Genomic DNA, 288,358 nt, shown 5'->3' on the forward strand with positions numbered 1-288,358 from the left:
GTGAGTTGCAATCCTTTGAACTACAAAAACCAGACTGTCATTACTGTCTTAAACCAGTCATCATTCATCACCTGGGACTAGCAAATTAAACAAAATTGGGATTCTATAAACTGAAGAAGGGAGAGTGACTATAGAATAAATAACCAACACATAGGTCCCTACGTCTTTCTCTCCAGTGAAAGATGATTGGTTTGAAAGCAAAAGCCGTATCATTTCATCTTCTGGCCAACATGCATAGAATAATGCTGACTATTGAATGTGTAGAACTAAATTCTGAAGCTCACATAGGAAAAACTCAGTTAAAACAATTACATAAGCAGCTTGAGCAGAGGCTTTTAATTTCCTTTTGCCTCAGTTTTCCTATCTGTAAAGTAGAGATAATACCTGTAAACAAAGAGTGTCACCTGCCATTTCAGTAAACAAAGAATTTTGCAGCCACAAAGGCATCAGCCACTGCAACTGCCCCTAATGGTGAACCCTGAAGAAATTCAGGATAGATAAATATAGGATACTGGCCCTAGATAGTTAAGATGCCTACCAAAGAATGGTTTCAAGAGGCCAAGACTCTTTCACCTTACCATATATATAAAAGCACAAAATCATTAACTTGAGATGTCTATTTTTGTGATTAGTAGTAAATCTTTTGATATTTGACTACATGTGTTTTTCCTTTCAGCAAAAACTCCTATATATCTTGACCCTCCTTTACCTCTTTGCAACAGTCCCTCAGAGCTTTCTGAGACAGTGTATCCCAGGCTATAGTCCTTAGCAAGTCTGCCAAATAAAACATAATTCTCAACTTTTAGATTGTGCATTTTTTTTCAGTCGACATACCTCTTTACTCCATAAAATTCTTTTGAAAAGTATATAATTTAAATCTAGTCATTGTTAGGATACATGAGAAAACAAAGCATAAAGATATATCAAAAATATCTAAACCACCATTTTATATCAACAAAAAGAAACTGTCATCATATGATTAATGCACCAGTATTTATGGAGCACTCACATGTGGCATACTACTCATGCGGTTCAGTATGCACATGTAAGTGCTCCATAAACACTGGTGCATTAATGCTTCTGTTTTATTGATTACGCCAAAGTCTTTGACTGTGTGGATCACAGCAAACTGTGGAAAATTCTTCAAGCGATGGGAATACCAGACCACCTTACAAGCCTCCTGAGAAATCTGTATGCAGGTCAAGAAGCAACAGTTGGAACTGGACATGGAACAACAGACCGGTTCCAAATCAGGAAAGGAGTACGTGAGGACTGTATATTGTCACCCTCTTATTTAACTTATATGCAGAGTACATCATGCAAAATGCCAGGCTGGATGAAGCACATGCTGGAATTAAGATTGCTGGGAGAAATATCAATAACCGCAGATATGCAAATGACACCACCCTTATGGCAGAAAGCGAAAAAGAACTAAAGAGCCTCTTGATAAAACTGAAAGAGGAGAGTGAAAAAGTTGTCTTAAAGCTCAACATTCAGAAAACTAAGATCATGGCATCCAATCCCATCACTTCATGTCAAATAGATGGGGAAACAATGGAAACAATGACAGACTTTCTTTTTTGGGCTCCAAAATCACTGCAGATGGTGACTGCAGCCATGAAATTACAAGATGCTTGCTCCTTGAAAGAAAAGCTATAACCAACATAAACAGCATATTAAAAAGCAAAGACATTACTTTGCCAGCAAAGGTCCATCTAGTCAAAGCTGTGGTTTTTCCAGTAGTCATGTATGGAAGTGAGAGTTGGACTACAAAGAAAGCTGAGCACCAAAGAATTTATGCTTTTGAACTGTGGTGTTGGAGAAGACTCTTAAGAGTCCTTTGGACTGCAAGGAAATCAAACCAGTCAATCCTAAAAGAAATCAGTCTTGAATTTTCATTTGAAGGACTAATGCTGAACCTGAAACTCCAATACTTTGGCCGCCTGATGCAAAAAACTGACTCACTGGAAAAGACCCTGATGCTGGGAAAGATTGAAGGCAGAGTGAGAAGGGGATGACAGAGGATGAGATGGTTGGATGGCATCACTGACTCGATAGACATGAGTTTGAGTTGGTGATGGACAGGGAAGCCTGGTGTGCTGCAGTCCATGGGGTCTCAAAGAGTCAGACATGACTGAGCGACTGAAGTGAACTGAATTGAACTACATGTGGCAAAGAACTTATTGCTGTATTATTTACTAGGGCTGCCATACTAAGTATCACAGATTACATGGTTTAAACAATGGAAATGTATTGTCCTACAATTCTGAAGGTTAGAAATCCAACATCAAGGTTTTGGCCGAGTTGTTTCTTTTTTTAGGTATGTGAGGGAAGGATCTTTTCTAGGTCCCTCCCCTTGGCTTGTAGAAAACCATCTTCTCCCCCTATCTCTCTTTACGTAGTCTCCCTCAGTCTAGGTCTCATGTCTGAATTTCCCTTTTTTATATAGATACCAGTCATACTGGATTAGAGCCCACACTAATGACCTCATTTTAGCTTCATTATCTCTGTAGTCTATCTTCAGATAAGGTCACATTCAGAGGTATTTGGGGGGGGTTAGAACTTCAACATATGAATCTTGAGAGAGGGCCTCATGTCAGCCCATAAAACATGCATTGCCTCTTTTTATCTTCACAATAACCCTCAGAGGCAAATACTATTATTATCCTCATTTCATAGAGAAAGACATAGTAAATTAATGAGGTCAAATACATTCTCCAATGATACACAGGGAATGGTGGTGTAGACTCATTCATGAACTAAGTAAGTTAGTTCATGAATTAGGATTATTTATAAATTATACATAGGTTTCCCTGTTGGCTCAGCAGCAAAGAATTCACCTGCAATGCAGGAGACACAGATTTGATGCCTGAGTTGGAAAGATACCCTGGAGAAGGAAATAGCCCACTCCAATATTCTTGCCAGGATAATCCCATGGACACAGGAGCCTGGTGGGTTACAGTCCATGGGGGAGCCAGACACGAATTATTGACTAAATCATCACCACAACCAGCACAAAGTATATATACACTAATTTTGAAATATTTGCTAACAATACCTAAAATAGCAATTTTAGTTACAAGTTGGAGGCAAATGGCATTATACTCAGAAAGGATAAAACTATAGAGTTGGTAGTTTCCTTGGTATTCATGGAGTCCTATTAGTTTATTTCACACATGTGGAAACTGAGGCCCAGATAGGTAAACTTACTTACCTAAGGTCACATAGAATATTCAGGGCAGGACTTAACTAGAATGCAGGTCTCGCAGGCTAGCATACTTACTACATTGTTCCTCTGACTCATAAAGTAGGACAGTCTTTATGAAAGCTTCATTGGACTGAGAATGCAGATACTCAGGGGCCTGTGTAAACTTTAATACTAATGAATACATCACACTAATTATATTGCTGTTAATTCAGCAAATATTTTTGAGAATCTACCATCTACCAAACAGAAAGAACATCTCATGGTTAAAAACATGGGTCTTGGGACCATACCATTCAGACTCTGATTCTGTCACTTACTAAGTGACCTTGGGAAATGGGTCACACTTCTGTGTGACCCATTTTGACTCTTCATTCTCTGTGATCATTCTGACTCTTCATCTGTACAATGCTGATCATGCTTGCCCTTGACTCATAGGTTAATAATGAGAATCAAATGAGTTAATACAATGCAAAAGACTTGATAAGGTGGTAGGCATATAGTAACATTCAGCCAAATGTTAGTTCTTAGATATTATTCTGTGCCAAAGATGGTGCTAGGCACTGGAGATACACATGCTAAAAACAAATACAAGGGTGGACAAACCAGTACATAGAAATTTCACTAGAGATTGATCAACATAACATTGCAGCAATGTATAGGATGCTGTGACAGTCCTTTTGAGACAGGCTGGGACCTGGTACCCTTTGCTGCAATAAATAATGCTTGCACCTGAACAAACATCTCCTCGAGCAACAAAATACAAAGAAACTGTAAGAGATTAAAATCAACCATGTGCATGCACAGTTGGGGCAAATTATGGACAAGATTCAAAAAAAAAAAAAAAACACAGAAAGCCTAACTGCCAGTTCTGAAGAGCCAGGAGCAAAAGCAGGGTACTATGAGTGCCCCCTCCTACACCACCAAAGGGGAGGGCAAATCACCTCAGCCATCCCTCCACCCCAACCCCTGGACACATCCCTACCTTCACCCCATATAAGGATTCAGCTTGCCCCTCCTTTAGGAGTAAGCATGGGAAACTGTTACTTGTTTTTACTCCCCACTGCTACAACAGGGCCCCCAATAAAGGCTTGCCTAAATTTCTTTTCTAGCCTCTCATCAATTTCTTTTGACTGGGGAAGGCCAAGAGCCCTGGTCAGTATCACTTTAACTAATCTGGATAAACTCTAGTATATCATATCACATACTGGGTTAATTGATTAATTTGGTAAGACATTAGAAAAGTATCTCTGGTTAAAATTTTGCATTCTTCAACTAATTCTTCTGGGCTGGTGAAGGAGTTGTCACTTGAGCTCTGCCTATAAATTAGGTAGATAAAGAAAAGATAGAAGCATTCCAGGGAGAGAAGAGAAGGATTTTAAGGAATCTTGTGGGGGAGAGTTAGGAAGAAGAGCAGGAGACAAAGGTGGGGAAGCAAACCACCCTTAGATAACAGAAGGCTGTGCCAAGATACTGGGGATTTAGCTTGACAAAATGGAAAGCCTATACAGGATTTTAAACAGGAAACTAAGGTGATCACATTGTGGTTTAATATCCATTAGCCTCACTTTCCACTGGTCTCACTACTACACTCCCAGTCAAATAACCCAGTTAGATGTTTTAGATATTAGATATTGAAGGGATTTGTCCTTTCTAGTTCCAAAATTTCCTTTACCCTGTAACAAATCTCTGTAGATCTCAACACAAAGAAACTTCATATTCATTTGGAGATAATGCAAGTGGAATGGTTAATGGTACATTCTATGACAATCTGTTACAGAGACAGCTTAATGTAGTAAAGAAAACCCATTTTAATATCAGACACTCAAATTGAAAATTCCTGTCCTCATTATGAAACATGGCCTGAGCAGTATACAACAGTGTTACAGATCATCATCAACAGCACTAGCCTGGTGCTTTTGAAAATGAAGTGGTAGCAACAAAGCTTGTACAGCACAGTAATGGATAACAAGATGCTATACCATTCATAAAATACTGTTCTGCAACACGATATGCAAAGCCAGGATTAACTTTTTGAGGTATGAGACATCAAGGATTAGTATGCCTTAAAACTTAAACTAGTTCTCCCATTGCATGACTGATGGCTCATCCATTAGTGTCTGTGTGGCTACATATCTTTGAAAGGAAGACTTCTGTCTGAATGTGAGATATGTTCCTATTTGAGGAAAAAAAAAAAAGCCAATTGCACTAATCACTATAATGATTCTCTGAGGAATTTTTTAAAAACTTTTTAATGCATATTCTGAAATAGTGATCTAACAGCAACTTCTCTAGCTCATTTCAACATGTACCTGTCATTCTTAGTACAACTTAATTTCAATTATATATGTAGGTCATAAGTCCTCACAGTTAAAAGAATATATAAATTGAAACCAGTACTGTTTTCTAAATTGCTTCCTTAATTAATATCTTATGGATGATAACTGTGTATTCAATACACAAAATTATACTCTATAAACATAACTCGGTAGAATATTAGAATAAAAGGATGAAATGAGTAATCCCAGGCAAACTTTAGAAAAAAAAAAATGAGTTAAATTTTAACATTATGGCAAAGACAGAGAGTGACAGGTTTCCAACCCTACGAGCATTTCTCTTAGTAATTCTGTGTGCATGCTCTGTCATTCAGTTGTGTCCAACTCTCTGCAACCCTTGGACTGTAGCCTGCCGGACTCTGTCCATGGGATTAACCAAAGGTACGTCAACTATGTAAAAGGTACATTCAAACAACTAAAATGAAAAATCTTTGGGGGCAGATAAAATAGTTGTCAGTATATCCACATCCTAGCACAGAGCCTTCAACAGTACAGAAAATGGGTGTCAAGTTGTTGATAAGAGGTTGACTGAAGAACCAATCAATTATTTACATTTGGCAATGGCTTTTCTCAATGGAAAGCAACACCTAGAGGAATCACTGGAATATTTCTTCTACTTGAAGTGTTGATGTATCATATTTTGTTAGTTTCAGCTATACATCAAAGTGATTAGGATGTATATTTTTTTCCTTTTTCAGATTCTTTTCTATTATAGGTCATTAAAAGATACTGAATATAGTCCTTGTTTTGGAATATTTTTTAAAGCAAGTATCACTTACCTCCCTCTCCATGAAGTTTCTCATATATTTACAGGATTTATTACCCACCATGATAAAACCTTAGAAGTTCAGGCCACAAACTCCAAAGCTACTACAATTTATGTATTGATATCCTTGTCTTACTGGATTATACTGTCTTACTGGCAGGGGCCATGTTTTTATATTGTTGTCCAGTCACTAAGTCATGTCTGACTCTGCGACCCCATGGATGGCAGCATACCAGGCTTTCCTGTCCTTCACTATCTCCTGGAGTTTGCTCAAATTCATGTCCATTGAGTCAGTGATGCTATCTAACTATCTCATCCTCTGTCTTCGCCTTCTCCTCCTGCCCTCAATCTTTTCCAGCATCAGGGTCTTTTGCAATGAATTGGCTTTTCACATTAGGTGGCCAACATATTGGAGTTTCAGCTTCAGCATTGGTCTTCTCAATGAATATTCAGAGTTGATTTCCTTTAGGATTGTCTGGTTTGATGTCCAACTGTCCACTCATGAGTCTTCTCCAACACCACAACTCAAAAGCATCAATTCTTCAGCACCCAGCCTTTTTATGGTCCAACTCTCACTATACATGACTACCGGAAAAATGATAACTTTGACTAGATAGACCTTTGTTGGCAAAGTAATGTCTCTGCTTTTTAATATGCTGTCTAGATTGGTCATAGCTTTCCTTCCAAGAAGCATCTTTTAATTTCATGGCTACAGTCACCATCCACAGTGATTTTGGAGCCCAAAAAAATAAAGTCTGTCACTGTTTCCATTGTTTCCCCATCTATTGCCATGAAGTGATGGGACTAGATGCCATGATCTTAGTTTTTTGAATGCTGAGTTTTAAGCCAGCTTTTTCACTCTCCTTTCACTCTCATCAAGAGGTTCTTTAGTTCCTCTTCACTTTCTGCCATAAGTGTTATCATCTGTATAACTGAGGTTGTTGATATTTCTCCCAGAAATCTTGATTCCAGCTTGTGAGTCATCCAGCCTGTCATTTCACATGATGTACTCTGCATCTAAGTTAATAAACAGGATGACAATATATAGCCTTGATGTACTTCTTTTCCAATTTTGAACCAGACAGTTGTTCCATGTAAGGTTCTAATTGTTGCTTCTTGATCTGCATACAGGTTGCTCAGGAGACAGGTAAGGTGGTCTGGTATTCCCATCTCTTTAAGAATTTTCCACAGTTTGGTGTGATCTACACAGTCAAAGCCTTTAGTGTAGTCAGTAAAGCACAAGTAGATGTTTTTCTGGAATTCCCTTGCTTTCTCTATGAGCCAATGAATGCTGATGATTTGATCTCTGGCTCCTCTGCCTTTTCTAAACCCAGCTTGTACATTTGGATGGTGTCTGTTCACATAGTGCTGAAGCCTTGCTTGAAGAATTTTAAGCATAATCTTACCAGTGTCCAAAATTAGTGCAATTGTTCAGTAGTTTGAACATCCCTTGGCATTGCCCTTCTTTGAGATTGGAATGAAAACTTACCTTTTCCAGTCCTCTGGCCACTGCTGAATTTTCCAAATTTTCTGGCATGTTGACTGCAGCACTTTAACAGAATCATCTTTTAGGATTTGAAATAGCTCAAATGAAATTACATCACCTCCACCATCTTTGTTTGTTGTAATGATTCCTAAGGCCCACTTGACTTTATACTCCAGGATGCCTGGCTCTAGGTGAGTGGTTTTAATATAAGTCTTTTTTAGTCACCAACATAGTAGCTAATACAGTGGTTTAAACATAACAAACAAGGCAGGAAAATGTTGGACAAATGAAATAAAGCAAATCAAGCAATCAAAGTCATCCCTTCCTCCTTGCTGCATACTTTAAGCTCGTCATTTTTACACATAAGAAGACTGCAGCTTTGAGAAAGTAATTGTTCAGGGAGACACAACCAATTACTGGCAAAGTTTCCAAATTATGCTTCCTTCCTTGTGCTGCTATTTCTGGATGAGAAGATTGTAAAAGAAATACCGAGAGAGAAAAGCTTATTGATACTGAAAGTTGTAAGTAATGTACTACAAGGGAAAAGGCAAGCCATTACAAATGTAGCAACAACACTGTAATTTGCTCAAGGCATAGAAATAGACAACCTGATATAGCCTTGAATGCCAGGCCCCAATTTCAATTTCTTACAGAGTTAACATTTTCTGACTGCTTATTACATGCCAAGCCCTGTGGTGCAAAGTAAACGCTTTACATAGATTATTTCATTTACTTTCCAAAGCAATGCTTCACAAAGGACATCATTATCTACGTTTTTCTGGATGAAAATACAAAGGCTCTGAAGGGTGATATGACGCATTCAAGACCACAAAGCTAAGACGAGGGAGATCAGGAGTCAAACCCAGGTGTGTCAACTCCAAAGACCACTGTCTTTCCATTATACATGTTTCCTTCCTGCCAGTAAAAATTAATGAGAAATTTTCCAATACTATTTTAAATTTGCTGCTGAATATGAAACTTTTGTCACTGAAATTATATACTCTACTTTTCACATTAGTGTTCCTCCTATGGCTTCCTCTGCATTGGAAAGGAGAAGCCAGAAACAGCATTCTCCAAATCCCCTTTCCCCCCTAATTTTGGGCTACAGCTGCCAATGTGGAGCCCTTGGTGTGAGAGCTGGAGGGTGGGAGATGGAAGGAAGCCACTGTTGCCTGGAGGCAGTTACAGGCAGACATGTGGACATACAGGCAGCTTCCAGGCTATGGAAGCTAACTAAGGTCGTGGGCCTAGGTCTCTGGAGACTACTTGCCTTAGTGCTAAAGGCTGAGAAGGTAGCAATAGCTGTCTAGAATCCTTGAGATTCGCATAAGTCTCCAGGGGACACCTGGAAAGCCATTACTATCGGGTTGGCCAAAAAATTCTTTTGGGTTTTTTCATTGTTGTTGTTCAATCACTAAGTTGTGTCCAGCTCTTTGCAACCTCATGGATTGCAGCATACCAGGCTCCTCTTCCTTCACTATCTCTGGAATTTGCTCAAACTCATGTCCATTCATTCAGTGATACTATCCAACCATCTCATTCTCTGTCACCCCCTTCACTCCCTGCCCTCAATCTTTTCAGCATCAGGGTCTTTTCCAATGAGTCTGCTCTTCACATTAGGTGGCCAAAGTATTGAAGCTTCAGCTTCAGTTTTAGCCCTTCTAATGAATATTCAGGGTTGATTTCCTTTAGGATTGATTGGTTTGATCTCCTTACAGTCCAAGGGACTCTCGAGAGTCTTCTCCAGCATCACAATTCAAAACCATCAATTCTTTGGAGCTCAGCCTTCTTGATGGTCCAACTTCAATTTTTCCATAAAATGGTACAAAAACCTGAACAAACTTTTTGGCCAACCCAGTAACTATATCATTGTTGGTGGCTTCCCAGAATTTTGTTTCTCCAGACTTTCCAACTTCTGTAAGCCTGAAATTCCCTGGATAAAAGTTTCCATACTTGGAAGACATGAATTGCCTCCATTTTCCTGACTGAACACTGGCTAATACAAGTACCTAGGTCAATTTCAAAATTCTAAGTCAAAAGCAAATGAATATAATAAGTGTACAACCTACTTATCAAAGCACTAACCTTTCCCTTTCATCTCACCTGCATCAAAAAAGTTTTACGCAAGACATCTCTCTCTTTAGAAATTTCAGTTGCTCTTTGTAGATCCTAATATGAGTTGGCAAATCCATGTGTGGACTCGTTCTCCTCTAGATTTCTTTAGATTAAGACAATCATCTATCTGCTTTGGTATTTCAGGGTATTTTTTTCCTTGAATCAGAGTCTGTACAAAAAGAGTTTGTTAAAACGTCTACTATTATTACCATCTTATAATTTCCTCTGGCTGGTAACATAAAAACAACAATGCCACAGAATAATGGATCTTAAAATATATACATATATATTTTATGTATCTATATATTTTAATTGCTAAGAGTGTTCCCCGGGGAAGACATCTGTTATGCCAATATAAAACATTTTAAATGAACACAATCTGGTTGTTTTAATTCCAAAATTAAAGCTGCCAAATTTGTAATTTGATGGTGAACTGCCTTTGAATTCTTAATTATTCCTATATTCTTCCAAGGCCACTAGGTGGTGGCTCTGCTATGGAAACTCTCACAGTCATGGAAAATTTTTTCATCTCTATTACAGCATTATTGGAGCATATACTGTGAAGGAAAAATCTATTTCTAAAAGAAACAAAGACATAGTAAAAAGAGCTAAGGAAAAGCTAGAGAGAACAAGTTATTTGGAAACTTCCAGTGCTTTCATGAAGAAGGAAATGGCAACCCACTCCAATATTCTTGCCTGGAGAATCCCATGGACAGAGGAGCCTGGCAGGCTACAGTCCATGGGGTCACAAGAGTTGGACACGTCTTAGCGACTAAAGAGAGAAAGAGAGTGCTTTCACTGACATATGCCTTCAGGATCCTGGGCTAATTTATTCATCACCTCTCTAGTGCGTACCAAACCCTTCTGAATGAGCAGAACTAAAAACTCACATGGAGTGACTTTTCCGGTAAAGGACGGAGCTGGGTCTCTCTCTCATAGGTAGCGTTTCAAGTTACTAGATGCTGACGTTGAAGGAGATAAAATTAAAAGCCTATTGTGACTTTTAGAATTTGAATGACTAATGGTGTCATTAAGTAAGACAGAAAACAAAGGAGGAAAAGCTGGGGAGAAAAAAAATATTGAACTAAATACTTGATATGGTACATCTAAGGGGCCAGTGGGACTCATTCAGGGTTTGACAGGAAGGATGCCAGAGAAAGGTAAGGAGAAACCAAAACAATAGGGAATTATGACCCACATTAAGGAGTTTAAATTTTACGCCATGAATACCAGGGAGCCACTGGAGGTTTTTAAGGGTAATAGCCTGATCCGACTTGAATGTCAGAAATTTCATGTTGGTGCCACTAAGGGAAATAGAATGAAGAGAAACAAAGGGAGACTTAGTAATCTACTTCACTGTTTCTTTAAAGCCTTATTCACTAATGCATTTTCTTTTGCCCAGCCCTTATATCTTCACCTTCTGTAGGACTCTGGTCTCAGAGCTCTTGTCTGGCAGATGACTTTCACTGCTTCTGAGAGTTTGTACAATTGAGATTGCAATAGTTAATATGAAAAATATGAATTCCAGAAAAATAAACGACCCAATCAAAAAATGGGCCAAAGAACTAAACAGACATTTCTCCAAAGAAGACATACAGATGGCTAACAAACACATGAAAAGATGCTCAACATCACTCATTATTAGAGAAATGCAAATCAAAACCACAATGAAGTATCATTTCACACCAGTCAGAATGGCTGCTATCCAAAAGTCTACAAGCAATAAATGCTGGAGAGGGTGTGGAGAAAAGGGAACCCTCTTACACTGTTGGTGGGAATGCAAACTAGTACAGCCACTATGGAGAACAGTGTGGAGATTCCTTAAAAAACTGGGAATAGAACTGCCATATGACCCAGCAATCCCACTGCTGGGCATATACACCGAGGAAACTAGAATTGAAAGAGACGCGTGTACCCCAATGTTCATCGCAGCACTGTTTACAATAGCCAGGACATGGAAGCAACCTAGATGTCCATCAGCAGACGAACGGATAAGGAAGCTGTGGTACATATACACAATGGAATATTACTCAGCCATTAAAAAAAATACATTTGAATCGGTTCTACTGAGATGGATGAAACTGGAGCCCATTATACAGAGAGTGAAGTAAGCCAGAAAGAAAAACAACAATACAGTATACTAATGCATATATATGGAATTTGAAAGATGGTAACGATAACCCTATATGCGAGACAGAATAAGAGACACAGATGCATAGAACAATTTTATGGACTCTGAGGGAAAAGATGAGGGTGGGACGTTCTGGGAGAATAGCATTGAAACATGTATATTATCATATGTGAAAGAGAACACCATTCCATGTTCGATGCATGAGACAAGGGCTCAGGGCCGGGGCAATGGGATGACCCAGAGGGATGGGATGGGGAGGGAGGTGGGTGGGGGGTCCAGGAAGGGGAACACATGTAAACCCATGGCTGATTCATGTCAATATATGGCAAAAACTATTACAATATTGTAAAGTAATTAGCCCCCAACTAAAATAAATAAATTTATAAAAAAAAAAAAGAACATATTTGAATCAGTTCTAACGAGGTGGATTAAACTGGAGCCTATTATACACAGTGAGGTAAGTCAGAAAGAAACACCAATCCAGTATATTAACACATATATATGGAATTTAGAAAGGCAGTAACAACAACCCTGTATGCAAGGCAGCAAAAGAGACACAGATGTAAAGAACAGTCTTTTGGACTCTGTGGGAGAAGCCGAGAGTGGGATGAGCTGAGAGGAGACAATTGAAACATGTATATTACCATATGTGAAATAGATCTCCAGTGCAGGTTCGATGCATGAAGCAGGGCACTCAAAGCCCTGGGATGACCCTGAGGGATGGGGTGGGGAGGGAGGTGGGAGGGGGCTCAGGATGGGGGACACATGTACACCCGTGGCTGACTCATGTCAATGTATGGCAAAACCCACCACGATATTATAAAGCAATTAGCCTCCAATTAAAATAAATTAATTAAAGAAAAAAAAAGAAAGAAAAATAGCTAAGGTATTTGAGGAAGGGTAGGAGATGATTTAGTGCCTGTTTCTGTAAGGTAAATGAGCTCTGTATTCTCAAGGACCTGTGGAAAACAGATGGCTCATTCAGAATGGCTTAACTGAAGGAATTTCAAATGGAGGCACTATTTACAGAGTCATGGGCATGTTTAAGGAAACAAACAGAGAATGGTGAAGCATCCAGGGGCTAGCAACACCAAGAAGTGATAAACTGTTATAGCCCACTGAAAACTGAAGTCATGGGAGAAGGCCCACCTAGTATAACTTCTGGCCACAAAGGAGTATAGCCACTATCAGTCCCACTGCCAGGCAGGGAGGGAATGAGGGCAAGAGAGGCCCTCACCTCTCTTCTCCTGTCCCCCGAGCTCTAATCAGTACCTCTGACTGGCCAAAGAATAAGGTGATATACATACCACAGAAGTCAGCCTTCCAGAGCACAGAGCAAGGAACAAGTGGAGAACAGACCAAGATCAAATGAAAGTAACTAACAGGAGTGCATGTACTATAAGCACATGGGGAATGATGTCACTACAACATAGAAACCACACTGTATGGGCAACTTTTACCAGCACATTTATGTTTTGAACCATCTGGTACTGGAATACACAGTAAATATGGAATGATCAAACTCTCAGACACAAGAGAGTTTATTCAATAAAAAGGAAATTATCTGAGATCAGTACTCTCCATAACACTAATACTTAAGGGATGGGTAAAAGGAAAGGAATCTATCATGAAGAGTTGGAAGAAACAGAGATCAAGGAATCCAAAGCCAAAGGGAAAAAATGGGTTTTAAAGATGGAGTGAGCAATAGTAAGGTAGCCTCAGGCCTTCGTCGTTTTAACTTTGTTAGTTTCAGTTGTCTGAGCAATCTCAATTTTCATGACAAGTAGCAGTCTGAAATCTTAGTGAGGGCACCCACATGAGTTCTCAGCTACTAAGGACAGCATATCACTTAGCAGGAAATATCCACCTCTCTAAGCAGCTTTATTTTCTTCTACTTATTGTCAAGGACACATTAACTCTCATTAAGAATCTAAATCAGCAAAATTCTTTAGTTGCAATCTAGTGCAAGTTGTGATGATGTTATAGGCAAGAGTGATACTCAAGAATCTAGAGTACATAATGTTCTTGGGACATATTTCACCCAAGTGTCAAGGGTTTACTACACCACAGAGGTAACAAGTACAATGAATATTAAAGCTCTATTCACTGTATTTGGCAATTAAAAATCACTGGAGACTCTGACAGAGGAATTTCATGAAATTTTGGAGTGATGGCCAATGGAAGGTGGGTTGGGGAGATGAGGAGCAGAAGCCAGAATGCGGATGGTTATGAAATGAATGAGAGGTGCTGATGTCAGGTGGAGAATGTAATATATCCTATCAAACTGTCAGAATATGAAAAGGAGTAACTTGGCTGTCATTTCTGGGCACAGAGGGTTTCATCAGAGTCTGATACTACTGCATCAGCAGAGACTAGCACAGCACCTGTAGAACAGGCACTTTGTTCTTTTGCTAAATGTCAGGGAGGGAGGTGGGATGATCTAAAGTCGAGTCCAGCTCTTTCCATGAAGTGGATCCACCCATGGCAGAAATGGAGCTGAAGCCCAGGTAGCCCCAGCCAGTTGGATTTGGTCATCTTTATGGTCCACTCTCCTTGACTGAAAGCAGCAGGAAGACTTAGCATAGCTGCATCCTCTAAACGTGTTCATTTTCTCTACATCACTGTAAGAGTTGTGTCACCACCACAGACCCTGTGGGGCCTTTCTGGGACAGACCCCTCCCCTATGTCCTCTGCTGTAGCTCTTCTTTGCAGTATCAGTACCTAGATAATAGTATCTTGTGCATATTTCCAGAATTTTTCAGATGCTAAAACCACCACCAAATGGAAGAAATTAACTACCTGATAAACATGAGCACATAGCCCCCAGGCCTTCTGGCACCTAAGGACTGATAATGTTACCCACTCTGTTACCTCAACATCAACCAGTCAGAGAACTGTGCACAAGTTGATCACATACCCTGTGACCTCCCCTTCCCTCACCTGGCCTTTAAAAATGCTTTGCGGAAACCATCTGGGGAGTTCAGGGTTTAGGGGCATGAGCCATCCGCTCTTCTGGCTTGGCCCTGCAATAAACCTTTCTCTGCTCAAAACTCAGATGTGTGGGTATTACTTGAGATCACTGCAACTTGCATTTGATAACAGTTGTAAAAGTAGGTCATGGAATAACAGTAAACTTGAAACCAAGAAACCTGGGTCTTAGTCCTAGTTTTTCACTAACTGGTGGCATGGCCTTGGACAATTTATTTTAAATCATATTTCTTATATATCAAATGCAAGTCAGACACTCTATGAAGCTCTGGGTTTGGGACAACGAACAAGAGTCATTGTGGAACTTAGGAGACAAACAAGTGAACAACAACTATAGAGTGTCTTACAACTGAATGGTAAATCTGGTGAATCCTTTCCAAGGTGCCTATTACCCCTGTGGCAGCAGGAGAGGCTTCACAGAGGAGGTGACAATTAATCTGAGAGGTAAAGGACAAGGAAATCTAGGCAATCCCTTCCCCTCTCTGAACCGTGGTTTCAATAATAAAGTAAAGCAGGTTGCTAAAGGATCCCGACAAACTCTTTTGGTTGTGATAGTGTGTGATCCAATTTTTTTACGACAGAAAAGAGCTGGAAAAAACCTTGAAATGCTGTCCATAAAAAAAGATAAATGCCGTGCTTAAATTGCAGAGGGGGGTGGGGAATGAGAAAAAGAAATGGTAGTGCTCAAAAAGCATAAGAGAAAGAGAGAGAGAGAGCACATGCAAGTGAGAGCATATTTTCTAGGGCATAAAGGATTTTTGTTTATTTTTAACATAATACACCAAAAAATAAATACAAGTATCCCAATTTCTGCCCACAGTTTTCAGCATTGTGCAGCCTTTATTTAATGATACATCAAAACACATTCTCTGCCAATCCCTCTGTTGCTAAGGAACAGGCAGTCAAGAGTCTAAGCTCAGAGACTCTAAAGCCGTCATTAAAAGGCTTTGTGCATTGCTATCAGTAAAATGTTAATTTTGCAAGCCTGGCTGATACCCTCCTGTTAGCAAGTTCCAGGAATGAGAACCCAGATCCTGCTAATTTGGCTAGTTCTCCTTTATTGGGTTCAGTGTGGCTTACATCAAAATAAATAAATAAAATACTATCAGCCAATAACTAGGAGCATTTTATCCTGAAAAAAGCTTGTCCTTTCTCAACACAGTCCATGTCCTTGTCAAACCAGGATAGGAAAATAATTGACCTACTGCCTGTATTCACTTAAGAGTTTTCAACCACACAAGTCAAACTATTTCTCGTTATATAATTGCTCCATATCCTCTTCAGTCACCATTTGGTTTCATCATCCTTGACATGCACATGAAGAGAAAAGGGAGAGAAAACGCTTCCTTAGTTGGCATACGCACGTAGGACAGGTGCCCCGCCATAACATGAGGAACACTAACGGCCTCTGTGTGATTGTTGGGACCCTGAGCTCCCAACCACTCTGTTCCCTGACTCACATGCATAGATAACAGCTCTTATCAACATCGCTTATGACTCTCCTTGACTCGACCTTGGATCAAGGCTGCTTCCCCACATTTCTGGTCACTACAGAATTACAATATCTCACTGTCACCACAAAAGTCAGCTCTTCCAGCCACCATCTCCTTCACCGTGATCCCATTGCTGCAACCTGGCCCCATGCTGACTGTGTAGCGCCTCTCTGCTGGCCATGTGCTAGGCACTGGGAGAAAGCTCCTCCTCCCACAGAGATCTCCTCGGCTCTTTTCCGTTTCCTGGAGGTCACCATCTGCTTCTTTCTATCTTCTACTCTCAATGCAGAAACTTCAGGAGATGAGTCTACCTTCTCTTTCACTGGAGGGAACAGGTCCTCCTTTCACAGTGCTCAGATCCAGGCTCTCTCTTCTCCACTTGGGCAGGGAAAACTCTGTTTATGTTCCCAGGCAGCCTCATGCTTGATCCTCATGGAGTCCTTTATGGCAGTGACTGAGAGAATGCTTCTCTCAAACCACTACCAATAGGGAACATAATTGGTCCAGAGTCCCAGCTGCTACACTTTAAGATCCACCACTGTGTCTACAACAAAGCCACTCCTCATGGGCTGTTTCCACTGGACGGCTGAGGCAACAGGTATTAAGGTAAATCCACTCCTGGAAGACACAGGACCTCTCTCCCAGGCAACCTTGGTTCCAGAATTTCCCCAAAGGCCTTGTCAAGCCTTAGAGCACATAACTGTCTGCAAGGCTGCCACCCGACTTTCTTTCCCATAGTCCAACATAGCCCGCCAGCTGATCCTGAGTGCTATGGATCTGAGCAGCCTATTCCAGTCCTAAACTGTTCCAGAAGGACTTGTCCTAACCCCTCCAGTCCTTCTCTGCCACAAAATGCTAGGTTTCCTCTAAAGCTCATCCATGTTTAAGAGACCCTAAAGCGGATTGGAGAGTGCTCAAAGAGACCACAGATCAAACAACCTCTGAGAGTTCTGCCTTAGAGGCACTGAAACCCTCAGTGCCTTCAATCAATACAGCTTTGAACAGCACTCTTAAGCCCAACAGGCTTTAGGAACAAACTAGGTCTTACAGGCATGTGACTGAGTAGCTGTAAACCAAGACTGCTTCAAGGGTTGAACATAGGGAGGCTGAAGAACACAGGAGATACAGGAGAGGCTACAGCCACTTCTATCAATATAGAGGTTCCACATCATGTGCGTGTCTGTCTTTGGCAAGAAATCTCAGATCCCAAAGAGATTTGGAACATACAGGTCTATGCCTCTGAATTGGAAACTATTTCATTGCCAGCAGACAGAAGATGCATAGCTACTGAGTTGCTTCTTGAGGCCTCAGAAATTGGGATTCTCTGCCTTGGGACAGCTCATCAGTTTTGCACCAGGTTCACATACAGGAGCCCAGAGACAGTACGAAAAATAGAAAGGAAAAATTTATTTCCCTCCTCTCACCAACAAGGAAAGCAATAGTGCTGCTGCTGCTGCTAAGTCGCTTCAGTCGTGTCCGACTCTGTGCGACCCCATAGACAGCAGCCCACCAGGCTCCCCCATCCCTGGATTCTCCAGGCAAGAACGCTGGAGTGGGTTGCCATTTCCTTCTCCAATGCATGCAAGTGAAAAGTGAAAGTGAAGTCACTCAGTCGTGTCCGACACTTAGCGACCCCATGGACTGCAGCCCACCAGGCTCCTCCATCCATGCGAAAAATAGTAGTGGACAAATTTATGCAAAACACATGGCAATGGCTGAAGACCGGAAGTGTCAAAGGCATTTAAGAGAAATGTGAGACAACACCGATAATGGAAAGAAGACACACTTGACTCTAACAGGTTCCCTCTCCATTCCAGTGTGAAAGGACAGAGCAGCGGGATTGCAGTGCAGAGAGGATGCTCTTATTTGAGGAGCCAAGGCCAAATACCTCCATGGAGAAGAGAAGGTTCACCCTTTGGACAGGAGCTGAGCAGATATAGCCTTGATGCCTGTACTGCACTAGAACTTCAGTGTAAATCTGATGACCTCATCTCCCCGAAGCCTGTGATTAATTCCATTTATAAAATACAGCTCATCAGATCAAAGTTAATCCCTCCCATACCAAGCAGGTTGTACACAGTGATGGGTGACTCTGTCAAAGGGTATGAAACTAAATCAGGCTGCTATTCTTCATAAGGGATAAGTAGTACATTGGGCTTTTACCTTAAAGAGGAGAGATTTAAGGACTCGGATTGAAGAACTTATAAAACCCATTTGTAGATACTCATATTCCATTTTAACTTTTTAACTTTCTGTAAAAATGTAAAATTCCTTCAAAAATTATAAAATATCATTGACTAGTATCTGTATTTACTGTCTTCACACATTTCTCAACACTTGCCAATACTGAGACACACACACACACACCCTGTTTATAGATTCTATGCTATTAAAATATCTCTACCAAAAGGTGAATGTTACCACTAAGCATCTGGGCAGAATCTTGCTTAAAAGAAAGACTTCTGGAGCTAGATGCCTAGATTTAAATTCAGTTCTGCACTTATCAGCCAAGAGATCTTGGGCAAGTTATTTAAGCTCCCTGTGTCTCAGTTTCCTCATCATTAAAATGGAGTGAAACTAATGCCTGATACACAAAGTTACAGTGAAAATTAAATGAGTTGTTAATAAAGTAGTTACAACAATGCCTGGAACTTAATAAGTCTGTGTGTGTCAGCTTTAGCCTGATCCTATGGCAAGTTCAAGGCCATGACTTGTACCCTAGAGTATTCCAGCTTGAGGCAAGCAGGCTGATCTTCTGTATCCCTATGTCAGCTAGTTAAAAATGCAGGCACCCCCACCATCACCAGAAAACCACATTACATAGGTAAACTGCCATTCAACTTAGGGCAAAAATGTCATATTTCCTGTGCATATACATTGAAGAGAAAGAACCAAGTTCAAACATTTTCTGCTTTTCAGCACAGTTCTGTTTGACTAGTTCCCCTAATTTTCTTACACAGTTAGGTCTCAGTATGGTTAATTTTAGGTCTCTGCAGCATTAGGCCTCTGCAAGATTAATACTCTCTAACTAAATGATTCTCATGAATACCTTGTGAACACTGATTTGAGGATTCAATTTCCCAGTGTGTGAATGAGGTCATATTAACAGAAGTGGCATGAATTTCACTGGCTCATGATTCTGCTTGTCCTCAACACTCCCACCCCTACCCACTCTAACCACCAAGTATTCCAGGAGACTGTAGGAAGGGGCAAAGTCACACTTATTCACAGTAAACCTGGCCCTTTTTGGCATGGAACCTCCACTGCCATTTTCCTCGAGACACCACAATGATATCCCCACAGTGCTCTGCCCACATTCCGGGGTTACACTTTAATATGGGATTCCCAGTCTGAGCTTCCGCTGAAGCTCTAAAGGTTTAAAAGTATCTCTTTAAGGATTAAAATAGCTTTCTTAGTTTCACTCACAGCACTTATGCCTTGACAGGATTTGGACAAGGGGCAGGCACAGTTCTGTACTCACAACTGCCTCTCTTCTGGAATGACTAAGGTTTTCAAACTGAGTGCCTGAGACACATTTTCCCAGAGGCACCTGAGTTCTCATGTCAGTGGCTGACCAACTGAGCCCAGCATCTATAAACTAAGTCCAATCTAAGCCAGAATATTGAATCTGCAAGAGTGAAAGTCAGTGATCCACATACTGGGCCATAAATACAATTAGGTTTATATTTCTCTTTGAGGAAAATCAGAACGAATTATTGTAGTAGGGCTCTCCAGAGAAACAAAACCTTCAGGGGTAGGGGAGAGATGGATTGATTATGAGGAATTGGTTCATGCAAATATGGAAGCTGAGGAGTCCCATTATCTGCTGTCTGCAAGCTACAGACCCGGAAAACCAGCGGTGTAATTCAAGTCAAGGCCAAATGCATGGAATCCAGGAGAGCAGATGGTGCGAATTTCACTCTAAGGGCAGGAAAAGATGAGATGAGATGTTCTAGCTCAAGAAGCTAACAGAAAAAAGTAGAGAGGAAGGAAAAATCCTCATGACTCTGCCTTTTGTTCTGTTTAGGTTTTCAACGGATTGAATAATAGTCATTCACATAGAGGACAGCAATTTTCTCTGAGTCCACTAAATCATATGCTAATTTTGTCTGGAAAAACCCTCACAGACACACCCAGAAATAGTGTTTAATCTGAGCACCTGTCTCAAGTTGATGCATAAAACTCCGTGTCACAAGTATTACATTCTTAAGAGTTAAAGAATATAGCACTTTGTAGGAATCCTGGCCAAAAGTTTTGGCTCTCAAAGCCTTTCTGGTTGCTTGTTATGAAATCATTCATCTTATCCTCTTCACTAGAAAACAAGGAATACTTGAAATTTTTACTGCCCTTCAGACATCATCCAACCATTTTCATATCTTTTCTTTCTAATAAATGAGCTACAAAGCAAGTTCAAAGTAAGAAGAATGCCAGGAGGGATTTTGGTTTGTTACCAATGAGAAGCTTTTCAAATATAACAGCCTGGAGTCCTCCTTGTTACCACCAACAGATGGGACACAATATCCACCAAAGAGCCATTATGGCCTTTGGTTGTTATTTTTCCTACAGTTCAGCTGGAACACATTCCGAAAAATAATACACATTTCTGGGGCAGGTTTGCATTATAATTTTGGAGAGTAAGCCAGACTTTTTTCTTCCCTTGTGTATTTCCCACTGCACTGAAAACTGAACCTCTTCCTCATTCAATTTGGACTTCACTGGGAGGGTTCGACTTGGCAAAACAGTTACACGATGCTGCAAGTGGGTTGTAAAAACGTCAATGGTCCCACACGGGAGTCAGTACATCTACCATTCGAACTCAGTTGTGCCGACTCTGTTGGCAGTAATATGGGAGCATGTATGCAGTTATCACTAAAAGGCTTTTCATACTGTGACAATCAGATCCCCTGGTGCTCAGACATTGCATTCATTTTCTAACTCATTCATCATGTGAATGAAATGAGGGAATAATGGGAACTGTTCCTCATAGTTACCCGTCATTTAGTGAGGACATCACGTTCAGGTTTTTTGGATGGAAGAAGAAAGATAAATAAGAGGCTTATCAGTCTTAACATCTGACAGTCCTAGCAACTCATGAGCCCTAATGTCGCTCAGAAAGCACATCATGACAGCCTCTGAGGAAACGGAAGGGTGAATCTGGCAAAGCCCACCTGGCAAGTCCAGGCAGGTACCCCTCCACAATCCTCCTCATTTTGTCACTTTCTGGAAACACCTTTTATCTAAATTCAAACATTCTTAACTAAATTAGAGTAAAATTTCAACCCTTGGACCTTATAAATAGACTTTTAAGGATTTATTTTGAAAAAAATGAGCGATGCACATAAGTATAAATATTCAAGGATAGCTATTACCATAATATTTAAAACAATGCAATACTGGAAACAATCCAAATTTTCAGCAAGTGCAGATTACTCAAATTATCATATAGCACCATTATAAATAATGTTTGTGAAGAACATTTAAATATATGGAGAAATGCTCAAATACATCAAGTGAAGAATCAGACTATAAGATATGTATACTGCACTGCCAATTATATAAGGAAAAAAGTATCAGTAATTATTCTCTCTAGGCAGTGAAATTATAAAATGATTTTTTCTTTTCCACATTTTCTGTATATTTTAATATTTCAGCAATAAACATATAAGAAAACTAAAATAAATGACATTTTTAAGAATTCAAGAGTAATAAAACAGTTATGACCTACAGTTTTGTCAATTTTCTTCGCCATATAAGAAAATAACCAAGCAATTTTAGACTGGAAAAAATGGCCACCATTTAGCAAGTAGACAGAATCCAAAACCACTAACGTGAAATGGGGAGAGACTAAAGAACGTTACACACCTGCTTAAACATTCCCTGCTTAGCTTTCTCCTTCAATTAGAATATACTGCCTTTCCCCAAGACAACAGAGAGAGTTCGCATTTAGTCTGCCATATGAAAGGTTCATTCATTCAATATACAACTGTTAGAGACCATTATGAGGTCCCTATTACTGCTCTCGACAATGGAAACATAAGGACAATCAAGCTGGAAATATTCCTGCTTTGGCAGCATATACATTTTCTTTTAATTTTTGCAACCAAACCATGAGATAAGTGTCCTTATTCCCTGGTTACAGGTTAGAAAACTGAGATTCAGAGAGACCATATTGCTTGCTAAAACTAGTCAGGAGAAGCAGTACTCAATCCAGGTCCTCTGATTCCTCAAGACTGAGGTTCCTCTGACAATACTAGAGGTTTTCAAATACTTTCAAACAGCAGAACCAATTTTTCGAGTAAAATTATATTTGCTCTATGTCACCAATTCTGATGAATGCTTGCTCACATTTTAACTTCTCTTAAAATGAGAACATAAAGTGACTTACAATTGCTGTTGGCCATGAAGCAGTAGAGATGAAATCTGGTTGACTGCACACATGCATCCAGTCTTGCAAAATTGGTATCAGCAGCTTGCAAGAAAATTCCAGAGGTGGTAGTGGAGCATACTTTCAGGAAATCCTGCCTGACCAATACACTTGCTGGCAGAAAGGATGATGCTGTCTGGAAAACATAAACATTGGCGATTCAGACTCTAGATACAAAGACGTTTTAGGGATACTTTAACCAACTAATATTGTTTGTGTGTATGAATAAGATTAAAAGAGCTCTTCCATCAAGTATAAAATTTAAAAATTCAAGTGACAGAAAACATTGTGCCATGATCATTTCAGTGGTTTTCTCTTTTTCACTGATACAATGAAGATGGTACATCTGGTAATTCACAGTGTGAATTAAGGGTGACACGGTATAAACGCAACACTTTGGACTTGATCAAAAGAGATGGAATTCTAAGTTCCACCTCCTCCACATTGAGCTTCAATAAAAATAATTCCTGAAGGGGTATAGTTCCTCTCTTCCTCCTCCAAAGGCAGAGATTAGCAGCATCGAGGCCTCATTGCAAACTTGATCATTGGAATCATGTTTGGCAATCCCTGAAACCCTTCTAAGGGACCTAATATTTCATGCAGATAGATTCTTCAAACTTGCACCTGCATATCCATTCCTAACTAGTCCAGATGAGATGGGGTGAAGAGGCATGTGCAAACATTAAGGCATAGGTTTCAGAATTAGACTCCCTTGGTTTCAAATCTAAGCTACCCATTTATTGGCAGGATGATCTCGAGTTCAGTCGCTCAGTCGTGTCCGAATATTTGTGACCCCATGAACCACAGCACACCAGGCCTCCCTGTCCATCAACAACTCCTGGAGTCCACCCAAACCCATGTCCATTGAGTCGGTGATTCCATCCAACCATCTCATCCTCTGTTGTCCCCTTCTCCTCCTGCCCTCAATCTTTCCCAGCATCAGGGTCTTTTCAAATGAGTCAGCTCTTCACATCAGATGGCCAAAGTATTGGAGTTTCAGCTTCAACATCAGTCCTTCCAATGAACACCCAGGACTGATCTCCTTTAGGATGGACTGGTTGGATCTCCTTGCAGTCCAAGGGACTCTCAAGAGTCTTCTCCAATACCACAGTTCAAAAGCATCAATTCTTCGGCGCTCAGCTTTCTTTCTAGTCCAGCTCTCACATCCATACATGACTACTGGAAAAACCATAGCTTTGACGAGACAGACCTTTGTTGACAAAGTAATGTCTCTGCTTTTTAATATGCTGTCTAGGTTGGTCATAACTTTCCTTCCAAGGAGTAGGCATCTTTTAATTTCATGGCTGCAATCACCATCTGCAGTGATTTTGGAGCCCAGAAAAATAAAGTCAGCCACTGTTTCCCCATCTATCTGCCATGAAGTGATGGGACCAGATGCCATGATCTTAGTTTTCTGAATGTTGAGCTTTAAGCCAACTTTTTCACTCTCCTCTTTCACTTTCATCAAGAGGCTCTTTAGTAGTTCTTCACTTTCTGCCATAAAGGTGATGTCATCTGCATATCTGAGGTTATTGATAATTCTCCTGACAATCTTGATTCCAGCTTGTGGTTCATCCAGCCTAGCATTTCTCATGATGTAGTCTGCATATAAGCTAAATAAGTAGGATGATAATATGTAGCCTTGACGTACTCCTTTTCCTATTTGGAACCAGTCTGTTGTTCCATGTCCAGTTCTAACTGTTGCTTCCCGACTTGCATACAGATTTCTCAAGAGGCAGGTCAGGTGGTCTGGTATGCCCATCTCTTGAAGAATTTTCCACAGTTTATTGTGATCCACACAGTCAAAGGCTTTGGCATAGTCAGTAAAGCAAAAATAGATGTTTTTCTGGAACTCTCTTGCTTTTTCGACAATCCATCGGATGTTGGCAATTTGATCTCTGGTTCCTCTGCCTTTTCTAAATCCAGCTTGAACATCTGGAAGTTCACGGTTCACGTATTGCTGAAGCTTGGCTTGGAGAATTTTAAGCATTACTTTACTAGTGTGTGGGTTGAGTGCAATTGTGCAGTAGTTTGAGCATTCTTTGGCATTGCCTTTCTTTGGGATTGGAATGAAACTGACCTCTTCCAGTCCTGTGGCCACTGCTGAGTTTTCCATATTTGCTGGCATATTGAGTGCAGCACTTTCACAGCATCATCTTTCAGGATTTGAAATAGCTCAAGTGGAATTCCATCACCTCCACTAGCTTTGTTCGTAGTGATGCTTCCTAAGTCCCACTTGACTTCACATTCCAGGATGTCTGGCTCTAGGTGAGTGATCATACCATGATAATTATCTGAGTCGTGAAGATCTTTTTTGTATAGTTCTTCTGTGTATTCTTGCCACCTCTTCTTAATATCTTCTGCTTCTGTTAGGTCCATATCATTTTTGCCCTTCATTGAGCCCATCTTTGCATGAAATGTTCCCTTGGTATCTCTAATTTTCTTGAGGAGATCTCTAGTCCTTCCCATTCTATTGTTTTCCTCTATTTCTTTACATTGATCACTGAGGAAGGCTTTCTTATCTCTCTTTGCTTTTCTTTGGAACTCTGCATTCAAATGGGTATATCCTTCCTTTTCTCCTTTGCTTTTTGCTTCTCTTCTTTTCACAGCTATTTGTAAGGCCTCCTCAGACAGCCATTTTGCTTTTTTGCATTTCTTTTTCTTGGGGATGGTCTTGATTCCTGTCTCCTATACAATGTCACAAACCTCCATCCATAGTTCATCAGGCACTCTGTCTATCAGATATAGTCCCTTAAATCTATTTCTCACTTCCACTGTATAGTCAAAAGGGATTTGATTTAAGTCAGTCCTGAATGGTCTAGTGGTTTTCTCCACTTTCTTCAATTTCAGTCTGAATTTGGCAATAAGGTGTTCATGATCTGAGCCACAGTCTGCTCTCGGTCTTGTTTTTGCTGCCTGCATAGAGCTTCTCCATCTTTGGCTGCAAAGAATATAATCAATCTGATTTTGGTGTTGACTATCTGGTGATGTCCATGTGTAGAGTCTTCTCTTGTGTTGTTGGAAGAAGGTGTTTGCTATGACTAGTGCGTTCTCTTGGCAGAACTCTGTTAGCCTTTGCCCTGCTTCATTCTGTACTCCAAGGCCAAATTTGCATGTTACTCCAGGTGTTTCTTGACTTTCTACTTTTGCATTCCAGTCCCCTATGATTTACACTTTCTGTGCCTCTGTTTCTCCATCCACAAATAATAATAGCACTAACCATATAGGGTTTGGAAGATTAAAAGAGAAAATTCATATCAACTACCAAGTCTAAGCCTGCAACAAATGCTCCCTTTTTTTATTGTGAGGGAGGGGATAAACCTAAAATTACAGTTTTACTTCTGAGACTTTGCCTCCACTCCTCCAATGAAATATGATCTATCATCTGTTCTCATCAATGACAGATATTTACTGAGCACTCTTTCTGTGGGAGGAACCCTCTGGGAGTTTATCATCTATTAGAGGAATGAGACACAGACAGCAGAAAAAATAACTACAATATAGGTGAGAGGGTATTGCCCATATTAAGGATGGGCAGGAAGGCTTCACAGAGGAAGTAAGATTTTGAAATTCAGGCAAGATGCTAGTCTAGCCTGAATTAATGGGCTTAATCTAGAAAAGCAAATGAGACACTAGAGTTTTGTGAACACAAGTTACCTAGTCAAGGTCACATTTTAGCAAACATTCTTTATGGGTCAACAGGGATATAGATCAGTTCCTCTTTGGAGGAGTGCAGCAGGGGAGGGATTCAATTTTCCTGAGCACTTGTCAAGTGTATTTGGTAAGAGGTCAGCTCAGAAGGGAAGCAATATCTTCAACAACGAAAATTAAAAGGCTGTTAAATGTGTAAGTGAGGTGAGAGGAAATAGTTACCCAGAGTAAAACTCATGAACTCAGACTGCAACAAAAATAGAGATTTAGGCTACAGTTACTGGTGGAATGGTAAGGGTTGCACAGATTAGATTAATCTAGACTATGGAATAATTTGCTAAATTTAAAATACTCTGACTATTTCAAGTTAGATCAATGGCTCTAGGACAAGCATGGGAGTAATTAATTTGTGACTTCAGGCTAAAAAGAAAAATTGAAAAGCTGAATTAAATCAAATGCATCAACAGTTGAGATTCAAAAGAGCCACCATGGCCATTGAATCCATGGTTACCAAAGACCCTGAACAATGAAATCTCATAATAAAGAATGCATTCATCACAGAGTGGGAGAGAAATTATTCCAGGAACCTGCCTTGATTTTTATTACTACTATCACACAACTGTTAAAGGATTATTAATACTGATGTTTGCTCAGGGATTTTACATCACCATTTCATGCAAGTGACTTAAAATCTGCCTTCCGTGAAGCCCACCAAGCCATTTATAGAACCCTAAACGCATGGCAAGGGTTCAACTGGTGATTGCGATTTCAGATGCAGTTTGTATTAGTCACTCTCTCAAAGTCTAATCACAACCATTCACGGGAAACAATCAAGATAAGCAAGTGTTTTCAGCCAACAGTTCCCTGAGACGATATACTTGGGCATTCAATTTCACAGATCAAATAGGTTATTATAAACATACACACAAGGGCTTGATTGAGCCCATTAAACAACTAAAATTATACAGCTGAGGGGTCCAAAATATGTTTGTTTAAATACTTATTTGGAGATAGAAAAATGAGGTCAGACACAGACGGGAATTATTTAGGTTTACTTTTAAACCTTCTAAAAACCATCACTGTCTGTCTCGGCTGCCTCCCACCCCTTCTCCCTATTTCTAGCTCAGGACACATCTGTTGTCATTTTCCTCATATTAATGTTTCTACATTTGGGGTCAGCACTTCTCCCAACAGGAAGACAAGCAAAATAGCTTTTCTGGGGAAACTGGTTAAACAGCTAACCAGAAATCTGGGCAGCTCCTACCTGAACCTGAAGCCAGCTACCCAAGCTAAGGCAGAACAGCCACAGCAATCAGAGAGATACCTACAGCTCCAACCTCCGGGGGATGGGTTAAATAGGAGATGGTTGTACAGTTCATGGAGAAATTACAAGATCCAAGAAAACAGGCTTCAGGGATAATATAGCATGTTTATCCACAGTGAAGCTCTGTCAATTCAGAGAGTATATTCAGAGGCAGACAAGGACCTGGTGATGTCCAGCCTCCATCAGAAAGTGAGGACTTCATTACTAAACAGGGACAGAGTATGAGCTTGAAGGTCACATGAAGCAAAGAGGTTTTCCTAGAAGTCAAGATTATAGGACCACCTTTCCCAAATGGTATCCATTGCCTTCAGGGGCTACACAGTTCACATAAATAAATGGAACAGACCCCAAATGGTTCTCAGCCTCTACTATGCATGGGAACATGAAGAGCTTTAAATAATCCTTATGTCTGGCTCCAACCCTGAAGGATTCTTACGTGGTTGGTCTGAAATGCAGCCTAGACATATAGATATTTAAAAGTGATGATTCTGATGGGCAGTTAAGAGCTACAGATGTAGATATAGGATAATATCAACATAATAGGAATATTGGGCATGTGACTAACTTAGGGATACAAGTCATGCTTTAAAGTACTCAAATTCTTTTGTTTTATAAACACTGTACAGGCCAAACAAACAACTTCACTGTCTGGAGCCCAGAGTTTACAAAAGAATCAAGAAAAACCCAATATAAACCAGTTCTTCTCTATCAGATGGTGCTGATAAAATAAAACTGTCTTTTCAAGTGAATTAAGGGGATGATGATGGAGAGAATCTATTACCAGTTACTGAGCACAACTTTTGTGCCATGCAGCATCTCCTTTAACCTTTTAATACTTAAAATAACACCTCAAGAAGCATGCCTAGAACATAGGAAGTGATTAAAAAATATTGATGAATACACACTGTTCCATTTTACAGATGAGAAAAGAAAGGCTTGGAGAGGTTAAATACTGCATCCAAAGTAACAGTTAGTAAAGGATCCAATGTTTCAACTCAAGTCTGTCTGACTCTCTCCACATGGCTATGCTGCCTTATTCTTTGAGAAGTCTGAATTATCCAAAATCTTAAGGTGAAATATAGTTTTCCAAGATGTAGTAGAGGCTTTGTCCTAGATACAAGTTTTATTTCAGATACATAGCAAAAGATCTCACTTTCCAGAAACAAGACCTTGCTTACTAATTTGAAAAAACACAATGAGCTCTATACCCAAATTACTATTTGAGTCATTTTGACAATTTTGAAATATTTATATATGGCCAAAACATGGAAGTAACCTAAGTGACCACTGACAGATGAATGAACAAAGACATGGTACTTATACACAATGGAATCTTACTCGGCCACAAGAAAAGAATGAAATAATGCCATTTGCAGCAATATGGATGGATCTAGAGATTATTATTCCAAGTGAACGAAGTCAGAGAGAGAAAGACAAATATCATGATATCACTTATATGTGGAATTCAAAATATGATATGGACTTATTTACAAAATAGAAATAGACTCACAGACATAGAGAGCAAACTTATGATTACCAAAGATGAAAGGAGGAGGGGAGGGGTAAATTAGAAGTATGAGATTAAATATACACTCATTATATATAAAATACTACTATATATAAACTAGATAACCAATAAAGACCTATTGTATAGCACAGGGAACTATACTCAATATTTTATAACAACCTATAATGGAAAAGAATCCAGAAAAGAATATGTATAACTGAATCACTTCGCTGTACACCTAAAATGAACAGAACATTGTAAATGAACTATATTGCAATAAAAACTAAAAATTATATATATACATATATTTAATATATACATACTATCCAAACAAATTCCAAGAATTAACCAATTCAAAATAAGTAAGTAGAACTTCTACTATATAAAATACAGTAGCATAGCAGGTTTAAAATACCAAAAATCTCCTAATAACATAAATAACTCAATAAAAGAGTTACATAAATGTTTAAAAGACTAGCCATAATGAATAGCAAGGAAAAAAGAAAACAGTCAATGTAGAGTGTCAGCTCCCAAGTCATATACAAAACACTGGAAAGAAAAAGGATGATAAATCCAGCCAAGAGCAGAAACACAAACTGAATATAAATAGGTAGCTTTGGATGGGTAAGGACCTTGAACTTCATTCAGTACATGCTGTTTTCACTGCCCAGAATCCCTCCCACTTGTTACTAGTTGGAAAAATATCTATTCAGATTTATCTTTAAAATATCTATTCAATTCCTCTGCCCATTTTTTTAAAAAAAATTTTATTATTGGGTTGCATGCATTCTTTATATATTTTGGATATTAACCAAATTTCCAACATAGGATTTTCAAATATTTCCTCCTATTCCCTAACTTACCTCTTCATTTTGTTGACTGTTTATTTTGCTTTATTGTGCATAAACTTTTTAGTTTGATATAGTCCCCTTTATTGATTCTTGCTTTTGATGATTGATTTACGGTGCCATATCCAAAAACTGTTGCCAAGACCCCTGTCAAGGAGCCTTTTCTCCGTTTTCTTCTAAAACTTTGAATGTTTCAGATCTTATCTTTAAGTCTTTAATCCATTTCAAGATAATTTTTGTGAGTAGTATAAGATAGGAGTCCAATTTTTCTGCAGGTGGTTATCCAGCTTTCCCAAAACCATTGACTGACTTCACCCACTGAATGTTGTTGGCCCCCTTGTCAAATATTAATTGACTGCATATGTGGGGATTTATTTTGGGGTCTCAATTCTGTTCCATTGGCCTATGTGTTCATTTTCATGACAACAACATACTGTTTTAATTACTATAGCTTTGTAGTATAGTGTGAAAGTATAGTGCCACCTTGGGAGAGAAGCAGCAATGGAAAGTTCCTCTCGCCCTCTTCAATGAATCCAAACTCATTTTTTATTGTTGTTGTTTTGGTTCCAACAGAGTGCTAGAATCTCTCCTCAGGAAATCTAAAAAATGGTACGTGCTCAGTTGTGTCCAACTCTTTGTGACCCCTAGGACCATGGCCCACCAGGTTCCTCTGTTTATTTTCCATGCAAGAATACTGGAGTGGGTTGCCATTTCCTGTTCCAGAGCATCTCTTTGACCCAGGGATTGAACCTGTGTCTCCTGCATTGGCAGGTGATTCTTCACCACCGCACTACCCAGGCAGAGAAGGCAATGGCACCCCACTCCAGTACTCTTGCCTGGAAAATCCCATGGACAGAGGAGCCTTGTAGGCTGCAGTCTATGGGGTCGCTAAGAGTCGGACACGACTGAGAGACTTCACTTTCACTTTTCACTTTCATGCACTGGAGAAGGAAATGGCAACCCACTCCAATGTTCTTGCCTGAAGAATCCCAGGGACGGGGGAGCCTGGTGGGCTGCTGTCTATGGGGTCGCACAGAGTCGGACATGACTGAAGCGACTTAGCAGCAGCAGCAGCAGCACTACCCAGGAAGTAGACACCTGAACTCCTACAAATGCTCTCTCATCCATGGATGTCTCTCCAAAACAACACTCCCCAGGCTCTCACTGACGGAGGCTGAGAGGGGCTGGAAGTGGTTCACAGCTCATACCCAGGTCTGTCTGCCCAATGCCTGATGCACAGGTCTACGAGACTTCCTGGGCCTCTTGGCAAATGATGGTGGGTCCCACAACTCCCACAGAGACACTGCTGTTCAGAGATGGATGCCAAACCACAATTGTAAAAAGGAGGTACAGAAAGGAAGGATATCTTCTGCCACCATGATACTGACCTCACGCCTAGAAGCACAAGTTTTCTATAGTCACCTGGAATTATTAGCTAATGTTTACTCTGTAGCCAAAAGTAAATAGTTACGATCTATAAAAAGATAGTTATATTTTTAAAATCTCTTACAGAAACACCACTTTGAATATTCAGACCAATTCATTAGTATAGCACTACACAATAATGTAAAATGATGTTCAAGAGGACTCTGAAGACTTGGGAAGATAACATAACTCTGAGTCATGAGATTACACATTTAGACTCCATGCAGAAAAGAGTTAATGTCAATCACTTTCCTCCACCCCACCACTTCACCCAATCTCTAAGAAAACCTTGCAAAAGAGAAGATACATTTGCAAGAATTTACTCAGCCTTGAAGAGGCAATATTTTTAAAATAATAGAGCCAGGGTAAGGCTCACAGACAAAATACTTGACCTATGAAATATCTTGTTACTTTTTTTTTAATGGCTATCTTCAACTCAGGAGTTTGTTATAATCATTCCTTCTTATTGATGTGATGGTAAGTTAATCTTTGTAGGGAAAAAAAACTGAACGCACCCAAAAACATGCTTAAAGTTGTGTTCTGAAAATCAATTTTTCTTGATGAAAGACAGATCATTCTTTAAGAATTTATATATTCTCCAGTGTGAAATTTTACTTAAGATAGAAGATATATTTAAAGACTATCTTGATAGAAATAAATGAAACAATGTACAATAAAGCTTGGTCTATGTCCCATTATAGACATTCTTCACTTTAAATGAAGACCACTAAGGCATCACTGTTACAGATGGATAGGTAAGCAGTTGAGGGTAGGTGTGTGGCGAAAGGAGAGTAGGAGAGAGGATGAGAGAGGGAATAGGCAAGAGATATAACTGAAAGAATAATGAACCAGCATCATTAGCAGCTAAGAATAACCTGAGGAAATCTTTCCTTTAACTAGCCAATCTCCAACTCTGAATGATGTTTAAGGAATTATAATACCTGTACTGGGCTATCACCCTACAGGGTGATAGTAAATGCTTCCTCCACCAACTCCTAAGTATTGTGGAAAAAAACCAAAAAACATGAGATATCAAAACACAATCTCTGAGTTCATATCTTGGCTCTTACGACCTCTCATCCGTTGTTTCACTTCTTGTTCTTCAGTTTCCTTAAAGGTGAACTCATAATATGAGTAACATTATAATAATAGTATCAATAGAACTTGCTCATAGATTTGCAAAGTATTTAACTCAATACTTCATCCAGGTTACTTATATTACATTATAGACTAAAGAAGCCACTAAATAATTTTGAAGAGGTGTTACAGAGCCAAAGAAGGTAACTCCTACTTGTTAGGTCTTTCAAAGTTTAGACACAGTCCTAAAAGCTTGAAATGCATTGATTCATTGAATCCTCACAACAGTCTTATGATATAGATACCTATCATTTTTCCCATTTTTACAGAGAAGGAACAGAGACTTTAAAAGTCAATGAGAATAATGAGCCTAATTTATATATTAAACTTTATCATTGGTATGTCTGTAGGTAGATGAAAAAAAAAAGCAGTTTATATAGGGTCAGGTACCATCTGCAGTTTCAAGCATCCACTGGTGGTCTTCAAACATATTCCAGTGGATAAGTGGGGACAACTCTATTCACAATTCCATCTTGATATTTATAACTTATGGACTAAAATATAATAATATTGGGAGATGTTATTATATAAGTATATACATGACCATCAAAAACAAAAGTCAGTGAGAACTGCTTACAGTCAGTTAGACAACAGCAGAACTGGAAGTCAAAGACCTATTTTAACCAGAAACAGAGATTTAAACACTTTGCTTCTACATGTACCTGATTTCCAAGGAAATATAGATGAAGAACTGTTCTGAAATTTTTTCTTCCATTTGCCTTCTTGGTTCTTCTGATCTTTTCTTTAAAGTAAACTCATGTTTTGCTACTCTGTGCTAAATATTAAACTGTTTCTATGCACATAAAACAATTTTTTCTAAATGTCTGAATTAATAAGAAGTGATAAACCAGTGATAAATCATAGTCATGTAGTTTTTCAATATTAAAAACATTTCTAATATTTTAGATTAATGGAATGTCAGTTCACTTCTTATTGAAAATATCAATTCATGCAGTTACACCCACCGATTTTAAAGAAACTTAAAACCAATTCTACTAAATTTTGTTGTAGAATGTAATTCGATTTCAAATAGGCATAAAGATTAAACAAGAGATTATTAAAACATGAGTTATAACCTGTAACTGGAGTCAGATGCAAGTCATATTTTATCTAGCTGTTTTTCATTATTTAAGCTCTTCAGAAGCCTTCTCTCATTCTTCCTTTCAAACAGACTGATTTCTATTCTCAGATTTTGGGCATAGTTTAAAAAACGGAAACTACAATAAAATTGTTCAGACTACTATTTTGCAAATTTCAAGCTTTATGCCTCAGGTTTCTCTTTGTAACAACATAGTCTACTACTATTTATTGAGTATTTATTTAGTGCCAGACTGGTATTTAAGAGTCTTATTTAACCAAACAGATCTATTTAACCCATGTTACAGACTGAGAAAATGAGACTTAAAAATACAAATAAAGCGCCAAAAGCCACCTATAGTGTTTATCCATCCATCTAAAAACCATTAAGAAATGTAAAAACAGAATCATCTGTCTGAATATTTGAAGAAATGTTGCAACAGATTAGAAAATGACAAGTTTCCATCATGTCTGTAGTTCACAAACTTTAGCGCACATGAAAATCCTATGTGAATTTTGTTTAAAATCTTGTTTAAACACTCCTAGATACCATCACTACACCCCAAGAATCTAATCTAGTTCTGGGAAAGGCCAGAGGACCTAAATTTATAAAAAGCACCTCAAGTGATTCCAATACAAGTAGTTTTCAGATTCCACTTCAAAAACTAGCATTCTAGATGCAAAAAAAAAAAAAAATCAATCACAGAATCAGAAATACAGAGATACACATTTTGACACACCTCTGTTCTAAACCCAAAATAATGATTAATAAAATATAATGAGTTTAAAATAGCCAAGCTCCAAAACAATATAACTACTTCAATAGAAACTGAATCTCTGTGGAGCAAAGCAGTGAGCATGAAGTAAAACCCAGGGCTCACTAGCTCCCAATCCAGGGGCAGGCATTAGTGACTGGAAGTTAAACCACTATAAGGAATGAAAATTGCTGTACCAGGCAAAAAGGTATCTGACACAGAAATCATTAATAGCAGCACAAATAGACAGTATGTTATATAAGCAGGAAAAATTCCCTGACTATATAACAATCTAAGTGTATACAGTTAACAGCCCAATCTCAAAATACGCAAAGAAAAATCTGACAGAATTATGTGGAGAAATTGAAAGAGCCACAGAATAATGGGAGATTTTTAACATATCTCTATTAGAACCCATAGACATGCAATGAACATGAACTTGGGCAAGCTTCAAGAGATGGTGAGGGACAGGGAGGCCTGGCATGCTGCAGTCTATGGGGTCACAAAGAGTCAGATATGACTGGGCGACTTAACAACAACAATATTAGAAACCAATGATTCAAACAGCAAAAAGGATATGAGTCAAAAGATTTGACCACAAAAGAACAAGCTTATCTAATAGATATAACATCCCACAGAGAATAAAATTATATATTCACTTCACATATGGAAAATTGAGAACATTTATAAAAACTGACCATGTAATAAACCTACAAAGGCAGACTAAACAAAATTTCAGTCAGTAGTATGCTTATTTTCTGACAATATCTAATGTAACATTTGAAAGTGAAAATAAGATAATAAAAGCATAGGTTTATAAATTTTAAAAGTATAGTCCATGGAATTCTCCAGGACAGAATACTGGAGTGGGTAGCCATTCCCTCCTCCAAGGGCTCTTCCCAGACCAGGAATAGAAACCAGGTCTCCCGGATTGCACGGGGATTCTTTACCAGCTGAGCCACCAGAGAAGCCCTAATATTAAAGAGGCAATGGCCATAAAATTATGAAACATTTAGAAGTGAATAATAATGAAAGTGCTATATATAAGTAATGGTATATAGTTAAAGGATCAGCTAGAGGAAACTGCACAGTTTTAAATGAATTTATTTATAAAGGGAAGATTAGAAAAATGAGCTAAGTTTTAAATTAAGGAGCTGCAAAGAGAATAACAAACTAAACCCAAAATAAACTGCAAAATAAAAAGCTGAAAGAAAATTGGAGATTAACAGAAATTAATGATATAGAAAAGACAGCAACAAAGAGCAGCAAGTCAAAAGCTGATACTTTGAAAAAAAGATTCTAACAAAAACAGTTCTAAAAAGAAAGAGGGAAGGAGGGAGTAAGGTAGAAAATGAGAGACAGAAAACACAAGTGAAACTATTGGGAACAGAAGTGAAAGCAAGGTAATTAGAAATACAGTTTAGATTTGGAAATCACAAGTGAAATCTATGCATGAACAAACTTACACCAGTAAATTTGAAAGTGTATATGATGCAGATCTTTTCCTTAAAAATTTACTCGAGAAATTAGAAAAATGTATCAATAACTATTAATAACTAAACTATCTTTTAATAACTAAAACTATCAAACTATATCAATATCTACTAAGGAATCTGGGCAGTTAAAAGACTTGCAGGTGGTAAGATGGATGGTCTTATAAGTTCCAAACCTTAAAGAAATAACTATTTATTATGTACTTTTTCAAGGTAATTTAATAAGAAGGAAGACCAACTCAGCATGTTTAATGAAAGTAGCATAGACTACCCAAATCAGATTAGGTAAACACAAGAAAAAAGGTTTAGATCATTCTCAGTTATGATTACAGAAAAAAAATCCTAAATAAACTCAAGTAAATCAAATTTAGGGTGTTCTTGTGATAACACTGTTTGCTCATGAGGCATCATCTCAAGGATTCAAGGATGATTCAGCATCACCAAAGATATCAATCTCATACCCAACAGGAAATAGACTATCAGGGGAAATAGTAGCATTTCAATGGATACAGAAAACCATTTACTAATATTTACTATCTATTCATGAAAATACTCTTAGCAAACAAGAAATAGAAGGAAACTTCATTAACCTGGTCCTAATAAAGAGTATTTAACAAACTAAGCAAACAGTATGCTTAATAAAGAATATTTTAGTAATATTCTCACCAGTCTTGGAACGTGTATATCTCTATCACTCTTTGTCAGTAAAAATGAGGAACACTGACTCTATTCGAAGACAATTTTATAGTGACAGAAATTCAAGAAATACTATGGGCATAGTATTATAGGTTTTCATACAGACTAGAAAGCTTTTTCCTTTTTTTTAAATTGAAGGCTAAGTGCTTTACAATGCTGTGTTGGTGTCTGCCATACATCAACATAAATCAGCCATAGGTACACAGATGTCCCCTCTTTCTTGAACCTCCCTCCAACCTGCCGCTGCATCCCAACCCTCTAGGTGGTCACAGAGCACCAGGCTGAGCTCCCTGCACTACACATTGTGCATTAGCTATTCTACACATGGTAATGTATATAGTTCAATCAGACTAACAAGGTTTTGAATATAAGATCAACTCCTCAAAACTGCCAGCATTCCCATATGTCAGTAATAACTAAGTAGAAAATATAATAGAATAAAATACATCCTGTTCACTATAGCAATGCCATACATAAGGTATTTAAAATGAATTTAACAAAAGATAGAAAACATCTTTGTAAGAAAATATGAAATAATATTTAAGGACATGAAAGAAGAAATGAAAAAACATAACCTCCATAAAGATACAGATTTTTATCAGTTTTAGTCACTATCGTATCTTCAACACCTAGTACAATAATATTCTCCCAGCACATTAGATATACAATGGACATTTGTTTAAAGAATAAATGCACAAATAGAGAACACAATTTTTAACAGCTAAACAAAATTGAAATGATTTAAATGTTCTTCAATGGAAGAATGAATAAATACAGTGTAATCTAATAACACAATGTCAGAAATACATTATTAAAGGGATGAGGAGGAAGGAATTGACACAGAGCATGGTGTCCGTTCTAAAGCTTGAAACCGTGCAAAATAGTAGGGTTGACCAAAAAGTTCATTTGGGTTTTTCCAAAAGATGTTATGGAAAACTTTAACAAATTTTTTGGCCAACCTAATACATATTTAACTTATGGCCAAGTACATACTCAGCAATAGAATAAAATCATACATAGGTAGGGTAAACATAAAATTCAAGAGAATCTTAACTCTTCAATAGGAAAAAACAGGGTGCAAAAATTAAACATGGGATTTCATTTTTATCAGTAATTGTCTTCTTAAATATTCACACATATGACTTGCTATATTTAAAATATTTAAGAATAAGAAATATGTCCTTTGTCTAAAAACTACCCCTGGGTGTACTCCTTCATGTCAGTGTTTCTGAAAGAATTAGCAAATTGGAGAGCTTGTGTGAAAAGAAGATTTTTCAGATAGAAGCTCTAGGTTAAAATTCAATCTATGACTTTACTCAGTTCAGAACCTGCATTGATTGTACTTCAGCAGATTGAGTGTAAAGCCACATCAAATGTGATAAGGATACCAGATTTTGTTACAGCAGGACATTCATCAATCTCTAGTGATTCCTCGGCCAACTATCCTCGATTTTCACAGTGTCACAACCAACTCTTTTTATCCTATCAGCCACAATCAGCTTGTGCTGTAATTTAACATAAAATTTCCATTCGTGCCACCCTCCCTGCTGAGGATGCGATGTGTTTTCCACGTGCAGCTTTCCAAAGAGATAAGTTTCAAAAATATACAGCTCTGTCTCTGCAGCTTGAAAGCTCAGCTTTTTCCTTTTCATTTTTTGTTGAAATATAGCTGACACACAATTTAATATTAGCTTCAGGTGTTCAACATAGTGATTCAACATTTATATACTTTAGGAATTGATCACAATAAGTCTAGTAACCATCTGTCATTATGACAGTATTATTGACTATATTCCCTATGCTGTATATTGCATCCCCATGATTTGTTTATTTTACAACTGGAAGTTTGTATCTCTTAATTCCCTTTACCTATTTTGCTCAACCTTCAGCGCCCTTCCCTCTGGCAATCACTCATTTGCTGAGTCTGTTGTTCATGAGTCCATTTCTGTTTTGTCTGTTTTTTCCACATATAAGAGAAATCATGGTATTTTTCTTTCTCTGACTTATTTTACTTAGCATAATGTGTTCTAAGACCATCTATGTTGTCATAAATGGCAACATTTCATTATTTTATTTCATTATTTCATTACTTTATGTACTCAACCTGCTGAAGTACAACATGTATATCAATAGACCGCATTGATCTATTAATATAACACATCATTTCTACCCATTCATCTATCAGATACTTAGGTTACCTCCATATCTTGGCTATTACAAATAATGCCGAAATAAACACTGAGGTGCATATAGCTTTCTGAAATAATGTTTTTATTTTCTTTAGATAAATACCTCAAATTGAAATTGCTGGATTGTATGATAGTTCTACTGCTGCTGCTGCTAAGTCGCTTCAGTCGTGTCCAACTCTGTGCGACCCCGTGGACAGCAGCCCACCAGGCACCTCTGTCCACGGGGTTCTCCAGACAAGAATACTGGAGTGGGTTGCCATTTCCTTCTCCAGTATGATAGTTCTAGTTTTAATTTTTTGAGGAGCCGCCATACTGTTTTCCATAGTGGCTATACCAATTTATAAATCCCACTAACAGTGCACAAGGGTTCCTTTTTTTCCACATTCTCAACAATTTTGTTATTTGTTGTCTTCTTTGATGATGACCAATTCTCCCAGATATGAAGTGATACCTCATTATGGTTTTGATTTGCATTTCCCTGATGATTAGTGATGCTCAGCATCTTTTCATGAGCCTGTTGGTCATCTGTGTGCCTTCCTTGGAAAAATTTCTCTTTAGACCGTCTGTCCATTTTTAATCAAATTGTTTATTTTTTGATATTGTGTCATGTGAGTTATTCATATATTTTGGATATTAATACCTTATTGAATATATCATTTGCAAATGTATTCTCCCATTCAGTAGGCTGTCTTTTTGTTTTGTTAATAGCATCCTTTACTTGCGCAAAAGTTTTTGGTTTAATGTCATCTCATATGTCTGTTTTTGCTTTTGTTTCCCTTGTCTGAGAAGACAAATCCAAGAAGAAAAGAATGTGCTAAGACCAATGTCCAAGAGCGTGCAACCTGTTTTCTTCTAAGAGTCATGATTTCAGGTCTTACGTAGGTCTGTAAACTCAAGTTTTGACATAATTATTAAAAATCCATAAAGTTGGATGTCGTGAACTATTTCATACTTGCTACAAAAATTATTAGAAAATGCCAAAGCTTTTTTTTTCTGAATAAAATAGAACTGCTGGTTTTTAGGCTCTTCATTAACTCTTCTTTTGATATTAAATCTTATATATATAATTCACAGTTTTCTCCTAAAAATTAAAATTTACCTTGAACTAAATTGTATATGTTATAAAGGAAGCTCATATTCTCTCTTTAAGGACATCTTTCACTCTACCTCTTTTATAAGGGTGCACTTGGAAGGTGCAAATGAGTTGATTCAATATTTACTGAGAGGCAAGCTCTTAAATCAATAAATTTTTTCATAGGCTCAAGCATTGTTATGAATGAAAGCTTTCTTCCTTGCCTAGATAGAGGAAACTGTCATTCCAAATCAGTTTCCCTCATTCCTACCCATCACCCTCCTAAAAGCTTGGTCCTGCATTTAATTCACCTTTGCAGTTTCTTCAATAAGAGCCTGATCAATTAATGAGCAAGGGTCCTTACCCTAAAGGGTCCTGGATTCATTTATTTTTAAATGCCTAATGGAAATTAGTACTTGCAAGTTTGTTTTTGAAAATGGACAGCAGTTTAAAGAAAAATCCATCCTACCCACCCCACTTCCCTCAAAATTAATTAGTAGCTTCCTTAGCCCACCAGTGGACCTAAAGTAAGGAACCTTGTCCATGGCATTTATATGGTAACTTAAAGGTAGGCAGTCCATATCTAAAAGAGAAATACCCTAACATCAATAGACCACCTCACTAGCTCTCCTGTTGCCTGTGTCCATTCTGACACCAGGTTGACAGGTGGCTTATATGTCTGACTTTCTCTGCTCTTCAACTAGATGCAGAGATCACAGCTGCTTTTATGCATTTGAAGATGCAGATGTTAAAAACTAAAGAAAACTAACAGTATCTCTTATGACATTGCCACAGAATAATGAATGATGCAACTTGATCCATCTTCCTTAGGAGAGAACCTAAAAGAAATACTTCACTTTGGGGTTCTGGCCATCTACAGGCAACACATTAAGTATATTGTTATTTATAGTTGTTAAAATGAGTTGAATTATGGTAGAAATCACTCCACACACATACACCATTGCCTTACTTTCATTCCTCACCCCACCCCTCCAAAACTATTATACATTGGTAGGGAGGTTTTGTTTAGGAGGGATTTTGAGATGAGTTCAACATGCTTCCAGGAAGTTATTGGAAGCAACTGCCAAGGGCAGAAGATCCCAAAGGTATTCACTACACATACATCTGCATTTCAGTTGAACAGTTATTGAGCATTGACTATTTATCAGGTATTTTGCCAGCCCTCAAGATAGTGAGATGAATAAAATGCTGACACTAGCCTCAGAAATGTCTAATCCAAGGATGTCTACTAAGGAGATGGGCAGTTCCAAGACAAATAATAAAAACCATAAAAGAGGATGTTAAGAAAACTCTGGGCTTCCCTGCTGGCTCAGTGCTAAACAAATCCGCCTGCCAATGCAGTAGAGGTGGGTTTGATCAGTGACCCAAGTAGATCCCGTGGAGAAGGAAACGGCAACCCACTCCAGTATTCTTGCCCAAGAAATCTCATTGAAAGAGGAGCCTCGTGGGCTACAGTCCATGGGGCCAAAAAAGAGTTGGACACAACTTAATGACTAAACAACAACAAGAGAACCAAGGCTCCTCCCGGCCCCAGAAAGGGCACCTAAATTTAGCTGAAACAATCAAAGAAAATTTTCTAGAAGAATTCACACCACAGTAAGTCATGAAGAATAAATGAGAATTTGAAGCATGTGGTTAAGATAGGTAAAGGCATATGAAGCAACACAACTGAATATTCAGAGAAGCAAAGACACATAGACTAACAAGGAGCATCCAGGGCAAATGTGGGACTTTATCCTAAAGGCAATGGAGTCCTTGGAGGCATTTTAAACAAGAAAGTGAACTGATCATACACATGCTTCACAAAAACCACTAGGGAAGCAGTGTGGAAAATGTATCAGAGGAGGGCCTTGGGAGAATCAGGAAGAGAATTATGGAGCCAGAAATCTACAAAATGTATCAGATGGCCATGACATCAGGAAACATGTCAGACTAATTTTGCAGCAAGTTCTACTTGGCTGGCAAGACGGAAATATTTCAAATGTTGTTGGAACATCATTATAACTATTCTCTGTGAAATAACTCTAAAATAATAAGGAAATAATAACTCATGATCTTTTTATGTCTTCGATCCTCACAACCATCCTGCATGGTCTACTTTATCCCCTTTTAGAGTTAAGCCAACAAAATCAGAAAAATTAAGTAAATTGTGGTCTCTTGGAAAATATTCCAATAAAATTACTACAGAATCCTCTCAGTTGCTTTATTATTTTAGTCTTCCATTAAACATTATTCAGAAAAGTAACGTTTAAAACATTAACATTTAAAGTTTAAAACATTACTCAGAAAAAATATACTAGAAAGAAATTGGCTACTGTAGTGCTGATCCAGGCCACTGGGGTTATTCTCAAAGCTAATACAACTTCTCAGAAAGAAATACTAACACTAAATTATGCTAAAAGTATTTTTGGCTCTTACTAAATGATGCATATAGAAAGACTAGTTTAAAATAGTCCCAGATTTAAGAGGAGAGAGGAAAGATACCTCTGGCATCACCCTTGCTTAAATCGCCTAATTAGTCATGCAAAATGTAACCTATATGCAATGGATGAGTTAACATTGCTATCACAACCTTCACTTTTCCATTATCTGACTTTTATGAGTTTAAATTTGCAGTCTTAAAGGTTGATCCACTCTAGGATTTTTACATTTAATTAAACACAGCAATAGAGAAAAATCACATTTTTCAAAACAAGTGTTCATCACCTTAAATCTAGCAATAAAAAAGATGAGTCATCAGGATTCTCAAAGGAAAACTCTCAACTTGCCTTGCTACTATACTATTACTTTCTTTTTATAGCCAATATGAGATCTGCCAGAAACACGTGGATATAACATCTGTAAAAGACAATTATTGTACTTGTTTTCAAACTTGCCTATATGTTATTCTGTAGTGCACAAAATCAGATACCCGAGCTAGAATTTATCAATTAAGCCTTTAATAGATATAACTTTACTTTTCATTATTATTACAACATGTCAAAGTAATCTCTTTCTTCAGAATCCCAAGAACACAATATTCTCTACAAGTCTAACTAGATATTTTCAAATCCTGTGACGTACCCTAGACACCAATATCAAAACCCAAAGAAACAAAAGCATCTTTCTTCCTAAAACTGAGTGGGGAAAGAGATCCTTGGAGTCTGTTAGAAAGACTAAAAATTGCATATATTATAATGGCAATTCTGGAAGCATTTAAATGTTAATATATGATATATGCTTTTTGGCAGTTATTAAAGCATCCACTGAATTCCAATGTGAATACTGTAGCCTTAATTTTAAAGGCGTCGACATTCAGATAAAAGTTTAAATTTCTAAACAGAGATCTGCTGTATATTCAGTCAACAAATGTTCATCAGATATCTTCTAAAACCAGTATTATCCTAGCCCCCATCTTTTAAGGAAGGTAACCTTAGGGCCCATGTAACAGAAATTTTTACACTTCACTTGTATCTGTATTTTTTTTTTTCAAAGAATCTCCTTAGCCCCACAAGATGCTCATTTTGATAATTTGTCTTTTTAATCACACAGGGACCCTTAAAATTTCCCCTTTACTTCTCTCATAAGGCTACTCTGGTTACAGAGAAATGAGGTAACCATGTTACCTCATGGTAACCCCACAGTAGGCAGTAATCAGCTGGTTACCTGTGCTTCATGGAGTGACACTGCTGAGCTACAGTCACCACATCTCAGCATCTGCTCTCTTCCAGGAAGATTCACAGAGATTAGCAGTCTCACAGAGGATGAGTCATTCTTAAGAGTCAGATGAGAGACTGATAAATAAATTAGCATGCCAATTAAAAGCATTATGAAAATAAGCCTTCAAAGTCTGCTTGAAATCCCTTTTTCTAGATTCCACATACATGCGTTAATACATGATATTTGCTTTTATCTGATTTACTTCATGTTGTTGTACAGGAGACGCTAACACAACTATGTAAAGCAATTATGAGTTGAATTTGGACTTCCCAGGTGGTGCTAGTGCTAAAGAATCTGCCTGCAAAGCAGGAGACATGGGTTCCATCCCTGGGGTGGGAAGATCCCCTCGAGGAAGGCATGGCAACCCACTCCAGTATTCTTGCCTGGGAGATCCCATGGACTGAGAAGCCTGGCGGGCGACAGTCCAAAGGGTCACAAAGAGTAGGACACAACTGAGAGACTAAGCACACACAGAGCATATACATAGGTAGTGTCCGATGCTTTGCAACTCCATGGAATGTAGCTCATCAGGCTCCTCTGTCCACGGGATTTCCCAGGCAAGAATACTGGAGCAGGTCACCATTTCCTTCACCAGGGGATCTCCCCAGACCAGGGATCAAACTCACAATCTGTTATGTCTCCCGCCTTAGCAGGTGGGTTCTTTATCACCCGAGCCACCAGGGAAGCCTAAAGTTATCATCCTCCAATTAAAAATAAATTTTTAAGAAAGAAAGAAATTCCTCAACCAATGAATTCTACCCTATAGGCAAACATACTTAAAAAATCCAATTAAAATCAGCAGCTGGTTTAGCAAATAAGAAATCTGGTCAAAAAGAGGTGAGGATTAAAGATGATGTGGACTTGAGAAAGAAAAGGTACTGAGAAGGAAACTCAGAGAGAAAGCCAGTGAACTCTCTGAAGGCTTGAGAAAAAGCATTTTCAAGAAGATAGAGATTAGCATTGGTAGGCACTGTGACAGGTAAAGTATAAGCAAACAAACCAAAAAGAAAAATACAAAGTCACCGGGGTTTGTCTTTTAGAAAGAAATTAGTAAAAGACTCAGTGGGATAGTACAGCTGGAACCAGATTATAATGGGCTGCAGAGAAAGGTCCTTATAATGACAAGAGAGCAATTATGGGACATCCTTTGAAAACCCTGGTAGTGAGGGAAATGATAACAAATGGAGGGACAGGGTCTATGAGGGTCTCTCTGGATGAAGCACTCAGCCATATCTATAGTTTGAAGTCTGGTAAACAGAGAATACAGAGAACAGTGAAACAAGAACCAGCATTGACGAAATCAAGACCACCAAGGAGATATTATTAATTTGTCTTATATATCAGAAGAGATATCTCCTCAAGCCTTACAGGAAACTAGGTGGTAGAACAGACACAGATAAATTGGTGTGGATGGAGATATAATTCACCAAGGGGTACACCTGTCTTGACAAGCACATTTTTTTTTCCTGTACAGAAAAGAAAGTATCTCCAGAGAAAAGGGGCAATAGTAACGAGTGGGTATTTTGAAGAGGGTGATCAATGTTTGGGAAAAGTGATCTGGAGAAATAGAAGAGGAGCTGAAGAGGAGTAATAGAAGAGGTGGCAAGTCACAGTGGAGACCATCAGCTTGGTGTCAGTTCCCTCGACTCTGATTTTATCCAGCATCTCTCAGCACCTAAAGAACAAGCGTAGAAAAGGCTTGATCCAAATCAGGGTTAACAGAATGGATCTGGTTAATAGAGGAAACACAGGGAAACTCTGATATTAAGAGTGCTCACAAGAAAATGGTTGAAGTAATACACCACAAGCTTGTGGTAATATTTAGAAGAAATGAAGCCATGAGTGGACAGTGCACTAAGGATTGAGGGATGCATAACTAGGGAACTTGAGAAAAACTGCCATAGTGTGTGTTTCCTGGAAGCAGAACCTCAGACAAAGGTTTGTTGAGGGTCAATTTGAGAAAGTCTAAGGAACCAGAATAAGGATCACAGAGATTTAAACAGGAAAGAGAAGTCAATACAAGCATATGTTATCAAGTTAGTCATGGATACATGTAACTAGTGTTTGACCTCTTGTTTGGTCTTCTGAGAACTGCGAAATGTGTCCATAACGGTTCACCTAGGGAACAAAAGAATAAAGTATTGGACTTTCTTGGCAATCGAGTGGTTTTAAGACTCTGTGCTTCCACAGTAGGGGGCAAAGGCTTGATCCCTGGTCAATGACCTAAGATCGGGCATGCTATGTATCACAGCCAAATTTTTTAAATTAATTTTAAAAAATAATAAAGTATTTTCCAAGAACTTTCAGACATCATTGGTCAAGGTGATTCCATTGGCAATAACTGCATCACATTTCCAATTCGCACATACATGATTGCCAAATTTTCCTGAAGCATCCCATGCCGCAGCCTCAGAGAAGTCTCAGGAAAGGAAGCAGGACATATGATGAGATATTGGCAGGTTGTACCTTCAGAACTTTTGCCAAATCCTAACCAAAATCTTACTATAGCCATGACTAGAGAGGTGAGTGTGAATATATGTAAAGTGGTACAAGACCTAAGATCAGGTGTAAAGTAAGGAAGCAAGAGAGCTTGAAGAATGAAAGGTTCAGTTCAGTTCAGTTCAGTCGCTCAGTCATGTCTGATTCTTTGTGACCCCATGAACAGCAGCATGCCAGGCCTCCCTGTCCATCACCAACTCCTGTGGTCCACACAAACCCATGTCCATCGAGTTGATGATGCCATCCAACCATCTCATCCTCTGTTGTCCCCTTCTCCTCCTGCCCTCAATCTTTCCCAGCATCAGGGTCTTTTCAAATGAGTCAGCTCTTTGCATCAGGTGGCCAAAGTATTGGAGTTTCAGCTTCAACATCAGACCTTCCAATGAACAACCAGGACCGATCTCCTTTAGGATGGACTAGTTAGATCTCCTTGCAGCCCAAGGGACTCTCAAGAGTCTTCTCCAACACCACAGCTCAAAAGCATCAATCCTTCTGCACTCAGCTTTCTTTATATTCCAACTCTCACATCCATACATGACCACTGGAAAAACCATAGCTTTGACTAGATGGACCTTTGCTGGCAAAGTAATGTCTCTGCTTTTTAATATGCTGTCTAGGTTGATCATACCTTTCCTTCCACGGAGTAAGCGCCTTTCAATTTCATGGCTGCAATCACCATCTGCAGTGATTTTGGAGCCCAGAAAAATAAAGTCAGTCACTGTTTCCACTGTTTCCCCATCTATTTGCCATGAAGTGATGGGACCAGATGCCATGATCTTAGTTTTCTGAATGTTGAGCTTTAAGCTAACTTTTTCACTCTCCTCTTTCACTTTCATCAAGAGGCTCTTGAGTTCTTCTTCGCTTCCTGCCATAAGGGTGGTGTCATCTGCATATCTGAAGTTCTATTGATATTTCTCCCGGCAATCTTGATTCCAGCTTGTGCTTCCTCCAGCCCAGTGTTTCTCATGATGTACTCTGCATATAAGTTAAATAAGCAGGGTGACAATATACAGCCTTGACGTACTCCTTTTCCTATTTAGAACCAGTCTGTTGTTCCATGTCAAGTTCTAACTGTTGCTTCTTGACCTGCATACAGATTTCTCAAGAGGCAGGTCAGGTGGTCTGGTATGCCCATCTCTTTCAGAATTTTCCACAGTTTATTGTGATCCACACAGTCAAAGGCTTTGGCATAGCAATGAAGCAGAAATAGATGTTTTTCTGGAACTCTTTTGCTTTTTCGATGATCCAGCGGATGTTGGCAATTTGATCTCTGGTTCCTCTGCCTTTTCTAAAACCAGCTTAAACATCTGAAGTTCACGGTTCACTTATTGCTAAAGCCTGGCTTGGAGAATTTTAAGCATTACTTTACTAGCGTATGAGATGAGTGCAATTGTGCAGTAGTTTGAGCATTCTTTTGCACTGCCTTTCTTTGGGATTGGGATGAAAACCGACCTTTTCCAGTCCTGTGGCCACTGCTGAGTTTTCCAAATTTGTTGGCCTATTGAGTGCAGCACTTTCACAACCTCATCTTTCAGGATTTGAAATAGCTCAACTGGAATTCTATCACCTCCACTAACTTTGTTTGTAGTGATGCTTCCTAAGGCCCACTTGACTTCACATTCCAGGATGTCTGGTTCTAGGTGAGTGATCATACCATTGTGATTATCTGGGTCGTGAAGATCTTTTTTGTACAGTTCTTCTGTGTATCCTTGCCACCTCTTCTTAATATCTTCTGCTTCTGTTAGGTCCCTACCATTTCTGTCCTTTATTGAACCCATCTTTGCATGAAATTTTCCCTTGGTATCTCTAATTTTCTTGAAGAGATGTCTAGTCTTTCCCATTCTATTGATTTCCTATATTTCTTTGCATTGATTGCTGAGGAAGGCTTTCTTATCTCTCCTTGCTATTCTTTGGAACTCTGCATTCAAATGGGTAAGTCTTTCCTTTTCTCCTTTGCTTTTCACTTCCCTTCTTTTCACAGCTATTTGTAAGGCCTCCTCAGACAGCCATTTTGCTTTTTTGCATTTCTTTTTCTTGGGGATGGTCTTGATTCCTGTCTCCTGTACAGTGTCACCAACCTCTGTCCATAGTTCATCAGGCACTGTGACTCCAGATGTCTCCATCAACATTTAATACCTTAGAGCTAGAATTATCTAGATTCATAACATCTGGATGTAGCCTTGAGAGTAAATTACTAGAATTGAGGTAATCTGGGAATTCTGAGAAGGTACAGGTAGATTATACTATGTTAACAAATGCCCCCAAATCTCTAATTTATAACAATAGTGCTATATTTCTTATTCAGATGACATGTGCATCTCAGATCCAAAAAAGCTCTGTTCCATTATACTGTGATCCATGCTGACCAAGCAACCTCCATCTGGAATATTACCAGTCTTTATGACAGGAGGAAAAGAGCAAGGTAAACCTTGACTTGACTATCAGAGTTTCTCCTGAGAAACCACACTCCTTGATTCTTTTCACACTTTCCTGGCCAAATCAAGCCATATGTCTGTGCCTCAGTTCCACAGAGCAGTGACGTGTAATTCTTCCCCAGTGAGGATCACCAGCAGGATCGGCACCAAATATGAGTGAACGGTAATATAATTGACCATCGAGGCTATGTTGTGGCACGATTCATACGATCATGTGCTGATGTCAGGGCTGAGGTCTAAAAGAACACTCTTCCATGAAAGATGGTCAGAAAGTAGCAACAATAAGGATCTCTAGAAGGTGATCCTGCCAAAGAAGAAATCAGTCATGGAGCTCTTAGAGAATGTCCTGGAATCCATGGCATGAGAAAGCATGGTGACAAAGAGCACAGGCTTGAAGGTTTTGCTGGAAAGCACTATTCTTTGAGGACAGTTGACTTTTAATTACGGTGAAAAAGAGGTTCTGTGAAGTGACTGAGAGTGCAATGAGAGCTATCTACAAGCATTTTTTGGGGGGGGATCTTTTGTTAGAGCTCAATGTTTATCTGAATGATAGCCTTGACCTCCATTATATCAACTACCTCCTATAACCAAATGGCTCTCAAATCTTTACGTTAAGCACAGACCCTTCCCCTCATATCAGATCCAGATAGTCCGCTTCTTCATGTCATCAAAATGAATAAAACTAAACTCACCACCTACTCTTTAGTTTCCTCCTCCCATGGCCCCTAAGTAAATGGCACCATCAACCAAGGTCATTGACAAACCTAGGAATGTATATATAGGGACGATAGTAGTTGTGCTACATACTTTTTATATACTATTTCAGGCAATAGTTAATATATCATGGAGTTTCTGGTGAAATAGATGGACACTAGACCAGGTCTGTAATATATCTTAACTTGTATAATAAACAAGAAATTGAGAACTGGCTGGTAGAAGGGTGACATCAACAACTACAATAAAGAGAAGAAAAATGAGGTTCCCTTGGGTAATTTCCAAATATAAGTCGGTTCATAGAGACCCCTGATTGATGAGGAAGCCAGGTCCCCTGAGGAAGAATCCTTCAATGCTACTAAAATTATGGTCCACTGTTTAGAGATGGAAGCTTATGGAAACCAAATAATTGATGACGTTTTGCCTCAAGTGGATCTGATATTTGGCCCAGCAGGTTTTTGGACCCCACTTGCAGGATATGTGCTTACTACTCCTGCAATGATAGTCACTAACTGGTTAGAAGTCTTCATCCCAGAGTCTGGGTGTGTGTGTGAGTGTGTGTTCATGTGCACATACGTGGGAGGGTGAGTATAGGGGTGGAATATAGGGAGTTTCTGCCAAGGGCCACACCCATGCTCACCATCCTATCTCTTGTTGACTTATTGGAAAAGACCCTGATGCTGGGAAATATTGAGGGCAGAAGGAGAAGGGGGCATCAGAGGAAGACATGTTTGGATAGCATCACCTACTCAGTCGATGCGAGTCTGAGCAAACTCTGGTAGATAGTGAAGGACAGGGAAGCCCTGGCGTGCTGCAGTCCATGGGGTGGCAAAGAGTTGGATATGACTTAACAATTGAACAGCAACCACAACATCCTATCTCTTGTCACTATGGATTTTCCATCCCATGGAATTAGGAAGAAAATGGAGTGGTCATCCTGACAAAGATCACTGGCCCTTGACTGCCAAGATGAGTTGGTGTGTCTGCTAAACAATGGGGCAGAAAGCTGCACACCTGGAACCCGGGGCATCTAAAGTGCTTCAATACCCAGTGATTACAGTAACCAGTCAACTGCAGCAACCACAGCTGAGTAAGGACAAAGCAACCAAGGACTCAGACTCCTTGGGAAAAGAGCCCAGATCATGGTACCAGGGAAGCAATTCAGATCAGCCAAGGGTTGATAAAGAGTAAGAGAAACCAAGAACATCAGGTGAAGAAATTAAAAAATATTTATTAAACAAGGCATCAGGATTAGCTGCAGAACTTGGGACTATAATTTGTTTTCCTTTCCTTCTTGCCTCAGAGAATATAGGTAGCTGCCACTCTGAAATACTGTAACTTGTACCTGCCCCCCGGGAAAAAGTAAGGGCATAGTGTTGTCACAATATTAGAGGCCCCATGTTGTGACAGGGGAAGAAGAGAGATAATGAAAGGATGTGAGTGGTCCAAGGGGTGGATTGTATCAGATTTCTTGTACATCCATTTCAGATGCTCTTGGCCTTCTCTGTCCATTGTTTCAGCTGCTGCCACAGCAAGCCCACCCCATAGGGGCTCTTACTGACCTCACACTGGTGCATCTGACAGCAAGCACATCACTGCAGGCCTGAGCTAAGTGCCTTTCTTGTCCCTCTGCCCGTTGATACCGACTCGGGACCAAGGGAAATAGAAGCCAGTGGAGAAGTGAGCCCCATTTGAACTCAGGAATCAGAATTGGAGGCAAATATGTATGTTCAAGTGATTTATGAAAGGAAAGCTCTCAGGCAAAGGGGAGTGAGGAAATTAGATCAAGACAGGAGAAGGGGCCAATCAAAGATTTGACCTCAGAAGATGACCCGCTTCTGTCTGAACATGTGGGGCACTCTGGAACATGAACTGAGGCAGAGAGAAAGTCCTTTGCACTTCCTGTCAGTCAGCCAATGGCTGTGGGCTCAGGAGACATAACTCCATGCTACAGGGACTTCATGGCCACTGGCCACTGCAGAGCAGAGAGCAGCAATGAGCCAGCACAGCAGCTAAAGGACGGGTGAACAGGCCCAGTAAAGAGCATCTGGTGGGGCACCAACAGTGTCCTTTCCATCCTCCAGTGGAGAGTCCTGATAAGCTGTTCACACGGCTGCTCAGGGAACAGCCCTGAACATCAGGCAATCAGTTATATTTCATAGCAGCCAGTTCTGTGCCACACCCTTTTCCTGGCTCTTCCTCCTTGTTCTCACTTCCTTATCTTTCATTCCTGCTTCCTGGGATTGTAATGTCTAGTAACACATAAACCCACTGCCTCAGCCTTGCTTTCTGGGGAACCTAAACTAAGACCACCATGAAAGGAAGAACCAAGGGATATGGGACCTGAGAGGATATGCACGGGCTCAAGAAGGGACAGCCAAGGAGGGGAGAGGGGTGTGGGAGGGAGGGGGAAAAAAGTCCTGAATTGACTGAGAGCCCTGTACAGGGTAAAGAGTCATCTGTGGCACTGGGGGTCTGGTGAATGTGACAGGATTGTTCCACACATGTGCAGTATTTTGCTGAGAAGTCTATATACAGAATCCCCTACCCAACACAACTTAAGGTAAGCAAAACTTAGCTAGTCCATGATTTGGGAGGGTAGAAATCTCTTAAAATACACAACATTTTAAAATTTATCTTTCAACCAAAATTTGTGACTACATAGTCCATAAAGGGAGAAGGCAACAGCACCCCACTCCAGGACTTTTGCCTGGAAAATCCCATGGACAAAGGAGCCTGCTAGGCTGCAGTCCATGGGGTTGCGAAGAGTCGGACACGACTGAGCGACTTCACTTTCATGCATTGGAGAAGGAAATGGCAACCCACTCCAGTGTTCTTGCCTGGAGAGTCCCAGGGATGGCAGAGCCTGGTGGGCTGTCGTCTATGGGGTCGCACAGAATCAGACACAACTGAAGCAACTTAGCAGCAGCAGCAGTCCATAAAGTTTCATGACTTTATAATTATAAGTCAAATATGCTTATATGTTGATAGGTGACTATGAAAGGATTATTTTACTTCCTGAATGCTTTCTCCTCAGAAGACTCACAAAGCTTCCCTGGCAGGAGAGTAGAGACCTCAAGTTACCTGGGAAAGCTATGAGTTTAAATCACAGTTATCACGGAGAGTGTAAATTCCTATATGTTTACTACATGGGCCTTTGAGAAAGTCCTAGCTGTTGAAGTGTGAACAACTTTCAAAGAGCACAGAGAAATAAAATTTTCTTAAAGGCCTATTTGAATTGCTTTGCTAGCAGAAAGTTACAGAGGTTATTGTGCCTAGGTAATTGATTTACTTCACATCTATGACACATTCAATAAACACCCCATTATCAAAAGCCTCCTTAAGCCTCTTCAATGTGAAAACCAAGAATTCACTTACCAGCATGGGAAACTGGATTATTGTGCCTGGCAATACTATTATCATTAATAGTGTTTGTTAACTTTTTTCCATTTCACCAGGTTCACAATGTTTCCTAAATGTTAGATCAAATAAAACAATGAAGTTTAGTGATGAAAAATTACTCAGATTGTCACCAAAGGAAAAAGAATGAGCAGCCCAAGGCCATGCAGTAAAGATATCAGAAACTGAAAGTTGTAGTGCTCTGTCCTCTCCAATAAGCAACCGTTAGTCCATGCCCTGTATTACATTAACAATGTAAGAATATATTTGGACACATTATAAGTATTTAACTGTACAAACACAGATTTTATACATAATTTGCATCTTTTTAGTGAATTTGCAAGTTTTTTAAAAACATAACAGAAGCTAGGCAGAATAAGCAAAGATAAACAACCACCAAGATAGATGGAAAATGCTCAAAATATGGGCAATTTTGGAAAGCTTATAACTTAATAAAATGGTAAGTACACCTTCTAATAAATGAACACCTGTGGGTAGATATATTAAAAGCTTAATCTCTTATTACTCAAAGTTCAAGCTATCTACATCTTGCTACTGCTGCTAAGTCGCTTCAGTCATGTCCGACTCTGTGTGACCCCATAGACGGCAGCCCACCAGGCTCTGCCGTCCCTAGGATTCTCCAGGCAAGAATACTGGAGTGGGTTGCCATTTCCTTCTCCAGTGCATGAAAGGGAAAAGTGAAAGTGAAGTCTCTCAGTCGTGTCCAACTCTTAGCGACCCCATGGACTGTAGCCTACCAGGCTCCTCCGTCCATGGGATTTTCCAGGCAAGAGTACTGGAGTGGGGTGCCGTTGCCTTCTCCGTATCTACATCTTACGTGTCGGCATATTGTCACAAATGCCTACGAAAGGGGCATCTATGTGAATAGGGCATATGTTTTCTCACAGTTCTAAAGACAGTGAACAGGCATGTTGACTGACAACTCTGAGTTATTAAATAGGATTTTACATGAATTACCCTGTCAAATTGGGAACTAAGTTTTAGGTTTTTTGTCTGTTTGTTTTTAGTGCACCCAAGCAAAACCTCTGTAATTAGAACATCAAAAAAAAATTCTGTATATTTCTGAGACTCCTAACACCTATTTCACATTTCAGCTCAGTATTCAATGACATCCTAATACTATTCATTCATTCACCCTGAGTCTTTGAGAGTCCACACCGTGCCAAGCACAGAACTGGGACAATGGGGGTGGAGGGGCAGGGAGCGGTATGCTTCATAAGGCTGATTGTAAATACCCTGGAGTATAATACATCATATCTCTCAGGTTTATAAGAGTATCAAGGTCCCTTAGGAAGGGAACCTTGTTTAGATCTCCCATTGAAATAAACATAGTGCTCAGCTCATATTAGGGGCTCAAAACTCAGGGTTTTTTTTTTTTTAAACATGACCATAACTGCTGACATAGGAACTGATTCTTCTACTCTAAAAAGCATCATTTAGTAATGAAAACAAAAGAAAAACAGTAATTCTTACACATTATGGGACAAGATACCTATATATTGGTATGCAACATCCCTTCTCCACCACAAAGTCATCCCATTCCTTAACTGTCACACTGCCTGGACTTTTGCCACAACTGGTTGCCCACCTGGTGAACGTAAGTTCTACAACATATTCCAAAGGAACTCTTCTCCTCACATTTCTCACAGAGCAACAATTTGAACTTACCAAATAGCGTTACATTTTCCAAACACCATTACATCTTTGTACATTATCCACTCTTGGACAGCTTTCTTACCGCATTGTGCTATTCCATTTATTATTTGTATTCTACCTATTTCCCAAAAGGATTAGAAATGGCTTAAAATATTAAATTGTATGATAGACGAGACTATTAAAGGTAAAAAGAGAGATCAAAAACTGGTTCAGAATAATGAATAAACATACTGAAAAATGAAACTGAGTTACTCTAACAGCCACTAAATTTAGCTTCAAACATTCTCAAAGTCAAGAATAAAGGGAGTTTCTGATATAATGTCAACTCATGGTTCTCCTTGGCAGAGCCAAGGAATTATATAAACTTATCTGTGGCAGAGGTTGCTAGGTAGCCACCAAATCTGTTGTCCTCCTCTTCTGTAGTGACATGTTGTGGGTGGGTCACAGGCAGTAACTGCATTTTTTAGCTTCCCTTGCAATGGAGAGAGGCCATGCGGCCAAACTCTCGTGAATGTGTGTGAAGTTGATTTTGGTCATGTCTAACTCTTTGTGACCCTATGGACTGTAGTCCACCAGGTTCCTCTGTCCATGAGATTCTCCACGCAAAAATATTGGAGTGGGTTGTCATGCCCTCCTTTAGGGGATCTTCCCAATTCTGGGATCAAACCCAAGTCTCTTGTATCTCCTGCATTGGCAGGTGGATTCTTTACCACATAACACCAACTGTGAGGTCAAGCTCTCACTAGTGGGATTTGAACAGAACTGATGTGTACAATTTCTGCCTCATACTTGAGAGGAATCCTATGATTTTGAACTCCCAGGCTTTCTCCCTCCTGCTGGTCAAAATACAAATGACCAGAATGACCCTGGAAGCCATGAGTTGAAAATGGTGGGGGCTGGATCTCTGAGTAATCATAAGGAAACAGAGAAATACAGGATGCCTGACAGGAATAGTTTCCCAAAGTCATCAAAACACCTCAAAAGTAAGACAAAGGGGGTACCTTTGAGCTAAATAAAAACTGCTAATGAATATCAAGAGAAATGAGGCCTGAAGTCATAGCTGGTATTTAGGATCAGAACAGATAAAGAATTAGGATAATAGTATTGAGAAACATGATCCATTACAGGTGTCACCAGAGTCACATATGGGCACCAGAAAAGCCTGCCCACTGGGCTAGCACTGCCTACTGCAAAGCTCACCAAAGGACCATGCATTGGACCCCTTAGGGCAGAGTATGTGATTGATCATCATACCACTAAAGTCTGATCCTAGAGGAAGTTTTGAAGTTAGTCAAGTCTCATCCTTCCATCTTCCTTTCATCACATCCCCCTCCCCCAAAGCACTTTTTTTTAATAATATTTTTTACCACTTTGTTTACTTTTTAACTGACGGATAATTCCTTTACAGAATTTTCTTGTTTTCTGTCAAACATCAACATGAATCAGCCATAGATTCACCCATGTTCCCTCCCTCTCAAAGCTCTCTCCCATCTCCCTCCCCACCCCACCCTTCTAGATTGTCACAGAGCCCCTGTTTGAGTTCCCTGAGGCATACGGCAAGTTCCCAGTGGCTGTCTATTTTACATATGGTAAAGTAAGTTTCCATGTTACCTCCTCCATGCATCTCACCCTCTCCCTCCTCCCCTCCCCCTGTGTCCATAGGTCTATTCTCTGTTTCTCCATTGCTGCTCTGCAAATAAATTCATCAGTATCATCTTTCTAGATTCCATTTATATGCATCAGTATACAATATTTATATTTCTTTTTCTGACTTACTTCATTCCTTTTTATGGCTGAGTAATATTCCATTGTGTATATGTACCACAACTTCTTTATCCATTCATCTGTCAATGAACATCTAGGGTGCTTCCATGTTGTAGCTCTTGTAAACAGTCCTGCAATGAACATTCAGGTACATGTGTCTTTTTCAATTTTGGTTTCCTCAGAGTGTATGCCTAAGAGTGGGATTGCTGGGTCATATGGTGGTTTTATTCCTAGTTTTTTAAGGAACCTCCATACTGTCTTCCATAATGGTTTATCAATTTACATTCCCACCAGCAACACAAGAAAACAAAAAATTTCACAATTCATATGGAAACACAAAAGACCCAGAATAGCCTAAACAGTCTTGAGAAAGAAGAATGGAACTGGAGTCTTCCTGACTTCAGACTATACTACAAAGCTACAGTCATCAAGATGGTATGGTACTGGCAGAAACAAACACACTGGCAAAAACAGAAATGTAGACCAATGGAACAAAATAAAGAGGTCAGACATAAACCCATGCACCTATGGGTACCTTATTTTTGACAAAGGAGACAAGAATATACAATGAGGCAAAGGCAGCCTCTTCAATAAGTGGTGCTGGGAAAACTGGACAGCTACGTGCAAAAGAATGAAATTAGAACACTTACTAACACCATACACAACAATAAACTCAAAACGGATTAAAGACCCAAGTAAGTGTAAGAACAGAAACTATAAAACTCTTAAAGGAAAACATAGGCAGAACACTTGATGACATAAATCAAAGCAAGATCCTCTATGATCTACCTCCTAGAGTAATAGAAATAAAAACAAAAGTAAACAAGCGGGACCTGATTAAACTTAAAAGCTTTAGCACAGCAAAGGAAACTATAAATAAGGTGAAAAGACAAACCTCAGAATGGGAGAAAATAACAGCAAATGAAACAACTGACAAAGGATTAATTTCTAAAATATACAAGCTGCTCATACAACTCAACACCAGAAAAACAAACAACCCAATCAAAAAGTGGGAAAAAGACCTAAATAGACACTTCTCCAAAGAAGACATACAGAAGACTAACAAACACATGAAAAGATGCTCAATATAGCTCATTATTAGAGAAATGCAAATCAAAACTACAATAAGATACCACTTCACACAATCAGAATGGCCATAATCAAAAAATCTACAAACAAATTCTGGAGAGGGTGTGGAGAAAAGGGAATCCCCCACAGAACTTTAACAGCCCATGGCAATCCCTGGCTCTGCACAGAGTAACTCTCACATCAGCATCCCACACTCAGATCCCTTTCTGATTCCTTTGCCCTATCAAATTTACTGTTCAAGTGCTTCATTCCTTCAGAGCCTCACTATGGAAAGACTTTCCAAGCTGACTGCCCAATACCAGAATATTGTACATGTGTTACTCCAACTCCTTGTTAATGTTTTACCCTATTAGATACTCTACTGAAATATAAATAGACTTCCAATGTTAAAGCACACATATACACAACATAGACTTTAGAGCAGATTGGCCACTGGGGTAGGAGTTTGGATTCCATGGAGAGACCAGACCATTACGATTGGTGTCACGATTCTACTACAGCATTTTCAAGTTACAGGAAAACTTAAAAAGGGGAAAAAAGTATTTATTTCCTGCACTCCTTGGGACACAGATACTATTTCTAAATGTGTATGAGAGCTTTTTCCTCAGCCCCAGTAAACAACACAAGGAGATTTTGCCCTCAGAGAAATGCACTGAGAACCAAGTCTCAGAATCAGAAAACACCACCACAATATCATTTGCTTGGGGGGCAGGGGAGGGCATTATTTAATCAATTATTAAGAGTTTCATAATTTAAGTACTGATTATAAAACACAAGAATTCACTGATTAGCACTAGTAATTTTCTGATACTATCTTTAGGGTTTTCTATGTATAGTATGTCATCTGCAAACAGTGAGAGCTTAACTTCTTTTCCAATCTGGATTCCTCGTATTTCTTTTTCTTCTCTGATTGCTGTAGCTAGGACTCCCAAAACTATGTTGAATAGTAGTGGTGAAAATGGACACCCTTGTCTTGTTCCTGATCTTAGAGGGAATGCTTTCAATTTTTCACCATTGAGAATAATGTTTGCTGTGGGCTTATCATATATGGCCTTTACTATGTTGAGGTAGGTTCCTTCTGTGCCAATTTTTTGAAGAGTTTTAATCATAAATGGGTGCTGAATTTTGTCAAAGGCTTTTTCTGCATCTATTGAGATTATCATATGGTTTCTATCTTTCCATTTTTTAAGATGGTGTATCACATTGATTGATTTGCATATATTGGAGAATTCTTGCATCCCTGGAATAAACCTAACTTGATCATGGTGTATAAGCCGCTCTAAATTCTATGTTGTGTATATGTGTGCTTCAACATTGGAAATCTGGCACAAAAAACAGAAATATAGACCAATGGAACAATATAGAAAGCCCAGAAATAAACCCATGCACCTATGGGTACCTTATTTTTGACAAAGGAGACAAGAATATACAATGGGGCAAAGGTAAAATCTTCTTCAATAAGTGGTGCTGGGAAAACTGGATAGCTACATGTGGAAGAATGAAATTAGAACACTTCCTAATGCCATACACAAAGATAAAATGGATTAAAGACCTAACTGTAAGACCAGAACTATAAAACTCATAGAGGAAAACATAGGCAGAACACTCAGTGACATAAATTAAAGCAAGATCCTCTGTGATCTACCTCCTAGAGGAATGGAAATAAAAACAAAAGTAAATAAGGGGGACTGGATTAAACTTAAAAGCTTTTGCACAGCAAAGGAAATTATAAACAAGATGAAAAAACAATCCTCAGAATGGGAGAAAATAATAGCAAATGAAACAACTGACAAAGGATTAATTTCCAAAATATACTAGCAGTTCATACAACTCAATATCAGAAAAACAAACAACCAAATCAAAAAGTGGGGAAAAGACCTAAACAGACATTTCTCCAAAGAAGACAAACAGATGGCAACCAAACACATGAAAAGGTGCTCAACATCGCTCATTGTTAGAGAAATACAAATCAAAACTACAATGAGGTATTACTTCACACCAGTCAGAATGGCCATCATCAAAAAGTCTGCAAACAATAAATGCTGGAGAGGGTGTGGAGAAAAGGGAACACTCTTGCACTGTTGGTGGGAATGTAAGTTGATAAGCCACTATGGAAGACTGTATGGAGATTCCTTAAAAAAACTAGGAATAAAACCACCTTATGACCCAGCAAACCCACTCCTAGGCATATACTCTGAAGAAACCAAAATTGAAAAAGACACGTGTATCCCATTGTTCATTGCAGCACTATATTCAACAGCTAGAACATGGATGCACCCTAGATGTCCATTGACAGATGAATGGATAAAGAAGTTGTGGTACATATACACAATGGAATATTCAGTTCAATTCAGTTCAGTTCAGTCGCTCAGTTGCGTCCGACTCTTTGCGGCCCCATGAACCGCAGCATGCCAGGCCTCCCTTACTCAGCCATAAAAAGGAATGCATTTGAGTCAGTTCTAATGAGGTGGACGAACCCAGAGACTATTATACAGAGTGAAGTAAGTCAGAAAGAGAAAGATAAATATTGTATACTAACACATATATATGGAATCTAGAAAGATGTTACTGATGAATTTATTTGCAGGGCAGCAATATAGAAACAAACAGAGAGAATAGACTTATCAACATGGGGAGAGGGGAGGAAAGGGTGAAACGTATGGAGAGAGTAACATGGAAACTTCCATCACCATATGTAAGATAGACAGCCAACGGGAATTTGCTGGATGTGTCAGGAATCTCAAACAGGGGCTCTGTATCAGCCTAGAGGGATGGGATGGGAGGGAGATGGAAGGGAGTTTCAAGAGGGAGGGGATATGTATACATATGGCTGATTCATGTTGAGGTTTGACAGCAAACAACAAAATTCTGTGAAGCAATTATCCTTCACCTTAAAAATAAAAGTGCTACAAGAAGATATTAAAACCTAAAAGCTTCCTCAAAAGTTCACAATACTCTTTCAATATAACCAGGAATTATTCAGTCCTGGTTCCTGAAAAGTGAACCCTAGATTTTAGTTTGAGAGCCAGATCTGCCCATCAGCCTGGTGATCCCCATTGCTTCTCTACATCCCCATTTTTTTCTCTACACTAGTGAGCTTCTGCTTCTCAAAAATGAGTGCCAAGGTGACTTTAATCAGGGTCTGTGTGGCCAAGCACTCCCCCCTCATCTCCAACACACACACACACACACACACACACACACACACACACACACAAGGCCTGCTTTCCATTACTGTAAAAGAGACACATTTTTTGGTTTGCTTTTGTTTGTATTTTTCCTTTCAGAAGCTGTCATGTCTGAAACCATCACCGAGGTATCTGGCTTAAGAAACATGTATTTTGCCAGTGAGTTAACAGCAGTTCTGATTCTAGTCAACAATGTCTGTTAACACAAATTCAGCATAAACACCCCATTTTACACTACCCCTACTTGGAGGCAGTGAGCTGTCTTTATACGTCCAACTCATTTCTGTTATAACTCGTTAAGCTGTTGCATTTAGGATAACTGGCAAAATTTCAATTATCTTTACGCACAGTAAGTAAAAATTATCGTTATATTGGGAGCAGCCAAAAATGTTGTTTCAGAAAAAGAAAAAAGGATGACATCCAGGCATCCAGAAACCTTCTCTAAGTATGTGGCCAAGAATCACATTATTCCTTCCATGTTACCCCCCCCCTTTCCCATGCAGAGGGAAAGCATTTCTAACTATATCATTTAAGTTACACTTATAAAATCTGAATAATGGAAAATAGGTATAAATATTATCTCTGTCTTCTCTTGGGTTATGACTAAAATAAAGCCACCATTATTTCAGAAAACAAGAGCAGAACTGGGAAGAAAGACTGCCTTGATCTGAAGGAAGATGGGTCAGGATTGAAGGAAAAAGGGAAAGAAAATAATTAATAACCATGGTAGCCCAAAAGTTGAACCTCCATTCTGTTGTGTTTGGCTTTGTGGTTAGTCTGTGAAACTAGCCTCTCAGGAATTACTAGTTTGATGTTGTACCTACGTGTGTGTGTGTGTGCTTGTGTGTGTGTGTGTGTGTGCATGTGTGTGCGCGCGCACACGCATGCACACGCTCCATCATTCAGTTGCGTCTGACTCTTTGCAACTTCATGGGCTATGGCCCACCAGGCTTCTCTGTTCATGGAACTTTCCAGAAAGAATACTGGAGCAGTTTACCATTTCCTCCTCCAGAGGACCTTCCTGACCCAGGGATTGCACCCAAGTCTCCTGCATCTCCTTCACTGGCAAACGGTTAACGCTGAACCACCTGGGAAACCCTTGACCTTGTATAGTAAACAGTTAATTCATCAGGCACTGAGTGGTCAAACTGAAACCACATAACTCAGATGGGACTCAAACTGAGCCAAAACTGAAATAGGGACTCAAACACACCCTTTTAATTGAATCGCGCACTTGGCCTTCAGGACTTAATGAAGCTCAGCACAGAAGGAATTCAGCAAGAGGAGAAGTGATAAGTAGGAAGTAGATTTATGTAGAGAGAGACACCTTCCATAGACAGAATGCAGTCCATCTCAAAAGGTGAGAGCAACCTCCAAATATGGAGTGGTTAGTTTTTACAGGCTGGGTAATTTAATAGGCTAACAAGTGGGAGGGTTATTCCAACTGCTTTGGGGGAATGGGGCAGGGATTTCCTGGAATTCGGACACCACCTATTTTTTGACCTTTTTATGGTCAGCCTTGCAACTATCATGGCACCTGGGTGCGTATATTGAGGCTCAAGTTCTATTGGAAGTCAAAATCCACCATCTTAGACCTAGTTGGTTATAAACAGTCTATCATATCCTCAATGGCTTTGTCTTTCTTTTAAAGCTTGTACTGCATTAGCCAAAATTTAGTTTTGATTTTTCCATAACATCTTATGGATAAACCTGAATAAACTTGGCCAACCCAATACCTTGCTCCCTTCCCTCCTGTTTCAAAACTCTGAACGTTCCAAAGAAAGGACTGACTTCAGGAAGATGGGCTCCTGACCAGCTCCTGGGAGATAATCTCTGATTCCTAGGAATATCCTGCCTGAGACCATGTCTGTATTTCTGAGTCCTTTGATCACCCTCTAGTCCTTTGACAAGATAGCTTAGGCTACCAATGTAACTTGTGGTAAATGCCTATTTTAGTATGCCTGAGGCACTGGAATATCCCATATTAGTTTGACCTCTGGGTGCTGAGGAGTGATCAAGACATTGAATAACTACGGGGAGTCATGAAGATGTTCCATACCTACAGAGCAGACCTCATAAAAACCCTGGACACCATGGCTCCATATATTCTTCTCTGGTTGGCAGTGTTTCACACACGTCACACAGCACTGCTGGGAGAATTAGTGACAGCTCTGTACAACTCTACTGGGAGGGGACTTGTGGAAGCTTAGGTCTGGTTTCTCTTGGCTTTCACCCAAGTGCCTTTTGGACCCATGTTGATTTTGTTCCACATCCTTTCCTTAAAATAAACCACAACCATGAGTATGACGGCATTTCTGAGTCCTGGGAAATCTTCTAGCAAAGGAGCAATCCTTAGCATGGCTTTAGAGCCCCCCAACACAGAAGTGACTAAAAGAGATGGCTGGAGGAGCTTGACCTCTAAATAGTTTGTGCTGTCCAAAAAGAAATAGAAAGGCTCAATGGTCTTCTCCTAACAGCTCCCTGAAACCAAAGTCCTGGAATCGAACCTTTCCCCTTTATGACTATTTCAGATAACAGACTATATAGCAGGCTTTCTCACATTAGCCTAGTCCCAGAGAAACATTCTTACCATTGGCCTTCTCCCTTTCCTCTGCCCACTGCAGAATGAAGACATGTTCAAGACTCTCTAATGCAAGAGTCCACTAGCTCATAAGTAAAGAGAACAACTATGACCTCTATAGTACGTCACAATCCCTGGTCTTTTTTATAAAGCAAATAAGTTTTTTTATACCATCATAAAGTTTACATGATTCATAAGACACAATTTTGATATTTTATATCTTATCCTTATGCAGAAGGTATTCAACTCTCCAAAATAGTGAAAAATCAGAATATACAAAAGTAGACCACTGTCAGAGGTGTGGTAAAAGTTACATATGTTATATTTCAAACAATAAATAAGGAAAGTGAAGAAAGGGAGAGATAAATCCCTTTAAAAACCAGAAAATGAACTCTCCAGCTTCAGCATATTCAGTTCATTTCAGTTCAGTCGCTCAGTCGTGTCCGACTCTTTGCGATCCCATGAATCACAGCACGCCAGGCCTCCCGGTCCATCACCAGCTCCTGGAGTTTACCCAAACCCATGTCCATCGAGTCAGTGATGTCATCCAACCATCTCATCCTCTGTTGTCCCCTTCTCCTCCTGCCCCCAATCCTTCCCAGCAGTAGGGTCTTTTCCAGTGAGTCAACTCTTTGCATGAGGTAGCCAAAGTATTGGAGTTTCAGCTTCAATATCAGTCCTTCCAATAAACACCCAGGACTGATCTCCTTTAGGATGGAGTGGTTGGATCTCCTTGCAGTCCAAGGAACTCTCAAGAGTGCTCTCCAACACCACAGTTCAAAAACATCAATTCTTCGGTGTTCAGCTTTCTTCACCGTCCAACTCTCACATCCATACATGACCACTGGAAAAACCATAGCCTTGACTAGACAGACTTTTGTTGGCAAAGTAATGTCTCTGCTTTTAAATATGCTGTCTAGGTTGGCCATAACCTTCCTTCCAAGGAGTAGGCGTCTTTTAATTTCATGGCTGCAATCATCATCTGCAGTGCTTTTGGAGCCCAGAAAAATAAAGTCAGTCACTGTTTCCACTGTTTCCCCATCTATTTGCCATGAAGTGATGGGACCAGATGCCATGATCTTAGTTTTCTGAATGTTGAGCTTTAAGCCAACTTTTTCACTCTCCTTTTTCACTTTCATCAAGAGGCTCTTGAGTTCTTCTTCGCTTCCTGCCATAAGGGTGGTGTCATCTGCATATCTGAGGTTATTGATATTTCTCCTGGCAATCTTGATTCCAGCTGTGCTTCCTCCAGCCTAGCGTTTCTCATGATGTACTCTGCATATAAGTTGAATAAGCAGGGTGACAATATACAGCCTTGACGTACTCATTTTCCTATTTGGAACTAGTCTGTTGTTCCATGTCCAGTTCTAACTGTTGCTTCCTGACCTGCATACAGGTTTCTCAAGAGACAGGTAAAATGGTCTGGTATTCTCATCTCTTTTAGAATTTTCCAGTTTATTGTGATCCACACAGTCAAAGTCTTTGGCATACTCAATAAAGCAGAAATAGATGTTTTTCTGGAACTCTCTTGCTTTTCTGATAATCCAGTGGATATTGGCAATTTGATCTCTGGTTCCTCTGCCTTTTCTAAAACCAGCTTGAACATCTGGAAGTTCACAGTTCACGTATTGCTAAAGCCTGGCTTGGAGAATTTTGAGCATTACTTTACTAGTATGTGAGATGAGTGCAATTGTGTGGTAGTTTGGGCATTCTTTGGCATTGCCTTTCTTTGGGATTGGAACGAAAACTGACCTTTTCCGGTCCTGTGGCCACTGCTGAGTTTTCCAAATTTGCTGGTATATCGAGTGCAGCACTTTCACAGCATCATCTTTGAGGATTTGAAATAGCTCAACTGGAATTCCATCACCTCCACTAGCTTTGTTCGTAGTGATGCTTCCTAAGGCCCACTTGACTTCACATTCCAGGATGTCTGGCTCTAAGTGAGTGATCACACCATTGTGATTATCTGGGTCATGAAGATCTTTTTTGTACAGTTCTTCTGTGTATTCTTGCCACCTCTTCTTAATATCTTCTGCTTCTGTTAGGTCCATACCATTTCTGTCCTTTATCGAGCCTATCTTTGCATGAAATGTTCCTTTGGTATCTCTAATCTTCTTGAAGAGATCCCTAGTCTTTCCCAATCTGTCGTTTTCCTCTATTTCTTTGCATTGATTGCTGAGGAAGGCTTTCTTATCTCTCCTTGCTATTCTTTGGAACTCTGCATTCAGATGGGTATATCTTTCCTTTTCTCCTTTGCTTTTCACTTCTCTTCTCTTCCCAGCTATCTGTAAGGCCTCCTCAGACAGCCATTTTGCTTTTTTGCAGCTAGCAAAGAATCTGCCTGCAATGTGGGAGACCTGGGTTCAATCCCTAGGTTGGGAAGATCCCCTGGAGTAGGGAAAGTCTACCCACTCCAGTATTCTTGCCTGGAGAGTTCCATGGGGTCATAAACAGTCATCTTCATATATGAGGTTATTGATATTTCTCCTGGCAATCTTGATTCCAGCTTGTGTTTCTTTCCGCCCAGCGGTTCTCATGATGTACTCTGCATATAAGTTAAATACGCAGGGTGACAATATACAGCCTTGACATACTCCTTTTCCTATTTGGAACCAGTCTGTTGTTCCATGTCCAGTTCTAACTGTTGCTTCCTGACCTGCATACAGGTTTCTCAAGAGACAGGTCAGGTGGTCTGGTATGCCCATCTCTTGAAGAATTTTCCACAGTTTATTGTGATCCACACAGTCAAAGGCTTTGGCGTAGTCAATAAAGCAGAAATAGATGTTTTTCTGCAACTCTCTTGCTTTTTTGATGATCCAGCGGATGTTGTCAATTTGATCCCTGGTTCCTCTGCCTTTTCTAAAACCAGCTTGAACATCTGGAAGTTCACAGTTCACGTATTGCTGAAGCCTGGCTTGGAGAATTTTGAGCATTACTTTACTAGCGTGTGAGATGAGTCAACTGTGCAGTAGTTTGAGCATTCTTTGGCATTGCCTTTCTTTGGGATTGGAATGAGTGACCCAACTGCCTCTATTTTCTATAAAAATCCCATTTGGAAACTGCAAATTTATTTTAGCATTATACTAAATCTCCCTTCTATCCATCAGTTTCTCACTTTCCCATCTTTGTTAGTCACAAAACTTCTTTGGATGTTTTTTGTCTATTATAAAATTTTAAAATCCCCAAGGTACCTTAGGACAGGAACAACAATCACCTCCCAATGAGTACAAAGCATGAAAATACCATTTGACCTGACAGATCCCATAAAATTTGTTACCTTAGCCTGAGCAACACAAGTCACCAGAGGAGTCTGCAGAAGACTGAGGAACTCAGACTTGCTAACCCAGGCTCAGCTCAGTCTCCACCTTGGCTTAATGCTAGCCAAAATTAAAATGCATGTTTCATGCTAGAGATGGAAAACAACTGTTTCCTAACTGGAAAAGTATGTTTTGGTCTCTTTAATTGTCATGTGTAAAGGATACAACAAACTATCTCAAAACCTAAGTTTCCCTACCAAAATACATTAATCTTAGAAAATTCACTATGAACCTTAAATTGCTGGGAAGCATTAAAAATCCTTCCACCCTAGCCTTGTATAAATGCAACAAACTACTTTGCATTTGAGAAGACTATGAGTCTGTTTTATAGCCTCAATAGGAAGCAGCTAAACCAATATATAGACCTGTTACCACTTAATAAATTTGCATTTTAAAAGCACTAAACTTAGTGCTGGAAAAAACTGCCTCTTCCTATGGTGCAGTTTCTAAAAAATCACAGCTGTAGAGTTCCATCAGCTAATCTGCCTATAATCGGTTCAAACAAGACTTTTCCTGAATAAAAACTAAAAAGCCAGAGGGCAGAGAAATACCCCAAAGTTGTTCTATGTTGGTAATGAAGTAAGTTTAGGTTTCAGAAGAATGAGAAAAGCAGCCATCAACTGAGAGCTGCCTGATTAGAATGGAAATATTGAGGTCTATTGAAGAGTTAGAACTGTAGAAGTTTGATGTTCCTGGAACTCTTTAGAAACCATAGAATAGATCAACATTCAAACAAGAACTGAGGTGGACAAGAAGCGCGAAATATTTTTTAATCTGCTCACTCAGATCATTGGCTAGATATCTGACATCATGTCCTCAAGGCAGAATAGCTTCAATTGTCCATACATTTGCATAATGACTTCCCTGGTTCCTTTTGTTGTTTCTCTACTCATTGCTTTAGAATATTTCTCCTTTTTTCAAAAATCCTCAAAGGGGAACTTAGCCCCCAAGGGATAAAATATCAGTAATCTGAGACATTCAAAACACAGCGTCTTATTACTGGTAGTGTTAGAAATCCTTGGAATATTAAAAGAAAGAAAAGTTTCTGGACCAGATAAAATTCTTTTGCCTGTTGCCAAGACTGTGGGACTATGGAGTAACTGGATAGATATCAGAGCATATAAAATAATATAGGAGCCTAGAAAAGTGTGGCAATTTCAATATAAAGGAGACTTAAACCATGTCCATGGATTAGAAATCTCAGTTTGTTTAGGATGTCTACTCAGCACCAAATTATCTATAGATTAAATCTCACATTGAGTTTTGGAGTGATGTCAGCATCACAGTGGCATTAGGTGTCCTTCATTTCTGTCTCCCTTTTCAACAATAAAAATTCAGCAAAACATCCACAAACATAAGTGTCTCTCTAGGAGCTGTGGGACCCAGCACCTATGCCAAGGTACCTGGGAGGAGTCTTGCCCACCTGTGCATCAATTAAAAGTTCAAAACAGACCTCAGTACCAACAATGGTTCCCACAGTAACCTGTGAACCAGTTCCAGACCCTCTTGGCCACAGTCCAAGTATACCTGGAGGACGCTGACTTAGCCACCCACAGACAAGAGAACCTTTGTAAGAGTCAAGGTTTCCAGAGGAGGAGTTTCAGTACTTCTCTAGAGAAAAAGAAAAAATGATGCACTATAGTGGGTAAAAGGAACAATGTGAGTGTGCCACATCAACCATCCCCAAGGGCAGCACAGTTTAGAGCTAAGCAAGAACTTCTTAGCCTGTGATTTCTCCCACAGAAGAAAGGGAGAGCAGCTGAGCAAGCACCCAGCTTCCCCAGGTGGACAGGATACAGCAAGAGAGACTCACTTCTCTCTTCCAGCATCCAAAGTACTAAATCAGAGAAGTTCCATGAGTAGGGGGAGGAAGGATATCAGGAGAGAAGCATGTGAAATTGTCTGAGAGCACTAAAGGGACTCAGTCCTGTTGCCTGCATTGTATACTCCATAGTCATGAGCTTGCTGCTGCTAAGTCACGTCAGTCATGTCCGACTCTGTGTGACCCCATAGACAGCAGCCCACCAGGCTCCCCCGTCCCTGGGATTCTCCAGGCAAGACCACTGGAGTGGGTTGAGGGGAAAGCATTACTCAGCAGATTCCACCAACTAACGCAGAGGCAACCCAGCCTCACGTGTGCCTCACTCACACATCCCCCCACTCTGTGGCTGGCTCCCCGGGCACTGTCCTGAGAGTGGTTATGAAGGCTAGCTTTGGTAGACAGCACACACAGAAAGCAGGCAAGGGAGAAAACACAAACTTAAGCTGTAGCGTCACCTTCAGGAAAACAAAACAGACGCTATCAGTATACTGTCAGGCTGGTGCTTGTTGGATCAAGACACACAACAAGCCTAAGAATTCCCCCATAAGAGGGAACAAGAAGCATGGAGCTGATATTCCAATATATTCTGAGAATCTTTAGAAGGATGGATGGAAGGTATTTCTTTCCTGAAGGAAACCAGGAAAGATTAAAGAGGTAGCTGCTATTTTAAATGCCAAGAGAGCAGTGCAAAACTCCGAGGAACATGAAAAATCAAGGAAACGTGGTATTACTTAAGGATCAAAATAACCTTCTAATGTTTGAACCCACAAACATGGAGATCAAAGAGTAACCCAATAAAGAATTCAAAATAGCTGTTTTTAGGAAACACAATGACTAAAAGAAAACATAGAGACAATTCAATGAAATGCAAAATAATACATACAAAACATGAGGAATGAATCAAAGAGATATAAACCATTAAAAATAACCAAGCAGAAATTCTGGAGCTGAAGAATTCAGTAAATGAAATGAAAAATTCAATGAACAGCACCAATATCAGAATAACCAAACAGAAAAAAGAATAAATGAGTTAGAAAGTAGGCAATCTGAAATTACTCGTCAGGAGGAGAAACAAAAAAGAATTTAAAAAAATGAAAAAACCCTACTTAATCTGCAGGACATCATCAAAAGAACCAATGCACAAATTATACGAATTCCAGGAGAAGAAGAAAGGGAGGAAGGGACCAAAAAGATTATCTAAAGAAATAATGGCTGAGAACTTTCCAAGCCTGGGGAAAGACTTGGGCATGAAAGTTTTTGAAGCTAACAGGTCACCACAATTTCACCATACAATCTTCTCCAGACTTATTATAACAAAAAACTGTCAAAAATCAAAGTCAAAGAGAGAATTCTAAAAGTAGCATGAGGCAAAGAGTGTAGCCTACACAGGAACTCTCATTTGGTTATTTGTTTCTCAGCAGAAAAAACCTTACAGGTTTCCACAGGGGACAGTGGAATACTATACTCAAAGTGCTGAAAGAAAAAAGCCTACCAGTCAAGAATATTCTATCCAGCAAAGTCATCCTTTAGAAATGAACAAAAATACCTTCGTAGACAAACAAAAGTGAGGAAATTCATCACCAGTACACCTGCCTTAAAAGAAATGCTGAAAGGAGTTCTTCAAGTTGAAATGAAAGGATGCTAACTAGTAACTTGAAAACATGAAAATACACAATAAACTACTAAAGCTGAATATATAGTCAACTTTAGAATACCCTTATTGTGTAATGTAGTGATGTGTTAATTACTTAACTATAGTATAAAGGTTAAAGGACAAAAGTGCTAAAAATAACTATTGCTACTATCATTTGTTAACAGAAAAATATTAAAAGAAGTAAATTGCGACATTAAAAACATAAAATGGAGAGAGTAAGAGGTTAAAGTTTCATTGTTATCAGCATAAAATAGGTTGTTATATCTACAAAATGTTTTATGTAAGCCTCATAGTAACCAAAAAGCAAAAACCAATATTAGAGTCACAAAAGATAAAGAGAAGGGAACTGGAGCACACCACTATGAAAACTCACAAAGTAAGGTAGTGCAAGAGGATGAAAGGAAAAAGGACCTGCAAAGCAGCCAGAACATAATTTTTTTTAAAATGGCATTGGTAAGGGCTTACCTATCAATAATTAAATGGACTGAATTCTCTATCAAAGGTGCAGAGTGGCTTGAATGGACTTAAAAAACAAGAACCAATGCTTACTCCTTGGAAGGAAAGTTATGACCAACCTAGACAGCATATTAAAAAGCAGAGACATTACTTTGCCAACAAAGGTCCATCTAGTCAAGGCTATGGTTTTTCCAGTAGTCATGTATGGATGTGAGAGTTGGAATATAAAGAAAGCTGAGCACAGAAGAATTGATGCTTTTGAGCTGTGGTGTTGGAGAAGACTCTTGAGAGTCCCTTGAACTGCAAGGAGATCCAATCAGTCCATCCTAAAGGAAATCAGTCCTGGGTGTTCATTGGAAGGTCTGATGTTGAAGCTGAAACTCCAATACTTTGGCCACCTCATGCAAAGAGCTGACTCACTGGAAAAGACCCCGATACTGGGAAAGATTGAGGGCAGGAGAAGGGGATGACAGAGGATGAGATGGCTGGATGGCATCATCGACTCAATGGACATGGGTTTGGGTGGACTCTGGGAGTTGGTGATGGACAGGGAAGCCTGGCGTGCTGCAGTCCATGGGGTCGCAAAGAGTCGGACGCGACTGAGCGACTGAGCTGAACTGAACTGTATGCTGCCTACAAAAGACTCATTTCAGCTTTAAGGACACATAGAGAGTCAAAATGAAGATATGGAAAAAGATATTCAAGGCAAGTAGAAACCTAAAGAACGCAGGGGTAGCTATAGTTACATCAGACAAAATTGGTTTTAAGCCAAAAATGGTAACTAGAGACAAAAGTCATATTATGATAAAGAGGTCAAGTCATCAAAATGATATAATAATAATTATATTCACAACCAATATCAGAGCACCTAAATATATTAGACAAATACTTGTACATCTGAAGGGAGAAGTAGAAAAAATATAAATAGTAGGGGACTTCAATATTCCATTTTCAACAATGATTAGATCATCCAGAAAATCAACAGAAAACCATTGACTTTGAAACCATATCTTATACCAAATGGACTTAACAGACACCAAACATGCCATCCAACAACAGCAGCACATACATGCTTCTCAAGTACACAGGGAACATTCTCCAGGACATATCATATGATAGGCTACAAAATGAGTCTTAGCAAACTTAAGAAGACTAAAATAATACCAAGTATCTTTTCCAATAATACAAAACTAAAAATCAATAACAGGAGGAAAGCTATAAATTTTACAAATATGCAGACATTAAACAACACACTCCTAAACAGTGAATGGTCAAAGAAGAAATAAAAAGGGAAATCAAAAATATCTTTAAACAAAAGAAAATGGGAATACAACATACCAACACCTATGGGATATCACTAAAGTAGTTCCAAGAAGGAAGTTTATAACAATAAAATGCTCATATTAAGAAAAAAGCAAGACCTTAACCTAGCTTGGTACCTCAAAGAACTAAACATAGAACAAACTAAGCCCTGAGTTAGCAGAGGTTAGAAAATAGAGAGGAAAAATAAAAGTCAATGAAACTAAAAGCTGTTTTGTAAAGATAAACAAAATTTACAAACCTTTAGCTTGATAACCTAAGAAAAAAAGAGGAGACACAAATAAAATCAGAAATGAAAGAAGAAACTTTAAGACAGATATGACCAAAAATACATAGATCATAAGACGCTATAGCGAATAATTAAACAAATTGGATAATCCAGAAGAAATGGATAAATTCCCAGAAACATACAATTTATCAAGACTAAATCATAAAGAAATAGAAACTTTGAATAAACCAATAATGAGTAAGGAGACTGAATTAATCAAAATCCTCCCAACAAGGAGAGGATGATTTCTCTGGTGAATTTTAACTAATATCCATTGTGGCTTAGCTGGTAAAAAATCTGCCTGCAATGCAGGAGACCTGGGTTGGGAAGATCCCCTGGAGAAGGCTACCCTCTCTAGTATTCTGGCCTGGAGAATTCCATGGACTGTATAGCTCATGGGATTGCAAAGAGTTGGACACAACTGAGCGACTTTCACTTCACGTCAAAGAAAAATTAACAACAATCTTTCTCAAACTCGTGCAAAACATTGACAATGAGAGAACACTTCCAAATTCATTTTATGTGACCAGTATTACCCTGATACCAAACCCAGATAAAGACACTACAAGAAAAAAGAATTAAATTGAAATAGAAAATTACAGACCAATTGTATGAAGAGAGATGCAAAAATTCTCAAAAAAAATACTAGCAAACTGAATTCAACAGCATATTGACAGTATCATACATGTTAATCAAGTGGTATTTATTCTTGGGATGCAAACATTGTTCAACATACATAAATAGATAAGTGTGGTACACATTAATAGAATGAAAGATAAAATCACATAATAATCTCAATTGATTAAAAGAAAAGTTAGACAAAATACAACATCCTTTCATGATAAAAAACCCTCAACAAATTGAGTATAAAAGGAACATACTTCAACACACTAAAGGCTATATATGACAAGCCCACAGTTTATATCATACTTAATGGTGAAAGACTGAAAGTTTTCCTAAGAACAGTAACAAGACCTTAAAATTCACATAGGAGATAGCACTTAAGAAGATGGCACCTGAAAATCTGGAGGATTTCAAGAAGTGTGTTCATAAATAGGGAGGCCTGGCAGTGCTGAGTAGGATAAGGGTTTGGAGGGCCACATTCCTAGCAGAGGTTAGGGCATGATCACACACCAAGTCCAGAAAACCCCAATCCAGAAGTCTGGAGAGTAGCAAACCAATAGAACTGGTTGAAGCCCAAGATTTCCTCCTGGAATAGTGGGAGAGAAAGTGAGAAGAATAGGGAGAGACTTGACTGTGGACAGTTCTGAGTGCCAGGGATGGGCTTTCCTTTAACCAGGGATGGGCTTTCCTTTAACCAGTAGTTCTCAACTCTGTCTGCACATTACAATCATCTAAGAGCTTCTTAAAAACTCCCATACTCAGTTCCCACCTGGACCATCAACATTAGAATTCCCAGAAATGGGACCAGGTAATTCTCATACACTGTCAGGTTATGAATGCCAGTTCCAGACAGTGGCTATGACAAGGCCAAATACTCAATCCAACCCTTGCAATGTGAGACAAAACTTTCCTTCTCTGATTGTCCAGAAAAGCCACCCTGATCCACACCACCATCATCACTCTCAACTGCAGGTTTGAATCTTGCAGTAGAGTCTCGGTCCCCTCTGGAATAGCCCCTTAAGTAGTCATTCTGCCTCTGACAAGATGCCACTCTGACAGCAAAAATCTCATTGTCTCTTAAGACATTTCATTCCAGTTTTAAGAGATCTAACCATGAGAGTACCTCCTGGTTTCCATTTGAAATATACATCCCAGAAATCTCTACTTTCTAATCCTGGTTTTCTCCCCTGAGGCTAAATAAAACAAATTGAAACCACTTACCATACAAAAATTGTGAAATACCAGAAAATAGCTAACAGGCCACACCACTAACTCTACTCAATATATTAAACATCTCCCACTCTTTCAATTATTCCTCCTGTGATCTACTTTCCATTCTCCTCACCATAAGGAACAGGCTATTTTGAGTACACACTAGTTTGACACTGTCTTTCCTAAACTGTGACACCCAGAACTACAAAAAAATATGCATATATAGTGAGACTGACATGTTAAGAAAAGCACAGGTTGCTCCTTTGATTTTCACATTATTTCAATACATCTGAGGTCGAGCTGGAGGTACTGCTGGGACATGCACACTAAGGAGATGGCCAAGGCTGGAGGCAAGGTTCCCTTCCCTTTATGTGTTAAGTCCAACATTCTAAATCTGCATCTGTTCCAGGAGATCCTGATTTCTCTGCCTTTGGGAAATACCACACTCCGTGGGAAACTCCTGTGACGCAGTTTTTCCTCTGACTCCATCTCTTCCTCTCTTTCTCTTTTATTCCTTGCTCTGGTTCTCCCCTCTAGCCTCACAATCTTCAATCTCCTGGCTCCTTTTTTTTTTTTTATGATTTCCTCAGGTATCCTCTTTATTCTAGATAATAATCCAGAAAACAGAGAACACATTATAGAACATTATTTTACTTCCTCCTCAAGCCAGGAAACCCAAAGTTAAATATGATTTAGTATACTTCCCATGCTGTCGGATCCTCTTGCTTAGAGCTGGGGTTCTATATCCACCCAATTTATAATTACAACCCTATCCGCAATGACCCTTATCCATCTTCCTTGGTTTTTTTTTTTTATCAGTTCAGTTCAGTTCAGTCACTCAGTTGTGTCCGACTCTTTGTGACCCCATGAATCACAGCACGCCAGGCCTCCCTGTCCATCACCAACTCCCGGAGTCTACCCAAATCCATGTCCATCGAGTTGGTGATGCCATCCAACCATCTCATCCTCTGTCATCCCCTTCTCCTCTGGCCCCCAATCCTACCCAGCATTAGGGTCTTTTCCAATGAGACAACTCTTCGCATGAGGTGGCCAAAGTATTGGAGTTTCAGCTTCAACTTCAGTCCTTCCAATGAACGCTCAGGACTGATCTCCTTTAGGATGGACTGGTTGGATCTCCTTGCAGTCCAAGGGACTCTCAAGAGTCTTCTCCAACACCACAGTTCAAAAGCATCAATTCTTCGGCGCTCAGCTTTCTTCATCGTCCAACTCTCACATCCATACATGACTTCTGGAAAAACCATAGCCTTGACTAGATGCACCTTTGTTGGCAAAGTAATGTCTCTGCTTTTAAATATGCTATCTAGGTTGGTCATAACCTTCCTTCCAAGGAGTAAGCGTCTTTTAATTTCATGGCTGCAATCACCATCAGCAGTGATTTTGGAGCCCAGAAAAATTAAGTCTGACACTGTTTCCACCGTTTCTCCATCTATTTCCCAGGAAGTGATAGGACCAGATGCCATGATCTCAGTTTTCTGAATGTTGAGCTTTAAGTCAACTTTTTCACTCTCCTCTTTCACTTTCATCAAGAGGCTCTTTAGTTCTTCTTCACTTTCTGCCATAAGGGTGGCGTCATCTGCATATCTGAGGTTATTGATATTTCTCCCGGCAATCTTGATTCCAGCTTGTGCTTCTTCCAGCCTAGCGTTTTTCATGATGTACTCTGCATATAAGTTAAATAAGCAGGGTGACAATATACAGCCTTGACGTACTCCTTTTCCTATTTGGAACTAGTCTGTTGTTCCATGTCCAGTTCTAACTGTTGCTTCCTGACCTGCATACAGGTTTCTCAAGAGACAGATCAGATGGTCTGGTTTTCCCATCTCTTTAAGAATTCTTCATAGTTTATTGTGATCCACACAGTCAAAGGCTTTGGCATAGTCAAGAAAGCAGAAATAGATGTTTTTCTGGAACTCTCTTGCTTTTTCGATGATCCATCGGATGTTGGCAATTTGATCTCTGGTTCCTCTGCCTTTTCTAAAACCAGCTTGAACATCTGGAAGTTCACGGTTCATGTACTGCTGAAGCCTGGCTTGGAGAATTTTAAGCATCACTTTACTAGCGTGTGAGATGAGTGCAACTGTGTGGTAGTTCGAGCATTCTTTGGCATTGCCTTTCTTTGGGATTGGAATGAAAACCGACTTTTTTCAGTCCTGTGACCACTGCTGAGTTTTCCAAATTTGTTGGCATATCGAGTGCAGCACTTTCTCAGCATCACCTTTGAGGATTTGAAATAGCTCAACTGGAATTCCATCACCTCCACTAGCTTCATTCGTAGTGATGCTTTCTAAGGCCCACTTGACTTCACATTCCAGGATGTCTGGCTCTAGGTGAGTGATCACACTATCGTGATTATCTGGGTCGTGAAGATCTTTTTTGTACAGTTCTTCTGTGTATTCTTGCCACCTCTTCTTAATATCTTCTGCTTCTGTTAGGTCCATATCATTTCTGTCTTTTATCGAGCTCATCTTTGCATGAAATGTTCCCTTGGTATCTCTAATTTTCTTGAAGAGATCTCTAGTCTTTGCCTTTCTGTCGTTTTCCTCTATTTCTTTGCATTGACTGCTGAGGAAGGCTTTCTTATCTCTCCTTATTTAACCTATTGGATAGTTTACTTACATCATTTACTACTACTCCTACTTGAATGTAAGCTCTGTAGGCGGGAAGGAGGGAATTTTCACTATTTTGTTCACTGCCGTATGGAATATAGGGTCTAGAAGAATGCCTGGCCTATTCCGCTGCTTCTGCTGCTAAGTCGCTTCAGTCGTGTCTGAACTCTGTGTGACCCCATAGACAGCAGCCCACCAGGCTCCCCATCCCTGGGATTCTCCAGGCAAGAGTACTGGAGTGGGTTGCCATTGCCTTCTCCATGGCCTATTCTAGGTACTCTGTATTTGTTAAATGAATGAATGACCACTTCTTTGATAGCTCCTGCTGATGTCTGCCAGGTCAAACTATCTGTGTTTATTTCTTTGTGCTAGACTGTACTTTTGAATGCTTTCCAACTTTGCATTTAATATCAGGCCAGATAGGCCGGACTCTCAGTTGCTGGCAAAGCTTTCATCAGTTACCACTAGCATGACAGTTTCTGCCAGCAGCCAGCAGACAGCAGCTCCCTCTATCAAAGCATGCCATTTGATTACTGGAGGATTCTTCCATTTTTCGTACCATTCCTTCTATTCAGCTGCTACAAGTTCAGCTGCACTAATTTACCCAAGGCTCTGACCAGCCATGATCTCTACACATGGCCAAGTTGAGTTGCAGTACTTTGTCAACATTGCCAAGTTCCAAGGCCCATAGATTCTTACAATTAAGACATTAATTCTCCTAAATGTATGACATGGGCTCTTTATAATTTTGTAGCTTTTATTTTTGCTGGATCTTCTGAGATTTCCATCATTTCATTTCACAATGCTTGAACTTAGTCTGATCTCTTCCCTCACATCTCAACACTGTATTTGTCTTAGGTGAGGATCTGGTGCAAAATGTGCCGTAGGTATGAAAGGTATACACAGGGAAACAAGCTACATAAAACAAATCAAAAGCAATTCCCAGTCCTGTATGTGTTGAAAGTCCAATTTACCACCCTGATGCTTTACTCCAGGGAGCCAATTCAACATCCTCTTTATCTACCCTGGCATGTCCCCGATTCAACTTGTAGAAGTCAACAGGAGAAACACTTTTGAAGGACACATAGAAGACCCAAGACACTTTTCAAAATACAGTGGAAGGGAACAAGACAGAGTCAACAATATCAATTTCCCATCCCTCCTAAAATTCTGAAGATGACCCTAATACGGGGTCAGAGATAAAACAGACCAAGAACTGTAAAACTAAAAGAACCCTTAGGGAAGATATGTATGTACATTGTGGAGAGTAATGGTCAAACACAATAAGGAAGAAAGGGAATATTAGGTTGTTTAATTTCTCTGTGGTTAATAGAGAAATATGTTTAGTTTGCATTAGCCATAAGTGCCATCAAACAACTGTATTATTTCAAGAACATTTCCTAATTTTCCATAGTCATGACAATGAAAAGTACCTCTATGAAATTCTTTCCATAAGGAGTGTAAACTATATTTGACCCAGTTTTCCTAGCAGAGCTAAGGCATAACACAAGCAGCAGTTGAAAGGCTTAGAATTACACAGCCTTGACCACAGTGTTGATCAAAGAGTGGCCCCCTGGTAAAATTGGACCAAACACAAAATCTAAACTGAACCCTCCCGTGGTTCAACATCCCTTGAGTGAAATTTTGCCCGAAGCCCTTACTTCAGGCCTCTTGAAGTTCAGAATACCAGTCTTAGGCTGCCAAATAGTGTCTGATAATTCAAGAAAAAATAATGAACACTCAAATAAACTTGTCTTATTTCTCTGCCTTCCCAAACACAATGTGGTGTGCTGTCATCTTCACCAGGAGCCAGAAACTGGCCAGCCAGTTCAATGCTTTGCCTATATTCAAAACTCAGCTCTTTTCATCATATCAGAATTCATCTCTGCCACTGCCTCCTCCTCACCAAGTTATCAAAGCTTTCAATATGGCACAATTACACCACTATCCCTATGGAATACTGCAGAACAAGCTCCCCGAGAACCCTTGCACAGCTCTCAAAGTCAAGGTTTCTTTTCCCTATCAGAGGTCCAGGGCACTATAGTTTGTCTTTGTTTGAACAGAATTATGAAACTTTTAGAGAAAAAGGAACACGCTGACGAAGGTTAAAGAGGTCACATGTTAAATCTACAGTAAATGAAAATTTAACTCCAACTACAAGCAGTATTTACTGAACTATAGACTCTAGCTTTTCATAATCATGTTCAGAGTTATTAATACTGGATTGGCACTGCTGTACTTGTAAAATTATCACTGAAATATAATTTCACTGCTCATGATGATGTAATTGGTGAGAAGCCATGTGGTTGGTAAATACGCAATGCAGTGTATGGAACTGAATTAATGCCCTGAAATCTGTTCATTGTTTGATATTTTTCCTTTCTTCTAATTAATTTCACTGCCGGATGTTCACTTTATGGACTAGATAAAATAAAATACAGCACTCATATTCCCTCACCTAGCCCTGGAGAGTGCAGGCATGTGAGAATGGAGGAGGAGATGATATAAGGGACTCCAGATTATTCTGAGTTACAGGGGAGCAAACACTGAAATGCTGATACATGACACCGTTGGTCATTTCTTCATTATCTACAAGCCATCAGCACTATATGTGACTGCCAGTTAACATACATTTAACATGTGTATGTGTGTGTATCAGGTTTCCCTGGTGACTGGCTTAGTGGTAAAGAATCTGCCTGCAATGCAGGAGGCCAGGGTTCGATCCCTGGGTCAGGAAGATCTCCTGGAGAAGGAAATGGCAACCCACTCTAATATTCTTGCCTGGAGAATCACATGGACAAAGGACCCTAGCAGGCTTCAGTGCATAGTGTCGCAAAGAGTCGGACACGCCTGAGCAACTAACACTTCACTTCACTTTACATATGTGTATCTATTCATCTATTTAAAGGTACATTGACTGTTACCAGCTTATTTGACAGATTTTAAATAGATTCTCATTAGAATCCATATAAAGCACAGCTGGAAAGGAAAATTTTAAATGTTTAGAAAAAATACCTGCCAAGGGCAACCACGAATTAATCTGCTATTATTTTTTAAAATTTACTTCAATGAAGGCACATGTTTGTGTGTCAAAAGGATTATACTTGTAAGAATTGATGAAAGGCCCAGATTTCATGTAGCACTGGCCCCTATTACTTGCTCAGGGGTAATTTAGACTCCTATCTTTGTCCCAGTCATGTATGTGTTCAGTCAGAGTGCGACAGAGAACGTAAAAGCCTGGGCTTAGAGCCAGGCTGCCTGGGCCTGCAGCCTGGCATGGCCACTTACTATCTGTGTGATGTGGGAAACATCATTTAATCTGTATCATATTTTCCCCATGTGTAGAAAGAGGATTATAATGGTATCGTTCTTACAGCATTGCTGTATTAAAGGAGTTAATAGATGCAAAGTACTAAGAACAGGGCCTGGCACACAGAAAGCACTATGAAGTGTTAGCTATTATTGACTGTAAATAGAAATGGTCTCTGGCTAACATAGGCAGAAAAGGAATATATTGAAAGGAAATTAGGTAGCTTACAGAACTGACAGGAAAAACTGGAGAAAGCACATAAAATGGATGGAAACAAAGGCATCAATGCATTAGGATCCCCAGGCTATGAGAACATCACTGCCACCAGCACTGCCCACATCAGGGCAGGATACTGCTACTGGAGGCACTGTGTGTGATCCCTGTTACCACACACAGTAACATGTGGATACTTCATGCTGCCACAAGTAAGTCCTCATCCATCCTTCCTCCTTCCATCACCCACCCCAGAGTCAAAACCCCAGGCAGGGCATTCAGTCTGCCAATCCTAGTTGACATGGCTGTATCCAATGGACCACGAGTGCAGAGGAGTGTTTTCTTCCTTCAGTTACTCAAGTGGGAGAAGCAGCTGTCTCCCACCAAGAGACAGCAACATGAGATCCCTAAACAGGAAGGGAGCCAGGATGTGAGGCAGAAAAAAACCAGAAGTCTGCTACTGTGTTAAACCACCTGGAAGAGAATTTACCTGAGATTTTTGACCCATCCAGGGAGAGAAAGAGGAATGACTGGGAGATCTAGAAAACTGAGACCAATCCATGCCACAAGTACTCACAGAACAGTGACAGAAAAAGTGAAGGAAACTAGAAGCTGACCATTAAGTATGGACTCTCAGTGTAGCAGACAAAGAAATTCCACCTAGAAAGCAGTGGAAATAGGGAGCTCAGTGCTCTCTCAGTCAAAGAAAAGGAGCTGAGCCTAGACAACTGATTCTCCAACAGGCTGGTCTTAGAACTCCTTTACGATCTTCAAGACTATTGCAACTTCAAAGATCCCTTGTTTACATGGTGTTTCATGTGGGTGTTTATATGGATATCAATGGATGCTTAACCTGACTGAAAGTTAAGCCTAGAAATTTAAAGAATTGCATTACTTCATTTTAAAATATTAATAATTAAAATAAATCCATTAATCTTAACATGAATGACATATTTTTATGAAAACAAAAAAGGTAATGAGAAGAGCGGCACTGTTTTATATTTTTGTGACTTTCGCTTATTCGAAATCTCCTAATAAAAAATGATACAAATGAATTTATTTACAAAACAGAAACAGGCTAACAGACTTCAAAAACAAACTTATGGTTACCAAAGGGGAGGGGGGGGGATAAATTAGGAGCTTAGGATTAACAGATATGCACTATACTATATATAAAAATAATCAATAAGGAACTGCTGTATAGCACAGGGAACTCTGCTCAATAATCTGTAATAACCTAAATGTGAAAAGAATCTCAAAAAGAATGGATATAAGTACATGTATAACTGAATCACTTAGCAGGACACCTGAAACTAACATAACTTTGTAAATCAGCTCTACTCCAATATAAAACAAAAAAATTTTTTTAAAGAAGTTTCATCTGCTTCTATATTCTGTATTTCGTCTGCTTCTATATTCAATCTGTTGTGGTATCACCAAACATGGAGCCTCCAGAAAACTCCAATTGTGAGAGAATGAGTAAAAATAGCATATAACATGTTAGTATTATTATGAAAAGAGTTTTGACCTTGAAGACCCTCTGAAATCATCTTGGAGACCAAGTTAGAGTACACAGAGCATAGAACCAAAATGAGCTAAAAAGATAATACAGGCTCCACCAAGAACTACGGAAGATAGTCTGTGATAACCTAACAACACGTGTTAACCTCACATGTATATAGCACTTATTTTTCACAAGAGCGTCTGCACATACACATTATATTTGCTTCTCACGCACCATTTTGTCTTGTGAGGCATTATTTCCATCTAACAAACAAAAACGTCTAAGTTCAGAGAAGTTAGCTTACACGCCCAGGATCACATAGGTTATAAGTAGAAAAGCTGGATGCTGCAGTCCCACAACTGCCCCAAATTGGGGGGTTGGGGGGAGGTGATTTTTATCATCAAGAAAACATTCAAGTAGTTTTCTTCATTTTCTAGACAGGAACTCAAGACCCAGAGTTTAGAGAGTGACCTGCCCTTGATCCATAGGAAGGAGCAGAATTGGGTCTGGAATCCCAGACCTGCTGGCTCTAAATTGGGCTTTGGTAGCTAATCAAGCCTATGTCAAAGTTTAAAACAAACAAACAAAAAACCCCTCTGTGGAAATTTTTTCTGAAAAGGAGCTGATTCTAAATCCATTCAGTAGATAAATAGCTGCTTGGTAGATATAGGCAGTAGATACACTTGTCCTTTGCCTCTTAATCTAATTCACATATTAAAAATTTGGGGGTGAGAGGAGGCTGTGGTAATTGATCAAAAAATAAGCAATGAGTAGAAGTTTCCAGCTTCCATTGATCTAAAAATAAGCAATGAGCAGAAGCTTATAGGGCCTAGGTTTTTTGCTTTTTACTGTAACAACTATAGCTGCCACTTATTTACTACTAGGCTTGTGTTTGCCTTGATTATTGTCATTCTCACAATGATATATAAGAGGAGTAGCTCCTTCATCCATTCCATAAACAAGCATGAACAAATACTCATTGAACTAATCAGTAAGAAAAGAAGAAGGAAGGTGAAAAGCTTGATAAGATACTCACTTTGATAATCTGATTCCCAGATACATTTGTGAATCAATCACGATGACTTTGGTTGACAGAGAGACAGAAAGGAGAGGAAGAGGGAGGGAGAGAAGAAAGGAAGGAAATAAATAATGACTGGATTGGCTTAAATAACAAAGATATTTATTATCTTCGATATCAAGATGTACCAGGGTGGGACATCTCCAGGACAGGCTAATTCAGAAGTTAATGATGTCACGGTGATTCCATTTCCTTCCCTCTTTCCACTCTGCCATTTCCACATGTCAACTGCCCTCATGACCTCTAGATGGCTACCAGAGTTTCAGATGTCATATGAAGATGCAACTTCAAAAAGAAAAGGCAGGACTGCTTTTTCTTATGCCTCTTTATAGCAGCAAAATAAATTTCCCCAAAAGCCTACATGCAGACTTCATCTCACACCTTACAACTTTTTCCTAAATTAGTGGTGAGAAGAATGTGGCCCAAAGACAAGCTGAGACAACCAACATTTATTTCTATAATTGGGGATAGACAGTCCATTGAATTCTCCAGGCCAGCATACGGGAGTGGGTAGCCTTTCCCTTCTCCAGGGGATCTTCCCAACTCAGGGATAGAACCCAGGTCTCCTGCATTGCAGGTGGATTCTTTACCAGCTGAGCCACAAGGGAATCCCAAGAATACTGGAGTGGGTAGCCTATCCCTCTCCAGCAGATCTTCCTGACCCAGGAATTGAACTGGGGTCTCCTGCATTGCAGGAGGATTCTTCATCAACTGAGCTATCAGGGAAGTCCTCATTCACTTCCTTTTCAGCTTTCAATGAGACCACTTTGGAGGGGTCTACCAGCAAAGAGGGAAGTGAATAACAGTAGTTACTATATATGAGGGTTTTTCCAGCTAAGCATTTATCCACAAATTTTTCTTTTCCTCTGGAAAATACAATGCTGACATAAACACTGCTCCGTGGAAACAAAGAGATCTGGAGCCCTGCATTAAATCCATGCTTTTTGAATATAATATTAATAAATGTAGGTGGCTGGTTTTGATATAATGGAGCTAAGTAATTGCTAATTTACTAAATGTAACATGTTAATTTTTTCAGTGTCTTCCATATAAAAGTTGTCACTAAACAACACTCCAGAGCCCCATTAAAATCACTGAATGCAAGCAAATTCAATTAGTGCTCTCGTTCCAGGCAGAGTGTGCCATTCATATTAGGTCTATAGATGTGGTAACAGAAGCATTAAGGAATGCTCAAAAGCAATTTGGAAAATAAATGACTGGGAATGGGGCAACTAAGAAAGGGGAGAAAAAAAATCAGATTAATTGTTATGAAAGAAAAACCATCAAAACATAGTTATCAGCGACATTATATGAGCCAGGCCCCTGGTGGACAATAAACCACTCTCAGATTCTTAAGTAGATACATAATCATCATCTTGGCTATAAATTATCACCAGACTAAATATCTTTCATGAACTTCCCCGGTGGCTCAGACGGTAAAGCATCTGCCTACAATGCAGGAGACCTGGGTTCAATCCCTGGATCTGGAAGATCTCCTGGAGAAGGAAATGGCAACCCACTCCAGTATTCTTGCCTGGAAAATTCCATGGACAGAGAAAATATCTTTCAGTAAAAGCGAAGAACTGACTCCTTGGAAAAGACCCTGTTGCTGGGAAAGAATGAAGGTAGGAGGAGAAGGGGAGACAGAGGATGAGATAGTTGGATGGCATCACCGATTCAATGGACTTGAGTTTGAGCTCCAGGAGTTGGTGATGGACAGGGAGGCCTGGCATGCTGCAGTCCCTGGGGTCACAAAGAGTCAGACACGACTGAGTGACTGAACTGAACTGAAAAGCTTCCTTGTTCCTAGGGTCAATGAATTTAGTACTCTTGCTTGCTACTGACTGCCTTTATTTTTAAGCAAACAAACAAAAAGTATGCCAGGTTTTGCAAAGGATGTTAGTCAATGTGGCAGTGGATACATCTGAGGAGATCAGTTCAGTTCAGTTGCTCAGTCGTGTCCGACTTTTTGCAACCCCAAGGACTGCAGCACACCAGGCTTCCCTATCCATTACCAACTCCCGGAGCTTACTCAAACTCATGTCCATCAAGTCAGTGATACCATCCAACCATCTCACTCTCTGTTGTCCCCTTCTCCTCCCACCTTCAATCGTTCCCAGCATCAGGATCTTTTCCAATGAGTCAGCTCTTCGCATCAAGTTGCCAAAGTATTGGAGTTTCAGCTTCAGCGTCAGTCCTTCCAATGAATAGTCAGGACTGATTTCCTTCAGGATGGACTTGTTGGATCTCCTTGCAGTCCAAGGGACTCTCAAGAGTCTTTTCCAACATCACAATTCAAAAGCATCAATTCTTCTGCGCTCAGCTTTCTTTATAGTCCAACTCTCACATCTGTACATGACTACTGGAAAAACCATAGCTTTGACTAGACAGACCTTTGTTGGCAAAGTAATGTCTCTGCTTCTTAATATGATGCCTAGGTTGGTCATAGCCTTTCTTCCAAGGAGCAAGCATCTTGTAACTTCATGGCTGAGGTCACCATCTGCAGTGATTTTGGAATCCCCAAAAATAAAGCCTCTCATATTTCCATTGTTTCCCCATCTATTTGCCATGAAGTGATGGGACCAGATGCCATGATCTTAGTTTTCTGAATGTTGAGTTTTAAGCCAACTTTTTCACTCTCTTCTTTCACTTTCATCAAGAGGCTCTTTAGTTCTTCACTTTCTGCCATAAGGGTGGTGTCATCTGCATATTTGAGGTTATTGCTATTTCTGAGGAGATCACTGTACATCAATTCTTTCCAGTAACTGGCTAAAAATTACACTGCATGCTAGAGAATACCAAATTCATTTTTATAAAGCTGAAAACAAAACTGTGTTATTCCTCTAAGAAAATCTCAAATAGACGGAAGGAGTCTAAGGCAGCTTTTAGTTCATTACTACTCTCTCTAATCCAACAAACCCTCTAAAGATAAACACAGCAATTGACAATAACAAAGTCAGGTATTAAAGCACAAAAAACTAAAGAATAGCTGCCTCCTCTATCCCACAAAGAGGGTTTCCCTCTTCCCTCCCTAGGCAGGTGATTTTGCAGATAAATCACTGTCTTGGAGCTACTTTTATACCCTACACAGGGGGTGATTTCCATTTCTCTGCATTATTCAAACGCCCTAAGTATGCCAGATAGACCTCAAGATGACTTCATGACCCTGTCTCCTGGTTTTATTTCCCTTTGTGATCCCTTCCATTTGAGTGCAGGCAGGACCTGTGATCTGGTTTTCACCAACAGACTATGTCAAAGGTGATATGATGTCACTCCTGAGATTATATTACATCACATCAAATTCCATCTTGCAAACAGACTTACTGCTTTATTCCTCTCATGCTGGTTTTAAACATGCAAGCTGCCATGTTGTGAGAAGGCCCATAGAAACAGTATGGCAAGGAAATATAAGGGCTCCAGGAGATGGTTATCTCAGCAACAGCCAGCTCTTGGGGAAACTCAGAATGGGGAGAAAACTGTGGCTCTCATCCTTCCAATCTCAAGAAACAAAATTTGTCAATTTCCTGAGCGAGCTTGGAAAATGATCCATTGTCCTGGTGACACTTTGATTTTATTGTTCCCAAGGATCCAGATAGGTCTTGCCTAGACTCCCAACCCACGGGAATTGTAAGATAATAAATGTGTGATGTTTTAAGCCATTAAATATGTACTCATTTGTTACACAGCAACAGAAAATTAATATAATAACCAAATCTAAAGTAAGAAGATTTCAGGTAGTAGAGATGCCAAACCAGGATAGTTAGACCAGTTCTGCCCCAGACTTGACAAGCAATGCATTGTTTTGTATCCCACATTTACTCTTCCTCTGAGTCTTACTGACTCAGGTTAGTGGGTTAATCTGGTCTGCACATTCTGTAATGTACTCTTATAGCTCTTTCTTCCTTCTCAGAGATGGTGCCACTGTTTCCAGCTAATGCGTAAGCATTTCATGCAATGAAACAAAATTTATTAAAGTGTGTCCAAATGGCCTGATAGAATTTATGCACCAAAGTGAACCAATTTATTCCTCGTTCAGACCATCATTTTCATTGTCCCTACATCCATTAATATAGCATCCTTCACTGATGTTTCACTTGCTCTAAGCTGAATCAACCTCTTATAAGATTTTATGATGAGAAAGAATTCTAAAAGTACCAATGATGACTTCTTATAAAATTTTTGCTGTCTTTTTCAGGCTGGATAGATAGGTAGATGAATGAATGGATGATAGATAAATAGAACTATTAACAAAAGCTTCATTACAGGTGTAGCAAAATGACACATTGTTGGCATTTATACTATATGCCCCTTTTATTGAAAGTGCCTTTAGAAGTGATAAATGAGGCTGAATTTTAGGCTCAAAAAATGTTGGAGGCAGAGATAGAAAAATATATGGATATCTTATCTCCAACTTTCCAAGTAAAATAGCATATTGTGAAGGACAAATAAGTTAGAAGGACAAATATAGAGCCTTGAAGGACAGTGGTGGAGGGGGTGGAAATAATCTGCAGAAAGTAAAATTTTAATAACCTATTATTTTTTAATCTATACAATTTCTTAATATGAGAAAAGACTAAAGTAAAATTCACAAGAAATCAATACATCTGCTTAATTGATCTACCATTGAAATTTACTTTCCTCATTAAGTAAAGAGTTAAAGCAGTTAATTCTGTTAACATAACACCATCACCAGGGCTCACCCAAGAGCTACCCAAAATGGAGAAATCCAGAGGTTTTGTAATAAAGCAGCAATTTTTCAAGCAATATCACCTCAAATTCATCAACATCTATATGTTCCAGAGTCACTGAGAGGGAAAATTTCAGCTTAGAAAATAGACAGTAGGAAAACATCATAAAAGATCAGATTACAGTGTCTTAAACAATAGAGACCAAAGTTAGATCCCTTCTGCAAGCCAAATTTCTACAGAAGTGCTCTCACAGCGAGAAAGAGTGGCAGCTCAGAAATTTTATTACAGTAGGGACTTAGGGGTAACTATCTAGTTGGGAGAGAGCCTTATGTTACACCGTGTTTGCACAGTCTTTACATAAGAATTGCATGTGTGCTAAGTCGCTTCAGTCAGTCGACTCTGTGCAACCCTATGGACCATAGCCCGCCAGGCTCCTCTGTCCATGGGATTCTCCAGGCAAGAATACTGCAGTGGGTTGCCATGCCCTCCTCCAGCGGATCTTCCGAACCCAGGGATCAAACCCGCATCTCTTACGTCTCTCGCATTGGCAGGAGGGTTGGTTCTTTACCATTAGTGCCACCTGGGAAGCTCTACGTTAGAATGGAGACATATCACTTACCCATTATAAAAGGTGGATTTGCAGAGGAAGTTGATAGCTAAAGCCACCTCATGGCCTTATGGTAATGAGGGAAAAAATAAGTCACACCTGATGTTCAGGATTTAGGTATTTAATAGGATGAGAGGACTCAATGATTAAGTAGGCTTACTTCTACTGGGTGGTGATAATAATCCCCAGCACAGATGTATTACTTCACATAACCACAGTTCCTTCAGCATCCCTGAGGATACAGCCATGTGTTGATCACGTGGTCTTCACCAAGCTTGGCACCTACACTTTGAGAGCACCGCAACCTCGGGTGTATGAATGTATTACTCTCCAATTTTCTAATTTGTCATATGAATTTATTATAAGCTAGTGTGTATATATGCATACTCAGTCATGTCTGACTCTGCGACCCCATGGACTGTAGCCCACCAGACTCCTCTTTCCATGGAATTTTTCAGGCCAGAGTAGTGGAGTAACGGTTCCTAAAGCCATAAACGCTTCCTCTCCAATCCCTTCATCAAATTGACCAAAATAAGGGAAACCTCCCTTAGACTTTTCCTAAAATTTGAATTTTGTAAAATTTGCATAGAAATACAAAGTATTAAATAATGTACAACTGTCATCAAATAGGCTTATAAAAATTAATTTGAAAATTTAAATAAATATATTCAAATTGACCTTACTATTTTCAATCTGCCTTCTCTAAAGATTTGCCATTTAGCAATTTTTATTGGAATATAGTTACTTTACAGTTTTGTGTTAGTTTCTTCTGTATAGCAAAGTGAATCAGCCACACACAAGTACATATATCCCCTCTCCCTTGAGCAATACAAATTTTCATTTTTGTTTTTAGGAGCCCATACCACCAAGTTCTAAAAATATTAACAATGACCTCAACAATAATAATAAAAACTCAGCTCAGCCACAAATAAATCAAGTGATGGGCTAAAATGTTGTGGACTTCTGGGGAGAATGTGGGCTTTGGAAGCAGGAGGACTGAAGTTCAGTTGTGCTTCTATCACTTAAAAACCGTATGTCTGGGTGACTCACTTTATCTTCCTCTATAAAATGTAGATATTACCCACCTGTTTTTCTGAGGATTAGCAATAGATCATGTTTTAAAACAAATCATTTTTTAAAATGACAAATTCTGTGCTGCATTACATACTAGGCACTGTCGTAAATACAGTCCTTCTAACAGCCTCATGGTGCAAACAGTATTATTATTCCCATTTTGCAGATGAGGAAACTGAGGCTCAAAGATTTTCACTTGCCCACAGTCACAGAGTGAAGATTTAAGCACAGGCAGGCTTAAATACTTTGGCCACCTTATGCAAAGAGCTGACTCATTGGAAAAGACTCTGATGCTGGGAAATATTGAGGTCAGTAGGAAAAGAAGGTGACAGAGGATGAGATGGTTGGATGGCATCACTGACTCATGGACATGAGTTTGAGCAAGTTCTGGGAGATAGTGAAGGACAGGGACGCCTGGTGTGCTGCAGTCCATGAGATCGCAAAAAGTCAGGCACAACTTAACAGCTGGACAACAACAAGGCTAGAGTCAGAGCTTGCTCTTTTAACCTCACCATACTAGGCCAACTCTCAAAAAAGCACCAATAATAAAACCAAATAGCTGGCTTTTATTGAACACTTTCTTTGTGTCAGGTACTGTGTTAAGCATCTCATTTGCATTATCTTGTTTCAGTTTTAAAAAACCTTCATGAAGAACTACCAAAATCTCCATGATGCTATCTTCTATTCCTCCTTGTGTAGTCCTTGCACAATACCACAGCACAATAAAGGGTCCTTCTTAGTATTACTCTCCCCTCTTGGGTTCATCTGTCTTGACGCATGAAGCTCAGGAATGATCCTGAGCAAACCAAGTCAGAAATAGACTTACTTTATGGAGTAATGTTTTCTCAATGTGTCGGAACAGATGCAGACCAGACTGGCCTCTCTCCAGCCTTCCTCTGTGATAGTCACCTCGGGAATGAGGCAGATTCTCTCCTTCTACCCCCATCAGATCAGGAGCGCTGTTTGGTCAGGGCTGTTTGCTGCTGCTGTTCAGAAAATGAAATCTCTCTGCTTCTGTTCAATGTATTGAACTCTCTAACCGTGGCATCAATACCTCACACACTTCCCCATCTCCATCTTTTGTGTTAAAAATTAGAGAGGGATGGTGAGAAACTGCTGCAGTAGAGGCAAATGATGAATAAAATGAAACATTCTCTGCTTGCTTCACCGAGAAAATTTCATTTTTAACGTTTAGCCTCATGCTACTGCTACCACTGCAGAGCTACAAATAGATTTGGAAGGGCAGGTCTCAGGGATGCAGCTTCTGTTCCACACCGGGAACAAGCTGAAAGGGCGGGGGGCGCCCAGTCTGGTGATAACACAGCAGTGAACACAGAAGGTGCCCTCCAGGTGCTAATCCAGCTTCCTGGGTGACTGAGTGTCCCTTCTCTTCCTGAGGACAGACAGCCGCCCCCCTCCTGATGCGAAGAGTGGTGGAGAGATCACCATGAGCTATTCAAATCTGCAGACTAACAGAAGAAGGTGCATTCAAATGAAAGGGAGACATTTGACCTAAGAAGGAATCCTATATAAATGTTTAACTGAATATTATCATTTATGTGTGAAATCTAAAAAACAAAACAAATGAATTTAACAAAACAGAAAGATACAGAGAACAAATCAGTAGTTGCCAGTAGGAAGAGGGAAGGGGGAGAGACAAGATAGGGATAAGGAATTAGGAGATACAAACTACTATTTGTAAAGTCAATAAGCCACAAAAATATATTGGACAGAATAGGGAATACAGCCAATATTTTATAATAGCTTTAAATGGAGTATAATCTAAATAATTTTGAAAAGCTAATCTAAAAACTAATATAATCTAAAAACTAATAACTATTAGTTTCAGTTGTATACCTGAAACTAATAATTTTATCAACTATACCTCAATTTAAAATTGTTGAATTTTTTTTAATTGTACTGCTAAATGAGCTGAAGTTGATTTCAGAATTATTTTACATATTTAAAGACAAATACCAATTAGTGGCAAGAAAAGGGATACTGAACCGCAGAAGGAAACCAGACTGAGAGTAACATGGAGAGCTGGCTCACCTTAGTTACCTTCTACTATTGAAGAAAAGATTAAAGTAATTCTTGAATATAAAGAACATAAGAATCACTTGAACAGTTTTCAAATATAAATATCCAAGCCCCAGGCCTGATGATTCTGATTTCATCACCTTGGCAACCTCCCCGCAGGTAACTTTTTTTTTTTTGCTAGCTTTATAGAAACATATTAGATATGTAACATTGTATAAATTTGAGTCATACAATGTGATGATTTGATATAAATATATATTGCAAACTGATAGCCACAATAAGGTCAGTTAACAAATTCATTACTCCACACAGTTACCATTTGTGTGTGTGTGTATACAGAAGCAACTTTCAAACGTACAGGACATACTATAAGTTATAGTCACCATGCTGTATGTCATATCCCTGGGACTTACTCACCTGTAACTGGAAGTTTGCACCATTCTGGTGAAGTTCATTTGAGGACCAGTGCTGAGATGCACTATTAAGTACCTCTCTAGTGTGTGTGTGTGTGTTAGTCACTCTGTCATATCCCTCAGTCGTGTCCGACTCTTTGCGACCTCATGGACTGTAGTCTACCAGACTCCTTTGTCCATGGAATTCTCCAGGCAAGAAAACTGGAGTGGGTTGCCATGCCCTTCTCCAGAGGATCTTCCCATCCCAGGGATCAAACCCACGTCTCTCACACTGCAGACAGATTCTTTACCATCTGAGCCACCTGGGAAGCTCTCATTGTAAAAACCTATGTGTGAGTCAGTGGAATAGGCTAAGGAGGAAACTTGGGCCTGGGATTTATCCAAAAGTTCACTAAAGCTGCCTCCAGAAACGTGACTCTGCCATTATGCTTTCTGATCTTCACCTCAACTGTTTTCAATTTTAATATGTCATCTAGCATTATCTGCACCCAGAAAATGAGGAGATAGACTCAGAGGGACTATGTCCATGGAATTTTTCAGGCAAGAATACTGGAGTGGATTGCCATTTCCTTCTCCAGAGGATCGTCCCAACCCAAGGATCAAACCTGTGTTTCCTGTGTCTCCTGCATTGGCAGACAGATTCTGTACCACTAGCACCACCTGGGAAGCCATGAATTTTCTTACAAATTGTTTACATACAAGTGATAAAATACAACAACAACTCTATCTCTACCTTCTCATTGTTTGGCCCATAATAATAAATGACAACTAACACCGAGCCCCTCCCATGTGTTCTGTGCTGACTATGTTGTATAGATTATTGTATTTAAATCTCAGTAAATGTTAATGAAAAATGCAAGCTTAAGTTATTGGAAAAGACTTGAAAATTTTTAACTAAGGATTTTATATGGCAAAAGAAAATGTGAAATAAAAAGAGGTACACTTATAGACGAGCAGAGAAATAGGGCTTCTCTGGTGGCTCAGACAGTAAAGTGTCTGCCTGCAGTGAGGGAGACCTGGGTTCAATCCCTAGGTCAGGAAGATCCCCTGGAGAAGGAGATGGAAACCCATTCCAGTACTCTTGCCTGGAAAATTCCATGGATGGAGGAGTCTAGTAGGCTACAGTCCACAGGGTTGCAAACAGTCGGACATGACTGAGAAACTTCACTCTCACTCTCAAAAATATTCAGAATGGAATATTACTCAACCATAAAACGAATGAAATAATGCCATTTGCAGCAACATGGATGGACCTAGAGATGATCATACTAAGTGAAGTAAGTCAGACAGAGAAAGACAAGTATCATATGATATTTCTTATATGTGGAATCTAAAAAAAAAAAAATGATACAAATGAACTTATTTACAAAACAGAAACAGAATCACAGGCATAGAAAACAAACTTATGATTACCAAAGGAGAAACAGGAGTGGGAGGCTGGGGAGAGGGATAAATTATGAGTTTGGGATTAACAAATACACACTACTACATATAAAATAATAACAAAGAGCTACTGTATAGAACAGGGAACTATATTCAGTATCTTGTATTAACCTATAATGGAAAAGAATCTGAAAAAGAATATATATATTCAGAGAATACATATAAAACTGAATATCTATATACAAAACTGAATCACTTTGCTGTACATCTGAAACTAACACAACACTATAAATCAACTATACTTCAATTTTTTAAAAACTGATAACTCAGAAGTGAAATTTAGGAAATTCTGACACTAGCCCTGCAATGGTATTTTATAAAATGTGTAAATTGAGTATAATGATAACTAATGTATTATTGTTTAAATGGTTATCTTTTTATCTTTTAAAATGTACAAGAAAATTAAACTGACCTCAAGTTTTTCTCACAGAATGAGAAGCAAAATATATTAAATCACATACAGCACTCCTCAGCATGGGTTAGCCATACTATTTCACATGACACAGTAATTATAATAGCTGTGCCTAAGCCATTTTAATAAAACTTTACTAACTGCCCAATGGCACTGCACATAGGAAGATGTTGGGGAAATAGAATTAAAAACCAAATCCCCTGTCAACCTAGAAAACCTCTCAGCAAAGATAAATGAAAAAGAAAAGTCTTATTACTGAATAAACATTAAGCCAGAATGTGAAGCACACTAATCCACTGCGAGTCCACAGAGAGAGAAAGAAATCTCACCCTTTCTATGTAGCCAAGCAGCTACAATCCCTCTATTACATAAAAGTTCTCAAAAGAAATAACTAGTCCTCAGGTAAGAGGACTTGACAGCCCCATTTGTCACATGCAGCTTGTCTTAGATTCACTTGATAATGGAGGTGACCACCTGGCTTAGCAAGATGGTTTCATCAAAAAGAAAAATAATTTCCTCATATCTATATGATGTGAGATAGTTTGGAGGCAGGTACTCTCTGAGCCTCTACCCTCCCATGGAAACTGGGAAATTAGGGGCATCAACTTCCTTGATGATACTTCCAAGAATTGTTTCCCAGGCCCCTGAGAAAGACATTCTTGGGTCAAAAAAGAAACTGATAAGAGATGTATTTAGCTTTAAAAAAGGGTTTACATGCATTTCAAAGAAACAGAGAAAGAACTTGAAATCACAAATTTTCTAAAATAAATCCTCTAAGAAAAGGGAGAACAGTCTATTTTCAACAGGTAGAATTAAGCCTCTTATTTTTCATTCATATTTGCCTTTATGAAGGCAGATATCTGGGAGGAACTTTAAAACTCTTCTAGTATCCTTCCTGGACATGGAAATTATTTCCTAATGAGGAAATCCACACAAACATAAACAAAGACTATACGGAAATTAGAAATTTCCAAAGAACACATGGGTACTGGAGGGGACATACAACATCTATTTTTCATTAAGTCTGAAGAAAGAACTAATACCTCTGAAAATAAAATACTAAGTTAGCAAGGCATTCAGAGATACTGTTCTATCAAGAGCCATATAAAAAAAGCCAAACACGATATCATAATCATCAAAGGCTCGTTCAAAACCTTTAGAAGGACATTATTAATAATACTTGTATGCCAGTCAAATTGGGTGAGTAGATTATGTTGCTTTAAAACTAATGCCCGAGTGACTGTTATCATCACACTTGTCCTTGGTGGGTACGACACAGCTGTGACCTTATGGGTGGTGCTGCTCTCCGGAGAAATGGCTGCATCACAGAGAGCAGTCATTCTCGTAAACATATGCTCAGAGGGCACTCTGGGACCCTTCATGAGGAAAGTGCCTTGTAAATGTGAGCTATTGCCACCATTAGGAGTAAGTTCTAACCCTGGACAATGTCATAAACTTAATAGTGGGAGTTAAACCACCATCATTTCCCAATAGCCAATGTGAATTCTCATCATACCTCAGAAAGGGTGAGCTGTCATCATCAGCCCATATCTGCCCACAGATCCCTAACCACATTTTTCAGATCATAAAAACACAGAACTAGCCTAGCTTATCCCCATCAAGTAGTAGATAAGTATTACTTTCCACAATGATATATATCAAAGTGATTTTACAATTCCCCTTAAAATGGGCAATTAAATAGTACTGACACAGTAACTTTTTTAACATGATACTTGGCTTTTGTTAACATCAAGTATAATCAAGTGGCATTCACTTCCCCTTAATAAGTAAACTTTATTTTGTTTCTTTTTTTTTATTTCAAAAGGCAAACATTTGAAAGTTAGCCGAATGCCCTGCCCAAAACAATATTTTGCCTAAAATAAGGAGGTGATATATTGTAGTCTTTCTACCTTTTTAGGTGTAAAATAGCCTTTTTACATTTTTAGGGCTCATTCTAACAAAGAGATCAGCAGGCTTCCAGTTAAGAAAAGGCAAAAACTACAACAAATATGTAACCTAATAAAAGCATGCACTGGGTATACCTGCCAAGGTGCCCAGGAATCTATAGTCATAGTTCTGTGCCAAGTACATGCCGCTACTGCCTCCCACTGATTCCAGCTTCAAATCCCATCCAAAGTGATTGTGTTTAGCACTTTGTCCACAGGTTCTTGGCACTTCAGATACCACTGAGGTTTTATTGAACAAGTGCATTCTTTAGTTCCTTCTGCCTGATTAGAATGGCAAGACTCAAGCAGGGCTTGATGAACACGGATTTCACAGGGAGAATGTCTGCTCTTAAGAACATATGTTCAGAAGAGGGAGGAGGAATAGGACAGGGAGACCACTTTCTCCCTCACAAATTCATCAAAATATCATTTGAATGCTGAGCAATTCCACAAAACAACTTCTGAACGCTGGCAGAGGACATCAGGCACCCAGAAAGGCAGCCTATTCTCTTCAAAAGGAGGTAGGACAAAATATAAAAGATAAACAGAGAAACAAAAGCGTTAGGGGCAGAGACCCATCCCGGAGAGGGAGTCGTGAAGGAGGAGAAGTTTCCAAACACCAGGAAACCCTCTCACCAGCAGGTCTGTAGGGAGTTTTGGAATTTCAGAGGGCAACATAACTGGAAGAAAAGCAAAAAACAAAAAACCCGCAGACTACGTGCCTAACCGCAACTCCCAGTGGAGAAGTAGCCCAGACGCTCGCATCCGCCAGCGGCAAGCGGGGACTGAACAGGGAGGAGCGGACTGCATTGCTTAGGGTAAGGACTGGGCCTAAATGCCCTGAGGACAATCTGAGGGAACTAAACTGAGATAGCAACCCAAACTGTGGGATAGCCAGAGAAAGAAAAAAGAGAGAGAGAGAGAAAGAACTTTCCCGCGAAAAGTTCTAAGGCACAGATTGGCCCACTCACAGAACAAAGGACTGAGCGAATACCAGAGGAGAGCTAGCAGTCTGCAGACTGGCCCCTCCCACCGCCAGAGGCAGAGAGGCAGGCGGGAGACAGCCAGAGCCGGAAGGCTAGGGGCAATCTCGGCCCCAGAGATGGCATCCTCCACCAAACTGTGAAAAGGCTCCCAGTTGCTAACCCAGTCTTCCTGGGATCCTGGGCAGTTGACATCTGCCAGGAAAGTCGCAGTCAGAGATCAGCTCCCCTAGGAGACACAGGGCACACCTGAGATGGCGCTCTTGCTGTGCACCCAGGAAACCAAGCAGCTGGGATCAGGGAGGTGATAAGACTCACTGCATACCTGGGAGAGTGCACTCGCCAAGCACCTGGTCCCCTGAGCTGCTCGGACCTGGGAAGGGCATAAAACGCAGACCCAACAAAGGCTGTTCCTTTCTGGAGTACCCGAGAACCTGAACCTGAGCAGCTTAGTCCTGGGAAGTGCACACAATCCAGGGCCCACTTTAGACAGTTCCCCTACAGAGCAACCTGGAGCCTGAGCAGTGTAGACCAGGAAAGCACACACCACTGCCCTGAGCTGGGGCAATTCCAGTGCAGGCCACACACTGCAAGCACTCCCCACACACAGCAGTGATACTTGTTTGCAGGGGTCCTCCCTCCCCACAGCACACCTGAACAAGTGAGCCTAAATAAGTGACCACCTTCGCCCTCTTGTGTCAGGGTGGAAATTAGACACTGAAGAGACTTGCAAACAGAGGAAGCCAAAATAAACCAAAAAAAGGGAACTGCTTTGGAAGTGACAGGTACAACAGATTGAAACCCTGTAGTTAGCACTGACTACATTGGATGGGGCCTACAGACCTTGAGAAGAAGTATAAGTTGGAACAAGGAACTATCTGAAACTGAACTGATTCCACACTGCCCTCAACAGCTCCAGAGAAATTCCTAGATATATTTTATTATTATTTTTTTTAATATTAAATTTTTTTATTTTTAAGTTCTTTATTACTCCTTTAATTTTCCTTTTTATAACTACTATTACCTTGCAAAAAAAATACCCTATTTTTAAAGCAAATTTCATACATATATTTTTTATAAATTTTGTGATTATGTTTTGCTTTTTTTAATATTGTATTTTTGAGAATCTAACTTCTACTCTAGATTTTTAATCTTTGCTTTTTGGTATTTGTTATCAATTTTGTACCTTTAAGAATCCAATCTTCAGTACCCATTTTTACTTAGGAATGTGGTTACTGGCTTGATGGCTCTCTCCCCCTTTTGACTCTCCTTTTTCTCCCCCAGGTCACCTCTATCATCTCCCTCCCCCTTCTCTTCTCTACCCAACTCTGCGAATCTCTCTGGGTGTTCCAGGCTGTGGAGAACACTTACGGAACTGATTACTGGCTACATCTGTCTATCTCCTTTTGACCCCCCCTTTTTACCTCCTGGTCACTTCTATCTCCCTCCCTCATCTCGTCTCTATGGAACTCCGTGAACCTCTCTGAGTGTTCCAGACTGTGGAGAGCACATAGGGAATTGATTACTGGCTAGATTGCTCTCTCTCCCTTTTGACTCTCCTTTTTCTCCCCCAGGTCACCTCTATCGCCTCCCTCCCCCTTCTCCTCTCTACCCAACTCTGTGAATCTCTCTGGGTGTTCCAGGCTGTGTAAAACACTTACGGAACTGATTATTGGCTATATCTGTCTATCTCCTTTTCACTCCCCCTCTTTACCTCCTGGTCACCACTATCTCCCTCCTCCCTCTTCTCTTCTCCATGTAACTCTGTGAACCTCTCCGGGTGTCCATCACTGTGGAGAATCTTTTCACCATTAACCCAGATGTTTTATCATTGGTGCTGTATGGATGGAGAAGTCTTGAGGCTACTGTAAGAATAAGACTGAAAGCCAGAGGCAGGAGGCTTAAATCCAAAACTTCAGAACACCAGAAAACGCCTGACTCCAGGGAGGGAACATTAATCAACAAGAGCTCATCCAAAAGCCTCCACACTTACATGAAAACCAAGCTCCACCCAAGAGCCAACAAGTTTCAGAGTAAGACATACCAGGCGAATTCTCCAACAACGCAGGAACATAACCCTGAGCATTAAAATACAGGTGGCCAAAAGTCACACGAAACCTATAGACACCTCTGAACTCACTACTGGACATTTCATTGCACTCCAGAGAGAAGAGATCTAGCTCCACCCACCAGAACACTGATGCAAGCTTCCCTAACCAGGAAACCTTGACAAGCCACTCGCCCAACCACACCCACAGGGAGGAACCTCCACAATAAAGAGGAACCACAAACTTCCAGCCTACAGAAAGGCCACCCCAAACATAGAAATCTAAACAAGATGAAAAGGCAGAGAAATATTCAGCAGGTAAAGGTACATGATAAATGTCAACCAAGTCAAACAAAAGAGGAGGAGATAGAGAGTCTACCTGAAAAAGAATTCAGAATAATGATAGTAAAAATGATCCAAAATCTTGAAAACAAAATGGAGTTACAGATAAATAGTCTGGAGACAAGGATTGAGAAGATGCGAGAAATGTTTAACAAGGACCTAGAAGAAATAAAAAAGACTCAATCAATAATGAATAAATGCAATAACTGAGATCAAAATCACCCTGGAAGGAACCAACAGTAGAATAACTGAGGCAGAAGATAGGATAAGTGAGGTGGAAGATAGAATGGTAGAAATAAATGAAGCAGAGAGTAAAAAAGAAAAAAGAATTAAAAGAAATGAGGACAGCCTCAGAGACCTCTGGGACAATGTCAAACGCCACAACATTCAAATCATAGGAGTCCCAGAAGAAGAAGACAAAAAGAAAGACCATGAGAAAATACTTGAGGAGATAATAGCTGAAAACTTCCCTAAAATAGGGAAGGAAATAGCCACCCAAGTCCTAGAAACTCAGAGAGTCCCAAACAGGATAAATCCAAGGTGAAACACCCCAAGACACATATTAATCAAATTAACAAAGATCAAACACAAAGAACAAATATTGAAAGCAGCAAGGGAAAAATGGCAAATAACACATAAGGAGATTCCCATAAGGATAACGGCTGATCTTTCAGTAGAAACTCTTCAGAACAGAAGGGAATGGCAGGACATACTTAAAGTGATGAAAGAGAAAAACCTACAACCCAGAATACTGTAACCATCAAGGATCTCATTCAAATATGAAGGAGAAATCAAAAGCTTTACAGACAAGCAAAAGTTGAGAGAATTTAGCACCACTAACCCAGCTCTTCAACAAATGCTAAAGGATCTTCTCTGGACAGGAAACACAGAAAAGGTGTATAAACTTGAACCCAAAACAACAAAGTAAATGGCAATGGGATCATACTTATCAATAATTACCTTAAATGTAAATGGGTTGAACGCTCGAAACAAAAGACAAAGATTGGCTGAATGGATACAAAAACAAGACCCCTATATATGCTGTCTATAAGAGACCCACCTCAAAACAAGAGACACATACAGACTGAAAGTGAAGGGCTAGGAAAAGATATTTCACGCAAATGTAGACCAAAAGAAAGCAGGAGTAGCAATATTCATATCAGATAAAATAGACTTTGAAATAAAGGCTGTGAAAAGAGACAAAGAAGGACACTACATAATGATCAAAGGATTAATCCAAGAAGAAGATATAACAATTATAAATATATATGCACTCAACATAGGAGCACTGCAATATGTAAGGCAAATGCTAAAAAGTATGAAAGGAGCAATTAACAGTAACACAATAATAGTAGGAGACTTTAATATCCTACTCACACCTATGGATAGATCAACTAAACAGAAAATTAGCAAGGAAACACAAACTTTAAATGATACAATGGACTGGTTATACATAATTGATATCTATAGGACATTTCACCCCAAAACAATGAATTTCACCTTTTTCTCAAGTGTATACAGAACCTTCTCCAGGATAGATCACATCCTGGGCCATAAATCTAGCCTTGGTAAATTCAAAAAATTGAAACCATTCCAAGCATCTTTTCTGATCACAATGCAGTGAGATTAGATGTCAACTACAGGAAAAAAACTATTAAAAATAAAAACAAGTGGAGGTTAAACAACATGCTTCTGAATAACCAACAAATCACAGAAGAAATGAAAAAAGAAATCAAAATATGCACAGAAATGAATGAAAATGAAAACACAACAACTCAAAACCTATGGGATTCAGTAAAAGCAGTGATAAGGGTAAGGTTCATAGCAATACAAGCTTACCTCAAAAAACAAGAGAAGAATCAAATAAATAACCTAACTCTACACCTAAAGCAACTAGAAAAAGAAGAAGTGAAGAACCCCAGGGTTAGTAGAAGAAAAGAAATCATAAAAGTTAGGGCAGAAATAAATGAAAAAGAAACAAAGGAGACCACAGCAAGAATCAACAAAGCTAAAATCTGGTTCTTTGAGAAAATAAATAAAATAGACAAACCGTTAGCCAGATTCATCAAAAAAAAGGGGGGAGGGGGAGAAGAATCAAATCAACAAAAGTAGAAATGAAAATGGAGAAATCACAATAGACAACACAGAAATACAAAGGATCATAAGAGACTACTATCAGCAACTTTATGCCAATAAAATGGACAACTTGGAAGACATGGACAAATTCTTAGAAAAGTATAACTTTCCAAAACTGAACCAAGAAGAAATAGAAAATCTTAACAGACCCATCACAAGCACAGAAATCAAAATTGTAATCAGCAATCTTCCAGCAAACAGAAGCCCAGGACCAGACGGCTTCACAGCTGACTTCTACCAAAAAATTAGAGAAGAGCTAACACCTATCCTACTCAAACTGTACCAGAAAATTGCAGAGGAAGGTAAACTCCCAAACTCATTCTATGAGGCCACCATCACCCTAATACCAAAACCAGACAAAGATGCCACAAAAAAAGAAAACTACAGGCCAATATCACTGATGAACATAGATGCAAAAGTCCTCAACAAAATTCTAACAAACAGAATCCAACAACATATTAAAAATATCATACATTATGACCAAGTGGGCTTTATCCCAGGGATGCAAGGATTATTCAATATTCACAAATCAATCAATGTGATACACCACATTAACAAATTGAAAGATAAAAACCATATGATTATCTCAAAAGATACAGAGAAAGCCTTTGACAAAATTCAACATCCGTTTATGATGAAAAAAAAAAAAAAGCCCTCCAGAAAGCAGGCATAGAAGGAACATATCTCAACATAATAAAAGCCATAGATGATAAACCCACAGCAAACATATCCTCAATGGTGAAAAATTGAAAGCATTTGCCCTCAAGTCAGGAAAAAGACAAGAGTGCCAACTCTCACCACTACTGTTCAACATAGTTTTCAAAGTTTTAGCCACAGCAATCAGAGAAGACAAAGAAATAAAAGAAATCCAGACTGCAAAAGAAGAAGTAAAACTCTCACTGTTTGCAGATGACATGATCCTCTACATAGAAAACCCGAAAGACTCCACCAGAAAATTACTAGAGCTAATCAATGAATATAGTAAAGTTGCAGGATATAAGATTAACACAGAGAAATGCCTCGCATTCCTATACACTAACAATGAGAAAACAGAAAGAGAAATTAAGGAAACAATTCCATTCAGCATTGCAACAAAAAGAATAAAATCCTTAGGAATAAATCTACCTAAAGAAACAAAAGACCTATATATAAAAACCTATAAAACACTGATGAAAGAAAACAAAGATGACAAACATAGATGGAGAAATATACCATGTTCATGGATCAGAAGAATCAATATAGTGAAAATGTGTATACTGCCCAAAGCAATCTATAGATTCAATGCAATCCCTATCAAGCTACCAAAGATATTTTTCAGAGAACTAGAACAAATAATTTCACAATTCACATGGAAATACAAAAAACCTCAAATAGCCAAAGCAATCTTGAGAAAGAAGAATGGAACTGGAGGAATCAACCTGCCTGACTTCAGACTATACTACAAAGCTACAGTCATCAAGCAGTATGATACTGGCACAAAGACAGAAATATAGATCAATGGAACAAAATAGAAAGCCCAGAGATAAATCCATGCACCTATGGACACCTTATCTTTGACAAAGGAGGCAAGAATATACAATGGAGAAAAGACAATCTCTTTAACAAGTGGTGCTGGGAAAACTGGTCAACCACTTGTAAAAGAATGAAACTAGAACACTTTCTAACACTGTATACAAAAATAAACTCAAAATGGATTAAAGATCTAAACCTAAGACCAGAAACTATAAAAGTCCTAGAGGAAGACATAGGCAAAACACTCTCTGACATAAATCACAGCAAGATCCTCTATGACCCACCTCCCAGAGTAATGGAAACAAAAGCAAAAATAAACAAATGGGACCTAATTAAACTTAAAAGCATTTGCACAACGAAGGAAACTATAAGCAAGGTGAAAAGACAGCCTTCAGAATGGGAGAAAATAATAGCAAACGAAGCAACTGACAAAGAATTAATCTCAAAAATATACAGGCAGCACCTGCAGCTCAATTCCAGAAAAATAAATGACCCAATCAAAAAATGGGCCAAAGAACTAAACAGACATTTCTCCAAAGAAGACATACAGATGGCTAACAAACACATGAAAAGATGCTCAACATCACTCATTATCTGAGAAATGCAAATCAAAACCACAATGAGGTACCATCTCACGTCAGTCAGAATGGCTGCTATCCAAAAGTCTACAAACAATAAATGTTGAGAAGGGTGCAGAGAAAAGGGAACCCTCTTACACTGTTGGTGGGAATGCAAACTAGTACAGCCACTATGGAGAACAGTGTGGAGATTCCCTAAAATACTGGAACTAGAACTGCCATATGACCCAGCAATCCCACTGCTGGGCATACACACCAAGGAAGCCAGAATTGAAAGAGACACATGTACCCCAGTGTTCATCGCAGCACTGTGTACAATAGCCAGGACATGGAAGCGACCTAGATGTCCAACAGCAGACGAATGGATAAGAAAGCTGTGGTACATATACACAATGGAAATTTACTCAACCATTAAAAAGAATACATTTGCATCAGTTCTAATGAGGTGGATGAAACTGGAGCCTATTATACAGAGTGAAGTAAGACAGAAAGAAAAACATCAATACAGTATATTAACGCATATATATGGAATTTAGAAAGATGATAATGATGACCCTATATGTGAGACAGCAAAAGAGACACAGATGTAAAGAACAGACTTTTGGACTCTGTGGGAGAATGTGAGGGTGGGTTGATTTGAGAGAATAGCATTGAAACATGTATATTATCATATGTGAAATAGATTGCCAGTCCAGGTTCAATGCATGAGACAGGGTGCTCAGGGCTGGTGCACTGGGATGATCCAGAGGGATGGGATGGGGAGGGAAGTGGGAGGGGGGTTCAGGATGGGGAACACATGTACACCCATGGCTGAGTCATGTCAATGTATGGCAAGAACCACTACAATATTGTAAAGTAATTAGCCTCCAATTAAAATAAATAATTTTAAAAAAAAGAAGCAAAGTTTTAAGACAAAACTGTTCATGAATTTGCTGAGATTTTATCTTAAAATACTACATGAACACCACAAGATTTTCTGAGCTGTTCCGTATACTAAAATGATTATTGATGACTTCAGTCACCATCTCTATGGCAAAACAGTCTTTCCCCAAACATACAGTGATTTCAAAGCAATCAATTTAGGGGAAAATGTAGAATGGCAGTGCTTTACAAAGTGTGCACATCTAACCAGAGAAGATCAAGCATATAGGAAATAAAATGGCAATTACTTTTGTTTGCTAGTTATAAATCAAGACAAATGCCATTCTGAAAGTAAAATTCAAATGCTAGATCTATTTGTGTGGACAGTATATGTGCTTTATTATATTGTCATGTTTGCTTTATAATCAAAAGTCTGTTTATATGCTAAATAGTTGGCTCATGCAAAAATATATTTAGCTATTAAAAAAAAACTAAGAATATAAGGATGCCAAAAAAAGAACATATGTTCATGTTTCTGGGGCCAACTGTGAGCTCTTTCAGGTGCTCCTTTTCCTGACTGTTATCAGCCACATCTTGCCTATATCTCAGACCTTGCTCTGCACATCTGTACATATTGTTCATCTATATCTGTACCTCTCACTTCACATTTCCATTCCAGACCAGTTGACATAAGCCATTTAGACAGAAGATAAATATATCAAAAATGATCAGCAGCTTCATCTGATATCCCAAAAACTCCATGAGCATGTTTTGGGTTTTTTTGGACAAAAACAAGATTTCTTGAGTAGAGAAAAATTTCTAGTCAACAAAGCCACATTCAATTTGTATTCTGGTGTCTACAGAATAAAAAATGACAGCCTGGCCAACCACTCCAAATCAAAATTCCACTTCTCAAAACTCCAAACACCCTTGATTAAGAGGATGCACTTGGGAATCTGACAGGTGTGGGTGTGAAACCCACTTCCCGAAAGTGCTACCTATATTACCATGAGCAAGATACCATCTCTCCTGTCTCAAGCCACTCATTTGGTAGATACAATGATTTGTATCTACCTCATAGGGGTGTGAAGATTCTAGGGAAGCATTTAGCATGGAGCCTTGAAAAATATTAAGTGCTCTATAAAGGTTAACTGCTATTATTAATATTACCATCAAGTGGTTCAGTCAATGCCAAGTTAGATGGATGATCTCTCTTGTGAAATTTAACTTGTAACTTTAAAAGCCAGAAGGCCAACGGCATGTCTGACCGCAATAGAACCAGGCACATAAACTCATGATCTACCCACCCAGCTAGGATCTCATTACCTTCAACTGGCAGAAGCAACGAACCATCGTAGTTTCTCAACGTGCATGTGAGCTCAGTCATGTCTGACTCTATACAAGCCTGCCAGGCTCCTCTGTCCATGGAATTTTCCAGGCAAGAACACTGAAGTGGGTTGCCATTTTCTACTCAAGGGGATCTTCCCAACCTATGGATCAAACCTGTGTACCCCATATCTCCTGCATTGGCAGGCAGATTCTTTACGACTGCACCACCCGGGAAGCCCCCCTAGCTTCTCAAGAGAACCTCAATATTTTTTGTGAAAATCCAGTGTCAGACTTGGATAGCACTTCCCTAAGCAAAAGACTTTATTTTACATACATGCACTTCTCCAGAGTGTAGCCATGAGGCAAACCCTGGTATTTATAGTTTCATTAGGCCATTATCTGCTAAATCCAGTGGGATCACACATTCCATATCAAGTCTTCTTGTTGGTTTTGTGTGGACCTCAGCTGACCTCAGACACACCACAGTGGGTTACCTCCTTGACTATAAAGACCATCTTAAAACTTTCCTTCAGAGTCCAAGGCTCACTGTTAGGTTTTTATCAATACATATCCAATCCCTGAGAAGGAGTTTGGTGCAGGGGAAACATCCTGCTCAGCACACCAGTCAATCAGAAAGTAATTCAAATACATTACCCTGTTTATATAGAAGGAGAAAAGAAATTCTACAACCATCCTCACAGCAAATATCTTCAGAACAGAATGACAGACACTGAACCAGTATCATCCAAGCTGCCAATATTATCCTCAAGATGCCAAGAGAAGGGGAGACGGAAACAGGTGGGACTTCCTTATCGCCTTCAACACAGTTCACAGAGCCTTTCGTGAACTGACCACACATTTTTTCACCAGGTTCATCACTCTTACACTCTTACTCCCTCCCTTGCACCCAATGGTCCAGTCTTACTGAATGCATAAGGTTCCCTCCCATCACCTGATACTATTGTCCATCATCACTCCATATACCTGAAAAACAGGTATTGATTGTTTCTCTGTTAAAATTCACCCAACTTTTCCTTTAGAACTCAGCTGAAACATCCTTATCCTGAATCTTACCTGTACACTGAACATACTAGACTCTAGTTGCAGGTCTGTATGTTAATCTTGCATACCACAATTTAAGCCCTTGGGCAAGGACTTTATAGCTGAATGCAAGTACATAGAAGGCTCTCAAAAGTTTTGTTGATATAATGGATATTGCTATTCTTAATAACTTACTGTACTTTTAATCTATTATCTTTTAATTAGTTACTATTGATTTATAAGAAAACTATTAGCATTATATTATTTCCCTATCTTGTTTACAGCTTACTGAAATTACTTAAAAATCATAATAGTTTCAAATGGTTCTCTTGAGTGTTTTTAAACCAAAAATTCATATCATCTACATATGATATGTTAAATGTTATTTTTGAATACTGATATCTCCTACTTCTATTTCATAATTCATTGCATTTTCCATAAATTCAAAAATATGTTCAAACAATAATAGTGATTTCAGACTCCTACTTTATTTCTGCTTTTAGAACAGCCACTGATATTTTCCCATTAAGTATAATGTTGGCTGTTAGACTTCAATAGTTAATTCAGTTAAAAAGCAAAAATTTGACAATTTAAAAAGCCAAAATCAATCACATTAGAACAAAATCACAAAACTAAGGTAAACAAATAGTCAAGGTAAACCAAGCAAAGGGGAACAAACAATGCAAACAGATAATATTAATACCAAAGTAGACAAAGAAGCAGTTCATTTGCATATTTTCCTTAGACATGAGATATAAAGTTCCAGGTTGTAAAGCAGCAACTACTACAGAAATAATATTCTTTGCAGCCAAAGATGGAGAAGTTCTATGCATCTAGCAAAAACAAGACCAAGAGCTAACTGTGGCTCAGATCATGAACTCCTTATTGCCAAATTCAGACTTAAATTGAAGAAAGTAGGGAAAGCCACTAGACCATTCAGGAATGACCTAAATCAAATCCCTTATGATTATAAGTGGAAGTGACAAATAGATTCAAGGGATTAGATCTGATAAGACAGAGTGCCTGAAGAACTATGGACAGAGGTTCATGACATTGTACAGGAGGTAGTGATCAAGACCATCCCCAAGAAAAAGAAATGCAAAAAGGCAAAATGGTTGTCTGAGGAGGCCTAACAAATAGCTGAGAAAAGAGTAGAAGCTAAAGGCAAAGGAGAAAAGGAAAGATACACCCATTTGAATGCATAGTTCCAAAGAATAGCAAGGAGAGATAAGAAAGCCTTCGTCGGTGATCAATGCAAAGAAATAGAGGAAAACAACAGAATGGGAAAGACTAGCAATCTCTTCAAGAAAATTAGAGATACCAAGGGAACATTTCATGCAAAGATGGACTCAATAAAGGGCAGAAATGGTATGGATGTATCAGAAGCTGAAGATATTAAGAAGAGGTGGCAAGAATACACAGAAGAACTATACAAAAAAGATCTTCATGACCCACACAACCATGATGGTGTGATCAGTCACCTAAAGCCAGACATCCTGGAATGTGAAGTCAAGTGGGCCTTAGGAAGCATCACTATGAACAAAGCTAGGGGAGGTGATGGAATTCCAGCTGAGCTATTTGAAGTCCTAAAAGATGATGCTGTGAAAGAGCTGGACTCAATATGCCATCAAATTTGGAAAACTCAGCAGTGGCCACAGGACCGGAAAAGGTCAGTTTTCATTCCAATCCCAAAGAAAGGCAATGCCAAAGAAGGTTCAAACCACTGCACAATTGCACTCATCTCACACGCTAGCAAAGTTATGCTCAAAATTCTCCAAGCAAGGCTTCAATAATACGTGAACCGAAAACTTCCAGATGTTCAAGCTGGATTTAGAAAAGGCAGAGGAACCAGAGATCAAATTGCCAACATTCACTGGCTCACAGAAAAAGCAAGAGAGTTCTGGAAAAACATCTACTTCTGCTTTATTGACTACACCAAAGCCTTTGACTGTGTGGGTCACAACAAACTGTGGAAACTTCTTCAAGAGATGGGAATACCAGACCACCTGAGAAACCACCTGCCTCCTGAGAAATCTGTATGCAGGTCAAGAAGCAACAGTTAGAAACGGATGTGGAACAATGGACTGGTTCCAAGTGAGGAAAGGAGTATGTCGAGGCTGTATATTGTCACCTTGCTTATTTAAGTTACATGCAGAGTACATCATGTGCAAAGTGCCAGGCTGGATGAATCACAAGCTGGAATCAAGATTGCCGGGAGAAATATCAATAACCTCAGATACGCAGATGACACCACCCTTATGGCAGAAAGCAAAGAGGAAATAAAGAGCCTCTCAATGGAAAGTGAAAGAGGAGAGTGAAAAAGCTGGCTTAAAACTCAACATTCAGAGAACTAAGATGATGGCTTCCAGTCCCACTACTTCATGACAAATAGATGGAGAAACAGTGGAAACAGTGACAGGCCTAATTTTCTTGGGCTCCAAAATTACTGCAGATGGTGACTGCAGTCATGAAATTAAAAGATGCTTGCTCCTTGGAAAAAAAGCTATGACCAACCTAGACAGCATATTAAAAAGCAGAGACATTACTCTGTCGACAAAGGTCCATCTAGTCAAAGCTATGGCTTTTCCAGTAGTCATGGATGGATGTGAGAATTCGACCATATAGAAAACTGAGGGATAAAGAATTGATGCTTTTGAACTGTGGTGTTGGAGAAGACTCTTGAGAGTCCCTTGGACTGAAAGGAAATCAAACCAGTCACTCCTAAAGGAGATCAGTCCTGGGTGTTCACTGGAAGGACTGATACTGAAGCTGAAGCTCCAATACCTTGGCCACCTGATGTGAAGAACTGATTCACTGGAAAAGACCCTGATGCTGGGAAAGATTGAGGGCAGGAGGAGAAGGGGGTGACAGAGGATGAGATGGTTGGGTGGCATCACCAACTCGATTGACAGGAGTTTGAGCAAGCTCTGGGAGTTGGTGGTGGACAGAGAAGCCTGGCGTGCTGCAGTCCATGGGGTCGCAAAGAGTTGGACACAACTGAGCAACTGAACTGAACTGAAGAAAGGATTTGGGGGTTATTGTTTCTAAGAAAAATTCCATAGAGGATTGCTTAGAAAGAAAAGGAAAGATTCTGTTTAGGATTATGAAACAGACCACTAATTTAAATTTTGTTTATACTGTCCAGGACCTGATCTTTAAATCTTAGTACTTAAGCTAAGATTTGAAAACTGGAGTTAAAAGTTAGGAAGTCAGCCTGGGACATGGGACAGAACGTGCGGAGGGAGTCAAGAATTGTAACCTGATTAAGGAAACTCATGCACAGAAGCTGGTCGTGAGAGTAGGGCATCTTCAAGGCACTTCTCCAGATGGCTGGAGCTTGGAGTGTGAAGGGTCAAGCAGAAAAAGTGTGAGTGTAAGCGTACGTTGTGCCTCCAAGTGTGAGGTTAGAGAAGAAAGCAGCAATACGGTATGAGAATGAACTAATCACTTGTCAGCGCGCCAACGCTGAAAATTTACACCATGATCTTATCTAAGTCATCCAGTACCATCTGAGGAAAGCTGAGTTATGACCCAAAATTTGCTACAAGTGCTGTCAATGTCTCACCTGAGAGAAAAATATCACAACACTTACTAGGAAAGTCTGTGTCTGACAACCACTCAACACAAATTTTAATCTGTAAATGCTCAATAAATATTAGTTGATTAACTGCATCCAAATATCTAGAAATGAAAAGAATAGCAATTAAATATGCATGCTTTGTTGCTCCGTAATGTCTGACTCTTTTGCAATGCCATGGACTGTAGCCCACAAGGCTCCTCTGTCCACAGGATTTTCCAGGCAAGAATACTGGAATGGGTTGCCATTTCCTACTCCGGGGGTCTTCCCGAGCCAGGGATAGAACCAGTATCTCCTGCGTCTCCTGCATTGCTGGTGGATTCTTTACCACTACGCCACCTGAGAAGCCCAGCAATGAAATGTACCTATGGCTTAAATTTAATTTCCAGACTTGTCTAAGACCTTTAACATTAAAATGAAACTGAAAGTTACAACCACAAAATATGCACATTTTACAAAGGATTTTACCATCATAACAGTTTGTCTTCAATGGCTCAGAAGGATCACTGAGGAAAAAAAAAAAAGGAACATGGTCAAATGTCAGTACTTCTTTTCCAAACAGGAACAGAGGGTGCAACAGTGTAATTCATTACAAGTAAATCAGACATCATGGACTAAACACAGCCCATGAATACCAGACTAATCCTCCCCGAGTCAGTGAGTTACTGTGGGAGCTTGCAACCCCACTTAACATGAGTGTGTCTCGATTCCCCAATTTGTAAAGTAGGGTCAATAATTTTAACCTACTCCTCAGAGATAGTAGATGTATTAACTATAATAACAATAAACTGACTAAAAACACAAATCATGAGAGTATTTTAGCATGAGCTGTAATTTCTCATAGCGAGAAATCTGACTTTCTTCTTCTCTAGAACTGTTCCAAATACTTCAGCTGATAATTTACAAGAATGAAAAATATATAGTGACCTTCCCTTTCAATGACTCAAGATACTCTATGGACTGAGTCTGTTTTTTCAATAAAAACTTAACTTTTTAGGTATAAAAAATGACTTTGATCCTATCTCAGCCCAGCAATTCAATGGATGGCAACTCAGCCAAGAAGATTTAAGAGCACTGTCCCCAACTTACAAGACTTCACTGAAAAAATATTCATTTAGCAGTTTGAGTTACCTTGACCTAGAATTTATTCCAGAAACAACAAGGGCGTAAATATAAAACAGCTTTAGCCCACTAATCAAAATAAGCTTATCCTAGACAAATTTATTGAATACAGGGCTCGCCAATTCAATTGTCTACCCAAACTTCACAGTCACCAGAGTATAAATACCATGTGCCAGATAGTTTTCCTAAAATAATTAAGCTTATTGTGTCTCCAGAAATTAGCACTACAGGAAAACACTGAAGTTCATTACCAAATACTCATCATCACAGTTACTAAACAGTCACCAGCATTTGTACTTTATGGAAATATTCACATTCCTACCACATCTGGAATGCTGCAGCTCTGGTGTAGGGAGCCAGTTATGCAAAGATCAAGGGAATCTAAATCTGCACAATACACATCAGTGTTAAACCCTGGCTGGCTACAATTTATTACCACCCACAGACATATTACTTCTGTTGAAGTAAAAACAGCCTGAAAAAAAAAAATGGATTTTCTATAATCTGGCTACCCAGTTTCCCTTCAGTTTTAGAAAGATTACAACTTCCATTTTATGACATGACCACATTTTTTCCACCAACAGGCTAAAAATAAATCTCACTGTGTATAATGAGGGTGGGATCCCAAAACAGGAGGGTCATAAATCCCACCTCCAGAAGGGTCGTGAACCCTTCCAATCCATGACTCAAGCAGCACGCAGAACAAGGCTTCCACCAGCTATGTGGCCACTGGACTGCACAAAGTAGGTCAGAAAGTTCCCCAAATAGCAGCTTCTCCAACAGTGTTTCCAAGGACACAAAATACTGCTGCTTTCTACTGCCCTTCCTTCCAATTCACAAAGAGAGAGAACTGTCCAATTATACTAATGCAATGCATCCTTCTGGAGTTATTCCAGCCTATTTCAGTGAGGAACTAAATCTGAAGGAGGAAACAGAAAACAAAAAGTGCCAAGAGCAAATGATACTGGATGATTTTCAAGTCGTTAACAAAGGTGGAACATTCATCACTTTGAAAGTTTTCATTCTTAAAAATACATTAAAATACAGTTATTAATTATAAAGTGATAGGTTACATTACCACAAAAGGCTGGGTTACTCTAACTACCTAGGTGATCACTGTTTCTAATATAACTAGAGTTAAACTGAGGGAAAATTTAAAACAGAGGAGCAGTAATCATGAAATAAAATTAAATTCTTGTTATCCAGGCTAGATATCCAAGAATAATGAAAATTTGAAGAGAAAAGGAAAGGTTTAGATTGGTTTGAACAACTCATAAGAATGAAGGAAGTAAAGAATAAGTCTTTTTAATAAAAATAGAGCAACTTTTCTACTGGTACTCAAAGAATACCAGATGGTCATTAGTAAAATCCTATCTTCTACATACATTTCAGAGAGGAACTTTTACATTTACTGGGACAATTTACATAATATAAATGGATACAGGCAGTCAAAGCAGGAAGTACATCAGAAAAATTTCCAAGTCTGATATTAAAAATGAAATTAACATAATATTACACTGTCTCCATGCTTCAGACTTTCTGTTCTGTCTTCAGAATACCTTACCAGTGTTCCTTCCGAGGTCCCTGCTATAGTATTTATCAGAAAAATGTATCCAGATGAAGAACTTTTTAATTTTCCTAGGGGAATGTTTAACTATAGTTTTCCACTGCATAAGATAAGCATGAAAGTATGTTAGCAAATACGATGGAAATGCTAATTAGAACATTAAGGTAATTTTTTCAATGCAAAATTAACATAAAAATAAGCATTACAGGTGGTGGAACATTGAAAGTTCATAAATCAGACTTTGCACATGTGGAGAAAAATGTGAAATATGTTATTATTCTCTTATTTCCTAACTATACTAAGTGCGTTATTAATTTGGCTAGAAATCTAAACTCATTGATCACCAATGAATAATCAGAAACTATTGGAAATACTAAACAAGAAGTCCCATGGTAAAGTGGTTTCTAATTTCTATTTTCAATTTCTAAAATATAAGAAGAAGAGATCCTACATAAAAATCAGAATCTGAGTCTGCCTTGTCCTGTTCCAGGTAAATGGTTAAATTTTCAGGTTCAACTATCACTGTGGTAGAAACTGACAAACCACACCCACCTTCTGCTCTCTCCCCACACACAGACTCAGTTGAGTTTAAAAAGTTACTTTCAGGGGTTTCCCTGGTGGTTCAGGGATGAAGAATCCACCTGCCAATTCAAAAGATACGGTGGGTTTGATCACTGGTCCGGGAAGATCCCACATGCTTCAGAGCAAAAGAGCTGTGCACCACAGCTACTGAGGCTGTGCCCTAGAGCCTGGGAACCACAACTACTGAAGCCCGAGCACCCGAAAGCCCATGCTGCACAACAACAGAAGCCTGCACACCACAACTAGAGAGTAGCCCCACTCACGCAGCAACAAAGATCCAGCACAGCCAATTAATAAACTTCTTCAAAATTTAAGTAATTAATTTAAAAAATTAAAATAAAAATTAGACTTTCAAAAGAAAAAAGAAATGCTTCGTTGTTTACACATTAAGATGAAAAATGAATTCTGCCAGAGGAAGAATAACTATAAATTTTAAAATCCTGGTGCTGAAAAGTTTATTAGAGATGCTATTTCTTTCACTATGGCAACTGAAGGAGAAGGGGACAAGAGAGGATGAGATGGTTGGATGGCATCACCGACTCGATGGACATGAGTTTGAGCAAGCTCCAGGAGTTTGGGATGGACAGGGAAACCTGGCGTGCTGCAGTCCATGGGGTCGCAAAGAACTGGACACGACTGAGCAATGAACACAACTGAAGGAATTCATAAACAAGACTTGAATCTTGACTTTCAGTGTTCTCACTGGATAGCTGTGGGTTCAGTGTGATCATTGTAGGAGTTATAATTTTGATTCCAAAGTTAATTTTCATAAGCCATTGTTTATGAACATAGTAAATGCAATTAGTTCAGTCAACGGAATTCAAAAAGGACACACTCTTGCCTTCCTCCTTTAAACAAGTTCACACCCTACTGTAGCACAAAATTTGTCAATAGGATCCACTGAATTCTCTTTTCCTAATATCAATGAGGTTTTTTTTTTTTTTTTTTTAAGTACTAATGTGAGTGGCTCAGATGGTAAAGAATCCGCCTGCAATGTGGGAGACGTGTGTCCAATCCCTGGGTTAGGAAGATCCTTTGGAGAAGGGAATGGCTACCCACTCCAGTTTTCTGGCATGGAGAATTCCATGGACTGTGTAGTCCATGAGGTCACAAAGAGTCAGACACGACCGAGTGACTTTCACTAATGTGAGTTAGCATTCTGTTCATTTGGCACATATTTATGAAATAATTTCCTATTCATTAACAACTTTTACAATTTCATCATTACCTTGGCAGTTGCTACAAATATATGTCAATGATCTCCTCCAGACAAGGGAACATGCTAGAGGTAGCTCATTATTCCATCTCTACTCACAATAAATTGGCCAGTTTCTTTCTCCCACATTTATATCATCACCCACCTATCAGAACCACTTAGAATGTTGACAGGGGAGGTCGGTCCTTTATAGTTCTAGACTTATGGATATGCTCATAAACCAGAGATCCCTTAATAATAACAACTACCATTTCTTGAGCACTGTGATGGTCAATTCACTTATCTTCTCTGCCTCTCTAGGTCCTGCAAGGCTGACCTCTGTGGACTGCTTGATCCAGGTTTGGAGCCCTCAGTTTCAAGCTCAGTTTCACCCTGAGAAGCCATATACAGGAGATCAGAAGGCAGGAAAACGGAGGTAAGGGATTCTTCTGTTAATTCTCTGCTTCAGTCCAAGACTCTGGCAGTAGCTGCCTTCTCCCAAGGCCATAGCTGTCCTCCACAGTCCCAAACTCTCACCAGGTTCTGATAACAATATCCCGCTGTTGCTATTTTCAGGCTGCTTCATCATTCCTACTGTGCTTCCTTAGTCCTGCTCACCTCTGTGTACAGTCTATTAACATCCATGCAATTTGAACCATTTGTGGAAGACACAATTCTAAAATGGTACCAAAAATTCTTGCTGCCCCGTATGGACACCTTATATAATCCTCTCCTCTTGAGTGTGGGTGGACCTCCCCTGGTAGCTCAGGTGGTAAAGAATCTCCCTGTCATGCAGGAAACCCTGGTTCAATTCCTGGATCAGGAAGATTCCCTGGAGAAGATATAGGCTACCCACTCCAGTATCCTTGGGCTTCCTTGCTGGCTCAGCTGAAGAATCCCCCTGAAATACAGGAGACCTGGGTTCGATCCCTGGGTTGGGAAGATCCCCTGGAGAAGAGAATAGCTACCCACTCCAGTATTCTGGCCTGGAGAATTCCAAAGAGTTCCAAAGAGTCAAACATGACTGAGCGACTTTCACTGAGTGTGGGTGAGTCTAGTCTAGCCTAATGAAATGAGCCCTTTAAAAAGAGGGTCTATGGTGGAGAGATAAAAGATATCAGAGAGATTCAAAGCTGCAGCAGATTCTTTTCTGAAGGCCTTTAAGGAGCAAACTGCCATATTATGGAAATGGCCACACGGCCAGGAATGGCAGACAAACTTGAGATGCTAAGAGTCACACCAGCAGACAGCCAGCAACAAAGCAGGACCTCAGTCCTATAACTACAACTACGAGATTCTTGGACAAGGACCCCCAAGCTCCAGATAAGATCACAACTCTGGCCAACACCTACATTTCAATTTTGTGAGTCCCTGAGCAGTAAACCTAGCTAACTCATAGCCGACTTCTGTCCCACAAAAGCTGTGAGATAACAAATGCACAGTTACTACCATTGCTACACAACTACATCACAGTTTATTAAATAGAAATGCTACTGCTTTGCTTTAATAATTTCATGAACTTACAAGAAATATATCCTTTTTCTATTAACATTTCATACCCTTTCTCATTTTAAGAAGGACTTAAAGTAACTAAGGTTTCCATATTATTCTACAGGTCAAACTTTTTTTAAAAAATCTACTCGAAGTTTGTCTACATTAGTGATTTTGTATTGTCTTGAAAACTGATTTCTTAACATCATTTGAATGAATTATGACTCTAAATATTAAAAAATCTTTATCTTCCTTAGGCATCTCTATAACTAGCAAGTTGTACAGTTCCGGTTCAATATCCCTTTTCTTTCCTCCTATTCCTGTAACTGTTTCAAAATTAGGTGAATGGCTGGCTAACTCCTTTCATAAATCAAATAACATTCTTCCTGTGATTTCAATGGAGTAAGTCAAGCTTCAGAAACTAGCACAGATACTTACAGTCACAATGTTCCAGGAACCCCAAGGAATGAAAGGCTCTATGAAAAAGGTCTATGTAAGTCACATTCCCACCCAGCATAATCACAGGCTCTGCTGCTGCAAAACAATGTCTGAATTCTAAATCAGTCCTTCAATTATCAGAGCTGTCACTCTTTTCCTTGATGTATTTCCTGCCCCAGCAAAGTTCCTAATCTTACTGCTATTGCTTCAAAGTTCTCAATTCTTACCCTCAGAATTTTTCCAGAGAACAGAAAGTTTTCATGAAACAACGACTACTGGTGGATGCTGAGGTAAGGAAAGGACTCTTCCTCTAGTATATTCAATTACTTCCTCTCTCGAGACTTGCTCCAAGAAAATTTAAACATCCTCAAGTGGTTCAATATTTTTAATATTTTAAATATTTTTTAAAAAAACCTCTTTCATGCCCATATAGACTTTTATCTCACATCCATTTCTCAGCCAAACTTCTGGAATTATCCGTATTTACGTTATCCATTTCCTCTTGACCCATTAATTTCAGCTTCTGCCTCCATTGCTGTACTAAAACAATATTTACTACAGTTACCAATGATCTCCACATTGTTAAATCCAAAGAATACTTCTCACTCTTTATTGTATTTGCTATTTCAGGAACATTCTTCTTGAAATTTATCTTCCTTTAATCTCTGGAACACACTTCCCTGGCTATCTTCCTTCCCCTCTAGTTCATATTTATGTGTTCATCATTATTTGTAGGCCTTCTGATCTGTCCTGTGCTGTGCTTAATCTCTCAGTCATGTCTGACTCTTTGCAACTTCATGGATCATAGCCCGTCAGGCTCCTCTGTCCATGGGATTCTCCAGGCCAGAATCCTGGAGTGGGTTGCCATTCCCTCCTCCAGGGGATCTTCCCAACCCAGGGATCAAACCCAGGTCTCCAGCATTGCAGGTGGATTCTTTACCGTCTGAGTCACCAGGGAAGCCCAAGAATACTGGAATGGGTAGCCTGTCTCTTCACCAGGTGAACTTCCCGACCCAGGAATTGAACCAGGGTCTCCTGTGTTGCAGGCAGATTCTTTACCAGCTAAGCTACCCGGGAAACCCCCTTTCTGGTCTACCAGCCACTATAAATGTTCACAAAAAGAAATCCTAGGGTTGATCCTTGAGAATCACCTTTGGAATCTCCCTCTTCAAGTCTGATTAATTTTGCCTCTTAGATAGTTTTCAAATCCATATACTTCTCCCCTTGTCCATTATCATCACCTCTCATCCAAGCTATAATTATCTTTTCCTTACTACTACCAATAGCCTCTTAGTTGACCTCCTCAAGTGACCCATCTCCCCTCTAAGATGTTTTCCTCAATGAGGCCAGAGGGAGATTTTAAATATACAGTCTGAGCACACTATCCTATCCATTTTAAATAAGTCTTTCCATGGCTTACTATTGCTTTTAGGGTAAAAGCCTTTACAGGACTTCCATGTTCTTTAAATCATCTGCACTTTCAGCTTGCTGTCTAACTACTGTCACTCTGCATCACTTTCTCTCCATTTTGCATTCCTGTGGTTCCTTGAATAGTCAGTATTCCTCCATAGTCTTAGCAACAGCTGTGTCCCCTGCAAAAAAAATTCTCACCTCTCAATTTACTCAGTAATAGTCACTCCTTCAGGGAAGCCTTCTCTGACCTCTCAGCATCATCACAGTCTTTAGTTGTGTCTCTTGTAATTACCTGAATTGCCATTAATTACATTAATTACCATGATCTTTCGAATGTTTACCTGAAGTCTGCCTCTCAACTGAACTATAGGTTTCTTGAGAAAAGGAATTGTGTACGTTTGTTTATAGTTGCAGGATTTACTCAGTACAGTGCCCAGAAGATGCTTTAAGAGAAAAGCACTCAATAAATTCCTGAGTAAGTGAAAGAATAATATTAAAGCCATGCAACGGAGATCAACAGAGCCTAACTCTGCCTCTCTGCCCCTCACATCATAAGAAATGATGTGAGAAGTTCAGAAAAAAATTTTTTTAACTTTTGTTTTTCACAAAGATGCACCAAATGTTTTGTGAATGTTTATTAAGAGAACAAAATGGTGGATTGAGATGTCTATGTATAACTCATAATGCCTCCAGGTCTAAGTACATTAACCGGAAAAACAGCACTAGGAGCTTTTAAAAATTAGTATTCAAGGGCTTTTGATTAGGGTTTCTCTTGTGTGGACCATAATATGGCCCTCTACCAGCCAAGCCTCTCCCCACAGAATGAGAAGGGCCTGGGGTCAAGGGGATGAGCCACCTGGAGCTGTGTTCCACCCTCTAGATATCACTCCATGTGCCCAAATATCCCTGAGCTGAAACCTGCATATGCTTCTTCCTGGGTCTATTCTCCAAAGGGCAGATAGCACCATGGGTGACACATCCTCAGGTCCAACACAGGGCCACGGGATGACTGTCATAGGGTAGAGTGGAGGCGGCAGACAGAGTCTGGACTCACATGCTGGTGTGTCTAAAACCATCTATCAAAACAGTCCCTCCAGGACAGCACTGAGGCAGGGTGGGAAGACTATAGGGCCAGACAGCTGGCCAGGGGGTTTCATTTGTACTAAGTAAGTGAAAGAGAAAATAGAATTAGAGCTATTCAAATACTGGGGAAGGTCCACTAATTGGGTATCTATTCTAATAATAAAACTGACTTCCATCTCTCCCCTTCTGTTCCAATCATTAGGCCAGAACATTCTTCATGGCCTTCTCTCCTTCAATAATTTACAAGGCATTTTTTTTTTGCCTACCTTGCTGAATACAATCTTCTCTTATAAGCCCTCAAAGCTTTCTACCATAGAATGTCAACTTGCACAGTCTACAGTCACTGGAAACTGTCTCTTCCTATCACGTCCATTTACACACACACACACACAATTCACATTCCCAGCTCTATGCTTTCACCTCTGCTACTCTTGCCCCCAGTATGTCTACCCTGCTCAGTCTTTCCAAAACCATGCCCACATTTCAGAACTTTGCTGACAATCTATCTCTCCACACCTCTGTGATTTCCCAAAGCACACACTGAATATTCCTGTCCCTGAACTTCCATAGTCAAGATGTCATACTTTCCATTATGGGTAACATCATCAGAAATCCAGCTGTTTAAACTCCATTAATTTTTGTAACAATGTCAAGGAACTTATTAACTAATCAGAAACAGGGACTGAAAAAGCAGTCCCCAACAGAGTCAATTTTATTTAGATACAAGTGCCAATTGAGGCTCAGCATTCATTGTTAACTGTTTTTTACCGAGTGAGAACTCTGGCATTTAACAAGCTGTTCAGTTCAGTTCAGTTCAGTCGCTCAGTCGTGTCCGACTCTCTGCGACCCCATGAATTGCAGCATGCCAGGCCTCTCTGTCCATCACCAACTCTCGGAGTCTACCCAAACCCATGTTCATCGAGTCGGTGATGCCATCCAACCATCTCATCCTCTGTTGTCCCCTTCTCCTCCCGCCCCCAATCCTACCCAGCATTAGGGTCTTTTCCAATGAGTCAACCCTTCGCATGAGGTGGCCAAAGTATTGGAGCTTCAGCTTCAACATCAGACCTTCCAATGAACACCCAGGATTGATCTCTTTTAGGATGGATTGATTGGATCTCCTTGCAGTCCAAGAAACTCTCAAGAGTCTTCTCCAACACCACAGTTCAAAAGCATCAATTCTGCGGCGCTCAGCTTTCTTCACCGTCCAACTCTCACATCCATACATGATCACTGGAAAAACCATAGTCTTGACTAGACGGACTTTTGTTGGCAAAGTAATGTCTCTGCTTTTAAACATGCTATCTAGGTTGGCCATAACCTTCCTTCCAAGGAGTAAGCGTCTTTTAATTTCATGGCTGCAGTCACCATCAGCAGTGATCCTGGAGCCCAAAAAAGTAAAGTCTGACACTGTTTCCACTGTTTCCCCATCTATTTCCCATGGAGTGATGGGACCAGATGCCATGATCTTAGTTTTCTGAATGTTGAGCTTTAAGCCAACTTTTTCACTCTCCTCCTTCACCTTCATCAAGAGGCTCTTTAGTTCTTCTTCACTTTCTGCCATAAGGGTGGTGTCATCCGTATATCTGAGGTTATTGATATTTCTCCCGGCAATCTTGATTCCAGCTTGTGTTTCTTCCAGCCCAGCGTTTCTCATGATGTACTCTGCATATAAGTTAAATAAGCAGGGTGACAATATACAGCCTTGACGGACTCCTTTTTCTATTTGGAACCAGTCTGTTGTTCCAGGTCCAGTTCTAACTGTTGCTTCCTGACCTGCATACAGGTTTCTCAAGAGACAGGTCAGATGGTCTGGTATTCCCATCTCTTTCAGAATTTTCCACAGATTATTGTGATCCACACAGTCAAAGGCTTTGGCATAGTCAATAAAGCAGAAATAGATGTTTTTCTGGAACTCTCTTGCTATTTCGATGATCCAGCGGATATTGGCAATTTGATCTCTGGTTCCTCTGCCTTTTCTAAAACCAGCTTGAACATCTGGAAGTTAACGGTTCACGTATTGCTGAGGCCTGGCTTGGAGAATTTTGAGCATCACTTTACTAGCATGTGAGATGAGTGCAGTCGTGCGGTAGTTTGAGCATTCTTTGGCATTGCCTTTCTTTGGAATTGGAACGAAGACTGACCTCTTCCAGTCCTGTGGCCACTGCTGAGTTTTCCAAATTTGCTGGCATATCGAGTGCCGCACTTTCACAGCATCACCTTTGAGGATTTGAAATAGCTCAACTGGAATTCCATCACCTCCACTAGCTTTGTTCGTAGTGATGCTTTCTAAGGCCCACTTGACTTCACATTCCAAGATGTCTGGCTCTAGGTGAGTGATCACACCATCGTGATTATCTGTGTCGTGAAGATCTTTTTTGTACAGTTCTTCTGTGTATTCTTGCCACCTCTTCTTAATATCTTCTGCTTCTGTTAGGTCCATACCATTTCTGTCCTTTATCGAGCCTATCTTTGCGTGAAATGTTCCCTTGGTATCTCTAATTTTCTTGAAGAGGTCTCTAGTCTTTCCCAATCTGTTGTTTTCCTCTATTTGTTTGCACTGATCGCTGAGGAAGGCTTTCTTATCTCTCCTTGCTATTCTTTGGAACTCTGCATTCAGATGAGAATATCTTTCCTTTTCTCCTTTGCTTTTCGCTTCTCTTCTCTTCCCAGCTATCTGTAAGGCCTCCTCAGACAGCCATTTAGCTAATAAGCTGAGTTAGCTTTAAAAGAATTAGGGCCTTTTCAGCCAAGACATATCTCAATTCTAACTCCAGATCCTCCTCACCAGGAGGAGGAGGGTGCTTTTTGGTGTCTCTGAACAGATTCACAAAAGAAAACATACTTTCATGGAGCTTCTCTGAGACAAACAAAAGCATAGTTCAGGGAGTTGCCACATAGCAAGGATTTTCAGGAGAGTTTTGACACTGATTTCCACCTACAGAATTCCAAGAATACTTTTGGATGTGCAGTTTATTTTCAATTCATTCAGTTCTTTCTGAAACTCACCTTCCTCCTTCACATGCAAAAGACTTTACTAAGCCAGGCATCTAATAAAAGCTCAGTAAATTCCTGCTGCTTAAGTCAATTGAGGTGTTTATGAAATTACAGTATTTCAATGCCACCCTTAATTGCAATCACCTACCAAGTTGTGGGCAGCTGAAATACTTAGCTCTTAATAGACTTGCAAACAAAGGCAAACCATGAAAACATCTTTGGATTCTTTTCTTCTTTAAAAAACAGCACTAATAGATTATAGATGCTCCTTTAATAAATGTTTCCCAACATGGTATTTGCTATATTTTTCAGTGATAAGTATACATAACAAGTCACTTCCTGACAAGTGCATCTAACAATTTACTGTATAACATCTAATAAGGAAATCCAATAACTCACAAAACCATCAGGGGGAAAAAAAAACAACTCCACTGTAGAGGAAAATCTTTTTTTTTTTTTTTTGGTTCATCCATCACTACTAGTCTGGCATATTATGCACATCATCACTTTCTGAACTTGCACTTTTATGTTTTTGATTGGCTAAATCACAGTCAAAAGAGGAAAAAGGAAGTAAATATTCCCTAAAGAAATCTGGACAAAAATTATTCTTATCTTTTTCTTTTATTATGAAATAAGCAAATTGAAATTTTGAGAATCTATTTTTTATACCTTATTTTGATTTTAAAAAAAAGATGCCTGTGTTCTTTACTAAAATGTACCTATTTACCAACAGGTAAAGAAAATAGACAATCTTGCTCTTGTTCAACTCTGACAAGATATTACATTATATGCAGTAGCCTCATTGAGTTTCAATGCTTTAATGTTTTATTTATTTATTATTTTACACATACACACATGCACTTCCTATTCTCTAGTCCAAACCACTAGAAATTGTGAGCTGGTGACATCTTGCTGTTATTAAATCAAAAAAAAAAAAAAAAAAAGATAAGACTCTCTGCTTGCTTAAGAGACAGATAGATGTTCGGTCATTTTTTAAAAGTTTTCTGTACATGACATGTTTTAAAGATCTTATCAATTTCTCAGTAATGAAAATTTTCCTTTCTTGAAGAAGTTCCTCTTCAGACTTTTCATTCTTCAAAGTTTTCTAGATGAGTGTAGGCAATGAAGAGGATATGAGAAGGCAGACCATGGTGTCAAGCCTTAGTAAGTGTTTTAAAGTATATGAGAAAGGTCTCATCTCTAGAAGAATCAACCAGATAAGGAGGTTTTCATGACTTTAAGAGGGTCTCACTGTCAGATTTCCGACTAGTGAGAAATCTCCCTATGTATAAAAACACAAGAGTTAATTTGAAATAGAACATGCACCGTCCTTTTGAACAACTCAACTCTTTCCCTACCTTATAATTATTATAACTATTTCGGTGCATCTGTCATTGGTAAATCTTATCTTAAAACCTCTGCACAAGTTAACTGTTCATCAAAAACACTAGAAACAATTTGTTATAAGAGAATATAACAAACTATGAATTAAAAATGTTTCAAAGGAACTTCTTGGCAGTCAAGTGGTTAAGACGCTGCACTTTCAATGCAACAGGTGCAGATTCGATCCCTAGTCAGGGAGCTAAGATCCCACATACCTTGCAGCCAACAAACCAAAATGTAAAACAGAAGCAAAATTGTAATAATAAATATTTAAGAATGGTCCACATTAAAAAAAATTTTTTTTAATGTTTCAGAATATGAAAACAAGGCCAGAAATGTTACATTCTCTGAAGTGAGAAATAAAAAAGACACCCTAAAAAGAATGGTTATTTAAATGAGATTACCATCAGTTCAGTTCAGTCACTCATCCGTGGCTGACTCTTTGCAGCCCCGTGGACTGTGGCATGCCAGGCTCCCCTGTCCATCACCAACTCCCAGAGCTGACTCAAACTCATGTCCATCGTTGTTCTCAATTTAATAAGGTGGTCAAGGTTGACAGCAGGCAAGTAACTGACATATAACTTATTAAACAAATTAACAAAGGAATATCTACTCAGAATTTACCTTGACAATATGAGATAGAGCTACATACTGAAATATAAAACACAAAGCAGGGGTCTGCAGAGACAGTTAAAGTAAGGGAGATCTTGAAGTAAGAATTTGTCAGTTTCCACAGGTGCCTAGGATAGAGCATCTCTTTTCATAGGAAGAAATATCCCTGATGCGCAGAAGAGTGATCCATACTACTGACCTAGAGTACCGTAGATATGCCTTATGATTATCTGATCCCCTTGCTTTATTCAGTAGCTCTCTTAAGTGTTGACTTCGTGAACAGCCACATAATACATGAAGAGAGTACCAGGAATGAGATGCTCAAGGAAAGTCCAATCTGGACAGAGAAGGAGACTAGCACTCAGACAGTTTCAAAGCACTTTGATAACTCTTTGTTCACTGAGTCACCTGTTGCTGTATACTGTCTCTCCTGAGGGCCTACCTGTGTGGTCTTGGTTCTTGAGTCAGACATAACTTCTATGACAATTTAATAAAGCAGCATTCTGTTAATCAGCAAGTCCCCTGCAAATGTAGTAACAAGAGTCAGCCTCTCTGCAGGCAAATACACACTATTTAATTTCTGCATATGCAAAGTTGAGGTCTGGGCTCCAAGCCCATGAAGACACCATTCCATGAGGCTCTGCCTGAAGCAGCCAAATGATCTCTCTCAGATGCAAGAAAAGCCACGTATCAGCAACAGCCCTCACGTGACAAGATTTCAATTACCCAGTAACATATCCCTAAGTCCTGTTATAGATGCACATGGACTTTCAGTTTCTTCTTTACCAGTAATTCTCCAATGTTAGTGAGGATAGCATACTTCTCTAGAGGTTATCTTAAATGCAGAATCCTAAGCCCCAACCTAAGAGAGTGAGATCCAGAAAGTCTGGGAGAGGGCCCAGAAGTACCTTTTTAAACACTCAAGGTGATTCTGATATGACTAAGAAACATTCTTCACTATAAACACTAAAAATGGTGTTCATAAATTTAAGTCAAATGCATCAATGTGGAGGTATTAAGTGACCTTTGTAATCTTTGTAATAGCAGTTATAGACCCATTGCTATTACAGTTTAGAAACTGAATTCAGACATTGCAGGATAGGGTCTGCTTAGTTCCAGGCATCTGCTCCTTATTCCCTGGCCCTACTAGACAGAACATCTGGCCTGCTATGCCACTCTGTATCTCAAGTCACGCTCTTAACTCTTACTGGTAACCTCTCCTAGGCAATTCAAACTCACAACAGCTCTTTTTGAATCCTGCTCATCTCTGGCCCTTGGGTGTGGTTATGTAGATTATTTCTCATAATATATGTTTGCATAAATGTTTGTTATTGTTTTCCTGTTGTACCAGCTTCCCTGGTGACTCGGGTGATAAAGAATCTGCCTGCAATACAGAAGACCGTGGTTTGATTCCCAGATTGGGAAGAACCCCTGGAGTAGGAAATGGCAACCCACTCAGTATTCTTGCCTGGAAAATTCCATGGACAGAGGGGTCTGGCAGACTACAGTCCATGGGGTTGCAAAGAGTCAGACACAACTGAGCAACTAACACCTTCTTCACTTTCATTGTTGTACCTGGTCTGGATGTTGGACATGGAAATAACACAAAAAATTACTTGATTATTTTTAGATCCAAGTGAAAGGCACAAGTTAGAAACTTTGGTGGTTCATTAGTAAAGAAACCACCTGCCAATGTAGGAGACATGGGTTTAATCCCTGGGTCAGAAAGATCCCCTCGAGAAGAAAATGGCAACCCATTCCAGTATTCTTGCCTGGGAAACCCCATGGACAGAGGAGACAGGCTACCATCCAAGGGGTCACAAAACAGTCAGATATGACTTAGCAACTAAACACCAACAAAAGAAATCCACCATCCCTCTGATGCTAGGCTGGAATATAGCCCATGAGCTCCTTGCCAATGTTTGTCCTTCTAAACAAACTCCATCCTGTTCGCATGAGGTACGCATTTGGTCTAGCCATGGGCAATTTTAATATTACACAGTGATTATATGTGACTAGAGGTAGTAGTGAAACATGAAAAGCTATCAGGTCTAAAGGTTGTAGATACAGTACTAGTATTCTTAATAGAAATGATAGAAAACCTCACAGCTTCTGAGTAAGGCATGTGTATATAGCAAAATGCTGAGAGAAGACAGACTGTTGCCTCAGAAGTGGTAGCATGAAGACAATGCCAATGACAGAGACGTCAAATACTCTTCCTTTTAAAGAAAGGTGCAGAAAATTGAGGGCCAGATCCCCCTTCCGTGGCTACTAAGAACAAACCAAACAACCCTGAAGTCTCCCGGTCATCACTCCAATCCCCAGACCCTCTCCCTGACCCAGGCTGAGCAGCAACCCACTACTGGGGGAGGAGAGGGGCTGGGGAAGAGTAAGTATTCTGTATAAGTAAGTAAGTAATAAGTAATAAGTAAGTAAGTAATAAGTAAGTACTGGAGTAAGTATTCCAGTAAGGAAGGGCTCCAGCTTTCCAACAACCCACGTGTTAGCTGACTCCCTCACTGAGCTTTGTATGCTGCATGGTACTTGACAGCTCAGCTGAAGACATTTCCAGGCACTGCACAAAGATGCCGTCCAAGAGACAACAGCTCAATTTCAACAGTTTCCATCTTTGCCAATATAGCATGGCGATGATTGAATGTTAACTCCCATAGCCTGAAATACACCTTTCTTTCACACAGATTTTATAAACCTGTGACTGAGTCAAATATTTAAGTTATTTTTCCACTTCATCAATTCATCCCTTTAAACCCCTGCCCTTCTAGGGATTGGTTAGTCCAGAGAATAGACATACCCTACTTGCTTAGTAAATTGCTTACAGGTCTGGTGGCACCAAGGTTAACACTGCATTGAGAAGCGCAGCCACTATAGGGCACTCTTCTTCCCAGATGTGCCAGTGGAGAGATATTTGAGGTTGGTGCAACACTAACCCTCAAGTGAACTAGCAAACAAGTCTGATGCTTTCACCATTGCCCAGAAGTAATTTAAGAGAAGACTAGAAATGAAGCCCTATCTTTCTGCTTTGCGATACTAGATAGAGAAAAGGGATTCCAGATTTAGTAGCCTCGTGGCTCTGAATGAGCCAAATGACTTGACGATCCATCTTTTATTATCCATTAAATAAAAATGATGCTCTTAAGCTTTCAGACACACATTCTATCATTGTCATCCACACATGTTAAGGAGAGCAAGACTCCATTTATTTCCAGAGCTGCTTCAGTGAAAGATGCTATGTGTGATGCAGCACTCACTGACATATCAATTCTCAATTGCTTGTGATTGTCACAGAAATGTAAAGCTTCAAACAATATAAAATAGAGATGGATCTTTGTCACAAAATACAGGATAATCATTCATCTGAGTGTCTCTTGCCTTCTTAGTTCTTGGTAACTTAGTGTATGGACATGTCTAACCTGCATTCCATTTCCATCCAGACCACAATCTGGGCCATGTTAGACCAAATATCTCAGCTTATGGCAGCTATAATGTTCAGGGCCAACTGCGTTGAACTCTGAATCATCCAGACTGGGTTCATGGCCTTGCTTGATCACTTACCAGCTGGGTAGCCTCAAGCCCACAGTTTAAAAGCTCTGAAGGACTCAAATTCCTCACTTAGGAAATTCGGACAATGCTTTAACTCTCTGGATCATTAGGGAGTTTTAAGTTAGAAAGTATTTACAGAAATACCTAGTATAGTTGTTCCTGAGCACAGAAGCCCACTAATTAATCTTCCCCAAAATCTATGAATAAGTATCTTTCTAAGTCATTTTCCATGACACACATTCTTTTTCCTTCTTTACCTGTTGTAGCTGTTAAAGTTTCCAAGTACAAATGAAGTGACCCTCGTCAAGCAATAAAGAAACAAATTCTCCAGCAGCTATTTCCTGTCTGACAGTTGGTGTGCTTCACTGACTGTACTGTTTAGCCTCGAAACCTTCATCATAAGTGTCATTTGGTTTTAACTTTGCAATAAGGTAATTATAGTGCTGGGCTTATTAAAAACAGAGTCCATCACAGGAGACTTTGACGGATGTTGGTGGAAGTTCCAGCTTGACAGTCAAGGGGGATGAGCAAGTGGATGGCAGAGCTAAAGACATTACATTGTAAATGCTGTTTATTTTCTGTCAACTATAAACTATGCAGTAAATAACACATTATAAAAGAGATCCAGAAATAACATTAAGCTAAAATGGAACCATCAATTATTCTCTCTTCTTTAGCTTTCAGAAGATTTTTTTCCTGTTCACTATTGGTACTTTTTTTCTTTGTTCGTTAATTGCTTTTTTTCCATGACTCCCCTGTTCTGCTCCAGTGCCTATAAATCACTGTAAAAAAGATAAAATGTTACTATTATGAAATGAGTATAAAAATGGTTTTTAAATAAATTTGCTTTTGCCATCTAGCCAAATTTATTTAACCTTTAAGGGAAAGTTTTAAGTTTCTACTGAGAACATAGTAAACTCTTTGGAGCAGAGTGCATGTATTTTTAGCACTCACACTATTTTAGGCAGTAGACAGAGTCCAGAATTGAAGGAGTCACTTTGCAGTGAGTTTTGAGATGTAAATTTCAAATATACTATGAGAGGAATTTCAAGGTTTTACTGTAAGGAGTGACTTTGAAACATTTTCGCCTATGGTAGTGAATCATACAGGATTTTGGATTAGCTGGCAGCGACAGAAGGATGATAATAAATGGAGCAGATAGGAAGAAGGAGAGAAAGAAAAGAGTATGTGAAAATTTTTGTCTAACCTAACTCGATTCCTCACTGGCAGTCATGCCCACATCCAAGACTTAGGAAGCTATTCCAGTTTCCCTTGTGTGAGGGCCCAAGGTTCATATTAGATCAATAAGTAGCTTCTGAAAATCTACTACATGTCCAGCATCACGCTAAATGCCATTTTTATCAAAACCACAATGAGGTATCTCACGCTGGTCAGAATGGCTGCCATCAAAAAGTCTACAAACAATAAATGCTGGAGAGAGTACGGAGAAAAGGGAATCTTCTTTCACTGCTGGTGGGAATGCAAACTGGTACAGCCACTATGGAGAACAGTGTGGAGATTCCTCAACAAACTGGAAATAGAACTGCCATATGACCCAGCAATCCCACTGCTGGGCATACACACTGAGGAAACCAGAATTGAAAGAGACACATGTATCCCAACGTTCATTGCAGTGGTGTTTACAACAGCCAGGAAGGACATGGAAGCAACCTAGACGTCCATCAGCAGACGAATGGATAAGGAAGCTGTGGTAAATATCCACAATGGAATATTACTCAGCTATAAAAAGGAATGCATTTGAGTCAGTTCTAATGAAGTGAACAAAACTTATTATATTATACAGAGTGAACTAATTCAGAAAGAGAAACACCAATACAGTATATTAATGCATCTATATGGAATTTAGAAAGATGGTAATGACAATCCTATATGCAAGGCAGCAAGAGAGACACAGATGTAAAGAACAGACTTTTGGACTATGTGGGAGAAGGGGCGGGTGGGATGATTTGAGTGAATAACATTGAAACATTTGCATTACTGTATGTAAAATAGATGACCAGTGCAAGTTCTATGCATGAAGCAGGGCACTCAAAGCCAGTGCCCTGGGACAACTCAGAGGAATGAGGTAGGGAGAGGGGGACATGTGCACCCATGGGTGATTCATGTCGATGTATGGCAAAAGCCACCACAATATTGTAAAGAAATTATCCTCCAATTAAAATTAATTAATTAATTAAAATAATAGTAAAAACCTGCAAAAAAATAAATAAATGCCATTTTTATAAGTGAGTCATTCTTTCAAACATTTTGAGCACCTAATATGTGTCACATATTGAGATCCAACTGTGAATGAGACATAAATGGTCCTTATGCTTAAGAACTTCACATTTTATTTTCATATCTGCTCTTACAATATTCAGATTTAACTGTAAAAACTCTTTCTTTCCTCCAAAATAATGCCCAACCTAGTGTTGTCACCATAGAACCCCTTTATTACATAATCTCGATGAGCATATTTTAGTTACAAATAAAATAATGAGGGAATAGGAAACTTCAGTTATTTCAGTTAAATACACCCATATATGCAGGCCAAAGAAGAGAACTGAATGGGATAGAACTGAAGAAAATTTTAGAATGGGGCTAATGCATTTATCTTGATCTCATCAATGGGTTATAAAACTAGTATTTAGTCAACAACTCTATTCAGAATAGAAACTCCCAAATACAAAGACACATACAATAAAAGCCAATGAGCACAGTCCTAGATTTCAGGTTCTCATTAAAAATTAATATCACATAGCTGCAGATATATAGTGGTACAAGCAGCAATGGGCACTTTGAATAATAGCCAAGGTTACTCATAATTAAAGCAAAAAGGGATACTGTCCTCCACTGAGCTTTTCAGCTATGTATACATTATTCATTCCATGTTAAAAATAATAATAAATTATAATACATTTTATTAGAAAATGTTAAATCCCTTACATTCCTGCAGATAACTGGAGATCATCTGAAACATTGAGTGGGAATCACTATCTGGGTATCAAAGAGTTATATGAATTACAAAGTTTTGGGAAACATTAATTGCAAAGAGCGTGTGTCCTTAAGAGTTTTTGGCTAGCACAAAGTACCATGGGAAAAACTGCAAAGTATCTAAAACTACTACCCATTATCACAATTCAACAGGAGTAAGACATTAGAACAGAAACACTGAGGTACCTAGATAACACGATTAAATCTCCTTGACAGAACTGCAAAGGAATTCCCACCATACCAGGCCAGCATAGGAAGCTGCCCCCATTTCTTTACCTCTCTGAACACTAAAATTCTCTAAAATCATCAAGTAAATTTTTGATAACTTCATTTAAATACTCTCCTGTAAGGAAAGTGAACATTATTATAAAGCAGATGTTTCTGCTCATAAAAGGAAGGCATAAGAAAGTTCATGGCATTTAAGATACAGGCAGCAGTCAACAAGTCCTCTTCAGTCTTGGGGGTTTCTTACAGCTATTGCTTCCCCAGGATGCACACATTTGCTGCTTGTTCATTCTGCCACTTTTTCAGCAGCATATTTTCACATACATGTTTTTCCTACATCTTAGGATATAAATGTATTTTTGACACATACAGGTGATGCGGAAGAACACATGGACAATCAAAATCAGAAAGACTCAAATAATGGTATCACTGTGTGTTATTTATTCATGGTGCTGTGGTTTCCTCAACTATAAAACGAGGGTGGTGCTGCTATCTTCTGCTTCAGTGTGTTATTAGGAGTAAATGAGGTCACAAATGCCAAGGTCTTGGTGGTTGCTAAAATTACTACTATAGGAGCCATATTAATAATACCTTTGCCAGTGGTACTGACGGAGAAGGCAATGGCACCCCACTCCAGTACTCTTGCCTGGAAAATCCCATGGACAGAGGAGCCCGGTAGGCTGCAGTCCATGGGGTCGCTAAGAGCCGGACACGACTGAGCGATTTCACTTTCACTTTTCACTTTCATGCATTGGAGAAGGAAATGGCAACCCACTCCAGTGTTCTTGCCTGGAGCATCAGGGACGGGGGAGCCTGGTGGGCTGCCGTCTATGGAGTCGCACAGAGTCGGACACGACTGAAGCGACTTAGCAGCAGCAGCAGCCGTGGTACTGATATGCATATATACATATGTATATATTATGTACATAGAGAGAAACTGAGAGACAGACGGAATTTATGCAGAATGAGTAGGAAAGGGGTCTGAAAGAGTGAATCTTAGAAATAACCAGACTCTTTCAGACCTAAAATGATTTCATAATTCCTCAACAATAACTCAATATTTTTCCATGTCTCCAACGTATAGAATTCCACCATATGCCCTAGGGCTTCCCTGGCAGCCTCTTCTGTCTCCACTGGCCAATCGAGGTATCTTTCAAGAGCTTGATTCCTACAGCGCCTGGGCATACTTCCATGACAGCACTGTGCATATGATGCTGAAATGATTTCTTTCCACAGAAATCTCCCTCACCAAACTGTCAACTCCTGAGAACTGACCCCATCCATCTCTGAGTCCTGCAGTCCTACCAGAGCATCTTGCTCCAAATTTGAAGGAGGAGGAAAGGAAAAGAGAGCAGAGGAAAGGAAAAGGGAAAAAATAAGAGGGAGAAGGACAGAATATACACAATCCAATAAATACTTCTAGGTTCTGTTCTCAGAGGTTTTTATTGATTTCAAGAGCCTCCCCTGGAATTCTTTGACTCTGTTTTCTTTCTGGTCTTGAGTTTTCAGTCTCAGAAGACAGTAAATGCTACAGGCTCAATAACTGAGACCTATGAAGCCACAAGAAAATTGATGAGAAAGAAAAGCCTTCGTTTAAATATTTAGATATTATCCCCCTGCATATGGCAAGAAAATTAAGAAATTATACATCCTATGCATTTTAAGAAAATGACCATCTTTTTACAGGAATTCCTTTCATTGTTTCTTACTTAACAGAAGTTACTTTATTGATTCAACAAAGATGTATTGAGCACCTACTACTAATATATACCAAGCATTCTCCTGGGGACTGAAGCCTGCCTTATGAAACTTACATTCCCAAGAGGAGAGACAGACCAAAAAAATCAATAACTAACTTACTAGGTGATGGATGGGGTCAGGAGTAGGGCAGGGGAGGAGAAAGAAGGGGTGGGGGAATCAGAGTGCCTGGTTCCATTTTAAATAGGCCGATCAGGTTAGTGCAAGGAGGACATTTGAACAGAGAGCACATGCAGTTCTCAGAGAATATTCCACACAGAGGGGAAAGCCGCTGCAAATATTCCCAGCACCCTTGAAAGGCAGTGAGGAGGCCAGTGTTGATGAAGCACAGTTGCTGGCAGTGTGGGAAGAGGGTAGGTAAGGTCAGGGAGGTCACGGGAAGAGAGCTGGCAGATCATGCACGGCCTTGGAGCCACTACAAAGAATACTACTTTCCTCTGAGTCACGTGGCAACCCTTTGGAGAGTTTTGCTTGACTTACCTTCCAATAAACAGCTGCCTAGAATTGCTATTCAGTCCCTCATTTGACAGTTAGGGGCTCCTGCATTTAACCTGCCTGCTCATGCTTTGATATCAAATGTACTTCCCTTAGATCTGGAACCTGGACCACTGTCTCGAATCTTTTTTTTTTTTTTTGAGATCCTGCCCTGTTCTGGCGCTCTCCTGGTTCACCTCTCCTCCTAGGGTGAGGAGTCCGAGAGGTCAAGGAACTTGCTCATCCAGAGCTGCTTCCCTCCTTCTAGATCACATTTCAAAGCCCAGGAACTTTGTACCCAAACAGGAGCCTCTCAGCCCCAGGTCCTATGCAGCCCTCTTCTGCTCTACCTTCCCTAAGCCAGGTCGCACTCCTCCATGTGCAAACACCGAACCCCAGGACAGGCCAGGGTCTGCTGCTTGCCGGGAACCAAAGCTTAGTCTTTCAGGCTGGGGAGGGGCACCTCGTGTGTACACTGATTGGAGGCCCCCTGGGTGTGGGTGGAGCCAGAGGGAGCAGGCTGGAGCCATTCATACTCCAGTCCTAGCCCTTCAAGCATCCAGTGGACTAGGTTCAAAGCCTTTCAAGTGATCAACCGGAATACCCAAACTGTCCTTGCCAAAAGTGAAAACTTGCCTCATCAACTGATTCTAACTGCAACAAGAAGCTGCTTCTCCCACGCAGTTCTTTGCTCCCCTGGTTTATTTACTTCATCGAAATGAATTTCCAGATCAGGCAGAGATATGGATTCCTGCTGTCACCTGAGCACATCTCTCCCACATCCCCGTGTTCCCAGCCTGCCGGCTTTCTATGAGATAACAGTCACCCGATCACCTCTGAGGCTCTCTTTTCAGACACAGGTCATCAGACACATCATGGAAACTGATTATTCTACTCACTTTAGTTGGGAGGCAATAACTGTCCATCAAAATGGCTCTTGCCAGCAGCATCACTTTTTAAAGGGACTGAGCACTTAGGAACAATTTTAACTTGAATATAACATATTTTCAACAGTTAAATAGTAGCTTTCTCCACAAGAGTACACTCTTTTAGAAGTGCTTTTAAATCTATTATCTCCTTTTATTATCTTAACATTTCTGTGAAGCAGGTAAAGTAGCTGAAGGGACAGAATCCCAGAATGAAGGATTGGACCATGACTACTTATGGAAAGGGAGTTTCTATGAGGTCTGGACCTGATTTCCACAGCATTTCCAGTATACCATGCAAGTCCTTCTGAATCCCTCCTTCCCTCCCCAAGCAGCCTCAATCTATTTGGCCATTTCCAAGTCTCCTGGGGTATCTCTTCCTTCCTGGATCTGCCACATCAGAATGAAATAAATGGAAGAGGCCGTGTATTTTCCAGCAAAACTCTTTGTCTTTTCATTCACTCAGCTAATGTTTGCTGAGTGTGTGATTCCAGTCACCATGCCTGGGAATACAAAATTGTCAACAGCCATGTTTTCATGAAGCTTATGATCTAGTTGACCAACTAGAAAACACACAAATGAGCAAGAGGGCTCTATCTACCACACATCTCTGCCTCTGCAATCACTGTTCTCACCTCCACCACCCACGAGCTCCCTCCTGTAGGAAACTGTGACTAGATACCCAAGGCACATATACCAGCCCCCTGAGATGGCTGAGTTAGACAGTATATGAAGTGCAGTTAGAGTGAACCTCAGCCAAAAAAAAAGAAATAGTGATTCAAGAATTTTCCTCTGGCTGTTGCCATATGATCCAACAATTCCATTCCTGGGCATATATCCAGACAAAACTATAATTCAAAAATACATATGCATCCCTATGTTCATAGCATCACTATTCACAATAGCCAAGACAAGGAAGCAACCTCTATTTCTGCTTTATTGACTATGCCAAAGCCTTTGACTGTGTGGATGACAATAAACTGTGGAAAATCCTGAAAGAGATGGGAATACCAGACCACCTGACCTGCCCCTTGAGAAACCTGTATGCCGATCAGGAAGCAACAGTTAGAACTGGACATGGAACAACAGACTGGTTCCAAATAGGAAAAGGAATACGTCAAGGCTGTATATTGTCATCCTGCCTATTTAACTTATATACAGAGTACATCATGAGAAACGCTGGGCTGGAGGAAACACAAGCTGGAATCAAGACTGCCGGGAGAAATATCAATAACCTCAGATAGGCAGATGACACCACCCTTATGACACAAAGTGAAGAGGAACTAAAGAGCCTCTTGATGAAAGTGAGAGAGGAGAGTGAAAAAGTTGGCTTAAAGCTCAACATTCAGAAAACTAAAATCATGGCATCCAGTCCCATCACTTCATGGCAGATAGATGGGGAAAGAGTGGAAACAGTGGCTGACTTTATTTTTTGGGGCTCCAAAATCACTGCTGATGGTGATTGCAGCCATGAAATTAAAAGATGCTTACTCCTTGGAAGGAAAGTTATGACCAATCTAGACAGTATATTAAAAAGCAGAGACATTACTTTGCCAACAAAGGTCCGTCTAATCAAGGCTATGGTTTTTCCAGTAGTCATGTATGGATGTGAGAGTTGGACTATAAAGAAAGCTGAGTGCCGAAGAATTGATGCTTTTGAACTGTGGTGTTGGAGAAGACTCTTGAGAGTCCCTTGGACTGCAAGGAGATCCAACCAGTCCATCCTAAAGGAGATCAGTCCTGGGTGTTCAGTGGAAGGACTGATGTTGAAGCTGAAACTCCCAATACTTTGGCCACCTGATGCGAAGAGCTGACTCATTGGAAAAGACCCTGATGCTGGGAAAGATTGAGGGCTGGAAGAGAAGGGGACGACAGAGGATGAGATGGCTGGATGGCATTACCGACTCGATGGACATGGGTTTGGGTGGACTCAGGGAGTTGGTGATGGACAGGGAGGCCTGGCGTGCTGCAGTTCATGGTGTCGCAAAGTGTTGGACACAACTGAGCGACTGAACTGAACTGAAAGGTCCATTGACAGATGAATGGATAAAGATATTGTACATATATACAATGGAATACTACTCAGCCATAAAAAGAATGAAATAATGCCATTTGCTGCAACATGGGTGCAGCTAGAGACTGTGCATACTCTAGTATGCACACTTAGTATGTGCACTTATCATACTCAGTGCAGTCAGAAAAACACTATGATATCACTTATATGTGGAATCTAAAATATGACACAAATGAGCTTTATCTATGAAACAGAAACAGACTCACAGAGAACTGACTTGTGGCTGCCAAGGTGGAAAGGGGTGGGGTAGAGAAGGACTGGGAGTTTGGGATTAGCCAGTGCAATCTGCTAATAACATATATAGAAGGGATAAACAGCAAAGTCCTACTGTACAGCACAGGGAACCATATCCAATATCCCTGATAACGGAAAAAAATATACACATGTGTAATTGAATCACTTAGCTGTACAGCAGAATTAACACAACACTGTAAATAAACTATACTTCAATAAAATTTTTTAAAAGATTTTTGCTTTGGTTAATGGAAAACTTACCAAATCTGTAGCCCCACACACCCCAGGTCAGGAAAGCATTCATCAAGTCCTTTGTGAAGAAAGTCATGGGCAGTACAGCTAGTACAATATTACTACCAAATACGTCTCAAGCAGCCATGTGCTCAAGAATTGTGCATCTCAAACCTAAAAGTTCAGAGAACTCATTCACTTTCCTGGCAACCATTTTGAATTAAAATGAAAGATGTGTTCTGCTAATAAGAGAACAATGAAGGTCAATTTATCTGACCATCTAGCCCCTGATTTCAAAAGATCACTGCTTTTAAGTACTCTCAGCTCTTAATGGTGCTGTACTAATCCATAAACCTCCTGATAGGAGCTGCTTGGCCATTCTGCCATTTAACGTGGATGCTGCAGAAGCAGAGGTTAGAATCTTGCACCTTTTAGGGCAAAAAGATGAGGCTAGTTAAGCTGATGCTTGACAAGCAGTCAGAATAAATTAGTTTCCCCTCTCTGAAATGTTCCTTTGTCAGCTTCGCAAGGGTCAGTAACGACTTGAACTCAGCAAGTGCTTCCAAGAGTAGAATTTCAGATGAGATGCAGAGAAGCTTACTTCAAGATCACTGCTTAGAGAGAACACATCTTGATGCCTTTGACACAGTGCATGTGAGCCCATCTCCATATCCCCCCTCTCTTCAAAGGGGGATTCCACCATTCTCCACTGTTCACCACCAACACCAGGAGTTATTGACTGGGAGGCAGACTATTTTGTGAGAGAGTGTATTTCTAAATGCCTTAATCCAGTGGTAACAGAACCACCTGCCAGTGCAGGAGACATAAAAGACACAGGTTTGATCCCTGGGTTGGGAAGGCCCCTGGAGAAGGGCATGGCTACCCAATCCAGTACTCTTGCCTGGAGAATCCCACGGACAGAGGAGTCTGGCGGGCTACTGTCCATAGGGTCGCAGAAAGTCAGACACGATGAAAGTGACTTAGCATGCATGGCACACATGCACTCTCTCTAAGAATTACGTATATAGGGAAAATGTTTCTAGAAATTAAGCAAATCAAAGCAATCATCCACACTTTTTTAAAGTAAAATTTTTGTTTAAAAGAGTAAACAGCCATTCCCTTATCCTGGGGATCTTCCCAATCCAGGGATTGAACCTGGGTCTCCTGCATGGCAGGTGGGTTCTTTACTGTCTGAGCCACCATGGGAGCCCCTAGTTCCCTGACCAGGAATCAAACCCAGGCTCCCCGAATTGTGAGCTCACAATCTGAACCACTGGACCACCATAGAAGTCCCTTTATTCACTTTTAATTCTGGACATTTTTAGGAAATTTTATATCACAAAAGAATCACTCCTTGATTGAAATATTTTTTTGCAATTTCAGTTCTCACAGCATTATCTTCTGCAATTTGAGTGCGGTGTTACTGGATAATAATAGAAAGTCAAACATCCCCAAGACAGAAACAGAGGTTATGTTTTTCTGGAGAGAGAGGAAAGCAGGTCTTTACTCTGTGCTCAGGAATTAGCATCATAACCAGCACAGGAACAAGGAAAGCCTACTGTAAACCCTACTGCAGACAAAGTCATTGTTGAGTGATGGAGATGGTACTTTTTAATTGATTCTGATCTCTTCAGTTCAGTTCACTCAGTCATGTCTGACTCGGCAACCCCATGGACTGCAGCACACCAGGTTTCTTTTTCCATCACCAACTCCCAGAGCTTACTCAAACTCATCTCCATCGAGTCAATGATGCCATCCAACCATCTCATCCTCTCTCATCCTCGTCTCCTCCCACCTTCAATCTTTCCCAGCATCAGGATCTTTTCCAATGAGTCAGTTCTTCACATGAGGTGGACAGACTATTGGAGTTTCAGCTTCAGCATCAGTCCTTCCAATGAATATTCAGGACTGATTTTCTTTAGGATTGACTGGTTGGATCTCCTTGCAGTCCAAGGGACTCTCAAGAGTCTTCTCCAACACCACAGTTCAAAAGCATCAATTCTTCAGCGCTCAGCTTTCTTTATAATCCAACTCTCACATCCATACATGACCACTGGAAAAACCACAGCTTTGACTAGATGGACCTTTCTTGGCAAAGTAATGTCTCTGCTTTTTAATATGCAATCTAGGTTGGTCATAGCTTTTCTTCCAAGGAGCAAGCGTCTTTCAATTTCATAGCTGCAATCATCATCTACAGTGATTTCGGAGCCCAAGAAAAGAGTCTCTCACTATTTCCATTGTTTCCTCATCCATTTGCCATGAAGTGATGGGACTGGATGCCATGATCTTAGTTTTCTGAATGTTGAGTTTTAAGCCAACCTTTTCACTCTCCTCTTTCACTTTCGTCAAGTGTCTTCTATGTCTCCTGCATTGGCAGACGGTTTTATTACCACTAGATTAAGGCATTTAGAAACACACTCTCTCACAAAATAGTCTGCCTCCCAGTCTAACTCCTGGTATTGGTGGTGAACAGTGGAGAATGGTGGAATCCCCCTTTGAAGAGAGGGGGGATATGGAGATGGGCTCACATGCACTGTGTCAAAGGCATCAAGATGTGTTCTCTCTAAGCAGTGATCTTGAAGTAAGCTTCTCTGCATCTCATCAAGAGGCTTCGCTTTCTGCCATAAGGGTGGTGTTATCTGCATGTCTGAGATTATTGATATTTCTCCTGGCAATCTTGATTCCAGCTTGTACTTCATCCATCCCAGCATTTTGCATGATGTACTCTGCATATAAGTTAAATAAGGAGGGTGACAATATACAGCCTTGATGTACTCCTTTCCCGATTTGGAACCAGTCTGTTGTTCCATGTCCAGTTCTAACTGTTGCTTTCTGACCTGCATACAGATTTCTCAGGAGGCAGGTAAGGCGGTCTGGTATTCCCACCTCTTGAAGAATTATCCACAGTTTGTGGTGATCCACATAGTCAAAGGCTTTGGCATAGTCAATAAAGCAGAAGTAGATGTTTTTCTGGAACTCTCTTGCTTTTTCTGATCTCATACTAACAAAATAAGTTAAATTTCCATTTTGAACTTCTGTTTTGTGTTTTCAGTTGTATCAGTTTTTTAATTTTTGAAGTAATTATCCAGTTTGCAGCATGTATGTAAATAACCATTCAAGCTTGTCAAATGTGTTTGTGGAATAAGCCCCAGTGAAATCACTCGTTTTAAGTTACATATGTGAGTAAAGTAGAAAATATTGAGCTACAATTGTTATATTATCAACATGTGTAAGTATAGTCAAAACAATACATGATATTCATTCATTCCATCATTCATTCAACAAATTTAATGAGGGCCTCTTCTACACCAGGCCTTGTTCTGAGTCCTAAAAAGCAGCAGTGAACAAAACAGACAAAAACCCTTCACCTGTTGGAGTTTATGTTCTAGTGACCAAAAACAGACCAGTCAACAAGCCAGACATAGATTATGCTTATGCCAAAGGCAATAAATGCTAAGGAGGAAAATAAAGCTAAGATGAGAAACAAGGAAGGCCATGTGAATGGGAGGGCTATCTTAAATAGAGGGCCAGGGAAGCTTCATTGATGCAGTGAATTTTGACCAGAAACCTGAAGCAGGTGAGAGGGAAATCCATTCCTAAATCCAGGAGGAATATTACAGGCTAAAATAATGGCAAGTACAGAGACCCTGAGGTGAGACTAGGCTTGAGGTGTATAGAGAACTACAAGAAGGAAAATGTGGTTGATGCTGAATGAGCAGTAGGAAAAATCATAGGAAATGAGGACAGCGAGGTAGTAAACATCATGAGAAACGCTGGGCTGGAGGAAGCACAAGCTGGAATCAGGATTGCCAGGAGAAATATCAATAACCTCAGATATGTGGATGACACCACCCTTATGGCAGAAAGTGAAGAAGAACTAAAGAGTCTCTTGATGGAAGTGAGAGAGGAGAGTGAAAATGTTGGCGTAGAGCTCAACATTCAGAAAACTAAGATCATGGCACCTGGTCCCATCACTTCATGGCAAATAGATGGGGAAACAGTGGAAACAGTGGCTGACTTTATTTTTGGGGGCTCCAAAATCACTGCAGATGGTGATTGCAGTCATGAAATTAAAAGACTCTTACTCCTTGGAAGGAAGGTTATGACCAACCTAGATAGCATATTTAAAAGCAGAGACATTACTTTGCCAACAAAGATCCATCTAGTCAAGGCTATGGTTTTTCCAGTGGTCATGTATGGATGTGAGAGTTGGACTATAAAGAAAGCTGAGCACAGAAGAATTGATGCTTTTGAACTGTGGTGTTGGAGAAGACTCTTGAGAGTCTCTTGAACTGTAAGGAGATCCAACCAGTCCATCCTAAAAGAGATCAGTCCTGGGTGTTCACTGGAAGGTCTGATGTTGAAGCTGAAACTCCAATACTTTGGCCACCTGATGCGAAGAGCTGACTCATTGGAAAAGACCCTGATGCTGGGTAAGATTAAGGGCAGGAGGAGAAGGGGATGACAGAGGATGAGATGGTTGGATGGCATCACCGACTCGATGGACATGGGTTTGTGTGGGCTCCGGGAGTTGGTGTTGGACAGAGAGGCCTGGCATGCTGCAGCTCATGGGGTCACAAAGAATCAGACATGACTGAGCGACTGAACTGAACTGAACTGAGGTAGTAAATAGTGAGCCAGGCTGGTTGGTATAGGGCCTCACAGCTAGCTATAGAGATCTATTCTTCAAATGTCTGCTAGAAGCCGGGCACTGAGGACAGGGCAGTGAGCAAGACAGCTAAGGTCCTTGATAAACAGAATTTACTTCTAGTAAACACACACACACACACACCACTTCTCTTCCTTACCCTTTCTTAATCCTCCAGCAACTGCACAATCTTTCCCCAGTCAATGGAGGAAGCAAGACCAGATTCTATGAGAATTAAAATGGCTTGCCCTCCATTTTGCCCTGAGCGTAGCTGACCCAGAATTTCATAGCTCATAGGGAGCCAATGCAGAGCATGAACTATATTTTGCCAGTAATGACAACAAAATACATTTTAATATCAAGAATTTCCATTTGTGTTAAAGCAAGAAATCATTAGCAAAATTAAGACAAGCCAGTTTGGGATTAACAGATACACACTATTATATATAAAATAGATAAACAACAAGAACCAACTGCATAGCACAGGGAACTATATCCAGTATCTTGTAATAACCTAAAATAGAAGAGAATCTGAAAAAGATATACATATATACATATACACACACACATACATAACTGAATCACTTCACTGCACACCTGAAGCTAACACAATACTGTAAATCAACTATACTTCAATTTTTAAAATTTTAGAAAACATTACAAACAATAAGAAAGACTTCAAAGAGAAAAATAACTGTTCTCCAGAATAACATTTTAAAAAGTAAATCTGAAGCCTAAGATATAGACCATTTCCAATAGCTCCCAGGACTGTGGTCATCATCTTATTTATAATCCTTATTAATTCATTACAAATCTTAACTTGGAAGAAAGCCATTATTCTCTGCTCTGGCTTGTTCTTTTGTATAGGTTAAAATTTGAAAGCCCCCAATATTTCTGCTTTGTTCCTCTCAGGAGCAAATTCACCCACCATCCCCTGACGTTGTTCTGGTGACAATTAGAACTGCAGGCCCTGGGCCATCCACTAGCCACCAACCAAATGGACCACCTGCAGAAGGACAGTCAGCAAATACCTGGTGTCTGTGTCACTAATTCTCTAGGGCCATGTTTGTGATTCTCTGGTACTGTGTGAATCCAGATCTCCTGGACCCCACAATGCTAAGTGCTCTTCACTGCCAGAGCTGGAATTAACTTCTAGCTCTCCAAAAGTTTCCAGTTCTCACCCATCCCCCACCAAATACACACACACACACATGCTCACACAGAGGTAACAGGACTCTGTTGCCACCTGCTAGGCACTAACCAATAGCTTATGTTAGTTTCATGTCTTTGTTTTATTCCCTTTAAGGATCTTTTCTCCATAAGCACAGGAATTCACACCCTGCCTCTTCATCTTCTTCTCTTACTGACTCCTGGACAAAAGCTAATAACTTCCTATTGGGAACTGGTGGTAGAAAAGGGTGGGATGAGGTTGAAGCCAGGCTATTCAACCCCAATCCCCAAGCCCATCAAAGCACTCCCACCCAGCCCATTGGCTTTCAAGACAGGACTCAGGGGCTTAATTTGTACACAATGACAGAGGCTAATTAATTAACAGCTTCTGTCCTGGTTGCCCCTAGCAACTGGCTTTGGCTCATAACTAAATCCCAAGTTCGAGATATTTCTTAGAGATTTTAACTTATGCTAGAAGAAAGGAGAAATTTGTTCAGCATTTAGAACAGAAAATTAACTGGAGTTAAGAGAAAGCTTTTCCATTAACATCTCTAAATCCACATCTTCTAATAGTGGTCCTGTCCTTATTACTCAAGGTCACAGTAAGAAAGCTCCTGATCACATGATGTTCTACTGAGTTAAAGAAACAAGCATCCACTGGCCTTTAAACCAATCAAAAGCATTTCCTTGCAGGGCCTTGGAACACCAGTATGAACTGAAGCTAAGGGATCTGGAGCGGGGATGACAAAGGCTTCATAACACCTGGTGGCCAGGTTTAGTCACCAGCAGTGTTTGCCTAATACACGCCCCAACCAGCCAGCCTCCATCCTCTCCATTATGGAAATCACTCAGTGCCGCAGCAGAAATTGTTTGTGCCTTTTCCACCCCATTAATTTCTCTGTATTTAAGAGGAATAGCATTTCCATCTCTTAGATTAGATTTTGTTCATTAAACCCTCATCTCACTTCCCAACCTGCCAAATTTTCATCAGTAGAGATCTGGGATTCAGAACCACAACCCATTAAGCACAACATCTTGAAATTTACAATTTTGTTTTACAAAACCCTCTAAAGATAATCTAGCTCACATATAGTAGCCTATTAAAAGATTAAATATAAATAGATGTCTTCTGAAGCATTTTGAATGTATTATTATTGGCTTAACACTTTACAGACAGATAATTTCCATTTTGCAGAATACACTTAATCATACATACTATGCAAAGGCTTGAGAATACACGTTCTTGATTGTTTGTTCAGTTTTTAATTATAAATAAATAGTGTAACCATTTGTTAACTTTCTTTTTTTAATTTTTTTTAATGAGGGAGGGAAATACACATGATGGTTTGGGGGCATGTTACTTAATAAGGCTTAAAGTAGAAAAATTTGATAATCAAAGTGTTTTATGCCAGAAACAAGAAGGAGTTCATTGGAAAAGCCTGAGCCCTTGGAGTAAAACAGTACAATTGCCTGGTCCATCTGGTTTCCTTGGGTGTGACCACCGTGATCAAAGGACACTGGAAATAGACGGAGTATTAAATAGCTCCAGGGCACAGATGAGCAACAGCAAGTCTCACACATCAGCCCTCAGTTGACTTCCTTATAAGCAACGGGGTGTGAGTGTGCGTGCTAAGTCGTTTCAGTTGTGTCCAACTCTTTGCGACCCTATGGACTGTAGCCCACCAGGCTCCTCTGTCCGTGAGATTCCCCAGGCAAGAATACTGGAGAGGGTTGCCACTTCCTTCTCTAGGGGCTCTCCCGCACCCAGGGACTCAACCCACATCTCTTAGTCTCCTGCATTGGCAGGCGGGTTCTTTACCACTAGCACCACCTGGAGAACTAGGTCAAGGAGACCACAGAGGACTCATCACGCCTGCAGATGCCGGAGGTGGGAGAGAGCCCTTTATGGTGAGGAGAGCAGGAAAAACCTGAGAACAGATTTCTGCCCAACAGGCTAGAAAGACAGCCCAGAGGCAGGAAGCTGGGAAAAGTCACAAACCCAGATAACTCGATTCAAATAAAGAAGGGTTAAACCGTGGGACAAAGCAGCTCTAGCAGTTTTACAAGTAATCTTTCAGCCTCAGGAAACAACCAAAGCTGTCCTCTGAGGAAAGTCAGGATTAAATATTTGCAACTTACATTCTCATGTAGGCTAATCACGTCAGAAATGAAAATGCCCAGATACAATTTTGCTCTGCTTCTGATCAGCCCCGTTCTACAATGTGATTAACACTGGTATCACAATAAAAATGTTTTATTTAGTGGATAATTGTATGTACCGGTATCTACCATTTCTAAATGTCTCCTTTTATTACCCTTATTCAAGAAAGTCTTAATATTTAAGTGATTTACTGATCACTTAAAATGCCAGCCTCACCATTAGGAGGTACATTCACTATATGTGGCTTAATTTTATAGTACATTATTTCTTTATAAACAGACACCTTACTGTAGCACATTAATTAAACCTCTTCCCCATTAGGCACTCCATTTCGAGGACAACAGTGTAACCAAGTGCTAGCCTGACAGCTGTGCCTATGACACCAGTTCTTGGCTCACAAAGGAAGCGCACTTCCTGGGAAGTGGTGCTGCTAGGACTCCAGGACGAGGCAACAGACAGCACTGATTTGTGAAAGACGAGCTTCATGAATAATGCATGGCAGATGCGCTTCAACAACCCAATTTGCTGAACTATTTAGCATCAATAACTTAGCTATAATAGAAACAGAAGGCCTTTTAGAGCTGGGTTATGGGAAGAGTTTTAATAAAATGATATCACTCCAATCATGTGCATCCCATTTGCATTTAGTAGAACCTAGTGTTTAGATGGGTACAAAAGGAAAACTTTTGCAGTCACATTTTTGTAAAACCCTCACTCAAAAATGTGTCAGCCAACCGGAGCTCTGCGAGGTTCAGCCAGGAGGAAGGACTTAAGAAACACTGAGCAAGGTCTTCTCCCTGGAATCACACAGGACTAAAAAGACCAAACTCTTATTTCAGAAAATCCTCCTGGTAAAAAAATAATTCTAGTGAAGAGCACAAAACTATAAGCAAATTTTCTATTTTCTTTGAGACTGGATGACAAATATTATACTAAAAATTTCCTATGGAAAAATATTTTTCTATTATTCATGAAAAAGGGCAAGAGTAGTGCCAAGAAACTAATCTTCCTTTGCTAAACATGTTTGAATTATCTGTTTTCTATTTCCCTGTTGACCCTTACTCTCCAAAACAAGAAGCAAGAAAAAGTCTCATGCCTAACACCTGAGAGACCATGACAATGTTATGTGCAAAGTATCCAGTTAGCAATATTTAAATGAAATTTTATAATTCAGCACCTTCCCATTGATAATACAGATACATGCACACATGCTCATTTGCTTCAGTCGTGTCCAACTCTTTTTGACCCTATAGGCTATAGCCTGCCAGGCTCCTCTGTTCATGGGATTCTCCAGGCAAGAATACTGCAGTGGGTTGCCAAGCCCTCCTCCAGGGGATCGTCGCAACCCAGGGATCGAACCTGCATCTTCTGCATTGGCAGACGGATTCTTTACCTATTGAGCCACTGGGGAAGCCCCAATAAAGATACGCCCACATCAAATTTCCCAGTACTAAGAATATATGTAAAGAACAGAACTAAATTTGACAAGAATAGTATTTTACTATTGCATCAGCAGCATTTACTGCATGAACAAAGAGTTCAACATTCAATATTGACAGTTACATCAAGACTTAGGGGAAATTTCCTGGAGCAAAAGACTAGTCTGAACCCATGCTCCATACAGAATGGACAAAATCATCTTCCAGGAGCAACATGTTAAAATTCCCCCTGGGCCCAGTTATATCCCTATATAGCCTTAAAATCCAATGACATCTCTGAAGTCTAGTAGTTGGCCAAACAGCAGACTGGGCTTAGGGACCCCAACTCCTAAGAAGATTTAAGTTCAAGATCTTCTACCACTGTCAGACTAAACATGGAGGAAAGTTGTGCTCCCCTGGGTGACTTAACTCCCCGCTCAGATGTGAGCAATTAGGTCCTTAAAGAAAGTCACTGTAAATGCACAACACTGGGCTTCTGCTGAAAAAGAAATGATGACGGTTGAGTAGATTCTACATGCTAGGCATTGTGTGAGACGATCCACACACTGTCAGTAGTGATTCAGAAAGATGAATATTAGAATTGACAAAGTAAAATGAAGTTAAAGTGAATGGAAGAACCAAAGTACGTATTTTCACTATGTGGCTTCAGGGAAAAAAAAAAATAAACAGAAGAAAATAAGACAGAGAGGAGTAGTCCTGTTGGGACTACACTCTTGTTTGTCTTAGAGAAAGTGCTAGATGAGCAGGTTCTGCTACATTCTGGCATGGAATTTCATTCCTGAGCAGCATAAAGTCATATATCCCTGGGAACGTAGGAAGAGGATGGGGAAAGAGTCCACAGGCATGTTTCTCCTTAGCAACCCTGAGCTATTAATTTATAGAAAGATCCCAAAACTTCTGCTAAGCATCCAAATTGTCCTGCCTTCATAGATGGCACAGGACTCCTGCCATATGAATTATTACATCTTTCATCTCAATGAGTTTTCCACTTTATTGGAGAATAAACCGAGATTTAAATGTAAATTGTCCATGTCATAGACAGCCTTGGAATTATGTCTGGTTGACCCCAAAATATCACCTCTCAGATCTGAATAGAAGCTGAACATTTGGGGCAGAGATTCAACAGAATCTTAATACTATGGCTTAGTCAAAGATTCTCCTCTGTGCTGGGAATTAATTTCAAACCCCATCTTAAAGGAGGGAAAAGTATTGCAGAAATTCCTTATATTCCAACATGTCCATGAACAACTCACAACTTTTCCACTTTCTCTCTCAGTGAGTGGTACCAGTATCCAGCCTATTTCTGTGAGCAACGGCATAGAAGCCATGCTGGAATTTTCCACAACCCCTACCCCAAACACCCACAAGTAAGTATCATAGGCAGTCCATCACTGAGTCTTGCCAATTTTACCTTCTAAGTACCTGTGGGAATAACCTACTTCTCTGCTACAGTGCTAATCGGGGCACCATCACTTTCCGCCCCACCCCCCTACAACAACCACGGCAGCTTCTCAGCTCCTTTCCCTACATCAGCCAGGGCCTTCCCAGCCCTGTCCGTTCTGTCCACTGCAGCCAGAGAATTCTTTTTGAGATGTAAGCCTGATGACAGCCCTGCTCCACTGCCCCTTCACCAGTTCTTGAAACACACTAATAGCTTCCCATTGTTAACCAGACCGAGAACAAAACCTTGGCATGGTCCTGCACAGACTAACTCTGCCTACTTCTCTCTCCAGACTCACGTCAAACTATTCTCCTCTCTGTGTGTTCAACCACTTAGTCTTATTTACAGCTCTTCAAAATTCCCATGTTTCTTTACTTCATAAGACCTTTACAGACATAAGGAACCCACTCTCAATTGACTAGCAACTCCTATCCATCCTTCAAATCTCAGCTCAAACTGTGCACCCTAATAGAAGCCTCCTCTAAGCCCTAAAACTAAGGCCCTGTTGTTGTACACGCACATAGCACCCTGTACCTTCCCTTCAGGGAAGTTATCAAGGTTTATAATTACACATGGATTTGTATGATTATTTGATTCTCTTTTACTCAGTTGCAAGCTCCAGGAGAGCAGGGACTACATCTCCATTCTCTCCTGGAAATCCCTAACATCAAGCACAATTCCTGACACCCCGTAGGTGCCTAGTAAATATTTGTAGATGAGAGAAGGAATGAATAAAGGGAGAGAAGGAGGCAGGCAGGCAGGAACATGGTGAAGACTACTCATTTGTATCCTAAGTCTCAGGATCGGCTTGGGAACTGGGGTGGAACTTGGCAACAGCCCAGCTGCTTGCTAAGAGCAGGACAGGAACTGGTCAAGAGAAAGGTTATCAACAGGTCTACTGTGTCCTCCCTCGGAACCCACATGCTTGGCCACCTTTGAGTCTACCTTATGAAAGCCAGAATCTCCCCGATAGGGCTTATTTGAGCATTTGTCCTACTTTTATTTGATGTAAAATCAGAGAGTATGTGGGATATGAGAAAACAAATACCTTGCACTGGTCTAAATGGACCACATTTATGTAAGCTGCATCTGTTCAAGATTGGTTACTAAACAGTACTTGGTCAAGTTATGTGTTGCTTTTTCCCACTCAGTTGTTAAGCATTAATGTTTTCTGTATTTGTGCATCACCTGATTATTACCTAGCATTTCACTGCTGCCTTAGAATGTCTCCCTGAGGTATTACCTTTCCTTTTCCCTTAATTCCTATGGCGCCAACTGGGAGCTGACCCCATCTGGCTTCATTTCTAACTCCCTCTGGGTTGCCTCCTAGCTTACACTTCTTCCTCTGTGATGTTGGCACCCACGCGATGCAGATTTTAGAAATGCTAACTTGCATACAGGGCACAAGCCTCTGGGCTACCACGTCTGCACCACGCCAATCCTGCTTATGTCCTCAAAGAGTTCTTACAGCAGGTTAGTTCCAGTTCAAAGCTGAAATCCTGTGTTTACCACAGACAGAAAAGAAGGTCCAAGTAACACTCTGACATCAGCTGCCTCTGAGCGCTCATTCCTGCCCAGTTTCGAGGACCACTTGACAAGCTACTGCCACTGGCTTCCCTGCCAGTGTGTTTAACCAGCTCCATATTTTAGATTCTAAAAAAGAACAGCCCATTCCACTGCCACAGAGAATCTGGGAAACAAAGAGCAAAGGCTGCAAGAATGCTGGCAGCACCCATGGCCCTTCACTTAGCTATTGATGGTAGAACAAATGAGGGCTTAAAAGAGAAGAATGCATGCTGAAAGTCTATGTGATCCATCCTTTAAAGTGAAAATGAAACCTCTTCACCTCAAGCAGACATGAAGCACTGACCCCATAAGATTACAGCACCAGCTCCCTACACCTACCAATAGCATTTGCAGGTAGATTACTGGTAATTAAGAGACCACCTCCAAACTGAACTCCCATTCCAGAAGAACTGGTTTGAGTAAACAGAAAAGGGAACTGCCGATGCAGCAGCCAAGAAGAATGTTTCTTTTGTACCAGAGGCTTGAGTATTTTCACCAGAAAGAACACTGGGAGGCAGAAATCTCATATGTGATTTGGGTGGGGACCCTGCTCAGTTTGTAAGGGATTTGATTTAGGTCATACCTGAACGGTCTAGTGGTTTTCCCTACTTTCTTCAATTTAAGTCTGAATTTGGCAATAAGGAGTTCATGATCTGAGTCACAGTCAGCTCCCAGTCTTGTTTCTGCTGACTGTATAGAGCTTCTCCATCTTTGGCTGCAAAGAATGTAATCAGTCTGGTGATGTCAATGTGTAGAGTCTTCTCTTGTGATGTTGGAAGAGGGGGTTTGCTATGACCAGTGCACTGACTAGACCATTCAGGTATAACCTAAATCAAATCCCTTATGATTATACAGTGGAAGTGACAAATAGATTCAAGGGATTAGATCTGATAGAGTGCCTGAAGAACTATAGATGGAGGTTCATGACATTGTACAGGAGGCAGTGATCAAGACCATCCCAAATAAAAAAGAAATGCAAAAAGGCAAAATGGTTGTCTGAGGAGGCCTTACAAATAGCTGTGAAAAGAAGAGATGTGAGAAACAAAGGAGAAAAGGAAAGATATACCCATTTGAGTGCAGAGTTCCAAAGAATAGCAAGGAGAGATAAGAAAGCCTTCCTCAGTGATCAATGCAAAGAAATAGAGGAAAACAATAGAACAGGAAAGACCAGAGATCTCTTCAAGAAAATTAGAGATACCAAGGGAATACTTCATGCAAAGATGGGCTCGATAAAGGACAGAAATGGTATGGACCTAACAGAAGCAGAAGATATTAAAAAGAAGTGGCAAGAAGACACAGAAGAACTATACAAAAAAGATCTTCATGACCCAGATAATCACGATAGTGTGACAGAGCCAGACATCCTGGAATGTGAAGTCAAGTGGGCCTTAGGAAGCATCACTACGAACACAGATAGTGGAGGTGATGGAATTCCAGTTGAGCTATTTCAAATCCTAAAAGATGATGCTGTGAAAGTGCTGCACTCAATATGCCAGCAAATTTGAAAACCTCAGCAGTGGTCAAAGGACTGGAAAAGGTTAGTTTTCATTCCAATCCCAAAGAAAGGCAATGCCAAACAATGTTCAAACTACCACACAATTGCACTCATCTCACGTGCTAGCAAAGTAATGCTCAAAATTCTCCAAGCCAGGCTTCAACAGTATGTGAACTGAGAAATTCCAGAAGTTCAACCTGGATTTAGAAAAGGTGAAGGAACCAGAGATCAAATTGCCAACATTTGTTGGATTATCAAAAAAGCAAGAGAGTTCCAGAAAAGCATCTACTTCTGCTTTATTGACTATGCCAAAGCCTTTGACTGTGTGGATCACAACAAACTGTGGAAAATTTTTCAAGAGATGGGCATACCAGACCACCTGACCTGCACTCTGAGAAATCTGCATGCAGATCAAGAAGCAACAGTTAAGAACTGGCCATGGAACAACATGGTTCCAAGCTTCTAACCAAGACTGGTTCCAAATTGGGAAAGGAGTACATCAAGGCTGTATATTGTCACCCTGCTTATTTAACTTATATGCAGAGTACATCATGAGAAATGCTAGGCTGGAGGAAGCACAAGCTGGAATGAAGATTGCCGGGAGAAATATCAATAACCTTAGATATGCAGATAACATCACCCTTATGGCAGAAAGCGAAGAAGAACTAAAGAGCCTCTTGATGAAAGTAAAAGAGGAGAGTGAAAAAGTTGGCTTAAAGCTCAACATTCTGAAAACTAAGATCATGGCATCCGGTCCCATCACTTCATGGCAAATAGATGGGAAACAATGGAAACAGTGACATATTTTCTTTTCTTGGGATCCAAAATCACTGCAGATGCTGACTGCAGCCATTAAATTAAAAGATGCTTACTCCTTGGAAGAAAAGTTATGACCAACCTAGTTCAGTTCAGTTGCTCAGTCATGTCCGACTCTTTGCAACCCCATGAACCTCATCACACCAGGCCTCCCTGTCCATCACCAACTCCCAGAGTTTACCCAACTCATGTCCATAGACTCAGTGACGTCATCTAACCATCTCATCCTCTGTCGTCCCCTTCTCCTCCTGCCTTCAGTCTTACAGCATATTAAAAAGCAGAGACATTACTTTGCCGACAAAGGTCCATCTAGCCAAAGCTATGGTTTTTCCAGTAGTCATGTACAGATGTGAGAGTTGGACTATAAAGAAAACTGCCGAAGAATTGATGCTTTTTAACTGTGGCATTAGAGAAGACTCTTGAGAGTCCCTTGGACTGAAAGGAGATCCAACCACTCAATCCTAAAGGAAATCAGTCCTGAATATTCATTGGAAGGACTGATGCTGAAGCTGAAACTCCAATACTTTGGCCACCTCATGCGAATAACTGACTCACTGGAAATGACCCAGGTGCTGGGAAAGATTGAAGGTGGAAGAAGGGGATGACAGAGGATGAGATGGTTGGATGGCATCACCGACTCAATGGACATGAGTTTGAGCAAGCTCTGGGAGTTGGTTATGGACAGGGCGGCTTAGCATGCTGCAGTCCATGGGGTCGCAAAGAGTTGGACACCACTGAGCAACTGAACTGAACCTGCCGAGTTCTGGAAGTGAAGCTGCCAGAAGAACACAGAGTAAATGTGTCCCCATCCCACACTGCTCTGTAGTCTGCAGCTTATTCCTCATGGCCTTGAGAGATGGGACAACACAAAAAGAAGCTACAACATGGCTGTTTGGGTTCAGTAGAAGCGGCAACTAATGAATCAGCCCAAGAATCGTGTTGGCACCCTCTAGCGGCCATGAGGTCTCCATCAGTGGCTGTCCAGAGACAGGGGAGAGAATCTTTATTCAAAGACGAAGGAAAAGAAACAAATGCCTACATTTAAGTGAGGGATGAAAGTGAAGCCTTGAGGAAGCTTCTGAGGTGACTAGCAGACTGAGACTGTTCTAGGACCAAAGTTGGATCAAGCCCTGGAGATTTCCAATTTAAACTGAACAACTTTTTTCTAGGATATCACAGAAGGCAAGCCATCTCTGGATAAGCAGCGGGATTTCATCAGTTTTCAGTTAGAATTGCTATCCCCTCCCCACGAAATTCTGTGTCATACTCTGTATGTGCCCATGTACTTTTTTTGGGAGAGTGGATAGATATTATCAAATTCTAAAAGGTTACACACTACAGTTTTAGATAAACCTCAAAGCATCATCAAGTGTATATGTATGTTTAAAATCAAATATCTGGATATTGGAAATATTCCCTTTCTTACTTGGTATTCAATAATTAAAGGTTAAAAGCTATGACTAGGATTAATCCCTGCTCTTTGGAGGCCTGAGAGTAACTAATGGATAAATACTCCTCAGGGGGCTTCCCAGGTGGCGCAGTGGTAAAAATTCCGCCTGCCAATGCAGGAGATCCAAGAGACACAGGTTCAGTCCCTGGGTTGGGACGTTCCCCTGGGGTAGGAAATGGCAACTCGCTCCAATATTCTTGCCTGGAAAAATCCCATGAACAGAGGAGCCTGGCAGGCTATGGTCCATGAGGTCGCAAGGAGTTGGACATGACTGAGTGACTAAGCACACACACTCCTCCTACTGAATGATTATACTTCAGATGGTTCTCAGGATTGGGAGTTTTATGGAGTCCTGGGAACAAAAGCTTAACATAATGCGTATAGTAAATCCAGTCCAAAGGGTGATCCCTATGGTATGTGTAGTGGACAATGAACATTCCCTTTACCTCCCTAAACTCCTCCTCCCCTTTTGGCAACTGCCTTAATTTTTGTTTGGAGATAAGATCCTCCTACTGTTAAATAACATGATCTGGACAGGCCCCATCCAGAGTTCTGGGGGTGAAGCCCCTTCAGTCAGAGTCAGACCTTCCCTGGCCACAGTGACTAGGGTAAGGGAGGTAGGCAAGTAACCTAATCCAGTCTAGTCCTTGTGATTCTCAGGATACTTTCTGACAACACCAAGACAAGGATCCTTGCTTTCTCACCCTGGATCTAAACATCTGAGTTGCTGGCAGGCACCTCATAACTATGTGAGGTCCCCAAATAAAGCCAACACTGGATAACAGGAACTCAGTTCTTAGCAGTGTGGTCTGAGCCATGAATCAAGGCACACTTGGGCATCACATCTCACTCATATGCAGCAATAAACTCCAACTTTTAAACAAGTCAAGCCAGTTTGGGTTGAGTTTTCTGTCACTTGCAACCAAAAGAATTCTGACTAAAGCAAAAGGTGAAAATGCAAAATGACAGTTTGACTGTTACCATTTAGAGTCCCCAGTAAAAAAAAGAAAAGCTTCTATCAGTTAACGTGGCTTTCTTTTATGTTCATGCTCAGTTGCTCAGTCATGGACGACTCTGCGACCCCATGGATTGTCGCCCTCCAGGCTCCTCTGTCCATGGAATTCTCCAGGCAAGAATACTGAAGTGGGTTGCCATTTCCTACTCCAAGGGATCTTCCCAACCCAGGGATCGAACCCACGTCTCCTGCATCTCCTGCGATTCCTGAATTGGCAGGTAGATTCTTCACCACTGCGCCACCTGGGAAGCCCATGGCTTTCTCTGTGCATACCTAAACTGAAAGAGTCTTCTTACCTGCTTTCTTCTCACTTGTATCTTTGCTTCTTTCTCCTCTTCTAAAATACCTCCAAGATAACACAAATTTCCTGGAGGGCCCATATTTCCATTTAAAACATGCTCTGAAATGCAATCAGCTCTTGAAATAATTTCACAGAAATCTTACCAAGGCAAAGCAGCAAAAGGAATGTAAAATGTAATATGGCCATGGTTGTTGAACAGGGGGTATTATAGCATAATGAGGAAACAGACCTTCATCCAGTTCCACTTATCCCAAGAAAATGAAACCGGTGTGAAAAATAATGTCATCTATTTTCACAGAAATAAATTAATTTTGCATAAGGAAAAAATGGGTTTTATAATCTGTGACTTAATCCTCTGTTTAGAATTTGTGAAATTATAATTCAAACACCAATTAGCCAGTGACCAAAAACCAAACCAAGATCCCAGAAGGCTTGAAGGTTATTTATAACAGAGACAGAAATGAAGTCAGATAAAGGAATATATCTTTCCCTGGTATGGTCAATGCACTCATGGGTACTCAGTAAATCACTATTTAGCACAGTCCTTTCTGTAATCATTTAAACCACATACAATGTCCTAGTGGTAAATCAGACACATGTAGTCACACCTAACTTGAAATTAGGTAATTAATCAATCAATAAACAAAACTACCTGCCTAACAGTAAAAGTTTTAATTGCAAACAATTAAAATAGCAGCAAAAGAAGCTGAGAACTGACAAGGTACAGAATTCTGCATACTGTAAAATTAAAAGAAGAGGGATTATTTCATAAAGTAGCTATAAACATCAAAAGAAGTTGGGACAATCTTTCCAAAATGTCTTCAGCCTGAATATAATAGTTCACATGAAAATAAACACATGTAAATCTCTAAGTGTCTAAGAATTTGCCTTAGTTGGCATATTTTCCCAGACTGACTCATATACTGTCATTCCAGAGGCAAATAAAAATTTATCTGTTCAGTGAGTTCCTGGATTTTCTCAAGTTTATCTAGAGACCCTTATTCAGATGAAATAAAGTTAATTCATCCAAATAAGTTAAATTCAAATTTAGTTTTCTAAATTTCTCCAGTTCCAAAGGTTTCCTTTTGTACTACATTTAGCAGAAATTTTACCTTACAAAGTCATCTTATCGTCCCTTTAAAAAGATTAACACCGAGGAAAACTGGTCAGATCCAATGGCTCAAAGATTTGGAAATTGTGGTTTTAAATTTTGCAACATCCTTGCTCTTCCTATTTCCTATGACTTCTTAAGCATTCAAATAGAAATAAAGTAATTTTTTTTTTTTTTAATTTTGTGAGTGCTTTTAGGATAATTGAACAGCCATACCTTCTGATCAGGGCTTCCCAGGTGGTGCTATTGGTAGAGAACCTGCCTGCCAATGCAGGAGATGTAAGAGACATGGGTTCAACCCCTGGATTGGGAAGATCCCCTGGAGGAGGGCATGGCAACCCACTCCTGTATTCTTGCCTAGAGAATTCGATGGAGAGAGGAGCCTGGCAGGCTACAGTCCACAGGGTCTCAAAGAGTCAGACATGACTGAAAGTGACAGCATGCACGCACATCTTTTGATCAAGAGATAAACAAGTACAGAGGCCTCTCAGAACAACCCCATCTGTACTTTCACAGAAATGTACAGGCTGTCTTGGTCTTGAGGCCAAGTTCTGCCTGACTGAAGATCCAATACCCTGAGATTTGACTAATGTCAAAATATGACAGCAAAAAGTAATTATCTCAGGTCTTTAAAAGATACTTAATTTATTTAGACTAAGTACAAAAGGTTATGGAATATTAGACAAAAATGTAAGTGGCTCTTTAAATGTCTCACGAATTTACAGTCCATAAAAAAACATATGTGATGCTAACCACTTAAGATTTGAGATGACAATGAAAATAGGGTATTGGGAAAAGACAAAGCAAAAGCACTCCCAAAATACTGTAAGCACTTAAAGGGCAAAAATATGCTAATTTACGAAAATAATATTTTATAAATAAGCTTTCCAACCTAAAATAAAATGGAAATTCAATGAAGAATAAATTTGGAGCCTGAGAGTCAGTTCAAATAAAGATATTTTTGAACACCTATATTCCGTGAGTAGTTTGTTCCATGAAATAAAACTCATAAATGAAATTTTCTTTTTTGGAAAATAGTAGTAGCTAATTAAAGCTCCCAATTCACCCAGCTGGGGCATTAATTATTAATGAGCTTAGGGATTGATAATAAGAGAGCCCTAAGAGGCAGCTTAACACCATAAAATGCCCTAGAAACAGGAGATTCAAGGAAGTGAAAACCAGCTCTCTCCAGAAAGAAAAATATAGCACTTTCTACAATTTTATTTTGAATATTCATAAAGCAGGAAAGCTAGAAATTCCTGGTAAAAGTAAAAATAATATAAAAATTCTATTAACGAACATTATTGTTGGAGTTAGCTACTAAACAGAGTAATAACTATTCTACAGTCAGCACAGCAGATACAGTATAGGTTTTTCTTTAAACTGGTATGGTCACCTAACTTATTATAAATATATGTTCGAAGGACTGTCTTGAAAGCATCATATGAAGGTAAGCAGCAAGTGAACCAAAAATATTAAAGCTAGCTCTGAGTTACAATTTCTTAGGCCCTAAATTCCCACTGGGAACATTTGTTTAGAAACTAGCACTCCCAAAAAGAAATCAACCATTAGCAGTGCAGGGATGTGTATACACCAAGGACAGCCAAAAGTGTAGTAAAACAGGACAATGTGGAACCACCAGGCAAAAACAAAAACAGCTGTCTTTTGTCTCTGCCCCGCCTTCCAGAAAGTTCTCATTTGTATAGATTTATCAGCAGTTCCCATTCATTGACTCAGGTACTCAGAAGAAACCAAATTCATCAACCAGGTTTGACATCTACTGTTCAAGCAGAGTGTGCCTCCATGGTTCTCTTAGTTGAAATACCTTAGAGGAGTAAATTGGGACAGCTAACTATGGTTCGAAATTCTGAGTAGTTAATTCATAGAGGTACTAGCATAAAAGAACCAGAGTTTAATACTATTGCACCTCCATGCTAAATTAGTCTTCTTGAAGAGTCTAGTATAAAAGCCTTAGACCAGTAAGTTGTTACCCGCTGTAGCCCTATTTTTTATCTCACCCATTCTGTGAGTGTTAAAATAAAGGATGTGCCTTTCCCTTGATTTGTGGGGTTTTGTTTACTGCTCTAATTATTGTAGGTCTTCAAATTTCATGATCTGTGGAACTGAAAAGTTCAGTTATGCTTAAAAGCAAAAGTATCTGCCCCTGTAGGAGAAATGATATTTAACTCATTTTTTAATCAGTTAACATTAAACTAATGCTTACGATGTGCCACACTCTATGTTAACAGAAAACATAATACATGAGAACATAGAAGAGTCTAATCACCAATAATTCCAAAACTTTATCATAGCCAAAGTTGCAAACTAATCGCTGATGACCCAGGTCTTTTGCCAGACCTGTCAATATTGTTGGGAGTTCTCATCTTCCCTGACCTCTTTCCCTTCTGGTCTCATTGACTGTATCAGAACTGAAAGTCAGACAAAAGAAGGGCAGCAAAACTACAAGATTCTACAGCTCACCACCCGTCATCTCTATTTGGAAAAATCTTGTCTTGAACTTCATCCACTGGTGATAAATATTTCATTGGAGAAGACCAACCTAGCCTGAGGCAAAACTCCCAAGGTAATAGGCTGATTTTCAGAGCCCGCCACACTCCTTCCAGAACGCCATTTCATTCACAATGAAGGCTGGCTCTAGATTCCAGCATACAGCACAATGTTGAGCCCAGTGGAGGTATCAATAAATATTTGTAGGATCAACAAATTGATTAATTAATATGTAGTTTCTATGCCTAGATATCTTAGCCACCATCAGCCAAGCTAGATAGCACCAATAAAATATGGCCCCTATCACACCTCATTACAGAAAGTCATCTGAGAAAGTCATCTTAGATTCAATTAAAATGCTCACAACATGGGGAGGCACTTGAATTTGAATATTCCAGCATAGATAAATCAATTAGCAGCTTTTTACCTGACAGCTTCCATAAATACAGTGAATCTCCAGAGTTAAATTTTCATACTTTATCAAAAGCTGAGGCCAGGAGGTCCCTCAGATAACACAACATCATTCCGTAACCCACAAGGCTACGCCTAGAGCAAAACACTGTGGCCTCTGCTGGAGAAAAAGAAGAGAGAAGAATTTTTTTTCTCTATCTCTGTGTATATTTTATTATGCTTTTCATTACCACCAAGTGAATCTAAAATAGATTATGATGAAATCAAGCACTAGATTTCTGAACAAATGATAAGAGATGACAGTTGGGGTCTCAAATTAAAACATAGCTGAGTAATTCACATTTTGGCAGTACTCAGACATTTTAAGTTAGTGTGATGAGTGACTGAAAATATCAATTATGGTATCAACCAACAAATGGGAATTATAAGAGAGAATGGTCTTCCCAATAGCCCTAAAATATACTTCAGAGTAAGTCAATCTCTCAACTCAGGGATGACAATTAGCTAGAAAAGATATTAAAATTCTTCCCTCCTAATTGGTAAATGGCCACTGCTTCACACTTGTGCCCAGGCACCCTGCCAGCTTCCCAGACACCACAGTCCCGCACCAAAGGGCTAAGCCTTGACACAAGTTCAGCCATGGGCCTCTGAGACCCGACTCCAGAGCCACAGCCAGCATGCACACCAACATATACCACTTATTATGGGTTGAATTAGGTTCCCAAAACAGTATGTTGAACCCCTAACCCCCTAGTACCTCAAAATGTGACCTAATTTGGAAATATAGTCTTTCCAGAAGCAATCACAATGAGGTTATTACGGCAAGCCCTAATCCAATATTAGTGTCCTCATAAGAAGAAATACGGAGATTGACACAGATACACACGCAAGGAAAATGTATGTGAAGATGAAGGCAGAGATGGGAATGATGCATCTACAGGCTAAGAATTCCAAAGATTGCCTGTAAACCACCAGAAGCTGGGAGAGAGGTATGGCCTTCAGAAAGCACCAACACCACTGACCCCTTGATCTCAGATTCCAGGCCCCCAGAACTGTGAGATAATAAATTTATGTTTTTTAAGCCACTGAGCTTGAGGTATTTGGTTACAACAGTCCTAGCAAACTAATACACCACTTCTAATAATACCTTTACATGATGTGGTATCTACCTCCTGGACTTTTCATAAAACCTAAGCATAGCTTCTCAACTCTTGGGAAGGTAAAAGCAAGATTATTCTGCAGTTGCCTGAGTACATTCTCATAACTCAATCAGAAGTCCAGAGCCTTTTAGGAACTAGAGGTGATCTGAGAATGAAGATTTTTAAAAAGAGAAAAAGCTGGATAAATATGGCCTTTCAAAGCCTGTGACAAGTTAGATTCTCAATTCTCATGTTCCCCAAAAGGAGCTAGGTGTTACTAACAAGGGTTACTTGTAGCCCCACCTGCTCCTTAACCTTGGCCAACGGCGTTTGTGGTATGTGAAAGAGCAAGTATCCTGAGAAACCCAGAAAACTGGATAAGGTTAAAGTAGAGTCCCATGGAATTGTTTTACCAGGCATGCCTGGAAAAAAATGATAAAAATATCTGCTCTGAAACTTAAGTAACCTGCATATTCGTCATCTTAAAACCTCATGAGATCAACATTGCTTATTATTAGAGAAATGCAAATCAAAACTACAATGATATATCACCTCACACTAGTCAGAATGGCCCTCATCAAAAAGTCTACAAACAATAAATGCTGGAGAGGGTGTGGAGAAAAGGGAATACTCTTGCACTGTTGGTGGGAATGTAAATTGATGCAGCCACTATGGAAGATGGTATGGAGATTCCTTCAAAACTAAGAATAAAACCACCATATGACCCAGCAATTGCACTCCTAGGCATATACCCTGAGGAAACCAAAATTGAAAGAGACACATGTATCCCATTGTTCATTGCAGCACTATTTACAATAGCTAGAACACGGAAGCAACCTAGATGTCCATCGACAGAGGAATGGATAAAGAAGTTGTGGTGTATATATACATAGTGGAATATTACTCAGCCATAAAAAGGAACACATTTGAGTCAGTTCTAATGAGGTGGATGAACCTAGAACCTATTATACAGAGTGAAGTATGTCAGAAAGAGAAAGATAAATACCGTATTCTAACACATATATACAGAATCTAGAAAAATGGTACTGAAGAATTCATTTACAGGGCAACAATGGAGAAACAGACATAGAGAACAGACTTATGGACATGAGGAGAGGGGAGGAGAGGGTGAGATGTATGGAAAGAGTAACATGGAAACTTACATTACCATATGTAAAATAGATAGCCAACAGGAATTTGCTGTACGGCTCAGAAATTCAAACAAGGGCTGTGTATCAACCTAAAGGGGCGGCATGGGGAGGGAGATGGGAAGGAGTTTCAAAAGGGATGGGGTATATGTATACCTATGGCTGATTCATGTTGAGGTTTGACAGAAAACAGCAAAATTCTGCAAAGCAATTATACATCAATAAAAAAATAAATTAATTTTAAAAACTCATAGGTAAATTAAGAACATTTGTGGTAGCCATCTCATGCTATCTGATGTACTTGATGTACTTGAATTTCCTCCCATTTGATAGGCAAAGAAAGAGGCCCAGAGATGCACAATCATGGGAGAGGCTGGAACTAGATTCTCACCAGATTTTCCATGAAACCACTCCATTATTAAATACTAATTACATGCCAAGGATCCAGAGACAAGAGTAGTCAGGAGGAGTAGGGATGGGAACACTTAAAGAATTAAAGTACAAAGGGCTAATATGGTGAGAACACTTGAAGTAGGAGCAGGTAAAAGTCTAAGGCACACAAAAAAAATGGCCTCTGAGCTGGACTTTAGAAAATAAGTCACTGTTCGCTAAGCCAACGCAGAGGCCAGGGAGGCCGAGGAAGAAGGGCTTTTCCAATCAGAAGAGTAGGACGAAAGTGACAAAGCACAGAGTGGGAGGCCCCCAGCGGGACGTGTCTGGAAGAGGGCAGGCGGGGTCTCACACGGCAGAAGTTTGGGGCTGCTGATGGGTTTATATGGGATTCAATCAGTTGTTTCAGAAAACTTGCTCAGTAACAATGTTCAAAATGAACTAGCGCTGAAGATAGGCTGGACGCAGGGAGACTTATTAAAAGGTTATTTCAAGAGTTCAGGAAAAATAAGAGTGGAAAATGATGTGCCATTTCAGAAAGGGAACTAACAAATCCGGGTGGCCAGCTGAACAAAGGGAAGGAAAGTGAAGCCAAAGACGACAGTGAAGGCCTCTGGTCGAAAAACGACACAGTGACGATTTTATCAAGTAAGAAAATAAATCCTGGGAAAGGAGTAATTCCTGAGGGAATTTTGGATTGTCTTTCACAGCTTCTTTCTGACACTAACAGGATCATAAAGTTGTGTGGAACAGACATAAAACTTTGCGATAAAAACCCTATCCACTTATTTAAGGTAAAGACAAGACACTTTTTCTTTAAGTATTCAGCATTGACAACATATACATTTCAGATACTGCCCTAGGAAGTATCTATATTTAACCTAATTGAACAGGGGTAATGATTGTAACTTTGAAAAACAATTGACAGAGAAAACCAAATATTCCCCTTGTAAGTTATACTATAAAATGCATCAATAAACCAAAGACAAAGAATTGATTTTAATTACTTGAGATTTGCATTTTAGCACAAAGTTCAACATAACTCCAAACTAAATTTATGCTTGAGTGTGGACAGATACTCATTTAATCAATAGAAAGACACAAAAGGGGATTCATATATATAAAGATATAGCCCCATTCTCAAAGAACCTCCACTCTTAATTTATCATGAGTTTCAACAAAATATGGAACATGCAGTAGTTTATGTCCAATAGCACTTGTAAAAGTATATCAGCTTTGTAAAACCAGTCGATAATATAGACCTTGAAATTATTCACAGAAGTTGCCTCAAGTCTTCTCAATTTATATCCTATCCTTAAGCTACCTCTTTTATTTCCATGCAAGGGTTGATCTTATGATTCCAAATACAGTCCTCTCTCCTGGGCTGTAGACCTTTTTCAACTGTGTACCATGCCTCTCAGCTTAAACTCAGAACCAAGACTGAAGTCAAATCTTTCATCTCCCCAGATAAGTTGGCACTTCCTTCTTTATTGTCTGTCTTGGCTAAGAGAATTGCCATCTATCTAGGCTCCCTAAGGCTAGAACTTCAGCATCATCCAGGATGACTCATTCTAAATACCTCAATGAGTCCCTATGTCCATTTTCTAAGTCTGCCCTCTCCCCTTCCAACCACATTGCTACCTGCCAAGTTTCAGGATCCCAAAATTCCTGCATAGAAAACTGCAGTATCCTTTTTCACCTTGCCTCAAACATCTATACTTCCAACTAAGTGATCCTTGTGAAGCATGAATCTCTAAAGCACCACCATATTCTTTGGATAAAAATATGTCAATAGCTTCTCCTTGCATTCAGGATTAATTCAAACAACTTATGTGGTAAGCAAAATAACAACCCTCCAAAGATATCCATGTCTCACTTCCAGAGCTTGTGATGCAGCCCTGAGTCGTGGACTGCAGGCAGCCTCTAGAAGCTGGGAAAGGCCAGGAATGGAGTCTCCCCTAGAGCGTCCAGAAGGAATGTAGTTCTTCCAGCACCTTCATGTCAGCCTCATAGGACATCTGACAGCAGGATGATAAATATCTGTTGTTTTAAACCACTAAGTCTTTGTTAATTTGTCATGAAATAACTGGAAACTGACACTCCTCTGTATGGCATGTAGGGCCATTAACAAACTGGGCCTGACCTACCACTGGTACATCTCTCCACTCAAACTCAGCACAACCAAAACTGAAGTAAAATCTTCTGTCATCCCAAACCTGCTGGTTCCCCCATCCTTATTTTCTATCTTGGTGATTAGAATCATTGTCTATGAGTGTACCTTCCAAAGTCCCTGCTCTTCAACCAAATCAAATATCTATTTTCTCATGTTTCTATGTCTCTGTGCATGCAGGCCTTTCCACCTTCTTTGTTCAACCTTGAAGAGTCCATTAAAGCAGCACCTACTTTGAGAAAGCTTCCTGCTCATTCGGATGGAGTCACATGGCCCCACCTCCTTAGGTTCAGTCTCCTAACCTGGCTTGGTATTTATCACAATCCACTACGTTGGCTCCTTTGTCGGAACCTTCCATTTGACCATCTGCTACTTGAAAACAGACACTCCATGTTCATCTCTGCCTCCCCAGTGTCTAACTCATAACGGTGAACTGAATAGCACTATTGATGATGAGAATAAAAACAGAACAGCAGACCAAAAGTAAGGGAAGGTTAAGAGAAGGGGATTCTAGAAGATGAGAAAATCTTAATTTATTGTAGATAAATTGCAAAGGACCCACTGGAGACAGGGATTAAATATGCAAATGAAAAAAAGGGAGAGAAATTTATTTTACTAGCCTGAAAGTAGTCCAAATAAATGAGATCACTGACAATAATGGAGGGACTATCCTTGAAAAGGAGGAAAGTTTTTTTTCTCCAAATAAAAAAATACAGAAGATTAATACAGATATTAATTCACTAAGAGATTAATATACAGATGGGAAAATGCAAAATGTATCATTTTACAAGGTTAAAGACAATTTTAAGGCATTATGTTTATGTAGTTCCTCCATATTGTCTTTCTCTAAAATCTCTCAGCATAATTTTAACAATAGACCAAATAGCTACTGGCTCTTGGGAATTTGTTCTTTTGCATCAGGTTCTTTTCCAAATCAGGAAAGCATCTAAATATTCCCAGGTGCTTCTTTATATATATATATATATATATATATATATATATATATATATATATATGCTTCTATTCATATATATAGCAGAACTTGATTGGTTGGAAAAAAATTGATATATATACTTATCAATTTTTTTCCAACCAATCAAGTTCTGCCAACAGAGCCCATAATAAATCTCTGCTAGGCCCAAGTCAAAACCAGTTTCTGTGCTTTGATCTCTAGACCACAGCACCTCAGTTATATTCTCTTAAATGTATTTTTCACAAGCAAAGCACACCCAGGTTTACTAGAAAACCCCATTCCTACTGAAGTCAGTGGTGCTGAGATGACAAGCAAATGCTGCAGAAACAAAAGAATACCAAGAGACTTTTACAGAGATACTACCTCAGAGCGTGGTGCCAGACACCGCTGACCTTGCACTCCCCTTGAGTCAAAAAAAGCCTCCAGTATTGACAGACTTCCATGGTAAGACAACCTTACAGAAAAATGTGCTCCAAGGGGGTAACACAGCTCACCTGGCAAGGAACAAGTTCACACAGAAGACTCAAATCCATATTTCTAAGAGAGATGTTCCTCCCTCACAACTTATCAGAGCAGCACTAGAGGAAGCTGCTACTGAATCAGCAGCTTTAGGTTCATCTGTTCAGTTTTTCTTTCCAGTCACTTTCTCCAACAATACTGATAAAGGTTTGTTTTTACTCCAAAAGATCAGACTTTAAAAACTGATTTAAAAAATGTTTGTTCTAATGGTCAAGCTTCAGGTATGGGCCCAGAAAGCTGAGACTCTTTATTTTTTCAGGATTTGTTTTCAATTTATTTGAGTATAATTGCTTTACAATGTCATGTTCGCTTCTGCTGTGAATCAGCTATAAGTATACATATATCCCCTCCCTCTTGAGGCTCCCTCCCACCCCACCTACCACCCACCTTCTAGATCATCTCAGAGCACCGAGCTGAGCTCCCTGTGCTATACAGCAGCTTACCTCTAGCTATTTATTTTACACATGCTAGTGTATATATATCAACGCCATTCTCTCAGTTCATCTCACCCTCTCCCTCCTCTTTTGGGTCCACAAGCACGTTGTCTATGTCTGCGACTCTATTCTTTCCCTGTGAATTTAAGTACACACTACCATTTTTCTAGATTCCATAGAGAGTTGAGATTCTTAATCAGAGTTTGTGTTTCCTACAGGGTATGGGTCCAAACAAGTTATCTTATCCCTTTAAGCAGAAACTTGGTGCCATCTCACTGTTTTTCCAGTTTCCAGTGCCCTATACTGGTTGTCATCACACTTGACATGCCCCTCTGTAAGCCTAACTATTTCCAACGGAAGGTTCTATGCCATTTCTATGCCCTTCTTTAGGAGGTTGTTTCACCTAATTCAACAAATCGCATCCTATTCATTGTCTCAGTCATTTATGGAATTAACACATTTTAACCTCCTTCTGCATACAGGCACTGGATCTTTTCAGAAAGGAAGCTGCCACAGACTTGAATGTTTTTAATCCCCTAAAATTTGTATGTTGGAACCTAATCCCCAGTGTGATGATATTTTGAAGTAGGGTAGGGCCTTTAGAAAGTGGTTAGGTCATGAGACTGGAGCCCTCTGAATGGAATGAGTGCCCTTATAAAAAAGACTTCAATGAGACCCTGGCCCCTTCTACCATGTGAGGACACAGCAAAAAGATGAATCTATGAACCAGGAAGCAGGTCCTCACAAGAGAGAAAATCTTGGCCTTCCCAGTCTCCAAAACTATTAGAAATAAATTTCTATTCTTTATAAACCACCCATCTATAGTATTTTTGTTGCAGCAGCTAAGCTGACTAAGATAGAAGCCAAACATAGAGGACCCAATACACCGCTCATACTGGGCTCCCAGAGGTCACTCAGTCAAGAAAGATAATTTTCTGAATAGCTACTCTGTTCCAAGCATCACAGAGTTACAGAGGACTTATAAAACATGGCTCTGGCTCTCACAGGGTTTACCCAGCAGTCAGAAAATCAAAACACATAAACATGAAAGGACAAGAGAAAGAGCCAAGCGAACAGCTTCTTTCAAGGTAAGGGAGTTAACCTGAGGGGACTAAGACAAGACGCAGGAGATCCAGAAGGCCTGTCGCTTGAGCTGAGGGTACTGTCTGGTGTGGAGAGGTGTTGGAAAAGGAAGCATAGGAGCCAGTGCTGAGCTGAGAATCTGCACAGCATTTTGAAGACTACTTAGGATAGTTTCCACTTTAATCAAAGAAGCTGTTAAACTATTCCCCTCAAACTAAGAAAATATAAAAATATCCTGGGGGGATAGGGTCTATGAAAAACAACTCATGTGGTAACACTTTGAAAAGAAATACTACTTTCCCTTTTAACGGGGGAAATATTATTAACATTTTCCACTCCCATCTCATTCCATTATTTCAATAACAGAAGTGCTCTGAACTTTTAGTCTACTATCCTTTGACAAACTATCATCAAGATAGAACATTTTCCCCCATATGAAAATAAATAAATAAATAAATAAACACTACTTTTACTGGTGTTTACAAATTACATTGTGTAGAAACAACAATACAAATACAAATAAGATACCCTGGTTTTTATTAGTTTGGGCCAATAAGAGGCAACAGAGACCTCAAAACTCCATTCCTCCAACTCTATAAGGCTCATTTTCATAATTATATAAAATGTACCATTTCTAGGAACATTACATAACCTTAATAATTCAGAAAATAAAAGCATCCTTGTTAGATTATGGTGGATATCAAACTAACAGCAAAATCACTGATATTTTCATAAATGTGTGTCAAATTTATACTTCCAATATTATGAAATAGTTGAAAAATCATATCAACAATCAACATCACAAAGAAAAAGAGAGGCAGAATTCATAATGTTAAAATGGTATCACATGACCAGGTGAGAAAAAGTTCAATCTCAAATCACAGCACTTTACTAGCCCAGTGAGAATTAAAGGGGAAGATAGAACATTGACGATAAAGTCAATGGTTCTAACCTTTTGTTGAAACAAGAATCACCCTTCTTTTTAGACATGGTTTTTTCCTTTAAGGTCATTTTGGTGACCTTTTATTAATCTTCTAAACTGATCTTTACTAATTTGGAAATAGTGAATGAATACCTCTTCAGGAAGATATTATATAATAGCCAAAACAAACTGCATTTTGACAATGGTCTGTTGAAAAAGAAAAATTATCTTATTCAAGGTTTGGATTCAATATACTGAAAACAAATCTGTACTGCTGCAGCACAGAAAGCTTGGGCTTTTTTCCCTCTGCTGAATAGAGAGGTTGGCAAGACTTGCTAGGTTTTTAAAAGAAAATAATTATATTGCTTAGCTGACAGTGCTTTGTATACAGAAGGTGCTCAAAAAAATACTTCGTAAAAGAACTAATTATTTTTTAACTGTGAAAAATTTAAATTAAAAAGCTGATTTATCGGGTTAGCCCAGCCTATACAAAAAGGATAGCTTTTGGAGGGATGGAATGATTTTTCTCCATCATCTCCTGTACCACCTCCACCCTAATTTCAGCAGGGTCTGGCAGCAATCATCTTCCACTCAGCACACAGGAGCAATGCCTTATTATACAATTACTTGTTATTGCTTTTCCTCTATAAACAAACCCAGCATTTCAAAAAATGGTAGCACTGGGTCGAGATTCTTTGTCATGTTTTTCTGCTTGGCAGAAACCTTTGAAGAACAGATGGAGAAATACTGGTGGTTAAAGACAAAAACAATAGACATATAATTGTTTATAGTCTTTTCATAAAATTGGAACAATTCTGCATGCAAATATTTAATCTGTCTTGGTATACACAATGAATTTTCAATAGGCATAGTCAAGAAAAAGCCTTGAAGAGGAAAAACATCAAGCAGTATTTCATACTAAAGATGCTAGACTCGGAATATCTGAAACTTTCCAGATCTCCAAGTACACATTTTTGAAAAAAGAATCTAATTGAATGCTCTTCAGGTTATACTCATCTTCTTCCTCCTTGACAGACATAAAAGATGAAAACAGGGCTCTTACAGAGAATTTCCCAGTCTACAAAAAAAGAACAATACATATCTGCTAAATTTTTATGTTTTTCCCAGTGAGGTACTATCATACTGAGACCATCCTACAAAATTAATTCTTCCTAAAAATTGTGAAGAATAATAATCATCTTACAATGTTTATAAAGGCTCATCTCAAGTCCCAAAATTTAGAATGCATTATTTAAGAAAACTTTTTAAATAAAAACCTAACTCATTATCATTACTACCATTATTATTTAAATGAAGCAAAGATATTCTCAACAGCAACAACAACCCAAAACCACTAACGAGAATGATGCAAGAAAACCAAAAATTCCAAGTAATATGTTATTTTGGAAAGATATGTTACTTAACATACATGCTAACCATGGTAATAAAATAAATATCAAAAAAGTTAATATAGCTGCTTATTTCAGCAAAACGTCTGGAGTTCGTGTGTAATATTTCTTTGATGGCAAGAGATTCAATATACACTATATGACTTAAGAACCAAAAACCTATTGAATTCAGGGTATTGAGAAACTTCAGACATTTCCACAATATATAAATCTTCAACTTAATAGTTGACAGATAAAAAATTGAAATTTGGAAGCTACTTGTATGCACATACACTTAAGTACAAACACACACAAATTTACTCATAGTTAAGAAGGCTCAGCAGGTCAAGAATCCACTTGCAATGCAGGAGATGCAGGAGACTCAGTTCGATCCTTGGGTCAGGAAGATCCCCTGAAGGAGGGCAAGGCAACCCACTCCAGTGATCCTGCCTGGAAAATCACAGGGACAGAGGAGCCTGGCGGGCTACAGGCCATGGGGTGGCAAAGAGTCAGACACAACTGAAGCGACTGAGCACTGAGCAACAACTACGAAGATCTTAGGTTTTAACCTATTTGCTAGCAAACAAATTAGCCTGCCACTGCTTCATGGCCAGTAACCGAAGACAAGAGATTTCTAAGTCAGAGATAAAGGACATGACTGCTCACAGCACAGCAAGCATGAGCTTCACATTTACTTTGTTCTCCTCGCTCCTCAAGTCCCACTGTGGTAATGTTGCACATCTCACAAAGAATCTGAACACAGAGTGGATTTTCACCACAGCCAAGGAATACCAAGCTAAAGGAAATCCAATCTTTTATAATAGGCAGCAAGCAAATCTGCCTTACCTTTGAACTAGATGGAAACATTATCTTCGTTATACTGGACAGTAAATAAACCTTCCCCCGCTCCAGAGGAAGACATCACTAGCTTCATCTTCCAAGGCTGTTCACTACACAAATATCCTTGAAAGGATTGTCTGCAGAAAAATCTGTCAATGTTTTTTCTCACAGGAGTGAAGAAGTACAAGAGACCCACAGAGAACTGCCTCCTGGTACATAGATATTATTTGTAATATATAGAGAAAACTTATGACTTTGATGTCCAATTTTGCCAGCTTGGAAAACCTCCTATTTCTCTGAGTATTCTATTTTAATATGACTCCCATGCCCCATCTCTCTACTGTGAGAGCATCTCTGGTCTGTCAGGGTCCTGCCTTCCTTAATAACTCTGAGACACCTAGGGGTCTAGTCAATGTAAAGGCCAACTGTGATTGTTCTCACATCTTCCCTGATACTCGAACTCAAATTCTCCCTGTTATGGGGGATGATTTCCTGCTCTCCTTGATTCTAGGTGCTCTAGATTACCTCGTGTACTGGTTTTCTGTTGCTGTCATAATGAATTATCTCAAATTAAGTAATTAAACAAATACCCATTTATTACCTCATAGTTTCTATATCTTATAATTCTGGGCACAGAATAGCTCAACTAGACTCTCTGATTAGGGTCTCATAAGACCAAAGAGGATGGCAGGGCTCCATGCCTTACTGGATGCTTTGGAAAAGAATACTCTCAAACACATTCACGATGTTGGCAGAATTCAGCTCAGTTCCTCCTCATACTTTCACACAGCCTTTCCTTCTTCAAGCCAGAAATCATATGCCAAGTCCTTCTCGTATGTGGACTCTCTCCAACATCCTCTTCTCTGCTCTATGCTTTTAAGAGCTTGTGTAATTCTATTGGACCCACTCAGATAATCCAGGATAATCTTCCTATTTTAAGGTCAATGGATTAGTAAACTTAATTACATCTACAAAGTTGCTTTTGCCATGTAAGGTAACATCCTCAGTTCTGGTGATTAGAGCATAAATCTTCTTGGTGGTCATAAATCTTTCTACCACTCTCTGCTACACAAAGTGTGATCTTTAGGCCAGCAGTATTAATATCACCTGGGAACTTGTGAGAAATGCAGAATCAAGATTCACCCCATATCTGGTTAATTAGAACCTACACTTTCACAAGATCCTCAGATGACTCATACATGCTGAGGTCTGATCTTCAGTGTGAAGCGATGTCCAGAGACACTAGGTATCTATCGGTCTAGAATATACTGCCAGATGCTGCTCCTACCACTCATAAAATTGGAGATAGTCAAAATTTCAGTAATTAGAAAATATTCCCCCCCCCTTCTCTCTGCTAATGTCAATCGTTATAGAGCCTTCACTTGAAAAAACCTAGAAAGCTGAAGCTTTGCAACTGGGTTAAGATTCCTATCCTGGTCATTACACCTCCTGCTGGCCCAGACTATGCCAAGGTAGCAAGGTTACTTAGGTTACAGAAGGCCATTCCTCCAATAAGCATTAAAATTTTTCATTGCAAGGAAGTACAGCCCATTTTCTCATGGCATGCTCCCAGTAAGGTTAATTATAAGAAAAAAGAAAATCTTCATATTCTTAGTTTCATGTCATTCCTCCTCCTTAACCCCCAAAGACCTAGCAGAGATGCCAAATCTCTAGTCCAGAACTGCCTTTACATTAAAATGAGTTTTTCCTTAAGAACTGGTACTATCTTACGGCTGACCTTAGTTGGGGCTACTTTCATCCAAAGATACTTTAATAATTTTGACTCTCTAAGCGAATATCCTTAGTCTCTATGCAATTTTGCAAAACTAAACTGATTCAAATAAATGCAAGACTTTCATTTCATGTAACTTCATGTCACTCACTATTAAGGGGAACAAAAAATAAATTGGTTTAGAGTCAAGGCCCCATGTCACTTTCAGTTGAAATAAAAATGGTTTTGTTAACTAATAACATTGTAATGTTCCTCATTCTTTAATATAAAGCAAGCCAGAAGTTGCATTCAAATTAAGAAGTGATATCATCATCATGGCAAAATAAGTTTGCTACTATCTTGGCCTGGAAGAAGACCAATTCAGAAAACCTCTCATGGATAAGGGAGTCTTTGGGGAAATCTAGGAGTTTGGAAGAGAAGTTCTAGCACACCATTTGAGCAAAAAAAATATGATTGGAAGTACTGAAGAGGATAAGAGGAACAGCTTCACTTTACCTGCATCACCTCTCCCCCTAAAAAGCACAGCTAAGTGCGAAGAGTCCTCCTTGTCCCACATTTCTCCCATAGGGGAAAATGAGAATGCATCAGTGAGCACCCAGTTTTCCCAGATGTGTAGGACACTCACTGTAAGAGAAAACAACTTCTTTCTCACCCCATCCAGATTATTGAGTTGTGAACTGCAGGATCAGGGCGGGGAGTGGCTGGGACAACAGCAGCCATGGGTCAGAACACAGTTTTCAAAGGTAGGTAGATCCAGGGCTTCCCCGGTAACTCAGTGGTAAAGAATCTGTCAGCAATACAGGAGACCAAAGTTCAATCCCTGGGTCAGGAAGATCCCCTGGAGAAGGAAATGGCAATCCACTCCAGTATTCTTCCCTGGGAAATCCCATGGACAGAGGAAGCTACAATCCATGGGGTCACAAAGAGTCGGACACAACTTAGCAAATAATGCACACACATACTATATAATAATTTGTTAATCACTACACAATTTAAAAAGGTAATGACAACATGACATGACAACATGTCAACAAAACATTACATGGGAAGTAGAGGGTATGACATGACAACAAAACAAAATATGGGAAGTAGAGGGTAGAGTTTTTGTATGTTGTTGTAGTTAAGTTGTTATCACTGTAAAACAGACTACTGTATCTAAAGATGTTTTAGATGTAACCACAGAGCAAACACCATGGATATACACAAAGCATATCACTATAGAAAACTATCAATTCACAAGGGAAGATATAGCAAGAGAGGAAAAAAGGAACAAGGAAACTACGGTCAGAAAACTACTAACATGGCATTAGTAAGTACTTACCCATAAGTCCTTTAAATATAATTCGATTAAAATCTCTAATTAAAAGGAAAAGAGTGAATTGATGAATTGACAAACTAGACCTAACTATATACTGCCTACAGAAGATTTACTTCAGTTTTAAGGCCACTCACTTCAGCTTTCAGAGAATGGAAAAAGATATTACATGCAGATGGAAACCAAAATAGAGTGGGGATAGCTATACTTGTATCATACAAAATATACTTTAAATCAGAAACTGTAACAAGAGACAAAGAATGTCATTATTTTATGATAAAGAGGTAAATTTATCAAGAAGACATAACAAGGTAAATATATATTCACTCAATATTGCAACATCTAAACAGATTAAGCAAACAATAACTGGCTTAAAGGGAGAAATAGATACCAATATAATAGTAGTAGGGACTTTAATATCTTACTTCCAGCAATCGATATATCATCCAGACAGAAGCTCAATAAGGAAAGTGTGAACATGAATAACATTATGAAATGAAACTAACAGATATATATAGAATATTCCATCCATCAGCAAATAACCATTTTTTCTCCATTATACATGGAACATTCTCCAGAAAAGATCATATGTTATTTTAAAAACAAGTCTTAGCAAATTTAATAAGATTGAAATCTTCAATTTCAGACCACAGTTATATCAAACTAGAAATCAAATGAGAAGAAAACTGAAAAACTCATGAGAATGTAAAAAATAAACACAATCCTGAACAAGCATTAGGTCAAAGAAGAAATTAAAAGGGAAATCTGAAAGTATCAGACAAACAAAAATGAAAATACAAGATACTAAAAATTATGGAATGCCACAAAAACAGTGACACTTAAGAAAAAAGACATGGAAAGAACAATTTAACTTCACTCTTCAATTACCAGAAAAAGAAGAACAAAGCCCAAAGTTAGCAGAAGGAAGAAAATAACAAAGATCAGAGCAGAAATAAAATAGACCAAAAAAAAAACAAAACAGAGAAGATCAATAAAACTAAGAGCTCCTTTTTTTCTAAGAGAAACAAAAACACAAACTTTAGCAAGAGTAAGAGAAAAAAACAGGACTCAAAATCACTAAAGAGGAGACATTACAACTGATACCACAGAAATACAAAAAATCATTAAAAAGTGCTATGAACAATTAGATACCAATAAATTGGTTAACCTAGGGAAAAATGGATACATTCCTAGAAACATACATTCAGCCTACTAAGGCTGAATTAATAAGAAACAAGTTATGAACAGACCACTAATGAGTCTTAATCAGTAATTTTAAAAAAACTCCCAAAAGGGAAAGTCCAGGACTAGATGGTTTTACTGGTGAATTCTACCAAATTTTGAAGAATTAATGTGAATCCATCTAAAACTCTTCCAAAAAATAGAAAAAGGAAGGAAAACTCCCAAACTCATTTTCAGAGGCCAGCATTACGATGATACCAAAGCCAGACAAGGACACTATAAGAAATGAAAAAAAAAAAAAGTAGTCGACTCACAGATATAGAGAGCAGGAGCAAACCAGTGGTTACCAGTGGGGGAAGGAGCAGTATGGGAGTGGGGAAGGGTGAGACAGAAAGTGTTGGGTATAAGATAGTCTCAAGGATGTATTGTACAACATGGGGAATATAAGCCAATATTTTGCAATAACTGTACATGGAAAGCAATCTCTTAAAATTGTATACAAATTACCAAAAAAAAGACATCTTAGGAAGAATTCTTTAAGGTTTACCACTACAATTTTTTTAAAAAACAAAAAGGAATGAAAACTAAAGAACAATATCTCTGATGAATATAACAGATGCAAAATTTCTCAACAAAATACTAGCAAAACAAATTCAATAGCACATTAAAAAGATTATACACCTTGGTCAAATGGGATTTATCCCAGGGATGCCAAGGATAGCTCAAAATATACAAATCAGTAAATGTAATAGGTTAACAGAATAAAACATAAAAATCATATGATCACCTCAGAAAACACATTTGACAAAATTTAACATGTTTTCATAATAGAAAGTTTTCATAATACTTAACAAATTGAGTATAGAAGGAACATACCTCAACATTATAGAGGCCATATTTGACAAGCCCACAATTAATATCATATACTCAATGAAGGTTCCAAGTTTTTCCTCTAAGATCAGGAACAAGACAAAGGTGTCCAGCCCCACCACTCCCATTCTACACAGTATGGAAATCCCAGTCAGAACATTAGGCAAGAAAAGAAATAAAAAAGCATACAAATTGAGAAGGAAGAAGTGAAATTGTCTCCAAGTGCAGACAATATGACCTTACACACTTTACCCTTGAACAAGATAGGCTTGAATTACACAGGTCCACTTATATATGAATTTTTTTCTATAAGTATGTACAACAGTATTACACATCCCACGGTTGGTTGAATCCAAGGATGCAACAGGCCATCTGTAAAGTTATATGTGGATTTTCAACCACATAGGAGGTTGCTGTCCCTAATCCCCACATCATTCAAGGGTCAATTATATGCAGAAAACCCTAAAGACTTCACCAAAAAATTTTTAAAACTAATAAATTTGGTAAAGTTGCAGGATATAAAATTGACATAGAAAAATCAGTTGTGTTCTATACACTAACAACAACATACCTAAAAAAGAAATAAAGAAAATCTTATTTACAATAGCATCAATTAAATGCTTAGGAATATATGTAACTAAGGAGCTGAAAGATTTGTATGCTGAAAAATATAAGACATTAATGAAATAAATTAAAAACACAAATAATGGAAAGATATCCTGTACTCATGCATTAGAGAATTAAATTAAAATGTCCATACTGCTCAAAGTAATCTATACATTCAGTGCAATCAACTATACTTTAATTTTTCAAAATAAATAATCTTATGGCAATCATTTTGCAATAGACATATCAGATCATCACACTGTACATCTTAATGTTAAATGTCAATTATATCTCAATAAAAAGGATATTTAGTTAATACAAATAATGATATCATTAATTATACCTAAATATTAATCACACCTAAAGTTTATGCTGGCTATGTAAGATAAATAAGAAAACCTATCATTATCCCCATTGTATAGCTTAGAAAACTGAGGCACACATAAACTAGATGATTTTCTTTAGTTAAGGCAACTAATAAGTAGTAGAAGTACATTTGCAAAGAAATGTACCTAGCTTATGAATTAAGATTTTTAAATCACAATTTCCTAAAGCAGGACATATTTTCCAAACTTCAAGAGATAGTACAGAGGAAGGGATATGTATTTGGAGAGAAATATATATAAAACACAAATAAAGTAGACACTATTCCATACATCCTAATTGTATGGATATGCTATTCCATAGCACTGCATAATATTAAATATTTTCCAGGGTACATGAATCTTTAAAATGTTTTGTGATTTAAAATATGTTTCAGTTAAAGAAAAAACTATTATTAGTCTTGATACATTTCTGCTGTAATACATATAAAATTATATTGGTATTCACATGATCTGTAGAGAATACCTTTACTGGGAAATCAATGAAATACCATTAACCTTTTAGTGAAAAGTGGTTGATACAGACACGTAAAGCAAATTTTGTACCTTTGGAGAGGGGCTGCTGGTTTTGAACATCCTTTCAGGTGAATGTGATTTATTAGCTATTAAAGCACATTAGATGCTTTAGGAATAAACACTTTATAAAGATATATCAAAATGTCTCTCAAACAGTTCAAATCGCATATCATAAGATTCCTTAGCTTTACTCAGCAATTATTCTTCGGAATGAAGGAAAAGCAAATATTTCCAGCCATCCGCTACAATGGAGTGAGAGATAAAGATAGTCAACCATTTATATCATAGTTTCTACAAATGAACCACAGCCAGGGAAAGTCATTCCATATGATGTCATCTGGGCATCTCTTATCCACATCTCACTGCTTTTCTGTGACTACAGAAATAATATCCTGGCCCTTTTCATCCTGACAATGTTGTTGTGTTCAGTTACATGTACAATTGGTAAACAACACTTTTATTCACAATTTAATTCCATATCTCCAAATCTAAAAGTCACCAAAACACTAATTATACCATGTTATTTGTAAATTTGTTGTATATTTCACATAAAGTGCTACTTCATAGTTGTGATGGACTATTAAAGATTACTTGGACTATCTCTAAGAAAGTGAGAAAATCTAAACTACTCATACCACCAATTATTTATTTTCATCTTAAATATTTCCAGGAAGATGTTCTCTAGAATCCTTAGCTAAATACTAGTGATAGGTGCTAAGACTCTTAGTCGTATCTGACTCTTTCAGACCCCACGGACTGTAGTCTGCTGGGTTCCTCTGTCTATGGGATTCTCTATGCAAGAATACTGGAGTGGGGTGCCATTTCCCCCTCCAGAGGATCTTCCCAACCCAGGGATTGAACCTGAGTCTCCTGCATCTCCTGCCCTGCAGGTGGATTCTTTACCACCGAGCCACCAGGGAAGCCCAAATACTAGTGATAATAGTCACCATTTGTTGACCAGATAAAAGGTGACATGCAAAATACCAGGTACCAAATTAACTGTTTTACTCATCATCTCAAGCTTATAATAATCCTGCAAGAACAAATATTCACCAATGTTGCAGATGAGAAAACTCGAAAACAAAAATCCAGGGCCATAGAGAAAGTAAAGGACAGATCAGAATTCCAACCAGCACTACAGGCTTCCAAAGTCTTTCTAATCAATAAGTTTCCCTACATTTACTTCACTCAATAAATAGTCAATCTCTTAAGGATCAATTATAAAGGCCCCATATTACTGTGCCCTTGGAACTTTTAAATCTGCCCCTCCTGGAATTCCAAGTTATGTATTCACCAGTTACATTATCTTTCATCACTTGCTATGCCAAACATGGTCTCTAGACAGAAGATCTATCTACTCATGCAACAGCATTTATTCTATTAGTACAGCTACTGTGGGACCATATCTGTTTGATCCACAATATGTCAAATCATGAATTTCATCCAGATTCAGGCGACTTTACCACAAATAAAATTAAGTGGGACTTTGTGATTGCAATTTTAGAAAGGAAAAGAATCATCTAAGTGATTAAATTACATTTATTCCAGAGTCTACTTGTTGCAACCAACCTTCCCCCACACACAGATCTCCCTTCTTCCTTGCTACTTATGGAGATAATACATGCCCATGTACTTTTCTGGCAGTTTTGCAGTTTATAGTTTTGTTTATAGCTTCTCACTCCATAACCACAATGTATTCCCAAGGTATTGTCTTAATTCTATTCCTCCTATACTTCCCCTTCCCATTGTTGGTAAAATATATTCTAGAGAAAAGTCTGAATATAAAGGCAGAGTTATAAATTGTATTACTAATTTCTCATAACTACAGAGTTGATAATGATCATCTAGTTTTTGGACAATATTTGTCAAAGGCCCTCTCCCAGCAGTAACAAATCTTGACCAAAGGTAACCAGATGTTACATAACTAGTCTTGTGCCACGTAGCTCTTGACTTACAGAGGTATGAAATGGGGACTAAGAGGGACAGTGAGGAAGAGTTGGCACTAAGTATAGAAGATCTTTAATGATCATCTCAGGGGGCTGGGCTAATTTTTTCCTACAAGAATATCTTTTATTAGAAGGAGAGGAATTCTGGTAGTTATCCATAGTAGGGACAGCTCAGAGGAAGGACTGAGGATGGAGACCATGTAGGATGCTATTGCAATAATCTCAACAATCATTGTGGAGAAGGAAATGGCAACCCATTCCAGTGTTCTTGCCTAGAGAATCCTGTGGACAGAGGAGCCTGGTGGGCTGCTGTCCATAGGGTCACACAGAGTCAGACACCACTGAAGGGACTTAGCATGCATGCATGCATTGGAGAAGGAAATGGCAACCCACTCCAGTGTTCTTGCCTGGAGAATCCCAGGGACAGAGGAGCCTGGTGGGCTGCAGTCTATGGGGTAGCACAAAGTCGGACATGACTGAAGCGACTTAGCAGCAGCAGCAACAATCATTGACAAGGGCTGAACTAAAGTGGTGGGGATGGCAATTCAAGATAATGGAAAAACTGGAGACGCCCTGGAGAAATAACTATACTTCTCTCAATCATTCATTCAATGGATTTTTAATAAGAACTACTATGTACCAGGCACTGCGCTAGTAGCTGGAGATACAACGTTGAGTAAGGTGGGTATTGTGCCTTATCTCAAAAAATTTACATATACAGCAATAAATATTTACAAATTGTGAAGAAAACAAACAAACAAAAAAGTCAGAGAGAGTGATAAGATGGCCAGGGCAATAGATAGGTTATGGAGAAAGACAAAGAATGGCATCAAAACTGCCACTGAGCACACAAGCTTGAATGACTGAACAAATGGAGGCATCATTGACAGAAATAAACTGCATTTATAGCAGGCACAACAGACAGTGATTTAACCTATAGTGCATTATACAGGAGATACTTAAATTATAGAAAAATAAAACACAGTTAGAAATGTTGGCCTGAGTTTATAGAAAAGTCCGAGCATTGGATACAAATCTGGGAGCTAGCACAAATGCAAACAACCAAAAACTTTAGACTTCTTCAGCAAGCAGGAAAGTAGCAGTCCATGCATAAGAGCATTAAAGAATTTGCACTCCTGTGAGATAAAAGGAAAAGGAAGCTAGGGAAAAGGTGAAGAAGTCACAGGAGGAAAAAGAGAAGGATAACTCCCACATCCTAAGAGAAAATATATCAAAAATATCAAATACTGTAAATTTCCAGAAAGAGTTCAAGGGCAATGAGAGGAAATTATTTTGAACTTGATGCTAGAAAGATATCAGGGACTATTAAGCGAGCACTTTCAGTAAAATTGTGGGTAAGTTCAGTTCATTGGTAGGAATCAGGATACCCTAGATTTCCTGGAACACTCCCAACTTCAATTTATTCTGTCTCAGAATACACCATGTGTTTTGATTTTCCATATGAAACAGTGGTAACATCATGGTAAAGAGATAGAAACAATGCAGTTAAAGCTTTCAAGATGCTTCTCAATGAAAGGAAAGTAAATATTAATCATCAATCCTTATAACTGGAAGGAGAATCAAGAGGTGTTTTAGGAGTGAGAAGTCCTCAACACATTCAGAAGCATCAGGGAACTAAGTAACTAGTGAAGCAGGAAAGTAAAGATTTGACAAATGAAAGGGCAAATATTAATGGCAGGAAGTGTTAGAGGAAGGTAGAAAAAGTTGAGATCTATAGCATAAATGGATGGTACATTACTTCTTTTAAATAGTAGTAAATAAAGAATAAATATGCACAGTAATGGATGGGTTTATTAACTAGATGGAGTCCTTTTACAGTATAAAAGGACTGTTATATCAAATGTACATCAAAATAAAGTGGTACACATTAAATCTTACAATTTTGTCAATTATATCAATAAATCTAGTAAGATGAGAGGAGAAGAAAGAAAGATGGAGATATTTTCAAGATGAAAGTAGGAAATGAGGTAATGATGCTAGAAGCTCCATAAACTAAAATATAAACTACAGGAGATCAGGATTGATTATTTGATCATTCTGTTTGACTGGCTTTCAATAAATATCAGCAGCATAAATTCTGTGTTCTCAATCCTACCAGATAAATGTGGAAGCATCCTGATCTCATAAAGCTAAGGACTTGGCAGGAGCTTAAAGAGAGGGATTTGAGAACTTCTGTAGTACAAGAGACTGAGTCATGAAAGAGACGGATGAAATAACTGCTGCTCATTCACAGGGGTCCAACTAAGGTTATAGCAACAATCTGTTCTCCACTTTCTCCATCTCTTTATGCAAAAGCCATTTTCTCAGTAAGACTTTCAATACACATTCTATCTAAAACTGTGGCTTCTCTACCCATCTCTACATCTTATTCCTGCTCCCTGCTTTCAGTCTAAATACTCCTCAATACTTATACTCTCTGTTGTGCTATATATTTTACTTTATGGTCTCATTTATTACCCATCTCCCTCTACCAGAAAGTAAGCAAGGGCAAGGATTTTGTCTGTTTCTTCATCACTCTCTCTTCAGTACCTAGAATAAAGCAGGATGAATGAATCGTTGCCTCTGTATAAGAGAGAGTTATCAAACGAAAGTGACTTTTTCAATAGCACTGAGTTACTTGGATGGGGGGAAGCAGAAAACAAAAGTAGATGACAGATAAATTAGGAGTTTGGAATTAACATATACATACTCCTATATATAAAATAGATAACCAATAAGGATCTACTATATAGCACAAGGAGCTATACTCAGTTATTTTGTAATAACCTATAAGGAAAAAGAATCAATACATATATATATATGTATAACTGAATCACTGTGCTGTACACCTGAAACTAACACAACATTGTAAATCAACTGTACTTCAGTTTAAAAAAAAAACAGATGATGGAAATGTTCCAGGGTGAATCGTGACAGAAATTCAAAGGAAAGAGCAGCTCTGGAATGCTAACAGTTAGTGGAGAGTAGGGTCACTGGGGTCAGTGAAGTGAAATGATGAAGCACAGGGTAATGACCACCATGCGAACAGTGGCTATAAATACCACCTCCCTCTTAAGACTGCCACAAGGCAGTGGGTAGAGAGATTGGGGGTTATCAAGCTACAAGATCCATGTGAAAAACAATGTTGCCTGGCACATAGTTAGATGATAAGTGTTGTTGCTTAGTTGCTAAGCTGTGTCCAACTCTTTGCCACCCCATGGGCTGTAGCCTGACAGGCTTCTCTGTCCACAGGATTTCCCCGGTAAGAATACTGAAGTGGGTTGCCATTTCCTTCTCCACGGGGTCTTCCTGACCCAGGGATCAAACCCACATCTCCTGTACTAGCAGGCAGATTCTTTACCACTCAGCCACAGGGAAGCCCAAGTACATGTTAGCTGACACCATTTTTTTATATTTTTTACCCTGTTCTGGTCCAAAGACACTGAGGGCTAAGGCAACTTCATGACTCCTAAGTCCATATCACACTGCTATCTGGTCAAAGGGATAATCCTACAGATGAAAGGAAAATCCTGATCTCTTCACTAATAAGCAAGTCTCAAGCACAGCATACGCTTCTGTCTGGAAAATCAGAATTTGCCAACCTCGTCAAGATGTAATTAAATCACCCAACTTTGCTGAGCCACACCATATTGTTATTTACTCATACACACACCTTTTCTGGATCACTCATATGTACCCACAACTTGAAATTACACACTCTCAAACATGCCTGACACATGCCAAGACTCCTGGAAGAAGCACTGCTATGCTGCCCTTTTACACCACTGCTCTGCTAACACAATCAGATAACAGCCAACTCTAACCCTTGCATTCAGTCCACTTAGCCTTTCTTTATATCATGTCTGTAGAACTGAAACCATGCTCTTTTGCCCCTATCAATTACCTCATAGGTGGCCGGGGGTGAGGGGAAATGCAATCATTTTTCCAATTAGAAGGTCATTTTTAGTACCAAGCTAACAACCTATCTCCATGTTAATTGGCTTCAAATAAAGAGCATATGTCATCATCTTCATTGTTCACTGAATTGTTCGGGTGAGTGAATGGGGGAGGTGCCAGAGAGGGACAGCTGAGCACCAACAAAGTTAAATCACTTGCCCAAGGTCACATAACCTGTAAATGGTGAGACCCAGATGACTCTGACCCCAAAGCCAACATCATCTCCCAGGTTTAAGATAACATGACTTCTGTGTTGTCCGTTTCTGAGTGCCGAAAAGGAGATCATGGCATAACAAGCTCTCAAAAAGGGACTATAGATCTTTCCTTCCAAAATCTAAGAGAAATCCTTTTCCAAGTCCTAACAATATCTGCTATCCTTCAATATTCTGCATTCACATTTTGAAATAAGTCATATTTGTTAGTTAAAAGAAAACATATTTCTGCAGTAAACTTTTCTGGCCAGGAGTTAATTAAATCCCCTTTAGGTAAGGACCATTTTTCAGTAAATTTTCAAGAAAAAACAAACACTCATTGATTGTAAAGCAGTTTAAATCAGTTTCTGTACATATTTTCAAGCTATGTGTATGTGATGTGAGTTTGAAAAGCTACAGTATGGTTGTTAGAGGTTGTTCTCTTTCTCTCTCTCTCACACACACACAAAGTCATGTTTCTTCATTCATATGACAAATAATCTATACGATGAAACTGAAAAGGGGAAGGACATCTTGATATAGAAACTGCCTTCTGTCCTAGCTGAGAACTTTATCATAAAAATGTAAAACTTGTCTTCATCACTTATTAGCCATTGATGGTTGGCAGGATAGTAGGCATTGAAGAATGTTATAAAAATGTGAATATATGGTCTTCTACAAAAAAAGAAACCAAATGGAAAAAAAGAAATAAAAATATGTAGGAATAGGTGTGGGCATTTCCATTCATGCATTTTTTCTTTACTCTCCCAGGTAACAGTTGTATGACTATTTCTGGGTGACAGATTCTTCCTGATAGTAGCTGTTTGCTGCTGCAGAACAAATTACCTCCAAACTTAGGGGCTTAACACAACAAGCATTTATGATCTGTTTTGAGGGTCAGGAATTTGGAAGTTGCCTGAGCTGGGTAGTTCTGACTCGAGATCTCTCCTGAAGTTGCAGACAAAGTACTGGCAGTGGCTGCAGGCAGCCGATGGCTTAGCTGGAGCTGGAGGACCAGCTTCTAAGCTCATGCCTGTGGTTATTGGCAGAAGCCTCAGCTCTTCACTGGCTGTTGGCCAAAACAATGGTTCCTTGCCACCTGGGCCCCTCCAAGGGCTGCTTGTGTACCTCAGGTTACAGTAGGTGGCTTCCCCCAGCATGAGCAGACAGAGAGTGAGGGCACCAGACAGAGAGAGAACTAAGGAAATGCCACTGTGTCTTTCAGGCCTCAGACCCAGAAGTTACACCCATCACTTCTGCCACAGTCAGTGAATCAGAAGTGAGTCGCTAAGTACAGCCTGCACTCAAGGGGAGGGAAACTGGGCTCCACATTCTGGAGAGAGGAATACCGAATAGTTTGTGGGCATCTCTTTAAACAACCACACCCACTAACACACTTTTTGCCCCTCCCCCAGCTCTTTCTCAGACCCCTGCCCATGTATTAGACTTCCTGAACCAGCATTAACCACAATCATATATAAATACACTTGATTTCAGTATCTACTATGCATCTGATACCATTTGATTGTTACACACAAATAAATGAAGCCAAGTCCCTCCCCTTATAAAGCAAGTAGAAAGAAATTAAGAGTAAACAGATCAATAATGTGGTAGTGATAAATGCCATATCAAAAAATAATGATAAAACAGGCTAAGAATTTAGAAAGTTATGAGCACTTAAATCGCCGAAATAATTCTCAGATACGTCCACATATCATACATTACGTGGACACACTGCTTCTTGGCCTTGAAAATTCAAGTGACCTCAACCTACAAAAACCATTATCTTCGTCCTTGACCACATGCTTCCTCCTTTCCTCTAACATTCATGCAAGACCCAGCAGCTAGATTTGCTTCTGTGTTCTTTCTCCCAGCTTTGCCAGTACTCCTCTGTATATGCCAAGTCTTAAAAAAACAGTCAGAAAATCTCTCTCAGCTCCTTCCCAAAGAGCCATTTCTTCTTTCTTTTGTTGCTGGCTCTCCTCCATGAAAATCTGGCAGGTAATGCCTCCCCTTCTGGAAAACCACAGGCTGTGCTGGAACTAATGTCTGCTCTCCACCTGAGGTACATCAATAACAAAGCCCGCACTCCTACCTGGAGTAGGGAGACCATTCTGTCTATTGGTAGGAGCCATCTTGGCTCTCACGGTCTAACTATCAGTTTATCTATATTTACCTAGGATCTACCTCCTCTTCACTGGGTCCCCAATGTTTCTGCCACCCAATCAGGATTCCTACACACCTCTAAAAACAATGTATAGTAAACATAACAAAGTTCCCAAAGCACTGAATAACTCAAAGGGTCTTTTTATCACGTAACTTTGAGGTATTATGTTATTACCTATTTCTAGTACTTATCACCATTTGAACCTCTAACAACTCTTGTATTTGGTAAACAGTGAGCATAGGAAAGTTTCAGATTAGGAGGAGATTTTGTCATTGTTGTTCAGTCACTGTCATGTCCAACTCTTTGTGACTCCATGAACTGCAGCATGCCAGGCTTCCCTGTCCTTCACTAGCTCCCAGAGTTAGACTAATTACTGGTAATTGCAGATTTTAAAAATTGGGCTACAATTGAAAACTTAACAGTTGATTTCTTTCAAAGACCAAAATCTCTTGCTTATGCTTTATTTATTATTTCTTTCCCCATTCATCTATGCACTAGTTGTTTATTTAAGAGAATCCAAGTCATGAGATATTGATATAGCATATTTAGAAAACCAACTAGCTCTCTCTTTTACCTGCCATATTACTCCAGATAGAAATACACACTGGCATATCACATAAGCCTTCCTGGTTACCTTCTGTTCACAGTTGCTCTGCCACTGAGAAATATGAAAATTGGAACTTTCCACCAATGGCAGACAATATAATTGAGTGTTAGAGTGTCCCAAATTTTCTGAATGGCACTAGGCTGCATGTTGGTGTTTTACTTTTTCCCCTCTGGCCTGAATCTGCCATATTAATTTCTTTACATTAAAAAGGCACTCAGCACACATCTTGTGGTATAAAGTACATTTCCTAGAGTATTCATCAATTTTTCCTTTTTGCATTTCTCATTAAGTATACCCTAATCTTATAAGCTGTTCCACTAGACTAGTTATAAAAGCTATTTTGTTTAAAATATCTCAATATTCAGTAGATGATAGAAATAAAACCATAACTAGCACTAACTAGAAGAAAATGTAGTGATGAATCACCACAGGAGGCCCCAAGCACCTCTACCCAGGGCTCTGTCACCTGCTTATTATTATGACCCTTTAACCCCACACAGTCGCGCACAATTAGAGGAAAATTCGAGGGTGGTTCAGTCAAGCACCAATCTTTTAGCAGTCTGTCTTAGTCAGCTGGGACTGCTATAACAAATTATTGTAGACTAGGAGCTCAAAAACAACAAAAATTTATTTCTCATAGTCGTAGAGGCTGGGAAGTCTGAGATCAGGGTGCCAGGGCAGCTAGGTTTTGATGAGAGCTCTCCTCCAAGTTTGCAGATGACTGCCTTCCTGATGTGTCTTCACGTGGTGGGGAGAGAGAGACAGGAGGCACACCCTCCGTGTCTCTGCTTACACTAATGCCATGAGAGGGGCTTCACACTTATGACCTAATTGCCTCCCAAAGGTCCTGTCTCCCAATACCATCACATTATCATTCAGGGTTCCAACATGCAAAGTTAGTGGGGATACAAACATTCAGTCCGTAGCATACTAAAATATCATTGTAATAAATTGAAAGTATTTTATCAGTTATCTCAAGTTTCCCCATGTAATCCCTTACATAATTAATGAAATGGAAACTGGTCTTACTCCTGCCAAGATAGTGAAATGTTTTAATAAAATTAGTTAAAAAAAAACTCCTCATCAGTACTAACTGATCTCTATTGAGTATTTTTGCTGCATTGTACAAGATTCACAGAACAACCACAAGCCTCAGCAACCCAGATTCCTGCCAGCTGATGGTTATTTTGGGTCAACGCTCTCAAATCATCTAAAACTCTGAGGAAACACTAAACAGCATAGTGTAGTTACCTGGAAAAACATCTCGTTTCACTATGCAAATTTTAAACATTTTAATTGTTTCATTTAAAAAGTTACAAAAGAAATCTGGAAGGTGAAAAATAATTTTTTGAAATATTTTTAAAAACACTTTCTAACACTAAATTCAGAAGAAACAATCACTTCCAATAGTTTGACCACCTGATGCGAAGAACTGACTCATCAGGAAAGATCCTGATGCTGGGAAAGATTGAAGGCAGGAGGAGAAGGGGACGACAGAGGATGAGATGGTTGGATGGCATCACCGACTCAATGGACATGAGTTTGAGAAAGCTCGGGGAGTTGGTGATGGACAGGGAAGCCTGGCGTGCTACAGTGCATGGGGTCGCAAAGAGTCAGACACGACTGAGTGACTGAACTGAACTCAAACATTTTTAATGATTGCAATATTTTGAAAGCCATTAATGTGCTTTTTATTCTGACTTTTTGAGTATGAGATCATCATATTAATTGACATCTGGCTGGGGGAGGGGGTAGAGAGAAGGATTTTTTCACTCAAAGATGCAAATAAGGGCTTCCCTGGAGGCTCAGTGGTAAGGAATCTGCCTGCTAATGCAGGAGACACAGGTTTGATCCCTGATCCAGCAAGATCCCACATGCTGCAGAGCAACAAAGCCTATGTGCCACAACTATTGAGCCTGTGTGCCACAGCTACTGAAGCCTGTGCATCCTAGAGACCATGCTCAACAAGAGATGCCACTGCAATGAGAAGCCTGTCCACTATAACTAGACAGTAGCCCCTGTTTGCCACAACTAGAGGAAACACCCGTGCAGCAACAAAGATATAGCAAAGCCAAAAATAAACAAATTATTTTTTTAAGGATGCAAAGAGAAAGAATGAAGTTATTTCCAACTTCTAATATGCAAAATAAGATTATGCAGCGAGAAATAACTTTGAATGTCAGGCATTCCTTTTGAGTGACTATAATCTCCAGGAGAATAGGAATTTTCTGTTTTGTTTATGGCTGCGTCGCCTATGAACAGAGCCCAGTAACAGAGTCTCAGCAAAGAGCAGACATTCAACAAATATTTAATGGATGAATGAACAAATGAACAAGGGAGTTTATATCTTTATCTCCTCCTTTAATATATCTGCAACCAAGCCTGGAGTTGCCAGTTCAACCTGGAGTTGCCAAATTCATGGAATTCTCCCCTAGAGCAGAAAATACAACTTTCTGTAATAATGAAGGCCTGTTCTATCAAAGAAAGAATATGCTGCTGGGAGAGGAGGGAACAGGAAGGAGGTTTCACCTTTATCTCCCCAAGGAGATTATAGAGGAAGAGAAAAGAAGGAGCAACACTACCAGAATGTGTGCCCTGATTTCTGTGCACTGAACAAGTAAAGACAACACGGAAGGCAGAAGAAAATCTGACCCCATTTTGTTTCAGACTTCTGAAAAAGATGACCCTTGTATGGCTCTCACACCAACACAAGGAGTTTTGGGTTGCTACGTCAATCTGCCAGGGTGGTTTGATCAGACAAAGAAAGGTACTAAAATTTAGCATTTCTGAGCAACTTTACCTGGTTCTTCTGTGGCACAGATGGGATCAAGAAGTAGCTGCAGGATGACCAAGGAGCTTGGCAGAAGGGGCATCGTGGTAGGAAGCAAAGTAGTGCTGAAGCAAGGCCTGCAGAGCAAAGGTCAGGTCCTCACTGAATGAGAGTCAGAACTGACTTCCTCTGAGCACGGAACTGCTGCTGGGAGGGGCTGCCTTCCCAGGTGTATTAGTTTGCTATTGCTGTGTAACTAATGACCACAAATTGAGCAGCTTAACACAATACACATGTTTCATCTCACGGTTTCTGTGGTCAAAAGTCTAGGCGTGGCTTAACTGGGTCCTCTGCTCAGGGGCTCACAGGCTACAATCAAGGTATTGGTAGGCTTCATTCTCATTCAAAGGCTCAGAGTAAGCTTTCAACCTCACTCAAGTTGTGGGCAGAATTCATTTCATTTTGGCTATAAAATAAAGAGCCCTGAGTGAGTTTTTCCTGACTGTTGGCTTAGGGTCACCTTCAGAGCTAAAGACCACCTGCAGTGCCTTGCCCACGGGCATCCTCACTATTTGATACTTATTTCATCAGACCCACAGGAGTCTCTCCTGCTTGGGGTCTTTGACCTCCAAAAGGGGCAGTCCTTCTTTAAGGGCTCTCACCTGATTATATCAGCCCTCGCCCCCCCACCCCTCAAGATAACTATCCTTTTGATTTGCTCAAAATCAGTTGATTTGGGATCTTAATTATATCTGTAAAATCCCTTCACCTTTGGCATATAATAGCCACGGGTATGACATCACTTCACCTTTGCTACATTCAGATGGTTAGAAGCAATTCCTGGGTCTCACTTCAAATAAGGAAGAGGGATTACACAAAGACACGAACACTGCAATTAGTCAGGGTCACCCTAGGGTCTGTTTTCCACACCAGAAAAACTAGGGTAGCACTCCCTCTACCCAGCAGAGGGGAAAGAGCAAAGGTCATGTGGGGCAGATGGCAACCAGGGTGACGATGGTGACACCACCCCAGACACTTCAGAGGCTAAAGAACCTCCACCACCACACGGTCACTCTTCACCTTCCTCTTCCCAAAATCCAGAAACAATCTCAGAAGGATACAAGGAGGAAGAAAGGGACTCAAAACCCAAGAAATTAACCAGCTTCAGCTCTAGAAACTGAACTTCACCTAAACCGTTTACATCTTGAAGGCAGAGTAAAATCAGAGTTAACGCTTCACTTTTTAACCTCTTATGGACCAGATTAATTAGAAATAAATAACCAGCACATATTTCACAGACATCCCAGAGAGATGTGTAATAAAAAAATCATTTGACTTGCCACACCTATTTTTATGAAGATTTTGTAAATCCATGGAGGGTGTCTCAGTCTTTGGTGAATATGGCTCATGCTACCCTCTTAGAAAGAATGGAACACCATAAAATAAGACCATTTTAAATAAATTTAAGTGTTGCATAATATTCACTACAAATAATAATCCTTTTATTTTGAACATAAAGAAAAAGATACATAATTTTGCTATAAGAAAGTTAGTCTTTGCTCTCAAAAAGTCAGGTTTTCCTTGTCCCTACCAAACGCATGTTGAATAAAGAATTCCACTTAAACTGTTGTAGAAATAGAAGCCAATCCAGCCCATCTATGTGTCTGAAGTCAGTCTTTCACCAACTGCATGTGCATGCAGCTTACAACAGAAGTCTCTGCTAGTTGTTTGTTAGAATTTATAATACATTTGCCACATTAACTACCATTTTAACCATTGATTATATGCTACACACTATGTTAAGTGCTTTGTATAATTTCAGGAAATCATTAAAACCTCTGATAAATATGTAAGTATGCCCATTTTACAGATGAAAAAGCTGAGGCAGTGAAAGTAATTTGCCCAAGGTCACACAAGGAGTCCTACAGGAATTTAAACTCAGATCCACATGGTTCCAACAGCCATGCTTGGAATCCTTGCACTATACCGGTCAGCGCTTGTGGACTGGTCTACAAAAGCCTACTGAACTCAGAATGTACCTAAATATAATATTGTAATTGTACCTATGACTTTCAGAAATGATACAACAGCAAAATATATTCCAACACAGAAAGCCTCTTTCCTCTCCCTTTTACAGCCCTACAGAAAATAAGGACAGAGTCACTCTCTTTTCATCATGGCTTCCTACCTCCAGGAAAGCAAGAAGATGCCTCCAGCTCCAAGTCTTTGCTGGTTGTTGTTCTCACAAGCTGAGTTAGTGACAGACATTTTCAGGAGTGGGTGAGCCTGGGAGTCCACGGCCTCCTGCTGCATTCAAGCCCCAGGTCACTCCTCAGTCTGGGACGCTCCCCTGTCACACTCTTACTCCTCCTCAGGCCCCAGGGATTGGCCTATCTCTTCCTGCTTGTTTCTTCTAATCAAGGTTCTTCTCTTCTCTAACCTTCTATAAAACAGAAGCTGGCCTTGGGTCTTCTAAATTTTAACCTTCTTATCAGAGAAAAAAAAACAAATCATAAGTTCCCTATTCTTCTTACCCTTCCTATAAGATGTGAAAGCTCACATTTGCATGTAATTGGCAGTGACCAGACTGAGAGATTCAGGTGAAAAAGGAGGTGAATATAACTAGTTGCTATGACAACAGGAAGATATAAAATGGCATAGCAATTCATAGGACAAGCTTTTTAAATTACATAAATTTGAATTATTTCAAGAAACCATTCAAAACTACACATGTATAAATGACTGGCCAGTTGAAAGAATGAAGTATATTACACAAATAAACCACCTTGAATTAATCAGACAATTAAAGATCTATACACAATTTTTATCCTCAAGAGACTATAAGAGGGAGAATTACTTACAATTCTGGAGCCTCTGTAAAGTTACTTGTCAATCAGGCTGATCCAGCCGCATTAATATTAACGTGTTTCATGTCTACGGCAGCTCTAAGAATTAAGTCACAACTAGATTACACGGCCAACAGCATGAATCAGAAGCATTTGCCTTCACAGTTTAACACTGTTGACTACTGGCTCTCTCTTAAAATGTTCTCTCCCTAGGTTTCCCAAACACTTCACTCATTTATAGCCTTCATTGCTCTCAGAATGTTCCTCTCTCTTTCTGGTGTTTACAAGATTTTGTAGATGGTACCCATTCTTCTGTTGTCTATTAGCATGTCCTCGGTCATTACCTCTAATCTGATGTCTCCCAAATATTTACCTTCATTCCCCAACCCTCTCCAGAGAGGTAGACCTCACATTCCAACTGCAAGAAGAAATCTCCACTTGCATGTCCTAATGGCATCTCAAAACTGGCACTCCTCTATTCAAACTTAATGATTATTTTTCCTATTCCTGGATTCCCTGATGAGATTAATGGCACCAGCATCTTCCAGGAATTCAGGCAAAAATCTTTATAGTCATTGTCTTTCCCTTCTTTCTTATATCCAGGCACAAAAGTCTTATTAATTCTACCTCCATAGCAGCTGTTTGGTCTGTGTGCTCGCATACAGTCAACACAGGCACCACCAAGTCTAGAACTGTCCATTACCTCTCATCTAAACTACGACCATGGGCTCCCAACTTCTCTCCCTGATGTCAGGCTTTTCTTACTTCACTGTTGTTCATACAATTCTGATCATAAGAATCATGTGACTGGGTTTCCTAACATAAGTTTGTAGACTTTGCACAAGACTTACTGAATCAGAATTTATAGCAGAGGGGCTTGAGAACTTATATTTTCCTAAGTATTACCAGAGATTAATCAGATGAACATAGTTTGCTCAGCACTACAGACTGAATTAATTCATGGCTCTTGACCAAAATTTTCCATGGCTTCCACTGCTGGTAAAATCAAGTCCAAATTTCTGTCTTGACATTTAAGACCCTCCACAATCTAGTCTATATACATCCTTCCTGTCATCTTCCCCATTATTTGTTCTCACATACTCTATGCCAAAGCCACACTATCTGTCATGCCAGAATTTTTCCTGTTTTCCCTTCACAATGATTTTGTTCACATAGCACCCTCAGCCTGGACTGCCCTATACCCATCAATCTCTGTGTTCAAACACTATCCATCCCTCAAAGTTCATCTTAGCTCTACTTATTCCCCATTTTTGTAGCATCACCACAGCAAGTCGATACATGCATCGTTGTGCTATTATATTGCTATTTTTGTGTGTATGCCTGCCTCTCTTCTATAAGATGAAGCTCTCTGAGGAAGATGACTAGCCATTTTCCTTTTTTTTCTGTTACTGAAGTGCTTATAGTAAGCAGCACATAGTTGGTGCTCAAAATGTTTGTATAAATAAGTAAATGACATAGCAGCAACAATCAGAACCAGTGGCTTGGAGCAAATGTTTTATCTATTATTCCCTCTACTCACCCACATGGCCCACCTCATTATCACTGCCTGAATGCAGGGCTTTTTCTTCCTCTTTACTAGTCAAGTCCTGTAGTCTTTAAGACACTGTCTCTCAAACTATAGGCCACCAGCTACTTGCATCAGAATGATACAGGTTTTTGTTAAAATGCAGATTTCCAGGTTACTGCTCTCAGACCTGAATTACAATCTCTGAGAGAAGGAACCTAATGATCCACATTTTTGACCAGCAGCAGCTCCCAAGGGATCCTTTTGCACAGGGATGTCGAAAATATTTGCTTTTAAACCTGGTTAAAGCTTCACTCCTCCTAGAAAAGTCAACAGTTCGAGTCTTTACTATGGGCTTGATGCCATGTTGCTGCCTCATAACCTTGTTTACTGTTTACTTCTATTTTTTATTGGTAGACCAAAAACTTCATTTGCATTTTTCTGTAAGATGCTATGGAAAAATCCAAATGAACTTTTTCACCAGCCCAACATTTTGTAGGTCCAGATAATTATAATATTTGTAAGTTGTCAATATTAAACAGTACTATAGAGAGAATGTCATATAAAACACATACGTAGTAATAGTTTACAATGTGTCCTTGGAATCAACCTGCCTCCAATCAGATCTCAGCTCTAGTACTTAGGAGGTACATAACCTTGAGTTACTTGACCCCTCCATGTCTCCACTTTCCCACTCATATAGAATCATGATGCTACTTACATCATAGGACTGTTGTGAGGATTGCATGGGGTAATTCATGGACAGTACAAGCAGAGTACCCCAAGAGACATCAGTCATTATTACTGCTTCATAATTCTCACTATCCAAAGTCTTTTTATTCTACTTGGGCAGATAGGACACAAAATTAAACGAGACTAACAAGACAGTCTTTTCCATCTGTTTCACCTATATTACAGAGCTATCCTGTACATGGAATAGTGGGTAAAACTATTAGACACAACAAAAAGGGCTCCAAATTTAGACAATCCAATACTGAAACATCATATACAACTCTAATATCCAGGGGGCTTCCCTTGTGGCTCAGCAGGTAAAGAATCCACCTGCAATGTGGAGACTTGAGTTTGATCCCCAAGTTGGGAAGATCCCCTGGAGAAGGGAAAGGCTACCCACTCCAGTATTCTGGCCTGGAGAATTCCATGGACTGTATAGTCCATGGGGTCGCAAAGAGTCGGACACGACTGAGCGACTTAAAAAAACAAAAAAATATCCAGGGCCTTATTCCAGGAAACACAATCTACCCTTTAGTTCTAGAGGCAACTGACATACAGGCAATTTCTATCTAACCCATGACAAATGTCTATCTCTGTTTAGAAATTTCACTAGTCTTCCTATGTCCCAGTGGGAGCATAATAACTTCTCAGTTTGTGATTTCCAGACTAAGGTATTTTGACTGATGCTTCTCTTCAGAGGTCTAGATAGCATCACCCAGCATCCAGTTCATTGCTCTTTCCCTCTCATCACCTCAACCATAGAGAACGTCCAAGGAAATGCATTCTCTTCAAGATCCTAATTTCAATCTTTGGATATATATACCCAGAAGTGAGATTGCTGGATCATATGGTGCTTCTATTTTTAATTTTTCAAGGAACTCTGATAACTTTCAGAAAGGCTGTACCATTTTACATTCCCACCCATAGTGTACAAGAATTCCATCTCTCCACAACCTTGCCAGAACTTATCTTTTGGTTTTTTTAATAATAACCACCTTAAAATATGTGATGTAATATCTCATCATTTGTAGTTATGATTTGCATTCCCTTGATGATTAGTGATGTTGAGCAATGCTTGATTTGTCTCTCAACTATGTGTATGTCTTTTCTGGAGAAATGTCTTCTCAAGTCCTTTGCCCATTTTTAATCAGGTTATCTGAACTTTTTTCCATTGAGTTGTAGAAATTCCTTTTATGTTTAGGAAATTAACGTCTTAGCAGATACATGGTTTGCAAATATATTTTTCCCTCATCCTTTAGGTTGCCTTTTCACTCTGTTGACTGTTTCTGTTGAATAAATTTCAAGTGCTGAACAGCTTTGCAATCCTGGGATAAATCCCACTTCATTGTGGTATATTATCCTTTTGCATGCTATTGCTAGTATTTTGTTGAAGATTTTTACATCTATATTCATAAGCAATATTGATCTGTAGTTCTCTTTACTCGTGATGGCTTTGTCTGATTTTGGTATCTGGGTAACAATGACCTCATAGGATGAGCTTGGAAGTGATTCTCTATTTTCAGAACAGGTTGTGAAGAATTTGTATTCATTCTTCTTTAAAATTCATGGACTTCACCAGTGAAGTCTTCTGGGTCATACTGAGACATGTTTTATGGCCTAACATATGGTTTATCTGGAAATGTTCCTTGTGAACTCAAGAAAAATTTATACTCTGCTATTTGTGGGTGGAGGGTTCTGTAGATGTCTTTTAGGTCTGGTTGGTTTATATATAGTGTTGCGGAAGTCTTCCTCAGGGACAGTTTCTACTGACTGCTTTTTCCCATAAATGGGCCATAGTTTCCTGTTTCTTCTGTGTCTCATAATATTTGGTTGAAAATTGGACATTATAAATAATATAATGCAGCAACTCTGAAAATAAGATTTACACACACACACAGAGTATTTTCTTTTTGCTGTTTACTGCTGTTGTTGCTGAAAAAGTGAAAGCATTACTGCTATTTATTTGTGTAGTGACTTTCCTGGACTATAAGTTCGGTACAGTCTGTATCCTTTGTCGTATGTAACCACTGAAGTCTCTGCTTGTTTAGTTTAGTGATCAGCTGATGGCTGAACAGAAATTTCCTTGAATGCCTTGAACCAGTAAATCTCCCAACCTTTGCTGAAGGGTTGTGTGCATGTGTGTGTGTTAAAGTATGAGTCAATCTCTGGGTCAGGAAAAGCCCCTGGAGAAGGAAATGGCAACCCACTCCAGTATTCTTGCCTGGGAAATCCCATGGACAAAGGAGCCTGGCGGCCTACAGTCCATGGGGCTGCAAATAATCGAACACAACCAAGCGACTGAGCATGCACACACAGCCATATAAAAACACGTAGGTACATATTTTTAACAGATCTATTCATAGCTGTCAAAACCGAAAACAAGCCAATGTCCATCAACTGGTGAGTAAAATAAAAAGGAACAAACCACTGGTATATGCAGCTATATGTTTGAATATCTAATAGGTCATGCTACATAAAAGAAGTCAGCCTCAAAAGGCTACACACTGTATGCTTCCATTTCTATGATATTCTGGAAAAGGCAAAACTATATAATAAGAAAACAGATTAGTGGTTGACAGGGGCTGGGGTTGTGAGAAAGGAATGACTTCAAAGGGACATGAGAGAACATTCGGAATGAGGAGGAAATTAAATAAAGAGGTATTTGTGGGGCAGGAATAGAGACGCAGACATAGAGAACAGACTTGTGGACACGGCGGAGGGTGGGATGCATTGAGAGAGCAGCATTGAAACGTATACATTACCATATGCAAAACAGATAGCTAGTGGGAAGTTGCTATATGACACAGGGAGCTCAGCCTGGTGACCACCTAGAGCAGTGGGATGGGGTGGGGGTGGGTCAAGAGGAAAGGGACACATGTATACTTATGGATGATTCATGTTTATGTATGACAGAGGCCAATACAACATTGTAAAGCAATCATCCTCCAACAAAAAATAAATCATGAGAAGAGGTTACCTGGCTATGTGCATTTATGGATAGTAAAAAAAAAAACATACATCTAAACAAGGCAAATTTTACTACATATAGTAAATTATACCGCAAAGGAAAAAAAAAACTCCTTCCTCCTCTAAATATTTTTCTTGGTTTAATTAGTTTACCCTAAGACTACCCTCTACCTCTGGCCAGTTTCTAATCATTATTTGTTTAGCAGACTATCCAGAATTAAAATATCCTTCATGAACATCTAAATATGTAATAATATCATGAGTTGTCTTCCCACAAAATGTGTAAGAGAATTTAATAGGAGAAAGGAAAAAAAATTAATTTGATAACATAACTCAAGGAGATTCAATGTCACATTTTTATAATAACAAAAAGATAAAAACATGAATGCTGATCAATAGCTGATTAGCAACTGTTAGTGTAAAACCAGATCATAGGCTATTATGTAGCCATTAAAATAATTATGAAATTGTATATCAATATTTAATAATATGAAAAGGTATCAATATCTACAGCATTGTGTTAAGGCTGTTAATGCTAGTGTGATTTTATTTTGGAAATGCCTAGGAAAACATTCCCCAGTATGTAAACTCTGGATTCTCTTGGTGGGTTAATTATAGATAGTTCATATTTATACATGCAGGATAATCCTACTAGTTGTCTCAAGACCTGCTGGCCTGAGTCTGGAGTTGCCTGGGTAACTGACCCCATCCTTGGTTTGTAGCACTTAGTTCAGAAAAGCTGGAAGCCCAGGCTATGAGAGCCTAGGGAGTCTGAAGGTGATAAATGAGCATTGTGTTCCAGCTTAAGTGTGCTTTACTGAAGTACACACAGGAGACCTTTTGTCTATTTTTTAACACTGGCATGGAGGAAACGCACCTGGCTCAGTGGAGCACTTCCAGCTCACATCAAACTACGCGTGCAAAACTGCTCCAGCCTCAGGTGTAAAAGGCTGTACTTCCAGAGGTTTGAACATAACCACTGATCACTCAGACTTCTTACCCACAGCAGTGTATCTACCGGGAAGGTCCTGTTTATTGGGAAGGACCTTCCCTGAAGGTCCTGGGAAAGTCACTGGATAATGTTGCTATGACCTCTTTCTACAACCTCTAGATTAAAAAAAGCTTGGTTGATTTACCCAAATGTGATCAGCGTCTGATCCATCTGAACCTATTACAACTGACATTTGTTCATTCAGTTCATTTCCATTTGTAAAAAGAAAAGAAAACCCATTTAGTGAGTCTGTAATATTATTCATAACAAGTAAAGTGAAAAAGACAATCTGTTGGTTTTAATACAGAAAGTCCTTATTAAATTAAAATTGACACTTCTCTTTGAACTATGGATTCTAATTCTTTCAAAGATATGCCTTGAGCTTATTTCTGATCAGGTATAATTCATTATATTTTTCTATTATAGAATTTATTAAATGACAAACTTTGTTAAACAAAAAACTTCCACTGTATAAATAATCTCTGGAGAAAATATTTTTTAAATAATATTCTTTCTAAGCCATTCTAAAAGCAAACTATGACTTTTAAAGTGGATGTGGAAGATGGGTTATAAAATAAACAACAAAAAAGCTATTGAAAGTAACACAATAAATCAGTTGAGAAGTAGGAAAAATCTGAGTTCCTGAAACTACTTACATCCATACCCTGAACCATCACAGCAGAATGGAAATTATCTTCTTTTTTAGTGTCTGCTTTTACACTAAGTATTGGAAGGAAAACTGAAAACACACAAATATCTACATAAAAACACATGCACCAAAACAAACACACAAAACCAAACTGCAGATGACTACCCAATTACATTCCCCAGTGGTACTGAAGAGCAGTCAGCTCTAATCAAATAATTAAGAACATAGGATGTGAAACATGCTAGATTTGTCTTGATCTCAGGCCCATCACCTTTTAAAGTGCTGACAGGATTACTGTGAGTAATATTTCCATATTGTGAGTCATATTCCACCTGAACTTAAGCCCTGAAAAACTGGGGGATTACTGCACTGTAGTCTGAGTGCATACAGTGTTGAGCAAAGGCAACACAGATACCAATCCTTCCACACAGACTAATACTTGAGTCTTTGTCTCAATCAACAGAGTAATTTTGAGCTTGCATTTGCCCAGCATTTATATATACATAACACTGTAATCATGGTTATCACACATCCCAGATTTTCAAAACATGTCTGATTTTAAGTGTTCCATTATTACATGGTCTGTTTTTTTAAGACTGAAAAAGAAATGCAGTCCTCTAAATAGCATAAAACAGAGGGTTGTTATTGGCAAGGAGGCCTTATGGGAAGACCAGATACAGTTGAACAGTATAAGTGGGTAGAGAAGTAAAAGGTAACTGATCCAATGCCTGAAGCTCAAAGGAGCAATAATGACCCTGGTCTCATTATAGTCAAGGCTTCATAACACATGTGTAGCTTTCCCTACTAGAATTGCTAGTTGTATATCTAAGTATGTTAATAACTTTAAATAGGTGTTAGAAGATTGAAAGGCATGCTTGTATTATTAATGCTATAGAAGTAATCAAGAGCAGCAGTCTCTAAACTTTTTAATCACATACACATTCCCTCAGGAAAAAGTTTGGAGTATTCACTCAAAATGTATATTTATTTATATAAATATATAAACATTTATTTCTATAAATCTACACAAGTACTATTTATTTATATAAATACACGCATGTAATGGTAGGGAAGTACTATGGTAGTTCTTCTCTATCACTTGGCATAATTTAAATTTTGAATAAGATGATCATTAACAATTGAGATTTTGTAGCTTACTTTTTGGGCTTACCTGGTGGCGTTGGTGGTGGTGGTTTAGTCGCTAAGTCGTGTCCGACTCTTGCGACAACGTGGTCTGTAGCCCTCGAGGCTCCTCTGTTCATGGGATTCCCAGGCAAGAATACTGGAGTGAGTTGCCATTTCTTTCTCCACCAGGTGGCGTTAGTGATAAAGATTCCACCTGCCAATGCAGGAGACACAAGGGACGTGGATTGAACCCAGGGGAAGATCCCCTGGAGAAGGAAGTGGCAACCTACTCCAATATTCTTGCCTGGAAAAGTCCGTGGACAGAAGAGCCTGGCGGGCTACAATCCATGGGATCCTCAGTCACATCCGACTGAGCCCACACACAGTTTACTTTTTAAACTCTTCTTGATGGTTTTAAACTGTGGTTGTTTTGTGATGTGATTGGTAAAGGTTAAAATTAGGATGAGGAGTGTCAGGGTGGGAATTTCTGTGTAGTTCCCAGCATTTCTAGTTTTACCTTAGCCAAAATTCTTTGGTTAGAATCTGAAAACCACTTGTCCATTTTATGAGAGCTTTTATTTACATCTAGACTATAAGCCATAGATCTACTTAACCAGAGGCAAATGAACTGCAAAATATTAACACATACTAAAAGTAAAGAGTTAGGGCACTGACCTGTGGAGCCCCCAAGTTTCTCATGGCATATTTTTGTGATGTGACATACATGCTAAGGAAAGGAGCCAATATCAACCTGCATATTAAATATTAGTAAAGCTTAATTTCTTTCTTAATTTCTTAATTTGGGGGCAGGAGCTTCCCCGGTGGCTCAGCAGTAAAATATCTGCCTGCAATGCATAAGATGCAGCAAACACGGGTTCGACCCCTAGCTCGGGAAGATCCCCTGGAGGAGGAAATGGCAACCCGCTCCAGTATTCTTGCCTGAAGAATTCCACAGAGGAGCCTGGAAGGCTACAGTCCAAAGGAATACAAAGAGACACAAATGAGCACACACACGTGTAATTTCTTTCTCACATATGTAATACACATATGATAAATTTAAGTGAAAGTTCTAATACTTTCTACATGAACCCTAACCACTCCCTCTCCCACCATGCACACAGGAGTAATTCTCAACATACGAACAGAAATAACCAATATACTAAAATTAGTATTATTTACTATTGAATTGCATTTAAGAGGGACCACATAAGTATTATAAGGAAAGGGCACGTCATGAGACTACCTCAAACCAAATAACAAAACAAAAACTTCAAGTACCTAAGAACCAACCTCTATATGAAGTTAATCCAATGGACTTATCTCCCTGGTATCTAAACTCTATGGTATCTAAACTCTGTACTTTCCAGAACTATTCTACAGAAAATAGTAATGACTCTCCATGGTATTGTCCTCAGTTACATCTCAGTATTTCCTATTTACTTTCACTGTTTTCTATCCTTCCCATTGGTACCATCTTTTTCCTAAGTAATCGATATTTAGATAATCCATTTCTCAACTAACAGAATCTCAACTTGGTACACTGTGGAACATTTGCCAAGATCACTCAATAGACTCTCCATCCAAGCTCTTCATCTACTTTCCCACTATGTCCTTTGTCATCTGGTCTCATGCAAGAACTGTGTCCAAAGTAATTACCTATTACTATCTAAATTTAGATCCATCAAACTCCTCTGGATTTTCTCATTTCCCTTAGTCCCTCATACGTGTCAGTCTACAAGACATTTCAGACAGGCTATCTTACTGCTTAAACAAATTCAAGAAGACACAGAAAGCCACTCAACATTACTTTTTTTTTTTTTTTTTAATAAATTTATTTATTTTAGTTGGGGGCTAATTACTTTACAATATTGTAATAGTTTTTGCCATACATTGACAAGAATCAGCCATGGGTTTACATGTGTTCCCCTTCCCGGACCCCCCACCCACCTCCCTCCCCCTCTCATCCTTCTGGATCATCCCATTGCCCCGGCCCTGAGCCCTTGTCACATGCATCGAACATGGAATGGTGCTCTGTTTCACATATGACAATACACATGTCTCAATGCCATTCTCCCAGAACGTCCCACCCTCACCTTCTCCCTCAGAGTCCATAAAATTGTTCCATGCATCTGTGTCTCTTATTCTGTCTCGCATATAGGGTTATCGTTACCATCTTTCAGATTCCATATATATGCATTAGTATACTGTATTGTTGTTTTTCTTTCTGGCTTACTTCACTCTGTATAATGGGCTCCAGTTTCATCCATCTCAGTAGAACCGGTTCAAATGTATTTTTTTTAATGGCTGAGTAATATTCCATTGTGTATATGTACCACAGCTTCCTTATCCATTCATCTGCTGATGGACATCTAGGTTGCTTCCATGTCCTGGCTATTGTAAACAGTGCTGCGATGAACATTGGGGTACACGCGTCTCTTTCAATTCTGGTTTCCTCGGTGTATATGCCCAGCAGTGGGATTGCTGGGTCATATGGCAGTTCTATTCCCAGTTTTTTAAGGAATCTCCACACTCTTCTCCATAGTGGCTGTACTAGTTTGCATTCCCACCAACAGTGTAAGAGGGTTCCCTTTTCTCCACACCCTCTCCAGCATTTATTGCTTGTAGACTTTTGGATAGCAGCCATTCTGACTGGTGTGAAATGATACCTCATTGTGGTTTTGATTTGCATTTCTCTAATAATGAGTGATGTTGAGCATCTTTTCATGTGTTTGTTAGCCATCTGTATGTCTTCTTTGGAGAAATGTCTCTTTAGTTCTTTGGCCCATTTTTTGATTGGGTCGTTTATTTTTCGGGAATTCAGCTGCAGAAGTTGCTTGTATATTTTTGAGATTAATTGTTTGTCTGTTGCTTCATTTGCTATTATTTTCTCCCATTCTGAAGGCTGTCTTTTCACCTTGTTTATAGTTTCCTTTGTTGTGCAAAAGCTTTTAATTTTAATTAGGTCCCATTTGTTTATTTTTGCTTTTATTTCCAATATTCTGGGAGGTGGGTCATGGAGGATCCTGCTGTGATTTATGTCGGAGAGTGTTTTGCCTATGTTTTCCTCTAGGAGTTTTATTGTTTCTGGTCTTACGTTTAGATCTTTAATCCATTTTGAGTTTATTTTTGTGTACGGTGTTAGGAAGTGTTCTAGTTTCATTCTTTTACAAGTGGTTGACCAGTTTTCCCAGCACCACTTGTTAAAGAGATTGTCTTTTCTCCATTGTATATTCTTGCCTCCTTTACATTACTTTTACATCCTTTTCCGGTGCCCTAAGGGCATCACCACATGCCATGGGCCTCAGAAAGGATCATTTATCCCACATCACTGCCTGCACACATCATGCAGAGTGAAGCCAGCACCTGCTGCTGCTAACTTTGAAACATATGAACCTGCACCAGAGTCACTGCTGTTTCTTTTTTTCCCAACTTTATTCAAGTATGGTTGACAAATAAAAATTGTGTATATTTAAGGTATGGGCTTCCCTGGTGGCTCAGAGGTAAAGAATCCACCTGCAATGCAAGAGCCACAGGAGATGTAGGTTCAATCCCTGGGTCAAGAAGATCTCCTGGAGGAGGGCATGGCAACCCACTCCAGTATTCTTGCCTGGAAAATCCCATGGACAAAGGAGCCTGGTGGGCTGCAGTCCATAGGGTCACAAAGAGTCAGACAGGACTGAAGTGACTTAGCACACATATTTAAGGTATACAGTGGGGTGGTTTGTTACATGTGCAGATTGTGAAATAATTACCATAATCAAGTTCATTAATACATGCATCACCTCACCTAGTTACAATTTTTGTGTGTGGTAAAAACACTTATGGTGTACTCTTAGCAGATTTCAACTATAGAACACTATACCATTAACTATAGTCACCATGCTGTGCATTAGATCCCCAGAACTTGTTCATCTTATAACTGGAAGCCTGTACACACTGAACATCTCCCCATTTCCTCCACACCCCAACTCCTAGCAGTCACCATTCTACTTTCTGCTTCTAGGAGCTCAAGTATTTCAGATTCCACATATAAATGAGATGATACAGTATTTGTCTGTCCATCTGATTTATTTCACCCAGCATAATGGCCTCTAGGCTTATCCCTATTGTTGCAAATGGCAGGATTTCCTTCTTTTTGTGACTGAATACTATTCCATTGTTTGTATATACCATATTTTCTTTATCCGTTCATCCATCAGTGGACATTTTTGGTATTTCCATATCTTGACTATCGTAAATGATGTTGCAGTGAACGAGAGAGGGCAGATATCTTTTGGAGGTATTGATTTCATTTCTTTTGGATACATACCCAGGAGTAAAATTGCTGGATCATATGGAAGTGGTATTTTTTTTAGAAACTTCCATATTGTTTTCCATAATGTCTGTACCATTTTACATTCTTATATGTGCTATGAATGTATGTGCTTCTTGACCACTTTCACCACTGCTAAACTTCAGTCAAGCCTTTTGAAAGTTTTCTGAGGTAGTCACACTCCAAAAAAGTTATGGATAAATAAAGGCCATTTGACTTCTAATGAGTCTTTGTTTAAGTTTACTCTTACTTTAAATAGCTAAAAATAAATAGCATAAACCAAATGTCGACACATACTACATAGAAAAAATGCTGGGTATGGCCATTTTTCAAAGAGGAAAACAACTGCATTTTTAAAGCCCACACAATGTAGGTCATGAAGTAATTAAGCAATGATTTTGAGATGCTACTATTTGGAGAAGGCTTTCTGGGGCTTTAGAAGCATAACAGAGTGGTGTGTAAAGTGGGGTGAATCTATTTCTGGCCCCAGACTTAAGGAAGGAAATGACTCTACTCACCAATGAAGAATTTAATTTTCCTTCTCAGTCCCTCAACACAGAAAACTTCTCTTTTCCACAAAGAGAACAAAGACCTCAGAGAGAACGCAGTCACAATGTGCTGAAACTCAGTGAGTCATTTTCATTAACAAATAAAGGAGTTAACTTTTTCTGTAGCCTATTTGAGGGAAGTAAATTCTATAGCAATCAACTGATTAATAACTGATTGATGAGTGTTTAAGAAAAGCCTAGGACACAGTGACAAGAGGTGGACAACCAGGACAGATATCCCAGGACACAAGTATCAGGGCGCAAAGAAAAAGACCTGAACAACATAATAGAAACTATATTTTTAACTCTATGGTTTTGGATTATCACTCCCTCCTTGAAGGAGTTGGAAATGTTTCTAAAACACTATCTAACCTTATATTTTATCATATATAAATGTTTATAGTATACTGTTTCTGGATCACATTAATTCAGTAAGTCTTCACAAATATTTTATTATCTGATTAAAAGAACCCTTCCACCAGATATGACGATCCACAGAGTTGTATAGTGGCTGGGCCTTCTTCACTATTGTTCCTCAAGCCCAGGCAAACTCAGTGAAGGAAAATCCTTAATGAGCAATGTCTTAGCCAGGCTGAATTTTGTTTATGTATGCTACAACTTACACTGAGAAAAATAGCTTTCAGCAAATAAACTGTAGGTATATGATTTTTAAAAGTACAGAAGCATTTAACACTAAGAAAAGTCTTTTGACATTGGTTCAATGTGTTGATGATATACAACAGAACTATTACACTTACACTCATGTTCTGGTAAAGGTCTGAATGCTAATTTTAAAAATGTATCTATAAATAGCAACTGTCCTCCACCCTCAGGAAATTGCAGGAAAAAACTGTCTCAGAGGTTATAAATTATATACTGTTCATCTTGATCTCAGTCAAACTGATCATGTTTGCTTCAGTTGAAATGAAGACATCTTTTGAAATTTTGGATCAGAGCTGTTTTCTTTCAGAAGAAATAAAATCAAGAAACAAACCGGACATCAATTCTCCACTAGCTACTACAGGTTATTATTCATCTACTGAGAAACCCCCATCAGGAAAGTGGACCAGTCTTACCTGTGAGGTCACCAGGGTGATGAGTCCAGGCTTTCTGGAACCAGAAGTACAACCTCTTCTGGGACTCTCTTCTCTGAGGCTTTTCTTGGGCAACATTCACCAGCTCCCCTCAGCCTCAACAACACTAGAACATTCTTCACTCTACGTGCACCAGTTGCAACAAAAAGCTTTAGGAAACAAAAACTCTCTCATTTTAATAGCAAAGATGGAATCAATGTGATGTGAAGATTTAGTGACTTAATGGTTTTGTGATTTAATGTCTAAATTTAATTTAATATCTAAAGCCAGTCATAAAATTGGAGTTATATGAAGGAGATTTCCAATCTATGCTAGTTGGCACTGTCTACTAAATACTATACCAAAATGTACACGAGAGAATATTTGCTATAATGTGTTATGTTAGAGTGAAACAGATGAATACCTATAACTGGAAATTACTCCCAAAGAAAGCTAAATTAGCAAGTCTTTTACTTTGATAGATAAGCAATTTGAAAGATATGCTGTCAAATCCCTACTGTCTTTTGAAAATAGCTTTAAAGACTGTGTGTGAATCAGGGCTGTCTTGATTACAAAAGGGAAAAAATAATTCCAGCCTGGTTAAGTAGACCAGCTCATGAAAGCCAAGGAGATCATCTGATCAAACAGCAGAATATGCAGGGTTAGAATCAACCCTAACAGCCTGACCACAACCTAGAGAAAAATCTCTGTGTCTCTCTATCTCTGTCACCCTCCTTCCCTCTCTCTCTCACCCCCAGCCCCAATCCCCTCTCACTGCCTACTAACTCCTCCAAACAGCAAGTTCCGGGCTGCATTTGTGCTTTACCTCTTGTGACTTTCTATGACTTTCACCATCACAGAGAGAATACCTCACCAGCTCTCTGCAAATGTAAAAATCCCAGGAAGAAATGAATGCCCAAGTTCAGGTCAAGAAGCCAACTTTGGGATTTTGAAAGCATATCACACCTATCACAGGATTCTGCCCTGAGAAAAAAGGAGTTCCCAGTAAAAGAGAGAGTGATAGTCCATAAAACTACAGTCTGATTCCACTGCATCATAAAGATCAAAAGAGTTTTTGAGGGGAAGGTCAGATTATTTTTGTCAAACTCATGATGTTTTTTAATTGCTTTGTTTTAATTTTCTCAGGCCTGACTCTAAATCTTTGATATCATTTTGTCTTTTGTTTAATAGGTTTAATCAAAGTAATGATTGACATTTTAAAAATAAAGTTTATTCTGTTTTTACATACTTAAATGGCAACTCCTACTTTGTGCAGGATATGAGAAAAAATTGCTTTTTTAAGAGATAAAAAGAATCAAGTAAGTTACTTCCAGAAATTGACGTTTTATTCTTTGCAAATAAAGCAGCAGAGGGAGAAAAGCACAATGAAAATACAGGTCGGGGGAGGGTGAATAAGAGAAACGAGTGAACTATTTTGTTTCAGTTTAAATTCACAATCTATTGTGAAACTGAATTCCTTTTAACTTATCTCACATGGCAATATTTTTTCTCTGTATAATTTCATTCAAATAAACTATTTGGCAAGCAAAAATAATAAATAAATAAATAAATAAATAAATTTGAAAGTAAAATAAAATACTTGATAAACAAGTCTTAGTTCTATATAGAACATTGTAAGGCAAAATGGGTCAACAGATGCTCTAAAATTCACAGTCAACTGGCCCACAAACCAGTGGGCTTATATGCTCGCTTGAGTTATTTTCTCTCTCACTCTTCCGAGGCAGGCTAAATAAATACACATGCAAGAAAAATCTCTGCAACTAAAAATCCTTGATATACTCTCTACTACAATACTAATACCCAGAAAGTACACTAAGATAAAATCTCTTCCTCATTCACCTGTACTGAATACCATTCACTTTCAATCATTCATTACATCCATTTTCTTTTTTCTTTCAGAATCAATTCTCTATCACTCATGATATCTAAATGGTAGTACACATATTCTCCCCAAACTTATTTAACACTGTGGAGATCTTCAAAGAGAACATATACTGCACTTCAGAGCTTTAAAATGTATATATACACGTGTGTGTATATTACTTAGAATATTTTATCTTGAAGTATTTTAGAAGTTTGTAGCAAGCCATACATTTTTACTTCTGTTGGAGGAAATTCATTTTTCTATGGTCATTCTTATCTCCTTAAGAGTCAGGTGCTACTTGCCTACCAACACCTCAACCTACAAAAAACTGCTACAGGCTCCACTTCCACTCAAGACATGCAGAGCACAAGAGCCCTGGTGAGCCCTGCACAGGTGCTACTGACCCCTTAAGTCTCTAGATAACCAAGTAGCATCTATCTTTTGTTATGCCCAGTGACAAGTGGGATGCATAGCAAGGAATTTATAAGACAGTTCTTCAGGTGCCTCTTCACACTGTGACAACCTAGATGAGTCAGTGAGTCTGGGACAGAACAAGAAAGGCCAATAAACCTGAAGCCTTGGCCAGTGTCTACCCTGAGCTCTGCTCAGGTGACATGGACTCCAGGGTAACTCTCCAGGGAAACAGTCCACTCAGCCAGAACAACACCTCCAAAGTTAAAAACATCTCAACTATTTCTCATAAATATATTACACAGAGAGCAACGGGGCCCGTAAAGGAGGTTCTTTTACACTATTTTGGGCTCAGATCAGTCCATTCTGATGGCCTCATGCTTACAGCAGTCACAGGAGACAATCTGATTATGCATGCCCTGGATATTGGTCAACTGAAGACTGAAAAAGCAGCCCTTCTAATAGAGCAATTAATATGGAACAAGGATGACTTTCTGATTACGGTCAGAATAAACATGCAAACATTCATGATGATCCTAATAGATGTGGCTGGACACAAATACAAAGCCAGCTGAAATCCAGATGATTTTAGCCAGTATACTTCTCTCATGTAATGCCTCCCATCCCAGTCAAACTCTGTCTAGGATTGTCTGCAATGTCCAGACTGACAGTGTAATGAATCTGAGTGTAAATTCCTTGAAGCCAAAACAAAGCATTTCTGTTCTTCTTTGTGAATGGTATATGGGGCTTCCCAGGTGATACACCAGTAACAGATCTGCCTGCCAATGCAGGAGATAGAAGAGACGCAGGTTCAATCCCTGGGTCAGGGAAATCCCCCTAGAACAGGAAATGGCAACCCACTCCAGTATTCTTGCCTGAGAAATCCCATGGACAGAGGAGCTTGGCGGGCTACAGTCCATGCAGTCCCAAAGAGTCGGACACGATGAAGCAACTGAGCACACACAGCCCACACACATATATCACATGGAGCATCTATGGCGAGATAGTTACATTCATGTGTCAGACTGACTGGGTTAAGGGGCACCCAGATAGCTGGGAAGACATTATTTCTGGGTGTGCCTATGAGGTGTTTCTGGAAGAAATTAGCATTTGAGTAGGTAAACTGAGTAAAGAAGACTGTGCTCCCCAATGTAGGTGGGTATCATCCAATCTGTTGAGGGCCTTAATAGAACAAAAGAGCAGAGGAAGGGGGACTTTCCTCTCTTTGCCTGAGATGAGACATTCATCTTCTGCCCTTGGACATCAGCACTTCTAGTTCTTGGGCCTTCAGACTCAAACCAGGATGTAATACCAGCAGCTCCCCTGATTCTTAGGCTTTCAGACTCAGACACTGAACTGTATAACCAGGTTTCCTGGGTTTCCAGCTTTTAGAAAACAGACTGTGATTTTTCTCAGCCTCCATAATCACATGAGCCGATTCCCATAATAAATTTCCTCATATATATCTATGCCTATGGAGATATATCAGGCTTCCCAGGTAGCTCAGCGGGTAAGGAATCCGCCTGCAGTGCAGGAGACACAGGTTTGATCCTTGGGTCAGGAAAATCCCCTGGAGGAGGGCATGGCAACCCACTCCAGTAATCTTGTCTGGAGAATCCCATGGACAGAGGAGACTGGCGGGCTACGGTCCATGGGGTCGCAGAGTCAGACACGACTGAAGCAACTTAGCATAGGTTTTGTTTCTCTGGAGAACTCTGACTAATAAATATAGTGTTCAAATATAATAAATAACATTGAGATAACAAAAACTGGAAAAGTATGCTTTTTCCCTGAAATATTCAAATTAAGTCAATCCACTAGACAGTTTCATTAAGAAAAAAACATATGGCAAATGTTCAAAATAGATCACTCACACAAATGTACCAAAGGCAAAAACAATAGGATGTGTTTAATAAATTTAAAACATCCCAACAGAGAGTCTTCACATTTTAAGGGAAAATAGAGAATAATCAAACAGATATTTCCAAATAACTCTTTTAACAATCTAAGCAATGGTGTGAAGGGGCGGAGGAGGGAGGGGTTATTACAGCCAAACCCATTCCTACATGGCTTCAGTGAGACTTGGAGAAAGAAACATTTCAAGGACAAACACCACCTCTTATTTCTTACTCACATACCAATTACGTAGTTTTTAGAATTATGAGTACAGAGATCCCTTGACAAGTGGGCACTATCACTGCACCAAGGGCAAATTTTCCCTATAGTCAGTTAATAGGGGACTGCCAATTACAGATCTTTCTCAGGCACCCTTGTGACTGCAGAGAAATTAGCAACTGAGGAGGGAGGTGCAAAACAGGGACATTGATGACCCCACCAGCCCGGTAACCAAACACATTGGAATGGGAGAGAATGAGGTGGCAGTATGAACAATGCAAAAGGTTTTAAAATGGAGGCTTTTTAGCATTTTAATACATGAGAGCTTAAAAGCATTGATGTTCAGTTTTAGTTGCAGGTAATACTCTGTATCGGTACTGTCCAACCGAAATACAGTGCAAGCCACGTAATTTAAATTTTCTAGAAACCCATTTAAAAATGTAAAAAAAAAAGATGAAATTAATCTTAACATTACATTTTATTTAACCCAAGAAGGCAATGGCACCCCACTCCAGTACTCTTGCCTGGAAAATCCCATGGATGGAGGAGCCTGGTAGGCTACAGTCCATGGGGTCGCTGAGTCGGACACAACTGAGCGACTTCACTTGCACTTTTCCCTTTCATGCACTGGAGAAGGAAATGGCAACCCACTCCAGTATTCTTGCCTGGAGAATCCCAGGGACGGCGGAGCCTGGTGGGCTGCCATCTATGGGGTCGCACAGAGTCGGACACGACTGAAGCGACTTAGCAGCAGCAGCCCAACATATTATCATGTAAGTGTGAAATAAATACAAAAATGTATTAATGAGGAATTCTACATTTTTTTCTTATTAAAGTCTTTGAAATCTAATGTGCACATTACACTTACAGCACCTCTCATTGATCACATGTGGCCAGTGGCTACTGTATTAGATATTATAACTCTGTATGCATTCTAAGAACATTCATTCACTCAATTAATATATAACAACTGCCTACTTTGTGCCGAATACTGTGCAATACATTAATAATTAACACATCTCTGCACAGATAGAGCTTGGAGTTCATCATCTTGCCAGGAACACAGATATTAAGCAAATGTTTATGAAAGAGTGCTATACAGGAAATGTATAGAGTTGCAAGAGTATAGAATGTGTGTACAAGTGCTAAGTCGCTTCAGTCATGTTCAATTCTCTGGAACCCCATGAACTGTAGCCCACCAGGCTACTCTGTCCGTGGGATTCTCCAGGCAAGAATACTGGAGTGGGTTGCCATGCCCTCCTCCAGGGGATCTCCCCAACCAAGGCATCAAACCCAAGTCTCTATGACTCCTGCTTTGGCAGGCAGGTTCTTTACCACTAGCTCCACGTGAGAAGCATCAAGTATAGAACAATATGGGCCTATCAGCTAGGAAGGAGCAATCAAGAAAATATTCATGAAGAAAGCAGCATTAGATCTGAAGTTAGAAGGACAAATAGAAGTTGATTAACTTTGGAGGCTGAGAGAAGGATGAAAACAGGGAGAAAAGTGGCCCAGGCAGCCCTTGAGGATCAGATGAGGACAAGGAACTGAACAAGGGCCCATGAGCTGAAAGCATAGTGCAGACGGAGAAGCATAGCAAAAAATGAGGTCAAAGAGGAGGGAGAAATCACACTTATCAAGAAGGTGTGTTTTATCATAATAGCACATGGCAGCTTGGGGATAATGCTAGAGAGGGTGTGAGATGATCAGTTTGCACGTGAAGAAGGTTATATAGAGTGATTTTTTTGGAGATCACACTGAGGGCTTTAGCAGCTGCTCAGGAAAAAGATGGTGGTGGTTCCAAACAGGATGGAGAGAGATGCCAGAAATATCTCAGATGTAGACTCAACAACACAAGAGAAGACTCTACACGTGGACATCACCAGATGGTCAACACTGAAATCAGATTGATTATATTCTTTGCAGCCAAAGATGGAGAAGCTCTATACAGTCAGCAAAAACAAGACCAGGAGCAGACTGTGGCTCAGATCATGAACTGCTTATTGCCAAATTCAGACTTAAATTGAAGAAAGTAGGGAAAACCACTAGACCATTCAGGTATGACCTAGATCAAATCCCTTATGAGTATACAGTGGAAGTGACAAATAGATTTAAGGGACTAGACCTGATAGACAAAGTGCCTGATGAACTATGGACAGAGGTTCGTGACATTGTATAGGAGACAGGGATCAAGAAAATCCCCATGGAAAAGAAATGCAAAAAAGCAAAATGGCTGTCTGAGGAGGCCTTCCAGATAGCTGGGAAGAGAAGAGAAGCGAAAAGCAAAGGAGAAAAGGAAAAATATTCCCATCTCAATGCAGAGTTCCAAAGAATAGCAAGGAGAGATAAGAAAGCCTTCCTCAGCGATCAGTGCAAAGAAATAGAGGAAAACAACAGATTGGGAAAGACTAGAGATCTCTTCAAGAAAATTAGAGATACCAAAGGAACATCTCATGCAAAGATGGGCTCGATAAAGGACAAAAATGGTATGGACCTAACAGAAGCAGAAGATATTAAGAAGAGGTGGCAAGAATACACAGAAGAACTGTACAAAAAAAATCTTCATGACCCAGATAATCACGATGGTGTGATCACTCATCTAGAGCCAGACATCCTGGAATGTGAAGTCAAGTGGGCCTTAGAAAGCATCACTACGAACAAAGCTAGTGGAGGTGATGGAATTCCAGCTGAGCTATTTCAAATCCTCAAAGGTGATGCTGTGAAAGTGCTGCACTCGATATGCCAGCAAATTTGGAAAACTCAGCAGTGGCCACAGGACTGGAAAAGGTCAGTTTTCGTTCCAATCCCAAAGAAAGGCAATGCCAAAGAATGCTCAAACTACCACACAATTGCACTCATCTCACATGCTAGTAAAGTAATGCTCAAAATTCTCCAAGCCAGGCTTCAGCAATACGTGAACCGTGAACTTCCAGATGTTCAAGCTGGTTTTAGAAAAGGCAGAGGAACCAGAGATCAAATTGCCAACATCCAATGGATCATCGAAAAAGCAAGAGAGTTCCAGAAAAACATCTATTTCTGCTTTATTGACTATGCCAAAGCTTTTGACTGTGTGGATCACAATAAACTGTGGGAAATTCTGAAAGAGATGGGAATACCAGACCATCTGACCTGTCTCTTGAGAAACCTGTATGCAGGTCAGGAAGCAACAGTTAGAACTGGACATGGAACAACAGACTGGTTCCAAATAGGAAAAGGAGTATGTCAAGGCTGTATATTGTCACCCTGCTTATTTAACTTATATGCAGAGTACATCATGAGACACGCTGGGCTGGAAGAAACACAAGCTGGAATCAAGATTGCCAGGAGAAATATCAATGACCTCAGATATGTAGATGACACCACCCTTATGGCAGAGAGTGAAGAAGAACTAAAGAGCCTCTTGATGAAGGTGAAGGAGGAGAGTGAAAAAGTTGGCTTAAAGCTCAACGTTCAGAAAACTAAGATCATGGCATCTGGTCCCATCACTTCATGGGAAATAGATGGGGAAACAGTGGAAACAGTGTCAGACTTTATTTTTTTGGGCTCCAGAATCACTGCTGATGGTGACTGCAGCCATGAAATTAAAAGACGCTTACTCCTTGGGAGGAGGTTATGGCCAACCTAGATAGCATATTTAAAAGCAGAGACATTACTTTGCCAACAAAAGTCTGTCTAGTCAAGGCTATGGTTTTTCCAGTGGTCATGTATGGATGTGAGAGTTGGACGGTGAAGAAAGCTGATCGCCGCAGAATTGATGCTTTTGAACTGTGGTGTTGGAGAAGACTCTTGAGAGTCCCTTGGACTGCAAGGAGATCCAATCAATCCATCCTAAAAGAGATCAATCCTGGGTGTTCATTGGAAGGTCTAATGTTGAAGCTGACACTCCAATACTTTGGCCACCTCATGCGAATGGTTGACTCATTGGAAAAGACCCTAATGCTGGGTAGGATTGGGGGTGGGAGGAGAAGTGGACGACAGAGGATGAGATGGTTGGTTGGCATCACCGACTCAATGAACATGGGTTTGGGTAGACTCCGGGAGTTGGTGATGGACAGGTAGGCCTGGCGTGCTGCAATTCATGGGGTCGCAGAGAGTCGGACACGACTGAGCGACTGATCTGAACTGAACTGAGACTCAGTAGGATATGATGCCAATGACTAAGTTGGGTGTGAGCAGTGAGAGAGAGGGATGCCAGCTGAGAAACCAAGTAAACGGTAGCACCATGCAATGAACTGGAGATATCGTGGAAGAGCAAGTCTGAGGTGGAGGAACCTGAGTTCTATTTTGAACATGTTCATGTTGAGGTGCCTATTATACATACAAGAAGGAATATCATTTAGACTTGCACCTGGAGAGAGGTTGGAGCTAAAAGTTTAATTTTAGAGGTCAGCAAAAAGATCTAAAGCCACAGAAAGGGATGAAATCACCTAGAGTCCAAATGTCCAGTGAAAGAACAGAGGACTTGGTCCTGAGAAGCTTCATCATGTAAAGACCGAAGAAGAAGAATCCCAAGATGGCTCAGCTATGTCCAGGCAAGTCGGAGGATGAAAATGCAGAATGAGGACAGGACAGGGAACCTAAGAAAAGAGTTTTCTCTAGGAAGGAGTGAATGGTGAATGTGTGAAAAGCACATAAAAAAGTCAAGGAAGGTAAGAGGTAAGAATTGTCCACTGGACCTAAAAACCAGACAACATTGTAAGAGCAGCTCCTGTGGAGTAGTGGGGGCCATGGAAACAGGACATGGAGATGACATGTTTCAAAAACCGTGACAATCTGGTTATGACAGGAAGATAAGAGTCAAGGCAGTAACTTCCTCCCTGTTCTCTGTTCTATATTATCTTGCTTCTATCTGCCAGCGACCCACCATAGACTCAGCGCTGACATACACATAGTCACAGCTACACACAGAAGGTCTGCCGGCAGCTAAAGCCAAGCAAACATAATCCCACAGTGGGGAAAGTGACTAAATATCACAAGGCGATTGTTGGCCATCAAAAGATGCTTCCTTTTCAAGGAACCCCCAAGTGTAAAAGGGTTGGCCCTGTGGTAAGGAGGTTGTTTCAAAACATTCTTCTGTTGCTAAGGGACTCCCAGGCTATAGAACTGTATATGTGTCCATCTGCCTCTGGTCTGTGGTGATCATCATTATTCCCTATCTATCTTCCTACCTTCAGAACAACTGGGAAGAAAAACGTCCATGGGCAGGCCAGTGAGACACTGAAGATGGAGAAAGGGAGATGGCATAAAACTGAATCACCAGGTTTGAGAACCAAAGGGCAACCTGTCAACTCATTTCTAAGATCCTTAGCAGATGGTCTGTAAAAGGTAGTTTCCGTGGATTACAAAACCTTGAAAGACAGCGTGGTGAAAAAAAATAAGCTGAAATCTCAGATCTGCCTGGATTTAAACCCTGATGTCCTTACTGCTGCATTTCCTCAGGTAACTCACTTCCAAAGGGTAAACCTCCGTTTCTTCATCCAAAAAAGGGTCTAATATCCCCTTACAGTCTTGTGGCAGAAATTAAATGGGATAATGCTTAGGATGGAAAGCACTCACTCAACTGTCTGGCACTGAATACTTATAGATAGTTAATAAATGTTCATTTCTTCCCATAAGAGGCTTCTGATCCTCCTGACTCTTTGATCAAAATGTCCCTCAAATGTGCATTAAACAGCATGAATGGGAGGTGTGTGCCAGTGGAATACTTCAGCAAGAAGAATCAATGTGAAAATCAGAAGACCAAGCAATTTAACATGCCAACATATTCTGAAGGAATCATGAAATCACACCAGTGATGATTATCTGACAGATGGGTGACTAAAACAGCCTGCGACACTCTCGTTTCAGACTTCTCAGAAAAGAATGAAGTTACGGTGACCTCTAGTATGGTTCCCCCCAACACACGAGGAGATTAGTCACTAATATCCTTCCTAACACAAAAAACCAATGGGATTTTCCCACTTCTCCGTGGTCAATTTCTGAACCATAGCTAAACAACCACTTTTTTTTAAGGATTTAACATTGCAGGAAATATTTTTTTAAATTTCATCGATTTGGAGGTTAGTGGGCTTGTATTCTGCTTCTTTATCTGTTATCCCAGATTTGAGCTATGGAGCATTTCTCTAAATCTCAAGGTCAGCAGGGATGCTCTGACATCAATCTCTCTGCTCTTCAGAGGGAGCTTGTCCTAAGACCATGCTCATCTTCTATGCTCTCCCAGCACAGTCAGTGACAGTCTCTGGGCTTATGCAAGATTTCAAAACCCTCTCCTCTCTGGCCTCCAGAAAACATTCAAAACACTGTGAATTAAAAGAGCATTGTTTCAGAGTTAAATGTTTAACCAAATCTAACACAATTTTTGAGTAAATTAGTTAGCACTTTAATATTCTTCTTGACTCTCCTCATAACTGAGCCAGACTCAGTACAGAGAACAAGCGAAGACTTGCCCTTTTCAAGGGCCACTTTGTCCAGAGCCACACTAGCTGGAAAGCAGGGTGATGACTACTGAATTAAGAACAAATTCTTAAATGTTGAAGCAAGGTTTCCTACAGCCCATTTTATCTTCCACATCTCCCTCCTACAAACATTACAATCTCATTCATTGCCTTCTATGTGAGTGTGCTCATTTGCTCAGTCATGTCTGACTCTTTGAGACCCTATGGACTGTAGCCCACCAGGCTCCTCTGTCCATGGGATTTTCCAGGCAAGAATACAGAAGTGGGTTGCCATTTCCTTCTCCAGGGGACCTTCCCAACCCAGGGATCAAATTCATGTCTCTTACGTCTCCTGCAGGCGGATTCTTTACCACTGCACCATCCTGGGAAGACCAAAGTGTTAATTGCTCAGTCACATCTGACTCTTTCTGACCCGCATGGACTATAGCCCACCAGGCTCCTCTGTCCAAAGGATTCTCCAGGAAAGAATACTGGAGTGGGTTTCCATTCCCTTCTCCAGGGGATCTTCCTGACCCAGGGATGGAACCTGGGTCTCCCGCATTGCAGGTAGTTTCTTTACCATCTGAGTCACTTTCTGGGGGCTCCATTAGCTGCTAGCTGGTTCCCAAACATGCCCATCACTCTGTCTCATGCTGCACTTTACTGACACAGTCACCTTTGCCCGGACTGACTCTCTTCATCTCCCCCTAGTCAAACTTACTCACCCTTTAAGGTCCAATTCAAATGCCATCTCCTCTATGAAATTTTCAGGTCAACACAGACAGTGATGAGTTCTCACTCTACCAAACAGCCACAGCGCTCAGACTACACCCACCCCATGGTGCTTTGTACAAATCAAATTTAACTCTGCTTATGTGGAGGTATAATTTATCTCTCCTATTAGTCTGTAAGTTTCCTGATAGGAAAAATCATATGTAAATATCACAATAATTTTTATAAATAATAAGTGCTTACAAATAATCAGTGTTCAATAAATAATAATCTGCTTTTAAAAAGTCTTACCAAATGCTCAAAATCACGAATCACATAATTCTCCATTCGCCTAACACACAAGGGCTGTGTGACAGGATGGGCAGAGCCAAGGTTCTTTTAACTAGCTTCCAAATTCTCACCACTTACCACATCCTAGCTTTCCTTCCAGTCATCACAACATACTCATTATGGCTTTCATTCTAAACCCAGATGAGTTCTTCAGAGAAGTCGATCCTCCTTGGAAACAGACTATATTTCATAATAAGGACTGGCGACTGGCGTGGAAATTTGGTGTTCAGCCTATGGTCTGGTCCTTTAGGTTTTGACATTTCCATTGTGACAAGATAGTAAACATATCCATCATGGAAGAAAACATCCTTCCTTCTCTACAACAGATTTAGAAGTCACAGAGCCCACTGCCTGCCATTCGCCATCTCATCAGAAAGGCAGAGTTCATTATCGGGAACGTGGGAGCTTCCCATGACCCTGTCAAAAGAGGAGCCCCAGAAAACTCACCTGTGGAGGATGGGAGGGTTTTAATAGCTTGAAGTCTGACATAATTTATAACCATTTTCAGTTTGAACCTATGTCACGCTCATCATGTAAGAGATTATTTTTTCCCTAAGATATACTTTCCTCAATCCCTTTGGAAGGTTACCAAAGCAAAATGCTCTCCTTCTACGCTTTTTTTGGTGGAAGAGAGGGGGACAGGTGATGCTTTTAGGAGAGGAGAAGAACCTGTGCCCCTCTCCAGAAGAATTAAAGCCAATCAGATCATTTTCTAGGTCTTTTCTGACAACTCACCCTCTACCTCAGAGGCAGAGTCCCAGCTGCATTGTGCAAAAGCAAGTGATATGCAGAAGGAGACAGCTTGGGCCTCTCCTAAGGAGCTTTGCTACAGAAAAACCCAGCTGCTGCCACAGTTGGACAGATCCTAGGGAAAGGTGGCCAGCTCTGGAGAGGTCAAAGTTCAGAAATAGCTGCTTGAAGTTCAATTAAATTCTACAATATGGGAAATCTGTGCTTCCAAATTAAAAAAAAAAAAATATATGACTAAAAAGCTAGGTCCTTTAAGTGGGGGAGGGGAATTAGGAGATTGGGATTGACACATATACACTATTGACACTATATATAAAATAAATAACTAATGAGAACATAACTGTATAGCACAGGGAACTCTCCTAAGTGAACTCTGGTGACCTGAATGGGAAGGAAGTCCAAAAGGGAGGAGATTTATGTTTATCTGGGGCTTTCCCGGTGACTCTGTGGTAAAGAATCTGCCTGAAATGAAGGAGATGCAGCAGGAGCCATGTGTTTGACCCCAGAGTCGAGAATATCCCCTGGAGAAGGGAAAGGCAACCCACCACAGTATTCCTGCCTGGGAAATGCCATGGACAGAAGATCCTGGAGGGCTACAGTTCACAGAGTCCCCAAGAGTTGGGTATGACTTAGCAACTAAACAACGACAAATACACAGAAGGCTGATTCATTTTGCTGTACAGTAGAGACCATCACAACATTGTAAAGCAAATATACTTCAATAAAAATTAATTTTAAAAAAATTTTAAAGGAACACAAAATTTTGACCAAGCATAAGTAACCTTCAAGTCCCAATTTTAATCATGTAGTGAAGCCAAGATAACTGTGTTTATAGTAAAACAGCATCCACATGACCATGTGAGTAACAGCCCCATTAACTGATGCCAAAGAAGAAAAACCATATTGGGTGGAAGATGGGCCACTGGCAAGAAGGCAGGTTGCACAGAGACAAACATGTCCCTTCTTCCTGCCACTTGTCTTGAAGAGCAGTCCAGTTTGGAGTGCTGCAAAGCATCACTACTCCTTTTCAACTTTTAGCTGTTCAATTAGTCTTCAATAAATTGAAAGAGGGCAGAATTTGGTCAAGGTTTTATGCCTACACATCTAGAAAAATTCACAGAGCTTGACCAGAAAGCAGTGTTGCTGCCTAAATGATAAAGGGATAATTCTAATTTAATTTAAAAGGGCAAACTGTCAGGGGACTGAACACCTCAGGGCTTATCCACAAGAGCAAAGGCCTTTTATTTCTAGATTTATACATCCCGATACCACTCAGATCAAAAGTGAGTGAAAGTCATTTCCACATAATGACTCTCCAGCAGCCTACGGATAATGAGTTTGTTATCTCCGTCCGTCTCTCATCAGGAAGGGATTGGCCCCTTTACAAACATAGGACGGAGTGACTAAACCTTACATAAAGCTTTTATGAAGAAAGAGCTGGGCAGAATTTCCCGGAGCAACCAGGAAAGTAGATTCTATCCTCATCTTCACTGGCTGGGTCTGGTAAACTTAACCCTGACACGCTTCCATTTCTGAAAATGTAAAATGGAGACTCCCTAACAGCCCAACTGCAACAAAGAGTCTTTGTCAGGTTAATGATGTTGGTAAGCACCGTAAGAAAAATGTACAAAAAGAATCCACAGCTAAACTTTTATCTTGTTCTCTGGCCATTGCCAAGTCTGTTAAAAACAATGACTCAGTGAGAAAAAGAAAGCAAAAGTTTGTTTCCAAGGGTCAGCAGTAATATCCTTATATGTTCAGTGGACTTTCAGTGTTGAGGGGGCTATTAATCCACCCTTATGGTACCCAAGTGGCTAACCCACAACTCTGAACTCTTCTGATGAAGTGAGTCCACCAGGGCCAAATAACCCTGTCAAGATGCCTTCCAAGAAGAGCAGATGAGGAGGTTGATGAACTATATCCATTCTTCTGTCTCCTTATCTAGAGTATAGCTTTGGATTGCTTATATGTTACTTCACTACTAAGAAGCAGCGGAAGTCAAGGCAAGATTTAACACAGTCCAAGTCATCATTCTCCCCAACCTGAAGCCCAAGCTCGTCATTAGGCCTAGCTCACCAAGTCCAAACAACCTGTACGGTGCCAAAGCTGTGAGAACAAGTCTGTTCCATACTAAGACCCGCCTGACACAGCAGATCTCCTACACATTAGGATCCCCTGGGGAGCTCTTAAAATCTAGATGCCTAGGCAACATCCTAATTAAGTCACAATGTCAAATGCGTGCTTGCATGCTAACTCGCTTTAGTTGTATCCAACTCTGTGTAACTCTATGGACTGTAGTCCGCTAGGCTTCTCTGTCCATGGGGATTCTCCAGGACAACTAGTATTCTTGAAGAATACTAGTGTAGGTTGCCATGCCCTCCTCCAGGGGATCTTCCTGACCCAGGGATCAAACCCACATCCCCTGCACTGTAAGCAATTCTTTACCACTGACCCACTGGGGAAGCCCCCAGAATTCCAAGGGAATGTCATTATTTTTCAAGTCTCATTAGGTGATTCCAAAGTGTATTCAAGGTTGAGAACCACTACAGTAGAATACCTTTCCATCCTACTCTATGAGTTTAGTCCTGAAAAGTGAAAGTGAAATTGTTAGTCACTCAGTTGTGTCTGATACTCTGCAACCCCATGGACTGTAGCTCACCAGCTTTCTCTGTCCATGGAATTCTCCAGGCAAGAATAATGGAGTGAGTTGCTAGTGGAGTGGATTTCCTACTCCGGGGATCCTCCCAATCCAGGGATTGAACCCAGTCTCCTGTATTACAGGCAGATTCTTTACCAACTGTGCCACCAGGTAAGACTAGCTTAATCCTTGGATGACCAGTTTATCCACAACTTCCTCAGTTTTAGCAATGAAAGTTCCACATCCCAGAACCCCTTCAGCCCCAAACAAACCAAGACAGTTGATCGTTCTAATGCTGAATGCAATTTTTCAACACTTACATTTTAGCCTTATCAAAAAGAAGTCTTTTTTTATGCTTCTTACACTTGCCACTGATGAATCATCTCAAAACAAAATCCACTATTTCTCACTTTCTCCATATATGCTCTTTATTCTACATCTCATTTCCTATCCAAAGTACTCTGAATAAAATATCTAAGACCCAGGGGACATTGACTCACAAGCAACAGAAATTACCTGAAAAAGTTAAAAATGGATTTCAGTAAAATTTATTAAAAGACTATTATATGCCAAGCAGTTTCAAATGTTGTGGATCAAAGATGAATAAGAGAAGTTGACATTCAAAAAGTTCACAATCCACTAGCACTGTAACAGCCTAGGGAGATAAAGGAGAGAGTCAAGGGAACAGAAAGAAAATAAAGGAGTAGATTGAAAAGTAGGCCAGAAGAAGAAACTTGTAGATATTTTAGATTTCTAGATTTTAACTTTGAACTTTAACCTTTATAGGAAAACAAAATGCACATCTGCTCAAAATAAAAATGTAATGCTAGAAGAACAAAGAAACTTCCAGACGTAATTTTAAAGAGCTATTTCTTCATGTGTCATTTCAGAAAATATTTTAGGTCCAAATTTTAAAAATCAGAGCAGGTGAGCTGATTCGACTTTAAGCTGATTCACTTAAAGTTCCTAGAAAATCCAAGGTCAATAACCATAATAAAGCCCAGAATACATCAGACTAAAGGAAGCCATTTGGCTAGCAACTTCCCTCCCTTTTGAAATTTGACCTCATTATACTATTAATAACCCTCTCTTGTGAACCTTCCCTGAAGAAAAGCAAAAATTAAAAATGGTGCATGTGGTAGTCTGATGGGTCAAGGCACATTGTATAAGACCTGAAAATAGTGAAGAGAAAAGGTAATCGTAGAACTGTATAAGAAAATAAAATACCGACCTCTCTTTTAATAACATCAAATATCAAAAAGAATTGGATAAGAATTTCAACATTCTTTCAAAACATTTTCAGCCACCAGACAGACTTCATATGGTTGATTTTGGATAGATTCAAATCTTATTTTTATAAATCTCCAGAAAAGGCAATTATTTTATTCTATTTTTAAATCTAATCAGAAAGTCTAGTCTAAATAGCTCTCCCTTTTCCCTATTTTCATTTCACTTCAGAAAAAAAAATGAATAACTAATCATCACATCAGGCTTAAAAGATAATTAAGAATATTTAAGTTCTATTTCTTTTTTTTATTTCTTACTGAGAAGTGTGTAAAAGTGGATAAAAGTGAAATTAGCTCAGCTTAAACAAAAAGCATTTCTGGGTAAGGGTTCTAGGGGTGTGGGGAGCTGGCCTGTACCAACGTGCAATGGCTGATTGCTGAATTTTGTGAGCTGCATGTGTCACATTGGTAGCTTGAAAACAACCATGTGGAATTATTCACACCACAGAAACTGGCCTTAGAAAATAGGACTGGTTAGTTAGGAAGCTGGTTGTTAAATATTTACCAGCACAACACCTCTTCTAACCCACCACCTATTTTTTTGAAATAAATAAAGGTAAATTCTGGATCAGAAAAATAAGAGTCTTGAGGATTACCATCAGTGAGATAGCCAAAGGAGCATAGAGATTGCAAATTGCTTCCCACCACAGTGATAGAATAGGAAGGAATTAAAAAGCTCTGTATTTCAGCTCAAAATAGAGCCTCTTTAAAGAAGAGGTGCACAAATAAGCCATAGTAGGAGAGAGGTTGACATTCTGGAGTCACACAGACCCCTCGCCCTCTCTACCTGGACCATCTCTACATAGTACCATATGTGAGTCAGGTGGGGAGGACCAAATACCTGGTTAGTAAGGAGGACCTGACACCATTTATATGAGATCTACCCAGTTTCACAGGCCAAAATGTCTTTCCTTTCCACGGTCCCACAATGATGCCCTTCACGAAGTTTAAACACAAAGTTTGATTCCAAAGCTGTTTCCATCATATCAAAGTCATGCTGAGGAGAGGGGGAAAAAAAATAGCAGCTTCTTGTTTCCCATTCTGAAGGTGATGGTCAAGGTAAGAGATTTTCTATTTTTGTTCATGCTTTGTAAGCACAAACACAAAATTACTGGGAGTCCTGACCTGTAGGTTTCTGTTTATGTTTTTCTTCAAACGTTTCAAAGTATCAGTTTCCTATTTCTTTCCCCAGCATATGCTTTATGTGTCCAGTGCTTCCCTCCTAATCTTTCACATCCCTTTTTGTGACAGTCTAAACTAAAGGTGCAGCCAGGCGACCCTTCATTGATTTAGCAATGCTTCCCTGGGCTTGGAGAAGTGGGAAAATCTCTCCTATCCCTTTCAAGGCATAACGGTAGAAAATCAAGTTTTACAAAAGGCTGTCAGACTCTGCCCCTGGGAATACACTCCTTAGCCTGCTTAGGGCTCTGCGACCTTGGGCTGACTGCTCCCACACAGCAGCTATGGATGCCTCATAACCCCAATCAGGCTCTGGCACTCCATGTCAGGCCACTAGTCTCTCACCTGTATGGATGCCCACCTGAAACCTTCTCCAGCTCTGATACCCACACTGGGCTACCCTATCGAGGGATCGCCTTTCTTACCTCACTCATGCTCTAAAATCTCTGGAGTTTTTGGCTTCCTTTAAACTCCTCATATCTGGAATGGTTTATTTCTCCCCATCCCACCACCCCCAACCCCGACAGAACAAATTGCTAAATGTTCCTATGCTCTATAGAAAGAAAATAGGGAATGAGGGAAAAAAGGAAGGTGGGAGGGAGGAAAAAGAAACAGAGGAAGGAAGGAAATGTCCAGCAACATTTTCTGCCACAAACCTTTTCATGCTCATAAAACTAAACTTTTCTCCTTCTACTGCCTTTTCCTGTCCCTGGACTGCCAACATTATTCAGCTGTGGCAACACCCATCAACACTGCAGCCACACACCATTTGCAATTTCTGTATCTCTTAACAGTTTACTCTCCTCCCAAGATATTTTTAAGGAAAAAAGAAAAAGAAAAGATTAACATTTTTTGCACTGCAGCAGCCCTGGGAATTTTAAACTCTGAGAGGAACATTCACAACATTAAGCTTGCTTGCAAACAAACAAGAAAAATTCTGTTTTCCCAGAGCCCATTAAAAAATAATAGTAACTTTTTTAAAAAAAAGAAAAAACAAAGCATCACAGAATCATATGTCACTAAAAATATTTCATTAATTTTAATGGTACACTGGGCTCCAACCACTTCCCTTCCTGGGATGACACTGATAACTTGATACCAAAAGTGAAGAAGGAATGAATGAACCCACCCTTCTCCCCAGGCAATGGCATACCTAATCTGGGAAAAGTGAAAGGAGAGGCAAGACAGAAACCACCTAGAAAAATGGAATTTATAATAGGAAGAAGGCTTACCGGAAGCCATCCCCAGGGTGACTAAGCTATTACAAAGCATAAGTAACACAGGACTTTTTGGACAGCTGTAGACACTCATTTGCATGTGAAGGTAAGCAATGACCACCCAAAGGAAGTTTAATTAGCTTTGCTTTCAATTACTACTGTGATGCAATTAATTATCTCTGTCCCCCAAACCATTATTTTTTTTGCTTGATCTTCTGCTGATGGGATCTTACAAATGATGGAGCAGCAAAACTGTTTAACGCTTTGTGTTTCCTCAGGACTTTCAAGCTCTCCAAATGAAAATGCCAGCATTAAGGACAGAGTCTCCCAAGCGGATTGCACAAACCCTGGGAGGTGTGTCAGGTGAGGCTTTGAAGTGCTAAAAAATATTAGGACTTCTATTTTTTAATATATTTTAATCCTTCAAAAGAAAGGAATAAAGATCTGCCAACATCTAACCTATTGATCAGCTCCCGCATCCTCTCTCCACACAGATGTCTGACTGCCAGGTCATCAGAGGGCACCTCTCTAGGAGGGACGTGGGAGGAGCAGACAGCCCTGCCCTGGCTTTCTCCTTACTCTTTAGCATCCTGCTCCATATTGCATTTTACATGTGCCCAATTCAGTGGACTCACAGGTTGTATAATCTAGTTAATTAAACTAATCCTTCACAAATGCTCTGATGGCTTTAAGATATTTCTACCAAGAAACCGACTTACTAACAATGTAAGCAAAAATATAAGATGGCAAAAGCAAAGTCAACACTTCTCCAGCTTCCTGTATGAGCTCTTTCTCAGCTACTTTCTTAATCTGCCCCTTCAAGGTAAATTAGATGCTTTAACAATAAGCAAGAAAGCAACTGCTTTTCAAAAGAAATTCATGTACAGAAAGACATTGTGAAAATGAATGCTTGAAAATCTTTCCATCATTATATGATTTTGTTGAAGAAAATACTGTAAGCATATTGCTATAAACACTCTCTTCTCTGAAAACTGTTTTTAAATCTTCCAAATGGAGAGTTTCAGTGGGTTTTGAACACCTTTGTTCAAAACATTAAAATGCATTATCTTCAAATTAGTTTTGCGAAAACATCTGATTGAGATCACAGACGATGGAAATTCACTAGCTGTATTTCAATGAAAACTACTGCAAGATGAATTTGGGGCTGCAAATTGACTTACATGATGAAGTGAAGTCCATGATGAATTCCTTCTATTTGGGTGTTTCTGAGGAATATTTTTCAACTATGACAACAATTGAAAACCAAGTCTCAAACCTGAACTGGAAATACCTCTTCTAATTGCTCATCACAAAGTTTTTTACAGATAGTCTAAACACTAATAAAATATATTCAGGTACATTGCTCTCATTTTAAATGGTAACAATATTTTAATGACAGAAAAAATATTTTGTAACCATAAACAAACTAAATAAAATATCACTTAAGGTAGTTATTTATATCATCTTTTTAAATTCCTTTAAGTATATTTTTATAATAAACATATATGACTATTTGAGTACATGTAAACAGTAAATAATATAAGTAGATTGTGGGTGAATGTTGAAAAATATTTCACAGATAGAGGCACAAGATCCGAAAAGCTTTGTGACCACTGGCCTACAATGGCTGCTGACTTGGTAAGAATTTACTTCCAACACATTATGGTGCCTACTGTATACACCAAATAACAAAAGCACCTTGGCAGATAAGAGGACACTAAAAGCATATTCAGAGTAGTGCATCAATAAAGCTTCAATTAAGAAAAGACAGGGATTCCCACGTGGCTCTAGTGGTCAAGAACCCACCTGCAGAAGTGGTCAAGAACCCAATGCAGAAGACAAGAGACACAGGTTCCATCCCTGGGTCAAGAAGATCCCCTGGAGGAGGGCATGGCAACCCACTCCAATATTCTTGTCTGGAGAACCCCATGGAGAGAGAAGCCTGGCGGGCCACAGTCGTTGGGGTCACAAAGAGTCAGACATGACTGCAGTGACAGCACACACGCACAAGACAAGACATACTAAAATACTGGCCACGAAACGTAGGCTTTAAGTATTCACACTCAGAATCACAACAGGACGGCCATGCTGTTTTCAGTACTCTGTTTTAAATGCATTTAGAAACGCTGCTGCTGCTACTGCTGCTGCTTAGTTGCTTCGGTCGTGTCTGACTCTGTGTGATCCCACGGACTCAAGCTCCCAGAGGAGCTCGCTAGGCTCCTCTGTCCATGGAGATTCTCCAGGCAGGAATACTGGAGTGGGTTGCCATGGCCTCCTCCAGGTGATCTTCCTGACCCAGGGATTGAACCCAGGTCTTCCACATTGCAGGCAGAATTTTTACTGCCTGAACCACCAGCGAAGCCCTTAGAAACTCTGAATATGTCTAATGTAAGCTTTCAAGTCAAAGGTTCCTACAGCCATTTAACTGCCTTCCACCCTACAGTGAAATGTCATTTTCACAGGTGGCACCAAGATTTCTAATCATCAAAACACAATTATCATTATTTACAACATTTTTCTTAACCTCATATGTCAAATCACGTCACTTCAATATTCAGCCTGTGAGCTTTTCATGTCACAGCAAAAGCCTGGACTGTAGAATGGCCTCTCCCATCTCACCCCTTGTTTGCCTGGTGGCTCAGTGGTAAAGAATCTGTCTGCTAATGCAGGAGATGTAGGTTCAATCCCTGGGTTAGGAAGATCCCCTGAAGAATAAAATGGCAACCCCTCCAGAAAATCCCATGAACAGAGGAGTCTGATGGGCTATAGTCCATGGGGTTGCAAAAGAGGCAGACACAACTCAGCAGTTAAACAACAACAACACACACACACACTTGCTTTTTTATATTTAGCCACAAGGATGATTTCTGTGTTTTATTCATGCTATATCCCCAGTGCATACAACAGTATCATGTCTTTAAATAAGTATTCATCGTAAGAAGAAAACTGAAGAATTGTTTCAAAATACTCAAAAAGACAAGGAGAAACCACCTCCATCAACATTTATTTATTACTTTATTGTGTACTTACTATGTATAAGGAAACTCTTTTTTCTGATTTATTTATTTTTGGTTGTGCTGGGTCTTTACTGCTGCACATGGGCTTTCTCTAGTTGTGGTGAGTGGGGGCTACTCTTCATTGTGGTCTGCAGGCTTCTCTTTGCAGTAGTTTCTCTTGTTGCGGAGCACAGGCTCAGTAGTTGTGGAACATGTGCTTAGTTGATCCACAGCATGTGGGATCTTCCAGGACTAGGGATCGAACCTGTGTCCCCTGCATTGGCAGGAGGATTCTTTAACCACTGGGCCACCAGGGAAATCCTAAAGAACTCTTTTTGATTGTTTGAGAAAATAAAGATGAACAAACACAACTCCCTCAAGAAATGTATGACCCAATGGGTGATACAAACACAAATAATTAAGTACACAACAGACTTCAGATGTTAAGCACCCTGGTGGTATGGTGAGGTAGGGGAGAGAGAACCCACTTCTCTCTGATCAAAGAGGGAAAGTCAGGGACATGGAATATTGGAGGTTATGTTAGAGAATAAAATACTCTCTCAAAAGTAAAATAATGTCCATGCTTTAAACAAGTCACACATTACATAATATGATTAATTTTTCTCAGTTTTTCCCTCTTTCCACTTCCCAGAGAGGTAAATAAAATGGACTTATAAGTGTAGGAATTATTAGAATTTTAACAAAAGCTTTTTCATTCAGAAACAGAGAAATTTGACCCAGCAAAATGAGGGGACACCGTGGGGACATTAGAGGAGGATAAGTGTGAGCTAAAGCCACTGGGATGCAACCTGGCCTGAACAGGGGAAGACTGTGTTTGTTTGCATTTACACCAACAGTTTCTTTCAGCAAATGCCACATTCCTGGCAGGTTGATGTTTCTTATGTCATTTTTGCATTTCAAGAAGATAACAAGGAAAAGTCAAAGTCTCATGAATCTCTCTTAATCTTTGATTCAAATATTACCTAGAGGATCAGGACATCAGATGGGACATCTTTCAGCCTCCCCCCCCCACCCTCCAAGTACTCAAGTTCTTTTAAAGCCAAATGGGAAGAAAAGATACAAATCCAGGATTACCAGATTTATACTTGCTAGTATTTTTATCTCATTCTGTTATTATATATCTGTGATCACAGTACCTGCTGGTGCAGAAGCACCAAAAGACCAGGTTCAAGAGCTTTTGCAACTGTTTAGTTGCTGGACTAAAATAGGTACTTGGACAGAAGAGACTTCTGCTTAAAAGAGAAAGGCAAAATTATCTTCCATGCTGCTAAATATATATAACCTTCCAGCAACAGGGTAAGGGTGGGTCAGTGGGTACAGAGGATAGTAGCCAACAGGCACTGTTAGGATTGCTGGGATGTATTAACTGGGATGTGTTCTTCACTGCCAATGGTTTATATCAAATGGGGCATCAGAACGGCTTCCCAGGAGCCCTAATGGGCTTGTTTGCTTTACAACAGTACAAGCAGTGGTGTGATGATGAACGGGTTCTAAGAAGAGAGAACTCCAGCATTATTTCCATATCGACTACAGAGATAGGGATGAATACTGTAGGGACAGAAATATTTTAGTTTGAAACAGCATATGAACACAAAACTATCAGCCACAGAAAGGAACACATTTGAGTCAGTTCTAGTGAGGTGGAAGAACCTAGAGCCTGTTATACAGAGTGAAGTCAGAAAGAGAAAAATTTCATATATTAATGCATATATATGGAATCTAGAAAAATGGTACTGATGAACCTATTTGCAGGGCCAGGAATAAAGACACAAACATAGAGAACAGGCTTTGGACACAGTGGGGGAAGGGGAAAGTAGAGGGTCGAACACAATGAGTAGCACGGACATATATACACTCCCGCGTGTAAAATAGACAGCTGGTGGGAAGCTGCTGTATGGGCACCGGGAGCTCAACCTGGTGCTCTGTGACGACCTAGAGGGGTGGGATGGGGTGGTGGGGCTGGGGGGAGGTTCAGGAGGCAGGGGACGTATGTGTACTTGTGGCTGGTTCACACTGTTGCATGGCAGAAGCCAACACAATATTGTAAAGCGATTATCCACCAACAAAAAATATAAACAAACAAATAGCTGTCAATCAAGTATAAAATTATATTTCCTGCTTGAATAATTTTCTTAAGTGTTTAGAATATGTAAAGCAATGAAGAAAAATGTCTTAGGGGTAAAGCTTTGATTCTATGACCAGGATCTTCATCAGCAATCCTCAATGTCACATCTACTCAATGTCCTTCAGAAGAAGGGCAAGGAGAGACACTATCTAGACCGCTACAATGCCCAAAAGAAATTCATTTGGTTTGCCAAATGAAACCAGGCCTTTTGTAACAAAGCAGGTTACAAACCTGCCTTTTGTAAGCAGGCTCCTCTATGTACTCTCTTATTGACTCACAATCAATGACGAGTTTATTTCTCAGTCCAGGATGTCCTGTGGATAAAGGCTGATTTCCAGAGCAAAGGAGTTGAGTTCCATGTTTTACATGACACTCAAGGGGTTAATTATTAGGCAGGTAGTGTGCCTTTCATTTCCAGGAAGAGATAAACATCTCCCCTCAACAGTCCACGGGGATAATGAAAGGCAGACAAAAGATCTGATCTTCATTTCACTGTTGATGAAGTGAATATCCTGAATGGATATTCTATAGCAGTCTAATGAGAGCACAGCTCACAGCGGAAATTTGAAATATTCTGAGTCCCTAGAGAAAAAGAGATTCAAACCTGCTTTTGTTTAGTTCCTTACTTCCAAGAGCCTTTATACCCTTTCTCCAAGTCCCTCCCTTACCACTCCTTTCTGATTGTGTATATATAACTCAGTGCCTAGTAGCAATTCCAGCCAAGCAGTTATTCTAGCCCCAAACAAGCATTAGAATTTGGCTTCTGTCCAGGAACAGTGTCAGTGAAAATGTTTCCATTCAGGCTCTTTATCCTCTTGCCGCCTCAGAGAAATGGCCTTGACACAACCCAAGGCCCAGACCATAGGAGATGCAGCACACAGACCCAAGTAGCTCATTCCTTAACTCATTCCAAACTGAAAACCACACCTCAACCACACTTCAGAATCAAATGTAGGACACAGCTCTAACAGAAGTAAAGTCTGTAGCCCAAGGATATACCACCATCCATTTTTATTGAAATCCTTTATCAGCTAAGGTCTAGTTTCTTTTATGTTTACACAAATGTCTTTCAAATCCTACGGCCTATGAACCTATGCAACTATTATGGCTGACCTATTCCATAAGTAAATGAAGCTTTCTGACCTTCAAAACTGCCAATCCAAAAACTGTCATCAAAAGCTTTTTAAAAACCCCCAAAGTATATCTGAAAAACAAAGCAATGCTTATTATCTCAGATTTCTAGACACTTCCCTTGGAGGAAATTCTCCCCTCTCATCACCCTTACCACTACCCTTTTCAAGTGCAAAACCCAAAGGTTAGCTCCTATTAAATTCTACGTTGCTGCTGTTGTCAATCAGTCATGTCCGACTCTTTGTGACCGCATGGACTACATCACGCCAGACCTCCCTGTGCCTCACCATCTCCTGAAGTTTGCCCAAGATCTATAAGTGGGGGGAGGGAGACAACACATTTTTATTGTTTAAAGCAAAACAGCACAAAAATTTTCTTCCATAAATGAAGTCATAGGAAAAGAAAGAAAACTTGAAACCAACAATATAGCCCTCCCACTCAACCAGATTTTTATGAAAAGTCCATGATTATAAGCATTACACACGTACCCCTGGTTCTCATCTACCGCCAGAGAAGCAAAAGGTATTTGAAGTTTCCGTAAGATATGATACCTGCTGGCCAGAGAGAAGAATTAACTGTGAATAGCCAATAAATATTATTTTATGAACTTTAGGGCCCCAGGGCGACTTTATTTTACCAATGAACTAGCTTTTTAAACAGGATGGATGAGTACATGAGCACATCAGAGATGCCATCCTATGGCCATTAACTGTCTGTGCATCTTTCTCAGAGACACCAGGTAGCAAAATAAACTGCAGTCCTGTAAGACGAAGCCGTAAATGATGAAAATTAGTTTCACGTGTCACAATGAACTATGCGCTATTATATCCCACCCCTGAAGACCAATAGCATTCTCTGTCTCTCTGTCTCTCTCTCTCACCTTCCTCTCTGAATATCTTTTCTCTGTGTCTCCATCTGTGGAGGAGGAAGGCTGGAACAATGGGAAGAATTCTTTCTCCTCTGTCTCCTTTTACCTGGTCTCTTTCCCTCTGTTTGTCTCCCTCAAGTGTCTCTCCTCTCCCTGTCTCCCTGTCTCTTTGGTATTTCCATTTGGGTTTTCTTGTTTTGCAGGGAGTAGTACTGATTTGACACTCCAGCAAATGAGAAGATACGGCTGGGCAAGGAGCTCCCTGGGACTGAATCACTATTGTTCCCAGCGGTTTTATCTGTCTTCTTTACAAGTCTCCTTGCTGCCCACAAAAGTGCCAAGCTCCTGATAAACGAGACAGCAAGGTGTCACATTTTTCCCCTCTAAATGCAGAGTAAACTCTCACAACCTTGCTTCACTGAAAAATGAAACTATTACTACATGCAGGAGGGTCCTTAAAGAATTCCTTTCTAGGTTCAGCCCCAGAGTAGCTTCCACATGGCTAAACAATAGCTTCAGGGGAAAAATATTTATTCTTATTAAATGATGTCTCACAAGACAACTTTGTTTCTATAGCTACCTGTTTCAGGAATCCTAGTTACACCACTGACGTTAGAACCCACACCTGTAATAAGAAGTATCTTGAGGGGGAAGATGAGCAGCCCTTGCCAGTGAGCTCTGGGTCTTCCAGACCTTTCCTTTCCATCCCCACTGGCTGGCACATTTTAAACAATAAATGTGTATTGGTAATGATGAAGCCTATATTTTACGGCCTCAAGTCCTGCCAAGACTGGAGTCCTGATCCATCCTTTATCCTCCCAGAATTGTATTAGTTCTTGAAAATAATAGAAGTTTTCTTACAGGTTTCAATAAGCCACCACTATCCAGAATAAGAGCCTCCCTCTACAACTATATTATTTCACACCTGTAGTTTCTATTGCTCCAAACCAGGGGCTGGCAAACTATGGCTCAAGGGCCATATCCACCTCACCGCATATTTTTTTAAGTTTCAGTGGCCATCATGCCTATTTGCTTATATATTGTCTGCAACTGCTTTTGTAGTGCAATGGCAGGGTTTAGTAGTTGCTGTGGTGACTATTTGAACCTTCACAGAAACAATCAGATATACCTGCTCTAAGCAACAGAACATCTGATGATTATACCAAAAATTGTACCACTCACTGAATATTTACCATGAAAAGATGCTAAATGATTTACACAGATTATCTCATTTAATTGTCACAACCACCTTATAAGTTATAAGCACTTTCATTGCCATCGTTTTAAGAAAGAAACCACATACATTATATACCTATATCAAATCACCATGATATACACTTAAATATCCTTTGATTTTATATGCCAATATAATTATACCTCAATAAAGTTGAAGTAAACAAACTGGGTATCTTATAAGAGGAGCCAGAGTCAAACCTAAAAAGACTGGCTAGAGAGTCCACACTAATCACCACTTTTCCAAACTGTCTCTAGATTTGAGGATGCTAATGCTCTGGTAAGCAAGAGATTGGACCTCAGGAGGACATAGTGCAAAACAAAACAAAGAATGTTTATTTTAATGAAGAAAGTAGGACCAAAGAATGAGAAAGTATTTGCATTCATCAAGACAAGAGCTGGAACAGCAGACTACAAACTTTTACCCACTTCAAACTTTAAACCACTTTCATAGATTTCCAACATGAAATCCAGGAAAGAAAGAAAAACTAGCTAGACACTGAATAAATGTTTGATGAATGGATGGGTGGATAGATGGATGGATGGATGGAAGAAAACCAACTGATCTCACAGAGTCAAAGGGAAAACTGAATGTCTAAGAACTGAGAAAAGTAAGTACCACAATAAATTCAAAAATCAACCTCAAGGGGAGAATTTAGAAATTTTCTCAGCAGACCACTATCATCAACATGACAGCCCAAGAAACATTAAGTTTCTGGGTATTTCCATGGCAGATTTCAAATTCCAAGGAGACAAAAAGCTTATTAAGTCACCCTGACTCAGGTATACACCTCTACTAGAGGGTGGTTCTCATCCCTGGTTGCATTTTAGAATCACCTGGGGAGCTTTTTGAGCATCTAATTCCTGAGCATCACCTAAGATCAACTGAAACTGACTCTGGGGGTGAAGAGTTGGTGAACTCAAGACTCTGTTCAGTGATTATGAGGCTGACAATCATCTTAGAAGACCAGCTGGAAACAGAGCAGAGAGAATCTCAGAGTTCAAGCCTCCCCACGGCTGCTCCCCAACGTGACTCTAGGGTAGGAGCTGATAAAACCTCATTATTCCTTGTTGTTGTTGTTTAGTCACTCAGTCATGTCCGACTCTCTGCAACCCCATGAACTGTAGCCCACCAGGCTCTCTGTCCATGGGATTTCCCAGACAAAAATATTGGAGTGGGTTGTCATTTCCTTCTCCAGGGGATCTCCCCAACCCAAGGATCGAAACTAGGTCTCCTGCTTGGCAGGCAGATTCTTTACCACTGAGCCACCAGTGTTATTTTTTAATTATTCTTTAAGCTAACTCACCTTAGAGCTTTTCTTATCTGCAAAGTGTAACACCCTAACCAACAGAATCCTGATCCCCAAGAAGGAAGCACTCCAACTAATCTGCATCATCTCAATGAAATCAGATCCAGTTAGTTAATCAACACACCCCAAGGGCCACTCTATACCCAGAACTGTTCTGACTGCTTTAGAGGATATTAATAATTGTTAGACTCCCTGTATCCTTAAGAAACTCTTTTAAAATAGTAAAACTCTGACCTGTGGAATCTAAGAGAAACAGAGTAAGAGTGATTTAAACTGAGTGTGCTAGTAATATACTTCCTTTTTTGTCTGGTTTATCTATTTTTTAAAAAATGCATTTTCAAGCAAGGATATAAAAACTGTATTGGGGGAATTTTTAAGAATGGCTATCTTGTGTATTAGCATAGATTTTGACTTCCTGATATGGGAAGCAAACAAGTAACATTTCTAGGACTATTTGCTGGGCTGAATAAAAGGCAATCAAAGGAACTCTTACAAGATTATCTACAGCTGCAAAGTCATGATTTCTGAAGCAAATCAAACTCTCCATGCAAAATCCCATCTCCTCAGTGCAACCTTGCGAGGAAGCAAGAGGAACAAAACAAAGCACTGATTTCAAAGAGGAGCTTCTTACTGAACTCATTCAAACCTCCAGTGGCCACTTGCTTCTGAGTAAACCACCTGATCCTTGGGAAGAGAAATAAATCTTCTCCTTGGTGGTTCAACTGTTAGTCCCATGGAGAGTGCTTCCAAGATGGAAAAAGGCAGAAATTTAAATAATGAAGAGAACAAGCAACGGCAGCTTATTCCCCTTCCAGCACTAGGGAATTCAATTATTCGATTTTCAACCTTCCTGACTCTCAAGCAGCCACATGGGGCACACCAAGACTGCAACCATTTAGGGCCCATCTCTCACTATCGAGAGCTTGCACTGCCTCCCTAATAAGATCCGTCTTATATTTTATGGTGCAGTTGAACAGGGAGCTTTTGACATTGGAACCAGGGTTTATCACTGTGAGGATAATTGAAGAAAGCAGTCCAACATGTTAAGTGAGTCTGTAAAAAGGGGCAAATCTGATAAAATTTGTAAACTAAGAAGGCAAATGGGTTTGGATAGTGATGGTGGTGGTGATGATGAGTTGAAATTAAAATGTAATGCAGACAAATTTTCCTTTGGAATTCGGAAGTGGTTTTCTTTTTAGCTCTTGTATCTCAAAACTACTTCAGAGACTAGCAGCGTTTAGCACTAGGTAGCACATATTGTGGAATATTCACTTTGGCTGCAAAACAGATTCTTTCAGACTCCAACAGCAACTGTTCGAATCAACCAAACAAAGAAACACAGTTTTCTAAATAGGACTGGCATCTTTATAAACTATGGTTCTCCCAAAATAAGAATGTTAGCACTGTTATTTTAACAGGTTTCTCAGAAAGACAAGTACCTGGTCAACTCCCTACCATCCCGAACGGAAAGACCCTGTAAAGGATGAGCAGATATTTGTTCAGCAAAGTAGAGAACTATTTTTTTTTAATCTTTTTGTGTTTATAGCTGTATGGGCCATGCCTTAACACATTTTTTGTATAACTGGCACAAGAGGATTTCTGCAGCTTGGAAACCAGAGATAAAATTAATATATTGGCTGATACCCACAACAGCCTCTCAGGTGTCATCATTGAGAATTATTATTTTCAGTAGTTCATGGCTCATTTCTTTAAAATTAAAATTAGTGTTGTGGCACCCAAGGATAATTTTCCAGCTGTCTCTACAGAGAATAATATAAGCTTAGTGAGTTTAATGAATGGTGGTTTACTGCCAGTCAGTGTCAATGCCATGGATGCGTTTGTATTTAATAGGAACTAGAATCATCGTCTTACCACTGTGTCTTCATTAATATGAAATCCTTATATAGCCATGTTAGCTGATAAATTATGCCCAGCATCTCAATTACCTTATCAAAGAAAATGATTCCTAATGACCAAGGAGGGGATACAGGAGTGCAGAGAGAAATCATGGCCAAATTAGTTAGGATGAAACTGAACCCTCGGCAGATTGGCAGATCAGCTCTGAACTAGTTAGTAGAAAGTGTGCAACCTGTATGAGCAGGAAGATGTGGAGGTGACATGACTAAATAGGAAACAGAACGTGAAAGTGGGATTTAGGGAGGTGACAGACTCTGCAACTTCTCCAAACAAGCAACCAAGAAGATCTCACGCAGACATTTATGTCAGGTTCCCAAACACATATACAACCAAGCATGCAGATAATCCTGAGGGCCAGAACTGTTTAGGGACTTTGCAGAGAGCCCATGGGTGAGACCCACATTGGTGCTGTGCCCTGGGTGGACCAGCCATGGGCCCCTTTGCTCCTAAAGTTTTTCCCAGCCTTCCCCTGCTCTACTATGCTGCAGAGGGACCTGCCCCTGTATCAGGCTGCTTCTCATCCTGTCTCATCAACTGGCTTCCAACTGGATTTGGCCAACAGGAGCACTAAAAGGAGACTGGGAGGCAGGAGAAAGGGAGAAGTCAGAGCAGTTCCCCCACTCCTTTCCTGTCTGTCTTAAGTAGCATCTCCAGCAGAAGCTATGCTTTTTCCTTGATCCCAGCTCACACTGGACAGCCAGCTATGGGTAAGCCCAACACATGGGCTCCAATACCATCAGCTTCTCCCTTTGTTTCTCCACATAAGGATAGGGAAGCTTCTGGTTGTTTCTAACCCCTTGAATATCTACTATCCTCCCCTTGACTACCCATCTCTTCCTTGACCCATAATAACAAATACCTTGTATTAAATTCATTTAATTTAAATGCACAGAATGGTTTCTATTTTCTTTGTTGGACTTCGAGTGATGCAGGAAGTAAGAGCTGGAACGGCCACAAGTGTAAGGCCTCAGGAATCTATATGACAGAATCATTCATTCTTACAATGAATTGGGTTGAGAGGAGGTAATTCATTATAGAGAAGTGCCTGGAGAGCCAGGTGCCCAGGTTTACATGAATTCATTACATTATTCTCCATCCAGCACCCCAGGACTTCAAGAAAACTAGGAGCAACAGCCTTTCCAGGCTGGCCCTTGGGGGAGACAACAGCTCTAAAATCAAAGCCCTCGAGCTTTCCTTTCCCTCCAGAGAAGACCTGAGAAAACAGTTGAGAGAGCTGCTCTATTCAGAGAAAACTATGTAGGGAGCAGAACCTCTTCCCTCCATTCAAAGGGAAGAGTTAGAAACATCATCAGGATTTCCACAGACTCTAAAGAAAGCACAGATTTCCAGCAACAGGGTGGATCCTTAAGCCAAGCTGCAAAAATTTATTTGAAAAAAATACTAATTAAAATTAGCACTTCTCTGTCTTCAAAATCAAACAAGTGGGCAAGTCTGGGTGGGGAGTGCCTCCAGACCAAAGGCCATAGGCCACCATCTTTGCAAGGCTCAGAAAATGTTTATGAAGGAGCACTCCCCAGTTTCTTCCCCAGATGAACCCCGTAAACCACCAGATCCCCAAGAACTGAAATAATTCCATCTTACCCATGGAAGAATGGAGGCAATGGAATGGGATCAAGACTGTACAACCTGTCAGTGGAAGAACAGAAACAAATAATAAGATTTAAATATAAGCAAAAGTCCCTGACATTAACAGTGAGTCTGCTGGCTCATGGCTGCCTCCCAGGAAACATTACTATATTGCTTTTCATAATCTCCTTAAAGTGAAATTAAAAGTCACCGCTGCTCTTCATCTCCCTGCCTATTTGCTCAATGGAATGAAATCGTCCTTCCTTATGCTGCAAATTAGCTCCCTACTTCAAACATCCCTTAGACACTCATGGCATTTCCTTGAAGAAGGTCCTCCTCCAGATACCCTTAATTAAACCAAGGTGACAGGAGAAGCTCCTATCACCGCCCCCATCAGCCTGTGTAGCAGTACGTTGCTTCAGTCCCTTTTCCTGTGCTTCCCATTTAGGCTTGTAGCCACCCACATCAGCTGCAAGCCAGCTTGGCTCATGAGGAAATGGCTCGGACCTACACTCAGGGAACCTTTCCCTTGGTGCTTTTTTTTTTTTAATTTGTTTTATGGAAGTATAGTTGACCTACAATGTTGCGTTAATTTCTGCTGTACGGTAAAATTATCCATATACACATTCTGTTTTCATAGTCTTTTTCATTATAGTTTATCATAGGATACTGAATACAATTCCCTGTGCTTAGGACCTTGCTGCTTTTCCATTCTATATATAATAATTTGCATCTACTAACTCCAAACTCCTGTGCCGCCCTTCCCCCAACTGCCTCCCCTTTGGCAACCATGAGTCTGTTTCTTTGTCTAGCCCATGGTGTTGTTTTTTTTTAATTAATTTGTTTATTTTAATTGGAGGCTAATTACTTTACAATATTGTAGTGGTTTTACTATACATTGACATGAATCAGCCATGGGTGTACATGTGTTCCCCATCCTGAACCCCCCTCCCACCTCCCTCCCCATCCCTTCCCTCAGGGTCATCCCAGTGCACCAGCCCTGAGCACCCTGTCTCATGCATCAAACCTAGACTGGAAATCTATTTCACATATGATAATATACATGTTTCAATGCTATTCTCTCAAATCATCCCACCCTCGCCTTATCCAACAGAGTCCAAAAGTCCGTTCTCTACATATATGTCTCTTTTGCTGTCTCACATATAGGATCATCATTACCATCTTTCTAAATTCCATATATATGCGTTAATATACTGTACTGGTGTTTTTCTTTCTGACTTACCTCACTCTGTATTATAGGCTCCAGTTTCATCTACCTTATTAGAACTGACTCAAATGCATTCTTTTTAATAGCTGAGTAATATTCCATTGTGTATATGTACCACAGCTTTCTTATCCATTCGTCTGCCAATGAGCATCTAGGTTGCTTCCATGTCCTGGCAATTGTAAATAGTGCTGCGATGAACATTGGGGTACATGTTTCTCTTTCAATTCTGGTTTCCTTGGTGTCCCACAGTGTTTTGAAGAATTCTATGCCTCTGGGGGACCCAGTTGGGGAGCTGACTTTGAGCTATGAAAGGAGAGATAAGGGGGATGAGCCAATCTCTCCACAAAAACTTGTACCCCTTACCAACAGCTTCCCCTGGGAGTCACCAAGGCTTGGAGCCGGGCCATTTCCACCCACAAGCATCTCACCAGATGGACACATGAACCTGACCTTTAGGTCCAGAATAAAAATGCTCCAGCAACAACTGCATCAATGTCACCTGAGCCTTGAATGATTTTCCATTTTAAGAAATTTTTAGAATATTTAAAGGTAGAGTAATACCTCCTGAAATTAAGCCATTTAAAAGAAATACATAGTAAAATTCAAGACTCTTCATAGGCAGCCAAGGTAACTACTGTATATGACCTTAGAGATTCTAGAGAGGTTGCTGTCAGCCCCTACCCTCCTCCAAGAAGCAGCATAGATTAGTAGCCAAAAAACAGACTTCAGGGCCAGAGGATCTAAATTTGATACCAAGTATAACAGTAAGATCTTTTGTATTCTATTACAAGTTAATCACTAAAGGAATGTTACCTATAAGCTTCAATTATACATAATGGTCCACTTCTGGGAACCCTGCCTCCCCGGTAATGATCAGTAAGCTAAAATACCTTTGTTTCACTCACAGGAAGCATCCTGACCAGGCCTGCCTGTGAATGACTGCAGAAAGGAAGAAATTAACACTTCCTCTGAAGTGTCACTGGAACCAGGAAACGTTTGACTTGACTCCCTCCCCTTCTAGTATAAAAGAAGCTTGAATTCTAAGTCAGGTAAGATGGTTCTTTGGGACACAAGTCCACCATCTTCTGCTTCTGCTGGCTTTCCAAATACAGTCTCTATTCCTTGCCCTAATAACTCATCACTCAATTTATTGGCCTGTTATACAGTAAGTAATACAAACTTAGACTTGGTAACACAAGTTTCACTACATGCTAGGTGACTAGAACAAGCTGCTTCTCTGTATTTTTATTTTCTCACCTGTAAAATGGAAGTGGTCATTATAAAAGTACTCACCTCAAGGTAATTATGAGGAATGAATGCATGCTTGTTAAGTTGCTTCAGTCATGTCCAACTCTTTACAACCTGGTGGACTGTAGCCCACCAAGCTCTTCTGTCCATGGGATTCTCCAGGCAAGAATACTGGAGTGGGTTGTTGTGCTCTCCTCCAGGGGATCTTGTCAAGAACACTTTTTAATAAATCCCAGTGAATGGTGTTTGCCATTCATTATTGACCTATTCTTCAACAAGTACTTGCTATTCTCCCTGATTCCTTATGATTATACACTGGAGGTGACGAACAGATTCAAGGGATTAGATCTGCTAGTCAGAGTGCCTGAAGAACTATGGACAGAGGTTTATAACACTGTACAGAAGGCAGTGACCAAAACCATCCCCAAGAAAAAGAAATGCAAGAAGGCAAAAATGGTTGTCTGAGGAGGCCTTACAAATACCTGAGAAAAGAAGAGAAGTGAAAGGCAAGGGAGAAAGGGAAAGATATATCCATCTGAATGCAGAGTTCCAGAGAATAGCAAGAACAGATAAGAAGGCCTTCTTAAATGAACAATACAAAGAATAGACGAAAACAATAGAATGGGAAAGACTATAGATCTCTTCAAGAAAACTGGAGATATCAAGGGAACATGTCATGTAAGAATGGGCATGATAAAGGACAGAAACAGTAAGGACCTAGCAGAAAAAGAAGAGATTGAGAAGTGGTGGTAAGAATACACAGATGAACTATACAAAAAAGGTCTTAATGACCCAGCTAACCATGATGGTGTGGTCACCCACCTAGAGCCAGACATCCTGGAGTGTGAAGTCAAGTGGGCCTTAGGAAGCATTAATACAAACAAAGCCAGTGGAGGTCATGGAATTCCAGCTAAGGTATTTAAAATCCTAAGACCTGATGCTGTTAAAGTGCCACACTCACTACATCAGCAAATTTGGAAAACTCAGCAGTAGCCACAGGACTGGAAAAGGTCAGTTTTCATTGCAATTCCAAAGAAGCACAGTGTCAAAGAATATTCAAAATACTGCGCAACTGCACTCATTTCACATGCTAGCAAGATTATGTTCAAAATCCTTGAAGCTAGCCTTCAGCAGTATGTGAACCAAGAATTTCCAGACATACAAGCTGAGTTTCAAAGAGGCAGAGGAATCAGAGATCAAATTGGCAACATTTGCTGGATCATGGAAAAAGCAAGGGAGTTCTAGAAAAACATCTACTTTTGTTTCACTGACTATGCTAAAGCCTTTGACTATGTGGATCACAACAAACTGGAAGATTCTTAAAGAGATGGGAGTATCAGATCACCTTACTTGTCTCTTGAGAAATCTGTATGCAGGTCAAGAAGCAACAGTTAGAACTGGACATGAAACTGACTGGTTGAAAATTGGGAAAGGAGTACGTCAAGGCTGTATATTGTCATCCTACTTATTTAACTTCTATGCAGAGTACATCATGTGAAATGCCAAGCTGGATGAATCACAAGCTGGAATCAAGATTGCTGGGAGAAATATCAACAACCTCAGATAAGCACAAGATAATACTTTAATGGCAGAAAGTAAAGAGAAGTTGAAGAGCCTCTTAAAGAGAGTAAAAGAGGAAAGTGGAAAAGGCTGGCCTGAAGATCATGGCTTCTGGTTCTATCACTTCATGGCAAATAGAAGGGGGAAAAAATGGAAGCAATGACAGATTTTATTTCCTTGAGGTCCAAAATCACTGCAGATGGTGACTGCAGCCATGAAATCAAAAGACACTTGCTCCTTGGAAGGAAAGCCATGATAAATGTAGATAGCAGAGGCATCACCTTGCTGACAAAGGTCCATCTAGTCAAAACTATGGTTTTTCCAATAGTCATATATGGATGTGAGAGTTGGATGGCAAAGAAGGTTGAGCGCCAAACAGCTGATGCTTTTGAACTGTGTGGTATTGGAGAAGATTCTCAAGAGTCCCTTGGACTGCAAGGAGATCAAACCAGTCGATCCTAAAGGAAATCAGTCCTGAAAATTCACTGGAAGGACTGATGCTGAAGCTGAAGCTCGAATACTTTGGCCACCTGATATGAAGAGCTGACTCATTGGAAAAGACCCTGATGCTGAGAAAGATTGAAGACAGGAGGAGAAGTCGGTGGTAGAGAATGAGATGGTTAGATAGCATCACTGACCCAATGGACATAAATCTGACCAAACTCCAGAAGAAAGTGAAAGACAGGAGCCTGCTGTGCTGCAGTCCATGGGTCAAAAAGAGTCAGACGTGACATAATGACTGTACAAGAATAACAACTGACTCCTGCATGTAGCTGCTAACAAAGACCCGGACACTACGGTACAGAAACAAAACTCAGTCCCTGAGTCCTTGTTCCCCATGAGAGTCCTATAACCACAAAGAACGAAGTCCATAATATTAGCTCTTAAGAGAGCGGAAGCCCACAGGAAAGTGGTAGCAACCACAGCATTGAAACCATCCCACCTGGGAGAATATGTATAGTTCTAAACGTGCTCATTCCTTGAAGCCTTTTCTAAATGTAAGTTGCAAGAGCAGAACTGGTTAGTACATCAGTTGCACTTTCCCCTCCTGCTCTCTCTGGAGGGTCTAATAGCAGGACTCCAGGGGCAGTCAGGAGCCCAATGTTACCTGCAGCCTTGTAGATCTGCCCTGGCTGCCCTGCCTCATGGAGGGACTCATCCACCCAGAGCTTCAGGAGCAGGCTGGCTTTCCATGGCTCCTGCCTCTTACAGGACGCAGCATCCTGGAGAGCAAGCAGCTACAGGAGAAGTCACAGCTGGTCACAGGGTAACACACGCTAGACCTCTTCTCTTCACTGTCCCTGCACCTCTGGGAGAACGGCTGATGTTTCTGAGGTTGTCTCTCTCCCGAAGCCCCTCAGAGGTTCTGCCAAGCTGGGGTTGCCAAAAGCTAGATGCCTCCTCTGTCTGGAATCTAAATGAGGAGCAACACAGGCCAGGCTAAAACCTGCACCTTGATAAAAGGAAATTAGGAAAATGCCCCATGAACAGCCCAGAGATAAGGATACCTGGTCACTATGTGTGAACATCTTAAGGGATAAACAGGTAAGGAAGAAAAGCATCCTTCAGAGACGTCATCAAGGAAAATAAACCTCTCCACTATGCTTGTAATATGAATCAGCAGAATCATGGATTGAACATCTTGGGTCAGAATTCGAATTCTGAAACATCCTAGCGATGTGACTTCAAGCAGCTTTTAACCTCTCCTTGTGTCTCATTTTCCCCACATGTCAGTTGGGGCGATAAGGCCTGCCCCCAAGGGATGCTATGAAATGAATGGTGGCCTGGTGTGGAAGTGTAGCTGGGGGCTCAGAAATGGGGTCCTCCCTGTGCCTCCAAGCCTCAGTGCCTCCTTCACTCCCATAGCTTTACTTCTCCTCCCTTCTTTCCAGCAAACTTGTACCACAATTCTTTTCAACATCTGTTCTGCTCCTTGGTTTTCTCCACAGCTTCACCTAAACATGGATTTGCTCATCTGTGTTTCCTCAAAGAGTCCCAAGAAGCCCACTAGCCACATAAAGCCCATGCCGCTCCTGGCATCACACTCTAACATCTGAACCACCTTCCCAGAGCAGTTTCTCAAACACCCGATCAATGCCTTATAACTCATTGTTGTTTTTGTTGTTGAATTGTTATGTCTGACTCTTTGCCACCCCATGGACTGTAGCACACCAGGCTCCTCTGTCCTCCACTATAAAAAATACCTAATTTTGACAAATATGTCCCTAAAGTTCTTGTCCATTGATAGAATGTCTTTTATCTTAAATAACACAAACAATCCACTTTGTTGCAACTGTGCAGTCAGTGCTTGTGTTCACCTGAGAATCATTAGCTGTAGTTCCTGCATGTGGCTCAAAACTCGACGTGTCATCAGGAGCTGTGTGCTCCAACAGCACCCCCCCAATTCACAAGGAGACCCCAAGCAGGTTACTTGGCCTCAGGTCACTTAAAAATGTCTTCAACACTAAAATGAGGAATCTTGATATATATAAACAACTTCCTGGGATTTATTGAGAAGTCATTTTTTAAATTTTTTATAGTTTTAATTTTATCAATATAAATATACATCAAAAGATGCACTTCATAACTGTACAGTAACAGTTAAAAACATAAGGATATTTTTCAGGAAGAACTGCTTTAATATAAACATCTTTAGGGGGTTATATATTTTAATCACAATCACATGATAAATATTTGATTTGCATTCATTAGATAAATGGGAATAAAAGTTATAATCCCAGGAAAGACATTTAGTGATTCTAAATGCCGAACATTTGAATAATAGTGCTAAGGGACTGAAATGGGAATGAAATGTACCCAAGAGGAAAATTCAGAGACTTCAAAACAGCTTTTTGGAAAAATAAATAAATAATAGAATGAAAAAAAGCACTGCAGCTCAAAAGATGGGGGAGGGACAGAGATTTTAAAAATTAATGAACTGAGATCTTTTCTCCAGAAACATCATTTCTGTATCATTTAATCAGACTTGAGCTTTCTTAAATTGCCTTTGAAACAAGTTAATAAACAATACATGCCTGCCCTAGTATGCATTTCTTACAAGTTAATGTACTCTGAGATTCGTCCTTCAGTAAATACAAGAGAAACACCAGTGGTCCCTGCAGGCTTTATTTGAGGTCAACAGTGAAGGGTAAAGGCCTTCTCAAAGGCTTTGGAAGGCATGGGAAAAGACCACCTGCTCAAAAATATCATTCTATCTAACTACTGCAGGGCAGAAATATCCACTACCAGGGTCAAAGTCACTCATGGCAATTAATCCCTTGTCTCCAAAGGACTGTTAAAAATAAACATGGGGCAACACCAGGATTTCCTCTTTCATGGCTGAATAATATTTCATTACACACACACACACACACACACACACACATAACATATTCATGATGCACTCATCCACTGATGAACATTAAAATAGCTTCCGTATCTTGACTATTGTGAATAATGCAAGAATGAACCTGGGGGTGCAAATAACTCAGAATCTCATTGAAATACTGATTTCACTTCCTTTGGATACATATCCAGAAGTAAATTTGCTGGATCATATGGTAGACCTACTATTACTTTTTGAGGAACCTCCATATCATTTCCCATAATGGCTGAACCAACAAGGACAAAGCTGCAGGACACTATGCTAAGGGAAATAAGCCAAACACAGAAAGACAAATACTGTATGATCTCACTTACATGTGGAATCTGAAAAAGTTGAACCCATAGAACCAGACAATGGTGATTACCAGGGACTGAGGGATGGTGAAAATGAGAAGATATTGGTGAAAGGCTATGAATCTTCAGTTATGAGATGAATAAGTTCTGGGAATCTAATGTACAGCATGATGACTATAGTTAATAACACTATCATAAACTTGAAATTTGCTAAGCAAGTAAATCTTAAGTGTTTTCACTACCAAAAAAATTGGTAACCAGGTAATAGGTAAGTTACTCTGATTGTAGCAATCACTTCCAAATGTATACATATATTAAATCATCACGTTGTATACCTTTTAAAAAATAAGTAAATAAATAAAATCTGAAAATAATAATAATAAAAGAGACACGTGGACCATGACAGGCGATAGATTAATCCATTAGTACCCATCAATGTGGGCTTCCCATGTGGCTCAGTGGTAAAGAATCCACCTGCCAATGCAGGAGACACAGGAGACACAGGTTTGATCCCTGGGTCAGGAAGATCCCCTGGAGAAGGAAATGACAACGCACCCCAGTATTCTTGCCTGGGAAATCCCATGGACAGAAGGGCCTGGAGAGCTACAGTACATTGGGTCACAAAGAGTCAGACACAACTGAGCAATTGAGCATATAGACATGCAGGCATCAATGTACTAAGAGGAATCAGAATTTCTATAAGACAAGTGTTAAACCAAATATTTTGACAGAAAGGGAGGACTGAGTTAAAGAGGAAAGACTGAGATGACATTTCAAAGGGCAGAGAGGCTGGTGAGGGTTAGAGTTAGGGTTAAAATTGGAGAGGGAAAATAAAGGGGGGGAATAGAGATATCTTAAACGTATCCTCATCTATTTTTCAATTCTACCTAAGGTGGTAACACTTCCCCACCAGGGACTTAGGTATGTCTTAATGTACCATATTGAGATGAGCTGCCAAGGGGATAATTTTTTTTTTTAATCACAGAGTTATTTCTCAAAGGCCACTGAGAATCAAGCTCCTTTGGTTTTCAAGTCTACAGAAATCTCCCTTTCACACAGTTTAGACCTAGGTGGAATTCTTTAACTCATTGTGATAACCTTAAAATAAAACTGAGATCAAAATCATTAGCAATGTGCAAGCTGAAGAAAATCGCACCTGCTTGCCCACACTTTGATTCCCAGGTGCTGTGTAAACACCTTTACACTACTGATGCTCAACATACTACCCCCAAAAAAGGCTTAAATTTCCAGAGAAATAAATAATTATTCTGCAATTTGGGAATGGAGTTTGTTTTTGTCAAAGCTTTTGTAGGTTGTGACCTTTTCCATTTCTGAAATAATAGAAAATACAGAGGGAACTGAGGTTTGAAAATTGAGAGACTAGGTCACTGTGGAGCTTGTTACGACTCTAAGCCTAGTTAAATATTGGCTAGAAATGTGCCCAAAACACCCAAACAGGGTGAAAGGGAGGGTCAGCGATTTTCCAAAGGGGAATAGTCGTGAGAAAACTCACTGCCTATTTGCTGGAGAGTTCCCCTCAGATACAGAGCCACTGATTGAAATTTCATTGCCCGGCAATTTCACATTCTCCTATATTAAGCAGGCACCAAACCATCCCACACCAAGTGCTAAGATACGTGAAATGTTCTAACAATTTTAAATTGCTCTCCTCCACTCATAAAATGACTCCCAATCAACTTCCTATTCCAGAACATATTAATATGGCAGGAATTTTGTTAAAATTCAATCACTGTGAATCAGGCATGGTAATTTAAAACTACTGCAGACTAATGTTTGGTTGAGAACAGTATTCTAATTGAAAAAATGATAGAAAAGTTAGTCTCGTTCAAGGCTCCAGGACATACTGAAAGAAACCATAGCTACAAAGCATTACCCAATCACACATTCTTGTCCTCTGTGTCCACTTGTTGAGAGGGCAGGACCTACCCCTGGCTCTCTTCATGGGACATCAGCCAATCTGGAGGAGATGTTGCTGAGAGTAAGCTGGGCTGAAATAGGGTATCTTGGGGGCAGGGATGGACTGCCTAGAAGTCCAATGATTGGTATGCAAAGGAAAGACTGAAGTCAAGGAGAGAGCTGAAAAGGCCAAGATTGGGAAGCAGTCCTAAACTTTGGCAAGAAGACAGAGGCAAGGACCAAATCAGGAAGACAAATGTCTCAACAAAAACCAGTAGTGATGAAAGCATGTCAACAAGTAAAGTTTGAGATGGGCCAGAGGGAATGATTATAACTAAGCTCAGGAACCACAGAAGTGCTGTTTTCATATGGTCCAACCACATGGTGAGAAGGTGGGTTACTGGCTCCTAGGAACCATGCAGTTTGGGTCTCCTCCCCCAGAGAGTGAAAATCGCTCAGTCGTGTCCGACTCTTTGTGACCCCATGGACTATACACTCCATGGAATTCTCAGGCCAGAATACTAGAGTGGGTAGCCTTTCCCTTCCCCAGGGGATCTTCCCAAACCAGGGATCGAACCCAGGTCTCCCATTTTGCAGGCAGATTCTTTACCAGCAGAGCTACATAGGAAGTCCAAGAATACTGGAGTGGGTAGCCTATCCCTTCTCAAGTGGACATTCCCGACCCAGAAATTCAACCAGGGTCTCCTGAACTGCAGGCGGATTCTTTACCAACTGTGCTATCAGGGAAGCTCCCCCAGAGGCTTAGACAAACAGATACAGCCCAGAATCCAGCCAGGGCTACACTCTCAAATTGTGTTTGTGTGTCTGGTGTGCCAAGGAATGTACAAAACCCCAAGATAAGCATGGCACATAGACTATGAATTGTCCTAAGTGGATAACTCAAGTGCTATTTTTATTTTAAAACAATCCTAGTTATATCATACAGTAGAATTTGAAACTCCCAATAAAAATTGTGGCATTAATGAAAGGGAGATCTGCATTGGGTTCTGCCCCAAAGCTCCCTGGGGGAACTAATTTTCTCCATCAATAAGGGAGCTTGCCTGTAAGATTGACCAAATGTGTGAAACTAGTTGAACCCATTGGGGTCGCCTTTTCTCAAAACAACCAAAACTCAAGTAAATGACCCCTCATCTCCTATAGTCTATGACCTGCCTCATAACAGATGTACATACCTCTTCAATTTGAATACCAATTTAAAATCTGATTTATATAGCAGGTTCTGGAGCCACAAAGCCTTAGGCTCATAGGCTTTTTGAAGGACTGTTTGTAAGGACTCTCCCTCTGCTCTATAAACAGTCCCGAGTTTAAGTGGCCTGTAGAAGTTGACCAGTGGAATTGCCTCAGGGCCAATGCTATTCTTTTGCAACACCATACACACAGCTACCTGGTCATCTGGAATTTACAAAGTGCAATTGCATAGGGATCTATGGCTAATGCTGTGTTAAACTTCCATTTTCACTTGCGGGGTTTCTTAACATGGAATAGATAGTTAAATAATTCTTAACATGAAATGGTTAAATAGTTACCTACTATTTACTCTTTAGCAATACTGTGAGTATTGCTGTGTTCTAGCAATACTGTGGAAGAAAACAACAACATGAAAATTAACTTCCTCAGCTAAACTGAAGAGAAAAAGAAGGTCTTCCCCAGTAATGAAGAGGAGGAGGGTTAAACAAGAACACCACAAACAAACTCCTAAGAAAAAGCCATCTCTTTCAAATCTTTGAGCTGGCAGGTGAAGGAGAGAAAAGACATGTGGAAAAGCCAGAGTAGGCCAGAAGAAAGCTAGTATTTTTTGTTTTCTTTTTTTGAGATATAGTTGACTTACAATGCCATGTTAGTTTCAGGTGGACAGCAAAATGATTCAGTTATTTTTTTCTAGAGTATTTTCCGTTATAGTTGATTGCAAAGTAATGAACGTAGTTCCCTGTGCTACACAATAAAAATTTATTGCTTCACTATTTTATGTATAGTAGCTTGTATCTGCTAATCCCATACTTGAAATTTATCCCTCCCCATTTCTCTTTCCCCTTTGGTAACCATGTTTGTTTTCTATCCCTGTGAATCTGTTTCTATTTTGTACATAGATTCATTTGTACTATTTTTTATATTCTTACATATAAGTGATATCATATAATATTTGTCTTTCTGTGTCCAACTTATCAATACCACATAGTATGATCTTGTCTAGGTCATTCATGTTGCTGCAAATGGCAGTATTTCATTCTTTCCATGACTAAGTAATATTCCACTCTATTGATATGTATATATTACATCTTATTAAACCAACTGTATGTTGTTCGATACTTGGGTTATTTCCACATCTTGGCATAAAAACAGACATAAAGATATCAATGGAACAGAATAGAGAGCCCAGAAATAAACCACATACCTATGGTCAATTAACCTACAGCAAAAGAGGCAGGAATATACAATGGAGAAAAAATAGTCTCTTCGTTTGGAAAGCTGAACAGCTACATGTAAATCAATGAAATTAGAACACTCCCTCATGCCATATACAAAAATAAACTCAAAATTGTTTAATGATCTAAATAAAAGACATGATACCATAAAACTTCTAGAAGAGAACATAGACAAAATATTACCTGACATAAATCTTAGTAATATCTTCTTATATCAATCTCTTAAGGCAAAAGAAATAAAAGCAAAAATAAACAAATGGGACCTAATCAAACATAAAAACTTTTGCGCAGCAAAGGAAGCCATAACAAAATGAAAAGATAACATACAGAATGGGAAAAAAATATTTACAAATGATATGACAAAAAAAGTGGTGACCTATGATATTAACAAATGGTTAATATCCAAAATATACAAATAACTCATACACTGCAATATCAAAAAAACACAAACAATTCAGTCAACAAATAGGCAGAAAGACCCAAATAGACACTTAACCAAAGAAGACATACAGATGGCCAACAAGCACATGAAAAGTTGCTCAACATCACTAATTATTAGAGAAATGCAAATGAAAACCACAATAAGACATTACCTCATACCAGGCAGAATGGCTATCATTAAAGATCTAAAAATAATGAATTCTGGAGACTTGTGGGGAAAAGGTAACCTTTCTACATTATTGGCAGGAATGTACAGCCACTATGGAAAACAGTGTGGAGTTTCCTTTCAAAACTAAAAATAGAGCTACCATATGATCCAATAATCCCAGTCCTAAGCATATGTTCCCAAAAGGCGAAAACTCTATTTTTAAAAGATACATGCACCCCAATGTTCATAGCAGAACTATTAATAATAGAAAGCTAGTTTTTATTCTTGTTCTCTAAGTCAATGAGAGCAGACACCTCAGAAGTCATACACCGAGAATTAAAAGGTGACCACTTCATCTATTTAACCCGGAGACTCTTCTGAAATTTAGTTCCAAGCATCCAGTTTGAAGAAATGTGAGGTTCCCTATGGCTACTCCCAGATTTCATGACCTACTGAGGAGGCACATGAAGAAGAATTTTAGTTCAGATATTGCCTGGAGGAAATTGTAGTTACTTCATAGTAACCACTGAACTAAGGAATTCTGAAGACCTATGCCTTGCCTCCGAAGTTCAAAGCTGCTATCAGGAAACCTCGCAGTAGATCTGTAGCCCAGACTCACCTCCCTGGTGAACCCATCTTCCTTCCCAGATCCACCCCTGAAGAACACAGTTTACTGAAGGTGCTGTGAGCTGTCCTCCACTAGTGGTGCTGAACTATGAGAGGTGCCTGCCAAGACACCAAAGCAATGTTGAAAGGGATGGGAGATAATGAGGAGTAGCGGCTGTCATCGTCTATAAAGGTTTCCAAAAGGAGCCATGATCAAAAAGAGTACCACCACCTCTCACCACTGAGAGTGCCAGTCGGTCCTAGCCAATCGGACAGTACCGTCAGTTGGGATTCCCACAGACAGGATTGTTCCTGGATGTGGCAGTGTCAGGCTAACGAGGAAGGAGCAGAAATTTTTCCCTGAGGGGTTTTTGCAGCCCTCCTGCCACCCCAGTGCAATAACACTCTTGCAATATCCAAAAGGAAATGGAATTATACAGCTTTAAATTTATACAATGTTATATGTCATATCTATATCAATTTTCTTAAGAGAAATGGGAGATCACTGGCCTTTTGATATGTTTAGGGAAGGCCTTCTGATAAATTCACTGAAGCAAAAGGACAATTTTATACTCACTAGTTTCATGGGGATTAGAGACCCAAAATGTGGGGCAGCATCTACTGTGTCTTGAATACCCAAGCCTTTTACTCTCTAGGTCCCAGTATGTGACACTGGAAAAGAACATTACAGATAATAAGATGGGGTCAATGGAACATTGCTTTTATAACCACTTCAAACCTCATCTAAAAACTGTGGTTAATAACATCCTCCTCAAAGATTGTTGTGGAAATTAAATCATTTTTAAAGTATGTGAAAAGTCTCTGGCATGTTGGCTGGAAGATGCATATTGAGTGGGGGAGAATATATGAGAAAACCAAGAGTCAGGAAATTAATTAATTTTATACACATACAGAGACAGAGATTGTCATGATAATACTTATCACAATAGTAACAATTATAATTATGCATTTGTGCATATCCTTCAAAAAGACAAAATCCATATTTATTCAGATTCCTATGTCTAGCTACTAAGACTGTCTGAGTGCTCAGTAACTATCTGTTGAATTAATTTTACTTGGATTCCCCAATACTAGCCTTGAAGCATGAAGAGTGGAGAGTAGCAATGAAATTATTGGAATGTTCTCTAGTCTTCCTGCCTAGTACCCAGAAACTTCAGTGGATTATAGCAGCAGCTATTCCTCTTTACCTCTAATCTCCTTAAACATCTCTCAGCATTTTAGCAGAAAGTCTAACATACCTGGTCCACTATACCCCATTAATGTGCTGTTACCATCTACTTATCATGCTTCCAGGTTAACAGTAGAAAAATACCACATACTTGAAATGTGCTTTCTGTACTGCTCACAAGTCAAACAGCGGGAAAGGGGGAAAAAGAAAACAGGACAAATGAAAAAAGAATTTGTTACATTTTCTGCTCTCATACCTGTGGTCACAGATGCTGGACACTTTAGCTACATTTTTTTTATTCCTGCACAAAATTCCTGAAGGTTCACTGAAGAAACAGCATCATAACTCTGCTATAAATTTCCATATATAAGTTTTTAATTTTGTTAATGTTTACTAATAAGTTAGTCCAAACTATGGTTACTAATGTTTACTAATAAATCAGTCCAAAGTCTAGAGTTTAGATGACATTTCTTAAAGCAAATAGATTACTAACTTTGGAAAAAAAATTCTACTAAGCCCTGAAACTGGCTCATGGATGTCCATTTTACAACTCAGCCTACTGCTTCTAAAGTGACAACCTCTAGATGTTTCTTTTTTTAAATTCTGTTTCCTGTGCATAATTCCAAGTTGATGGAGAGGCCTGTAGATGTGGCACTAAATGGATTATCCAGACGAGAAAGAGCTTTCTTGCTGTATGCATATTTATGATCAAATACATTTGCAGCTTCTAAACCCCAAACTCAACATTGCTAATATACAGGAGGAGTGAGGCAACACAGACCATGTAACACAAAATCCATGGCATTGATATGCATGATGAGAATTCACATCAAAAGATGTCACATTTGATCATGGACTTGGACATAGCTTCATAGTAAAGTGTAGGTATTTGGGGTCTTTGATGTAGATAATCAAAGGAAAAAAAAAGTCAATGGTGTTTGATCAGATCTCAGAAGGAAATTAATCATAGCTGCTCCCTGAAACAACTTGGGGGAAAACTCATTTTACAGAAACACATAACCTACATTTGATGCTAATTTCAGACACTGTTTTAAGTACCTGTACCAAGTTATGACTAAGCCAGTGTAGAAAAGAAAGGTGAAAAACAAGTCCCCACCTCAATGAAAACTGAACAAACATTGAGAAAGAGCTCCACCTACTGGAATCAGCTTCCCTAAAACTGGCTAAAAATAGGAAAACAGTCAAATCAGACTGGAGAACCACAAAGGTGCCCCCAAACTTTTCTGAACTAAAACTTCAACAGCATCAAAGGTCAAAGAACAGGTGCTGGTTGACCCTGACGTCAAGTCACACTGAGGTGCAGAGAATTTTCCAGTCAAGTCAAAGGAAACTTTTTAAATTAGTTATCTTCTTTCAACCATTGATCCAGAAAGTTGTATTCTAGCAACCAGAATCCATTTTATACAGAAAAATAGGGTTTTTCACCTTGTATTTCTAAGCTATGCAAAGGCAGGACCTTAGTCTGAGGTATACACTGAAAGAAATTATGAGCTTCTCACTGGCAAGTTCAAAAGGGTAAGGAGGGAATGAATGTATGAAGTGTCCAGATTTAAAGGTCAAAAAGAGAAAAATCAGCATGGGATGAGAGAAGGGGTCCAGCAATAAGGCGGAGCCCAAGAAAGGACTTAGGAGAAAGAGTGCGTGTTGTGGGGAATGATGGCGACATATTTAGGAACACAGACATTTGAAACCAATAGGAAATAGCTTCCTATTCTGTTCTGAGCTGGGCCTCCAGGATCCCTAGTCCTCTAGGAAAGTCTGCCATATCACAGCCAGGCCTTAGTGGTGCTGATTCATAACCCCTCTTCCTCCAGCCCACCAGGCACAGTGGCATCAGACAGGACATGTGTGGCATTGTGGACATACACATATTTAGTTACCAGCTGCACTGACCACAACTAAATCCAGGATTGTTTCATCCCTTTTATACATACAAACAACACTCCTTCCCTTGTTATTCCATTTGTCTGCTGCTCAAACCCTTCCAGAACTCCTTCCCATACCTTACCATTGCTTGGAGCTATTCAAACCATCACTGCTCATCCTCTGATTAATAATCACTTTACTTACTTGTGGTTTTTCTTACCATGATTTCATTGTCATGGTGGAGTGAGGGAGACCATGCAGCCAAGGCAACCCATAGGAGTGTGTGATCAATTCAGTCTCACTAGACACGCTGTTCCATTTGGTCCCTTTGGTCTGGAGTAAGGGGAAAATCAGGGAGGTGTTCCTGGAAGAGGTAATGTCTGAACCCAATCTGGAAGGCTAAGCAATAATTTGCAGACAGAGAAAGAATAACAGAACATTCAGACAGAGGAAAGGTGTATATCTGAGATAAATGGAGTGTGGAATAACTGGGAATAAAAACAAGGCAGGATTTGCTGGGACACAGAGCTGAAGAGGGCACTGAGCAATGTGCATTTTCCCCTAATAGTGACAGGGTTTTAAACTTAAGAATGACAGTTAATTCTGATAACCTAAGAACATGCTTTACTTAGCCATACAAAGGATTGCCTCATGGAAGGCCTAGCAATTTTTTTTCCTATTTTTCAAATCAATTGCTACAAAAATATTTACAAAGACTTTTTTAATGTCACATTTGTTTCCTTCTCAAATCCATAGAGATACCCTAAAAATCTGTGACACAGATACCCAATTAATTTCTGAAATATGACAATCGAAAGATAGTTCTTGTTCTCAGAGTCAGAACTCCAATTTTTAAAAGGACATGGGAGTAAAACTTCACATCAAGAAGTTAAGGTCATCTACAAAAATCCAGGAGGCCAGCACATGGTACTAAAGACAAAATACCAGGTTTGAGGAGGAAGTCCTGCCAGGCAGGCTGGTAAATGACTTAGCAAGTGGCAGGGTGATCTGCCAGAGCCATGGGAGCAGCAGAAGGAACTGTGCAGAGATGTTAATATCAGAAAAGCTTTTATCCCTAAGGTCTAAGACCAACCAAGGAATCCAGGTGCACAAACTAGATCCTACAGGACTCATGCCTGCACCTCAAAGAATCTTCTCAAATCATGTGGTCCACACATGGCATGACAAACTCTGTCCACTCTCTCCTCTCCTCCCCTAAACCCTACTACATAATTGTCTCTCATTTGCATGTACTTAGTTAGGTGCTTGCCTATTTCCATATGCATAAAAATCTGCCAGATACACACACACATGCACACACATACACAACAATGCACCTGAGTGTTTGACAAGTACATTGTCCCCATTTCCACATACTTTATAAGTATGTAAATTTCCAATAGTGTACTTTGGCCCCAACCACCCTTGTTATCATCAGAATCAATCATAAGCCCAGTCTTCTATGCTGCTAGAGAAAGTATGAAGTGGTCAACAGTTTCTGGAGTTGTGCATATTCTGATTTAGCAATTCCCCTGCCAGGAATTCAGCAATATGTGAACCATGAACTTCCAGATGTTCAAGCTGGTTTTAGAAAAGGCGGAGGAACCAGAGATCAAATTGCCAACATCCGATGGATCATTGAAAAAGCAAAAGAGTTCCAGAAAAACATTTATTTCTGCTTTATTGACTATGCCAAAGACTTTGACTTTGTGGATCACAATAAACTGTGGAAAATTCTGAAAGAGATGAGAATACCAGACCACCTGACCTGCCTCTTGAGAAACCTGTATGCAGGTCAGGAAGCAACAGTTAGAACTGGACATGGAACAACAGACTGGTTCCTAATAGGAAAAGGAGTACGTCAAGGCTGTATATTGTCACCCTGGTTATTTAACTTATATGCAGAATACATCATGAGAAATGCTGGGCTGGATGAAGCACAAGCTGGAATCAAGATTGCCAGGAGAAATATCAATAACCTCAGATATACAGATGATACCACCCTTATGGCAGAAAGCAAAGAAGAACTAAAGAGCCCCTTGATGAAAGTGAGAGAGGAGAGTGAAAAAGTTGGCTTAAAGCTCAACGTTCAGAAAACTAAAATCATGGCATCTGGTCCCATCACTTAATGGGAAATAGATGGGGAAACAGTGGAAACAGTGTCAGACTTTATTTTGGGGGGCTCCAAAATCACTGCTGATGGTGATTGCAGCCATGAAATTAAAAGACGCTTACTCCTTGGAAGGAAGGTTATGACCAACCTAGATAGCATATTAAAAAGCAGAGACATTACTTTGCCAACAAAGGTCCATCTAGTCAAGGCTATGGTTTTTCCAGGAGTCATGTATGGATGTGAGAGCTGGACTGTGAAGAAAGCTGAGTGCCGAAGAATTGATGCTTTTGAACTGTGGTGTTGGAGAAGACTCTTGAGAGTCCCTTGGACTGCAAGGAGATCCAACCAGTCCATCCTAAAGGAGATCAGTCCTGGGTGTTCATTGGAAGGACTGATGCTGAAGCTGAAACTCCAATACTTTGGCCACCTCATGCGAAGAGTTGACTTATTGGAAAAGACCCTGATGCTGGGAAGGATTGGGGGCAGGAGGAGAAGGGGACGACAGAGGTTGAGATGGCCAGATGGCATCACCGACTCTATGGACATGAGTTTGGGTAGGCTCCAGCAGTTGGTGATGGACAGGGAGGCCTGGCGTGCTGCAATTCACAGGGTCACAAAGAGTCGAACACGACTGAGCAACTGAACTGACTGACTAACTGCCAGAAATTTATCAAATAAATAGGCAAATATGTATGGAGAATACCCATCACAGCATTGTTCATCATAAAAAATAAAAGTATTAACAACTTAGATAATCATAAATAGGAAAAAGTTTAAATAAATCATGATACCATACAACTGCACAAAGGAATCCTACAAAGAAATTAAATTTAATAAAGTAATTTCATATTGACTAGAATAGAAAGAACTTTCATGATATAAAAAGTTGAAAAAGATTATAAATTTGTATGTATAGTATTATTCACTTTTGTAAAATATATTCAAGAACATATTAAATATATTCCTAAAGTATGATGAACTTATTTAGGTGATTTTTTTCTATTTTTTACATTTCTTAAAGTTTCCACAATAACAATAGTTATATCTTTTATAAGAAGTTATTTCTTAAAGAAAAAGACCCATGGATTTCAGTAGCCATCATAATATGAACCAATAACAAGTGATATAAACATAAACCTGGTAGAAGTGTAGCGCTTAATAGTTCTATTCCCAGTTAATAGAATATAGTGCTGAAAACCTGGAAGGCCTAAACTCTGTCCACAATACTACCTTCCAGTCTGAATTCCATGTGTTGAGTGTGACATGAATAAACAAAAAGCTCATCCAGAGAAGTGTTCCCAGGAGAGCAAAGGGCCAAGAAACCTGTCCTTGAGGAATGACTGATGAAACTGAGATGTTTATCCCTGACACCAGATTCCTGGGGCCAGCATGAGGGTTGGCATCAAATACAAAAAAGGGCTAATGTGTGTAAGAAAGATCTGCATCATTCTGTGCAGCTTTGGAGAACCAGTGAGTGGAAGTAAAATAAATCAAGATTTTCACTTACAACAGAAGAAGGAATAGGAGAAAAGATGGAAAAAAGGGAAGGAGGAAAAAAACAAAAAGAATATTCTAACAATTCAAACTTTTTGAACTGAATAGGCCAAAGTGGTAAGTTAGATCATCATTGAACATGTGCAAACTGTAGCTGAGGTCCACCTCTCAGGAATAGTATAGCAGGGCTTCTTGTATTGGGGACAATCCCAAATGTTCTTCCCAACTCTAAGGTGTTACAAAATTCACTCACTCCCAATTTACTCCACTATACACTCTACGAAACAGAAAACAGGAAATAAATGCTTGGGTTCAATAACCCAGAGAAATAAAGATAACTAATTCCCTTGAGTGCAGAGTGACTCATTCAGAGCATTCACATTTTTCTATAGAGTTTGAAGAAACTGTTACGAAAATGTTAAGTGCATAAGAAGTGAATGTCACTTAAAGTTAGAATTCTCTCATGTTTCCACACTGCAGTAATAACAGCCTCTTGTCCATGTTTCAGGTCTAGTTCATCACAAATAAAGTTGGCTTGAGGATTTGGGTAATGTATGGTCCTTCAACCAGGGAGGCTCCTAGTTGCAATCCTTTCTTAAGAAGTTTTTCTCACACAAAAAGTTATCTCACTACTGTGAATCTGTTTCATATTTTGAAAATGAATGGAATATCAACTTATCTCTCATAAATATAAGGATGAATAACAATAATAAATTATTTAGCAGGAATATAGATGAACTACAGTGTGGGCTTCCCTGGAGGCTCAGACAGTAAAAAGCCTGCCTGCAATGCAGGAGACCCAGGTTCAACCCCCGGGTCAGGAAGATCCCCTAGAGAAGGGAATGGGGTTACCCACTCCAGTATTCTTGCCAGAAATCCATGGACAGAGAAGTCCATGGGGTTGCAAAGAGTCAGACACGACTGAGCAACACTTTCACTTTTGATGATAAAGTGTATTTTGTTAGCAAAATCAAAACATCATAGAATAGTAAATAATAAAATAATAATATAGAATATTGTAATGCTAATAGAATAGATACTATTCATAATATACAATAGTGTAGTATATATTATATTCTATACAATAATATTAATAAAATAAGCCCATATAGAATCATGCATCAGACCTTATGATTGTTTCTGTGTGTGTGATTGTTACCTAACCATACCTCATGATAACACCATCTGCGCATTTCAGCATCCCTTAGAAGAATGTGGTCCTTTGTCAGTAACATTTCCCCATGCCCCTTGAGTTCTCTTACACAGGGTGAACAAGTAGAAAGCAGTGGATCAAAGTCAGAGACCCATGATCCTATCAGACAGAAATACCAGACTGGAGAGAAAACAACCACCATGTCATATATGGTGATGCTTCTGGCTCTCTCCAGGGGAGTTCTCTACAAATAGTTGGTCCAGAAGATAGTTATACTCAAACGTCTTAATTTTATTGTTCAACTGAGCCAGAAATATGTCTTCACTGTAAAATAGAATGAGCCATTTATGTATTTAGCATCTACTTCTTTGGGGCTTCTCCAGAGTTTCCAGGGATTTCAGTGAGTAAGTGCCTTTGAAGCAGTACTTACGATAATCAGTTAATCAACTACTCAGCAAAATTTACTTTTTCACTTATTGATTTAGAAAACTTAGGGAGCACCTACTATATCCAGGCACCAGGTTATAATGATGAATGAGATGGTCAGTTCTCTCTCTCAAGGTTACAGTCTAATGGGAAAAATTACATCGAGTATTTATCATTTACTGTTGTATGCTGAAAACTATGATTGTGTTAGCTGGGGAAATACAGGAGGAGGAAGAGAGGGAAGAAAGAAGGAAAAAAATAATATACCATGATATTATCTGTTCTCAAAATATTTTCAACCTAGTTGGAAACACAGGCATAAAATCAACAAAAGTGAAACACCATAAACTTTGGAATGAAAAGCTCAACTTCAAAGGGATTACACACACACATACACACACAAACACACACACACACACAGGGTTTGAACTTTGGTATCATCTCAGTAATGTGTCAGCAGTTTTTCTTGTCAGCAAGGGAATTTGTCTGAAAAAGTCCTAATTAATGAGTCTTCCTCTGAAATCTGAGTTGAAATGCTAAAAGGGCTCTCCATGCTGGCACAAGGCAATTTGTACACAGTTGAGAAATGACTCTGTAAAGAAAAGCTTCAAGAACATCATTACATTTGGAGTACACCTGCTGGGGAGCTGACTGTTGGACGTTATTTGATGAGACCTCAGCAGCTGAAGAGGTTTGAATGTGTAATTATCGTATTCACATTTGGCCAAAATTCTACACTGTAAAATATTTTCATTTTCCATACAGTCTTTGACCTGCTCTTTACGCCCTGGTCCATTTGCTTTCCTAGTGTAACAGTGACTTAAAGTTGGTGACTGTGAAGCACAGAGTCAAGCTGTTCCATTAAAGATAAACAGAATATCCTCCTCCCCCAATTCAAACTTCTTAAAAATGCAAAAAACACAAATCTGAGCCATTATGACAAATGCATCATACATGAAGCACAGAAAACTGGTATGGAAATAGGTCACCTCTTGAAATCATTCTTTTTGCTAAAGCAATTTTTTAGACTGTATAGTTATGCCTCTAATACCACAAAACCAAGGGTAACAAAATATGCCAATTCTTTATTATCTTAAAATGAATTGAATTAAATGCGAAGTGCTAGAAATACATTTTTGCAATTCTTCCTAGGCAAATTCATCTCAGTGGGCACAAATGCCAGCTCACACATGTAATAACCCTATGTGACCACAACTAAAACAGTAGTTGGCACTTCTTAGGAGGGACTTAGTAAATATTTTTTAACTGAATGGATGATTTGAGTGAATGAATAAATAAATTAATGACCTCGAAGCTAAATGAAACGAGCTTATGCTATGCCATGCTATGCTATGCTAAGTCGCTGCAGTCGTGTCCGACTCTGTGCAACCCCATAGACGGCAGCTCACCAGGCTCCGCCGTCCCTAGGATTCTCCAGGCAAGAATACTGGAGTGGGTTGCCATTTCTTTCTCCAGTGCATGAAAGGGAAAAGTGAAAGTGAGGTCGCTCAGTCATGTCCGACTCTTAGCGACCCCATGGACTGTAGCCTACCAGGCTCCTCCGTCCATGGGATTTTCCAGGCAAGAGTACTGGAGTGGGGTGCCATTGCCTTCTCTGAAAGGAGCTTAGGAGGTTTCTTTTTAGAAAGCAGAATGAGCAAGCGAGAGAGTACTATGGGACAAGGGTGAAGATGAAGACAAGAACCAATAACACAGCAGCCTGTGCACCATGTAAAGAGGTAGACTGTGTTCTTGGTAACACTGGGAAACTTCTGATGAATTTGTAGCAGTACAGTGACATAATATGTGCTTTAACTGACTATCACAGTTAGAATAGAGTTAGAGCAGAATATAGAGAACAAAGTAGCAACTGAAGCAACTTACCACAGTGTTTCAAAGAAAGGTGAGGCAACTTGGGATAGTCCCACAAAAACTGATACCTCGAAAGATATGAAACTAGACTATACCAAAGCCATGTTTAAACATGGAGCATGTGGATCTAGCCAACTAGACAGTGCTACACAGAGAAAGTTTTCTTTCTTAACCTTCTGGGTAACAGCTGGTTTCCAAGGAGGAAATGTCATTATTCTGGGGAATGTATTCAACTACAGGTCCTGCTTGGCTTGTAAACTTGTCATTTTGAGTCTGGTTCTATATTTGTTGCTGAAATATATACAGGAGCAATAAATCTATGTGCTGAGAACCCAGAGTAGAAATAGGTTTCCTTTCATTTTCTCTGACTCACCATCCAATCAGCACCACTGACCTACTGCACTGATGGGAGGATACACAAAGTGAAGAAGATGATCAATTAGCGCGGTGCCCTTCACCAGCCTAAAGATGACAGTCAGGCCACCCTCCAATTCCTACCTCTTCCTGGACACATAATTTTTCTATTACAGAACACATTGTATATCTTATTTTTATAATCCAAAAGAAAATTGGCTGGTTTTCATTCTATCAATTTGCAAAGTATATCTAATTCCACCTGCCTACCAAACATCTGTGCACCCTACATTTTTTTTCTCTCATTGTTCTGTTTTACTTTTATATAACTTCTTGACACACTCAAAAAACAACCCCTACTCCCCACAAAAAAAAAAACCCTCTGGGGAGTCATTCATTCAATTATTCACATGCCAGCTTATTATTACCAGTACGGGAGAAATATAAAATATTATTAATTATTAAAAGAGATATAGAGCTCAAATAGTATAGCTTCCTCATTTTACAAATGGGTAGATGACCAAGGTCATTGATCAGTGGTAACCCAATCAGATCTCAGAGAGGTGCTGTAACCCAGAACTGCTAACTGGTAAAGCATTGGACAGTTTTCTTTACATGCCACTGGTTAGTAATAACAACGCTAAAGGAAGCATCACACTGGCTTTGTATTATAATTATTTGGGACCCTTTGTCTTGTCACTAGAGTAGGGACCACGGTGTGCTTACTTTACTCACAGCAGCACACCTTGGACAAAACAGTGCTTAGGGAGTAGTTGCCATCTTCAGCGTGTTCACTGCCTTTGTAGTGGGCCTCATAATCACAAGATGGGTGCTCAGCAACTAGGATCAACTTGCAGGCATAACTGGGCCCCACAGAAGAAGGCGTGGCTCTTCCTCTGCATCTCCTCTTTCTTAGAAGTACACCCAGCAGACCCTAGTCACATCACATGGGCCACAGCTGGTCACCTGAGCCCCTCTGGGCCAATCACTGGCAAGAAGCACGGGGAAGCCACGTCAGATTTGCAGACTCCCCACACCTGCTTAACACTGTGTAACAGCGTGTAGAAGCTTGTCTATATAGACACAAAAACCAAAATGCAAACTGCAAGGTTGTGTGTATATTACAATTTGGATTTATAAAAGTTGACCAAAAAGAAAGACTTGAAATATACACTAATTAAAATAGCTTCGTTTGGTGGGAGAAAGATTCTTTTTCCAAAAAAAAAAAAAAGATTCTTTTTCCTTCTGTTGTCACTTTGTTCCTTAATCTGATAAACTTTAGTATTCCCACATGTAGCCCAGTTTAACTAGACACAAAACTTGGATCTTTGATCTTGCCCTTCAGGACTGACTACCTGGGGATTTGAATGGCCCTTCCCAGGGCAAGTCTGTCCCAGAAGCAGCAGGAGGCAGGCTCCCCGGATGGCAAGAACCGACAGCAACTTTACTCTTCTCGTCAATGTCCAATGACAGAGAACGGAGGATCACTAAGATACATGGGGACAGGTCACATCACACTATTTGTGGAAAGTGGAGAAGGATGGCGGGGTTAGGGAGAGGTCTCAGTCACCCTTGTGATTTCCCACAGTGTCCTCAGATGCTGACTTCCAAAGGAGGCTGGTGACACTCTGTCGGATGACACAGCCACCTCACACACCGTGTGGTGTGATGTGATGAGAAGAACAGGAACCTGCACCCCCACAGAGCAGGTCAAATAAGCAGCCCATGCCTGCTGGGACACACTCATTGCAGGAAAAGAAGCAAAGGAAAAGAGATGAAAGCCATGAAACTTTACAATATTGGCTGTTGGATGATTTTCAAGAGTAGGAGCTTACACTGTTTGGTTTCTAAAACTTCCTTCTTATAAGTTGCAGCCAGGAAACTTGTAAATGAGAATATGGTGCCAGGCTATCAGGGAAGCTCAGAATGGAAATTTTTTAAGGCTCATGGGTAGGGCTTATCCCAAGTAAACCCTCTCCAAAGAGAGATGCATCATGGCTTCCAAACAGCTCTGCCCATTTGCCATCCTTATTAAAGTCCCCCAACAGGCATAAAGGCCTGAGACTGAATTCACTAACTTCTTTACAGTAAACAAACATTGCTCTCTAAAGGTACAAAATGTTGGATATTGCATCTAATGAAATAATAAACTATAAGTATTAAATAATCACTATAGAAGAAAATGAATTTTTAAAAATATATATATTCTACTGACTGAATAAGAAATAAAACACCAATGTTTTTCACTTATTATATTAAAATATATATATATTTAATAATATTAAATATCAGAGAATATGTGAAACTGTAATTGATACTTTGGTGCTAGTAATAGTGTAAATTAAAATTGCTTTTTTGGAGAGTATTCAGCATAAAAACAAAATGATCATTTTGTTGGAACAGGCAAACTCACTGCCGAAGTCTAATTCAAGAAATAACCAGAAATGTAGAAAAATCTGTATGCTCAAAGATGTTTGTCATGGACTATTTATTGTGCCACTGTTATAAACTGCAGTGATGAAAACTATGTTGAACACAGAAAAAATACAATTCAACTCACACTTTAGCTTTGAAATACATAGAAAATGCTTATATTGTCTATAATTAATTTACATAATTAATTAATTTGATCATACTAAGCTCTCACTTTTTATTAAATGAGAAAAAAATAACTTTTGTTATTCTGTCCAAACTGAGATTGTATCCAATGAAATAATTTAATAATAACAATGATAATATTCCCTTTGGGTTTTATTCAGGCTTCCTTACCTGTTTTCTTTTTTCATAAGAAGATGGGCTGTGCTATATGATGGGAGTGAGCGGAAAGATCATCACCCCTAGCCTTGGCAGGACCTTCCGTAACTGCTGCCTCACATCCTCTGATCTCTATACTGCCTCACTTGCATTTAAGGATGAGATCTGCCTCTGGTGTAACACATAGTCTGGTCTCTTTTGTTTCAGTGAATTAGGACTCCCTGGGTAATTTGGCCTCACCTTGGAGCACACTATAGAAGAACTCTGAGCCTCAGCCAGGTCCCCACCTGGCCCTTTGGCCCAGCATCCATCCCAGCCTTTGCCTTAAGTGAGCCTGTGGCAAGCACACTGGCTCTTGTTTTAGCATCTATATATACGGCATAGGAATTACTTCCCAAAAACTTAATCTCAGCTCCCTGCCCTTTTCTTGAACATCTTACACTACTTTTCTCTCTGGCCATGACCAAGGGGAGAAAAGGCAATAACCCTCTTCTTTTGGCTCAAGATTACCCCGAAGAATGAATCTCCACTACTAAACTAGAAAAAAAGAGCTCAGGAAACTCATATCTGAATGCTTTGTCCTCTCTTTCTCTCCTGCTCATACCTCCCACAATCCACAATCCCCTGGGCCCAGGAAAGTTTACCTTTTCCCTAAGACCTTCTTTCTTCTCTTCCCAGTTAACTCTTAGAGGTTGGCGGAAAGGTCTCCACCATACAGTTGGAGAACACTGTAAACTAAATCTTCCAAATTCAGTTGTCAATATGCTAGCCAGAGGGCAGTGGGCAGGAAGGGGCAAGGGTGGACACAGAGAGAGCGAGGGGAGCTACAGAATGTAATAAATCTCTCAAGTAAATCTCTCACTGTTCTTGACCTACTGTATAATTTGATTTTGAATGTCAAACCAAAATACGACCTTCATCTCTCAGTTAGAATCCTTTCTCCTTGAATACAGAAAACCTAATCCAAATGTGCTTCAACAGTGAAGAAGCCAGAGGTTTCAGAGTTAACTGATTTAGTGCTCATCAACACCATCCTAGGTTCCTTTCATAACTTGGTTCTGCCATCCAAAGGTATAATGCTGGACAAGGACCTTCTCTTCTGGTACCCTTTTAAGAGCAAGGAAAGACTCCCCACCCTCATATCTTATCATCTAAACCAAGGATCAACTATTAAGCCACAGACTGGGTCACCCACCTCTGAATCGTATCAGGGAAGACAATATCCAGACAAGATCAGGGTTATGTTAGCAAAGAAGACAGATGAAACATACGTGGAGTAAGCAACCAACAAGCATCTGATCTTCCAGCTCAGGGCTTGGCGTTTATTCAGTAGCAGCCTCAAATGTTTTTGTGCCTGGAGAAGTTACACTCAACAAAAGTTGGGTACCCATTAAAACAAAAAAAAAAAAGAGAAAAGGAGGTTGAATATTTTAAAATTACAATCTTTGTTGCATGTTTATAACAGAATATTTAATGACAAAAGCTAGTCGACTATAACTAAACCTAATGTACGGCAAAACCAATACAATATTGTAAAGTTAAAAAGTAGATAAACTAATTTAAAGAAAAACCTTTAAAAACACATTTTATACGAGAAATAAGATATATCAAAATAATAATAATGATTGTAGTTGAGGTTGTAGGACTGTTGTTGCCTTTTCCCCTAATTTCTAAGTCTTCTATAATATGAACAAATTTCTCATATAATATCTTAATTATAAGAATTCCAAACTCCACTTACATAAATTCTTTTAAAAATTGTATCACTATTGTCCTCAAGCTTTCTTTATTTGAACATCCAAAATAATCTGTATAGTCTATCCATATTCATCTTATATATGAGGCATAAATACTCTCCACGAACAGGCTAATTAAACAAAATGGCCCTCTGTCATAAATGTGTGCTCACTGCATCAAAGCTTGCCTTTAAATGTGCTCCTTCATTAAATTTGGAGCAGTTATTTCTACAATTTTTCCCACAACCACTATAAAAACTCTAATGAGCCTTATCATTTTTTCCTATTTTTTCAAGGCATTTTCTAATTTGAACAACAGTGACACTGAACCTTTTAAGCCACCACTTTTGAGATAATATCCATCCCTGAAGCACCTTTAAAAGGGAACTCTTAATTCTGCTCTTTCTTTATCTCCTGATTTCCTCAAGCTAGCCTGGCTTCCAGAGTAGTTAATATTTTGCCTGAAATATTTAGGGGGTTTCACCATGATGCCAACTCCCATTCATGCAGAAGCTAATCCCAAATATAATGTGATCTCCTGCCTTGCAGCTGTCCTGCCCTCCATCCTGCTGGGCTTCCCCACTAACTGCTACTACTGGCAGGCTTCCCCCTATTGGTTCTGGGTGTTGCCAAACATCTGCATCCTTGACTCAACAGACACAAGTTTGAGCAAACTCCGGGAGATAGTGCAGGACAGGGAAGCCTAGTGTGCCACAGTCTGTGGGGTTGCACAAAGTCAAACATGACTTAGCAACTGAACAATGAACAACAACAACACATATCTGTAAATCAGCCTGTTATTTGCCTTCTATCCTATCCAAACTGTATAATTTATGGGAATGAAAGTTAGTGAACTTAATAGTGACTACTTCATTCAAATCTCCACAGTTTTGGAATTGAAGAGCATTGGAAGAGGAGGAGAAGGGGACAACAGAGGATGAGATGGTTGGATGGCATCACCAACTCAATGGACATGAGTTTGAGCAAGCTTCAGGAGTTGGTGAATGACAAGGAAGCCTGGCATGCTGCAGTCCATGGGGTCGCAAAGAGTCAGACGCAACTGAGCAACTGAACTGAACTGAACTGGGAGAGGTGATACAGTTGCTTTCCCTCTACACAACACTTGCTAATTTCTCCATTAAGAGACATCTTCATCATAAACTAAAATCTCTTTCTAATTCTATTTTTTTCTTCTCCTTCCAATTAATCCTCTAGCCTATATTTAACCAGGTTTCTACAAAGAAATAGAACCAGTAGGGTGCATGTGAGTATATGTGTGTAGGTGTGTGTAGTTTATTACAAGGAATTGGCTCACAAGGTTATGGAAGCTGACAAGTCCCAAGACCTGCAGGCACCAAGCCAGAGACACCCTGGTGTATTCCAGTCTGAAAGCCAGGAGGCTTGAGACCTAAAAAGAACCCATGTTTCGTTAGAGTCTAAAGGCAGGAAAGAACTTGTATCCCAGCTCCAGCCTGTCAGGCAGAAAGAGTTCCCTCCTACTAAGGGAAAGGTCAGTCTTTTTATTCTATTCGGATCTTTGACTAATTGGGTAAGGCAATCCCCTGGAGAAAGGAATGGCAGCCCACTCCAGTATTCTTGCCTGGAGAATCCCATGGACAGAGGAGTCTGGCAGGCTACAGTCCATGGGGTCCCAAAGAGTCAGACATGACTGAGTGACTAACACCCACCTAAAGAGGGCAATGTGCTTTACTCAGTTTACTGATTCAAATGTTAATCTGGTGGCTAACAAACAAATGAAAAGATGCTCAACATCACTCATTATCAGAGAAATGCAAACCAAAATCACAATGAGGTACCATCTCACGCCAGTCAGAATGACTGCTATCAAAAAGTCTACAAACAATAAATGCTGGAGAGGGTGCAAAGAAAAGGGAACCCTCTTACACTGTTGGTAGGAATGCAAATTAGTACAGCCACTATGCAGAACAGTGGGGAGAAATTCCTTTAAAAACTGGGAATAGAACTGCCGTACAACCCAGCAATCCCACTGCTGGGCATACACACTGAGGAAACCAGAATTGAAAGAGACATATGTTCCCCAATGTTCATCGCAGCACTGTCCTAGCACCGCTAGGACATGGAAGCAACCTAGATGTCCATTGGCAGACGAATGGATTAGAAAGCTGTGGTACATATACACAATGGAGTATTATTCAGCTACTAAAAAGAATGCATTTGAATCAGTTCTAATGAGGTGGATGAAACTGAAGCCTATTATACAGAGTGAAATAAGTCAGAAAGAAAAACACCAATACAGTATATTAACACATATATATGGAATTTAGAAAGATGGTAACAGTGACTGTATATGGGAGACAGCAAAAGAGACACAGAGATAAAGAACAGACTTTTGGACTTCATGGGAGAAGGCGAGAGTGGGATGATTTGAGAGAATAGCATTAAAACATGTATATTACCATATATGAAATAGATCACCAGTCCAGGTTCAATGCAGGAGACAGGGCGCTCAGGGCTGATGCACTGGGACGACCCTGAGAGACGGGATGGGGAGGGAGGTGGGAGAGGGGTTCAGGATGGGGGGCACATGTACACCCATGGCTGATTCATGTCAATGTATGGCAAAACCCACTACAATATTGTAAAGTAATTAACCTCCAACTAAAATAATTTTTTTTAATGTTAATCTGGAACCCTGTGGCCTAGTCAAGTTGGCACATAACCATCACATAGGCCAAGCCTGATTATTTTAAATAACTCTTTTGGTTTACTTCCTCTTCATCAAACTTTTTTTTTTAATTGCTTCCTTATTGCTTTCCATTTCTCTTCAACCACTTTGCCCTGCTGCTTCTTTTTTTTCCATTTCGATATCACCACTATAAGTTTCTTCTTCTGCAGATACTTAATGGAGCACTGTCAATATAAAACTTAGAAGATCTCAAATTGTTTTAGTTTTTTAAGCAATAAGAGCTATTATTGTTAATACTACAGAGAAGTGAATGTAACAGCATCTTTACAACTTTTTTGCTTCTTAGACAAAAAAAAAGATGTTCATGTTAACTGAATATCATCAGCAATGTTTTCAAAGGATTGAAAGCCTACTCTTTGTGAGAAAGGAATATACAAAAATATGTGCAATTCCTCACAAGTGAGATCTTTACAAAAACTGGGGAAAGAAACATTCTTTGAAACATTCTTTTAATCTCCTAATGTTTACTTCACCATCTGTACAGATAAGAAATTTCCCTTTATTGTTCATGAATGTTGTGAACATACACTGATTTGTGCAGCACTGGAAAATACAAACACAAAACTTTACATGCTACTTCTTGTGGAATGGAAGAAATACTGAACCAAATTAAAATCCTAAAAGGGACACTGACCACATCAAATGCAGGAGATTGTTTGTGAAAATGGCTGCAACAGTTCCCTTCCCTATCTTTGCCTTTGGTAATCACATCTCATGCTGACTGTGTGCTTGGCCACTTGACTTGCTTTGATCAAGAGGATAATAGCAAACATGATACAAGCAGGAACTCAAAAACTTGCCTTTTTCTGGCAAGAACTTGCAAGTTCAGGAACTTGCCTTTTTCTGCTACTTTTAGTAAATTGCAACTACCACAATATAAGAAATGAAAGACACTCGGCCAAGTCAGTTCCATCACCCCACAGACACCTAGGCAACTGGAAGATGTGTGAGAGAGACCATCTTATACCTCCCAGCCAAGCCAAGTCTACCCAAACCAGAACACCACCCAACTTACTCACAGGGTGTGAGAAATAATCGATATTTCTTGTTTAAGCCATTAAGTTTGAAGGTGATTTGTTACAAAGCAAAATCTGAGAGAGAAATCTAACTTCAGAATTAGAGCACTAGTATAATAGAGTATACTAGTATAACTAGTAAAACAGGCAGCATTGGTTTTAAGACCAGGCAGATAGCAGGACCTGGAAAAGAAGCAGATACAATTTCAGACAATGCTGAAAAATGGCAAGCTAACTGTTAGCAGAGGCTGACAAAGCAATGAAGAGTCTGCTCCAGCAGGCTGGAAAATGACACCCGTGTTAGATGATAAAGAAACAATTGGCAAAACTATCACTTATGGTAACTTAGAAGATAAGAAATGAGCCTAATGAAACTGTGGGCCTTGGCAAGATGATTTCCTAGCAGAATGCTGAAAGTTTCCACTGGATCCATCTAGCTGATTCTGAGAAAGTATAGGAAGAGAGATGAGCTAGAAGAACGGCTCAGTTTGCAAGCAGAATTAGAAGCTACAAAGAGGAGCCAGAACTTGCTGGATTGGATGATAACACTGTTTAACATTTCAGTTTCTATAGGCAGTAAAGGATTCTCAAAATAAGAAACAACCTCGGAACAAAGATGAAATCAAGTGACCCCGAAAGCTTGTTTGTTAATACCTTTGAAATATTTTAGGCAGCGATCGGTAGGCTCCCTCAGCCGTACAAAGTGCTTTTATTCAAGTTATTGTCTCACGGAAGCCAGATACAGCTCCCATAGAAGAGACAGACCTAACTCAGAATCGCAGGTGAGACTTTTATTACATGGAGTAGATCTGAATCAGTCTTAGAGAAACCCACAGACATTTTAGGAGAGTTGTTTTGATGCAAGTAATGTCAGCTTTTTCATACTGTTCATGGGGTTCTGTGGCAAGAATACTGGAGTGGTTTGCCATTCCCTCCTGCAGTGGAGGGTGGAGGTTGGTAACTGCAGGCTGAGCACAAGATTCCTGGAGCACTGCCCTGTTACCTCACCACCAACCAATCAGAAGAAAGAATGCAGTACATGCAGTGGAAGATAACAAAGACTGCCTCTCTCCTCAAACGATTTTCCCCTGAAAAACCTTATGGTCAGTTTGGAGCTGGTGTCTGGATACAAGTCAGCCATCTCCCCCAGGCTGCCAACCTCCTGAATAAAGCAATCTTTCTTCTCCAACCAACACTAGCCTTTCATACTGGTTTTTGAGCTGTGAGCAGCAGAACCATGAGTTCGTTAACATAACTATATCATTACTCCCAGCCTTTGAACCTACCCCAAGTTCCCCAATTTCACCTATATTCAGACACTCAAATTTTGACTTCCTGTGGGACTCAAGCTAATCTCACTCTGTGTATGAATCCAGTTCAGCCAATGACTATAAAACACCTGCTTTGTGAAATGCTCTAGTCCCCCTGCAGGATGATCAAGTAAAAGTTTCTGTTCTCCAACAGCTTAAAGAGGAAGTCAAGCATAGAAGCTGCAAAGATGGTGGCAACAATCCCTCCCTCTTCTGGAGCCGTGCCTCCTTTGGAATGAGACTGTGTATGTCATCTCACCAATGTCGTTGTTTAGCTGCTAAGTCACGTCCGAATCTTTGCCAAGCCCACCAGGCTCCTCTGTCCATGGGATTTCCCAGGCAAGAATACTGGAGTGGGTTGCCATTTCCTTCTCCAGGGGATCTTCCTGACCCAGGAATCAAACCCACATCTCCTGCACTGGGAAGTGGATTCTCTACCACCAAGCCACCAAGGAAGCACCCTCTCATCAAGTGTTGTTGTTGTTCAGTCACTAAGTCGTGTCCAATTCTTTGTGACCCTATGAACTGAACCATGCCAGGCTTCTCTGTCCATCACAATCTCCCTGAGTTTGCTCAAACTCATGTCCATCAAGTTGGTGAGGCAACCCAACCACCTCATCCTCTGTCGCCTCCTTCTCCTCTTGCCCTCAATCTTTCCCAGCATCAGGGTCTTTTCCAATGAGTCAGCTCTTCGCATCAGGTGGCCAAAGGATTGGAGTTTTAGCATCAGTCCTTCCAATGAATATTCAGTGTTGATTTCCTTTAGGATTAACTGGTTTGATCTCCTTGCAGTCCAACGGACTCTCAAGAGTCTTCTCCAACACCACAGTTCAAAAGCATCAATTCTTTGGTACTCAGTTTTCCTTATAGTCCCACTCTCACATCCATACATGACCACTGGAAAAAACGATAGCTTTAACTATATGGACTTTTGTCAGCAAAGTGATGTGTCTGCTTTCTAATAAGCTATCTAGATTTGACATAGCTATTCTTCCAAGTAGAAATATCTTTTAATTTCATGGCTGCAGTCACCATCCGCATTGATTTTGGAGCCCAAGAAAATGAAATCTGACACTGTTTCCACATTTTCCCCATCTGTTTGCCATGAAGTGATAGGACTAGATGCCATGATCTTAGTTTTTTGAATGTTGAGTTTTAAGTCAGCTTTTCACTCTCCTCTTTCACTTTCATCAAGTGGCTCTTTAGCTCCTCTTCACTTTCTGCCATTAAAGTGGTATCATCTGCATATCTGAGGTTGTTAATATTTCTCCCAGCAATCTTGATTTCAACTTGTGATTCATCCAGCCTGGCATTTTGCATGATGTACTCTGCATAGAAGTTAAATAAGCAGGGTGACAATATATAGCCTTGATGGACTCCTTTCCCAATTTGGAACCAGTTCGTTGTTCTATGTCTGGTTCTAACTATTGCTTCTTGACCTGCATACAGATTTCTCAGGAGGCAGGTAAGATGGTCTGGTATTCCCATTTCTTTAAGAATATTACACAGTTTGTTGTGATCCACACAGTCAAAGGCTTTAGCAGGAGCAGGTTAGGGGAAGTTTAGGAGCAGTTTATTGCTCCCATCAATAGGTGGAGTCTATTATTCCACTCCTTAAGTTCTGGCTGACCTTCACTGACTGACCAATAAAATGTGACAGAATGGCATCGTGTGATGTCTGAACCACAGTGTGAAGAGGCCTTGCAGACTGAGGTCTCGCTCTCTCTGGAAGCCAACGCTACCATGTGAGGAAGCTCAGGCTGGCCAGCTGGTCTGCTGGCAGATAGGTCCACAGGCAGCAGAGAGAAGCCAGTCCAACTTAAGACCTCCAGATAACTGCAGAGATATGTGTGACCCCCAGAGAGATCAGCAGGAGAGCCTCTCATCGAATGCCAGCCCAAATCACTGACAACAGAATCATGAGCAAATAAAATGATTATTATTTTTAAACCACTAACCCTGGGTGATTTGCTGCACAGCAAAAGGTAACTTACAAAATTAAGGTAACTTACAGAAAAACATAGAGAAGGAAGAGATTAATTCTACTTGTGAGACCATTACTCATGCTTTCTGCAGATAAATGCATGTTTTTAACAGCTGTTTATTTACCCAAATGAGTATCTGACTGACAGGATTTCAGGCTGAATTACAAAACAAAATAACAGGGCTGGAGAATCAGCATTAGCTAGAACAGTCCTACCTGGGAGCTACCCTGGGTTGTAGAAGGAGTGTTCACTTCCTCTAAACTGCTCCTGATTTTCACAGCTTCTTCCCCATCTCATTACCAATGCTGGACTCACTATCTTCAAGCACTGGTGTATTGACAATGATGTCCACATCAGTGACAATCAAGCAAGAAAGGACAGGACTAGAGTGGAGACTTGCCGTGTAGAAGAATATCCATTTGCTATATATAGAAGATATACATAGGTATTGCATCCATCATGCAGTAATTTCCAAATAAAGTTTTTTCTGTTCTCTGATAAAACTTTATTTTTCTATCTCAAGCACACAAAGGGAGAAGGAAATGGCAACCCACTCCAGTATTCTTGCCCGGAGAATCCTGTGGACAGAGGAGCCTGGAGGGCTGCTGTCCATAGGGTTGCACAGAGTCGGACACAACTGAAGCGACTTAGCATGCACGCATGCGTTGGAGAAGGAAATGGCAACCCACTCCAGTATTCTTGCCTGGAGAATCCCAGGGACAGAGGAGCCTGGTGGGCTGCCGTCTATGGGGTTGCACAGAGTCGGACACGACTGAAGTGATTTAGCAGCAGCAGCAAGCACACAAAAGGGAGAGTACTTGCCATCTCACTCAAACAAATGTGAAATGAGTACTTAAAAATTCAAAAAGCAAGAAAAACTCATTATAATGTATTCTTATACTCAGGTTTCCAACAGTAAGCCCATTCTCCCCAGAAGTGAGAGAAGACCTACCATTAATGATAATTAACCCTAGAACTAGTCGATGGGGATTGTGCAGGGTAAGACAAAAGCCCAAAATAGGAGCCATTTCCCCAAATCTAAGGCAGAACCAACACCACTTAACAACTATAATTAATTATAGCTGTGCCTCCCAGGAAGTGCTAACCAGGATCTGGAGACCATAAATCTGAGATGAGCCACCTATAGCTTTCCTAAAGCAAAAAAGGATGGTATACCGTGAGTAAATTCTGGGCAAAGGAAAAATAAATTACTAGCTATGGTCCATGGGGGAAAGCAACATAGGTTCAAATCTACCTAAGAGAAACATTTCAGACTTTCAGATTCAAGATAGCAACCTGAGTCCATAGATTGACCACTCATCTGCTAAATCCCATTGACAGGACCAAGGAAATCTAAAAAGTAAGACCTCTGCAACAAAAACAAGAATACAGGGAAGAGTGATAAAACAGAACTCTGAAATATGCAGCAGAATATGACCAGACTGAAATTAAAGTCCATCAGTGCAGAAGAGCCAACACCTTACATAGGCAAAGAAGGCTCCCCTGAGAAGCCAATCTCTTCAAAAAACCTTAACAGGGATTTAGGAATCAATCAGAACCCACAACAACTGTTGGGTTCTCTAACAAAACATTTCCTTCTCTCTTTCATCTCCGTTTTGCCTTCTCTGACTGCTGTTCTCATTTGCTCATTTTTTAATTCAACAAATATTGTTGAGAAACTCTTCTGAGCCAGGCACTGTCATAAGCACTAAAGATCCAGTGAAGGAAAACGAAGACAAAGTTCAGGTCCCCTAGAGCAAATATGCTCAAGGGAGACATACAGTAAAAATACCAGAAAATAGTAAATAATGATAAATGCTCAAAAAATAGAAGAGTGATATGGTAGATTTTCTGTGAGATATCCTTAGATTGACTGCTCAGGGAAAATGTCCCTGAGAAAATCATCTTTAAGCTATCAAGGAGACAGCTATGCAGAAGACAGGGAGAATAGCAATCCAGGCAGAGGAAACAGATGGCTCAAAGACCCTGCGGCACAAACAGTACATTTACTGTCTCAGCTTAGACATCACTTCCTCCAGTGCCCACACACACAAGGGCAGATTCTATGTGTTCTCAAAGCATCCTGTTCTCCCTTACTACAGTATTATCATACTCTATTTAAATTGCTACCAACTTTCCCATAGCCTCTTCTAGAGCTACTCCCTAATGGTAGTAACCACACTGTATCTCAGCACCCAGCAATGTTGAGACATGGAAGATACCTAATTAATATATTTAGTGAACTAACCAACCATTGTCTCATTCCAAGCCCAGTCCTCTTTCCATTGTAACATCAGAGAACTGTTTTTCTTCTCCTTTTTTATGTGTTTACTTCTTCCATCTTAGATTTCCAACAGTTCATATCTGGATAATAATTAAATCTTTGTTCTCTATATAAAGCTCTTATATTTTGTTGAGAACAATGGAGCAGTGGAGAGATGGATGTTACCCAGTCTACTTCCACTTTTAAATTATCAAAAATAATCTCCCTAGTTTTCATAATTTTCCTCTATCATCACTTCTGTAAACAGCAGCCAAAAATACCTCTGTATACTTGTTTCTACCAACTCAATGATATCTTTCCCAAAAGCCTCCTTCTGTTTTTCCCCTTCTTTTGATAAAGCCCAATTTCTGACTTTATTATTATGATTAGTCTGATTTTTAAATCCCCAATCACTTTCCTCAGATAATCACACCTTTATCATTCCACTCTGCTAGCAACTGTCTATATGTTGACTTTACCCTTGGTACACTAAATTCAAACTCATTCACTCTGTAGTACCCAGACCAAGTAATGCCACATTCAAACACAGCAGCCAGAGTGCTCCCAGGTGCCTGCTGTAATAAACACTGCAATCAAGTCATTTGATTTTACTTTCCCAGGTTCCTAAGCTCATAACTCTTTTCTGCATATATAAGAGTTTAATAAAAGAGGGGAATTTGCAATGCCTGCAGCACAGACATTCAGAAATGAAAAAGGGCAGCTGTCACTCATAATCTTAGAGCTTGCACTGTCCTCTGTGTTCCCATGGACCTCCACACACATGATTCTATTCAACTTTCACAGCACCATGTGGTGCATCTAAATGGCACTACTTAGGATCTCTACCAAAAATAAACTATGAAGCCCAGCAAAGTCAATAACCAAATGCAGTTAGTATTTGGTAGCATTTATTCATTTACTCAAGATTCACTGAAAGTGAAAAGTGAAAGTTAGTCACACAGTCATGTCCAACTCTACGATCCCATGAACTGTAGCCTGCCAGGCTCCTCTGTTCATGTAATTCTCCAGGCAAGAGTACTGGAGTGGGTTGCCATTTCCTTCTCCAGGGGATCTTCCTGACCCAGGGATTGAACCCAGGTCTCTTGCATTGCAGGCAGATTCTTTACCAACTAAACTCCTGGGGAAGACCCAACGTTCAGTAGTATATACTATCTGCCAGGCCCTAGTCTAAGTGCTGGTGATAATAGCAATGAACAAGGCAAATAGTATCCCCACTCCCATGAACCACATTCTAGTGGAGAAAGATTATTAAAAAGTAGTCAATTGATAAGATATTTTCACAAAACTCTAAGCACTTGTTTAAATATATATCCTGATAGTGTCTGAACAGGACTCAGAGGAGTGGTCCGACTTGAGACTGGGTGGTCAGAGACAACCTCCTTGAGGAGGTGAGCTGAAATCTATCTGTAGGAAGAAGAGGCAGCCATGTGATGATACAGGAAAAAAGAAAAAAAAAAGAGTTTCAGACTTGGCGAGAACAAGTATATAGACCTGGCTGGCAAGTGGTAGAGTTTAGTGTTTGAGTGATAAAGATAAGAAACTGGTTCAGGGGTCAAAGAATTTTAGAGTCAACATCTCTGTAATTCTGTAGGTCTTTTCTTCATTGCCAGAAGATGGTTGCAGTGGTTCCAGATATTGTGCCTACAATCATGGCAGAAAAAGGGGAAGGGCCATTGTGTTAGGTTTATTACCTCCTTTCAACAAGAAATGAATAGAGAAAACCTTCTCAGAAACACTCTGCTGCTGCTGCTGCTAAGTCGCTTCAGTCGTGTCCGACTCTGTGCGACCCCATGGACGGCAGCTCACCAGGCTCTGCCGTCCCTAGGATTCTCCAGGCAAGAATACTGGAGTGGGTTGCCATTTCCTTCTCCAGTGCATGAAAGGGAAAAGTGAAAGTGAAGTTGCTTAGTCAAGTCTGACTCTTAGCGACCCCGTGGACTACAGCCTACCATGCTCCTCCGTCCATGGGATTTTCCAGGCAAGAGTACTGGAGTGGGATGCCATTGCCTTCTCCGTCAGACAAACTAGGAAGGACCAGATCATACTGGGCCTTGTAAACCATGGCAAAAGCTTTAGATTTTTTTCTAAATGCAATGTAAACCATTAAGTGTCTAAGTAAAAATGTGACCTGGTCCTATTTATATCTTTAACAGATCACTGTGTTGCCACATGAAAAATTAATTGTAGAAAATAAAAGTGCAAACAAGGACTTAAAAGACAGGCAAGAGACTATAGTAGCTTGACTAAGATAACAGCAATAAAGATGCAGAGGTGAATGGACTCAAAACAAATATTTTGCAGTTACTGTTGGGAGGACTTATTGGCATAGTAGGTGGGGGTTGAGATAGGAAAGAAAACAAGAGCTATGATCTGAACCTCATAGATGCACTATTTTAGCATTTACAGAAAAAGACTTTGCAAGATAGTCCTGGATAGAAAACACACGAGGGCCATGCTTTATATATGAGCCTCTTATGCCTGTTAGACTTGTAAGTAACAATCTCAGATCACACTGTAGTGAATGCTATGTTGTGTCCTGGTTCTCTCATCAAGATCAAGGTACTAATTCCCCTACCTGCCAGGAGTGATGGCGGCTCATAGCTCATAGCTGACTTCCTCCATAGACATTGCCCTTGGCCCAAGAAAAGCATCCCATCTGAGGTTATTCCCTCTCCTTGAGGATGGTCCACATCTAATGATTGTTTGCTACAAGGGTTCAATGGCCTGGCTCCCCTGCCTCAGTTTGGACCTACTTTGAAGCCCATCCCCAAAACAAAGTCCCTCATGGAATCGGTAGAGGCCTTTGCTGTGACTGTGCAGCAGCTCATCTTCTCTCTCTGCCAACCCTGCTTGCTTTACGTCCTCAAAAGAACTGTTCCCAAGACCACTCCCCAGTGAATTTGCTGCATGTGAATCTCTGTCTCACAATCTGTTTCCCAAGACACCCAACCTAAGATACATGGTGCCAGGAGCAACTGAGAAAGCAGAATCTAACATGGGATTTTGAAGCTTGTCTACCTGCTAACTGGCTGGCAATAAAGACACCATCACTGGTGGAAGGTGCAGAACTGAAGCCCCTGGCATTTGGCAGGAGTGCAACTGTTAACAATCTTCACTGGTAGTGAACCAGAATGGGATACTCTCAGGAGAGAATGCACTGACAGGCACAGAAGTAGTAGTTGTAAAGGCACTGGAATCAGATGGCTATTGCTGAGTTTTATCAATATATTGGAGAAAGACAAGGAAAAGCTAGGGTGATTAATCACTAATTGAAGGTGAACTATGAAAAGCAAAGGTTCTAGTTGGTAATATATAAAAACATTTTTATCTCCTGCAGCCAAAAGATACAGAAAGCTAAGAATTAGGACTTAGTTACAAGCATAGCACAGCTAAAGAGTTCTCTCCAGTGACAAGCTCAGAGCTCTGGGTAGGAAGATTCCTGAGAACTGAGATGTAGGCATAAAACTCCAGATTCCCCTACATAAGTGCCCCATCCCCCAGTGTTGAAGGCTAGAACTTCCCCCTTGCAATTAATACAGGGGCCTCTACATTGCAAGACAATATGAGCACCCGCTTTATGATCTTCCTCTAGTATCTTCCTCCATAGTTAGTAACTAAGACCAGTAATCAAGATCAAGTCAAAATATAACCCACCCAGAAAGTACTGGGTCTGTTAGAAAGACAGGCCTCATGCCCTGAAGGAAATACAAGGCCTAGTCAATGCTTACCAGCATGAGCCAGGAGCATATGTATGGGGCACATATAAGTGATATCATATGCTACTTGTCTTCCTCTGTCTGACTTATTTCTCTTATGATAATCTCTAGGCTCATTGATTTTGCTGAAAACTGCATTATTTCATTCTTCTTTATGACTAAGTAAGATTCCATTGTATGTCTATATACCACATCTTTTTTTATATACCACATCTTCTTTATCTATTCATCTGTCAATGGATATTAAGTTGTTTCCATGTCATGGTTATTATAAATAATGCTGCTATGAACACTTATGTGTATGTATCTTTTCAAATTAGAATTTTCATCTTTTCCAGATATATGCTCCTGAGTGGGATTATATGGTAGTTCTAGTTTTATTTTTTTAAGGAATCTCCACACTGTTCTTTCACAGTGGCTGCACCAATTTACATTCCCACTACAATGTAGGAGTACTTTCTTTTCTCCATGCCCTCTCCAGCATTAACTATTTGTAGATTTTTTTGATGATGGCCATTCTGACCAGTATGGGGCAATACCTCATTATAGCTTTGATTTGCATTTCTCTAATAATTATATATTAGCTACATTTTTAAGTAAAAAAGCTCTTTTAGACCAGTGGTTGCCAGAGGAGGGGAAGGAGGTGGTGGTGAAAGGGTGAATGGGGTCAAACAGCACGAACTTTCAGCTATAAAATAAATAAGTGCTAGAGATGTAACACCTAGCATGGTATATAGTTAATAATACTATCTTTCATATATTAAAGGCATTAAGAGTAGATCTCAAAAGTTCTCATCACAAGAAAAATAAATTCTGCAACTATGGATGTTAACCTACTGTGGTGATCACTTCACAATATATACAAATATTGAACCATTTTGTCATACACCTGCAACTAGTATAATCTTGTATGTCAATTACACCTCAATTTTCTTAATGAAGGTGTTTTGACTTTGAAAAAGACCACTATGTACATAAGAGCCTCTTAACTCTAAACATGTGTATTTAAATTTTTTTTCCATTTCCATGAATATATTTGGATATAAACGTCCTGAGAAGTTATACATAGACATAAATTAACATGTCACTGATGGTTGAGATATTTGAAAAGTCATCCTCGGTGCTTTGTCCTCCCTCTCCAGTTTTCTCACATATCCCTCTGCCATCACACGCTCAAGTTGAAGACACTCACCACTCAGCCTCACATTCACATTATCTTTCACTTAAAACATTCAGGTTGTAACTCTTCTCTCTTTCTCTGGCTTGCCCCCTTCAAGCCTCTTCCCCACAAAGATCTTCTCAGATCACCTTGCCTGCCTTCCTCTTCGACTTCACCTTCAACACTCTCTACACACTAACCTGCTTAGGGCTCCACACTGCAAAATAGATTATTTCTCCTAAATTTCTACAGGGAGTCTATTTATTTATCAGTTTGTGTTCTGAAAAAAGTGAGGGTTGATATTTGTTTCTTCACACATAAGCAAAAAAAAAAAAAAGAAAAACAAGCAGGGGTGATAAGGGCAATACTGGTGAGGAAGAAGGAAGAAAGAGGGGGTCGGAGGATGTTGGTTAGAGTGACAATGAGGAATTCCCTGCAGTCCAGTGGTTAGGACTCAGCACTTTCACTGCCTTGGCCCATTTCCATCCCTAGTTTGGGAACTAAAATTCTGAAAACCATGAGGAGTGCCCAAAAAGAGTGAGAATGGATAAGAACAGTCCCTGTTCTGAGAATTTTGCAGGCTTTTCAAGAAAAATTTTCTTTGGATAGGAATTCCTAACTTAATACACATAAGTTGACAACCACACAGAATTACAGCGTAAACACAGCTTGTTTGAATGCCCTCCACCTACAGCACTTTCCCACAATCAGGAACTCAGTTTGAAATTTCTCAGACTCTCCTCTATAGAACACTACTGTGTCCTGAGCTATTAGCAAGTATGTGAGAAAAGAGTCTTGTGTTAAAATGTGGGAAATACAGCTCACAGTCACACCTCTAGGAAGACACATTAACCGATTAAGACTTCTGAAGAGATTACTTCATTGTCAAGCAGGTGAAAATACAGTTGAGTACATTTAGCAAGGAGTCTCAAAAGTCATTTTATGGACTCTGAGGGAGAAGATGAGGGTGGGACGTTCTGGGAGAATAGCATTGAAACATGTATATTATCATATGTGAAACAGAACACCATTCCCTGTTCGATGCATGAGACAAGGGCTCAGGGCCGGGGCAATGGGATGACCCAGAGGGATGGGATGGGGAGGGAGGTGGGAGGGGGGTCCAGGAAGGGGAACACATGTAAACCCATGGCTGATTCATGTCAATGTATGCCAAAAACTATTACAATATTGTAAAGTAATTAGCCCCCAACTAAAACAAATAAATTTATTAAAATAAATAAATAAATAAAGCTTATCACCTACAAAAAAAAAAAAAGTCTTTAAAGTATTTATGTTCTTTGACTCAGTGATTCCCAAGTATACGATTTTATCTTAAGGAAACAATCTTGGACGTGTGCACAGATTTTCCTACAAGGATGTTTATCTCCCTGTGCTATGTATGAATACATTAACCAAGGAACTACATGAAAGCCCAGTAGAGTAGGGAATTGGTTATATAAAGAATGGTATGAAAGTGAAAGTCAAAGTGTTAGTTGCTCAGTCACACCTGACTCTTTGTGACACCATGGACCGTAGCCCACCAGGCTCCTCTGTCCATGGAATTCTCTAGACAGGAATACTGGAGTGGATTGCCATTTCCTTCTCCAGGGGATCTTCCCAACCCAGGGATTGAACCCAGGTCTCCCACATGGCAGGCAGATTCTTTACCATCTGAGCCACCAGGGAGGCCCAAAGAATGGTATGGCTATATAGTAAAATATTATGCAGACAAAAGCAATGATATAGAACATTTAATGGCATAGAAAAATGTTTATAAAATAGCAAAAGGAAAAAACTTGTACCTGAATATAAAATCATAAATAACTTTTAAAAGTTAAATGTTATGCAAGAGGAAAAAGATAGGAAAGGACTTATAACTGGAGTTTCATACCCAAATATCTCCCCATATAGGCAGATAAACTATGACAGGGAGTTCTTCCCTAAAGACAGCAGTTGTGAGCCCTGACATGCCAGAATGCAGGTCATATGATGCCAATCTTCAATATTTCAGAAGTAGCTAGAAGATATATGTGTCTGTAAGAAATCACCCAATTTTTGCATGTTTACAGTCTAATTTTTTGAAATGTAAATATTACACAGCCAAATAAAACACATCTGCAAACTACCATCAGCAGCTCTGATTTATGCAGAATGTCAACAGAGGTTTTCTCTGGGTGTCAGGATTTCAAGCGAATATTACTTCTCGCATATTGTTGTTTATGCTTTTTCTGTATTTTCTACAATAAAAAATAAATAATTTCTATTTTTTCAAAAAGCCATATTGTGTGAATTTTTAAGAGTTCTATTGTGATCCTTGCCAGTGGAAATAGAATAGCTGGAATTTAAGAATTTTGGCTAGAAATAAAAACAAAGTATTACCAACCTATATGGTGCCAGCATGAACCATAACATTTACACTGTCAGTGTACTTCCTTCCCTGCCTTGGAACTATCTGGGAAGAAAAGAACTGTCTGACATTTTTACTGATTTTTTTTTTGCCTTTATTCAAAACATTGGCAATACTACAAACATAAACAACCTAAGGTTATGGAAATTGTGTTATAGTAATTCTTCTGTAAAAACCATAAGAAAAATTAGACCCATCTATCCAGAATCCAAACCGGGTTCCTTGGAAGTTGCACGGTCAAATCGATTTGTAAAGTACCGCATACAAAGCCCCACGCATCCTGGGAGGACCAGGCTCCAAAATGTCCCCCAGCTTAAGCGCATGCGTACACGGTCTTGGTTAGCCAGAGAGTCTCAAATTTATTTGTTCACAAAACTGTTTTTTGGAGCATCTATTACCAGCCCCCTACAAGCTCAGATTCTTTAGGATGCAGATCAGAAAACAGACTGAGTCAGAAACAGGAAAAAAAAATCCCTTAGAAATCCATTTTGTGTAATTGATCACTTGTAGTGAATTTCCATATTACATAGTCCACCATTTTTGAAGAGGAAAGACATGTTTCTGGTATTTAGAAACTCAAGGAACAAAGAACTGGCTCTTACCACTCAGGAGATTAACCCCACCATTCACAGTAAGGTGTATCTCAAAAATCCACACATTAAAGGGTCCCTTGAGGTCAAGTTTTGGAGTCTAATAACAAAAAGACACTGAAGTAAAACTCGGAGGGGTCAGGTGTGGGGTGAAAGGAAAGACTGTCTGAAAATGGTTTTCCTTTTTTAACCATTTTACTTAGACTTCAGTTAACAGACTTCTATTCAGTACAATGGTAAAAATAAACTTCATTATTTTATTTTAAAAGAAAACAACTATTAAAGCTCCAAATCAGTCTCCGGCATACTAGCGCCACTTCAAAACTATATCCCCTGAGGCAACTGTTTTAAAATAGACTGTCTTCCAAAGTCACCTGATATGTGACTATAAGTTTCTTCACCCACCACAGCTGCATCAAGGGAACCCAGGGTGATTAGAGAGCAACATTTCTTCATTTCCTTTCTCCCCTCTCCCTGGCTCTTCCTCCCCCAGTCCCTCTCCCTCTCCTTCTCTGTATTATACTGGTTCCTATCATTGCAGGAGACAGCGGAGCAAGGCAGACTAACCTGTTTGTGAGGTTTCTGCTTTCATGTGTCAACATGCATTATGGGATCTTAACATCCATGGCTATTTATTTTTACACGTATTGTTTTGTCTGCAGAGGATAATATATCATGTTGCTGTCTGACAGCTTCCTTCCAACAGACCCCAGCAGCGGGGAGCCAACTCAGCTTGCTTTCCCTGCCAGCTAAGCTCCAGATGTTCCCTCCCCTCCTGCTGAAAATGGGAAGCATCTCCCACATAGCTTATTTTTTTGGTTTTCCCTGGTTTTGACTTGTCCAGGAGATAGACTATACCCAGCTGATCCAGCACTTAGCAAAGTTCATAAAATGGCCTCTGGGGGAGGATTCTGCCTCTTTGCTTTTGCTTGCTTGTTCACTAACTCTAAAGAAAACAAATTTCTGGTCAATAACCACTTGTTTCAGAAATGACACAGCCACTAAAATACACCAAAAATCCGAAAGACATTTTTAAGAGCCAGGGAAAAAAAAAAAAAAAACCCTACCTTTTTCAAGGACCCCATAAATACAGGGAGGAAGATAAGAACCCTACAGTCTTTGTGCCATAATAAGCTTAAGTAACACAATTTTCCAACCCAGAGCTCCCCTTTGTGGTTTTCCTCACAAAAAGCCGATGGGGGGATTTTTTTTTTCCTATGAATCATATTCCCCTTCACATTCAGTTGATGAAAAGCCTTCTTTCATGTGAGCCATTTGATGTTCAAAGAGCTCTTCAAAATACATGTGAACAGCCTTTGGAGAACTCTTGGAACACCAATCTAAATGTGTGTCTTAATAACAGGAAAGCTTCATTAGCTGTAAACAAACCCCAATGCCAAATTCCAAACAGTAAAAATTCATGCCATTGTCATCTGTCCCTGAAGTCAAGAGCAGGTTAGAGTTTGACCTTCCACACACGTCTATCCTTCATCATTTAAATGTCAGAAACTGATACTACTATACAAAGGTTACTACAGCTGAGCTGATGTGGTTTGTCATGGCTAAACTCACTCTGCTGCTATTGTACAATCATAACACAAAAAAGCACAAAAATATCCATGGTCCCCAGGTTTCAAAATATTCCTACCCCTAAGTTACAGTTCCAGGTTCCCCACTGCATCTGAAACTCCATGAAAACCCAGGGAAAGACAACATCATGGCTTGCATCCTTCCCCACCTTTCCACCCTCATACCATAGGCATCTTTAAATTTTTTTTAGCAAAGAAACAGACCTTAGAGCCATAGGAAAAGTAGGTAGGAACTGGATCAAAGAGAATAGACTGATTGATGTGGTTTTCCATTTTTCACCATTGTGTCTGAAAACAAACTGTTTTTGGTTTGTGGGGGGCATGGTGGGGGGCATATTTTCTTTTCTCTTTCAGGGAAGGTCCAAATCCTTCACTGAATGCAAAATGACCTTGCAAAAAGAAAATGAGCCCTGGGGAACTCTGTCTCATTGGTTTTTGTTTGTTTGTTTTCTGACTCTAAGGAAAACATATTTCTGGTAAATAACCCCTTGTTCTGGGCTCTCATAGCCTCTGGAACACAATGAAAATTAGTTTTATGGTAACTGTCATCCATTAACTATCTGATTCTCATGTTCTAATCTACATTAGCTCCTCACTCAGAGGGTAAAGAATCTGCCTGCAATGCAGGAGACCCAGGTTCAATCCCTGGGTCAGGAAGATCCCCTGGAGAAGGGTATGGCTACCAACTGCAGTACTCTTGCCTGGAGTATTCCATGGACAGAGGAGCCTGGTGGCTTACAGTCCATAGGGTTGCAAAGAGTAGGAAACAGCTGAAGTGACTAACACACACACACAACCATAACAGAAATAACAAGATATATTGGACATTTATTAGGTGAATCTTACTATTTCACAAAATTCCATTTAATCCATACAGATTCTCCCTCAACTGGAGGTATGAGAGGGTGATGCTAGTTTCACCTAAACATAAGTTATGCAATCAATGAGCTGAAATTAAAGGTGCCACTAGCTCCATATGTCCACTCTCAAATCTGCCTCCCAATCCACATCTCTCTGGATCATAGATCCACACATCCAACACAACTTGGATATCCCACAAGCACTGCAAACTCAGTTTCTCTAAAACTTAATTTGTCTTTTTTTTTAAAGCCAATCTTCTATTCCTCTTCCCGTCTCTATGAGAGTGAAGTGTTAGTTGTTCAGTTGTGTCCGACTCTTTGCAACCCCATGGACTGTAGCCCACCAGGCTCCTCTGTCCATGGAGTTCTCCAGGCAAGAATACTGGAGTGGGTTACCATTTCCTTCTCCAACCCAGGGATCAAACCTGCATCTCCTGCACTGCAGATGTATTCTTTACCACTGAGCCATCAGGGAGAAAATGGCATCAAAAAAAAAAAAAGAAAGAAAGAAAGAAACCCAAGACCAAAGCTAGAAACCATAGAATCATCTGACATACCTTCCCCTCAACCTCTACATCCAAGTCCACTGATCTTATCAAGATGGCCTTAACAATCCGCTCTACTGGACGTAACCTTAGGTAGAGTTCTTCCTCACTCCAGGCCCTGACCTCCCTCTTCTTAGGACATTTCCTTTAGAAAATCTGAAATTATAAATTCTTTTTCTGCCCCTTTGATATGCAGTAAATCTTTTAAAAATGCTCTGGCCAGTTTTACAACCCAGGACTGTCTTTCTCCAGGACCTGGGAACCAACTCCTTGAACTGAATCATCAAGGAGGGTGTCCCTGCCAGTCTTAATGTCAGGGTGCAGAACCCTAACTTCAGCTAGCACTCAACACCACAATGTAAAACTACCTCCTGTAACAAAGATATAAGCAAGCTTAATTTGGGTGGGGGGTGATTAGTCAACACAGATGACCTGTGTTTTCTCTTAAAAATCCTCCCATCTGGAGAAGCTTGGTCAAGATGGTGGAGTAGGAGTACCCTGAGTTCACCTCCTCCCATGGGCACTCCAAAATTATACCTATTTGCAGAGCAACTATTGATAAGAGAGACCAGAATCTACCAGAAAATATCATCTACAACTAGAGACATAAAGAAGGAACCACAATGAGACCAGTAGGTGGGACAGAGTTGAAGTATTGTTAATATCCATACACTCAAGTGGGTGACCAAGAAAAGGGAAAGTAATTACAATTACAGAGATTCACCCCAAGGAGCAAGGGGGCTAGCCCACATTGGGTTCTAGCCCGCACTGGGCTCTACAGCCTGAGAGTCCTGCACTGGGAAGACAAGCCCCCAGAAATTTTGGTTTTGAAGGCCAGTAGGGCTCACTTTCAGGTGAGTCAGATGGCTGTGGGAAAGGGAGACTCCATTATTGAAGGGCCCCTGGTGGCTCAGAAGGTAAAGTGTCTGCCTGCAATGCAGGAGACCCGGGTTCGATCCCTGGGTCAGGAAGATCCCCTGGAAAAGGAAATGGCAACCCACTCCAGTACTCTTGCCAGGAAAATTCCATGGACGGAGGAGCCTGCTAGGCTACAGTCCACGTGGTTACAAAGAGTCAGACACGACTGAGCAACTTCACTTTCACTTTTCACAAAATCTCACATGCTCTGGAACCCAGGGCAGAAGCAGTAATTCAACAGGAGCCTGGGTCAGACCCACCTGCTGATCTTGAAGAGCCTCCCAGAGAGGCAGGAGCAAACTGGAGCTCAACCTGGGACAGAGACACTGGCAACAGCCATTCTGGGGAGTTTGTTCTACCACGTGGACACTAGTGCTGGAAGTGCCATTTTGGAATACTGCCTCTAGCTTATTAGCCTTGAGATCTGGCCCCGCCTTTGTCAGCCAGCCTGTAGGCAACTGTACTGGAATGTCTCAGGCCAAGCAACTAGCTGTGGGAACTGGAAGGAGACAGCTACACACACCAGCAGGCAGGATCTCTTAAGATGCCCTCCCTCCGTCCCCCAACGCACCCCTCCCCCAGTCTTAAGCCACCAGAGGACCCAGAATGTGGCTCCACACACCAGTGTGCAGGCATTAGAGCTGAGACACCTACAGCCCTGCAGCCAGAAACCCTGGGACCCAGCTCTGCCACCAGTGGGCAGACACCATTCCCAGGGCTCCCTGGGCCCTGCTCACCCACCGTACGCTGACCTTAGTCTTGCGACCAGCCTCACACACCAGTGGGCAGGCATCAGCCCCTGCACCCACTGAGCACCAGCCCCTCTCACCAGCTGGCAGACATGAGCCTCAGGACTATCACAGTCCCACAGCCTCCTATGGAAGGGCCTAGTCCACGCCTCAGCAGTCCAGTACCAGCTCTAAAACACCTTGGTCCTCTCAGTCAGTAACCCCAGAATCCAGCCCCACTCACCAGTGGACTGATACAAGATTTGGGACACCTAGACCCCGCAGCCAGCTGGGTCAGGAACCAGTCCCACTTGACAGCAGTCCTACACCAGCTCTGGGACCTTGTGTCCTGCAGCCAGAGACCCCAGGACCTGGCTATGCCCATGAGTGGACTGGCACTAGCCCTGGCTGCTTCACACACTGGTGCGTATCAATCCCAGAATATCCTGGATCCCCACCCTGCCCATCAGTGGGTGGACACCAGCCCCAAGACCACCACAGCCATGAAGTTTGCCTTGTCAGAAACCAGCTCACACACCAGGAGACTAGCACCAGCCCTAGGACACCCCAGGCCCCAGCCCTGCCCACCAGCAGGCCAATTCCAGCTCTGGAACACCTTGGGCCCCTTAGCCAGTATCCTTGATATCCAACCCCACCTACCAGAGGGATGGCAACAGCCTTGGGACTCCCAAGGCCCTGCATCCAGAGACCCCAGAACCCAGCTCTGCCCACCAGTGAGTCATCAGTAGCCCTAAGACTCCCTTGGGCCCCATTCTCACCCATCTTCAGGCCAACATCAGTCCCAGGAGCCCCTGGGCTGTGGTCCCACCCACCAGCATGCCAATACCAGCTCTGAGATACCTTGGACTCCTCACCTAGCTGCCCTGGGAATCAGGCTGACTCACCAACAGACCAGAACCAGCTTTGGGACACCCTATAGCCCAAAGTAGCCATACCAGGAAACAGCCCCATCCACCAGTAGGCCAAAACTGCATCTGGGAACCCCAGCCCCTCAACCACCCACCCCAGAACGTGGCTCTGCCTACCACTGAGGCAGTACTAGCCCCCAGGTCCCCCAGATTTCTTAAGCCAACTTCCTCCTGACCCAGCCCTGTCAACCAGTAACTGGCAGCATCTGCACAACACAGGCCTTGGTAATTCACTGGACAGGGACCAGCAAGGCTTACCAGACCACCCACAGTAGTCAACCCACCACAACAGAAGGACCCATGCACCCGTTGAGAATATACCTCCCGTGACTAGAGCAGGGGAGGGGGTGGTGGGGGGAGATGCACTGCTAGGATACACAGAACATCTGCTACAAAAGACCACTACTCCAAAGCTAGAAAAAGTAACTCACCTAACTAACTAATCAGATACACAGAAATAAAAATTGCAAATTAGAGAAAATTAGGTGACAGAAGAGCACGTTCCAAATGAAAGAATAAAATAAAACCCCAAGAGAAAAACTAAGTGAAATAGAGATAGGCAATCGACCTGGTAAAGAGCTCAGGGCAGTGATCATAGAGAATCAAAGAAATCAGAAGAAGAATGGACAAACAGTGCAAGAAGTTAGAAGTTTTTAACAAAATGTTAGAAAAGAAGAACCAAACAAGTATGAAGAACACAATAACTGAAATGAAAAACATTAGCTTAAGATACAGAGGAATAAATCAGCAAGCTGGAAGACAGTAATGGAAATCACTGAAGCAGAACACAAAAGAAAAAAGAATATAAAAAATTAACACAGTTTAACAGATCTCTGGGAAACATCAAGCAGACTAACATTCCCATTAAGAAGAGTTCCAGGAAGAGAAGAGAGAGAAATGGGTTTGAGAACATATTTGAAGACATAACAGCTGAAAACTTCCCTAACCTAGAAAAAGAAACAGCCATCCAAGTCCAGGAAGCAAAGAGAGTCCCAAACAGGATCGACCCAAAGAGGTCCACACTAAAATACATTGTAATTAAAATGGCAAAGGTTAAAGATAAAGAGAGAATGTTAAGGGTGAGAAGGGAAAAACAAGTCAGACAAATACTGTATGTTATCACTCATGTTGAATCTAAAAACTAAAGTGAATGGATGAATATAACAAAACAAATGGATTTATGGATAGAGAACAAACTAAAGGTTATGGCAGAATGATACCTGTTTGTTCCGAAGCCAAACCATTCAATATCACAGTAACCCATGTCTATGCCCTGACCAGTAATGCTGAAGAAGCTGAAGTTGAACAGTTCCATAAAGACCTACAAGACCTTCTAGAACTAACACCCAAAAAAGATGTCCTTTTCATTATAGGGGACTGGAATGAAAAAGTAGGAAGTCAACAGATATCTGAAGTAACAGGCAAATTTGGCCTTGGTGTACAGAAAGAAGCAGGGCAAAGGCTAACAAGAGTTTTGCCAAGAGAACATACTGGTCATAGAAAACACCATCTTCCAACAACACAAGAGAAGACTCTACACATGGACATCATTAGATGGCCAATACCGAAATCAGATTGATTATATTCTTTGCAGCCAAAGATGGAAAAGCTCTATACAGTCAGCAAAAACAAGACCGGGAGCTGACTATGGCTCA

At 39.9% G+C, this 288,358-nt stretch overlaps 1 long non-coding RNA gene across 1 annotated transcript; it reads right to left on the bottom strand.

Annotated features, from left to right (window-relative positions):
* Positions 1-22,600: 22,600 nt before the first annotated feature.
* LOC145514142 (uncharacterized) lies at positions 22,601-189,097 on the bottom strand. The gene is made up of 2 exons (XR_014059872.1): positions 188,947-189,097; positions 22,601-23,080 (listed from the first exon to the last, which is right to left on the bottom strand). It is a non-coding gene; the product is annotated as an uncharacterized LOC145514142 (long non-coding RNA).
* Between the last annotated feature and the right edge of the window lie 99,261 nt (positions 189,098-288,358).

Source organism: Giraffa tippelskirchi, chromosome 7, assembly GCF_054371585.1.
Source record: "Giraffa tippelskirchi isolate mGirTip1 chromosome 7, T2T-mGirTip1v1.2.pri, whole genome shotgun sequence".
Lineage (NCBI taxonomy): Eukaryota > Metazoa > Chordata > Mammalia > Artiodactyla > Giraffidae > Giraffa > Giraffa tippelskirchi.